This window comes from Eublepharis macularius, chromosome 7, assembly GCF_028583425.1.
Source record: "Eublepharis macularius isolate TG4126 chromosome 7, MPM_Emac_v1.0, whole genome shotgun sequence".
NCBI lineage: Eukaryota > Metazoa > Chordata > Lepidosauria > Squamata > Eublepharidae > Eublepharis > Eublepharis macularius.
Genome location: NC_072796.1, coordinates 126,092,259 through 126,370,255, shown reverse-complemented (window position 1 = coordinate 126,370,255; position 277,997 = coordinate 126,092,259). Strand labels below are relative to the sequence as shown.

At 44.5% G+C, this 277,997-nt stretch overlaps 4 protein-coding genes across 10 annotated transcripts; 2 read left to right on the top strand and 2 right to left on the bottom strand.

Moving 5' to 3' along the window:
• The first annotated feature begins 47,482 nt into the window (after window positions 1–47,482).
• MTSS1 (MTSS I-BAR domain containing 1) lies at window positions 47,483–219,239 on the top strand. 4 transcript variants are annotated; one of them, XM_054986028.1, is made up of 15 exons: window positions 47,483–48,341; window positions 68,323–68,384; window positions 75,261–75,334; window positions 175,532–175,616; window positions 177,002–177,093; window positions 180,778–180,852; window positions 193,447–193,604; window positions 195,574–195,681; window positions 196,655–196,752; window positions 199,491–199,701; window positions 205,596–205,715; window positions 206,898–207,095; window positions 210,881–211,045; window positions 212,404–212,566; window positions 215,958–219,239. In XM_054986028.1, exons 1-15 carry the CDS (start codon window positions 48,270–48,272, stop codon window positions 216,641–216,643), a joined length of 2,367 nt encoding a protein of 788 aa, XP_054842003.1. In that variant the 5' UTR covers window positions 47,483–48,269; the 3' UTR covers window positions 216,644–219,239. The 4 variants fall into 4 exon arrangements, with proteins under 4 accessions (XP_054842003.1, XP_054842001.1, XP_054842000.1 ...); XM_054986026.1 differs by lacking the exon at window positions 205,596–205,715 and having other exon boundaries at window positions 199,575–199,701; XM_054986025.1 differs by lacking the exon at window positions 205,596–205,715.
• A 3,041-nt stretch (window positions 219,240–222,280) lies between these two features.
• Window positions 222,281–229,423, bottom strand: NDUFB9 (NADH:ubiquinone oxidoreductase subunit B9). Its single transcript, XM_054985266.1, has 4 exons — window positions 229,284–229,423; window positions 225,112–225,304; window positions 224,043–224,156; window positions 222,281–222,533 (listed from the first exon to the last, which is right to left on the bottom strand). The coding sequence occupies exons 1-4, from the start codon at window positions 229,367–229,369 to the stop codon at window positions 222,402–222,404; spliced, it is 525 nt and encodes a 174-aa protein (XP_054841241.1). The 5' UTR covers window positions 229,370–229,423; the 3' UTR covers window positions 222,281–222,401.
• A 368-nt stretch (window positions 229,424–229,791) lies between these two features.
• TATDN1 (TatD DNase domain containing 1) lies at window positions 229,792–244,707 on the top strand. Of its 4 annotated transcripts, none has more exons than XM_054984287.1 (12): window positions 229,792–229,895; window positions 231,506–231,571; window positions 232,662–232,711; window positions 232,891–232,954; window positions 233,437–233,580; window positions 233,666–233,708; window positions 236,175–236,260; window positions 236,354–236,394; window positions 237,004–237,080; window positions 240,062–240,132; window positions 242,327–242,453; window positions 244,539–244,707. In XM_054984287.1, the coding sequence occupies exons 1-12, from the start codon at window positions 229,874–229,876 to the stop codon at window positions 244,639–244,641; spliced, it is 894 nt and encodes a 297-aa protein (XP_054840262.1). In that variant the 5' UTR covers window positions 229,792–229,873; the 3' UTR covers window positions 244,642–244,707. The 4 variants fall into 4 exon arrangements, with proteins under 4 accessions (XP_054840262.1, XP_054840263.1, XP_054840266.1 ...); XM_054984288.1 differs by having other exon boundaries at window positions 229,820–229,887; XM_054984291.1 differs by lacking the exons at window positions 229,792–229,895; window positions 231,506–231,571; window positions 232,662–232,711; window positions 232,891–232,954; window positions 233,666–233,708 and having other exon boundaries at window positions 233,492–233,580.
• A 315-nt stretch (window positions 244,708–245,022) lies between these two features.
• Window positions 245,023–266,546, bottom strand: RNF139 (ring finger protein 139). The gene is made up of 2 exons (XM_054986041.1): window positions 266,110–266,546; window positions 245,023–247,243 (listed from the first exon to the last, which is right to left on the bottom strand). Exons 1-2 carry the CDS (start codon window positions 266,291–266,293, stop codon window positions 245,505–245,507), a joined length of 1,923 nt encoding a protein of 640 aa, XP_054842016.1. The 5' UTR covers window positions 266,294–266,546; the 3' UTR covers window positions 245,023–245,504.
• Between the last annotated feature and the right edge of the window lie 11,451 nt (window positions 266,547–277,997).

Genomic DNA, 277,997 nt, shown 5'->3' with positions numbered 1-277,997 from the left:
CTGTCTGGAGATCAGAGGGCGGGGCCACTGGACATGTGACCATTTTCAAGAGGTGCCGGAACTCCGTTCCACCACGTTCCAGCTGAAAAAAGCCCTGTATAGATGTATGGATGTATTCATTTATATCTCACTCTTCTTCGCAAAGGGACACACAGCAGCTCCCAACAAAAAGTAAAATACAATATAAATCAACCAGCCAAAACAACAATATATCTTGGGTTGGCTGGGAATCAATCACTGGTACACAAAAGGGTACCTGCTGCAAACCACATGGTAAGCACTACGGTTGCCAGCTTCCAGGTGGCAGCTGGAGATCTCCCGGAATTACAACTGATTTCCAGCTGACAGAGATCAGTTCCCCTGGAGAAAATGGCTGCCTTGGAGGGTGGACTCTATGGCATTATACTCTGCTGAGGCCCCTCCCCTCCCAACCTCCACCCACTCCAAGCTCCACCCCCCCCAAATCTTCAGGAATTTCCCAGCCTGGAGCTGGCGACCCTAAGGGCCAGGAGCATTTGGGCACATCTAACTTTTATGGACCTGCAAGGAGGAGGCAAATGACACCCAGAGAGATCTCACACCTGCTGCTCCTAGTTTGCTGCCAGAAAGGGCATAATGACTTGTCGTCATGGTGACTAAAGGGCACCTCCGTAGTCAGAGGCAGTTAAGGTTCAAATACCAGTGTTAGGCAGCAGCACAGGAAGGCTTTGGCTTGTACGTCCTATTTATTGGCCTTCTAGTCAGGGCAACTAGTTGCCTGCTGTGTGAAACAGAAAGCTGGACTAGGCAGCTCTCTGGATCAATCCAGCAGGCCTTATGTTAGGCCGGTGCCAGGGTTTCTGGCGCCTGAGGCGAGATACCTACTTGCGCCCCCCTACCCGCCGCTAACCAATTTTTAAAAACAGACAAAATGTAGGAAAAATGAAAAGCACAAAACATGGAACTTTTTACATTTTTAATTTAATTTTTATTTCTTAATTTAAATTTGAAATTTTAATTTTTTAAATACGTGTGAGAATAACAACAATCTTTGTCTTTCTTATTGTGAGCCAAAATCTATTTTGTGAGCAGAAACAGCAACTTGCATTGAAGTTTTGAGCACACCTCCTTTTGTGTGTGTGTGTAAAAAAGTTTCCCTCTCTCTTTCTTCCCACCTCTCTCTGAACCCAGAGACTCTTGGCAGTAGAAGGAGGGCTTCTCTTACAGGGCCTGCTTGGAGGAGAGAGATGTTTGGAAGGGGGAGACTGAGCTGAAGCCTTCTCTTTTTCTCCGACCCTCTCCAAGCCTTAAAATATTGATCACCTTTGTCAGAGATCCTTTTCGGGAACTACCTTCCATGCTTATCCTTCTCCCCTCTGCTTGGGTTTGAAGTGAATGGCAACTGACAGCTAAGCATGTAGTGTATAAATATTGAAATGAACTATTGGGGGAGAGGGGGAAGGTGGGGTGATATACGTAAACTAGGGAATGAGAGAAGGAAGGTGATAAAGAGGGGGGGGCGCAGTGCGGGTCGCTGGTCTGCTCGAGTGAAGGGAGCAGCATTGAGATTGGAGAATAGCAAGGGGGAGGGAGAACGAAAGGGAGAAGGGGGGAGGAAAGTAATAGAATTTAAAACAACAACTTTAAACCCAACAACAGGGATTTGCTCCTACCTGTCGCACAGGGACTGAAAGGGAATTGTGTGTGTCTCACCTCACTTCCTCCTTCCTCTGTGGAGGTGCACACACAACCAGCCACTCTTTCCACCAAAAGCAGCCCCCCCCCCAAAAAAAAGCCTGAGGAAAGGTGAGAAGTAGAATTGGTGCCAGCCAGGAAGGGGGAAAGGGCTGTACTAAAAGGAATGAGAGGATTGCCCACTGGAAATAATGGGAGAGGCTTGAAGGCCCATTGGAGAAAATGGGAGCCAGGAATGCCAATTTACTTGCCTGGGCTCCATTGAAATGCATTACAACAGAGCAAGAGTCCAGTAGTGAAGAAGTGAGCTGTGGCTCATGAAAGCTCATACCCTACCACAAATTTTGTTAGTCTTATAGGTGCTACTCCCAGGGGCTGTCATTCCGTTGTGGTGCCTGTAATTCCACTCCAAGAATGCTTCTCTACTACCAGGGGCTGTCACTCCACTGTGCAACCTGTCATTCCTTCCCAGAGCACAGATTCTGCTCTGAGGGGCTGTCATTGCACTCTTGGAGTTGTCATTCCAGTCCCAGAACCCTTCTTCTACTCCCAGGGGCTGTCATTGCACTGTACTTTGGGGGCTGTCCTTCCAGTCCCAGAGCACTGAGCCTATTCCAAGGACTGTCATTCCACTCTGAAACCTGTCCTTCTGGTCCTGGAGCACAAACTTTATAGCTAGGGACTGTCGTTGCACTCTGGGGGGCTGCCATTCCACTGCCAGAGTATTCCATTTGGTGCCAGCGACCTTTATGGAAAATCCATTCCACATTTTCTTTCAACTTTTTTTGTGTTGTGATGCATTTCAACGGAGCCCAGGTAAGTAAATTGGCATCCCTGGCTCCCATTATCTTCAATGGGCCTTCAAGTCTCTCCTATTATTTCCAATGGGCAATCCTCCTCCTCCTGTCATTCCTTTTAGTACATGGCGAGGGGGGTGGGGGGAGAAGCAAGCAAGAAAGGAGTGAGCAAGGGCTCCCCAGCCAGCTTGAGTGTCTCTTGCTCAGGGAAGCTTCGACCAAGGCTTAAATTGAAAGATAGAGAAAGGAGGAGGGGAAAAAGGGCAGAGAGAGAAACATCCCCACTGATGGGTCTGAACTCGAAGCGCTGACTGAGTGGGAAGACAGGGCTGCCCTTCTGCACTCCAGAAGAAATGCCTTGTGCCAAGAGAAGAGGATTCCTGCGCAAGCGCACGGGAGCGCGCACACTGCAGGGAACGCCGGTCGTTGGGAGGCCGGCACAGCGCCTCCTTCAGAGTTCAGCACCCAAGGTGGGGGCTGGCTCCGCCTCAATTGAAGCGCCAGCCTTGCTCCTCACTTCTCCCTTTCCCCTCCACTATCCATCCCTGGTTGCCAAATAACCAGAAACAGACATCTGGCCTGCTCCTTTGCCTCCGCAGAAGTCTGCTTCGTAAAGCTTTTCAGGCCAGAAACACCACCATCGCCACCTGCTAAGGTCAGCAGTGCAGCCCAAACTGCAGTTATGAGTGGGGGAGTGAGCAGGATATAGCTGTGTGCTCCGTTATCTATTCCAAGGCGCCCGGCCCTCTAGAGACCTAGCGGGGTTGGCCTTCACAAAGATATTAAAACTCAGTCTGAGGATATAACATCTTTCCCTTTTATAAGATCCCTATAAATGCGCGCACTTCCACCAAGAGTATGACTGAAGCTTTTATTTCCTTTCAGACACCTAAAGGGCAAGTTTTAAAATACAGCCATGAAAATGTGTTACTGTGTGGAATTCTGTGGTTCCAGCTCTGCTTACTCATCTTACTTTAGCTGATCTCTGGGAAACAAGTGTGTGTTGGGGGGTTGTTGTTGTTACCCATAGGAAACTAGGTGTTTTTGGGGGGGCTCCTCTGATCTAATGTCTATATTTTTAGGGGAAGGGTTATTAGTCATCTCTTTAAAAATATATGTATGTGTGTGTATGTAGTGTCAGATGAACATCTTTGCCATATCTCAGCTTATATAATTATAATATTTTTTGTTGCGTATTGAATAGGGGAGAAACTGTCTGGACTTTATTTTATACCTGTTAACAGCAGTCAGCTGGTGACCCTTTTTATGGCATAGGGAAAAACATTATCACCTGCTAAGTCTTACAGTACAAATTCACGTTTCAGACAGGGGCCATTTCCACACAGCTTACCTTCCCTCGGAACGATCCAGAACATCACGCAAAAAACGCAGAAGATCGCGTTTTCTCACGCGAGATTTGCGCGACGTCATGCAAATCTCACATGAGAAAACGCGATCTTCCGTGTTTTTTGCATGATGTTCCGAGTCGTTCCGAGAGAAGGTAAGCTGTGTGGAAACGGCCAGGGACTGGTTCAAAAGTGGTGAACCATCAAAGCTTTGAAACAGCCTTCAAGGGCAGCCCCTCATACAGTATAATACAGTAGTCCAACCAACAGGTAAGTCGGGTATGCTTTCGAGTGCCCATATTCTTTTGTTCAGGGAAGAGACGTGGCAAATTATTCAGAGGAGATAAAATGTCCTCTTGACAACAGGTTCAACCTGGACATCTAAGAGGAGGCCGAGATCCAAGCATACCTCAAATGATGATCCTGATCTTTCAAGGAGAGCATAAACCTAAACCTATCAAAGACAGGCATTTCCACCCTTACATCAATACTAGGGGTACCCAGTACAAACAATTCGGTCTTGTCTAGATATATTGGTCTTCATCCATTGCAGAGAGCCTATTCATGGAAGAATGACTTGGCCCGCCTTTTATTCTTGTCTGCTGGAGCATAACTGAGGAATTATTGCAAAAGAAACCTACTTGCAGATTTTGGAAAATATAACTTCCCCTGTCATCTATGCTTGCCATTCTTGGTAGGCCTCGCCAGAGGGAATCTGGCAGCCAAATTTGGGACTGGGGCAGTCACCAAGGGGTCATTCTGCTAGATTTATGCTGTATATACATTTTAGAAAACAATGCCTTGTTCTCAGTAGCAAGAATAGCTAAGTCACAGTGCGGGCTTCTGAAAGACTCCTTTGTCTTTTCTTTCCATTTCATATCAAAGTTTCCCTGTCTCTGCTTCCCCCATCCACTATTTTTGTCAGTTTTATTATTGGCACGGAATGCTTAACAGCATTGAGAGGGAGGGAACGATCCCAATAACTATAATTTGTCCATCATCAAAAATGTGGAAAAGATGCCTTTAGAGCGGTTTTCTCCTTTCTCTGCCTTTAACCATAGGCTGACACTTGGAGCTTATCTGTTTAGCTCACAGATTTACAACAGGATGCTATGTATGCTTACTCAAAAGCAAGCCTTACTGTGCTCGCTGAAATTCTGTAGGGGGAGGGGCTACAAAGGTACCCTTACCGAAACACAATCCCCAGGATTCTTTAAGAAAAGCTATGAACTGGTTAATAATTTGGCATAGGACTGGGCTGTAAGCAAGCAAAGCTTTTCCCATCATGTCATTCCAGGAAAAGTTGCCTGCTTTTTTGGCACATCTGCTATTATTAAAAGTCCAGGAGCTAGGTCAGAAAAAAGAATTGCAACTAGAGTTGCCAACTGGCCTGGAGAAAAAAAGTGTGCTCAGTAGAGGCTTAACATGTTATTTACCACACACTTATGGCTCTTTCCATGCAGTTGGCAGGGTTGTTGATTAGACACGGGCACGAATCAAAATACAAAGCAGATTTCATCATGAAATGGGCCGTTTCGTGTATCATGAAACAGTATTTTGTGGGGCTGCAGTTATCATGAAACTATCATGAAACTCACGACTTTTTAGCCTGTGAACAATTTGTAATTGTAGACAGTCTGGTGCCGATCCATTGATTCCCTAGGCAACAATGGGCCCAGACCTTTGTTTGCCATTGGAAACCCCAGTCATAGCCCACTTATCCTTGATTGGCAGCTCTCCAAGCCATCTGGAGAGCTTCCATTCTGCCCTATACAGCCAGGAACTGGGGGTCAATCCCCTAGGTAACCAAGGAGGCGGACCTTCTGTAGCCATGGGCATACCAATCTCACCCCTCCAAATCCTTAGGTAGGTCTGTCAGCCAATCAGCTCCACCATGGCCAGTCCTTCGTCCTCCTCTGATACAGCAACTCCCAGTTCCTGTTTCAGTCATGCACTCTGGCAGCACTTCCCTTCCCACCCTTCCCGTTGACCTTCCCGATCAATGTATTGCAAACTGGGAGGGTGGGTGGAGGAAAGCCTGCTGAAGTCTCCCTGCAAGTTTGGCATTTCTGGGCCGTTAAAATGTCCTGGGTTCTGATGAATCATGAAACTAACGAATCCTTTCAGCAAATGTGTCAATTTCATGAAGTTTCGTGATTCATGATTCGTGGATTGTGACGAAACATGAAACCCTTGTTTCAGGCTTTTTCTGTTTCGTGCCCTTGTCTATTGTTGATTGCATATGGAAAGTCGTGTGTGCTTAGAGGTGTACATACATAGAATCTGTGCATACTTTCCCATGAGATTGTTGTGCTCTTCAACTTCTCTCTGTCTCCTTGGATTGTCTGGAAATGGTTTTGAACCACCTTCATTCCTGGGCATAATGGAAAGCTACTAGTTCAGGGGGATAGTTTGATGGGTAGCTGTGTTGGTCTGCAGTAGAACAGAAGGATTTTTGTCCAGTGGCACCTTAGAGGCCACCAAGATTTTCAGTGTGTAAGCTTTCTAGAGTCAGAGCTCGCTTCTTGAGACACGCTTCTTCATATCTGAAGAAGGGAGCTCTGACTCTCGAAAGCTTACACACTGAAAATCTAGTTCAGGGGAATTGACCATAAATGCTAAGTGGTCATCTAGGAGCCAGAAGGAGTCCATTGAAATTCCTTCTGGCCACATCTAACCAGGTTTATTCTGAAATAAGTACCATTTAATAACACAGAAATTGAGTTACATGACACTATATTCAGCCTACTACCAGGTTTGCCCCTTTTCTTACACTCTTGGTTGTTTTTTTTTAATAGTTCAGTATTTTAGCATTATACAGTTGATAACCATACCTTTTATCCTCCTGAACAATCGACAACAAAATAAAGCTTTCAATCTTCTGTAACATTGAAAGAATCCATGCAGATAACCTGAGTTATTGACTCAACAGATATACAACATAGGAATGTCAATACTGTACCTTGCAACAACTGGTTTTATTGTTATCTTTAATGTCATTGTTGTTTATCTTTAATGTTATAATTGTTTATAAGAAGTTAAAATCAATTTTAATAAATGTTTTAAAATTAAACTCTTGGCTTTTTAAACAGCAGCCTAACTGTCAAAATGTAGCAGAGGAAGATTTTTCTCCGCACCATTTCCCCATCCATACGGCTGCCCCACCAGCTTTGCTACTCTCCCAAAATATTGCAGCAAAGAAGGTTTGGGAAAGATCTCACAAAAGGCAAGGAAAATCCAGGAGGTGCACCACGGAAGCATCGTGATCACATCCAAGCCAAGGCAAACAGCCGGTGTGTAAGTGGCCCACATTACCTCATTTTCAGGAAGCTGCTAGAGTTTCTTGTGGTCCACCACTATCATCCTGAAACCATTTGCTTTAAGAATAGTGTAGCAAAATCAGCACATTGTGGCCAGAGATTTACTTTTTTCTTCAATCCACCCTCCTCTTTTTTGGGTGTCATCTTGCACCCTGTCTCAATGGTTTAAACTGTGAGCGCTGTCTGTTACGGAAGATCCCACCCACCCCCATATAGGAAAAATCACGTCACTGATACAAGGGTGATCAGATCGAGTAAGATGTTTGCCTTCACCTGATGCAGTCTGACAGCTGCTGTAAGCACAGCCACAACAGATCTTTCCAATACTGGAGATACTCTCATGTTTTGTGTCTCCCCCCTCACACACACACTGAAACATTTTTTAAACATTATACCAATAAATGTTCACTGCAAAGAGAATAAAATCACCACCCAAATCTCCATGTTATCTTTCTTTATTGATTGTGAAATGTAATCTTTGTGCTTCAATGTGAAGTTTTAGAGATGGGTGTAATTTTAGAAATGTTAAAATTTTAGAGATGTAAATATGTTTTTAACTTGTAAAGGCTCATGGTCACATACAATAAATTCGTAGGTCTGTCTCTTGATCGTGCTGCTCCCAAGTTTGTTTCCTCCAAAGAAAGTTCCACTGAGTTCAATGGGATTTGTTTCCTAGTAAATGAGTTTAGGATTGTAGCATTACAAAAGTATATTCCTCCTTATGTGAAAACAGCTATAGGCAGCGTGCAGCTTCAAAAGCCTGTAAAACGACAGGAGATAAAATCCAAGTGCGGCAAAGGCTACCCAGATTGGGGCATGGAAACTTTCCCCTCTCCCAGCAGCAATAGCACAGGAGTGGGCAGTAACAACATCCCCACACATCCATTCTTGCTATGGTTGCCAACATCCAGGTGGAGCTAGGAGATCTGGAATTATAACTGAACTCCAGATAGTCAGATGCATCTGACTAAGAGAGCTGTGGTTCTTGAAAGCTTATCCTACAAATAAGTTGGTTAGTCTTAAAGATGCTACTGGACTCCTTTCTATTTTGCAACTACAGACTAACATGGCTAACTCCTCTGGATCTATGATCTCCAGATGACAGAGATTGGTTCCCCTGGAGAAAATGGCTGCTTTGGTGGGTGGACTCCACTACAGTACATCCCTGCTGAGGCCCCTCCCCTCTCCCTCAGGCTCTAGCTGAGTTGGCAACCCAGAGTGGGTAACCCTAGCTCCTTCCCCCTTCCCCATGGTGGCTATGGGTGGGGCATCCAGATGGTCACTCTACCTGCAGCCGCCCCACAGTTCCCCACATGATACATTATTTAAGGATTTGGCATGGTTGGGATTAGATACAATCAGGGTTTTTTTCTGGGAAAAGAAGTGGCGGAACTCTCAAGAGGAAAATGAGGAAGAAACACATGGGATTCTTTGAAATCATATTATTTTCAAGCACTATTGCTGAGTATTTTCAAGAGGTGCTGGAACTCTGTTCCCCCGCATTCCCCCCCTCCATTGTTGTTAAGACAATGGAGGGGGGGAGATATAATAAGCCCTGCCCATTGATAAATATATTAACATTGTGCTTATATACCACTCTTCTAGACAGATTAGTGCCCCATTCAGAGCAGTGAATGAAGTCAATGTTGTTGTTATCCCTGCAATACAGCTGGGGAGCTGGGACTGAGAGGAGTGGCTTACCCAAGGCCACCTTCTCAGCTCATGGCAGTAGCGGGAGTCGAACCAGCAGAATGCTGATTCACAGCCCAACCACCTAACCACTCTGCTACAGCAGATTAGAATAACAATTCCCAAAGAACGATCTGAAATCACTGGATCCATAACTTTAAGTGTGTTTAGGCCAAAGCTTGTTGAACTTTTATTTCATAACTATTACTCCCATGAATGATGTTCAAATATATCCATAGTATCAGCATTTCCATGGCAGCATCCGGGGACAAGAATGGAAGCTGGGGCATTCTAGAAAACTAGAGTAGGTCTGGGACAGAATCTACAGCTTAGAGGAGTGCCTACTAGTGGGCTACGGGTGGAGCCTGACAGAACCTGCCTTGTCAGGGGTGCAGAAGCGATCACAGGTAAACAACACTTCCTCGTGAGTTTGAATCTGTGTTCATACTTCCATGTGTCTGTCCTTCACTGTGACAAAGCCACACCCATGTCTCTATTGCGTGCTTGATCATCCAGAGGTCAGGAGACGCATCCCTTGGTGTTTATTTGCATGTATTGTTTGCATGCATTTTCCTTTTATTTAAAGGCTCTGGTTGAAGACAGATCATTCTTGATAGAGGATAGCAAAACTACTCTGTACTTGGTGCTGAAATGTGGAATACAACTAGCTGATCTCTTATAGAATAGATTTTTTAAATTGTCTCTCCCACATGCAAAGGCACTCTTTTTTTTATTGTACTCATATAAAGCAGCACAGAGGTAGCGAAATACAGTATCTGGATGTCAGATCCTTTTTGTTTCTTCCTCATCACTGTCACGGAAGCCTTCTCTTGCTACCAAGGATACTTTTCTTTTTGTCAAGACCTGTCTTTAACAAAGAGTACATTTGTTTAAAACCTTTAAATGGCACCAGCTGGAGATGGAACGTCAAGAAGACACAAATCCCATACCACCAAGTACCTGTGGGCAAGTAGAAAGGGGAACTCAAAGGTTCGCTACCTCTCTGTACTTTCAGTTTATACGATCTGGTAAAGCTGTTCCTGGATTGCACCACTTCCTGTTCCAGGGACAAAGTTGTGTGACTGGCTAAAGATAAAGCTTCCTGCATATGGAAGCAAATAGCAGGACTAATTATTCCGTAATAGGTGTGAAAAACCCAGTTACCATGAAACAGATGAAAAATGGCAGGAGTAGACAGGTTGGCGGGTAGATAGGGTGCCTTACCCTTTCCCTACCTGCAGCCAGGGCTCATTTTGAGGGGGAATGCACAGGAACGCAGTTCCAGTAGTTCGCCAAAGAGGTCACATGTCAGGTGGCCCTGCCCACCTGACTCGCGGCCATTTGGGCCCGTTTCATCCTGGATTGGAGCCAAAATGGCCTGGATTGGGGCCGAAATGGCCCGGATCGGGCCTCTGGTGAGTGGTGGATCACTCTCCTGCTCAGCAGCGACCCAATCCTGACCGTTTTGGGCCCCTTTTTGGCCATTTTCAGCCCCTTTTTGCCATTTTGGGCCCAATTTCGGCCCTGAATGGCCAGGATTGGGTCCAAAACAGCCAGGATAGGTGATGTCAGGGGGTGTGGCATATGCAAATCAGTTATGCTAATGACACACTTCTGGTGATATCAAAAGGTGTGGCATATGCGAATGAGTTATGCTAATGAGTTATGCTAATAAGTTCCTCCAGCTCTTTTTCTACGAAATGACCCCTGCCTGCAGCTGTTCACTTTCTTCCTTGAAGCAACCTTATACAAGTTGCCAACTCCAGTTTGGGAAATCCCTGGATATTTGGGGGATGATGCCTAGAGACGGCAGAGTCTGGGAGTGGAGGGAATTCTGATGTGATGGACAGGCAATAGTTTTTTTTCCAATATGCCAGGGACTGGTACTATATTTGTGCCATTTTATGATTATATTTGCCTAGCCATATAGCACGTCAGATCAGAAAAAACTAACAGTCTTCGCTGTATTAATTGGCATGGTAGCACATGTACCAAGTGTAGCGTATTCACAGGGATGTTCCCCTTTAAATACATTAGGTATGCATAAATAAAATATTGGGAGTAGAGAGAAGCCTGAGCTAATCTGGGAATCAGCCCCCCTACATTACTCACTAAAGATCTCTACCAAAACCATATGGATAAATGTTCTCTTTGTTGGCGGTAACAGAATCCCTTTCCAACTGATTAGATCTTATTTGAGAGCAAAAAAGGGCTTTTATTGCTAATTTACTTTAGTAAAACATAAAGGCAATTGATTTTCTTTTTTCTAATTGTCTATTTTATAGAAATCAAAGGCTTTAAAAATGGCACTTTCATATTATCCCGCTGGGCTTATCAAGGAAATGTTGTGTTCCATTAATAACCCTGGGAAGCGGGAGGGGGGGGACGAGGGGGGTGAGAACTCTTCAAGGCTATGATTATGTCATGTTTTACAGAATCTTGTAATACTGTAGCAGCTTTTGAAGAGTCTTCCCTCTGAAGCTGGTGGATTTGCAAACGTGCTTTCGGATGACAAAAAAGGATTTTTTTTCCTTTGGGCCAGCCCTATACAAGTGCTAACATAAGCTGGCAGCCTCCAGGTGGTGAAGAACAAAAACAGAATGGTTCTCCCGGGGATGATAATGTGCCACAGGAAAGGAAAACCTTATCAGGAGGAATGTAATTGCACTACTCAACAATGTTAACAAAGAGAATAGTTTACCAAAGTTAAAGTGCCCAAGTGCTAATTTTCTAGAACCGTTCATATACAGTATATCCTAGTACAAGCATACATTCTCAGTACATTCAACGAGGAATGGACAACACACAGTTCACCCCAATATGTGACAATTCCAAAAGTGTCCAAAAGTTATCCATCAGGTAAGTCCTTTATAAATGTAGAAAATCTTGTATCCAATTCTTAAATGCTGTCTCTTTAATTCTTTTCACAGATGTTCCAGTGGATGGTGGCAAAATCTTCCAAGCCCAAACTGGGGCCAGCTATTAGATCACTCAGAGCCAAGCTACAAGTGACGCCTGACACAGGTTGGACACTTGTCAGCTTCCCTCAAGTTTTGATGGGAAATGTAGGCATCCTGGTTTTACAGCTTGGCTCTCCATTACAGCTGTAAGACCAGGATGCCTACATTTCCCATCAAAACTTGAGGGAAGCTGACAAGTGTCCAACCTGTGTCAGGCGTCACTTGTAGCTTGGCTCACAGATTTCATCCAACAACAGACTTCCTCAGGGGCATGGGTCTAGTCCACAGTATCAGTTACTGAAAAGATAATACAACTGAACAGTAATCAGTATTATAGACTGCAAAGACCTTCTGTCTCAGCCACTTCCTGTACCCAGACTCACCTATTTAATTAAGAACTCATTCTTACCACCTGGAAAGTGGCGAGCCTATCTTCAGTCACGCGCACTTCCATCAGTGTTTTGCTCTCTTAATGCGACCTCAGTTAGCCTATCTATTGCATTTAAAGAGGCCACAACACTAGTATCAAACGTGCAACCATTCACAGAAAACAACTTAAAACTATTTTATTGTTCAAGCCACGTGGTCTCAAGGTGTCCAAATGGTGGATCCACTGGGCTTCCTTACATAATAACAGTCTCTGTAAGTTTTGTGATGTTGTTTTTAGCCACAAATAAGACTACAATCCTGATCTCATTGTCTTTATGATGACATGCCAGGAAATGTTCTGTGAGGGGAGCCTCTAAAACCTTATTACGTATCCTGGACAAATGCTCCAGCATATGAGTGCAAAGGGGTCTGATGGTACTTCCAACATATAGTTGTTGACAGGGGCAAATAATCAGGTATACAACCACCGCTGATATAATGTATATGAATGGTTCTAGAAAATTAGCACTTGGGCACTTTAACTTTGGTAAACGATTCTCTTTGTTAACATCGTTGAGTAGTGCAATTACATTCCTCCTGATAAGGTTTTTCTTAGCCTCCAGGTGGTGGCTGGAAATTTCCCAACCTAGAGGTAGAAACTCCAAATAATTTTGTAAGATGTAGTTTATTTTCTTCACAAGGGACCGCATTGTTCAAGAAGGATAGCAAAGTCTGTCTACACGAGACATATGAGAATGCTCAAGTGTAGAGAGACACAATGCTAGCCAAGAAGCATAGTTTAAAATTTCACTTTTCTACAGAGAGGGTTTGTTAATTTCCAAAGGGAAGGTGAAATTGACAAATCAACAAACCATCTGAGGAACAATCTTTTCCAGCTCTGTAGAGAGATGAAATTAAACTTTGCTTCCTGGCTAACATTGCAGCATTCTCGTGTAAGATGTCTTGTGTAGAGAGAGACTGAGGTAAATTGAGACACTTGTTCCTCCATATCTGTTCCACAGGGAACCAGATACTACTTCACCATCTGAAGACCTACTGAAATACCTTGATAAAAAGTGTGGTGGATATTGTCTTGAATTCTGATGTCTGAGGCCTGGGTTCAAATTTCAGCTCAGCCATGACCCTGACTGGGAGACTTCTTGGGCCTAAATTACTTCAGAGGATTCGTCACAGGATTGCTGTGAGACTAAAATGTGGGGAGAGGGAACAATATGTACACCACCCTGAGGTTCTTGGAGGATGAGCTAGATAGAGAGAGGCGCTCCATTAATGCCTGAAGAGAAGAACAATGCCTGAGAGAATTTTGCACTTTAATTGTCTGGGTGGGTGAGTGTCGTATCTTTTAATATACTGTAACAGCAACAAAAAGTAAAAACGGCCTCGAGTGCCTTTCGCCAAAAGGCAGCATATAAATGCAGCCATTTGTTTAAAATATTTTAACCCACCTTTCCACTTAGTACAGCCTTCAAGGCAATGTAGAAAATCCATTAAAACAACACAACAAATTAGTCATACAAACATGTATGTGTGTGAGTGTAAACCTCAGATTGTGGAGGAGATGTTGTTTCAGTGCTGCTGTTCCAAATTTGGTTTATGGCAGAAAAAAACCTAACCCCCTCCTCAGTCTATAAGGGTCGGGGGCTTCCTTCCGTTTGGTGCCATCCTCCTGCCATGGACTCCAAGCATTTCCATCACATCAGCAGATATTGGGGAGGCAGATATTGCTTCCTTGTCTTTTCCTCTAAATGTCTGCCTGCCAGTGCTACACTGGCTGCTGTTCTTCTTTGAACTGAATTTAACTGGCCACCCACTTCCCTAAAAAACATGACTTCTGTTATTTCTGGTGCTGTTCCAGGGACAGGAAGAGACGCGTCCTTCTTAAATAGAACTTGCACCAGCCAGTGTGGCTTAGGAACCTTCAGTGGCTCACACATTTCCCATAAAAGTTCTTTGAGGGGAGAAAGGAAATGATATGAGATTCAATATGGCAATTCAGATCAGACAATATTGGTGAGGAAGGACAGGCCATCCGATTATATATCACAAGGCAGTGTGGTGGTGGTGTGACTGAGCCGGCCCTGCCATTCCACTGGCGTCCTTGCGGTTCCCCTAGCTCAGTCGTGCAGATGCCAGAGTGATCAGATGCCAGCTTGGCTTCACAGTGCGCTCTTTTTTGGGCATGGCAGTATGTTTCACTGTGTGCAGAGCACACTGTTTTAGTTTTTAAAAAAACAAAAACAAAATGTGTGTTTCTAACTTTTAAGATTTTTTTTGCAACCCTTGGGATTCCCCAAGGTTGGAGAAGCGTCTGGTTTGTTCTGGCTCCAGTTCTCAGATATAAACATCGACATGTGTTGGGGCCACTCCAGAATTAGATATATGATAGAGCCAGTGTGGTGTGTCCTTACCTGGATAGCCCAGGCGAGCCCAATCTTGTTGGGTCTCAGAAGCTAAGTAGGGTTGTCCTTGGTTAGTAATTGGATGAGAGACCTCCAAGAAAGACCAGGGTGACTATGCAGAGGCAGGCAATGGCAAATGACCTCTGTTTGTCTCTTGCCTTGAAAAGCCCAGCAGGGGTTGCCATAAGTCAGTTATGACTTGAGGGCACTTTCCATCACTACAGAGTGGTGTAGTGGTAAGAGCGTTGAACTAGGATCTGGGCGACCCAGGTTCAAATCCCCACTCTGCCATGGAAGTGAGGTGGGTGACCTTGGGCCAGTCACACCCTCTCAGCCTAACCTACCTCACAGGGTTGTTGTGAGGATAAAATGGAGGAGCCGAGAATGATGTAAACCACGGTGGTTCCCTATTGCGGGAGAAAGTTGGGGTATAAATGAAGTAAATAAATAAAGCTGACTTTCCCAATATTACTTTCATTCTAATACTAGAGTGTATGCAGTCTTTTGTGTTTTGAATCCATTGTACTTTCCTACCTTTTCAAATACAAATTATATATAGTTCATTTTGATTTGTGTTGTCCTCTCAATGCAGACTAGGGGGACATAAATATATCCAGCGTCTGCTGTGGTTCTGCCAGGAACAAGATGAGGAAGGAGGAACTGTGTATGTGGCAATTTCTTCCAAACTATGAGCTTTTTTCATGAAAAGTGTTTTATATTGTGTCCTATTTCAAGTTAAGCATGAAGTAATTTATACAGAAACCAAACGTGTTAGGACATCGCCTTTGCCTACAAACAGTGTTCCTACCCCAGGGAGGGGCCCATTTATTTACGTAAATATTTATACCATGCTTTTCTCTGTGAATGGGGACTCACAGCAGTTTACAACCCCATTTCTCCCCCTTCTATTTTATCCTCACAACAACCGTCTTGTGAGGTGGGTTCTGCTCAGAAAGTGACTTGCCCAAGGTCACCCAGAAAGCTTCTGTGGCAGAGTGGGGATTCGAACCTAGGTCTCCCAGATCATAGTCTGATACTCTCACTACAGTATTATGCACGAGACAGGCACCATCTGCCTTCTTTTTTCATTGGATCCCAGGTGCCCACTGTTTATGTTTTTATATTCATTTACAGAGTGTGAGGAGGACATGCTCAGAATTTCTTCTCCATTAGTACAGCTTATCTGTGTTAAGGGATCCTAAGTATGGATCAGAAAAGTTTCCGCATTCTTTGCAAGAATCTCAGCAACTAGGCGATCTGTTCAAAATTGGTCTGTTGTGTGGTGTGCCTGGGGTGGGGGTGGGGGGCGAGGGATCCAGCCCTGCCCTTTCTGGTTGCTTTGTCCATGGAACACAATCCTTGTAATTCTTTTTAAATAGCATAAATAAATAACCAAAACCAGCCCAAGGACACATAGCAGCATGCAACCTTTTCCAGTTCCCCAAAACTCTTCATCAGGTCAGACGTCACAAAAAAAGGGGAGGGGCAGATTTTTCAGGCCACGACCATTTCATGCCAGTATATGGTGGAGATATTGTGTCAGGCGAAGAAGATATCAAGGTATCATGGAGAGGGGCCATGGCTTCTCCTCGGCACGCAGAAGGTCCCAGATTCAATCCGTGGTATATTCAGTTAAAAGAATCAGATAGTAGCTGATGTGATTATGGGGTCACCAGTTCCTTGGTGGGAGCAGGGGATCCCCCGCTCCCATTCTTTGCCCCCAGCCACCACTCACTTGGCCACAGGGTCTCCAGGTCCCTCTGTCCTCCCGGTGGGAGGGTTGGGACCTGGCACTTACCTTTCACAGCACAGTTTTCAATATTTGTGACAGCTCCAGTGGCAATGTGATGACGTCACTTTGTGAGCGCTCCAGCGGCAATTTATTTATATTTCAATTTATGTACCGCCCATCCCCAGGGTGGGATATACCGCCCATTCAGAAGTGACGACGCCACGCCGGGTGCGCGGCAATGTCACTTCGGTACATCATGCCAGCTGTGGGAGTGCTCCCGCACTCTGCTCAGCTGCGATTCAGCCGGTTTGGGGCCTAATTGGCCCCAAATGGAACACAGGGATGCTAGGCGATTGGTGGACGAAGGGGCAAATCCCCAGGAGTTTTCCCACCACCAGCGGGCACCTGAGAACCTTACCTGGCCAGTGGAGAGGGAAGGCACAGGAATGGGTCTCCCGGGCATGCTCCAGGAGCAGCACGATAACATCAGTACTTGGGAGTGACATCATCGCACCACCCTCAGAGTGCTCCTGTACTTCACAGTGGGCCAATTTGGGCCCCAAACAGGCTGAATTGGGTCTTTTGAGGCACACACACACACTACTGCACCAGCGCAAGGACATCGCCCAGAAGTACCATCATCAGAAGGGACATCATTGCGCAGGCACAGGAGCTCACGCGTGAAGATGAAAACAAAGAAGGTGAGTACTGGGACACCACCCTCCTGCCAGAAGGATAAGGGGACCTGGCAACCCTAGATGTGAAAGATCTCTGCCTGAGAGTTTGGAGAGCCCCTGACAGTCTGAGTAGACAAAACTGACCTTGATGAACCAATGATCCATCTTCCCCTAATGTTGCCTCCTAGCACTGATACAAAGTTTTACTGCATGTGGATGTGGAAGGTCCCTTTACTCACCTAGTATCCATAGATGAACCTCTCCTCCAGAAATCCAATCCCCTTTCAAGGCCACCTCTGCTTGTGGCCATCAGGTTATCCACCGGCAGTGAATTCCACCATTTAATGACCTGATGAGTAAAGAAGTATGTGTCAACTACACTATCTCTGGCTGTTACAGCTGCTCATCCTCCAACGTGATCTATGCCCTCATGTGCCAACAATGTCCATCTGCTCTGTACATTGGACAAACCAGCCAACCTCTGCGCAAAAGAATAAATGGACACAAATCAGACATTAAAAATGGCAACATCCAGAAACCAGTGGGAGAACACTTCAATCTATCAGGACATTCCATCAAGGACTTAAAGGCCATTGTAGTTCAACAGAAGCCTTTCAAAAACAGAATCCAACGGGAAGCTGCTGAATTGGAATTCATATGTAAATTTGACTCAGTCAGGCTTGGATTGGATAGAGACTATGAATGGTTATCTCATTATCAGAAGTAACTGATTTCATTATCAGAAGCCAACTGATCCCATTATCAGGAGCTACTGATTGCATCTATTCCCCCCTCCCCTCTCCACCTATATATCTGACCAGTTTCTTCTTACCCTCCATGCATCTGATGAAGAGAACTGTGATTCTCGAAAGCTTATGCTACAGTAAAGTTGTTTAGTCTTAAAGGTGCTACTGGACTCTTCTGTGTTGCTACTACAGACTAACACGGCTAACTCCTCTGGATCTTTTTCTCTTTCCTGAATCTGTTTCCTGTGAACTTCATTGGGTCTCCTCTGAGTTCTAGTATTAAGAGAGATGGAGAAGCAATTCTGTCTATCTTTTTCTCTGCCTCGTGCCTAATATTATAAATCTCTCTAAAGCCCCCTCCCTGCTTAGTCATCTTTTTGCCTTATGTGAAGGTTACTGCAGTGCTTATGGGAAACTGAGAAGGAAGCATCTTCTAAAAATGTCTTTCTTGACGATTCTGCTCTAAGTGGCAAAATAGTTCCTCATGCTGTGATATATGAGCAAAATAGTGTTTCGCTAAGGAGGTGCTGTAGATATAAAATATTTCACAGATCTGCTGAGTTTGAATCAATAAGAAACTCCCCCCCCATAACGAGTATTTGAAGAGTTGTTTAACCATATAGGGATGGACTCAATGACTGAAAAAAGACCAAACTGATTTAATCCTTTTCTCCTGATCCATGATCAATAGTGTGATATTATTTCTATTCAGGTATAAGCCCAGATGAATTTTGCTTATTTATATTAAATTGAGCTCATGGAGGCTATGAAGATTCATTATCTCTGTGCAAAATCAGAAAGAGTCCAGTAGCACCTTTAAGACTAACCAATTTTATTGTAGCATAAGCTTTCGAGAATCAAGTTCTCTTCGTCAGATGCATGATACAAACTGGTCAAATACAGAAGAGGAGGGTGGAGAGGGGAGAGAAGGGGACATATATCAGAAGGGGACAGGATGCAATTAGCGGGGAGGCAACCAAAACATTCCTTTGCTAGTAAACGTAAACATCTCCTTTTGGTGCGGATTCTACCATTCATACTCATGAAGTTATTGCATCTCAGATTGAGGGCACTGCTAGGGTTGCCAATTTCCAGGTGGGGCCTGGAGATTTCCCAGAATTAAACTGATCTCTAGACTACAGAGATCAGTTTCCCTGGAAAAAATGGCTGTTCTGGAGGATGGACTCTACGGCTAAGGGCCCTTCTCTCCTCAGACTCTGTCCTCCCCAGGTTCCAGCCCGAAATATCCAGGAACTTCCCAACCCAGACTTGGCATCCCTAGACACTGTATCCAGCAGGGCTTTTTTTCAGCAGGAACGCAGTGGAATGGAGTTCCAGAACCTCTTGAAAACGGTCACATGGCTGGTGGCCCCGCCCCTGGATCTCCAGACAGAGGGGAGTTTAGATTGCCCTCCACGCCGCTGGAGCAGCACAGAGGGCGATCTACACTCCCCTCTGTCTGGAGATCAGGGGGCGGGGCCACCAGCCATGTGACCATTTTCTCCGAGGGCAACCCACTGATTTCCACCACCTCTTTTCCCAGAAAAAAAGCTCTGGTATCCAGTAAAGATGAAAATGAGCTTGAGCTTTGCAGATTTACAGAATGACAACGCACCAAAGGACAGCCATCTTTCCCCAAGGCCATGGTGCCAATGCCCTGAGTTAAAACAGATGTGTTTCAATGGAGGAGAAGGAAAATTGTTTTGAAAAGTGGACTGTTCTTTTAACTGATATATCCTTACCAACAACTGTATTTTTCAGGTGGAAGAAGAAAAGCATGAAAATTTATACAGGATATTCTTTTTCCTCCAAGCGTATGTGAATATTTTGTAGAGAAAAACTGCAAAAAGGTGACCTCTTTCACAGGATTATTTGTGAGCTGCAATCACTCCTGTAAAGAACTTTGCAATGCACTTCTGAGTAATATATGATGATGGTATAGCTAAGTTTTAATGGTCTTCCAGATACCCTAGGAAGACAAAATCTGGCATACTTGTGAAAGTAGTAATGAGAGAAATCCAAAACCAATTAATTTTAAATAGTTAGAAGGGCAAACACCTCATGTCCTGCTACATTTTGATGGAAATGCTGGATTCTTTCCAAACGTCATATTAAGAAATGGCCTATTTTAATAAATATTCATCTAGGCTCCCTCCTCTGAAATGGTACATCTCCCCAAATTTGCATTAAAAAAAAAAGAAAATTGGATTCCCCCATCCCCAAAATGGTACAGAATCCCTCCAAAATCTAATTTGCCTCTGTGTTGACTGGGGGGGGGCATTGTTCCTGGAGGGGCCAGAATTGGCCCAAGGGCATCCATTTACCAGTCCTTACATTGTATATATCAAAATATGTTGTTCTCTCCAATGGTGGCAGAGATAGAAAAATGTAGAGTGCAGGCATTTCACATTGAAGACCTACTCCCTTCTGGTGACTGGCTTCCACATATGTATTTACTCATTCGACACCCACAGCAAACAGTGAGTAAGAGACCTAGATGGATTATGAGTAATCTGTGTGTACCCTTCTTTTATCCAACTTGGCTATACTTTTAAATATTTCAACAGATTTCTGAGAATTCAAGAGGGGAAACAAAGCAAAAGCATGCTCTAAACCTAATAAGAATTCTTGCGGTGGTGTGGGCAGTTTGGAGCCTGATAGCAGATGAGATTATTTAATAAGAATCTTAGTGAAGTGAATCATAAGGCAGGGTCTGCCATTTGGATCCGTATCACCCACTCACCTCCGGAACTTCGGGCTCTCATGGAAAGACAAGATTCTGGATCCCATGTAGGCCTGTTTCCACACATCCTTAAAGGTATGGCCCATTCATTGAACGCTGCTGGCTTTTCCCCTTCACTCCAAACGTCTCCGATTTCAAAACGGTAACAGGCTGTTTCGCTTCCGTTTTGTTGGGGCCTTTTCAGGGACCGCAGGAAAGTGTGTTCTCAGAAAAGGTGCTGAAAAAAATGGAAACCAAACAGCCTGCTACTGTTTTGAAATTGGAAACGTGTGGAGCGAAGGGGAAAAACTAGCGGCGTTCGGTAAATGGGCCATCCCTTTAAGGACATGTGGAAATGGCCTAGGTTTGGGCATTTGTCAGGTCAAGGTACCTAACCAAGAGCCACCACAAGCAACCAAACAGATTCCATGTGCTTTCCTCACACTGTATTTGGGCTACACTTTCTTTGGGAAGCCCCATTTTTGCTGAGGCTGCAGTGGTAAAGGGGTTTCCAGATGATGGATTTCTCCACATTTTCCCTCCCTCAGTCTCCATGGTGGTAATTTCCTCTCTGCCCATGTCACCAGTGGACATTTTCAAGGGTTTAATTTTATCGGTAATAGATAGCGCATTACGTTATTGAATCGGTACAATAATTTTTTCGCTTCCAATTTTTAAAAAGCTCCCCCTAGTGGCACAGAAGAGGTGGATGACTTCTGTTAGGACTAGCGGAGGGGAAAATCCTGCTGTGTTAAGGGAAAATGGGACTTTCCGGCCCACACTGAAGCCATCCAAGCTTTGTTACAATTTTCTTTGAAACTTCACAGCAAAACAGGTTTGCAGAAGTCAGAGAAAAGCTGGGGGGAACCTGTGAGGTGCCCAAATATACCATGATGCTGTGGGGAAGCTGGAAAACCTCCCACTTAGTATCCATCCTGGGGCACATAACCCGTGTGGGAACAGTCCATTTTAGAATGGTTCGTCTGGAATTATCTTTCCAGTTGCAGCAAGCAATGACCAACAAGCTAGTTGAATGCCAATTAAACTTCCTTTGACATCTCCAAAATTAAAAGGAAAGCCTCTCTCCGCACACACACATGCTATTTATTTGTGGGATGTGGTAAATAAGTACCTTGGCTCCCTTACAAAAACTAATTAAAGGAGTCACATAATGGCGTCCATTCATTGCCATACTCGTCCCTCCCTACAGCATGTCCCCAGTCATGTCTGTTCAGTTTGGGCGAGGGCCCAGATTCCGCTACGTGATGTGCTGCTTGGCTCTAAGAAGGGAGAGTTGTTCCTTTCTCTTTTACCTTCATCCTTTATAATCACAGTCTCCCAACGGTTATGTTCCTGCATGGTAACTTCACTCATCTGAACAGGACCTGCTGCAGGTGCCACCCTGCACATGGGCGAAATCAGCAGCTGCTCGTACACAGGCTTTCTCTATGGTGGCCCCTGCCCTGTGGAACGGCCTGTCTGAGGCGGTCAGGAGAGCCCCCATTCTCCTGCCTTTTCACAAACTACGCAAAACTGAATTATTTAAAAGGGTTTTTTTACTCAGATAAGAAGGCTGAATTGTGGGGAGGTGGTGTCAAAGCGATGCTTCACTAACGAGTTAGGGACCATAGATTTCACCACTATGTTGCCTTACGCCCTATCTGTTGCTTTATGGATGTGCTCCTATGTATTACTTGTTGCTTTAAGTATGACCCTACTGGGTAGTTCTATGTTGTCTAATGTCAGTCCTAGAATTGCTTATGCTTTGTTTCAGCATTTCTGCAACTTAGTATTGGATTGCTGCCAAGGTTATATCTTTGTAAACTTGCATTTATTTACCCTATGGCATTGTTTATTGAAACATCCTGATATTGATTGCACTGACCTCACACTATGTAATCTGCCTTGAGTCTCAGTGAGAAAGGCGGGCTATAAATGACATAAACAAACAAACAAGCAAATGTGTCTTCTCCAGAAATTGTAGTGCCATATTTAAGATTCTAGGTTTAGATTTTATGCTCAGACCCTAGAAGGAATTCAACGTTTGTTCTTCCCCGCTTCCCTTCACCTCATTAGCTATGTCCCACGTGCAAATTACTCTGCATTGGATTACTCTGCATTGGATTACTCTGCATTGGATTACTCTGCATTTACTTTGGTGTATCTTGTACAGCTGGGATCAAACACCTAACTTTTGCTGCAGAGAGAGACCCTGGCAGTTTCAACAGGGCCACAGCAGCCATTTTGTCAGAGTAAGAGATTCAAGAAGCTGCAACAGCTGACGGACTTTTCCTCAGTGGCTCTTGCAGCAAGTGGGAATATTTACTTGCCCACTTTAATGCATGCCCTGCTGCAGCTGATGAAGTCACGTTTTGGTTTAAAGGAATGGGTTGTTCTATACACTCTCAACACGGATGGGAATAACTGGCCTACATCCCTTCACTCTAGCCCTGTACACAGGGCTGGCGCCAGCGTTTCTGGCGCCTGAGGCGAGATACCTGCTTGCTGCTGTGGGGCACCTGGCTCACCGGGAGCTGAGCCGAGGTGGCAGCAGTGGCAAAGGGGCAGAGAGGCGAGCGGGACAGCCCGCTTCCCCACTCATCTCCCTGCTCACTGCCACGCTGCCAGGGTGCCCGGCTCACCGGGGCCTGAGCCAAGGCGAACAGTAGCAGCGAAGGGGCAGAGAGTCGAGCGGGGATGGCGCCTCCTTCTAAGTTCAGCGCTCGCGGCGGCTGCCCCCACTGCCTCAATGGACGCGCCGGCCCTGCCTGTACACACAACAGAAGCACACCCAGGGCAGTGTGAGAGGCAGAACAGAATCAAGCTCATTTGCCTTGTGGGCATTGCCAACACATAGGTACTAAGACTACAGGTGCCACTCCAGAGGAATGGGAATACCAGAAAATCATAAAAAGTATATACACATTGTCCTGTTCCCTAGTCTGAATGCATGTACAGAAGATGGGGACAGAGATAGTATGCTTGATCCTGCTCTCCCTTTACATGTGCATCTCTCTCTCTTCTTATAGCAGGTTGGATCCAGCCAGCTTTTCCATTCAGACTCACCAAATTCATTTCCTTATTACAGCCCCATCTAGGTTCACCAGACCTCCCACTGGAAAGTTCCATTGCCTGCTGCTAAAATAAAAACAGTGACGTTGCTAAGGTCACTCACTATGTCGCTACAACTTGGAAGTGAGCAAGGGTATCTCTAGGAATTGTCACAAGCTCTGTGGTAAACCACAGAGTTTCTGATGGTTCCTAGAGCTATGATTGGTTGCTTCCAGGTTGTACCCAGTGGCATAGTGATGTTTCTGATGTCATATGCATGCATGCTCACTTGTTCCTGCCCTCCCACTGGTTGCCAGGCTTTCTCACATGGCTTTTGTACATGCAGGTCCCGTGATCTGCACCAAAACCAATTTTTGTAGTCAAAAGGAACCCGTCGTTTCTTTTTTCCCAGCAGGAAAGATGGCTGGATGCAACTTGTTGTATTTACAGGGGTGTAATTACTACACATTCAATTAATCAAAACACATGAAAACAGCTAAAATTTCCTCCACAGCCTTTCCTTACTCCCACATTCTCGATTCAAACTTTGCTCCCTAAACTGCTGTCACTTTTCCTTTTAATTCCTCTGCCTTCCCTGATTCCATCCCTTTCTCGACTAGTTTAAAACCAAGCACACAAAGTGATAGCATGAGCATAACATAGTCAGTATTTTTCATCCCTTAAATATACCCTGTGTAGGAAAGCTACCCTTTTAGGTGTGAAATAGTAAAGAGTCCAGTAGCACCTTTAAAACTAACCAACTTTATTGTAGCATAAGCTTTCGAAATAATTATGCTACAATAAAGATGGTTAGTCTTAAAGGTGCTACTGGACTCTTTACTATTTTGCAGCTACAGACTAACACAGCTAACTCCTCTGGACCTTTTAGGTGTGGAGGGAGAGAAGTGGCACGGGTCCAGAAAACTGTGCAACACAGCCACTCCAACACATACACTCACACGAACACACTTCTAATGTAGCTCCTTGCTGATTCATCTTTGCGATAGCACACAAAGTGATAGCATAAGCAAAGTGTGATGTCATTGCCTTCCATTAGGAATAAAGACCAGTTAAAAGGTTGTTTAACTGTTGCTTTAAAAGAATTGATTGATTGAAATAAACACTGCAGCACAGCGATGCAGCTGACGTTACCAGGCAGGAAAATGCAGAGAACAGCATCCTCTCTGCTCCATCACACACACACACACACACACACACACACACACACACAAGCAAATAATTGTCTATAAGATTATCTAGTATTCCTAATCATAAGACTTGCTGCACTGGGAAAGAAACATATTGGAACAGGGTGCTCTAATCTTTAAATCAACATAACCTCTCCAACTGACGTTGCACCAGGGATACAGAGCTATTGAATAGATATGCCGCTGTAAATGTTCCAAGTTAAGGCGGTAACAACTTGGAAGGATAAACAAATCATCGGCTGATTTTTAATAATCTAATCTACCGTAAGCATCAGGTCTATTTAAAAAATCCAATTCAAAATTTAAACCTTAACTAAGCCAATATATAAAATGCCAGAGACACTGTTGAGACAGGGAAAATTTATGATTATGACTTTATGCTGCTGTTTATAAATTAGCACCACTATTGGGTTTTTTGCCTGTTTTGATGATATTGTCGTACACTGCAGTATATTATAGAAAAGCAGCATAAAACATTTTTTTTCTAAAATCAAATTAAGAATAAATGGACCAGTGTGTTAAGTCTCTCTATCAATTTTTTTATCCTACTGTGGAGAAACGCCATTCTGTTTGTGGAGTTACCTTTCTATGGGCTGCAGAGGGGAGGGGCCAGTTCTGGAATGGAATGTGATTGGAGGGAGAGAGAGTCAGTTGGTGGAGGGGGGTTGGAAGTTGACAGTTGGGGGAGAGTGGAGGGAGGGATGGCTCTGAGGGGAGATGTCGATCTAATGTAACCCCGGGTACCAAAGGATCGGGTCTGCCCTATACAACATTTAATTAGGGCATGAGTATAGAGAAGCAGCAGGAGATAGAGGAGGGGTTTCTTTTTAGGTTGTATTATTCATTCTGTTCACTGTATATTTGCCTGTGTATAGTTAGAAGTTAAATAAATGATTTTTGGAATTTATGAAGGAAGAAAGCTCTTCTGTTCCACATAGTCCCCCAACCGCTTGGGCCCACTAGCAGAGGAGGGAGGTTAGGAGGCTGTCCTGCCTAACCAGGACCCCATACAGGGACAGTGGTGGCAGCAACTATCCAGAGACGGGAGACAGCCCCTTCAGGTGCCTGGCCAGAGGTGGAAAAGGGAGGGGCAGGCAGAGCGGGGTCTACCAGTGGGAGGAAAGGCCCCGATTTGCCACATCTACCATTCTCTTAAGGAGATCAGGGCAGCATACATTCATTCTTTTCATATAACAACCCTGAGAGATAGGAAGAGCTGAGACACAATCATGGGCTTATCATGGAAGGATATAGTTTTGAAACTAGGCCTTCCCAGTCTATCTGAAACTCTAGCCGCTATACCAAACTGACTGGATATGGTTAGCAAAAGCAAAGATCCCTTTACTTAAAACATAGCAGAGGTATTTTTTACTGATAACTTTATTATATTTCAGTTATGATGTATAAAAAAGAAAAGTGAGGGTTGTATAGTCGGTCTGCCCTGAAAAGGATTCCACTCCCCTTTAAGAAGCAGGTTCGCAGTTCAGGAATACTTCTAGAGCTGAGGGCAGACCATGGCTGCTTCCACCCACATTGGATAATGCACTTTCAATGCTCTTTAATGATCATTTGGAACTGGGTTTTCATGTGTGAAACACAAAATCCACTTCTAAAAGATTGCTAAAGTGCATTGAAAGTGCATTATTCAACATGTGTGGAAATGGCTGTTTTCTGTATGGTATACAGCACCTTTCACTTGATTCTACTGGTTAGCCAGATGCGATGCTTCCTAGAGCATTATGATAGCCATTATCTGTGCACCATTTACATCCCGGTTGGATAACTGAGCTCCACGTGGGACATCCTCTGAAGATGATTTGGAAGGTTCCACTGGCAGAGAAAGTAGGAACTAGGATACTTGCCAGGGCAAGCTATAGAGGTCGTATTAATTATGCCAGTCTTAAAAGAGATTCATTGGCTTCCAACCAAGTCACTTCTCTGCTCACTTCAAAGTGCTGGTCATTACCTTTAAAGGTCCTGCCCAAGGTAGCTGAAGGAACATGCTCTCTTAAGAACCTGCCTAGGGTTAAGACGGTTATTTGCAGGGGCCCACAGTGGGCCCGATCCGCTCTGCACGTGCGCACCCCCCCCCTCAGGTAAGAGCCAGGCCCCAATCTCCCGCTGGGAGATCAATGGGGCCTGGCAACCCTAGATCATCCTGGTTGCTCTCCTTTGCACTCGTTCCAATTTGTCCACATCCTTTTTGAATTGAGGCCTCGAGAAGTGCACACAGTACTCCAGTTGGGGCCTGACCAACGTGGTATATAGTGGATTGGCATGTGTGCAGGGGGCAAGGCTGAAACTACTTGTGTCCCCCCCCCACCCCACACACACTGTCTGTTAAATAGTGGGTTCAGACATCACGTAGTTCAACAGCTCTTTATTCAGCAGGAACACAGACTGAACAGAAGCCCTCAATATATATACAGAAGCTCCACCCCAAGAATAACTGATAGCCAATGAGAACACATACTTTACAATACTATTATTTGCATACACTATATACAATGTATGAAGTAGGCAGGCCACTGATTGGACTTTATATAGAGGACCGATTGGCTGCTGCCTTGAGAAAGTAACCAGTGATATTGCAGGGATTATGGACCAATGAGAATGCAGGCATTGGGAGCCTTGACTGAACCTTAAGCTCAACACAGTATAGTGCATTACAATCAATACAGTAAATACCTTAGAGGCCTTGCTCGGCCAACTCAGCCCAGTACACAATACTGTCAGAAATGCTTTCTCCATAGTGGCCTGAGATTGTATAAATCCTTCCACACAGAGGCTCCTTAAGGTTATTTCACTCCATCCCCACACCAAAGCTCACCAAATTTAGGCACCAAGTGAAGACTTTTTTGTTCAACAAAGCCTACTTATCATCCCAGGACTGATATTGTTTGTTTTCATCCTCTGCCAACCCATTGTGAAAGTTTTATGAGCATTCAGTAGCTTTTTGAGTCTAATGTTTTTTAGACTTTTTTATGACTTCTTATTTACGGTTTCAATCTACTGTGATGCTTTGGTCTGTTAGTGCTGTTTTATTCTTAATATTATATTGCTTATTTTATTGGATTGCATTTATTGAATTTTTGTTGCAAGACTCTTTGGATCTATTTTTATAGCAAAGCAGGCTATACATGTTTAAAAGAAAAATCCCTATAAATACTCAGTGCAATGGGTTGAATCCAACTGGATTTTGAACTGGTGGAAAAGGAAGTAAGGATCTGTTTTGATCACCAAAAAAATGGCTATGTAGGGGATCATGGGATCTGCATGTGCAAAAACTATGTGAGACCGGAGCTAGGATAAGGAGAGGGATTGGGTCAGACTGAAGTGAAAAATTGGCTGGATCCAACATGTACAGTTCTCTTTGTAAATGCAAATATGGAATCCCATAGGCAGGAAAAGCATCTTGAGGGGAGATTTTTAAGGGAATATGGCCAGAAGGGAAAGAGTTAAAGACCACTTTCCTTTTAGCACTCAAAATCGTAGCTACCCGTTATTCTTTTTTATTTAACCTCCTTCCCTCTGACCCGCAAACTACCTACACTTTTTGATCAGGTGTATTTTATGTTAACTAACGATTGTAATATTTGTTCTACTGAGGTTCTTCAGACATCAAATTATGCTGTAATCATTCATTCCAAATGGAAATCCATAAAAAATATTAAATTCATACCAGCCACATACAAAACAAAACAGCATATCTATTGGATATAATCTCAGTTGATCCTCCACGGCTAAAGAAGAAAATGGGATGGGAAAGGGGGAAGTCTCTTTCCCTTTTCCCAATAAATTCTTAGTAAAGAACATTTCTGTTTGCTCTTTTCTGTTTGCCTCTCCAGTTCAAACAAGGCTTCCCCCCCATCTTTTAACAAGTGCTTCCAGAAACTTCTCAGCCTGGACAACTGCACCAGAGCCGTACAGTTATGCTCCATCCTAAGGATTTTTTTTAAAAAAGGAAACTGTTATTTATTTAATTATTTATACTCCCAGCATGATTCGTATAGACGGTCCTTCATTGCATTACATCAGCAAAACAGACAGGTTGATTCCTGCATACCCAAGGATTTTTCAGCCTAACTTGAAGGAACGTATCTAACTTAGGGGCTCCAGGTCTTCCACTATAGCAGGAGACACACACACCCATTCCCCACTGCTCTCAGCAAAACGGCAGGGGGAAAGGAGGGGTCAATTACATGTTGTGCTTTAGCATGACCAGGGCTTTTTTTTCTGGGAAAAGAGGTGGTGGAACTCAGGACCGCACAATGATGTCACTTTGGGTCAGTTGGAACAAGGGGGGAGTTTTTTAAAGTTTAAATCGCCCTCGGTGAAAATGGTCACATGGCTGGTGGCCCTGCCCCCTGATCTGCAGACAGAGGGGAGCTTAGATTGCCCTCCACACCAGTGGCGCGGAGGCCAATCTCAACTCCCCTCTATCTGGAGATCAGGGGGCGGGGCCACTGGCCATGTGACCATTTTCAAGAGGTGCCGGAACTCCGTTCTGCCGCGTTCCAGCTGAAAAAAAGCCCCGAGCATGACGCTCTGAGAAGTCCACAGATGGTTGGATACACAGCCATGATGGGGACAGCGAAATAAGTCTAGAGTGGGGGGAGATGAATGTGGGCACAGAATGCAATTGCAGATCCTGAAAATCTGGTTGTAGCTGGAAATGAGGATGAAGGAAGGTAAACTAAAGGCTGTGTGGGAAAAGTGGGTTCTGAGAAGGGATTTGAAAGAATAGAAAAAGGTGTCATCACGTAGATGTTCGGGGTTTTATATAGGGGGCTAGCAAGACAATATGCACCACATTTTCTCAGCTTTGTATGAGCTTGTAATTCTTTTGCCAAATAGTGCTCACACTTCCGGGACATAATCCAAGCTGAATACAAGGATCATATCACTCCATGCTGGAAAATCTGCAGTGGTTGTTTCCAAGCATAACTGAAAGTGCTGGTTCTCATCTTTAAAGCTCTAACTAAGGTTACCAATCTCCAGGTGGGGCCTGGAGTTCTCCCAGAATCACAACGGATCCCAAGACTGCCGAAATGAATTACTCTGGGAAAATGACAGCTTCGGAAGAAGGACTCTATGGCATTACACCCACACTAAGCTCCTTCCCCAACTCTGTCACGTTAGGCACTTAAAGCCTCTTTCCTGCCTCCCAGCCAAAATTTTCCTTACAAACCCTGGCTTCTGTGCTCCCATCTTCAGAGGTGAGGCAGGGGGCAACCAGATGACTCCTTTGAAATGCCCTCTCCCATGAGACTCACCTGGAACCAGTCTAAAACACTCCTTTTAAATCAGGGTTTAAGGTTTTTTTTTAAAAAAAATCTTTTAAACATTTTTGGTTTGCTTCTGGTCTGAGGATCATCTTATCTACATGCTTTTAAGCGGTTCAATGTGTATTGTACGCTGTTGTTATGTCCCAACTTGTTTTAACAGCATCAGCTTGTTCTTCCTTGCTTTTAAACGGCTTTGGTTTTATTCGTTGTGTTTTAATGGTTCTGTCATCTCAGCAGTGAGCTGCCTTGAGCCAGCCATTGGGGAAGTGGCGTAGACATTTTATAAACAAACAACTCAGGTTTGTCCAGGGAAGCCTAACGGTTATACTTGAACCGGCTGAGTTCCCCCTCCTGATGGCTCATGCTTTATTCCAGTGTGTCAATGAATTGATCAAGTTGTGGAATGTATCTGTCATGTCTGAGCCCCAAGTTTGATCCTGTTGTGCTGAACAAATGTATCCTGCTGTAACTCAATATCACTTTGCCGGTGTCATAACTATTTCTTTATATCACTTTGCTAGTGTCTTAACTATTTCTTTCTCAGGCTTTCACAGGTGTTTATCTGTTGGACGGTAACAGCTTCCAGTGTTTATGACCTTGTGCTCCTTCCCAGTAATTCAACTTGATATCAAAAATATGTGGAACATTCTCACACCAGAAGAGTGCCAAAGCCTTATTTATGGTTGGGAGTGGGGGGGAAGGCAAACTTGAATGTTAAAAGAGAAGTTTCTCTCACATGCAGGTGTCATTTTGTAGAAAAAGAGCTGCAGGAACTCATTAGCATAACTCATTAGCATAACTCATTAGCATATGCCATACCCCCTGACCTCACCTATCCTGGCTGTTTTGGACCCAATCCTGGCCATTCAGGGCTGAAATTGAGCCCAAAATGGCAAAAAAGGGCTGAATATGGCTGAAAAGGGGCCCAAAATGGTCAGAATTGGGCCACTGCTGAGCAGGAGAGTGATCCACCACCCATAAGAGGCCCGATCCTGGCTGTTTTAGGCCCAATCCTGGCCATTTGGGTCCCAATCCAGGCCCAAATGGGCCCAAAATGGCCAAAAATCAGGTGGGCAGGGCCACCTGACATCTGACTTCTTTGGAGAACTACCAAAACTGCGTTCCTGCGTGTTCCCCCTCAAAATGAGCCCTGCTCACATGATGTCATTCCTATCAAGTTTCACTCTTGCTGCTTAGATGCCTACCTTGCTTCTAAGTAGTCCTATGGACATACGTATGGAAATGATCGGATTTCTGAATAAAAGCCATTTGACCAAGAACCTGTGTCTTGCTGCAACGGTCCAGGGATCTGTCTACCATATCCTGTCATCCATAGCCTGACAGTATCTGCGTGCAAGAATTAATTTAAAAAGGGAGAAAGGGAGAAAAGAGGGATTATTTCCATGCAAGTCCTTCAGGAAAGCTTTCCACTGATATGGCTGATCTGAGAGGTTACTTTAGAACAGAATGTTTCCAGTTTCTTATGAAAGATGCCTCTCGTTGCTGCCCTTCCGTTTTCAGTCTCTGCTGGAAGTGGTGTGTGTGTTGCACGTGGTCACAAGATTATATCACATGCTACTGCCTTCACTGTCCGTTCAAGTATTTCAAGTGCTGTCTCCCATTCCTTGAGTTTGGTAATGGGGAGAAGGGGAGCTGATTTGTATGCAGCTACACTCATCAAAGATTCTCCGATGGTAACCGGTCAGCAGGATAATGTTGTTTTGTGTTCTCCACTTCCCTGAGCGATTGGAAGTCCCAGAAAGAGATGACTAGCTCTGTCAGGTGGAGACCGCATCAGACACTTATGATCTCTGAAGCTGGTATAACATCTTTTGACTCAACGAAAGAAGCCATGGCTTTCAGTGTGCAAGACTTGAGCAAGGCTGTTGATGATAGGATGTTTTGGAGGTCATTAAATCATAGGGTCAACATAAATTGGAGGCAACTTGATGTCGCATAACACACATATAACGTCTGTTGCCATCTTCCGGCATAACATCTTCTATTGCCATCTTCCACCAGCAGGTGAAGACTATTTGATTTTGTTTGGCGTTACCTCATCCTGCCCAATGTTTTAATTGTTGTTTTTATGTATTTTAGCTCTGGTTTTAATTGTTTTACTGATGTTATTTTTGACAATGTGATTTTATACTTGTTAGCTACCTTGGCGGCCCTGATGAGGGCAGAAAGGTAGTGGTATACATTTTGTAAAATAAAATAATAAAAAATAGTCTCTAAGAGAATGAGTAAGTCCCATGTTCACACCTGCACAAACTCATGGTTACCTGAGTTAATGTAAGTAGGTTGACTGTGTTATTACCTGTTGTGAATAGTCAATGTACTTTTTTCCACATGGAAGGTTTGTTCTGCACCCCTCCCCAACCAGGGTGGATTTTTCTTTTTGCTTCTGCACAAAAGCGTGTGCAATCACTCACCTGCTGGTTTGTTACCAGCTGTGATGCAGTTTCCCAGACTTGCTTTGGTACGATCTTTCCCAAAAGATGGTACTCGAAATCCAGTGACATTTTCTCTCCATTTCCCCTTGCATCCAGCATCTCCCTCCCTGGCCACTTGTGGGATTTCTGTCATTTAAAAATAAATCAGTCACAAAACCAGAGCAAGATTTTAGTGAAGTAGCACCTGAATGATCGACAAGATTGTCAGAGTATAAGCTTTTGACAGTCAAGCTCCCTTCATCAGAATACTGCAACAGCAACATAACACTATAGCAATATACCAGTTTGAAAAATGGCAAACAGCCCCCTGGTGATATAGTGGAGAACGGGAGGCTTGAGGGAAAAGCGCCGAGAATACCCCACGTGGAAGCAACCTGTGTTTATCTTGTATACTTTGGAGTTTTGCATAGAAATGTCATTAACTATACCTTTAATATTCCATGGCCTTTAATCCTATTATTTACAGTTTCTCTCTCTCTGGGTATTTACGGACTGTTTCACATTTTGCATCTCATGAAGTGAGTTTTCATGAAGTCCACGAGAAGTTCATATGCTCCAGTAAATCTGTTAAGTCTTTAAAGTGCCACCATAATCCTTTTTCTTAAATGGTCTGTTACTTACTTCATTGCTGTATTTTTCTTTCCAGTCGGGGGAAGGGGGGCACCATTCGGATTTTTCACCAGAGGCAACAAAACATCCATTCTCATATCTGTCCTAAAAGCATTCCCTGGAAAATGAGACCAGTCCCCCATGGACTTTGAATATTAGGCTGCCATTAAACAATTTTTTTACTTAGACACCCTCCACCATTGTACATGCAGCAAGGTTATGCGGGCAGGTTGCCATGCAACCTGATGTTTAATTGGTATAACACGCCTTTTGCAAGACAACATTGCCATACGTAGGGGTGATGATGAGTCATAACTTCTGAAACTGCCTCGAGGGCTTGCAAATGTTTTGCAAGTAAAGTTTGCAGGAAGTGGCTTGCCATAGCAACCTGATTTTCAGAGGATTTGTACAGATAGAAGTTCTCTCTCCAAAGTGGATGTGATTTGCAAATGATGGCACGCTCGGAGGAGTGCAGATTCAAATCAGGATGATGTGAGAGCCAAGCTACAAGTGACGCCTTACACAGGTTGGACACTTGTCAGCTTCCCTCAAGTTTTGATGGGAAATGTAGGCGTCCTGGTCTTGCAGCTTGGCTTTCCATTTAATTGACGCTTACAGAAACACACACACACACACACACAAACACTCAGTGGAGGGGAAGGGGGGCACCCAGAAGAGCCCGATGCCTGCTCTCCCCTCCTGACCGCACGTTCTCCCTCCCATAGACAGCCTCTTTGTAAACTTCAAATAAATGGAGAGTCAAGCTGCAAGACCAGGACACCTACATTTCCCATCAAAACTTGAGGGAAGCTGACAAGTGTCCAACTTGTGTCAGTCATCACTTGTAGCTTGGCTCAGAGAAACATCAGGTGTGCAAGCACCATCGTCTGGGATGGGATGACTTCAATCTTACTTAGTGTTTTTTATTTCCCAGAATCCTCATGGTCCATCAATGTGTTTTAAATTTATGAACAAGAGTGCCTACTTGGGACTGGTTCACTCTCAATTAAGTGACCCTGAGTATCCACCTTTAGGAACTCAAGAAATATTTGGAGGAATCAAATCAAGATCTGCCAAGACCAGAGTTCTTTTCAGGAAACTATGGGCCAAGCTACAAGTGACGAATGACACTTGAATGGCAAATGAACAGACTCACATGTATTCCTCCCTGTTCACGTGCTCCAGTGAAGTGCAAGTGAACAGGGAGAAATACATGTGAGTCTGTTCACTTGCCATTCAAGTGTCATTCGTCACTTGTAGCTTGGCCCCTAGAGTCCTGGGGACGTTTGATCACCTATGGTGGACATGTAACAAAGCCAAAAGGTTTTGGATACAAATACACTTATTTATTCGGGAGATTTTAAAGATTGACATAAAAATTAAACCAGAGGCTTTTTTGCTGGGGTTAATGGACAAACAAATCACACATGGAACTTTGTTTTTTTATATGACGATGGCAACAAGACTGTTATATACTCAAAAGTGGAAAACCTTGACATTACTTACAATCAGGGCTTTTTTTCAGCTGGAACGCAGTGGAATGGAGTTCCGGCACCTCTTGAAAATGGTCACATGGCTGGTGGCCCCGGCCCCTGATCTCCAGACAGAGGGGAGTTTAGATTGCCCTCCGCACTGTCTGGAGATCAGGGGGCAGGGCCACCAGCCATATGACCATTTTCGCCTAGGGTGATTTAAACTTTTAAAAACTCCCCCCCTTGTTCCAGCTGACCCAAGTTAAGTCATTGTGCGGTCCTGAGTTCCACCACCTCTTTTCCCAGAAAAAAAGTCCTGCTTACAATAGACTGGTAAAGATGATGGTTCTGGCAAAGATGGCCAAACTTACTTCCTTGATTAGGGAAAAAACATTATCTAACTTCATTGCTATCTGGAAACCCTTTGTAGAGTTTTTGCATGAAATGGAAAGAAATGAATTGATGATTTGTGCTTTTGAAGATTAACAGTACAATCCTAAGCAGAATTACTCTAGTCTAAGCCCATCTATTTCAATGGGCTTAGACTGGAGTAACTTCTTAGGATTGCACTGTAAGAGGCAAAAAAAAGTTATAGGGAAAGGAAATGTATTTTGCTTATTGTAATTTTACAGTGAGTGTGCAACATGTAAATGTATATGTGTCTATCACAGAGAAAATCGGAGTAATCCCGTTCTATTTCTTTATCATTGTTATCATTGTTTTTTTTTATTTTTTAAATTTTCATATTGTTTAAAAAAAATCTTTAATGAAATTCATATACATAAAAAGAAAGAAAGAAACCTAGCGTCTCAAAGGCACACAAAGCGGTCAGTGGTCTACCTGTTAACCAAGATTTACTTCTGCCTACATCTTCCTTAAGGCGCCACCTGGGATGACCTTGGCAGCAATTTTGAACCAGATCTTAAGCAATAGAGAGGGGGGAGGAAACAGCGGAGGAGAAATCTACAAAATGATGCAATCGTTGGAGAACTTTTCTGACTTTTATGGCTCATTTACCTTGTTTCCTGGTACGAGCCATGACCAACTACTGTTTTGCATTCCCTGCTTCTCCATTTGGCAGGAAGTTGCACGTCATCCTTCTACAAGGCCATTTCCCTGGTGAAGGAGGAGCTGGACAGTGTTTTTGTAATATCTTTTTATTTACTAATACACAAGTTGGGCAGAGGAATGGGCAGCTTCACGAACAGGTTGTACTTGTCTTTTCAGTTCCCCAAAGTGATCGCTTTACTATGCCAGATTTGTGCCAGAAAGTTCTCAGCCATCCATTCCAGCCAGCATAAACTCAGACTGTTTTGCTTGCAAGAACCAAGCAATAAAACTGTTTCCTTTAGTCCTGTCTCCTCAGGCAACTAGGAATATAACACACATCCCAATTACCTGGAGTTGACACCTACCATCCAAAGGCTAACAATTCAGCCCTCACTGTCTATCACTAAGCACCTAGAGAGAGAGGTAGAATTTCACATATTGACAGAGTACATTCATATTTATTAAAAGCATCTGCAGACCCAGTTGTAGACAAACACAGGCAAAAGTAGACAGCTGATTTATGTGTGGGAACCTGTAATTGCCCGGGGGCTGAGGCACAGCCCCTGGACTTGCCAGGAGGAAACCACGGGAGGCAGCCGGGAGGCAGCTGGTCCAGTTGCCCCAGCAGTCAACCAGGGCCAGAGCCTGCCTACACCGGGGGGAGGGGAAGAAGCTCCCAAGCCTCAGAGGGCTAGAAAGGGCAGGTGGAGGCCAGCTAGCCCCACCCTCCAGTGGGAGGATAGGGGGCCAAGCAGGGAGAGTGGGGTCAACCCTGATGGAGTCACAGCCGAGGGAGAGGGCAAAGGCAGTGGGGACAGGACCCCAGCAGCTATCCAAGCGGAGGCCTTACCAGCCAGGGAGGAGAAGCAGCCACAGCAGCTCAGAGCCATGCCCCAGCCTACAGCCCAGCTAGAAGGCAATAACCTGGCTCAGGAGATGCCAGGAACAAGGCAACTCCAGGCAGAGCTGCCTGAGGCATTCTGTTGGAGAAGCTGGGCAGCCAGCCAAGGGGCCACAGCTGGGCCTGCCTTCAGCAATCAGCTCAACCAGAGAGGCTTGACAGCCAACCAACAAGACACAGCTGTAGCTGGCCAACAGCCAAATCAGCTCCCCCAGCTGCAACTGCTTAAGGCAGCCCAGGACAATGCTGGAAGGCAAAGGAGGGGTGTGGCCTGGCAGGTGGGGCTGGGAATGAGGGGGAGGATAAAAGGGAAGTCTACCCACAGGGTGGGGTGGGTTGAGTAGGAGTGGAGAGGGAGAGTTGATGGTGGAGGAGATGGTGGAGATCAAAGGGGGTGAGTGGCACAGGTTGAGCAGGTCAGTGAGTGGACTGAGAGGGAGTCTGGGTGGGGTATACTGCCCCTCCTTCCACAGAGCAGGGTCCTGTAGCATCTCTGACACCCCTTTGATGTCAGGGCTGGACATACTGGTGCCCTGCCTAGCGGTGGCTGCCGCAAGCCCTGACAGGAATTGTGAGATCCTTGATGATGTGGTAGTTACAGAGTTAGACTAGGAACCAGGTGACCTAGGTTCAATTCTCTACTCTTGGATGACCTTGCACCGGTTACACACACTCTCAGGCTAACCTATCTCACAGGTTTGTTGCAAGGATAAAATGGAGGCGAAGAGAGCAACGTAAGCCACTTTGGGTCCTCACTGGGGAGAAAGGTGGGGTAAAAATTAAATAAAGACATAACAATAATTCCCTTTAGCACTCCGCTATAGGTATATGTAATGGCTTGTTGCTTTTTAGAATAACAAAATGGTTGGTGTAAGAACTACATGATGTGTGTGGGGAAGATTTTTCTATTTGTATTTGGTAGGAACATGCCCCAAGCAGAGTGTGTGTATTTCAACAAACTCTGCATATAGTTAGCGATTAGTCACATAAGACTGAAGAGTTGCCTGAGCCAACATTGCATGTTCACATGTGATCCTCCTTTCCTAGAAACAACCCTAGGAAAGCGCACACAGACTTCTGCAGATGAATTTAACTCTGGGAGAAGTCAGACTTGTTTTTGTTTTATTGCAAAATTGAATTCCCCCCCCCCCGATGAGGATGAATTTCTCTAAAAGAATTATTCATGTCCTATGTGCTGTAAATCAATTTTTAGTTTTTAGTTTTTTTAAAGTTCCTACAGAGCATTCTGTCTGTAGTCCTCCAACTAAGCCAGAGGAAATGTGTAGATCGTAAACTGCACAGCACACACACACACACCAGGAAACACAAGACAAATGGTCTAAATCGAGCAGCGCTTTTTTGCATTGCGTCATGCCTTCTCTTTTCAAAATGGAAGGAAGTGAAAAGGAACATTAAATATAATCTTTGAGTTGCATAGATCTTTTCGATAACTTCCCCTGAAACCAATGGAGCTTGGGTTATATTTCAAAACCTGCTTTAGTTCTGTTGACATTAACAGGAATAAACTGGAGTTAAGTACTATGGATTGATTTATAAAGATCTAATCTGAATTAAGGTAAAGCGCTATCCTTTCAGTGCAAAGCAAGGGTTTGGGATAGACCCCAAAAGCTTTTTCATGGGTGAAAACGAGGACCACCCAAAATCTTATGCGAGGCATCATGGAGGCTCAACTAAGGAGGGGATTTGCCTGAGATTGAGTGAAAAAGCTAGATAGATTATTTGACCCCTTGTTTCAGCTAACATTTTAAACCTTCTTACACTGATAAAAAGGTCTGATAGACCCCAAATTATTCATAGTTTTTGTTTTTTTAAAATGAGAAGTACTTGATAATTACTCGATTTTAATGTAAAAATGATTTCATTGTATTAAGGATTACATATTGTTAATATGACACAATTACACAATTTTATGGTCAACAATGAAGAAATTATTTAAGATTTTTTATTCCTTCTATTCCTATCATCAATCCAAAAAGAGACTGCAACCAATATATCAGAAGGAGATTGACACGTGTAAGAGCAGTATGAAGGAACTAGAAAAGATCCTTAAGGATAAAGAAGGGTCGCTTGGGACCAAGAGGCAACTATTTCATACTGTGGTATTCCTCATAACTATTTAAGGATGGAAAAGTTGGCCAATGAAGAAAGGTGACAGGAAGCAGATTGATTTATTTGAAATGTGATGTTAGAAGAGAGTTTTACAGATGCCATAGACTGCCAAAAAGACAAATAAGTCAGTTCTAGATGAAGTCAAGTCTGAATTCTCCATAGAAACTAAAATGACCAAACTGATGCTGTCGTACTTAGATCACATCATGAGAAGGCAAGACACACTGGAAAAGACAATAATGCTAGGAAACATGCAAGTCAAGAGGAAAAGAGGATGATCCAATACAAGATGGATTGACTCAATAAAAAGAAGCCATGGCTTTCAGTTTGCAAGACCTGAGCAATGATAAGAGGTTTTGGAGGTCATTCATTCCTAGGAAGCAACTTGACAGCATATCACACAAACATTAATAATAGTGGTGGTGGAGCGTGCCCTCAAGCCATAGCCAACTTATGACAAACCCTAGCAGGGTTTTCATAGCAAGAGACTAACAGAGGTGGTTTGTCATTGCCTGCCTCTGCAACCCTGGTCTTTGTTGGAGGTCTCTCATTCAATTGCTAACCAAGGCTGACCCTGCTTAGCTTCTGAGATCTGACGAGATCAGGCTCACCTGGGCTATCCAGGTCAGGGCCATGTTTATAGTACAGGGATGCAACTATACAAGATCATATACTGATGTGGTATAGCTGTTAGAGTACTGGGCTAGGATCTGGGAGAAGCACGTTCAAATCCTCACTCTGCCATGGAAACTCCATAGGTGATTTGGGGCCAGTTACATGCGGTCAACCCTACCTCATAGGGGGGGGGGTTGTTGCAACGAGGGGAGAATGATGTTGTAAGCTGTTTTGGGTCTCCGTAGGGGAGAAAAGCAAGATATAAATATTTAAATGAATAAAATAAACATTATAATGTTCCACAGTGTTCATTCCTATCGGACTGATGATATCATACTCATGTGCTTTTTTATATTTAAACATAAAATAGCTAATCTTTCATCAAAACGTTTTTCACTTCTGTTGCGTAGTTTAGCTCTCCTGATATCTTGAATGTATAGCATTTCAGTGCTAAAACTGGGATTTATTCATTTATTTACTTCATTTATATCTTGTCTTTCTCCGCAGTAGGGACCCAAATTGTCTTAAACCATTCTCCTCCCTCCATTTTACGTTTACAACAAAATGCAATTTTAATGCTATTTTAATGCAAATTTCATATTACTAACACAAGGACAGAGGACTGACTGAGACACCACATTGCTGCAGAAAAATATATGGAGAAGTGTCACAGGCTGCGTGATCTTGAAAATTTGGAGCATTTAAAAAATCTTAGTTGTATATTTGAACGAAATTGAAGGGACAGATGACATTTGAACTCTAACCTGGAGGCTGGGAATTGGACACAGATCACAGGATCAAATTCCATCCAGCCACCTTCACGGATGCAATTGGTCATGGTAGGCGCATCCAGTCTCAGTTTCTGTGTCTGTACAATGGGAACAGGTTTACAAAGTCACAACTTGTACACATTGTCACAACCCAGCTGATACTATTAATAGTGCAATCCTGTGAGATTTCTTACCGTGCCACCTGGATCCATGCTATGGTAACATCAAAACTTTGTCTATTATAATGCACTATACATCGGTCTCCCATCTAAGTTAACTAGGAGGCTCCAATTGGTGCAAAATGCTGCAGCTCGACTGTTAGCAGGAGTGAGCAGGAGCATGAACATCACTCCCATCCTACAGTCACTCCATTGGCTACCTATCAGTTACCACACTCAGTCCAAGGTATTGGCTATTACATACAAAGCTCTTCATGGCCTTGGTCCAACATACCTACGGGATCGCCTCCCTCCCTATGTCCCCCCACGGCAGCTTTGCTCATCTGAACAGGGTCTCTTGCAGGTGCCAGCCTGCACATGGGCGAAATCAGCAGCAGCCCGCACACAGCCTTTCTCTGTGGTGGCCCCTGCCCTGTGGAACAGCCTGCCTAAGGAGGTCAGGACAGTGGCTTTCCACAAATGATACAAAACCAAATTATTCAAAAAGGCTTTTTACTCAGATAGAAATATTGTAGGGAGGGGGTCTCAGATGTTTCACTAATGAGTTAGGGACCATAGACTTCACAAACCACTATGTTGCCTTATCTGTTGCTTTGAATATACATTCCTATATACTACCTGTGCTTCATGTTATCTAATGTCAGTCCTAGAACTGATTATGTTCTGTTTCAGCAATTCTTCACCTTTGTATTGGATCCTTGCTAATGGTATGCCTTTGTAAAATCCTATGACATTGTTTATGGAAAAGTCCTTGACACTGTATGGAAATGTCTTTGATACTGATCGTACTAATCTCACACTATGTAATCTGCCTTGAGTCTCAGTAAAAAAGGCGGACTATAAATGGAATGGATGAATGAATGAATGAATGAATGAATGAATGAATGAATCCCCTCGGGGTCAATGTTGCTTACGTGCATTTTTCTCCTGGTCCTTTCATTTCCCTTCATCTGCGGTTCATGTTATGGCATAACAACTGTGGTTATATACCACTCTTCTAAACAGATTAGTGCGGTGGGCAAAATTAATGTTATTATTATCCCCACAATACAGCTGGGAAGCTGGGGCTGAAAGGAGTGGCTTACCCTACTGCTCATGGCAGGAGTGGGAGTCGAACCAGCAGAGTGCTGATTCACTGCCAAACTACTTAAGCACTATGCTTCTTACAGCAGCCAGGAGGAGGAGGAGGAGGAGGAGGATGTATCTAGGTAGGCGATGCCGTGACTGCTTTATTGCCTGCTGAGTCAGGGAACCCAAAAGTATATGATGCACATTCTTCAGGCTGTAGCCTGTCATCCTTAAACAGGAAGTTTAAATCATGACTTGTTTTACTAAGTTGGTGCCTGCTCCAGTGGTGAGGAGTTTGGGTGTGGTCCTGGATGCCTCCTTGACAGTGGAGGCCCAGGTCACAGCAGTTGCCAGGTCAGCATTTTTGCATCTTCACCAGGCCAGGCAACTTGTTCCCTACCTCTTGACCAGTGACCTAGCTGCGGTGATCCATGCAACGGTCACCTCCAGATTGGACTACTGTAACTCGCTTTTTGCTGGGCTGCCCTTGAGACTGCTCCAGAAACTGCAAATGGTCCAAAATGCAGCACCGCGCATCCTGACCGGAATTCCTTTCCGGTCACATATAAAACCAGTTTTGCGCAAACTGCATTGGCTCCCAGTTGAATTCCGGATCAGATTCAAGGTGTTGGTTCTAACCTTTAAAGCCCTTAGCGGACTGGGACCAGCATACCTGCGGGACCAGCTCTCATCACATGTTCCCCAGAGGCTGCTTCATTCAGCAGATAAACACCTACTGGTGGTCACCAGGGAGCTCTGCCTTGCCTCAACCAGGGCCAGGGCTTTCTCGGCCCTGGCCCCAACCTGGTGGAACTCTCTTTCTGTGTCAACACGGGCCCATTTGGATTTGTTATCCTTCCATCGGGCCTGCAAGACAGAGATGTTCCGCCAGGCATTGGGTGGTTGAGGCAGGCGGACCACCTAAGATATCATGTCGGCCTCCTGCCATGGGGCAGAGTATATGCCCCCCTCAGGCTCTGTAAACATTTATGACTGGCCACTCAACCTGCAGGTTATTCAGTTTGAGGCGGTAGGGCAAAATGTGCGTGGCTGTTTATAACTGATGTGTTTTAATGTTTATATTATATTTAAATTTTATTCCATTGATTGTATATTTTAAAATGTTGTGATCCACTCTGAGCAGGGCCAGATCGAGGGGGGGCAGGGGGGTAGCCTGCCCCTGGCACCGCCAAAGAAGGGGTGCTGGGCACGGCTTCCAGCTGCCGGGAGCGCACCAGAGCTGGTGACTTGCCGCGCAGGAGGCTGAGCGCAGGGTTGGGAGGCCCTCACCTGCCCCCCCCCATGGGGTGGCTGGCTTGCCATGCGCACAGGACCTCCCAGCCCTGCGCTCAGCCATCTGCGCGGCAAGCTGCCCGCCCCGCACACGCTCGCGCTACTGCCGCCAGCTTCGCGGTGCACCGGGCGCTGGGGTGGCTGGCTTGCCACTCGTGCAGCACGTCTCCTGCACTGTGTGATGACATCATGGAAGTGACGTCATTATGCAGTACCGGGAGCGCGCATGCATGAGTGCGTGCGTGCATGCGCACGCGGAGGGCCAGACAAAGGTTGCACTGGGCGCCAGCAACCCTAGATCCGGCCCTGACTCTGAACCTGCTTGTGGGAAGAGCAGAATAGAAGTCAAATTAAATAATAAATAAATAAATCCTTGTTTGATGAGCAGGCAAGTCACCGTATGGCATTTGTGCATCAAGAAAACTATAAGATTTTTTTAAATGACAAGGTTCTATTGTTTTTAGGAAAATGAAGAGAGACGTCCAGACCGACACCGCACCACCAGTTGTGTTCCAGCCAGATTCTATGCATGTTTACATGAAGGAAAGTTCAACCAGTGTTAATGGGATTTCTCCCAGGCAAGTGAGCACAAGACTGCAGCCTCAAACTGAAATCAATTGCGAGAGTGGTTGTTTTGATTTTAAGGGATTAAGGATTACCCAATATAAAGAACTGAGGCTGTCTCAAAAGCATTGACTGAAATATCTTGCTCAGCTACTCCTAAATTATATCTGCAGCCACTGGGCAAATTTTCATTAATAGCAAACCTGTTACTTGCAACAGAAACCTGGACTCAGGAAAATGTGCTTATATAAACTGTTCTTTTAGTTGAAGCAATAAGATGATGGCAGGGATGGGTTGAATCTTTTGGAATAGAGCAATGTCTGGGGACGGGGACGGGGACGGGGACGGGGACGCTCAAGTGTAGGAAGAAACAACGTTAACCGAGAAGCATAGTTTGAAAAGACAGAGCTAGTGGAGACCGCTCCTTAGAGGGCTTCTTAATTTCATCTTCGCCTCCCCTAAGGCTCTGTCAAGGCTCTGATAAAATTAACAAATCCTCTGAGAAGAGATGAAGATCCTGAAGTGGGCAGCAAGCTCTAGAGCAGGGGTTCCCAAACCTTTTCGGGCCATCACCCCTTTGGTTCCATAAACCCCTGGTGCTCCCTTTCCTACGCTATACAAAGCATTATTCAGAATAACAGTTTGCATGACCCAAAAAGGAAGATAACAACAATAAAATCCAATACAGACGGTAATAGCAGTTTCTCAAAATGAGCTCTGGTGACGTGTTTACTAACAATTCCAATAGTTTCCACCAGATTTCAGGTGTTTCACTCTATGCTCTCCCTGGTCAATTGTAAATAAGCAAATTTGCTCAAAGGGGACCATCTCCAGCACCCCATCACCCCTTTGCCTCTTAGTGCCCTCTAGATAATACCACCACCCCAGGAGGGTGCTACTGCCCACTTTGGGAACCACAACTCTAGATAGACAGGACTGTAGAGGGAGTGCTTTCTTAAGGAGCTTTTCTCTTTGTCTGCAGAATGCTAACTTTAGGCGGTCCTCTTAAAACTCACCACATTCACTTCACACTCAAACTAGCTAGGTGTATGTCTCCACTTTCCTATACAGTTTGTCAGTTCCATTAATAAAGCTTTTGTTAATCTTAAGTCAGTTCAGTGTCCTGATTGCTGCAAAGGCACTCTGCCAACAAAATTAAGGTGGCAATCCTAGGCAAACTTTCTTAGCATCAAGTCTCACTAAGCTCAGTAGAATTTACTTACAATTCAATATGCACAGGACTGAGGCTACTGCAATTCCATGCACATTTGGTGAAACTTTTCCCTCCGATGTATTTCTTAAAGGTAAAGGAGATCTTTTGGGGTTTTGTCCTGGCAATGCCATTGAAACTTTTTTCCCTGGAGGACGGAGTGTGCCCTCCCACTTTATGCCAGTGTCAGGGCAGTGCAGGGGGACATACACCAGACCAAGCTAAAAGGTCTGCAGTTTGAATCTGGCAACATCTCTCTGGTTGCTACATTTTCTTGTGGGGTAGGTGCGTGGGTGGGCTGTAGCTCCTTTCATGACACCTTGCACTACGTTTTCCTGTTTTGCAATAACTCATCTAGAAAGAGAACAAAATTTCATGCGAAGATGCAAACCTCGTAGTGTGGTTATTTGTAAGGTACGCCTAATGTGTGCTCTGGGCACTTAGATTGCAGTGATAAGTTTCCCAATTCCCACACCTGGCTTTAATGCAGTTGAGAAATAAATTAAAGAAGGCTGATTTCCCTCTGGTGTTGTTGAATTGGGAGTGACAAAAAGCGGCAAGAAAAACCTACAACTCCGCCCCTGCACCAAATCCACTTTTAAAGGTGTGCCTAATTTTAACCTGCTCAACTCGATTCTTACAGCGCACTGTTGGTGATTTAAATGAGCAGCCTGAAGCCATGCGCTAGAACTACCTGCGCACTGTGAAGTTGGCATGCATGTGAATTCCTGACAGCAGGACCCAGGTGTAACTTAGAGTTGAACAGAGCTAAAGGACAAATGAGACAGAGATTTAAGCTTCATTGCAGAACACAAACCTCTGCAAGTTCAATGTGTTCCTGGATTGATATGACAGGTGAATGCCACATGCTCTTTTGATGCAATGGGAATGCTAGAATAAGGGCTTACTTACAATGTACCCTATTGTGTGTTGATCTCAAGGAATGAATAAGAAATCCATCCCCATTTTATATATATTTTTATGAAACAAGTACAGTCCCAAAGGGAAATAGGTCCTAAGTTATTATGTGCTGGCTGAATTTATGTTTATTCAAAAGTAAATTCTTCTGAGTTAAATGGGGCTTACTTCCAAGTAAATATGCATAGGGCTGTAACCTCAAAGCCATCCTGGTTTGAAGAGGAGGGAAATATGATATTGTGTCAGTTTACCCAGTAACAAAGTTCAGAACTTACTTTAACCCAAGCAGAAAGTCATCACAATTGTTCCATGTGGGTGCACCCATCTACTTACACACCGAACATCAGTTTTCAGTGGCAAAGTTTCACTTTGGCATGAAATGTCATATTGCTACTTTTGTAATGGACAGCGGTTATGTTTAGTTACTTTTAACAGCTGTAGGGCTGGCCAAAATTCCACACATATTATTTGGATCCTAACTGCAGCTTATAGCATTCTTCTGACCTCCTCCTTACAACAACCCTGTAAGGTAGGTTAAGGTGAGAGAGAATATGACTGGTCCAAGGTCACTCAGCAAGCTTCCATTGCAAAGTGGGAATTTGAAGCTGGTCTCCCAGATACTTTGCCTGACACTCTAACCACCAAACCATGCTAATTTAGCAATATCCTGGTGAAATATACAGACAAAATAAGCAGAAGGTGCTAAATTTATATAGGGTTGCCAGCCTCCAGGTAGTGGCTGGAGATCTCCTGGAATTACAACTGGTCTCCAGGCCACAGAGATCAGTTCACCTGGAGAAAATGGCTACTTTGGGAGGTGGACACTATGGAATTATGCCATGCCAAGGTCCTTTCCCTCCCCAAACCCCACTTTCTTCAGGTTTCACCCCCCAGATCTCCAGAAATTTCCAAACTTGGAGCTGGCAACCCTAAGTTTATATGTAATTACCTCAGACCCATTGCTGAAAGGAAATAAAATGTGGGTGTGGAGGCATATTTCATGTGTACTTTAGAAACTGTGACATTAACCATATTGATCTTAAAACATTATAAACGTCTCTCTTGGAGGGCGAAATGTCAAAGAAAAGGCTGTCTCCAAGATGTGTGGTGTTGACCTATTTCTCTACAAGTAGAGTTGCCATTTTCCAGGAGGTGGCTGGAGATCTCCCGGAATTACAGCTTCTCTCCAGGCCAAAGAGATCAGTTTGCCTGGAGAAAATGGCTGCTTTGGAGGGTGGACTGTATGGCATCGTACTGTACTGAGGTCCCTCCTCAAACCCCACCCTCTCCAGGCTCCAGCCCTCCAAATCTCCAGGAATTTCCCAACCTGGACCTGGCAACCCTATCCACGTGCTTTCATTTATTGGTAAAAAATACTTATGTGCCACCTTTTCATTCAAAATGTTCAAAGCCGTTCTCATGAAACAGAAAACATGTGTATAAATAAATGTTATAATAAACTTCAAAATATTGAAGGCAGTAAGCATTGAGAACATAAAATTTAGAAGCAGGGTGAAAGTCCATTAGTTATTTTTTTTTACACACTCTCTCTCTCTCTTTATATTCAATATAATAGGAAGGCATGGTATAGCCTGATTTTGTCAGATCTGGGAACCTAAACAGAGTCAGTACTTGGAAGAGGGGCACTGAGGAAGACTCTGTGGAGAAAGGCAAGGGTAAACCCTCTGCTTCTCACTTGCTTTGAAAGCCCACCAGGTGCTGCCGTAAGTCATTTGCAACTTCAGGGCACTTTGCACACTCATATTATACAATATATTGTGATATGCAACATTCTTATATAATTTTTTGTGTGTATGTGTGTTCTGTGTGTGTTAGATATTATATGCCTCGGACATATAATTAATAAAATATATATATATCTATAATAATGATATACCACATTCTGTTATATAATATGTTTTATATATTATAGTATGCTATATATAATATACTATTATATACAATCTGAGTTTGTCAATATGACAAACTCATATTGACGCACGTGGGGATTCGAACCAGTGACGCCCATTTATTTGCGCGAACCCTGCATATTCTAAAGGCAGCGCAGGGACGAGCAGGAGCCTTCACCGCCCCTCCCTTCCCTTCCCGTTTCCGACCAATCAGGAGCCGCGGCCCGGGCATTCTGCGCTCGTGACGCGCCTTCCCGGGGAGGCAACGTTCCAAAGGGTCTGTAAAGCCGGAGCGCGCGTGCGCTTACGTGCGGCTTCGCTTCGGGGGCCGAGTAGGAGCGAGAGCGAAGCAAAGGGGCGAAAGGAGGCAGCGGAGTTGGGGAGGGGATTGTCTCCGGAGGAGTCGGCAAAGGGGGCCCTCCTTTTGTTTGGATCTGCCAGCTAGAGTAGACCCATCGCCTTTTCCATTTTTATTTTGTGGTGTGGAAGCCGCCGGGCTGCTGGAGCCCGGCGTTTCCCGCCCCTCTTGCATTGGCTTTAATGCATTAAATCCCATTTTTGTCGCTTTCCAAGGCGGGGTGGTTTCACGCTCGCTGCGTTTTATTGAAATCTCTCTCCCGCTCTCAGCGTCGGGTGCAAGAACCCGCCTGGGCGGATGGGCTCCTTGGCAATCGGCTTTGCAGCTGTTGGATGAATAGTTGGCGGCGGCGGCGGATCTCCTGGTGCGCCCGACGCATTGCAAAGCGGCTCGCCATTGAGCTCCCCCCGCTGGCTCCGACTTGTTGGGCATGACTGAGCCATCATGGAGAGCGACGGGCTGCCTGGCTCGCCTTGTGCGGGGGGGATAGAGACGTCTTGATTTCCTAATTTCTCCCTTCCCCAGTCGGGAGTTTCCTCGGAGTAGCGTTGCTAGGAGGCTGTGTGCAAGCAATAGCGCCCGGGCACCTCGGGGGTGAGAGCAGCTAGCTAGGGCTTGGAAGGGGGCTGAGCCGTGGGGCGCCGCTGGTTTGCAGAGCGGGTCATTTTATCTTCCAAAGCCTCCCCGCTTCCCTCCCCGTCGGATTTTTCTTGCGTCTCGGCGTAGTGAGGTTGGTCCTCGGCGGCCGTCTTGATCGAGGGGGGAAAATGGAGGCGGTGATCGAGAAGGAGTGTAGCGCTCTCGGAGGACTCTTCCAGACCACCATCGGGGACATGAAGGTAATGGAAGGGGCAGCTTTCCTGGGCCACGCTGGGCAAAGGCTTGGCACGCTCAAACGCCACCTGCATCGAATGCTTGGGGGCTGGGAGGGGAATCGCCCACCTCCTCCCGTGTGTTGCATGCAGATGCAATCCTGCCGTGCATTGGCGGCAGCTGCAAAGAGCATGCCAGGCGGGCTGCTGCTGCTTTGATCCGGGAGGGGTCACCCCCCCTTCTCCGGTTGGAGGCAAAAATGATTATTTGCAAGGCATTAATTGCCCTGTGCCTTGACATCTTCTCTCTCCCCCGAGGCCAGAGCTTCCCTAGAGCCCCCCTTTGGGATTCTTCTAATTGCTCAGCTAAAATAGCATCACTAAATTAAAAGAAATACACAGGGGGAAGGTTTGGTATGGAACCCTTTGAAAACCCAAAGGCGCTGCCTGAGAAGGCGTTGGTATATGCTGTGAACTTGAACAGCTAATATCCTCATTGATGCTTCGATGTGTCACCAATGGAAGGAATAAGCTGGACGATATTCAGATTTCGCCTTTTGTTTTGTCCCGCTGCCTTTGTGTTGGTACCGCTCTCACCTGGCTAAGAGGTGACCAAGTTATAATGACTTGCTCAAGGCCGCCTAATATATGTCTGTGTTATGAATAGAGGTGTGTTGCACTCGCTACCTTTCCTGGAAACCATAGTGAACGTAGTAGCTATCATAGGATAAGCATGGTGCTTGAAGACGGGTTTGTGGAGAGCTAAATGGAGCCTCCAGTTTTCAGAGACAGACCTCTGATTCCCAGATGTGGAGTGGGGAAGGCTCTTGCCTGTTATAGTGGGGTGGGGTGGGGTGGGGAAATATGTGGACATTGGTCTGATCTATCAGCAATTTTGGTATTTCATTTGGCTGATTCCGCACACTTTGGATAATGCACTCTCAATGCACTTTAGCTATCGTTTGGAAGTGAATCTTTTGTATCACACTCAAAAAATTCAGTTCCAAATGATCTCTAAAGAGGATTGGAAGTGCCTTATCCAACGTGTGCGGAATCAGTAGGGAAGTGCAGCTTCTCTCCAGCCCAGGACCTCTAAATGTTGACAAACATTTGTGCGACGCAGCCACTGTAAGGTGTGGACAGCATGAATTTGTGGTTGGATGTTGTCCAACCTTGGATGTCACTGGCTGCAAAAGGACACCCCTGCATGTTCTCCTCTTTGAGGCTGGTGGTGAATTCATAGCGCTTTCTGCTTTTCACATTTAGTAACAAAAACAACGGTATTCTAGTACTAGTGATGACAAACAGTTTCCCTCTAGTCGAGAGACTGCAGAAGGTGAGGGGGCTGTTTGCCACTGTTGCCAAATCCTGTCCAACGATAACGAGAAGTCTTTAGTAGGGAAGGAGTACCGAAACCACTTTGTTAAAAAGGAAAGTGCAAGCTGGCGTGGGAGTTGATTAAAATCCAACTGGAAGTAGGGTGTGTACGCTCAAATGTGGTTTTGATGTTATATTGTACCTTTTTAAATAACATAAAAGACTGTGTGGAATTTCCCCCAGATTCTTGGGAAGGGTCAGGTAGGCACTTGATGCCAGCCCAATCCTCAAACCGTGGCAGAGCTGATGACAACGTAGGGTCAGTTGATGGACGGACGTTAGCCTGTAGGTGTGTATATTAAGAGGATCTGCACCCAGTGCTATGCTTTCATCTGCACCAGAGTTCCAAAGATACTAGAAGTGGTGCCTTGTTTTAGATAGAGTTTTGTGGAGGGTTGTATCTGAGGAGTCCGGCATAATGAGCCCAGTGTGATGTGGTTGGGTTCTAAATCTTCCTTTATAGAGTGGAGCATGTGGCGTTTTGGGGGGTGGAGGGAGGGGGGGCGATCCCAAACAAAACCTGCAATCATTTTCATTCAGTCCATTTCAACACAGGGAACATTTTAGCAGATGTCGCCTTCCGCCAGATGGAATGTGTCTCTGAATTGTGCCCCGAGCAGGGGCTTGGCAAGACTTTATCCTCCAGTTCTCTCCAGCAGGAAGTGTATAAATCTCAAAAATGGTTCAGTGCTGCTACCTGCAGTTGATAAAGTGTTCACCTGGAACATCTACCTTTCTCTTAAGCGTGCACCATTTATATGGGTTTCTTTTTTTTAAAAGGAAAACGCTCTGTTGTGATGGTGGAATCAGACTTTAACACTGAACATTACAGAGCAAAACGCTGAAGAAAAAATGTCCAGGAGCGTGAAGCTTAACCTTGTGATGTGGCTCAACTAACCCAAACTCATGCTTGTTTCCAAAGTCCAAACCCAGCCCTTAAACAAAGCATCTTCCATTAATCATTTGCTTTCTTTGCTAATTGGGTGCAGAAGTAATTCCAGTTTAGGTCATAACCCTCTGCATGCTTAATTGAGGACAAATCCCACAGAGCTCGGTGGGCTTACTTCTCAGTAAACGTGCTGTAGGGTTGGGCCATGCCCCAGGTTTTGGTTTGTTTTTTTAAGCTAGCAGCTTTTTTTCATCAAAACATAATTTTGTGGCTTGACTATGCTGGCAGCCTTGTGTGTGCTTACACACGAGTAAGCCCCGTGACTACAGTGGGACTTGCTTGCGCTCCGACCCAGGTAGAATTTGGCTGTAAATACTTGTAACTGGATAGTGAACTGAGGTTCAGTGCCCCAGCAAAGAAGGGTCTTTTGACGCAATCTGATTGCGCTCCCATAATATGGCGACAGAGTACTATAAAAACTGACGGGGGGGGGGGGGGGAAGGCCTTTTTTAGTGCAAATATTTATCCTTTGGCTTTGGGGTTTGTGTGCTTTGGGAGAGACGTTCCGGAAGACAGACTTGAAAACTAAAGAAGGGCTAGGATTACCCATCCTGGGTGTCGGCAGTGGGTGTAGCTTTGAATGCGGCCTCAGCTGCCGGCCCAGACAAGGACAAATCCTATTGAACAGCCGTCCTTGTCCACGCTTGTTGGACATGCCTTTAACTGCTCCTGTTCAGTCGCCACCTGTTTGCTTGTTGTGAAATAATGGATAATTTTCCTTTGTGCGGACGAGACTCCCAGCATGAAAGGTAGCCCCATGTGCAAGAAGCTCCAACCAGCTTGCAATGCCCAGTTGTCGCAATAGCATGTTAACTTGGGAAGTTAAGGATCTCGAGGCCCTAAAAAGCTGCTGATGATAACCTGTCAGGGCATTGATTAGCGCATTGATTAGCTTCCTGTGAAAAGCTTTCGGTGTTTTCCTAGATGCCTTCCCACTCCCCAGCTGTCCGTATTTTTGGCCTTCCATGGCAACTTTTGACAGTTGTTAAGACTTGCCGGATTAGAATTCCCCACATTGGGAGGATGGGTTGGTACGCATCCCAGCCCTCCAAATACTGACATCTGTTAAGCTGTCTGTGGCTCTGTCTGTGAAACAAGGACTACCTCTTAAAAAATAATGGAAGCCTAAAAGCCTCACTTTGCATTTGTAAGGACTGTATTTTCCGTATGACATTTGCAGATACTTTTAAAGATGCATTTCAGTTTTAGTTAAATGCTCTGGGTTTTTTTGCTTTGGGTTTGTTAATTTCCTCTCCCCAAAGAGGAGGCGAAATTGACAGAGCCTTCCAGAGTCAGAGAAAATTAACAAACCTTCTGAGGAGCCATCTTTGCAAGCTCTGTAGAGAGGCGAAATTGACAGAGCCTTTGGCTCTATATTTTTAAACTATGCTTCCCAGCTAGCTTTGCGTCTCCTTATACTTGCGCCTTCTTGTGTAAGATGTCTTGTGCAGAGAGACTCACAAATGGAAGGCTATGAGTTCCTTTGAGTCAGTCCAATATGTGTCGGGTCTGCATGTTTTCCTCTCACCATCAGCTTTTCATAGCCTTATTATCTTTTCCAGCGACTCTTGTCTTCTCATGATGTGACCAAAGTATGATAGCCTCAGTTCTGTCATTTTAGCTTCTAGGGAGAATTCAGGCTTGATCTGATCTAGAACCCAATTATTTGTTTTTTTGAGGGTCTGTGGTATCCATAATAGTAAAGAGTCCAGTAGCAACTTTAATACTAACCAACTTATTTGTAGCACAAGCTTTCGAGAACCACAACTCTCTTCGTCAGATGCATGGAAGGTATGAAGAAACTGGCCAGAGATACATAGGTGGTGAGGGGAGGGAGAGAGGGCGCAGGGAGTGAGGGCCATGTAAATCAGTTGCAAAAGTCACGAAAGGGGTGGGTGGAGTGCACAATCCAGGCTTCATATCCTTCATGCATCTGATGAAGAGAGCTGCGGTTCTTGAAAGCTTATGCTACTAGACTCTTTACTGTTTTGCAACTACAGACTAACACGGCTAACTTCTTTGGATCTCTCAGATCTGAAATGAGTCTCCAAAAAGGTTGTCTAGGAGTTTCCTGGAAAAACCCTAGCAAACCTATTTATTTAGATAATTATGCCATCTTTTCTCCCCAGTGGGGACCCAAAGTGACTTATTGCGTTGTTGTCCCCCCTCCATTTTTCCTTACAACATCAGCCATGTGAAATAAGCTATACTGTGGGAGACTGGCCCGAGGTCACCCAGCGAGCTTCCCTGGTAGAGCGGGGATTCGAACCCGTGTCACCTGGACTTACTGTGATATTTTGGAAAAATTTATAATGGGATGTGTAAAGCCCTCAATTATAACCAGCTAATTTCTCTTACGCATCCAGGTGGATCCATAGGCACTTTTTTTTTTTTAAGCTGTGGAGTTGAGAAGGGTTCCTTTTTCAAAGTTGATATTGGATCATAGTCAAAGAAAATAAGTTTACCAAATGACTGAATAGCGGAAGTTACTGCTTGATGTGCTTGAAGCATCTCTTTGTTTTATTGGGCGTTTACTGTTCTTCCAAAGGACGTTCAAAGGGTAGAGAGAGGATTTTAATCAGGGAGTGGTGGCAGCTCAAACACTGCTCACATAGGCTTCTCTGTGGATTCATAAAGCATGTTAAGTGAACTTCTTGTGAAAAGGTTGGAAGCCCATTCATTTGCTTAAAAGTGTCCCAGATTTGTGGAGGGGTGTGGGTAAGGTGAACGCATGAGGATAAAATCATAATGATATCAGTTTAGGGCAGCAGACGTGGTGGCTTCATGGTAGAGCATCTGCCTTGTCTGCAGAAGGTCCTGGGTTCAATTCCGGGCACTTCCAGGCTTTTTAAATATTAATAAATAGGTGGTGTGAAAAACCTCCATCTGAGAATCAGGAGTTCTGCTGCCACTCAAAGTAGTAACTAGCAATACAACGAGAGTAGACTACACAAAAGAATTATATTGTGAGAACTTACTAAGCAAAATTATATAAACCAAAAGTAAAAATTGGAGTCATTTTTATGTGAATTTTGAAGGTGATATATTGAGTCAGTATCACAAAATATAACACTAAGACCTTGTATAGAATTTCTGCCTTCAAGGAATTATCAACGTGCATTCACTTTGGAAACATACAAAAAGTCTCAGTGCTATTCCTATTTTATGGAAACCGTTTGCTCAAAGTAGACCGTGCTGACCTTGATGGACAAATTGCCTGGCTTGGTATAAGGCATCTTCATGTGTTCCAATTTAGCATTTGACCAGTGAAGAAATGAGTGATTGTCCTGTTGAAATACCATCGTGAGGTTAACTTGTCAAATAATAATCACTGTAGCATTTAAAGCACTCATTTATTAGAGCGGTAGCAAGGAGCAGAAAGTTGTGCTGACGGCAAGAATTGCTGTCTCCTCTTTTGAATGGGTGCTGCAGTTAATCTTGGGTGCTTTTGAAGGTTGCGTAGAAATGTCACATTCTGTTGGTTTCTTGGCCTTGAACCCCCACTATTCATATTTTACTCCTTCTGTATCCAGGTATGAGCATATTTTATATACAATACTCTGATGACTGAGATTTCATTCTCTGCGCCTGATAGTCTATGAACGTTTAACTTACAGAAAGAACTCTGTTGGCCTTTACCGAGGATTTCTTTTTTTTGTGTATCTGTCTCCTAGATAACTTCATGGTCCAGCCCTTCCAGAGGCTTTGCAAAGCCCATTTCCTCTTCTCTCCCCCAAATTCCCAACAGTTGCAAAGAGCTTCTTAGTAATAGTTCTGGGCATGTGCCCCCTGTGGTGACTATTGGTGTCTATGCTTTTACTTTTCTCTCAAGCCCTGTATCCCTGGTCAGAAACGATTGTCCTTTTTTTAACATAGGGTTAAGTAGGGAGAAGCAGTTGACCATGTGGCTTAACCCTCCCAAGAACTACTGGGAGAGAACTGGAGGAGAGGTGTTGTCCATTCCTGAACACAGAGTGTGGGAACTTTGCTCACAGGCCTTATTGAATGCTCTGAAAGCACCCAATGTTGTGCAGTTGCTAAACTAAAAATGGTCTGGTTTGGAGCAAAGCTCGATGGTTATATTGTTTGGGGGGCTGTATGGAGTTTCTTTAGGAAGAGCAGAGTATAAATATTAACCAACCAGGCAACCATTTGTAGTAGCAAAAGAGAGTCTCTGCTGACACAAAAGTGGTGTTGAACGCTTGACGTATCTGGCAAGGTTTTATTGCGGTCAAATAGTAAGCAGTTGGTTGGCTCAACAGTTGAGCATATTCGTTGTCTTAACCAGTGCTCCAGCCTTAGTTAGCATCAAGAGGTTCTTTCATCTCTGCATTCTGTAAGTTCTGCAGTAATTTAGTTTTCAATATCTTAAAAACAATTCTAGTGTTTTTTGGCTGCATGTACAGCAGTACGCAAAGGAAAGAGAATTATTCTTATAACGTGGAGAAAGGATACAGGCGACTGTTTTGCTTGCTGTTTGTGTTATATGCTGCTTTTAAATTATTTATACTCCTCCTTTCTGCCCTCATGAGGCCACCAAGACAGCAAACAGATTAAAAACATACATAATAAAAGCCCATCTTTAAAAAAACATTAAAATCATTTTACCGTACTCCTGTGTATCCTGTTTTTAATTGTTTTGTAAGCTGCCTTTAGTACCTACCCTTTTAGTAACAGAAACACAGCGTAGAAATCCGTACAGTTTGTTTACATTTTTTAAATATATATGCACAGTCTCTTAACTAGAGTGCGTTACCAGTAACAACTCACAAAGAAGGGGGCAAGAGTGGCTGTGGTGGCCAAGAGGGCTGGACCACCAGAAGCCTTTTCTAGAAGTCATAGGACCAAACACAGAGATGGAGAGATCTGGGTGTCATCTGCATATCAGTGATACTGGACTCCTGTCTGTGGATGTTAAATAGCAGGGGAAAGGAGGTGGAAGACTGTGGACTCCCATATGCTGAAATGAGCTGAAGTTCAAGGAAACTTCAGATCTCATTTGCAAGCTACCATCTGTCTGCCTTGGGCCTCCCTTAGTAATATGGCTGGCTTCTCACATGGAGCTGCAGGAAGCATTATAGAGTTTTTATGGCTGATTCCGCACACGTTGGATAATGCACTTTCAATGCACTTTAGCTATCGTTTGGAAGTGGATTTTTTGTTTCACACTTGGAAAAATTCAGTTCCAAATGATCTCTAAAGAGGATTGGAACTGCATTATCCAACATGTGCGGAATCAGCTGTTACGTGAAAAGTTTGGGGCAATAATATCCAACCTTTCCAGACCAGGGTTCCCCAGTCTGCAAGCATAAGGGTGGAAGATCCAGAGCTGTAACTCCACGTGACCACAACTCGGAGTGGCAGGCTCGAAGAATCAAGGATGGGGTTTTTGCCCCGGTAGGTGGGCCTCTAAGTTCACTGCTCATGTTTTAGCAAGATTTGAGTCTAGTAGCATCTTAAGGCCCAACGAGATAGTGTAAGCTTTCAGGAATCATAGTCTCCTTTGACTCTTGAAAGCTTTGTGACAAAGAGAACTTTGACTGTCAAAAGCTGATACCCTGGGAATCTTGTTGGTCCTTAAGGTGCCACTCAGCTGTTCTACTACAGACCAACATGACTACCCATCGGAAACTATACTCATGGTTTTAGTCATTACTGCTTTTGGAGAGTTTGGGAAGAGCCTTGTAGAAATATTAGGAGCGCAGTCCCGTTTGCAGTCCTGTCTGCGAGTGAGCGCACATTGACATAGTGGCGCATACTTCTGAGTTAACATGCCTAGAGTGGGCTTAATGAATTATTATTAATGTCGCATTCCATCCTGATTGGACTGAGACTTCAGACTTCGTCCTGCAGGTTTTAATTTTTCTTTTGCATGTATCTAATATTGCGGGGTGTGCTAATGTGATTTGCACCAGCGTGCTCTTCGTCTCCCCGCAAGTCAGTGAGTGGATCTTGTGCTAAAAATGATCACCCACATTATGACTGGAGGAGTGTTGTGTGCACCTTTTCCTCTCCGCAATTCTTCCTTTGGTTTTTCCTTTTTTTAAAAAAAAGAAAATACTTTTTTCTCCTGCCGGTGCATTGTGGAGAGCCGAGAGACAGCTGATTGTTCACTTGTTTGTTAGTAATTAAGTGCAACCAAATGGCCTTCCGTGCGCTGCAATTCTTGGCCATTATAAACAGCTGCAGTACATTTGGGCTGGGACTTGGGAAGGAGGGGAGGGGGGAACACAAACCTCTTCTGATTTCTATCCTCTGATCTCGAGTGTTGATCTTGGAAACAATCAGCAAGGCAGCTGTCAGCACATTGAGGTTTCTTGAAGCCTATGGTATAGCTGTGTGAATGCGTAGCTATTTTTAGATTGTTATAGCAGTTGCTTCCAAAGTATGGAGCAAGTTAGTTCCCTGAGGAGGAGGAGGAGGAACAGACAGCGTCCAGGGGAATAGATCCAGGGAAGTTAGCCGTGTTAGTCTGTAGTAGCAAAATAAAAAAGAGTCCAGTAGCACCTTTAAGACTAACCAATTTTATTGTAGCATAAGCTTTCGAGAATCACGTTCTCTTCGTCAGAAGAGAACGTGATTCTCGAAAGCTTATGCTACAATAAAATTGGTTAGTCTTGAAGGTGCTACTGGACTCTTTTTTATCTTCCAGGGGAAGGGTCTCTTTCCTCTCACACCATTAATTGTCCCCTTGGTTGGGGTGGAGGGGCTATCTCTGTAGTCCAGCTCAGCAGACTATGGCCATTTCCACACACGTTGAATAATGCACTTTCAGTGCACTTTCGCAATCCTTTTGAAGTGGATTTTTTGTTCCACACATGGAAAATCAGTTTCAAATGTTCACTAAAGAGTATTGAAAGTGGATTATCCAACGTGTGTGGAAGCAGCCTATCCGTTTCTTTATCCCTCTGCCCCCAAATTGTTTATTCCGGACTCCTTAAATGAAGGCTTAAAGAATATTGTGATTCTGCTGCAGTGTTGAAAGTTAGCCCATGGAATTCCTTACTAGATCCCACGGTGACACATATTTGCGATGTTGATTTGACAAGAGTGAGCTGGGAATTTGCAAGTTTTCCTGATATCATGGAGGTGATTTAACTCGTCTTAGGTGACCAATTCAAGGTGTTCATGGTCCTATTATAATCTTTTCAGTGCAGTCCTAAGAAGAGTTACTCCAGTCTAAGACCATTGATTTCAAATCAAAAGCACTGGTTTCAATGGGCTTAGACTGGAGTAACTCTCCTTAGGATTGCACTGTTTGTTCCTTTACTTCCTAAATCTCCCACTAAACCTCCAATAACTAAGAGGCAGGTGTTTATCCCTTGGACTGGAGATCAAGAGCTGGTCTGGCCTGCTCCACAGCTTAATGTTACCCTTGGCAGAAGCTGACCAAATGTGTTTGTCTTGGCCCGTCATCTTTTGGCTTTGGAGAGTCTTGCTATGCAAAAAAAACCCGAGAAACACCATTTTAATGGGAGACCCATCGTTCACTAATTTTGCATAGGTGGGAAGCATTTAGCAAGGCTTTCTTGCCAGGCAGACACAGTTCCCCGGATGCTGCAGAAAAGTTTGGGAGTGTTGTAATATAACTAAGGAATTAACACTTTGCTGCATAAAAATTGCTAACGAAACCAGTGTTTCAGAACGGAATGTCTGTGTAATTTCATACTGAATGCTAGTTAATGCAGACACATGGTGGTGTTCCTCAGAGTTCATTCATTCCTGAGCTTGCTATTTAGGTGTGTGTGTGTGTGTGTGTGTGTAGGGGAAATGTAGTAAAATAGCAAATAGTTTGGTACATGGATGTGTCTGTTGATCACGATTTGGCTTCTGCAGGCAATGAAGTATTTTGAATGTATGCTATAGAAGAGAATGATGTAAGCCACTGTGGGTGCCCGTTGAGGAGAAAGGCGGGGCATAAATGAAGTAAAACTTTTTTTTAAAATAAGTAAAATTTTTGCAGATGGGGAATTGAGACTGGGAGTCTGTTGCTTAAAATAAGGAAACCTAATGAGGCAATTTTCTGATCCATCCCTCAATTTTTTACTCACTGTAGATAGAAATAGAATTGGTCCCTTTCCTGTTTCTCGGAGTTCAAGTACAAAAACCTACCCCCTCCCACCAAAATTCCAGAGCCAATCAAATCCCTCCTAGCACAGACGAGTGGGGCAATAAATTTGGTTATTGACAAGGCTCATTTTGAGGGGGAACGCACAGGAACGCAGTTCCGGCAGTTCCCCGAAGAGGTCACAGGTCAGGTGGCCCCACCCACCTGACCCTTGGCCATTTTGGGCCCATTTCGGCCTGGATTGGGGCTGAAATGACCTGTATCGGGCCTCTGACGGGTGGCGTATCACTCTCCTGCTCATCAGCGGCCCAATCCTGACCATTTTGGGCTCCTTTGCAGCCATTCTCAGCCCTTTTTTGCCATTTTGGGCCCTGAATGGCCAGGATTCGGTCCAAAACAGCCAGAATAGGTGATGTCAGAGGTGTGTGGCATATGCAAATCAGTTATACTAATGATACACTTCTGGTGATGGCAAGAGGCGTGACATATGCTAATGAGTTATGCTAATGAGTTCCTCCAGCTCTTTTTCTACGAAACGACCCCTGGTTATTGAGCTTAATTGCACCACTACTAGAAAGCATTCTTGTTTTGTTCTTGCTATTTCAAACCCTCTAGGTAGAAAACCATTGGTGTGTCGTGAAGCACAAAAATGTAGTGCTTCAGTAATGAGTTCTTTCATGAACTTGCTGCCTAGAGGTGTTCTGAGCAGCTTCTTGTGTAACTTTGGGCCAGTCCTAAACTCTCATCTGATTTATCTGACCGTGTGGTTTTGAAGACAGATTCGGGTGCTGTCATGTATGCTGTCCTATGATCCTGGGAGGAAGGGTGGGGGATGCATATGGTGGGTAAATGAGTCTCTGGTTGTGGGACATAGAACGTTAAAGAGCCAGTCAAGAACTTCAAGAACTGAAGTGAGTGAGGGCCAAGCTACACATGACGAATGACACTTGAACAGCAAGTGTATTTCTCCCTGTTCACTTGCCCTCCACTCAATCCACTTGCCGTTCAAGTGTCATTCGTCATGTGTAGCTTGGCCCTGAGATGCATGTCTGTGCCAGTGTTGTGTAGTGGTTAGAGTGCCAGAGCAGGATCTGGGAAACCCTGGTTCGAACCCTCTCTGCCATGGAAGCTTGCTGGCCAGCCACACTCTCTCAGCTTAACCTGAGTTACAGAGTTGTTGTGAGGATAAAATGGAGGCGACAAGAATAATATAAACCACTTTATTTATTTTTGTTTATATCATTTATAGTCTGCCTTTCTCACTGAGACTCAAGGCAGATTACACAGTGTGAGATTAGTACAGTCAATTTCAAGGACATTTCCATAAACAGTGCCACAGGGTAAATAAATACAAGTTTACAAAGACACAGCATTAGCAAGAGTCCAATACAGAGTTGAAGAAATGCTGAAACAGAGCATAAGCAATTCTAGGGCTGACATTAGACCACATGAAGCACAGGTAGCTCATAGGAGCACATATTTAAAACAACAGATAGTACGTAAGGCAACATAGTGGTGAAGTCTGTGGTCTTTAACTTTTTAGCAAAGTATCTGAGACCCCCCATCCCTGCAATACAAAAGCTTTTTTGAATAATTAGGTTTTGCATTGTTTGTGGAAAGCCAGGAAAGTGGGGGGTCTCTTGACCTGCTCAGGCAGGACATTCCACAGGGTAGGGGCCACCCCAGAGAAATCCCATGTATGGGCTGCTGTTGGTTTCACCAGTATGCAGGGTGGCGCTTGCAGGCGCCCCTGTTCAGATGAGCGAAGTTGTCGTGGAGGAACTTAGGGAGGGAGGCGGTCCCGTAGGTATGCCAGAGCAATGCCATGAAGAAAAGGCCTTATATAAATAATAATAATAATAATAATAACCTTCGCTTTACAGACCACCCTTCAGGACAACTTAACACCCCTTCAGAGTAGTTTACAACATATGTTATTATTATCCCCACAACTATCACCCTGTGGGTTGAGTGGGGCTGAGAGAGCTCCGGAGAGCTGTGACTGACCCAAGGTCACCCAGCTGGCTTCAAGCAGAGGAGTGGGGAATCAAATCCCGTTCTCCAGATTAGAGTCCCTCGCTCTTAACCACTACAACAAACTGGCTGGAGTAAATAAATAAAATAAACTTTCAAGCACTGTTATATGCTAAAATGAGTCTGTCCATCAAGTTTCAAAACATGATTGTATGATTCGGTCCTAAAGGATGTTGATAGAGAGCTAAAATGAAAGGTGTGAATGTGTGGATTTATGTTCATTTGTCTTACCGCTCTGCCTATGTAACCACCATGCTCGAAACATACGTGACTGCAAGAACCAGTGTGGTGCAGGTCAACACTTAAGTAGTATTTTGAATGTTGGGCTCTGGTTCAAATCCCAACTTGGCAATGAACTCGAGTCTTTTTCTCTCAGCCTAACCTACCTCACAGATTTGTTGTGGGGGAGGAAGGGAGAACCTCATATGCTCCTTGGAAGAATGCTTGGGGAAAATGCAGTAGATAGATTAGAGGGGCAGGCACACGGAAACATTTGTTGTAATCTTTCGTGTTTTAGCTAATGAGCCGGTTGCTTTGGCAGCTTTTCCTCAGACCGTATGGCTAAGTGACAACGTAAGAGCTGTTGAAATTCTGAATATTGACGAGCAGCCTCCATTTGAAAAATCTCAGGAGATCAGCTGGGAGCCTCCTGAAATGTGCGCCGCAACGACTTAAAACTGGGCTTGCCGTTTTAGGACATAATTTTCCCATTTCAAAACCCATTGGCAGAATTTTCAAGTTGAATTTTCAGCTGTTATCACTGAACTTGAGAAACATCAAATATGAACTTCATCCTGAGCTGTTAATAAAGAAAAGCAATGTTACGCAAGAGGTTTTTTTAGCTTACTGAGACTTGGGCAGCTTCATAGATCAAGCAGGGAGTTTGGTGGGGTGTTTGCTTTTTCATAGCCATGCATGATTGGTTTGCCAGGTGCCCTTTCCCCTTACTAACTGATGAAATCTTTATGTAATAGATGTCACTCTAGTTGAACAAACTAGTCTGTTGGCTGCTGTTGGGATCTACATGCTAAGTCACAGCAGTCAACGTTCCTTTTCTGGACCACAGTGCATTGCTTTGAACTTGCCCTGGAGGTTGCATAAGTGCTGCTTGATCCATTTTTGTGCCATAAAACTTGGTTAGCTTGATCATTTACATCTAAGAAAGATTTGATGCAAATAGGCATTGGATGAAGGAGTAGGGAATGCTATGAGGGAAGCTGTGGAAGGTATAGGATTGCAAACCAGACAGATCTTTATAGAAAGTAAAGTTCAGAACCTGTCAACCGGTTGCCATATGTAGTAGAGGAAAGACTAGAAAAAAATTCCAGTCAAGGCTTGTTTGCATGGTGTAACATGCACAGGTGGACCGCAGATGTACAAACACGTGCATTCTGCCATCGTGGAGAGTTACACCCACAAACTGTGCATGGAAATAGCTGGTGTTATTTTTGTAGAATGCAAAATTGGTATGTGAGTCTTGCCTCCGATGAGCAGAATCGACTGCCAATGCTAGACAGAGAATTTCAGACTCAACAGCAGATGGGCCGGTTTCTGGACGAACCGTACCATCTCTTACAAGTAGGGCCTTCCTATGAAATCTTGACACTGCCTCAGAATTGCATTTGTGTTTGAAAGTGTACGCATCCGAGAGAAGGCAGTGGGAAGAGAGGAGTGCAATAGCTGTGAATTTGGTTGTAATGAGTGTACAAGAGAGGTTGAGGATGCTCAGGCAAGTGGACTTGTTAAAGATGAGTAGGCCCAGTTTGGCCTCCTGGGCCACTGAAGGACTTCCATTGTCACGAATACACTCAGGCAGCTAAGGCTAAAGGATATTTTGGGGCCGTGATTGGAGCACCCAAAGAGTTAACTCCCACCTTTATTTATTTAGGGTTATTTATTAAAAAGTATACCCTGGCTTTCCTCCGGGCTTAAGACAGCTTACAAATCATAATTAAATCATTACCTGTTAAAACCCAAATCCCATTCCAGGATGTCTGCTGTTCATACTCCATCAAAAGCCTTGGCAAAGAAGCAAGAAAGAGCCCCTTGAAGCTCTCCAGTGAGGAAAAAGGGCCACCCCTCACTTCTTCAGGGAGCCCATTCCACATTGTGGGAACCATGACGGAAAAGGCCCGATCCCTCGTCAATACCTGGTGGGCCATACTGAGTGGGAAATAACCAGCTGGTGATAGCCAGAGGACCAGAATTGGCACATGGGGACATATGGGAAGCGGGTCCAGATATGTGGGTCCCTGGTTGTGAAGGGCTTTAAAGGTCTGTTGAATTCTGAAACAAACTGGCAGCCAAACCAATTCCCCTTCTTGTTTGCTTTTGTGTGTGTGTGGCTTTTAAAGTTGATTTTAATGTCTTTTTAATTGCCTTGAGGGCCCTAATGGTTTAAACCTCTGTTTTCAATGAATAAGTTTTGGTTGTTTCAAAACAGGCAAAATACAATCCCCTCGGCTAGCGCCTGACAATAAGCAGGCTGCGGCATTCTGAACCAGTGGCAGTTTTCCGTCTATCTTCAAGGGCAGCCCAACATGTGGTGTGTTACAGTAGTCTAACCACAAGGTTACAATAGCATGGGTCAGCATGGCCAGATCAGCTGAATCTAAGAAAGGAGAGCTGGAGAACCAAGTTCATCTGATAGAAGGTGCTCTTGGCCACTTCGCCAACCTGTTTCCCCCCCCCCCCAAACAGCAGGGCTGAACCAAGACCACATAGTGATAGTTCTACCCAAGAGTAGAGAACGTGAGGGGACTGGACATCATACACAAAGCCTGCTTAAATGCATGTACCCCACAGCAGAGTCCATGCTGCTTAAATGTTTTTTACTTTATTTCCCATTCAGACACTGTTGGGTCCTGTGCTTCTGCTTCTTCTGTGCCCCACCGGTTACAGCTGCTCTGTGATAGGTTTGAACCTCTGCCCTCCCTCAGTTCCTAAACAAAAACGTCTTGCAAAATGGCTTCTTTTGCTGTTCACAAGTAGCAACGAACTGCTCAGGAAATCCCTGAAGTTGGTGTGCAAGCATCACATCACACAGTTTGTCCATTGTCTACCATCACAGTTTCAAATTCCATTGGCCCAAAGGCTTGGAGCAACTTGGAACATGGGGATTTTGCATAACCATTTCCCTTTTCTGGGAAGTTAAGCCTACACCTTCAGTGTATGTTTATTATGACAATAAGGGTTCCTACGGTGTGACTTTAATGCAGCATCCTGGGGTGGAAGGGTATGATGTGTCATTCCTGATGGGCTGTGAGGAGTACAGGCAGAAAAAGACAGAAGGCTGCTGTGTCTTTCTTTGTAAGGAACTGGTAAGCTGATCTCATGAGGGAGATTGCCTATAAGCTAATTAAGAGGGCGTGTTTGTCTAAGGTCATCACATGGCGGCTTGTCGCACACCATTAATGACAAAGCACCGCTAGTCGGGATTATGCTATAATGGATAACACCTTGATTTTTCTTTCTATGACAACAAACTTTAATGTTCACATGGTTTAAATTATGGCATCTTTCTGCGATGGGAGAGAGAAGTACTTGAGAATACATTTTTCAAATGGAAGGTTGCATTGAAGGCTCCCCAGTTCTGAATTTTGGGGAGGAGGAATGAAAATAGCAGTTCTGAAAATGCTTTTGGTACGAATATTCGCCAGGTTTCCCTCAACCGCTGTTGTTTTGGTGCTGTCCTCCCTCTCCTTTTAGTCTTTGGTGATCCCATCCAGCGGAATGGGATGAGGTCACAGCACTTCACAGCCAATCAGATTTGGTTATGTGATGGTATCCCTGAGGTCAAATGAAGTCAATTGAAAGAAAGCTTGAGAGAGCAACATCCAGGCTCAAATTCCTGCTCTGCCATAGAAGCTTGCTCGGAGACCTTGGGCCCAGTCACACATACTCAGCCTAACCTACCTCACAGGATTGTTGTGAGGATAAAATTGGGAGGAGAAGAGAATGATGTGAGCCGCTTTGGGTCCCCATGGGGGAGGAAGGGGGCGTATAAGTGAAATTAACTACTGGTATCTTGTAGGGAGCTCTGAGATCTGGGAGCTCTTTCTGAACTGTGCTACCCGTAATTTTTTGTTGTTGCTTGTATGTACATATAAAGGTAAATATGACTGAAGTGGCTGTAGCGGTGCTAGATGTTGAAACAGCAATGTGAGGTGAACATTTTTGTGTGGAAAAGTAGGGTATTACTGAAGTAAAATAAAAATGATTGTGTTGTATAGTTCTGTTGTAATGGCGGGCTGGGGGTGGTCCTTTGCAACATGGGGTGGTCCCTTGTAAGAAGAGTGGACTGGTCTCTTGCTGGGCCAATCGCTACTCTGGCCCAGCTCTGTTTTTCCCGCTGGTGCAGACTTCATGGTTGAGTGCCTGTTATGAATGAAGCTAAATGGGGCTGTCCGCACTTCTCGGCCTTCAATTTAGGCCAATTCCTTTCTAGTCTATAAATTGTTTTAAACAAATGACATAAGGACTCAGCATGTTCATTGCCCTTGTAACATTGAGAGTCAAAGAGAAAAATAAAATGGAGATGACCAGGGCTCATTTCGAGGGGGAACGCACAGGAATGCAGTTCCAGCAGTGCCCCAAAGAGATCACGTCAGGTAGCCTTGCCCACCTGACTCTCGGCCATTTTGGGCCTGTTTTGGTCTGGATTGGGGCTGAAATGGCCCGGGTCGGGCCTCTGACAGGTAGTGGATCACTCTCCCGCTCATCAGCAGCCCGATCCTGACCATTTTGGGCCCCTTTTCAGCCATTTTCAGCCCCTTTTTGCCATTTTGGGCCAAATTTCGGCCCTGAATGGCCAGGATTGGGTCCAAAACAGCCAGAATAGGTGATGTCAGGGGGTGTGGCATATGCAAATCAGTTATACTAATGACAATTCTGGTGATGGCAAGAGGCATGGCATATGCTAATGAGTTATGCTAATGAGTTCCTCCAGCCTTTTCTGTGAAACGACTCCTGGAGATGATGAAGTTGGCCTGTCAAGCCCCATAGAATTTACAGCGTTGCATGGGGTTAAAATAGATTATAAAGAATTTAGCAGTCGTTGGGGTGGATCCCCACCCTTCTCTTCCACAGAGCAAAGTTTATTTAGTTATTCATGTATTTACTCAAATATTTATGTCCCACCTTTCCTTTTGGCCCAAGTCTGAAGTTTTCCTCCAGCCTAAGGAGATTTCCTCCAGCTCAACGAATATTTGCTTAAGTTGGAGGAAGGGTACTTAGAGAATGGTTGGATTTATTGCATTATTTCTCTTCTCTCTCCCAGCGCCTCCCCCCAGTTTCTCACAGGCCCTCAGCCTGCAAGTTATATAAAAGCAACTGATCCTTGATAATATGGTGTGTCCTGATCTATGAAGCGACTTCCAGGATCGACCAGATAGCTGTTAAATTAGCTTGGGGTAGTCCCATCTTTAAATAGAGAGATAGTGTAGTGTAGTGGTTAGAATGTCACACTAGGATCCAGGAGAGTTGGATTGGATTCCCTATTCTGCCCTGGAAGTTTTTGGGTCACCTTGGGCAAGTCAAACACTCACCGCCTAGGTCACCTCACAGGGTTTGTTGTGAGGAAAAAAAACAGAGGAGAGGAGAGAACAATATAAGCCACTTTGGATTCTCTTTGGGGGGAAAAAGGGGGTATAAATGAAGTAAAATTGAAATGAATAAAATTAAAACACAGGTAAATTTGTGGCGAAATTTGACATACGGAACTAAACTGTAAAGAGGGCCTTGTGAGAAATTAAAGTTCATTTGGGCAAAATACTCTTCATTCCTTTTAAGAGCAAAAACTGTTGTTGTTTTTTAATAAAGATTTTTTATTGAGTAGGTTGACATACATATTCCATACTACATAATATAACTGTAATTACCCCCCTTTATATATATATATATATATATATATATATATATATATATATATATATATATATATATATATATATATATATATATATATATATATATATATATATATATATATATATATATATATATATATATATATCCCCACCCCTTCCCCTCCCCCTTTTCTTTTTAGATCCCGAACAGCACTATAACCTCTTTATTTCTTATCATTATCTCTGTTCTAATATTTGTCCCTAATATTAAAGGTAAAGTTCATACACATCTCTATAAATGTTAGTAGTTATCCAAAGACCACAGTTGTCCTCTCACGTCCCAATTATTTTCCAAGTAGTCCTTAAACTTCCCCAATCCTTTAAAAATTCACTTGGATTTTGCTCTTTCAACTTTCTTGTCTTTTTATCCATCTCTGCCATGTACAACAGTTTTTGAATCCAATCTTCAATTTCTGGTATCTCTTCTTGCTTCCAATATTGTGCAAGAGCAAAAACTGTTAAGATACAGAGGCTGAAGTGCGGCACAGTTCTGTAAACTGGATTGTCTTTGCGGGACAGTTGTGTTTGCTTTGATTGTGGTTTGTTAGAAATTCCCTCCTCAAAGCCTGGAACTGACTTCAGCCAGCTCTATGGAGTCTCCAGGGATGAGCTGTGTTATATTCTACTCCATGTAGGAAACAGAGGTGTGTGGCGGGGTGTCAAATGTGGTAGAGGGCCTTCATTCCCCAGAGGAGGTCTTTTGTGTGTCTTAAAGCCTTGGATGAAGGTTATGAGTGGATTAAAAATCTCCCTAACACGTGCCACAAAAACTGTTCCAGGGTCTTCCGTATGCCAGTTTGGTGTAGTGGTTAAGAGCGCGGGACTCTAATCTGGAGAGGCGGGTTTGATTCCCCACTCCTCCCCTTGAAGCCACCTGGGTGACCTTGGGTCAGTCACAGCTCTCTGGAGCTCTCTCAGCCCCACCCACCTCACAGGGTGTTTTGTTGTGGGGATAATAGTAACATACTTTGTAAACCGCTCTGAGTGGGCATTAAGTTGTCCTGAAGCTCAGTAAATCTGTAGCTCAGTAAATCTGTAGAAATTGCTGTTTTATGAAATGCCCAGTCTAGGTGGCCCTGCCTTGAGTAGATTTGAAAAAAAAATTCTTTCCTATGATGCTTCATATGGTAGCTTGTATGTGTGTGTGTTGCCGAGCTCTTGATTGTGTAGGTACAACATAGGCAAGCCGTTCTCCTCCTAGTTGTTATGTTCTTAATGTTTGGACTTGTAAAACTTGTGTGGCTAAACAGGTTTGTGTAATTGGGCTCTTTCGCTGGTTGAGAAATGGTAACTCTTCATTCCTAGGGAACCTGGGTTCTGTAGGAAGCATGGAGCACCTTCTTTGTTTTCAAACTCTCACCATGCTAGGCTGCGTCCACAACTCATTGGCTGTTGCGCTGTTGTTGGTCTGTAGCAGTCATTTGCAACTAGGTTTTCTTGTGTGGACACAAAGATCCAGTTGTGAATGGTGTGCTATTGTGCAACAGTAGTGTGATATCTCATGTTGTGTGGATGTGGTCCTAGCTTCATAATTCAAAATGGAATGGGCAGGGGGATTGTCGTGAGATTGTGGCTGCGTGTAGCAGTGGCTCCTGCCACTTCCAAGAAAAAACTTCTTCAGGGCTGTCAAATTAAGTTACTTAAAGCCTCTTTCTTTTTTACTCCCATTTTCAGGGCAGTTATCCAATTTGGGAAGACTTCATAAACAAAGCAGGAAAACTACAGTCTCAGCTTAGGTAAGCTATTTTTCTTCCGTTTCTTTTATGTCTGTTGGGTTTATTATATATACAAATGGCTTTCTCTCTTTAATATACTGCTTTTATGCCTGTAGCATTTGAATAATTACAGACTGGAGCAGATGTAACGCTTGCTCCTTTCAAACAATGGCTCGAGCATCACGAGCCGCTCTTCGGAATGATCTGTCCCTCCTCCCTTCAGAGGCACCAGTCCACCTTCTCTTGCCTTCAGTTTTAGAGTTAACCATGGTTTTGTGTTCCGTGTTTATCCCCAGTGCATATAGTTCATATGAAAGTACAACTTGAAATGATTGACTTGAAGTGGGCTTGCCAACCATGATTATGAGAGAACCTGGGTTCGTGTTGACCATGGTTATCTTAATGCCCATGCAGCTGTAACCTTGGTTTAGTAGCAAGAGTAGAAGGGAACAGGGGATTTCTTCTGGAGGGGAGAGTGGGGAAGACTCATGCATTCTAGAGTCTGATTCCTGATTTGCAAACACGGCTTGCTAGTAACCAAGGTTAAACATCTGCAGGGCTGATAAATCTTTCTCATTGATATACTAATGGTTCAGTGAATTGTGATCAAGCTTTCTACTGTCTGGGTAAATAGCATCTGAAATTGGGAGGCCCCTGGCTTTGATTCATAAGTAATCTAATCCTGTCTTTTCTGTTAAAGTTGAGGCGGGGGGAGGTTTGCAAATATCCAAGGCTTAGTAATGAGGCTTTTTCAGAGAGAAATCCCTCCCTTTATTTTGGGACTCTACAGTATGGGTTGGAAGCATTTCCATTAAGGCAGGCTAAGCCATAGAATCTTTCCAAGTGCTGTCACGGTAGTGAAAAACGAGGAGCTCCCTGCGGAGCAAGAGAACATTGCATCACATATGGGTAGCTTTTAAATATAGGTATATATTTTCATACTCCATTCAGATAGTATCCCCAAGTATGCTAAAAGCAAAAACATTTCAGACTCTTTTATATTGCCAGGTATTAAGGGCGGATCATATAAACCCCTCTGGTTCTGCCATGTGGGTTTTTCATCATCCTGTGTTTCTTGACCCCTGTAGTCATGTCCTAGATTCTCTGAAATTTTGGCTCTTGTTGTAGTCTTCATTCTATTCTGTTTGTAAATCTTTATTTGGAGAGTTTCTTGCAAAAAAGCCAATTAAGTATTGAAACAATGTGCCAAGGCCAAACAGGTGGATAACACATCAGTTCTCGTACTCTGTTTTCAAGACTTTGGATGCAAGCTGCTCAGGTTTAGCAGAGGTTTTAACAATGACATGCATACCTGCTTTAAAGCTTGCAGGAGAACTTACCTGTTTAATTTTCTTTGGGAACAGGAAATTTAGCTTGGGCCATTTGCCTTAGTAGACAGTGAATTGCATAGGAGATTGAGCCAAAAATGGGCTCTACTGTGCATGATGAAGAATAGGAAGATATGTTTTACTTTTGCAGTTGGTGGCAGCAACTTACAACACCTTAATAAAACAAGTATAAGCTAGAGGGATCTAGACTGTTTAGCTAACTTGCCCCAACTTCCTTCCTTGGCCTTTCTTGGAAGTCTTAGAAACTCTTGCCGTTCATCCTCCCATTGTGGGCTCCAATATTATCTTTCTTATTCCTCTATCATTGATGAACAGATGGAGAAAAAAGGGGCAGGAGGAGAAGAGATTGTAGATGACTTGCCACTCAGCTTCCTGCTGCCATTTTATGCCCTCTTTTTGCTTTAACTCTTAGTGTGTGTGTGTGTGTGTGTGTGTGTGTGTGTGTTTTGAATGAAAGCTTTCCCCAAGAGAGCAACTTACTTCAGCCTTTCAGAGCTCTTGCTATGAGCCAGTTTCCCTTCAGCAGATCTTTGCTACCGATTTTTTTTTTTAATTCTCGGGTGGCTACGAAAAGGGACATTTGATGTGAAACTTAAGACCTATTAAATGCTGCATGTCTTAACCTTTATCTGTGGCTGCTTGTGGCCGAAGCATGTGGATAATCTATGGCTATTCGTTCAGTGGAAAATGTGGGATTTCTCATTTTTGATGTGCAAAGCAGTCTATCAGGTGGGGGGGAGGGGGGAGCATTTGCATGACAGAAAGAGTAGGCACACATGCGTGAGGGTGCTTGACCCTTTCCCCACCGATATAACTTCCTGCGCACTTCCTCTTTGCTGCCAATTCCCTTGCCCACTCAGTGGGGAGAAGCAGCTGGGACAGGAGCGGTTGTGGCAGAAAACCCAGTAGGCCGATCGAGCCCTGCTTTCTCACGTGCAAGGGCTGCTCCCTGTGGCTGCTTTTCTGCAAACTCCTGCAATGCCCTTGTTTTTAGTTTATCCCCAAAGTCATGTCCCAGATTCTATTAAAATTCAAATTTGTTACGCAATTGATTAAATGAGAGGAGGGAAGACTTCAACTTTAAGTTCTGGGGTGAAAAGGGTCCTTAAGACCGACTTATTCATGAAGTGTCGCTATATTTAGAGAAGACCGGATCTGTGGGGTTTTAAAAAAAAATTCTTTTGGAGAATAAGGATCTGGGGACCTGCTGGTGCTAGATTTGTGTCGGGAAGGGAACGAAAGCTTATAAAGTCTACATTCTGAGAAGTATCACTTGGGATTGTTTGCTGAAAATGTGATGTACTTTCATTACCTTGTTGGAAGTTTGAACTGAGCTACTCGATCAGCAAGAGTGGTGCAATTAGCCTGTTTCTGACTCATACCTCTAAATGTTTGAGTGTTCCTTCACATAAAAAAGGGTTGCACGTATGTTCCTTTCAAGTCCAGAATAGAGTTCTATGCCAGCCTTTCCTTCGAGGTGTTCCGTATGAATATGAAAAGTGCTTATGTGGGGAAACCTTTAAAAGCTGGTTTAACTTGAGTTCTAATGTGGTACAGGGACATCATTCAACGCCACTGATTGTGTTGATTGCTAACGAGACTTTCTAAATAGAGAGGTGAGGAAACACAACCGAGCCGAACTTTCTCTACCTGTTTGTTGGGAATGTTCACAACTAAGGGTGATTCCGCACACGTTGGATAATGCACTTCCAATCCTCTTTATAGATCATTTGGAATGGATTTTTTTTGTGTGCGGAACAAATAATCACCTCAAACGATAAAGTGCATTGAAAGTGCATTATCCAACGAATCAGCCTTAGTCTGCATACATGGGAATTGGGTCCTGTGAATCCATTGGTCTAACAGTGAATTTATAGATTTTATTTTATTTATTTATGTCATTTACTGTCTGCCTTTCTAACTGAGACTCTAGGCGGATTACATAGTGTGAGATCAGTACAGTCATTTTCAAGGACATTTCCATAAACAATGCCATAGGGTAAGTTTATAAAGACATAACATTAGCAAAAATCCGATACAGAGTTGAAGAAATGCTGAAACAGCATAAGCAATTCTAGTGCTGACATTAGACAATGTAGAACTTCCCAGTAGGGTTGTACTTAAAGCAACATGTAGTACGAAAGAGCAACAGTACTTAAGGCAAAATTGTGGTGAAGTCTGTGGTCCCTAACTCGTTAGTAAAGCATCTCTTTGAGACCACCTCCCTACAAGACAGCCCTCCTATCTGAGTAAAAAGCCTGTTTGAATAATTCAGTTTTGCTGTCTTCCATGCCTTGCCACCGTGGCAAATCTCCTTGCCATGGTGGAAGACTTCTACTGGAACACATTCAGAGGATCCCACCCAGATGTGGGCTCCAGATATATACATAACACATCTTGAAGAGCGAATATGCGCAGACTCCTGCATTGGATGCCAAGTTTAAAAAATCCAAAGTGCCCCATGTTGCATTCAGGGCTGGTGCCAGAGTTTCTGGCGCCTGAGGCCGGGGGCAGCTTCAGGGCTGTTGCCGCCCCCACATGATTTGATTTATATCCCACCCTGCCCCATTGGCGCGGCAGGCAGCTGGGACAGCACGCAGGTGGCCTCCAAACCCTCCTGTTCAGTTGCCCCGTGCCACCCCGGCCACCTGCCGTGCCTGGATCGCAGCTCTATGCAGGCAGAGGCAGCACGGGGCAACTGAGCGGGAGGGCTGGGGGGCTGCCTGCTCAGAGTGCCCCACGCTGCTACTGCCAGCACACGCTCCCGGCCGGGCGCAGCAGCTGTGGGCCAGGTGCGGCAGGCTTCCCAGCCCTCCTGCTCAGCCGCCAGCGCTGCCACCACTGCCAGCTCCATGACGCATGCCCCTGCCCCCCAGCGCACCCTCCGGCACCTCAGTGCTCGAGGCGGCTGCCAGACCCGCCTCCATGGACGCGCCAGCCCTGGTTGCATTAACGAACTTGGGAGCAATCCATCTGAAAGCCCTACAGTACAAGTCCTGTTGAAGGACTGCATAAGACCATGGTAGCTCTTATGCAAGTACTGTACACTTGTGTAGCTCCCACTTGTTGGCTCATTTCTTGCCAATGAGAACTTCCTGGTGAATTGTGTTCCATATTCCAGACTCCTTGTCTTCCGTTCTGAACAGTGCCCAATGTCTGCTGCATGAAGCATCTGTTCTTCTTTGCACTATGGGAGGGCCACCTCCTAGATGTTCTGAAAAACATGACAAGGGGAAGCACATCCCTATGTTAGTGTGCTTAGAACATGGGAAGCTGTTTTAATAATCCAGTTAAATAATCTGCCAATCCCTGGATTTGTTCAGGGCTGTTCTGCTCCACGTATTTTTGTATGTGGGCCAGACACATGCAGTGGCTATGAGTGCAGTCTGATTGAACATTTACCTTCTTTGGGGAGTTTAGTTGGCCTGTATTGCTTGGAAGAAGACAGAATTGCAGCATTGCAGATGATTTGCAAGGCTTAAGATACAGAAAGGTTCAGAGTGCCACCGAGTAAGAGCTTGGGCTCCTTTGGAGCAGCTTTATGGATTTATAGCAGGGAGAGGAAGAGGAAGGCAAACAGAACCAACCTGGCAGCAGAAGCCACATACTAAAAAAAAAAATAAATCTTGCCCTGAAGCTGCAACCAGTTGTAGCAGCTTGTTTTTTCCCCTTTGCAAGATTCCTGGGCCAAAAGGGAGATGAGGCTATTTTCACAGTTGAATAGTATCTACCATCCATCCAATCACAATGGTTTTTTTCATATGCTCTATGTTAGAATCGTTACGATTGAACAAACAGTTGAGCTCCCTGTAACAGGCAATTCACCTGTGAGAATCACTTCCTTCTACCATCCCCTTTTTTGCCAGAGAAACATGCAGAAGTAAGAAAAACAGGGTGGATCCGGTTCATCCCGAATATTTCCAGGAATAATTGGGATAGAAATACCAACATATCCAAGAATCCTGGATATGATCAGGGTTCACGAATATACCCAAAAATACCAACAAAGAGTTTTTTGGGTATATTTTCGGACCGGATATACTGAATCATACATTCCAGTCCTAGTCCCTGATTCTGCTGTAGCAGCTTTATTACACAGACAACTTCCCTGGACAGTTTGCTAAGTGTGTGCGTGTGCATGTGTGTCTTCATAAAGTAGCGCTGGAAGAGAAGGACACTTCAGATGAGAACTTAAAAGAGGGTTTGTTTTTTTCGGAGGCTGTATTGAGCAAGGAAGTCAGAGTGCGTGTTTGATGATTTGCACATGACCTGTCCCCAAATTGCTGGAAAGGGAGTTCCTGGGAGACAAGATGGAACAAGTTGGCCCTATTTCTGGGTCAAGGATTTAGGAAATAATGGGGGGGGGGGGTTGTGAATCATTAAAGTATTTCTCTCTGCCAGCCACTGTCTGAAGTCCTTTTTAAAAAATCATCCATCATCGTATGAAATGAACTGATACTTTGTATGTGTGCGATAATCATTCAACCATTGTTAAAAAAAATCTGTGTTTGAAAACTAAACAATAAGTGTATCTTGTGTTCAGTTGCTTGCAATTGTGGTTTGGCCTGTTTTAACATGGCTGGTTCCTCCTCTCTCAGAACTGCGGAAGGCTGATTCATATATTCTACACTTGCGGACTTAGGTCCCAACCAGACAGGGGCCCATCGCTGGCCTTAGGTTAGAGGGAGTTCCTCCAGCTTAAGTGGCTTGCCCTCCAGTGAAAGAGCCACTTAAGATGGAGGAAAGGTCTTTATCTTGGAAGAATACTTTGCTGTGCTGTGCTTTGCATGTATGCTTACAAATGCACATAGGTGACGTGTTCACCTGGTTTAGATCTTGAGAAGCAGGACTCATTTCGAGGGGGAACGCACAGGAACGCAGTTCCGGCAGTTCCCCAAAGAGGTCACATGTCAGGTGGCCCCGCCCACCCGACTCGGCCATTTTGGGCCCGTTTTCGGCCATTTTCAGCCTCTTTTTGCCATTTTGATCCCAATTTTGGTCCTGAATGGCCAGGATCGGGTCCAAAACAGCCAGGATAGGTGATGTCAAAAGGTGTGGCATATGCAAATCAGTTATGCCGATGACAAATTTCTGGTGATGTCAAGGGTCGTGGCATATGCTAATGAGCTATGCTAATGACTTCCTCCAGCTCTTTCTACGAAATAACCCCTGTTGAGAAGTAAAGAAAGTGAAGCAGTGCTACCTTCTATTTTCTTTGCCGAGGATGCCCTGCTCCTTTACCACTGTCCCCCTCTCATCCCCTTCGCTTCCTATCAGATAGCCTGAGGGGGAAGCATCCTGTGCTCCCATCTTTCCCTCCCCTCTCTCCTTGCCTTGGCCCAACCCAAGAAAGCCTAACATTAAAGTGGGTCTGGGATGCTCTCCCTTTCCACACCCCATACCAGTGACCGCAGCATACCTCCCGCACCCTGTTTCCTTTGTTCTGTTCTGTAATCACTTTAGAAGTTTTTAAAGACTTTCCTCCTTTTTGGTGCTACAAATAAGATCTGGCTGTTTCTAACATGACATTATCCCGTTTGTATTTTAGGACGACAGTAGTCGCAGCAGCTGCCTTCTTGGATGCGTTTCAGAAAGTGGCTGACATGGCGACCAACACACGTGGTAAGCAGATGTGTCGGTTTTTAGCTTGGCAGAACGCAGCGGGTGCCTTTCATGCCATTTGCGGTGGCTGTCTTTTCCTCCTTTTCTAAAACTTACTACTACTACCGACACTTGGATCTGTGAGACATCTGTGGAATAGATGGCTCCCCGCCCCAAGTGTGAATTTATGCTACATGTACGAAATATAGATGGCTTGGAAGAATCAGGGGGGAAAAGCCAGAAACCTGTCACTGGGAGCTCGAATGGCGTGAATAACTGGCATGTTACTTCATTTACCATCTGAATGGTCCCTCGTTTTAAAATAATGGTTTCCTTTCTTGGCATGTTTCAGATAGGACAGCAGAGTGTAAATACATGTTTGTGAATTTGCAAGTGTGCTAAAGTTACTAGTCCACATTTAAAAAGTTTAATTTAATTTCATTACCCCATGCTTGTCATTTTGTAGCACGTCGGCAGCCTGGAAGAGGGGGAAATGCTGATTTTGAGTTTCTTCTGGGCAGATTTTGGTTCTTGCTACTTAGTGGGAATGATCCCGTTTAGGCTGCATCCAGAAATGGTTGAATATTATGTTCTCTTTTGCATGATAGAAATCATTTGTGACTGGATTGTCTGGTCTACACAAGAAAATCCAGTTGAAAATGATGGCTGTTGCTCAAATGAGCATGCAATATCCAGGGATGTGGTGAAGCAGCTGGGGATTAGTGGAAGAAATGTCCCAAATAGTGTCGCCAGCAGGGGACCAGGGAAGCTCTCTGTAGGCTGCCACCATTCTGGTACAGGTTTTTCAGAAGGGCCCAGAGCACCCAACCGACCCCTTTTGTTTACTCTTTCCTGGTAGGTTTTACTTTAAATGTGACCAAATAAGGTGTGAGGACCAGGCAGAATAATAAACAACTTTATTTAAGAGGGTCAGTAATAACTGGTGTTCAAAACTTTGTAGAATAAGGAGATCAGTAAAAGTTGGTGAGCAAACCAAATAAAACACCCTAACGCGCCTAACTAGACTGTTCCTAGCTATCTCCTGGTGACTGGCTGCCAACTGTCTCACCCCTTCTGGATGAGGAACCCTCCGTCTGCAGCAGCCTCTCCTCAGCTCTGCTCCCTAGGAGTGAAACTCCACCCACTGTGAGCAAGGCCTTTTGTCCCTTCTTCTCAGGCATCCTCCCTCTACTTCTCCGTTGGTGCAATTTCCCCCTTCAAATCCCCTGTTAACCAATCACAGGGTCCAAAGAGGACCTGGGAAATGTAGGCCCTGTAGTCAATTTAGTAAAGGTTTCTCTGAAGCCACTGTAGGGTTGCCAGGGACCTGGGCTCCCTTGTTGGGAGATACCCAGGTCCCCGGACTATCCCGGCAGGGGGTTGTGAACCACTTACCTCTGGCTTCTTTCTTCGCACGCGCATATGCGCTTCCGGCTAGCGTAATGACATCACTTCTGGAAGTGATGTCGTCGCATGGGGGGGGTCAAAGGGTGCCCCTGGGTCAAAGTGTGCACTTTCCTCGCCGGTGCAGGCTGCTTTCACTGCGGCCGCAACTTGCTCTCACCACCACTGCTGCAGCCTGCTCTCGTTGGGTGCAAAGGGGCGGCGGCGAGAGTGGTCCTTGCCACTGCCGCCGCCACCTCCTGCTCTTGTGGTGTGGGAGTGCGTCTCCCACTCGGGGGCGTGCTGTGCCACCCGGGTAGGGGCCACCCCAGAGAGCGCGCCCCTCTGCTGGCTAAATAAGTGGCTGCGGGGGAGAAAGGGTGAGAGTGGGGGATCCCCCGCCCCAGGCGGGGGAATGGGAACCCTAAGCCACTAGGACTCACTATGTAACTGACTTTCATTAGGAGATATGCATTCTAAAGAGTGTGCTTGTGTAAAAAAAAACAATTATAATTCCTTGATAATTCTTAATTTATGGTGCTTCTAAAATAACACTTCTTGGCCTGGTTGGCCCGACTAGCCTGATCTTGTCAGAAGCTAAGCAGGATCAGCCCTGGTTAGTACTTGGATGGATATTACCAAGGAAGTCCAGCATTGATATGCACAGGCTGGCTGTGGTCGTGTTCATCTCTTGCCTTGAAAACCCCATCTGGGGGTCACTGTAAGTCAGCTGTAACTTGACAGCACTTTCCACCACCAAAATATAATACTTAGGATTTGTATTGGAAGGATCGAAGCTTAGGGTGTTGTATTAATTCTGTTTGGAGTTTCAGAGGGCAGCCCTTGACATGCCTGTGGTGGGGAGCTGATGCCCTGTAGGAGTTGATTCCACAAACAGTGATTGCAGAGGTCCCTGGATCCTGCTTCTAGGAGGCCTCGAGCAAGCCACTCTGTGCCAACCGTAGCCTCCCTTCTGCAAGACAGGGCTAATAACTGCTAGATGACCTCATGGAGGGGATTGTATAGAGTACAAAAAGATAATGGCTTGGATCCAACAGAGCATTTCCCCAGGTGGAAGGATTTCTGCCACGGCAGCATGAATTTCTCACCTTACGCTGCAGTTCAGCGTGCCCCCTCTACCCCCCCCCCCGGGCTGTTCCTGACATTCTGATCTAACCCAAAGGCTGTGATGCGCTTGGAGCACTGAAGGTGCATTTTAAACCATACGTCTTTTGGTTATCTTCCATTCTGCACACACACGATTGGACCTTCTAGGCTAGGACACCAATGTCCTTTGTACAACCCTAGTTATATCCCTGTTTTAGTGGCGTTTTGATGCTTACCTTTTGGGTATCAGTCTGTTCCACCCGTGATTAAGAACAGTTAACTTGTTACAGCTCCAGTACCAGTTACTAGTTTCCCCAGTCTTAGTGTTAGCAATTGAGGTGGGATTGATAGTTGGATGTTGGATTTGAGCGAAATTAATAGTCCCCCTCCCCAGGGAGTGGTTATGGGTGTGACTTCCCAGGCCAACTGTCAGGTGATGAATTGAGCCCATTAGTGCGTGATGCTTCTGATTTATAGTGCATCTCAAGTGTTTTGTGAGTTTCCTTCTCTGCAGAACGTGTCACTCTGAACCTTCCAGGGTTTGATGGCTGAGCAAATCTAAACTTGAAGTCATGCATATATTACAATGAGAAACCGGTACAGCTAGTCCTGTGGAGAAGTACACTCCTGCTGATTTAACCAGCCCACAATTCCTCCCCTCCCCAGACAGCCTTTCTGCTTGTCCGTGCATGCTTCTGTCTCACAGGTGGCCCGTGCAAGGGGTTTGCTAAGCTACTTACTTACAAGGAGTTCTTGCTCACCCTGAGCAACTGGCTTAATTGCAAAGCATCTGGAAATTCTTGATTGACAAATCATATATTCAGCGTTGTCTGATACTTGCTCATAATGACTTGGGTGTAATACTGGACTCAGGGTCTCAGCACCTTTTTCAGAGTAACCCAGAGCGGGACCACAAGTGACGCTTGACACAGGTTGGACACTTGCCAGCTTCCATCAAGTTTTGATGGGAAATGTAGGCAACTTGGCAGAATGTTGGGCAAGTGACAGTTGAAAAGTCCATTGCACAGCAGTCAGAGAGTCAAGCTGCAAGAGCAGAACGCCTACATTTCCCATCAAAACTTGAGGGAAGCTGACTAGTGTCCAACCTGTGTCAGGCATCGCTGGTAGTCCTGCTCCCAGTTGAGCGTATCGTTCAGCAGATTCAGAGGATTTGGGCTGTGTTGCACCCCCTCCCCACAAAATCTCGTAAGATAACCTCCCACCCCCTGACAAAGAGAAGTCTTTAACATTATGGCAAGTAACTCTGATATCTCCTAGCCGGACAAGATGGGAATCCAGGCATACTCTTAGAAATGAACATACTGAGCGAGAATTCAAAGATTTTCATTACTTCTAAAAAAAACTATTGGCTTCTAAGACAGTGTTCTGTGCAGTGTTATAGTGAAGAACGCGGCACCTAGACAGCGACAATTCTTGAGTACGGGGGATCAAAGAACTTGTAATTATTTTGTAGTTTTTTGCAAGACTGGCACGAGATCAGTGAGGTATGTATTTTTTCAGAACCTGGAAAAAAGCCTGTTTGGCCAGGTGACTCTAGTGAATACAGAGTCAAATTAGAGCAATTAATTAGAGTTGAGTTAATGCGATAATGGTTGAGCCAGCTGTTCAATTGTAGCATCACTTAGGAAGATATACCTAATTTTCAAAAGGTTTGTTGGTGCAAAGTTGGGTGTTTAACCAGTTGGGGGAGGGGAATGTCAAATCTTAGTAAAACGTTTTTAAAGCATTGCCTTTTTCTGGAGAAAAAAAAAGACTTCAGTTCATCTACAGGTTTTGATGCTTATGTGAATTATGAAAAACAAATGAATTGCATTGGATTTTCTCCTGGAACACTCAGGCCATCCTACATTTTCATCATTTTCGGAGAAAAAAAGAAATGAAATTGAAAACAGATGCAAAGACTATTAAGCAATAGTCCGGTTTGGAGATGTCCACATTATAGCTGGTAGCCAGTAGAGAGAATATTTCCGATCTGGCTAGATTTGTCCTGGGTTGGGAGAGCGGGGCTTGCTATAATGATACCATAATGAAATGAGAAATGTAAGCTGCCACCTAAATGTCATTCTCATCAAATATTCCAGAAAGCTGATATTTCACTGTCAACAACGGGTAACCATCTAACATGGAGCATGTGCAGTAGAATTGTTCAATAGTATATCCCCCCCTCCTCCCCAAACTGTCGTGCCTCAGAGTCGAGAGAGGACTTGTATGTTGAAAACCTTCCTGCATCCAGATATGTAGCCTGTCAGGAAGGAGAATTCTTCCTGTATTACATTGATTTGTTGTAGACTGGTTGTTTTTTTGTTTGGGGGGAGCATTCAAACAGGCAGTCCCCCCCCAAAAAAAACCACAGTCCAGGCGAAACAGCATCCTGTGTTTCTGCTGCACATAGAGATTTCCAAGTAGATGCTTGCTGGGATTTGCTGTGTCTTGAGCTTTTGTAGGCAATTCCCTGTATAGCATCAATTGATCAAGGCGAGTGATAAGGCGATGTGTGCATGCATAATGCACTCCCATGCAAATATTTATGCTTGGCGAATAGATACATAGTGCAAAACAATCCAAATCAGGGCATATAGGAAAATACATATAACCAAAGTGGGTGCTTCCCCCCCCCCTCTGCTGCAAAGAGGAACATGGGGGAGAGCTTGGCTTCCCCCCTGCCCCCCCTCTTTGCTCCTCAAGCATTCCATGCATCTGTAATTGTCCTATAAATCTTCCTTTCAGAAGGCTGTGACAATTCCCCTCAGGACAATTCCTACCAAAATTGGCTTCTGTCTAGGGATATGTGTGAATCCTAATTGGGTGTAGCAAGCCTAAATGGCCATATGTGGTGTTGCATGCAAATTCCTGCCGAGGAGACCCCTTCCTGGGAGGGATTTTTTCCCCTGTGGGTGCACTTAACTCCTGCTGGCTTTCCCCTTTACTACTGTAGGGTAACAGGCCTCCAGCCTTCTTTTCTGTTGAGGCACTACAGTGCAAGCGATGGGGTAAGCTGCCTTGGGCATGCCAGGAGAGGTGGCATGCAGGTTTTCTAAACAAATAAGCAAGGATTGCCGCTGCAACAATTGGAATACCATCCCGTGCAGCTCTGCAGCCATCACCGACCCCTGCCCGAAACTCTTCTGGGCCCCGCCTTGTGTAATGGCTCTTCAGAACAAGGCTGGAGGAGCCTAGCGGGGACGGGGCTGCTCTGGGACGAAGGGGCAACTGAACAGCTTCAGTGGCAGCTTTTCTCTTCATTGCCCGCAGACCTCAAAAGGCCTTTTGATCCATTACTTAGCATGGCTGGATCCTTTTGCTTGGGTGCTGGGAACCTACTGCCTGTGGACCAAACTGGAGAAACCGCCGCCATTTTAAAGTCCTCCTCATTGGACCAACAGCGCAGTGGGCTGAGGCACTCTTGCCTGTTCTCTACCTCATCGAGTACTGCACACATTCTTCTGTGGCTGTTTCGGAACTTGAAAAAGCCTGCAGGGAAGTGTCCAATCGGGATTGGGGCCTCACGGAATTTTAAAATGACTTTAAAAATGGCTGCCATGAGAATGCTGCCACCACAAGGATGCTGTCACATCTAGTTTGGCTGTTTGTATCGCTGCTCTTATAAAAACTGTATTTTTGCCTGCCTTACTGTCAGGGCTTTTTTTCAGCGGGAATGCGGTGGAACGGAGTTCCGGCACCTCTTGAAAATGGTCACATGGCTGGTGGCCCCACCCCCTGATCTCGGCGTGGAGGGCAATCTAAACCCCCCCTGTCTGGAGATCAGGGGGTGGTGCCACTGGCCATGTGACCCTTTTCACCAAGGGAGATTTAAACTTTAAAAACTTCCCCTTGTTCCAGCTGACCCAAAGTGATGTCATTGTGCAGTCCTGGGAGCGTGCGCTCACTTTGCGCATGCACATGTGGTACCAGAGGCACCACCTCCCGCCAGGAGTTGCCTCCTGTGCTGGCAACCCCACTGAGTTCCACCACCTCTTTCCCCAAAATAAAAGCCCTGCTTACCATACTTGGGTGGCGAATATTCAAACTGTGTCCCGAGCAGAAAAGCGTATGTAATTTTACACACTGGTAGGTATGGTTTATATTGCTTGAATGGAGCTATGTGCGTCTAGTTTTAGGGGAACATCTTGTTTCTTGGGTAGCTGTAGAGCAAAACGTTGACTGTTACGCCTAATACAGTGAAAAGGAAGAATATGTTTCAAGCAAAAAACGCCCCCCTCTAAATGGGAAGCCGTGTGATTAAAGTATTGTAAAGCCAAGCGCTGTGTCCTGTAGCGGTTTTTATTGTTTTTACTGGAAGTTATGTTCTATTTTAGGGCTTGACCATTCTAGCTGAGAGAAGCGTTTTTTTATCTCTGTCAGTCAGCAATAGCCTTTGTGAGCTCCTTGTCAACCTGCTTCCATCAGCATTCATTTTGCAGGAAGAAAATTGCTTCGTTTATAATATTTCCATGTATACTTGCTGTATTATTAAAAGGGGAATATGTCTAAAGGGAAGCTGGGTGATACCTTCATTGTCCCGTGGCTCCCTCTCTTTTTCTTTCTACTCCCCCCACCCCAACACACAGTGCTGGAAGTGTTTGTGTGTACAATAGAAACGTCAGAGGGTTAGTCTGTTGCTGCACAATTAAACAGGAGTCGTGTGGCACCTTAAAGTCTGGTAAAAATGTATTCCTGTGAAACCATTCTTGAATCCAAACTCACTTCATCAGATGCATGTGATCTTTGGCTCACGGAAGCTTAACGCTGGATTAAGTTTTCTTAGGGCCAAGCTACAAGTGATGAATGACACTTGAATGGCAAGTGGATTGAGTGGGGGACAAGTGAACAGGGAGGAATACACTTGCCGTTCAAGTGTCATTCTTCACTTGTAGTTTGGCCCTGAATCTCTAAGATGGTCTTATGTTGAATTTAATAGATATATCAGTTCCTGGATCCAAGGATCAACACTCAACATGGCAGGCAGAATTCAGTGTGTCTTCTCCGTTGGAGCTTCAATGACTCTTACCTTAAGCAAATAGTACCTTTTTTTTTATTTATCCAAGCTGTTTGGTTTCCAGGCTGTTCAGGTACAAGGAGATTTTATTGTGTGCAGAAATGCCCGTGGTTTTCTTAGTCATATATTCTTGTGTGCGGTTTTTCTAAGCTTAACTGTGGTGTGACCCTGCTAAAATATAACTGCTGCTGGGTCTGGACAGGTTTAGTCTTACATAATTGGTTGTTGTTGTGTTACAAGTGAGTGTGGGACTCCATGAGCTAGGGAGCTCCATGAGCTAGGAGTCAGCAGCGGGTGATCTGCAGGCCAAACCCAGAAGCCTGAGAGAAACCATCAGCCCGCGTTGATGGATGGTGGGTGGAGCTGGACCCTCACTCTGCTCAGCATCCTAAAAGTCTAATTCTTTAAGCTATTTATTTTACTTATTTTTATTTTACAGAACTTATAACCCCCCCTTCTGCCCTCATAAGGGCCACCAAAGCAGCGAACAAATTGAAACCTATGCAATCAAATCCCATCATAAAAACCATTAAAGCCAATCAAAAACACATCATTAAAAGAATTAAAGAAGATACGGCTTCCTGGGGAGAGAGTTCTATAGCTTTGGTGCCATGTCTGAGAAAGCCCTCTCAGACATGGCCAAGCTCAGATGGTTGGGGCACCTGAACCAGGGCTTTGGAAGATGATATTAGTGGTTGGGTAGGTTCATAAGGGAATAGGAGATCCTCCAGGTATGTTGGTCCTAAACCATATTGATGCTGACCAAGCCCAAGAGGATCTAATTGATATAGCTGAGAGAGAGAGATTTTCTAACAGGATATAAGTAATGGTTAAAAATCAGAATGAGAGATTGCATTAGGTGTAAAAAAGGTGCAAGCACCGAGTCATCACTGACCCATGGGGGGACGTCACATCACAATGTTTTCTTGGTAGACTTTTTATGGGGTGGTTTGCCATTGCCTTCCCCATTCATCTACACTTTACCCCCAGGAAACTGGGTACTCATTTTACCGACCTCGGAAGGTTGGAAGGCTGAGTCAACCTTGAGCCGGCTACCTGAACCTGGCTTCCGCCAGGATCGAACCCAGGTCGTGACGTGAGCAGAGCTTGGACTGCAGTACTACAGCTTACCATTCACAGTTATCCATCCTGCCTGCTACACAGAACTGAGAAACACTCAGCTCTGTGTGGCAGGCAGGATGGATAACTGTGGGCTGTAGGATTTAGTGCAGAGCTGCGAGAAACAACTTGGGGAGGACAGTATGAGGGTATAAATCACAATTCCTGCAGCAGGAAAAGAGAAGCAGGAGCAGATCGTAGCAATGCTAAAGAGCAAAAAGCAGCAGAATTTGGAAGCATTAGCATTGAAGAGTGTTTTGAAGGAGGTAGAGTGGGTCAGGGGAAGGCAGGTGTTTTTGAAATTTCACTCCAGTCCGGCTGACTGTCCTTGTTCAAAATGGCTTCATTTTATATGTTGGTATGCTCAACCTGCAATATTTGTACTTCGTTTTACACCTGTGTTGCACTCCTGTGCTGTGGTAGTCAAGGTCGCTCAGTTACAGAAATGGCTGAGAGCAATGTTTTGGCACGTGAATGTTCGGTGCTGTGTTGGCAGAATGGACTGGATTACTCAGGATAATAGAATAATAACAGTGTGTTTCTGTACCCCTCTTCTGGGAAGATTAGCACCCCACTCAGCAGTGAACAAAGGCAATGTTGTTATTATAATCCCCACAATACAGCTGGGGAGCTGGGGCTGAGAGGAGTGGCTTACCAAGACCACCTGCTGAGCTCATGGCAGGAGTGGGAGTCGAACCAGCAGAATGCTGCTTTGCAACCCAACCACTTAACTACCGTGCTATTCTGTTGCGGTCACTTTTTTAGGGGAAATGGAGACTGCCTTAGATAAAAGGAAACATTTTAAATTCTTGGATCAAAACGGGCTTTCATGTGCTCCCCTATAGGTCTCTGAACCAAACAAGTACTTGAGAGGTTCAGTTTTTGACCGATGCTCCAGGTGTGTTCTTATCTCTGCTTTCTTTATATTCTTATCTCTTAGTCCTTTACCCTGTCCCTGGGTATTAGAAATGTTGATATGAAACTTAAATTGGTGGGTCCAGTTAAATTTTTTTGTGCAGGAAGGAGAGACTGGTAAATATTTGAAATGTAGTTGGTACCAAACTGGAGATCTGAGAATTGTTCAGGCTTTCTTCCTTCATTAGCATCTGTGAACTCATTATCATTGGAACCCAAAGGCTGAGTTCCCGTTAAGCAGGTTAGGTCAACAAATAGATTTTTAAGAGACGCGAAGCCCAGATCTTCCTTTAGGTAAAAAAAAATTAAAGAATCTTGTGCTCACCTTATGTAAATTGTGCATGTTTGATACTCTCGGAGTAGATTGAAGTTTAATGTTAGCAGATACAGTTCATTGCAGCATACCAGTATAACACTCAGTTCTCAAAGTTAATTTTCTTTTACATAAAATTTTACTTGGAATGTCATTGTAGGAGCTGCAGAAAGCTTGAATTTCAGAAGGAAAGATTCCAGTGTTTGACCTCTTAATGTTTCTCTGCTCTTTGATTCTAAAGGACCCAACACTACACGGTCTGGAGGGAAAGAGACCTTGTTATGGGCTCAGATATACTCTGTTAAGGGATATTGCTTTGCTTAATAGCTCAGCTTAGCCCGAGCTCATCAGAGCTCGGGAAGCTAAGCATGGTTGCCCATAGTTAGTACTGGGATGGGACCACCAAGTAAGATGGGTTGCTGTGCAGAGAAAGGCAATGGAAAACCAGCTCTGTTTGTCTCTTGCCTAGAATACCAGTTGGATAGGGACGCCGTGAGTCAGCTGCATTTCAATGGCATGTTCTTCTTTAATGAAGGGTCTCTGATGCTCAGTGTTAAATGGGCAAAATTTAAAACTGGCCGCATGTGAAAGATATTTCCCCCTACCTATGCATTTATTTTGCCTATCTGCAGATGTACGATTAGGATGGGAAAGAGTTTAAAAAGACGGACAAGTGTTTAACTGCGGGGGATGGGAGGGTAGAGATGACGTAGCCTCATTGTCTTGGCGTTCCAGAGATAAAGTTGACATTCTTTTGACTTGCCGTATTAAATATTCATGGGAGAGCCTGAGAAGTGTATTAAATGGCATTGTCTCTTGTTATGCTTCCGCCGAGCTCCTCTTCTGTACTTTCCGGAGTCTAAATTTAGGAGATTTTATAGAAAGATTATATGAAAGCTGGGTGTTTTCTGTGGAGCTAACAACTGATCTTGAAAGCCCGATTGTTAATGAAGTCTTCAGTGGCTCATCTGGCGTTTGATGTTTCTGTGTCGCCTCTCTGTTGAAGTGTATCTTTTTAAAAAAGAGCTTTAATGTTTGCTCCTGATTGATAAGCATAGAACCAGCATGAATGTTAATCAGACAATCAATTTTTAAAAAGGCCAGGATGGTTCTGTGAACTGGGCTTGGCAATGGATGGGTCAGGGTTTTTGTTTCTTCTTAATAATGTTCTCCAAAAGGAAGCTCCTTCCATACTGTATGATAACAATATTTCTGTGGTTGTTAACAATTGGAACTTGAAATTAGGACTGCATGCAGACAGCATTGGGTGTTGTGCTATAACAGTCTTGCACAGCTGGATTGTCTTATGTGGACAGGTTACAAATGACTGCTATAGTGCTATATCCAATGATATGAGTACAGCCCAAGTTGAATATGTGACTTCTAATGAAAAGGATAGCTGCATGTCTAGTATTCATCTCTCCTCCCCATCCACGGTAGCTTCTAGAATAAAATGTTCTGAGATTCTCCACTTGTGTGTTACTGGTTGCTAGAGGATAAGGAAATGGGATAATGATGTCAGCCTGCAGATAATATCTTTGGATTGGGAGGTAGACATGATACTGCTGTTTCCAGCATGTTTAATGTCTTGGTAGCCCCTGGGAAACCCTTCTTCTCAGCATGAACAGCAATTGAGGCCTCGGCATCACTTCCCCCCATACTGAGCTCCTTGGATTGTCCATGTGCAAGCTGTCACATGCGAAGAGTGATAAGCACTTGAGATGTATGGGGGATGAACTCCCTTGTTCCTATCTGCAGGAGGGAGACAAAAGTATTCTTTACTCTTGGGTAAGGGACAGGAGATTGGGACTACGATAAAGTACTTAATTTTGGAGGCTGTACTGTGGCTTAAAGTGGAAATTTCTTGGGACTAGAGGGAGCCTGGGGGCAGGCACTTTGCCTGTCTTGTTTCCTACCTGGTGATCGTGAATTCTTTGGTTGCTTCCGAGTAGTGATTGGAAAAATCTTGTGCAATTACTTCTGCCTGCCTGGTTCTACACTCATAGCTGTACTGTGTGAATGGGACTTTTTAATAAGGGGGAAATGAGAATATTTTAGGGAGATGGGAGCACTTTTAGTTTGGGAGTCTTTTTGTAGTCTAGCAGCGAGCAGTTCTATCATCTGTGTGTTGTTCTCTAAACTTCCCCCTTTGGGTGGGGTCTCATTGTCCTGTGGCCTTTTAAAATCGAGGTCTCCCGGGTGGGAAGTGGAAGAGCAAAAATCAGGAAGCTGCCGTTCACAGAGGAAACAGATTTCATTCAGTAGCCTGTCTATAAATACGTAGTGAACTAAAAATGTTGGATATTTATATTAAATTTAATTAAGTTGGGAGGGAGCTAGCAAAAACATCACTGTCATCCCCCCCCCCCCGGTGCCCGCATTAATGCTTATGTGTGTTTCTTAAGATGCGGAGGACTAAAGCCAGCTGGGAGTTAATGTCGTCTCAATTAGTGATGGTGTGGTGCTCTTTGCTGTGGGGGTATTTCCAGCTTGTTAGATAAAATGATTGCTATGGAAACCAACATGGCTGTTTTTGTCAGTGAGCCCGTTCTGCGATGCAGCGATATAAGTTGCATATGTTATTTTTGTCCTTGGATTCTTGGACAGAGCACAGACTTATTTGAAAGTGGATATATTTGTCAGAAGAGGCTAGGAAAATTAGACTCTTCTGATCTCACTGGCTTTGGAGGAAAGCTCTTGTGCGGGAAGAAGGCACCGCTGTTAGCTGAGTGGAGTGGCAGGATGCAATCCAGTGGGTATTATGAGCATTCCTGGCTTCCCTTACTCTCTATTTTCAGGAGGTAGCTGAAGAATGTTTCATTTAGAATGGCGCTGGGTTAGCCATCCTAAATATATATTAGCAGTTTTAAATTATGAATCTAAACTGTGTTTTTGATGTATTTTTATGTTTGTTTCATGTTGTAAGCCATCCTTGCGTTCCTGTAAGATGGAAAGGCAGGCAATAAATGTTTTAAATAAATACATTTCTGAGTTCCATTATCTTGTTCATTGTATACGTGTTCTGCTTTGGTAAAACTCCAAGTGATCCAATTTTGTGAAGTGTTTCCCCCCTCTTCTATAACAGTACTTTTGTAGCACAGTAACATCCTCCATTCAGACTTCTTAAACAGATGTTCTTGGGAGGTGTGGATAACATTGTGTTGACTGAGGTGGAGAGACAAGAATTTGTATGGTCTGTCAGCATTGAGGGAGTAGACCACTGCACAAAGCAGGACGTTTTAATTCTTTCCTGACTCTCGCATGGGTATTCAGAAGTAGCCTGTTTTTCCATTGTTTGTGATGGTAAACATTGGTACATATGTGCCATCAAGTCACATCCAACATATGGCGACCCCAGCAAGGAGCTTTTAAAGAAACAAGAAGCAGAGGTGGTTTGCCATTGCCTTCCTCTACAGTATCTTCCTTGGTGGTCTCCCATACAAGTACTGACCCTGTTTAGCTTCTGAGATCTGATAAGTTTGGGCTAGATCATCCTCCCTCCCTCCCGGGGGAGAGATAGTGACTACTGGCACCTTTTGAGGGGGCTCTTCAAAATCCTCGGGGGGGGGGGTGGAAATTGATGGAAGTCAGTTCAACCCTATATATGAGTTCCAGCGTTTTTTAAAAACCAAGAAAAGCACTTTTACCGGTAATATAAAATATGGAGAGCTGGGCAACCACAGAACTGCAAAGCCATTCATGTGATGGTAGCAGCCAGGAAAAAACGTACCCTGTTAAAGGGTCAATTTTTTTTTACCTGAGTATCCTTGACCAAGGATTTCTTGCATGTAGAATAAAATAGTCTGTATGAGGAACGTGGCTCGGTGGTTAAAAATGGCTGCAGTCTCTATTTCCCTCAATCCCTTGTATTGCATAGGTATGTCCTTTCTAGCAAAGGGCCTAAAACTTCTAGATCCTTCCCATGGGCAAATATTTAAAGTTGCACAAGCTTCTCTGTAAGGCCAGCTTCCTAATTTTTATAAAATGAGTCTTAAAGGGATGAAAATGGAAATTCAGAGGAGGCCGAATTTTATATTTAAATGGTACAAAATGTGTTTGCTATTTCAAATAGATTTTCTCTTTGTTTTGAAAGATGAGTGGAAATGCCTTATCCTTAGCAGTAAGGCTTTAAAATAAAAAATTAGCAGTTTCCTTCAGCAGAAAGGAGGGCATCTTGTCAGTCCTGTTTTGAGCCTATGTTGGTTTAGAAGCCAGGTAATTGGTACCATGGCAACTGTATTGGAGTCACCGCAACATAAGAGGGTTTTCATTTTGACACACTGGATAGCAACAGTTGCCAAAGGCGTGCATCGTCTGCTGTTTATCAGTGGCTGTTTAATCAATATTCTTATATGAAGTTTCTTCTTCTAGATATTGAGGGTGGTGGAAAGGAGTTTTAAGTTGGTAGTTCGGTAGATAGGTGGCTGTTACTCTAGGAGGTCTAGTATTCTTGCATGTTCATATCAGTCTTGGGAGTCTCTTGGGGGGGATCCTAAATGGTTCAAGGTCAAAAAAAGAGAAATCATTCAATTTACTGAGGGCCAAGCTACACATGATGAATGACACTTGAACAGCAAGTGTATTTCTCCCTGTTCACTTGCCCTCCACTCAATCCACTTGCCATTCAAGTGTCATTCGTCATGTGTAGCTTGGCCCTAAGTTGTCTGTTCCCTCTCTGTCAGCTGCCAGGTTTGGCTGAGGGTACTTTGCAGGTGAAATATACAACATGGCTGACAACTCCGAAACATTCACGACAATGGCGCATCAATATTCTATATCTGCTTATACATCCACATCAGACAAGGCCTATACTTTGGATCTTACTTATACAAAGAAACATGAAATATTGGGGTACTGTTACTATTCCTAGTAATAGCAACAGCATTCATTGGATATGTCCTCCCGTGAGGCCAGATATCCTGGAACTTGGGCCCAAACCAAGGAGTGTGGTACGGGTAGTGGAAAAGAAGCAGGATTAAGGCAGAAATGGAACCTGTAGAGGATCAGGAGTAGTAGTTTGTTGGAGAAGTTACGGGAGAAGCTGTACAAATGGGGCAGAGAATAACACTCTTTTGCTGACCTGGTGATTTCAAGCATTGTGGAACATAGTAGGAGGAACAAGAAGTTCAGGGGCCGAGTCCTTCCTGTTCATGTCCCCTTTTTCTATTGCCTAACTTGGCACCTTCATAACTTCTCCTGCAGGGAGACAAGTTTACAGGCAGAAACCTTCCATCAGTCTCAACAGGTTTCTTGTAGCTTTCCTCCTCTTTTTTTTCTTTACCAGAGCCCTTTTTCCCCAAAAACCGGACACTGTCTTTGTATTCATTTTGTCCATTCACTGTAGGCAACTGCTTGTTATGTGGGGAGGAAACCCTCCTTGATCCATAGTTGCAGGAGGGGAAGAAGCGCATATGTCTAACAAAAAAGGGTGATGTGCAATAAAGTGCAGCAACTTCTGACTTAAAATCCTTTCGATCCTATTGAGGAAGGTACTGTGTAATAATAAATAACGCTGCTTTTTCATATGCTCTTTGATTTGCAGATGAACTTCGTAGAGTTGATTTTTTTACAGGCAAACCCACAATGATGTGTGTCTGTGTGTACATTTGAGAAAAGCAAGGTCTAGGACACAGCCATAAGATTATTACATGTTTTGGGAGGCTTGCTCTGAGGATCTCGTGTCAGAACAGAGGAACTCTGTTTGATCCAGTGGAAAAGAGCAAGAGTTCAGTAACACCTAGAAGACTAACACAATTAGTTGTAGGGTATGAGCTTTCATAAGCCACTGCTACAGACAGACTAACATGGCTACCCATCTTGAGCTGTTTGATCCATAAACCTACTAGCATGTGTCAATTGCCTTGCAAGCTTAGGCATTCTCTCCGCGCCCCCGCCCCCCCGTTCTTGTGATGGTGTTTTCTTCCCAGAGAATCCTAAGCCGCACTAACAGATGTTCCAGTTATTCCTGGTGGATGGATGGAGTCCTCTCTCTGTGAGTACATTCTTGTGGCAGAGGTGCTTGCAGGCTCATTGTTCTGTTAGTTTATGTTGCATGCAAACTAGCAAAATTTACCACAGTGGAGCACTTTACTACTGAGGACTCTGATGTGATGCGCTCGTTAGTTGTATACCTTCCCTAGCCCAATCATGTGGCCTTGCTTTAAAGCAAGCCGGCTTAATTTTTTTCCCCAGTTCATCAGCTTGTTGAGTATAATCAGGTCACTTGCTGCCCTACTGCTGGGTGCAAAGTAGAGATGGGCACGAACCAAAATATGAACCAAAGTTTGTGACGAACCAGGCTGGTTTGTGGTTCGCAAACCAGTGGTTCGTCAGAGCCCATTTCTGATGAACCACCACGAACTTTAGGCTGATTTGTTTGGTTCGTTTTTTGGTTCATCACTGTAGACAGCCTGGTGCTGATCAATCAGTTTCCGAGGCAACAGGGGATGGACTTCCTGCAGACCTTCTGCTGACCCAGAAGTGACGATTTGCTGACCTGGATGTGATGTTTTCATGAAACAAACACACGGGTTCGCAAACCGGGGCAGGTTTGTGAAAGTTCGTGGTTCATGAAATGCAATGAACCGTATGGTTCATTTTCCCCCTGGTTCGTGCCCATCTCTAGTGCAAAGCCAGCTTGTCACAACAAGGTTGCTTGTGTATGTGGAAGCAGCTGTAGCTCTCTCTCTCTCTCTCTCTCTCTCTCTCTCTCTCTCTCTCTCTCTCTCTGTGTGTGTGTGTGTGTGTGTGTGTGTGTGTGTGTGTGTGTGTGTACACAAGTGCATTTTTGTGGTAGATCTTCCTGGATTTTAATGAATGGAGGCCTCTCAAAGGGAGAAATTTAACAAATGTCAAATAGCTTTAGATGTATCGTGTTGTTGTCTGTATAAGACAAATAGCTTCTTGTTTGTTCTTCTCACACACACAAGCGAACTTGCTTCTGTTGCCTTGTATCAGAAGCTTATACTTTAATAAAAATCAATAGTGCAGCTTCCAGAAGTTTCATTTTCTTTGTGTTTAAAGCCTTGCCACAAGAGCAGCTTCAAAAAGCCGGCTTGGGCTGTTGAATTGTAACATTTAATTTTAAGCTTCATATTCTATCGTACTCCTGTGGCCTGAGGCAAATAATGACATTTCTTTAAGGTAAGTGAAAGTTGGTGGCATTTTTACAGGAATAGGAAATGAAAGGCTGACAGGCAGAGATGTACCCAAAACATTATGAATTTGGGGCTGTGTTGGAAATCGGAAAACGTTACGAATTCACGGTGTCAAAGTGAAATCTTGCATGTTTGAATTTGACCTTCCCCCATGAAACATCTGGGTTGTGTCTTAAATTAAGTGTGACATTTAAAAAATATTAAGTAGCACTTATAGCGTTTTTCTTCATTGATATAATTGCAGAATTATAACTCCAGCTGCCACACATTAGGGCCAGTTCACAATTCGCTCACCTCACATGGGAAGTGTCACAGAACCCCTTTTCAGATCATCAGTTTTGATGTGCCAATTATATGGAACAGGAATGTGCGCTACTTGTGACCCTCCCTGTTCACACTGTTGGTACTTGGTGAGAATAGGGCAATGCCCATTTTTTAAAATACATACAGCTTCAGCATATCTAAATGCATATGTTCAAAAACCCAGTGCTCCGTTTGCAGGCATTGAAACTGGAAAAATTAGGCCTTGCCCTATGAACCCAAAATGGCGACTATGAATTTGGAAGATTGTGGATAGCGCGCACCCTCGTTGCAGTTGATGGAGCAGAATAGGTCTGGAAAGGGCTAAAATGCTTGTGTTGTGGAAGGATGTGAGTTAGTGTGCAGGCATGGACTTGGGAAACGCCTCTGTATCATTGACAGCCACCTTCAAGAATATGTCCATGTAATTAAGCTACCTTGTGCTGTAAGCCCAATGTGTATGTTGTCTTTTGGACCTCAAATGCAACAGTTTGGCTGGTTTTGGAAGCTTCCTCATGGGGCCAGGTCTTCTGAATTGACTATACCTTGTGATCCTTTTCTGGTGGTAATTTGAGGCTCTCATTTTAGACATTTTTCCTTACAGAAATGACAAATGAATACCCACAGAGGTAATATACTGTGCACGAGAGCTGAGCTTACATGGTCAGCAGAACCAGGGGTCATTTCGTAGAAAGAGCTTGAGGAACTCATTAGCATAACTCATTAGCATATGCCACACCTCTTGCCATCGCTGGAAGTGTGTCCTTAGCATAACTGATTTGCATGTGCTACACCCCCTGACATCAGTTATCCTGGCTGTTTTGGATCCAATCCTGGCCATTCAGGGCCAAAATTGGGTCCAAAATGGCAAAAAGGGGCTGAAAAGGGGCCTAAAATGGTCATGATCAGGCCTCTGATGAGCAGGAGAGTGATCCACCACCCTTCAGAGGCTCGATCTGGGCCATTTCAGCCCCAATCCAGGCTGAAACATGCCCAAAATGGCTGAGAGTCAGGTGGGCGGGGCCACCTGACGTGATCTATTTGGGGCACTGCCGGAACTGCTTTCCTGTGCGTTCCCCCTCGAAATGAGCCCTGAGCAGAACTGAATGGCATGGCTGTTTCTGGATCTTACAATTTCAGACTGTCAGTGGTGTGTGGAATGCATGATTGCAATCCCATATTAAAATTGGCAAATCTGGGAGAAATCTTCCCAAATGCTAGGTTTTTTATGCTGTGAGGTGTGGGTCCCCCACTCACCCCAATCTGGGAAGGAGTATTTGATTCCCTCGTCTGAAGTGGTATATTCTAGCTACAGTCATATAATATGAGCCATCTGATTTTTCCTGTACTGCCTGTCAACATGGAATTTACTTTTTAAAGAATAGAGCCAATTTATAATACCTATAATTTTTTTTTTAAAAAAATGCATTCATCTATTGCTGACCAACCAGCATACGTTTTTCAGCTCTGCAGTGAGCTCTCTTTTTTTAAAAAAAGAAAGGGTCATTAATCTGTAGCCATTTGGCATCACCCTGGGGTAATGGATGTCAGGAGGAAAAGGCGCCATCAGTGTGCAATGCTGGTGTTGGGAATGGTTTTACAGCACTCTTTTTGCAGCATTTACTTCTAAGCAAAATTGAAAAATTTGCATTATTCCCTGCTGTGAAGCGCCTGGGCCTAGGGACTGGTTACTATAGAAACTAATATCATGGAGCAGGCTGGGATTTCGGCACTGGAGCTGTCTAAGCTTATTTCACACTATAGAGCAATCCAGTGAGCCAGTTATCTCTCCCCCTGCCCCCACCCAAGAAGTGGACAAAAATGATTTCTGCTGTAGAAGTGCTGTGTATGTCTCCTTAAAAATAGATTTGAGATTACTAGGGCAAGGGTATTAACTGACAAGTCAAGTGGGAGCAGTATCTCAGAGAATAAAAGCACCTGTGATGTGATAGTTGCATATTTTGGCATGAAGCAGGACAGTGCCTGAATACCTCTTGGAACCTTTTCAGCTCATCTCCAATTGAAATGCAAGTCTAGGGATGGTCGCTTTCTGTCTCCTTCGTCCACCAGCTCTTCACAAAAGAGCAGCAGATGGGCTGTGTGAGGGCAGAATTCCCAGTTGGCAATGGAGCTCAGGTTGTCTCTTGTTGCACGTTCACGGGACCACCGATGATAGAGTTCCAGTCCGGGGGTGGGGGGCAAATTCTTTTCTGTCCATAACTGTCTCAGTAAGCAGTATGGGGTGTGTGTTTGCAAGAGAGATCGGAATAGAGTTGAACGGTCATTCCCCTGCCAAAAAAAGGGAAGTAATATCTGCCCCTCGACAATACTTCCCATTCATACCGTTGCTGGATATCTCATTCAGTTGCTTGTCTGAGAATAGCACAAAAAAGGCGCTGTCTCATCTCTGCTCAGCTAAAAAGCACTGAGCCAAGCTCCGTAGCATAGTATTGCCTTTCCAAAGGTTATTTTTACATAACTTGCTGCGAGCCCTTGTAGATTATGAATGAACTATAAATAAATTTGAGCGTAAAGGTGCAATTTCTCCCCAAATGTGTGAAGTGCTCATCATTTGGGGCAGCCGTGGCATTTAATTTTTTTATGGATGCTCAGTTTCTTCGCCGAAATTGGCTACGGGAGCAGCAAATCATATTTCTGTTTCTAGGTTCGCTTTCTGGATTTGCTCTAAGCATGTTCAGGCCTTATCAGTAAGCGGCGATTGAGATGCCCAGGGATTTTAGAGGTGAAGAGTTCACAGATTCATTTTGCACAGCTGCCGTTCAGCTGAGAGTGGCGGTTGGGGGGCTAGATATAGGAAATGAGAGATGTTGCAAAGAAGGTCTTAGATGGGCAGTTGTGAAGCCGATCCCTTAAAATAAAATGAGTAAGTCAATACCGTACTGGCCCCGTTTCAATTTAAGGGTTGACTGTGGCTTGCAAACATCCAATCTCTGGGAACACCTGCATATTTTGGCCAAGGGATCCTTGAGCAATCGGCTGCAGAATCCCCTGCGTTATGGAGCCTTTTGAGGTGTTTTATAGAAGGCACACGAAGTTCAAGTGAGTGGAGCTGTGCCTGGGCCTGTTGGTCCTCACATTGAGAAGATATCCTGAAATACTCTCAGAACTCCCCAGAAAGCTTATCATAAGAACTCAAGGGGAAGGCTTGGGCTGTAGGTCTAAGGGTTGGGATGCCTGCTGCACTGTTTAAGGAACATTGTTATGGAAGGATGCAAGCTTTTAATTGGACTCTTTATCAACGACGGTGGTGGCGGTTGTAATATTAGAGCAGGGGTCCCCAACACGGTGCCTGTGGGCGCCATGGCACCCACCAACACCTTTCCTTACCATGTGTTTTTAGAAAATGGGTGGTTCTTTTTCCAAGCAGAGCTTTGATCGAAGATCTGATTGGCTGTGCAGGTTTTTTTGTAATGTCGCTTTGGCAGCAGCTGCCGCCAACAGCACAATGTTTTATTTTAAAAGGCATCCTGTTAAACAGAGATCCTGCATGAAATGTTGAAGACGCTACCTGTTTCCTTGACATTTTTTGGTTGGCTCCGCCTGCCTTGGCAGCTGTTCTGTTGTGGCATCCACTGCCCTGTGTCAGAATTCCAGAGTTGCTGGTGGGGACCCCTGCTTTAGAGAAGCTTCAGTTGAGCTGGTAAGGGTGGAAATAAAATGGACTTTCTGTAATGCTCTCAGCAACAAAATCAGCTCCATTTCTGAGCAGCTCTGATTTACAAAATGGGGCACAAGGTCCGTCTGTCACCTTGAGGATAGCTTGGATGGTGAGAACCTTCTACAGACATGAACCTGTCAGTTGTTGGCTGATTGATGCCCTAACCCTTGACTTTTTGTGTGTGTTGACTATCTTGAGGATGGGCACTTGTGAATGTGTGCCACGACGCAAGCCCTCTTTACTCCAACTTCATGGGAATACGTTGAATAAATGTGCCTGGTATCATCTGCAGAGAATGTTTTGGGCTCAGATGTTCTCATATAATTTCTTCAAGCTGTGTAAACTTTGAATTGAACTGGCCTTAGTACCCCAGACTTTATATATATGACGGAGAAGGTAGTGAAGACTATGTTTTGTGTTAAAAAAAAATTCTGGCTATCTTTTAATGCTTTCCTTTTGGTATTGATACAAAAGGCATTCTTAACATACAGGCTTTCCTTTAAAAAAAAATTAGGTGTGTCAAGGGAGTTGTTTTAGATGGTGTTTTTTGGGCCCTTTGACTCCCAATCAGTATGCATTATAACTTGTTCCTTTGTGAACCTATTAAGATTTGTTGTGATTTATACCCCCGCCCCCAATGTAGCTAAAGTGAAACAGGGTGGAAAAGCAATATTGATGTTGGCTGTCGAGAGACATGAATTTCCGAGTACACTGTAAATCAAGGAGAAATTGCTTTTAAAGGACGTTGATGAGAGAATTGCTGTGTCAGACACTAGGTTGCATAGTCATATGCCTTTTTGTTTAAGCAACTTTTATGTTAAGCAAGTTGAGAGAGGATTCACATGATCTGTGAATCTTTCAGCTGCACATCCTCCAATGTGATCTATGCCCTCATGCGCCAGCAGTGTCCATCTGCTCTGTACATTGGACAAACCTCTGCGCAAATGAATAAACAGACACAAATCGGACATTAAAAATGGTAACATCCAGAAACCAGTGGGAGAACACTTCAGTCTACCAGGACATTCCGTCAAGGACTTAAAAGGTCACCATAGTTCAGCAGAAACCTTTCAAAAACAAAATCCAATGAGAAGCTGCTGAATTGGAATTCATATGTAAATTTGACTCAGTCAGACTTGGATTGAATAGAGACTATGAATGGTTATCTCATTATCAGAAGTAACTGATTTCATTATCAGAAGCAAACTGTTCCCATTATCAGAAGCTACTGATTTCATCTACTCCCACCACCAATATATATCTGACCATTTTCTTCATACCCTCCATGCATCTGATGAAGAGAACTGTGGTTCTCAAAAGCTACAGTAAAGTTGGTTAGTCTTAAAGGTGCTACTGGACTCTTCTATTTAACCAATGGGTTAGCCACTGAAGGGTGATGTCCCCAAGGAGGACAGGGCCTTCATGGATATGCTGATCGTTCCAAGGTCATCTGTCAGCTGAAGGCTTCGCTTTGATGCTAAACATATATTAGTTGCCTTAGTTGTGGGCTCTTGATTTAAAATCTTAGCATGCTGGGAAAACGATATGTTGGAAATCCATCCATAAAGTTCTGAACATGTAGAGAGAGTAACATTCTCACTCTCTGGGAAGGATTGCTCTATGAAGAAGACGAGTGTATGTGACTCTTCGCTTGAATACATGAAATTGCTGGATGAAACCAGTGTAGCTCAGCATGTTTACTTCATAACAGTCCAGGATTTCAGGTGGTGAAAAGTCTTCCCCAGCACCTATTACATGAGATCTCTCAAGCAAAGATACCCTGGAACAGTTCTGCATGCCGGACATATGAGAGGGGCTGTGGCTCAGTGGAAGAGTATCTGCTTTGCATGCAGAAAGTCCGAGGTTCAATCCCTGGTGTATCCAGTTAAAAAGGTTAGGTAATGAGTGATGGGAAAGACAGAGGCCTGAGGCCCTGGAGAGCCGTTGCAAGTCAGACAAGACAATATTGAGCTTCAGAAACCAACAGCTTGACTCAATATTAGACAGTTTCACAAGTATACTGTCCCACCTTTTAGTACAACTTGCCTTGCATATAGTTCACATAATTTAGAACCTACACTAACTGTTGCCTTAGATTAACAAGAATATACAAACAGCCATATTGCTTCAGACTAATGGTCCAACTAGGGTTGCCATCCTCCAGGTAGTAGCTGGAGATCTCCTGGAATTACAGTGGATCTCCAGATCACAGAAATCAGTTCCCCTGGAGAAAATGGCTGCTTTGAATGGTGAACTCTGTTGGATTATATTTTGCAGAGGCCCCTCCCCAAACTCTGCCCTCTCTAAGCTCCACCCCCCAGATCCTGACCTGGATCTGGCAACCCTAGGTCCAACCAATCAGAATTCTCCAGAAAGTGTACAAGAAGAATGTGGAGGCCAAAGCTTCCCCCTGCTGTCCCCCCCCCAGCATTTAAAAATGAATAAAATTATACACAAAGAAAAATATTGCGTATTTGATGCTTAGTAATTGTTAGTTACCACTCAATGAATTCTTGCTTGCTTTCTTGTTGCTGATGTTAAAAGCTTTTCTTAGCCACTGGGAAGAAACATGAAACATTAACTATGTGGTCCTAAGTTAGATGGAAGTAAAAAAAGACCACATCAGTTCAGCTTAACATTTGATTCACTGCGTCAGAGGTATGCAGAAGGGAAAAGGTTGAATGAACATGAAGCAAATACCAACCATTTCTCTGCCTTAGTATCTTTCAGGCACATTCTAATTCAAGATGTTGGCCTGACTTCATTCATGTGGTTTCCGTTCTGCACATGACTGCTGAGTTTAAAAAAAAAAACCCTAGCGAGCATACCACATGAGATAACCAATTTATGCAATTGCAGTTTTAATTTTGAGAGTATTCATGTTCATACCAACTTAAGATGGCACTCCAGTTGTGCTCTGGTTGACCTAGCCGTGTTTACACATTCTTTCTTTACTGACATTGAGGAGGTTGGATTGCTGTGCTCTGTGTGGTGCCACCTTTGAAGAGTGTTCAGAAATGCACATTGGTTCAATAGGCTGGTGCAAGAAGGCTTAACTGGCTTGGCCAGTCGAGCTTGTAATCCCAATACTTTGCCATGTTTGTTGTTTCTGATTCAGTTGGAAGTGTTGGTGCCAACTTTTCAAGTTGTAGACGACTGGGGACTATAAAACCTAAAAGAATGAGAGTCTCTTTACCCAGGACATCTTACATGGGGACGCTCAAATGAAAGATATTACGTTTGTTCTCCTATTGTGGATATACATGCCCTACTCGGGAGACAGAATACACTGGAGTATAAGACCCCACAGAAAGTAAGTCACTTGAGCATCCCGATATAAGATGTCTTGTGTTGAGAGAGACTACTTCTTGCGATATAAGTCTTGCAGTTCACTTGAGGGGTTAACCGGAAGTGCTGTTCCATGTTCCTTTTGAACTGTGGGGAGTGCATAGAGATACAATATTTGTTTAAATTGGTGGAGATGACCATGTTTTTTTCCACGTTTTTTCCACGTTTTTTTCCAGATTAAAAGATACGCAATACTTTCCTATCAAACCCGTATAGGAAAGGTTCTATTTAGCCGTATACAAGACCAGCAAGCCCACATTAAGGTTAGGTTTGATAGGAAAGTATTGCTTATGTGTGCGTATCTCATGCATGCATATATGTACATGGAAAGGACAATGTGTGCAAGGATGTACGTGATTGGCAGCTTCAAAATGCATCTTGATGATTCTGCATCAACATACAGAGATTTATGTCTTTCCTCCTGTGGTGTTACAGTTGCTTATCTCGGGCAGAATACAGCATGGGATTATGGCCAAAGTCTTCCTTTCTACCCCCCCCCCCCTTTCTTTTTCTGGTATAATCAGTTCTTGAACTGAGAGCTTTTCTGGGAGCATCCCAAAAGATAATGCTAACACAGATGCTTGAATATAATTTCTAGCATTCAGCATTTCCAATATATGGGCAAGGCTGTCGAAGGAGGGGGGAATCAATCATCAGCATCAAATGGTGTAGATGTCACAGATTTTTTCCCCGTCCTGCTGCAGACGCTCTAAATTGGGGCAAATTTCTGCTAACAGAAGGTGGGGGGTGATTTTTGTCAACCCGTCTGCTGTTCCTAGAGGTCCCCTTTTCCCTAGGAGCAGCATTTGGGCTGCAACAGAAAGCAAGGATGCAGACCGGTTTCGCTCTGCTGACAGCATCTAACCCGTTGTTTAACTCTTGGGATAAGGGTGGACTACATCTATATTAATCCTCTCTTGCCTTGCTTTGATTACAACCTGGTGATGATTTTGACTTTAACGCAGATCTCTCTTGGCAGCCTAAGCTGTCCGAGTAAGATTTTGAAGTCTGTATTCTGTGGCTGCTTTTCTTAGGCAAATACCTCCTTTTTATAGCATATTATTAAAAAAACGTATATAGAGGTCTGCATAACAAAAATCTCCGCTGAATATTAGTGGCATCCATGTGTGACTTCTCCTCCTCCTTGGATATCTACAGGTTCATCTACGGTCTTTTGTGCAGGCACACATGGGACTGTGCATGCGCAGGTCTGCTGACTTTGGAGATTTTTATAGCTCAGAACCACTAGGGGGCGCCCTCGCCTCCCAGCGCGCATGCGTGGCCGCGCGTTGTGCTTACCTGTAACAACAGTTACAGGTAAGTGCAACACTTTTTTTTTCACATTCCCTTCTGTGTGCAGCACACGACTTAAAAAAAACAAACAAAAGCCCAGCTCTAAGGCCTTCCCTTCTCTGCATAGCTTTCTGCTTCCAAATACCTCTTCCTCTCCATTTTACCTTGAAGCGGTCTTTGCTCCATGGTTCAGTGGTAGAGCATCTGCTTGGTGAGCAGAAGGTCCCAGGTTCAATCCCCAGCATCTCCAATAAAAAGGATCAGGTAGCAGGTGATGTGAAAGACATGTGCCTGAGACCCTGGAGAGCAGCTATCACTCAGAATAGACAGTACAGTTCTTGATATACCAAGGGTCTGATTGTGTACAAGGCAGCTTCATACGTTCTTCCTCCTTTACAGCGTCTATCCTATGATTCTTTGGTATAAGGAGCTCCAGCTGAAAGCCCTGGTTGAGAAACTGATGATAGTTGGAATGTCGATCGATGATATTTTTGAGATGGACAAATCCAAAGCATTTTCTAGCACATGTCCTAGAAATTGATTATAGCAGCTTTATTTCGAGAGCTTGTAGAGTTTGTTCACCCCTTTCTTTTAATCTTTCTTTCCCATAATCAATACCTCCTCTATGTACCATCTTCTTATCCCACAATACTGTTCAGGTTTTTTTGTTTGCAAGATTGAATATTATACCCACAGTGGTTTTACAGGGGAGATTTTTGAATAGGCCCTATTCTGGTAGAATTTACCCTTGTGGCCTTTATAGGATTGATACATCCATTCATGCTTGAGTGTAGGTCAAATATTGAAAATATAAGGGATTGTTATATTAAGCCTTTATTTAACCAACCACCCTCTTATATTCCAGAAACCCTGGCTCTTTTGCTTAGTGATAAGGACTCTAAATTTACTTTGGCAATTGTAAAATATGTCTCAGTCCTTTTAGCCTTTGCGTCTTTGGTCACATCATGAGAGGACAAGATTCTCTGAAAAAGTAAATAATGCTAGGAAAAGTGGAAGGCAGCAGGAAAAAAGGAAGACCCAAAATTAGATGGCTTGATTCAATAAAAGGAGCCACACCCTCCAATTTGCAGGATCTGAGCAAGTCTCTAAATGATTGGACATTTTGGAGGTTGCCATAGGTTGGAGGCGACTTGATGGCACAACACACATCTAAAAAATAAGAAATAAGTATTTTCTGCTGCTCAAGTTTTATGAAACAATGAGCTTCTAAGGGAACAAAAGGAAAGGAGCTCCAGCCCTGAACACCTGGGAGGTGCCACTTCAGTCCTTCCTCATCCCCCCCTCACCCCCCAACAAAACCATTGGTTTAACCCAGCGCTGCTTGAACCATGGGGTTTGTGTGTGTGAGGAGACACAGAACATCTGGGTAGGAGCCACCAAGTTTGAGGAAGGAGAGAGTCTATTGAAATCTTCTCTCTTCAGTTAATACACATGGTTTGAATGTGCTGTCTAGTTAATTCACTTTGAACCAGAGAGGAGGAGTGGAGAATGTCGCTTCCCAAATTGCTTATTGGATTAAGAGGTTTTGCGGCATTTTCCCAAATGGTGCTTCCATGGTTATGGTTTTAGGAGGTATCAAAGACATGTTCTTCTATTCCCTTTTTAAAAATATCAGTGCTAGATTAGTGCCTCAATCATAAAAACATACGGAGAGAGGTGTAGGATTAGACCATCTGGTCCTCTGTTCTGTTTCCCACAGTGGCCAGATTGACACCTTGGAAGGACTGTAAACAGGGAACAGAAGTTGAAGTGTCCTCCTCTTGATGCTTTTAGCAAATAATGTTTGGAGAGAGACTGCCTCCAATTATAAAGGTTCTATTTAGCTATCTTGCAGTCCTCTTCTGAAGCCGTCTCAGTAGCCATTTGGTAATAACTTACTACCTTTTAGCAATAAGTTCCGTAAGTCATAGAATTGACACCTTTTGGAGCTCAGCCTACTGCTTCTGTTGCATTAATGTATTGCAGATACTGTTTCTGAATCTAAAACTTCAGCACAGTGAATGATTCGTTTTCTGTACCGTTGTGTCCATTCTCTGCCAATAAAACACCCTCAGTAGTCTAGGTGTAATTGGGATTCTGAATGGTTTTTCAGTGTAAAGTTTTCTGTTCTGATCAGGAGGCATAAATCTTCCTGAACAACTGATTTGGTCAAGTGAGAAGACTAAAGAAAGAACCCGGTCTGCCGTTATAAAACAACTGTACTTGCCAGACTGTTGTAATCAGGTGATTTCCCCCCCCCCCCCGCCCTGCATTATTAAATAGATTTGGCAATACATCTAACTCTTCAAAAGTTTCAGTAATCTTTCCCTTTTTAGTTCTCCGGTTGCTGAAATGAAATTTGAAAATATGAACTAGAGGCATTAATAAAGGCTTTTTTTAATGTGGAGAAAAACACCTTTTAGCGAGATCAAAGGATAAGTTTCATGAGGGATTTCTTTTGTGAAATTCTCTCATTACATTAGCATGAAAGCTTTTTAGTGCATTTCTTGTTTATTACACTTGGGTCTGATCACGCTGGCTATTTTGGCAGGAGCCAATGATGAGAACGCAGCTTTAGTCTAAATGCTTTATGTAGATGTGTTCATCAATTAATTAAACCCCTTGCTTTGGCAAGCCTTGATAGCTGAAGGGGAGGGGGGAAAAGCAAGCAAATCTGATTAACTGAATATCAGTGACAGATAATTCATTCTTAAATGGCTGGGGGCAAGATTCTGGGTCTGGGACTGCTTCCATCAAGGGACCCTTCCCCATATGAATTTTCTGCAGCTCTGTCTGTGAAGCTGTACAGTGACATGAGGCAGTGTTGTGTAATGGTTAGTGTATCAGACTAGGTTCTGAGAGACTCAAGTTTGTCCGTGGAAGCTTGCTGGGTGACATTGGGCCAATCATACACTGAGCTTAACCTACCTTGCAGGGTTGTTAGGAGGATAAAATGAAGGAGAGGGGAACGATTTAAGTTTCTCTGGGTCCCCATTGGGGGGGAAAGCAGGAGGTTTACAGGAGGCAAGTAAAATTGCTCAGAAAGAGCTGAAGTGGTGAGGGCAGGACTAGTTACCTTCAGGCCTGATTCTGTGCAGGTTTACTTGAAGGAAATTCCACTTAATTGATTCGGGCTTTGTGCTGATGAAATACGCCTAGGATTTTGCAGATTTACAGTGCAATCCTGTGCAGATTTACTCCAGCCTTTGACTGTTGAAATGAATAGGCTTAGACTGGAGTAACTCTGCACTGGATTTCACAGTTCATTTTGCTAGCATTCAGGAGCTAGAATCCAGCTTGTCCCATACGCTTGCTTAACAGTGCTGCGTGCATAGAAGATAAACCTGTTTTTTCCCCCCAAGAACAATCCAATGCTTTATAAAATCTCTTGCTGTGCTGCTTTTCTTCACTTTTCTTTATATCTCAACACATCGTCCAGGAATGAGTCGTGAAGGCAATCTACAAAATCCACGTTTGCACCTAATACAGAGGGTGTCAATCAGTAGCTAAGAGATTAGTTCCTCAGTACTGTTTCCTTTAAGAAGTCCCAGAAGGATTAACAGATGATTGGACCACAGTCATCCTGCCGCTGAAATGTGTGATTTCAAATGTCAACACGGAATGTGGTGTGTTGTCCACCATATGGCTGAAATAGCCTCCATCTTGTGAGTTTCTAAAATGTTGAATGTTAAGGAGAAAGTGTCTGCCTACGAGGCTGCAGATAAATTCTCAAGAAATTTCATTCCATCTCCTGAGAGTTGAAGAAATAGTAAAGATTCCTCAGCCAGTACAGATTCTCTTTGCTTAGCAAAATGAGGAACACTTGGTATTGTCAAAGATTACTACTGAACATTCACTGCCCTTTTTATTGACTGCACTTGAATCTTCCATGATAATGTCACACATCTTTCATTCCATGGCCTTTTGATCCTGCAGTTACATTTTTCCTCCCTAACTGAAGTGTGTGTGCGTGCATAAAGTTTAATATTCTGCCAACTGAGGAATCAATGTATGTATCTGATGAGGTAGGCTCTCGGTCTACATAAGCTTTTGTTAGAATAAAAATTAGAGTTTACGATGCTGCTAAGTTTCTGTGTGAAGACTGATGATAAACAATAGTGTGACATAAGTGGTTTTGCCTGTCACTCCACTGTGTATGGATCTTTGTTTCTGGTGCAAGCGGCCTGCTTCCTGGAGATGGGCTCTTCCTTTAGAGGGGGCTCTACACGTCACTCAGTGGAACGGTAGAGCCCATCCCATCGTTTTCTTATGATTTACGTACTGATATCTCTTGGCTTACTCTGTGGTCTCTGGTCAAGCAGATTTTTGAAACATAACACGAGGGATGGTGTGGTGTAGTGGTTAGAGTAGGATCTGGGCGACCCAAGTTCAAACCCCCACTCTGCCATGGAAGCTTGCTGAGTGACTCTGGGCCAGTCAGACACTCAGCCTAACCTACCTCACAGGGCTGCTGTGAGAATAAAACAGAGGAGAGGAGAACAGGGTAAGCTGCTTAGGATCTCCATTGGGGAGAAAGTTGTAGTAGAAATGAAATGAATAAAACCTGTGAACAGAAATGATAGGGGTATATAGACATGTATGTCAGGGCCAGTAATACTTCATCCCACCATCAATTCAGAAAACTGATGTCTGTCATGTGTCCTCCACGTGGTCTGTGGATGCATGTATGCAATCTTACTATCCTTTTAAAAATAAAATGAAGGCATAGTGCTACCTTACATGTACAGCACTATTTGGAGGAGATGATTATTTGTCTTTTCCTAATAATAATGATAACAACAACAACAATGTTTGATTTATATACCATCCTTCAGGACAACTTAACACCCACTCAGAGCAGTTTACAAAGTATGTCATTATTATCCCCACAACAATCACCCTGTGAGGTGGGTGGGGCTGAGAGAGTTCCTAGAAGCTGTGACTGACCCAAGGCCACCCAGCTGGCTTCAAGCGGAGGAGTGGGGAATCAAACCCGGTTTTCCAGATTAGAGTCCCGTGCTCTTAACCACTACACTAAACTGGCTCTCTGAGCAGCGGCATCCTGAATATCTAATGTCCATATTTCTTTAGCAGGCATGGCCTTGTATTCCTAGAATATTGCTTTCTTTTTCTTATAAATGAGTTGTATTCCAAAATGAGTGACAAAATACCCTTTTCTACATACTGCAATATATGATGCTATTTGTCTAGGATAAACTGCACAGGAGGGGGAAAAGAAAGAAAATATGCATTGCGTAGGTGAGACATATCGGAAAGAAGAAACACCAACCTGAAACAACACATGATAGAGCTGGTGTTTCTTAGAATAAAGAATGGTGCCTTAATTTTTATTTATTTATATTATTTATAGTCCATCTTTCTCACTGAGGCTCAAGGCGGATTACATAGTGTGAGATTAGTACAATCAATTTCAAGGACATTTCAGTAAACAGTGCTATAGGGTAAATAAATGCAAGTTTACATTAGCATTAGCAAAAATCTGATACAGAGTCTGAAGAAATGCTGAAACAGAGTATAAGCCATTCTGGGAGTGACATTAGACAACATAGAACTACCCAGTAGGGTGGTACTTAAAGCTACATGCAGTACATAGGAACAACAGTACTTAAAACAACATTGTGGTGAAATCTGTGGTCCCTAACTTGTTAGTGAAGCATCTTTTTGAGACCACCTTCCTGCAATACAGCCCTCCCATCTGAGAAAGCCCTTTTGAATAATTCGGTTTTGCATCGTTTGTGGAAAGCCAAGAGAGTGGGCGTTTGCCTGACCTCCTCAGGCAGGCTGTTCCATAGGACAGGGGCCACTACAGAGAATGCACGTGTATGGTTCTCCCTTGCCTTTTGTAATGAAAGCCGCTATCTTCTCAAAAGAGAGAGGAAAACCCGAATCGGAAACCCGAAGCGTACATCCCTACTGAGAACTCTCCGCTGCAGATCCCCTTAGTTTCTGATATGGTCTACGGTTCCCAGAACTTTTGGAAAAGAGGGCATGGCTATTATATCAGTTTAAAGTCTATAGTATGGGCTTGACCTTATGGTGGGATGAATCCTACTGCTCCACTGAGCAAAGTTTTTTTATTATTATTATTTGAAATATTTATACCCACCCTTCCTTTTGGCTCACATTGGAAGCCTTTCTCCAATTTAAGTCCCTCTTCCATTGGAGAAAGAGCCCCTTAAGTTGGATGAATACTTGGAGAATGGTTGAATCCACTCCCGTGTAGACAACTCCAGGATACATTGCAAATCAAGTGTGCATGTGTTTGTGCGTACACATCTTGTGTTGAACTCATAAGTGTAAACATAGGGCTTGTATCCAACCATTCAGCTCAGCAAAGATTGAAGCCTTCCTCCAGGCTAAGGAGACTTCTGCTAGATGCTGTCTCCTTAGCCTTGTCTAGCTGTGTGACCTGTTTAAAGAATGTTTTTTATCAAAAATGCAATGCCTCTTCCAAGCCACTCCTGTGTTTCTGTGGTTGGGCGTGCAATTTAGGCTAGGAAAGGAAGGAGGAATTTTTTTAAGGCCTGTTCAAGTTATTCTGATAATGGGAAACCATTAAGTGCATCCAGTTCTTCAATACTTGAGAACAATCAAGCATTATGTGCCTTAAAATAACACTGAAGATAGCTGTTTTGTTTAATCTCTTGCTGGTCCCTCCCAAATGCAGACAGAGGTTTTTTGGCTTTGCATATCCTTTTTCTTGCATAGTATTGACATCTGGGGTAAGAAATGTAGTCGTGAACCTGTCTGCTTTACAGCTCGCTGCAAGAGTTGCTGTTTTTGAGCAATGCATGTAGCATAGAAAAGCATGTGCGGCCTTCAAACGAAGTCATTCCTTAAAAAAAAAATTTCCCAAGAAGTGCAGATGGATTCTAAGCGGCATTAACATGTAGCCAACTCCCTGAGCCCATAGAGCTGTCTGTGATTTCCAATCTGCAAAAGACAAACGGGTGTCTGTTGCCAACTTCTGCATCATCTCGAGTGTTAAATTAAGATCTGGTGTCTTCTCTACTTCCTTCCTATCCCTTGTTAGGTATCTGCTTAGCCTTCTTGACATTCTATTCTGCCATATTTCCAAGACATCTATTTCCAAACTATATGCCAGAATACATGCTTTTTATTATTCCAAACAGAACATCGCTTTCTTTTTTCTGTTAACAAAATGCTTATTATATTGTCGAAGGCTTTGACGGCCGGAGAACGATGGTTGTTGTGGATTTTCTGGGCTGTATAACTGTGGTCTTGGCATTGTAGTTCCTGATGTTTCGCCAGCAACTGTGACTGGCATCTTCAGAGGTGTAGCACCAAAAGACAGAGATCTCTCAGGGCCAAGCTACACATGACGAATGACACTTGAACAGCAAGTGTATTTCTCCCTGTTCACTTGCCCTCCACTCAATCCACTTGCTGTTCAAGTGTCATTCGTCATGTGTAGCTTGGCCCTGAGTGTCAATGTGTGGAGAAGTCATTGGCAGGTAATTTATATAAATATAGGTATATAAATGACCTGCCAACATCTTCTCCACACTGTGACACTGAGAGATCTCTGTCTTTTGGTGCTACACCTCTGAAGATGCCAGCCACAGCTGCTGGCGAAACGTCAGGAACTACAATGTCAAGACCACGGCAATACAGCCCGGAAAATCTCCAACAACCAAAATGCTTATTATTTACCATCCTGTCTCTCACCAAGTGTCCCCCCATCAGACTACACATGTAGAGGTGTGTATAGCTGTAGTTGCATTTTTCTTCATTAACTTACCATTTAAAGTCCTCATAAGCTGACCAGGTACAAGGGGCAGGGTAGTTCTGTTGAAACGGTGGACCATATTTACACGAAGGATAAAGGGGTTTAACAACCCCCCCCCCCCCCGGGAATCTGCTACTTCTGTGAAGGTAGCTTAAAGACTCTTAACAGCGAGTCTGTGTATACCTTGCCCCCGTCTTTCTACTGTGTATGATTTTCTGGAAGCTGTGTTTGGGTTATGTATAAGTATCAAGAAGTGTGCAAGCTTGCCGTTACAGACTGAAGTGGGTGCATTGGATTTCTGGGAAAGCCTGCTATGGACATAATGCAACTTCTGTGCTAGTTATCAATCTGGTTGTAGGAGCGGGAATAAATATTGCAAATAAACAAAAGAGGAAGGAGAATGGCGGGTTGGGTTGATGTCAAAGTTATCCCTTGTTGAAAGGTGATATAACAGTGTGTGCAGGGGAGGAAGGGTAGAAATTACAGGCAATGTGTGCTGTAATAATTTCCCTGTTAAGCTCCATATGCTGCCATAATGTTTTCTCGCAAGCAAGATGCTCGATTTTAATGCCGTCTCACTTTGGAGCTTGTGCAGCAGGTCGTTGAACAACAAACCTGGAGTATTCCTCCTCCTAGTAAAGTCAGCGGATGGGGTAATTGGTAAGCTGTACATGGATGTCAGTTTCTGATCTAATAGAGAGACTAGTAGAACATTTAAGTATAACGTTCAGGGGGACGTCTTTACATAATTAGGTATGTGCATTTTTTACTTTATAACAATTCAGCAGTCATGTAAAATTGTAGGCGGCGGATGATTTCAAAAATGACAGGGGAGGAGGAAAATGGCAGTGCTCTTGTTTTAAATTTCCCCCTGCATTGTTCAAATGAATAGGTGTATGCACCAAGATAAAACTGTAATTAATTCTCTGACGTGAGCCTTGTATTCGAGCGTCTCCAACATAATCTGGGGAAGTGACAGTAATGAAAAACTGAAAGCTGTCATTGTGTGACTAGAGCATGTAATTGGTTTTTTAAAAAGAACAAATACAGAACGATAAAGGGTAAGAGCCAGATTTCTCGGTGACTTCTTCAATTTAACCTACATCACAGCTTAGCCACGGTCTGCTTCTTCGGCATCAACAATGCATTCTAAGGCTCTGTAAAGGTGTCACAAACAAACTTGGGGCTTTCCCGTACGGCAGTGCTTTCCTTTGGTAGCTTGTTGCTTTGATTGCCGGTGCAGTGTATCAACTTTGCGGTTTCTGAGTGGCAGGTTTCCCTCCATTTTTCCTATTCCCAGCCCCCCCCCGCCGCCCCACACTTCAGGAGGAGGTTTATCCAAGTTGTTTTAAAATCTGTAATAGACATACTGATGTACCGGTTACCATTTAAAAACAAAAAGCCCTTAAAAGCCTCCCAACTCTAGGGAGAGGAAATGGCCGCCACAGAGGCAGCGAAAATGGCCGCCAGGTAGGTGGGACTGGAAAAATCCAGAACCTTCCTGTGGTGATGACGGCCAAGCCCGGCTTTGCCTCGGTCTTTCCCAAAATATCACAGGAAAGCTGGTTTGGGTAAGATCACAGAAAAGGAAAATCTGGGTGGTGCGCAGAAGTACCACAGTGCTGTGGGGGAAAAGACTGGGGGGGAACACCTTCTTCTTATAAGTATTCCAATTTGGGGCAAATCGCCTGTTGTGAAAACTATTGTACGGCTTGTGCAGTCTCCCCTCCCTCCTCCCTGAGTGTTAAGTACAGTTGAAGACTTACTGCTTTCGAGAGGCTTCAAACTAATTCCAGTTTGTGGTGACATCAGGAATCCAGGTGCTTTGACAAACTGGTAGTAGTCTTCCCCCCCCAAACTATGATTCTCTAAACTTTGGTTTTGTTCAGAATACAGGTTACTTAAGAATTAAATTACTTCTAACTTCTCGAATCTCCTGTGTTTGATGTAGCAAATTGGAGGAAGGCTGAAGGGTCTTGAAAGCATCACTTTTTGCTCCATACACAAGAGAAAGTGGAGGCAGGGAGTGGGCCGGCCTGTCGATTTCGTGCCCATTGCAAACTCCGGTTTGTCCGTGCCACTGGAATTCAGCCCGGGGCTTAATGGTGTGTTTTGCAAGCGACATGAGTTTGTCTCTGCACAGCTCCCATCAGCCTCCACTTTTCTTTATATGCAATCAACCTTAAGCTGAATGAAAGATTGATTAGGTCGAGAACAAGTGCATAGATAGCATCAGGCATTTAGTTGGCTTTGTTATCCCATCTGTATTGTACAAAAGGAAAAATACCCGTATCAGCAATAAACTGTACTCTCTAAGCAGTGATTAGACGTACGCCGGCTCAGCTTCTCCCAGTGCCTACAGCATTTTGTGTTTGCAGACTGCTCACTGGAGCCAATGATGTGGGCTTCGTGGATTGGATCGTCGCGGTGGGCATATCCATTTGCCAGCACTGTGCCAATTCCTGGATGTGCCATAACTGCCAGCGTGTTGCGGTGATTACAGTGGGGCACAGTACTGGAGATACCAAGGTTGAAATCCCACTCAGCCACGAAGGTCAACCAGGTGACTTTGGGCCAAGCATTCTCTTGCAGCCTTCTTCTCAAGGTTGTTGCGAGGATATAAAACGGGAAGAAGAATATAATGTATGCTGCCTTTCAGCTCCTTGGGGAAAAGACAGGATAAAAACCTAGTCAACAATAGACTGAATTCAATTTTGTTGTTGTTGCTAAAGCGGTATTTAACATTTTAATAGGCTTTAAAATAACGCATACCACATCCCTTGAATGCATAGAATTCTTCTGGGATGATAGAATTATAATCTGTATTTATCTGTTGGAACACATTTGGGGTGTCTTTTGGAGAGGAGCAAGCAACTGTTGCATACCTTGTCAGATAGCAGCTGCTAGTGAAGGGGGAGTCTGCAGTTTTCTGGCTTCTGTGTTCTGTTCTAGGGCACTCATGCTACACATAAGGGGGAAGTGGTGCGCTCTTGTTCTCAGCCTTTTCCCTTCAAGGTTACTCAAGTGTCCTCCTTAGCTGCTGGACTCATTAAAGCTACCTCTGTGGATGGATGCAAAAAAGCCAACGCTTTTATATGCACATTAAGGGTTTCTTATGACTACTACCTGGGATCATAAACCATTTAAAAGTTGTATGTAATAACCAAATATTTCACTTTTCTGCTAGTTGGGAATTTGTGGCCCTGTCCAGCCCTTTGCAGTGGTGATTGTGAACGGGGTGAGGGTGGGTGTCTCAGGGAGGTTGTAGAAGTATACCTATTCCTGTCAAGTGTGATGTCTGTGCACATATGCATGCATGCTTTTGAATGTGAAGAGGAGTCAAATGTGATATGGGGGTGCTTTATCTGGGGGTTATGAACAGTCTTGGTGGCCTTGATCGTGAAACCCTGTAGTTGGGGGGGAAGGAGAACTGAATGAAGCCACATGAAGGCATCAGAATGTATGATCTCCACAGTAGCAAAGGTGGTACATAGTTTACAGTCCCCCCCTGAGTAGGAGATGACTGCGGGGGTTAATCCTCCTTCCAAATAATAGAAGCAGCGCCTGTAGCTTTAAGAAACAAAGGCCCTCAGTGGCGGTTGCTAGGCAACCACAACAGTATCGCCAGCCTTCCTGCCTTGGTTTTTGTCAGTAAAAGGCAGGATGAGGGGGAGGTACCCTTTCCAGGACTATTATGGCCTATGAGGAAGGATTCATGGGGCCAGGGCCAGGAGCAGCCAGTAGGCGAATTGCTGTCACAGACTTCCTTAACTCACCCAGGCCTGGCTGTTTTCTAGTGTTCAGCAGCAGCCAACCAACAAAAGCCAGCATAATGTACTGGTTAGAGTTTTGGACTAGGATCTCAGAGACTCGGGTTCAAATCCTTGTTCTGCCACAGAAGCTCACTGGGCGACCTTGGCCCAGTTACACATTCTCAGTCTAACCTACTTCACAGGTTATTGTGAGGATAAAATGGAGGAGAGGAGAATGCGTAAGCTGCATTGGTTCCCCATTGGGGAGAAAGATGGGGTAAATATAGCTGAAAATGGTGGGCTGAAAATATATTTACATGAAGTAAATATAGCTGAAAATGGTGGGCAGATAAAAGGTGGGTGGGAGGGAAGGAGAAAAGAAAGCATGGAAAGGTGAGGATAATGGGCTTACCAGGAGGAAGAGGAAGGGGGATACAGAGGAAAATGAGGTTTCCCCCTGCAAGTCCTTGTAGGTTCCCCACTGTACAGCCGAGTTCAGCAGCCAGAAGGAGGGAAGATTGGGGAGAGGGGGCAGGTAAAACTACATTGACTGGTGGGTGGGGAGGAGAGGAGGCAAGAAAACAGGAGAGGCTGTGGGGAATTTCAGGGAAGGGAAAGGGGAAAGAGTGAGGGAAGGGACAATAAGATGCCCCCACAAATCCTTGCAGGTCACTCGCTTGCTTTAATCTATTTCTGATGCTGTTGTATGCTTATATAATATTGCTTTTCTAAAGTCCTTCAAATTTACCCTTGTGATGGTTGTGCGAAGAACGTTTGCTAGTATTCTCCATTTTATAGAAGAGGAGGCTGAGATAATGAGCTGTCGTAGACCCCCGCAACTAAGGTCTGTTTCGTACACGTTGCTTTGTTACATGAAACAGGATTAAATGTTTACATGGAAATGGTAATGTTCTTGCTTTGTTGCTCACACGTCAGCAAGCTGTTTCAAAATAGACATTTTGTGTGTTTTTCCAAAATATTGTGCATGATACTGTATGTCCCCCCCCCCCTTCTCTGATGATCTCTGGGTAGGAATAATGGTTGACCACTTCAGGCTGTCTTTCTTTTACCATATAATAGTTTAAATTTATCTTAGTGATTGTTAATGTAGAGACTATAAGGTGCATCTTATTGCTCTTAGCCTGCAAGGGATCTGTATTTCTCGTTCGGTATTTGAGGTGACTTTGGATGGACGAGGTGGTTTCTGTATTTCACTAAATGAACTAAGAATGAAGGACTGAATACAGCTTCTCAGAGAACTGTGTTAAAACCTCAGCAAGAAAGTAAAGCTCATCACCCATGCAGAAGATGCGTGCAGGATTAGACCGTAACATCATGGCCTGAAAAAACATCTTTCTACCCTTTTTAAAAAGTTTTGTAACATCCAACTTAATGAAGAGTTCTGGTGAACCTGAAAGTTTGCACAATGTTTTGTGTCCATTTGATTGGTCCTAATAAAAAAGTATTATGCAGATTTTGTTCTTGGTTTGGGGCTTCCTGAACTATGGTATACAAGAAAAAGGAAGTGTTCCAAAAATATTATATATTGCAGTACCACTATATATACTATATCACAATAATAACAATCAATATATCCACAATGATTTCAATTCAATATGACTGCAATATATCCAAGGTCCATGCAAAACGAGAGAATAAAGTCCCATATATTGAAGGAACCTCAAATTTTGACTTGCAACGGCAGGCAGCAGACGGTGCCAATTGAAGCTGGTTGGTGGCATCCAAAGTCAGTGAAGTCAAGGGTGGCAACGAGCTATACCGGTCCAGTTCCTTTCGGCTCGTTTCAGACACGGTCCTTCATCAGGCCACCAGTATCAGTTAATCAGGCTATTTCATATCCAAACTCAAATACCAGTCAGGTTCACATTCAAAAAATTCCAGCTCCCAAATTAGGTACCTGAACTTCCTGAACTATGCCAGGCGTTCCAGGATGTTGATTCTTAAACTTTAACCTTTCTGAGGCTTATGCTCTCAAATATGAGTACCTGTGCTGGCAATGGCAAAAAGTGGACTGAAGTCTGGGCCTCCCAAGTAGAGATGGGCACGAACCAAAATACGAACCAAAATTCATGACGAACCAGGCCGGTTTGTGGTTCGTGAACCAGTGGTTGGTCAGACCCATTTCTGATGAACCACCACAAATTTTAGGCTGGTTTGTTTGGTTCAATTTTTGGTTCATCACTGCAGACAGCCTGGTGCCGATCAATCAGTTTCCTAGGCAACAGGTGATGGACTTCCTGCAGACCTTCTGCTGGCCCAGAAGTGACTATTTTCTGACCTGGATGTGATGTTTTTACGAACCAAATGAACCAGTTCACGAACCGGGGGGCAGGTTCGTGGAAGTTTGTGGTTTGTGAAATCTGACAAACCACGAACTGTGTGGTTTGTGTTTTTCTGGTTTATGCCCATCTCTACTCCCAAGTCAGTTTGCTACCCAATAGCTCGCCCTGCACCTAAGGTTACCAGCTCCAAGTAGGGAAATTCCTGGAGACTTGGGGGTTGGGGCGTCAGCTGGGTATAATACCATAAAGTCCACCCTGCAAAGCAGCCATTTTCTCCAGGGGAACTAATCTCTGTTGGCTGGAGATTAGTTATAATTCCGGGAGATCTCCAGCCACCACCTGGAGGCTGGTAACTATATCTGCACCTCACATGTATGTTCTTCGTTACCTGCTAGCTGGCTCTTTATAATGAAATCTGTGTGTGTGTCCGTGTCCCCCGCACATTGCTATTTCAGGATCTCCATTCTGAGTTGCCTAAAAGGAAACTGTTGGTGCTTGGCCCTTGTGCTGAGGGCACCTGGCTGTGTCCCTGGAGGTTGTGAGCAGATCATGTTAGATTTATTTCATCCTAAATCTCCCAGGGAATTGGGCTAATTGAGGATTAAAGGGATCTCATTGCACAGTTGACAGCCAGTAAATAGTATGCTCAATTTGGGTCATAAGAGTGTATTTGGATATGCGGGCTTCTGCTTTAGCATTTATAGGTTCAGAGCCTGTAGATCACATGTTTCATGAAGCGGATTCTTACTCTAAGGAGGAGGGAATCCTTGACAGATGGGTTCTTCCCTGTTACTGGATTTTGGAGACAGGAAATTAAATGGCAGATTCTCGGTGCCTTTCCTATTCCCCTCTGTCTGCACTTACTAAAAGAGAGGAAATGCCTCTTCAGGTTCCGATGGAAGATTTGGGTTTAAAATAATTCAGGCTTCAGTAAGCCGTGAGGATGGATTGGACAGCTCAGTTCTGCAGAGCTTCACAAGGGATTTTAAATTGCTGTTCACAGATTGTAAACAATCTCTTTCCACTTTTCTAGGAATGGCCTTTCTTCCCCTCATGGAGAATGAACCCTTGTTTTATCTAAGTCCTGGAGCACATCTGTTCCAGCAGGTGTGAAGTGGAAATTCACAGACACCAAGATGGGCATGGGGTGTGGGAACCTTTAGTTCTTCCTGGTGCCTTTTGCCCAAGCGTATATGAGTGGCTCCGAATGTATTTTTTTAACCATAATAGCTGTGTGTGGTGGTGGAATCTGAGGAAGAAGAATTTATCCCTTCCCTTGCGACCTGTTGTCCGGTGCTATTGGGCCTTACTGTGATAAAGGACAGTCCTGTTTTGCTTGGTTTCTTCCCTGTCAGAGAACAGAAATCACCTTTCCTCCCCTTCTGTTGGGAGACTGACATATGAGGAGCATGGCTGCTTTTATTAACAATATGTTGGAAGGTCTGATAACCTAAATACTAGCCCTGAATATTGAATTAATAATTGCTGCTAATATGTTACATCTTCATTTTTGTTTTCTGAACTCAGTTTGGAGACGATGATCCCCTCTGGTCAAGAAGATAAAAGTAGCATAGGTCTTAGGCTTGGAGATACCATTCCTATGATAAAGGAAACACTGTGTTTCCCTCTTCAGTTTCTGTCAGCAGGAGGGATCTTTAAGAGTTCCTATTGTACTGGTAAGTATTCAGAGAAGCCAAGGGCTACAGTTTCCCCCGTAGTTTCTTCACTGTGGGAAGATAAGCCTGAAGTGGGGCAAGATATATCTTCTACAGACTAAGAGCAAGATCCAGGTCCAATAAAGACCAACTAGATTTACAAGGTACGAGCACTTAAGAGTCAAAACTTCCTTCGTCATATATGAAGAGTGGAAAAAGGAAGGAGTCTATATAATATAGGGTGGGAGGATTATAATCGTATCTGACAAAGAGAGCTTTGTCTCTCGAATGCTCATACTTAAGAGATCTAGTTGGTCTTTAAGGTGCTATTGGACCCAGATCTTCTCATCAACTGCAGACCATCATGGCTACCCACCTGAAACGTCCTACAGACTCAGTCTGTCTTGGTTAATTCTCCCACCTTCCTGCCCCTCCAAAAGGGGTTTCATTTGCTGAGGAGAAGAGAATTACTGTTGTCAGGAAATGTGTTCTCATTGAATTTGCTGAATATGGATATTGTCCTACCTACAGGGTTCTTAAAAAGAAAAGAAAAAAACTCCTGCTAAGCATAAAACTACAGATGGTATGAAAATAATAATTCTTTGTAGCTTCATAGGAGAATTTCTTGAGAGGAGCTTGGAGGTATATTGCAATCCGCTGAGTCTCTTGGCATTCCTGGAATTAATGCTGTAGAGCTGAGCGTCTGAATAAATTTTTGTTGTTGTCTTGAGTATTATACCATGTCTTTACTACAGGCATAACTTCTGTCTCCAAATCAAGGATTCAGAGTTGCTTGAGAGCGTCTGAATGGTGATGAGAATCTATAAGAGGCTGTGTGTGGGTGAAGGAAGACAAACTTAGGCAAGTTAGGTGGAAGCGGCTTTGATGTATTTTCTGCCCTGTAAATAAACAACCTTGTGTTGTAAAAATGTGTCCAAACCACTTCTGTCATGCTATAGAATCTGCCTTGGCCTGATATTTCTCTTTTAAACAGCTGTGTGCTATGGGAGAAACATGGCAATGAGGGAGAAGTAAAAAGTATTAAAGCAAGAAGGGCCACACAGTTACGGGTTCTTCTAGCATCCTGCTCTTCCGTTTGTTGTGGAGCCTCTTACTATTTCCTGCATTTGCTCCAGTTTAATGCCAGGTTAGTCCAAAAATACACTGTTTGTTTATGAAATCCAGACCAGCCTGTTGTATTAGAGAGAATTGTTTGGACTCAGTTGCCCTCAGCTGTGTTCTCTGTGTTGAGGGGGCAGAGATTTGGAACACTTTCACATGTGAAAAGCTGTTGAAACTTTTCATCAGTGAGTGATGAGGTAATACTCTGTGTAACTATGAATGAGGGGGAGAAATTTGGCAAGAAAAACACTGGCATTTGTCACACTTTCGGGGTTTGAAGTTGGCGGATGATAACATGAGTCTAGAAAATCCAAGAGTTTGGGAATTGCCCTGGTAGAGCAAAGCACAAGCTGCCTAGTCCCTCACAAGCTCTTGAGCTGAAGCAGGATGGACATATTCATCCCGTGTAATTAGAAGTACACTGCTTCTGAACATGGGAGCTCTATTTATATGCCGTGGCTGATAGCTGTAGCACATTAGGACTGGGACCTGTATACCTGCGGGGCCGCCTCTTCCATTACGTCCCCTGCAGGGTGTTGTGCTCGGCAGACAAGCAACTCCTGGTGGTCCCCGGCCCGAAGGACATCTGTCTGGCCTCAACCAGGGCCAGGGCTTTTTCTGCCCTGGCCCCGGCCTGGTGGAACGCTCTCCCGCTGGAGATCCAGGCCCTGCGGGACCTGTTACAGTTTTGCAGGGCCTGTAAAACGGAAATGTTCCACCGGGCCTTCGGCTGAGTGCCAGCGGGTGTCCTCCTCCTTCCATCTAAGACCACCACTTCTTCTGGGGCTGCCCTCGGCCATCTGCTATGCCCGTATATGGAGTCCCAGTATTTGTCTAAATAGCCTGCTCCTGGACTATTTTAATGATTTTTTAAATAATTATTGTTGATTTTATGTTTTTGTGATTTTAATATCTTTTTTAATGTTGTTAGCCACCCTGAGCCCATTCGTGGGGAGGGTGGGGTATAAATCGAATTAAATAAATAAATAAATAAATTATCCCAGGTATTCTTTGATTTGTATTCTCTTCCCCTTATGTCTTAAGAGCTGCACTCTGGGAAAATAAACCATGAAGCCAATGCTTGATTCTGGTTCAGTTACTGCTGTTGCATAGGATCAAGGAACAAATGTGTTTGGAATCCAAACTTGAAATTTTAACGCTTGTAATTTTGAATTTTTTTAAAAAGTTAATTTAAATATAGTGCATTTAAATTAGAGGTAATAAGATAGTGTCTTGATCTAAAAATTTGTATGCCACCTTTCTTTAAGAGGAACTGAGGCATCTAGCAACCATGAACATTTTCAGTGGTAAAAAATAGTTAGTGGAAGTGAAGCTGCCAGTGGTAACCCGTGATGCAAAACAGAATGTTCTCAATTTTGTTGTTTTCTTAACTACTTCTCTTAAAAAGAGAGAGAGAACGGCTTTGTCTCAGCGGTTCCTAATTTTTAATCCACCATCTCTCACCAAATACGCGACACTGGCATTGAAACACCTCTAATTTGCAAGTAAAAAAAAATTACACCATAAAAAAGTTCTCCAGGCAAGGAAACTTTATCATAGATTGGATTCGCAACTTGGCCCTACCGTGCAGATCCAAAAATCATACGGTGGGGCCACTCAGTAGGATAGATGTTTCTGCAAACTTGGAAGGAATTTCCTGCCTTACAGAAAAATCAGATAACTGGCCAAAAATGGGGCTGAAAAGTTAAAGGGCATACATCAACATGAGTGGGGGAGGGTGGGAAATGGTGTTCAGGTGTCATGTGGGAGTGTTTGTAGTATCCCCTAAACGTGCAAAGCAGTTGTGTTGGCTGTGAGTAGGGATGGAGGGGAAAAGTAGTAGGGGGAGGGAATGGGAGAGGATGCAGGGAACTGCAAGGGGGAGTGAAGCAGGAGGGGAAATTGTAGATAGAGGGCACGCAATAAAAGGTTGGACAGGCGGGGTGGGAGCATGTGACTTAAGGTTGGCCGAGGGGGGGAGCGTGTGGCTGAAGATTGGTTAGAGGGAAGAAAAGTGTCTGACAGGGAGTGTTGGGGAAGTCAATGGAAGGGACAAATAGGCTGTCCTTTCCCTTGTGCCCCTCCCATGTATTTGAGATACATAGATCTCAGGCATACATTCAGTGAGACACAGCCAACTCCTTAATGTGAATTTGCTTCCTATTTGCTGTGTTCCACGTTTTAAAAGATCTTCCAAGCTGTAAAAAACAACTTTCCGCCACTGAAGGTCAGAAGCCGTTTCAAGTGGAGTGAAGGGGCTACCTAAAATCAGGAATGCCCCCACTCAAAGTTCTGAATGTCCCCTCAGGATTTATCAGGTACCTCCTAGCCCCGGTTAAGAAACTCTACTCTAGTTGGACCTATATTTTCCTTACTTAAAAACCTAGATTTGTGCATCAGAAATACTGCCAGGTGTTACTAAAAACCCAAGAGTGATGTCAGAAATGTAATTGCATTTATTTTGTCATCTGCATGCTGGGCAGTTTCCCAAATCTGCTTTATCATTGGCTGCTCCCAGCTGAGGAGTGAGAAGGCCCATGACAGGGTTTTATTGGGAAATCAGTTCAACTGTACCATATGCAGTGAAAGGGGGCAGGATTCTGCTCAGGTCACAGAAGTCTATTGTTTCCAATTCTGTGTATTTTCCATCCTTTGGTACTTTCTGGTTCAATCAAGTACGTGGTGGTGGCAGAAAGTGCTTTCAAGTCATAACAGACTTATGGCGACCCCTCCTGGGGCTTTCAATGCAAGAGACTAACAGAGGTGGTTTGCCATTGCCTGCCTCTGCAGCCCTGAACTTCATGTAAGTACATGGGGAAATAACAGATTATAGCAGGTAGGGTGTGTATGGGGAAAAAATTCGGTTTTTTTCCTTCGGGTTTACCTGAAATGGGAAAATGATTTGTAATACCCCGAAAGCCGAAGTGGCAAGCTGCTTCCGCTTCGGGTATTTAAATCACTTCAGTTTGCTCTGTAAAGATTCGGAGCGTACTGAAGTGAGGGGGGGAAGCTGTCTCCCAGGCTCCCACTCCCCACTTAGTCCCCACATCCTCCCCCCACTTAGTCCCCCAATCCTCCCAACCTCCCACCCCACCCCACTTACCTGGCCTTGGAGCCAAGAAGAAGATCCTCTGGGTGGCAAGGAAGGCTGGAGCCGGCCCTTCTGCCACCCGTGCCACCTCCTCTGCCACCACAGTGGCCAGCTGGGCAGTGGGAAAGGCTGGAACCAGTGTCTCAGCCACCCGCGCTGCCTCCACCACTGCCACAGCAACCAGCTGGGCGCCAAGGAAGGCCGGAACAGGCACCTGCGCTGCCTGATCCGCCACCACAGAGGCCAGCTGGGCGACGGGGAAGGCCACAGCTGCAGCCTCCACCGCCTGTACCACCTCCTCCATCGCTGCCGGGAAGGCACAGGTAACTGGGGTGGTGGGAGGGAGCCCTTCAAACTTCAACTGGCCCATGGAGGGGATTCCCATGCGGGCCAGTTGAAGCCTGGGAAAGCCCCCAAAGCGACCCGAATCGCTTTGGGAACCTTTACAGATTGGGTTCGATTTGGGCATTTTTCTTTAATCGGTTACCTGAAGCACATACCCACAATAACAGGTCTTCTGCAGCAGTTAATGTTTAGCTGAGAGTTAGAGGAGAATGAAAGCCAAGATAATTCTGGTTTTGTGCATTTGAAATTTTTCAGGATGTTGTCTTTCCAGCAAAATATACTGATCAGAGGTTTCGATGTTGGGAAGAATACATTGCTTTGCATACTTCTCCAGTGCATGGAAGAGAGATATGCAGGGCCCAGAAGTAAAACTCCCTGGCTTAATGGTAGAGTGCTTTTCATATGCCCTCTGCTCACTCCAACAGTTTTTTCAGAGCATGGGAGCTCCAGTGAATGCTTAATGCTACCCCATCCTGAATAGCATCTTCATTCATTTCAGTGGAAGACGAAGTCTGCCTTTCTGTGCCCTGTATACAGGTCTGGTCTGCCTTTTTGAGCAAAGTGCGGTACCTACCCATAATAGAGCTTGTTAGGTGTTGTAGTGCATAAAAGGGTTCTAGATCCAATCAGTATGGGTTAATGAGATAATTCTCCACGCAAAAATGCTGTGCAAGCACATGGAGAGTGAGGCGGAGATGGCGGTTTAATGCACTTTGCTGTCCTTTTGGCGTCCTGATGTTAACTTAAAACTGAGCTGCTTCAGAGAGATTGCAATCAATCAAGCAGCCTTTTATTATACCAAATGGCTTGCAACAAATATTGCAAACTCATTTGACTTCATAATAAAATAAGCCATTGTGTGGTCTTGAATGTTTCTTGCTTGATTTGCATTTTAATTCTGCCTTCAGTAAGGTGGGGCCAAAGTTTGGTTGCAGAATATCTGCTTTGCATGCAGAAAGTCCCAGATTCAGTTTCCAGCATCTCCAGTCCCAAGATATGTAGAAATCTCCTTTTTAAAAAGTCAGCTAAAGAGCCATTATCTCCTAGGCCTCGTGTAGGTAGTACTGCCCAGTCTTGTAACCATGTTTAAGAGATCAAGAGTAGAGATGGGCACGAACCAAAATACGAACTAAAGTTTGTGACGAACCAGGCTGGTTCGTGGTTTGTGAACCAGCAGTTCATCAGAGCCCATTTCTGACGAACCGCCAAGAACTTTAGACTGGGTCATATGGTTCGTTTTTTGGTTCGTCACTGCAGACAGCCTGGCACCGATCAATCAGTTTCCTAGGCAACAGGGGATGGACTTCCTGCAGACTTTCTGCTGACCCGAAAGTAGCCTTCTGCTGACCTGGAAGTGACGATTTGCTGACCTGGATGTGACGTTTTCACAAACCAAACAAACCGGTTCATGAACTGGGGCAGGTTTGTGAAAGTTCGTGGTTCATGAAATGTGATGAATTACGAACCTCGTGGTTCGGTTTTTTTCCAGTTCGTGCCCATCTCTAATCAGGAGTTCTTCAAGGATCATGAGATTTTTTCCTGTTATCTTGAGTGGACACCCCCCCCCCCCATTTAATTTTAGAGCTAAATGAGATGAAGCATCACACCTGCAACAGTGTTTTGGTAACTGTGACTTTGCCACGCACAAGAGCTTTTATAATTTAGTATGTTTTGAACAGTTTGAGCTAACCATGGTTGGCAAAAACCCCAGTGCAGATATAATGCTGGTTCATGGTTGACTCAGAGTGAAAAGTAGAGGATAGGTGTGTCCGTAACTATTAGTTGTGGTGACTAAAGAATAAACCTCTGAATACCAGCGCCAGGAGGCAACATCAGAGAAGGCCTCAGCTGCTGTGCCCTGTTGCTGGCCCTCCAGAGTAAGTGGTGTGTGAGACAGGATGTTGGATTAGATGGATTACTGGTCTGATCCAGGAGGATTCTTCTTATATACTTATGTGGGGCAGGGGAAGCAACCGTGCATGGAAGATGCTTATGAGCATCTTGTTTAAATGTGCAGGAGACTATGATGGCTACACTAACATAATATGGTGAAAATTTGTGTAGGAGATTTTTTTTTTTACATAAGATTGTATACAGAATGTAATTTTGGCTTCATGAAATGCTTATCGTCGAGAGTTTGTGTGTGGGAGGCTCCCATTAATTGCACTGAGAACTCTAGATTGGGCTACGAGCGTGTACAAATAACAAATGGTTATCCAAGATATTCGTCATTGAGCTACCAGGGTTTTTGGCTCTTTGACTGGAGCATGATTCTAATTTGAGCGTTCTAGTTGTCAAATTAATAGCGGCATGAACTTCCCAAGCAATGAGATCATGCATTTGTTTAGACTTCATGTTCAGTGTTTTCCAACTCCTAAAACTTCAATCTGTTGCTTCTCTAATTCAGTGGCCTTCAAGCTCTCCACAACACTTTCAGTTATGCTAGGGTTTGTTTGTTCTTTTGATAATCCTATGTGCTGTGTCATGTGGCCGCATTCAATATCCTTTCCCCCCCCCTTGAGGAGTTCTGTTGATGAGATCTAGAAAGATATTGATGTGTTTTGCCCCCGTGGATGGGAGAGTTGATCCTCCAATGTTATCTGTGACAAACAGCATAGCTGTGAACGAGAACATCCAGCCACCTAATTGAAGAATTCTTTTCTTGGCTGTTGGGGCCCATCCACCAAACAAGCTCTGGCTGTGAGTCTAAACTGGGTATCATCTGTGAGATTGAGACTACATTTTATAGTAGTCTCACCCTGGGGTCACACCAAGCCTGAATTGTGCACTCCACCTCTTTCATGACTTTTGCAACTGATTTGCATTTTCTCCCCCCTCCCCTCACCACCTATATATATCTGGCCAGTTTCTTCACACCCTCCAGGCATCTGACGAAGAGAGCTGTAGTTCTTGAAAGCTTATGCTACAATGAAGTTGGTTAGTCTTTAAGGTGCTACTGGACTCTTTACCATTTTACATTTTATATAGTAACTGCTCTAAACTCATCAGTGACTGTTCTGAAATCTTGATATGCCTGGTAGAAAGAAATGATACTCCTACAGTGACATCATAATTAGAAACATACCTTTTAGCCAGTTTGGTGTAGTGGTTAAGAGCACGGGACTCTAATCTGGAGAGCCGGGTTTGATTCCCCACTCCTCCACAAAGCCAGCTGGGTGACCTTGGGCGAGTCACAGTTCTCTTGAGCTCTCTTAGCCCCACCCACCTCACAGGGTGATTGTTGTGGGGTAATAATAACACTTTGTAAACCGCTCTGAGTGGGCATTAAGTTGTCCTGAAGGGCGGTATATAAATCGAATGTTATTATTATTATTTATTATTTATTATTATTATTTATTATTATTTATTACTATGCAGCACAAGTTCTCAACCTGACAAAGGCTGAGGAATTGGCTTATAAAGGATTGTGTGATACAATGCCTGAACTCTGCTTTCAGTTGTAGAGTAATAGTGCGTGATACGTACATGCTTCAAAGTTGTAACCTAGTTGAAGCATCAGCAAAACATAGCAGAAATAATACTCCTTTTCAAAGGTGACAGTATTAAGTATCTTGAAAATTGCCATTAAAAATAGCTGTGGGTCCTGTTCAGATGGTCGTTTAAGTGTGACATGTTTCTACTTCGTTTCTGCCATATTTTTTTTCTATTGCTACATATTCAAATATGCAAAAGCTTGCCCTGTAGCGTTGTTTGGGAATAATTTTGGATACATTAACAAGAAATGAAAGAGGATTTTTTTTCCAAGAGAAAATTTGAATTTTGATGCCGTTTTTGGTGGAAACATTATAAGCTCTGTATGCAATTTTTTTTTTTAGTGGCCTCACTTCATGTAAGATTAAACGTTTTATTAAGACAAAGCAGCCCTGCTAGACTACGTTTCTTAATGAAAAGAAACCCCCTTTCCTGCTGGAATGTTTTGGGAGTGGAGGGTGGATATGAGATGAAGCTATCTTACCCCCATTCCCAAATGTTGGCCTCATTTGAAAAGATTTTAGCTTTTGTGTTCCGTGTTTTTGGATGGCTTTCTTTTCTCCGTTTTCTACCTCCCTGCAATCTATACGTATATTGGAAGTGTCCTCTGTTTACCTCATTAAAAAGGAACTGGCAGTGAAAAATGCTGACAGCCGCCGTTACTCCCTCCATTTCTATTCCCCACACATCTTCTTGCTGAAAGGCCACCTCTAATCTATTTTGTGTTTCACAGTAAATGAGAAGCTCTGATTTGGGGGCCCAGGGTTCTGGGTTCTATTTTTGGCCAGACCACAAGTTCCCTTTGTCAACTTGAGGCCACTGTTCATTAAGGCTTGAATTAAAGCCCAGTGAAATCGAGGGGATGATAGCCTCCTTTTTTCTCCTCAAAGGTTGTTTAGATACTTGGCCCATAACATCTCTGGCTAATACTTTGAGAAAGGCTCATTAAAGCTTTTTAATACTCGTATGTCTCAGCTGAGAAACACAGGGGGAAAATGGAATGAATGTACCATCAAATAGATCTTTTTTTTTTTTTTAAGAACACCAACAGCTTGAATCACTTTGAAGGTACTAGTTCGTTGAGAGATTCTTTATCAGTGTTGCAAACTTTTGGAGTAAAAAAAAAATACAACTAGCCTGCCTGTCCAAATAGTAATCATTTGTGGCACATTGGCTTCCCTGTCTGGAGAGGGGAAGTGCTGCTCAATTACGTATGTTTCCTTGATTGATCGCCTAGGGTGATTCTTAACGTGCCCCAAGTAACCAGGAAAGTGGCTATCTTCAAGCACATTCCACAGCATTTAAGGAGGATGTATGAAATAGCTTACTCCCCCTGTTGACCTGCAACTGAAGGTTTGTGTCCTGTACCTCCATTGCTTAAGAGAAGCTGTTATGCAGCTTAAAACGTGATGTCTCTTTCCAGCGGTGGAGACATTGTAAGTTGCAGTAGTTCAGCTATGCAGAGAGTCGTCTTGTTCATGTCTTTATTTTTTGTATCCTAGCCAACATCAGGCTAGGGTCAATTGTCGATTGCTGTGTCCTTCGTGGCTGCTTGTATGTTCTCAGGGAGGCTAGCTACACTTTTGAGGACCATGGTATTAAAACAAAAGACCACCTCTTATTTTATACCCAATCCCCCACATTCATTTCAGTCTCCTTTACTCTCCTACTCTCCTATTCATTGCCAAATAGACAGGGTACGACTTCCCAAATCTAATTCACAAACAATTCACTGTGTCTTTCTAATATTAATCCTAATCAGGGCTTTTTTCTGGAAAAAAAAGGGGTGGAACTCAGTGGGTTGCCAGCACAGGGGGCAACTCTTGGCAGGAGGTGGTGCCCCTGGTACCACATATGCGTGCGCAAAGTTCATGCATGCTCCCAGGGCCAATGGTGCGGAGGGCAATCTAAACTCCCCTCTGTCTGGAGATCAGGGGGTGGGGCCACCGGCCATGTGACCATTTTCGAGAGGTTCCGGAACTCCATTCCACCAAGTTCCAGCTGAAAAAAAGCCCTGTTCCTAATCATGGTATGGCATCCTGTACCAAAAATGCGCACCAAGTAAAGTTTTGCTTCCAGTATAGAAATTCTGCTGTTGGGAGAGTGGACAGGAGAGAGGGCTATTTTTGCCGTTTTCTTCTGTCACCTGCAGATCTGACTGTCCCTGAAGGAGCAGCATTTTGGAGGACATTTTGGGCTACAGCAGGAGGGAAAGAGTTAGGAAGCGCTGCTCCTCTGATGGAAATCGCTTCCATCAACCGTGATTTTCTGTGGACTCAAGCCCATACTGAATTCAAATCACTAATTTATTTTGCATAGCTATTTTCCTAAGATACAGGCATTCAGAGATTTGTACAGATTATAATTTGGAAGAGCGTTGGATGGTAGTGACATGAACACAGCTGAAGATCCTACTTGAGACTCTTGTTCATCACTTTTTCTCTGCTAGAACGGAGAGCTGTAGGGGACTGGATATTTTCATATGAGAGCCTGTTATCTGTCAGATCAATTTGGGAAAGCCCATCGCCTTTTAAACTCGTGGTTAAAAAGCTTTGTAGCAGCAAGACAAGAAATCATCCCCATAATAAGGGGAAGGACAGATGCAACTGCTGTGGAATGACGACCTCATCCCAGAAAGAGATGTGGACCCATCTGTGTGACTCTTGTTGTACCACTTCCCAAGTTTCCCAGATTTTCCTGGGTGTCCATGTTTACAACCTCAATTGGTAGGCCGTATCCAGAGCATTCAGAGCTGTGGGTTTTGGGTCACATTGAGCCCTGAACACTTAAAATTGCCTTTTACCAAGTCAGAACACTGGTCTATCAAGATCCTTATTGTCTGTTCTAATTGCCAATGGTTCTCTAAGGTCTTAGAAGAGTTCTTTCGCATCACTTACTACTGAATATGCTCAGGATCAAAGTAGGGGCTTTCCTCAGGCGGAACATATGCTCTATCTCTGAATCATGGCCCATCCTCTGATAAGAAAACCAGTCATGGCAGATGGGCTTCTCTGCAAAGTGGCTTACACTCTATTGCCAAATTTCCCCTGCAATGCATAGCTCGAAAACAGTGAAGGGTACCTCCTAATTCACATGTTACACTTTGTGAGCAGCGAATATGAGTCCTGGCCAGTAGACATTCCAAAATGCCACCATAGCACCCTCGGCAATGCTTGAGGTCTCACTGCAGCCGTGCAGAGGTTTATCAGTTGGCAACCAGTGTGGAAAGAAAGCTGAAAATCCACTGATGTAGGAGACGTTGGAGATGTTTCTCATAGGGACCAGGTTTCCAGCTCTTGCTGGTGCAAAGGATGCTCCCAATGTGTGTGCCTAAAGTTAGCACACTAGCTTGTGCCTTTGACCTGTAGAAAGAGGAAGAAGAAATCCTTAAGGACAAGCTCAAACAACAATGGAATCCGTACAGCGGTCTGGCTTGCACGACGTGTTCCACAAAAGGCACACTAGCCTGCGAGGCGATTGCATGGTTACCGAAGTATCCGTCAACATTAATATCCGCTTTCCTTTTTTCTCACTGCTGTTTTGTTAGCATCCTTGAATTTTTCTCGGGTGAAAGCCCATCCAACAGCCTGCTGGCGTTCTCTGGAGAAGACAGATGCGGAGAAGAAGAGGGCTGGGGGGAGTCAGATCAGAAAGATTTGTTCGACTTCCGACCTTCCTGCTCCTCCTTCGAACAAAGACTCGATGAGCTTAGCTAGGCTTCAGCCTGTGAGCCTAATATTCTTTTTTTAAAAAAAGAAAAACCTTGTGTGTGTTTCAAAAGATCTCCTGTTAATGTTTTTTGTGGATCCAGTGCAAGGGGTTATTTTGCTTGCCATTTTCTAAGGGCTTATTTTATTTATTCATTTATTATTTATCTATTATATTTTTAACCCGCCCTCCCCGCAAACGGGCTCAGGGCGAGGTACAACATTGATTAAAATACAACATAAAAACTATAAACAGCATAAAAACAGCAATCAATAAAACCATTCCAAGACAGGCAGTCTTGCACTCCTGCCCATCAGCATACAAAAAGGGGAGGTAGTAGCGGACAGATAGATTACTGTACCCCTTTTTGGGGCAGCCAGCAGTGGACCCTCCATAACCCCTCATAGAAGGAGACTGGTGGAAGGCTTGGCTCTGATGGACTAAAATTAACCTCCACCATATGCCAGGCAGAACATCTCTGTCTTACAGGCCCGCCTAAATGATACAGGATCATGGCGGGCCCAAGTTCCCTCAGACAGAGAGGACACTCTCATACTTGTACTATGCCGTGACCTGGATAACCCAAGTGATCCTGATCTCGTCAGATCTCAGAAGCTAAGCAGGGTTGGCCTTGGTTAGTAGTTGGATGGGAGACCTCCTATGAAGACTAGGATTGCAGAGGCAGGCAATGGCAAACAACCTCTGTTAGTCTCTTGCCGTGAACACCTCCCCCCGAGGTCGCCATAAGTCAGCTATGACTTGAGGGCATTCTCCACTCCACTTGTATTTTGGCTGTTGCATCTTATTGAGAAAGCAGGGGATTCGTTTTGATGCACGCTGCATATCGCAAGATCCCTGTGGAATCAGGCCAGCAGGCCAGCATCCTTTCCCCTATAATGGCCTATTTTCCAGATACCTGGAAAGGCCCACATTTGTAGTGTGCCTATGACCTACAGTACTATAACTAATATTGAAGCTTGATCCTATGCATATTTATTTAGAAAAGTCGCATCAAGTTCAACCGGATTTATTTATCCCAAACAAGTGTGCATAGAATTGAAACTTCTGATACCCTTAAATATAACCATGTGTGGTAGGGCTGGTTTTTCTGTGGATTCATCCCATGGCACCACCATAATGTTGAAAAACCTGCAGCAACAGGGCTCAAGTCAGTAGCATGCACGAAGAAAATTGAAGCCAGGCTGTGAGGTCTGGGACAGTGGCATGTGTCCAGTGGTGAAGGAATAGCATTTCCATTTCTAGAAGGGTGGGGGGATGCGACCTATAGACTTCTGTTTTGCCTCCATGCTATTCCTGAAGAAACAAAACTTCCCGAAACGAAATTTCAGGGGCTCCAGTGGGCAGCAGGTAGGAGGAAGCCGAAAAGTCTTACCCTGCAAAGTCCATAGATTGTTATGGCTCTCATGCTGCAGCTCGATGGTTATCAGGAGCAAGCAGGAGCATGAACATCACTCCCATCCTACAGTCGCTCCACTGGCTACCCATCATTTACCGTGCTCAGTTCAAGGTATTCGTTATTACATACAAAGTCCTTCACGGCTTTGGTCCAGCATACCTACGGGACAGCCTCCCTCCCTATGTTCCTCCATGGCAGCTTCGCTCATCTGAACAGGGTCTCCTGCAGGTGCCAGGCTGCTCACAGGTGAAGTCAGCAGCAGCCCATACACGGGCTTTCTCTGTGGTGGCCCCTATCCTGTGGAATGACCTGCCTGAGGAAGTCAGAAGAGCCCCCACTCTCCTGGCTTTCCATAAAAGATGCAAAACCGAACTATTCAAAAAGGCTTTTTACTCAAATGGGAGGGCTGTATTGTAGGGATGGGGTCTCAGATGCTTCACTAACGAGTTGGAGATCATAGACTTCATCACTATTTTTGCCTTATATATTATCTGCTGCTTTAAATATGTACTCCTGTGTACAACCAGCGCTCCATGTTGTCTAATGTTAGTCCTAGAATTTATTATGTTTTGCTCCAGTATTTTTTCTACTCTGCCTTGGATCCTTGCTAATGCTATGTCTTTTAAACTTGTATCTGTTTACCTTATGTTATTGTATTGAAATGTACTTGATACTGATTGTTCTTAACCTCATACTGTGTAATCCGCCTTGAGCCTCAGTGAGAAAGGCAGACTATAAATGGCGTAAATAAAAATAAATAACTGACCTTGCCCATATTGGTGTGAGCCTTAGACCATCTTTCCGTAGGGTGAGCCCATAAACACACAGTTCCTGCAGATATGTGCACAGCTGTTTTAAACACTAGAAAAGATACCAAAGTTAGGGTTTTTTGGGGTTTTTTTAAGCATGGCATTAGACATTCTCCTGAGGTGTGCTGAGGAACTACTTAGTCATTTTGGCATATCTTCACAGTAGCTGCTTGGCTGTGGGTGGTTTTTCAGGATCCTACCACCACTCACTCTAATGGCAGATTTAATATTTGGCAGGAGGAGGCAGTGAAAAACTACTTACAGAACTGAGTTTGGCTGGAGAAGAAAGATGATGTGATTTCAAGTAATGCGGAAAGATGGCCATTCTAAACACACAGCTGAGCTACCTCCGATTTATAGCAGGCTGTACAGATGAATCCTGTATCCCATTACTGGTGTTGCAGGGTCTCTCTCCTCCATCACCTCCCACACCACCTGCATGATGTCCTCCTACCAATCCTGGAGATCCGCCACATTATCTTAATCAAGTGGTTTTGGGGTCACACACACGCCCCAACAGTGGGGTCTTTCCCACAGCTTGGGTGCCAAAACGCAGTCTTTTTTCTCCGGGCTTCCTCTGACACTTCTCTTTGTTGTCTTTCCATGGTTTGTGTGTCGTTTCACCGTGCTTTCTCAAACTATCTTTGGTCTGATTTTGAGAGAACAAATTGGAACACTGAGGAAGCCATGGGAAGGTAGCAAATAGATAATATGGTGAGGAGGCTTGGTGGAACCCCCTCCACTGTATTTCAGCACCCAAACAACAAGAGAAGCTTTGTGAACAATAATAACAACAACATTCGATCTATATACCGCCCTTCAGGACAACTTAATGCCCACTGAGGGCCAAGCTACACATGACGAATGACACTTGAACGGCAAGTGTATTTCTCCCTGTTCACTTGCCCTCTACTCAATCCACTTGCTGTTCAAGTGTCATTCGTCATGTGTAGCTTGGCCCTCAGAGTGGTTTACAAAGTGTGTCATTATTATCCACACAACAAAACACCCTGTGAGGTGGGTGGGGTTGAGAGAGCTCCAGAGAGCTGTGACTAGCCCAAGGTCACCCAGCTGGCTACAAGTGGAGGAGTGGGGAATCAAACCCAGCTCTCCAGATTAGAGTCCCCGGCTCTTAACCACTATACCAAACTGGCTCTCAGTAGGTCTGGAGTAATGGTTAGAGGATCAGAGAAGATCCAGCTTCAGAGCTTGCTCAGCTTTGAAGCTTACTGAGTGATTCTTGGGCCTGTCTCTCTCTTAGGCCAGTGTACATCACATGGTGTATCATGTCCAAGCCTTAGCTCCTTGGAAGAAGGGTAGGGTAAAAACATACAGATACATTTCAGTTAACCTCTGGTGGTCCCTGAATCGGTACCTTTCCCCCAGGAACTTTAAATCTTACATTTCCCTAAGATTAAGGAATGATAAAGGCTTTCCTAAACCTGTTTAATGCCCATTCAGTGTGTTTATTTTAAAGGATTTATTTGCCATTTCTTCAGTAGAACTGTTCAAATGTTCCTTTGGGTGCCTTCCACTCTCCCTTTTCGTGGGCATCATAGCTGTCTGGGTGGCTGCTTCAGACCAGGCCGTCGAGACTCTGCTGATCTGACTTCTGAAGCTGCTGGGGGTGTGTCTCTCTCTTTCTCTTCCTCACTGGTTTCTTGCTCCCTCACGTTCCTTTCTTCCACAGTCTCACCAGCTGTTTTCCCCTCCCTTCATCTGTTCCATTGAGGCTTAAATAAAAGCTGCATCGTCGTTGAGATACTGGTGCATGTTTGCCAGAAGTCTTCCAGCCTGGTTGATGGTTGACCCTCTGTATTTCAGCTGTGTGGGCGTGGGGAGGGGGGGACAACTGGCTTTGGTTTCTGTGCCTTCCTGGTACACCTTCTTGGGGCATCTGGTTGAACATTGCATAGAACAGGACGCAGAATTAGAAGAACTATCAGTCTGATCCGGCCCATCTGTTCTTGCGTTCTTATGCTATCTGATGGTCAAACTATGATAAAAGGTTCTCAAAGTGTGAGATGCCCAAATGCCTCTTAGTGATACAGTGGGATGTAGGCACCACCGTCATGATGGTCTCTTCCAGCTGGACTTCATAGTCTCAAGCATCTTTCTGTCATCCATTTTCTTTTAATCTCAGTACTTCAAGAAGACTGGTTTCTGCCAGATCTACTTTTCTCTGTCCTAGAAAAGCTCTGAACGCTCGCCATTCTGTCTCAGGGAAGCTCATCCTTTCAGTTTGCAAATCCTGTATGCGCTCTTGCGCTAGTAAATCCACTAATGTGTGGATGCATCAAATGTGTGAGCGGTGTGCCTCTTATCTGGGTGGGTGGAGGGTCAGCTGCAGCATAATCCCTTGATATGGTTGAGCAAAGAAATAGTGGTTGAGCAAAACGAAAGTGCCTTACCTTTCTCTTTCCTGCAGAAATAAAATAAAATAACATTTGACATCTTAGTGGTCTGTGTTCAGCTGTTTTCTTAGAAAGCGAGTTATTTGGAGCTGTTCGGTTCTTGGATGTACCTGAGAATTTCTATGCAGGAGGCTTTCTTTTATTTGATTAGGTGACAGAACAGCATGTGCTGATTTACTTTCCTAGTTATTTTTGTGTATGCTAACAGAAGCAGGTTAGAGTTACCAAATGTGTTTCCTTTGTGTTTCCCTACCTCTTCCTAGACCTCTGTTGCAATGACATACAGCAATGAAGCTGGGTTGGAAAAGGCACTTTTACTAGAAACTTAATTCTGAGCCCCATCTGTGTTTATTCCTGAAACCTTCCTTGGGGCCTTTTCTGGTGTCACAGTAATGCATACCAGGAGCCGACCAACTGCACATAATAAGAGCATTTGTTATCTCCTGTCTTCCCGATCCATGCCATTGCCATGTTGTGAGAACAGGAACAGTGTATATATTTACTGTGTGCTTTATAACCTTAGACTCACGAACTGACCACTGGAGTTTTCTTGGCTGATGTTCACACGTATCAAAGCTATGCATGCGTGGTAAATGCACGTGTTCCCCCTGTTCAAACAAATAAGGAAAATTGCATGGGCTCTTGGTATGATTTATTGTAATGTCTGGAGAGAGAGGTCTCTTGGCCCTCCTTCCTCTTTCACTAGCCTTCATTATCGTGAATATGAAGATTGGAAGCTCCTTGGGAGTAGAGACTTTTTTTTTTGCTTGCAAACAACACATTATGTACATTGATAGTACAGTAAAAGTAACAAAACCATTGACATGTCAGCAAGCTTTATTTTGTCCAGGTTTAAAGCTGAGCATGTGAATTTCACCTCCGTTTACAGATTTCGCTTGGTGGCTGCGTGCAAGCCATTGTTCTCTTTGCTTTCTGTCTGAATGAAACATGGAAGCAATACTGGTCTCTTTTTTTCTTCTATTAGTCAGGATGCAGGTAGCACATGTTTTAATTTACAGGGTTATTTTTAAAGAGTACTACAATATTGTATGCAAATAAATCCAGCTACTTGGAATGGGCCGTATAAATGTGGAGCAGCTCTCTTTATTGATCACAGCTGGAACTTGGCACAAGCAAAGCGCAGATGCCGTACGGTGACTTCTCCCAAGGGGAGCAGCTGTGCTGTGTGGCATTATGGATTTTATTTGTTGAATTTTGTGAGTTTCAAGTTACAAATTTCCCTCCTTCATTTCCAGATAGGATCTGAAGCCGTTGAGCTTTGAAAGCACAGCATGTTCCTTTCATAGTCCTTTTTTCAAATTTTGTGTTTTTGAAATAATACTTTGCATACTTTTTTTGGTTTCTGCATAATGTCTAATGCTGTTGCTTTGATGGGGCATGCCTCTTAAACTGCTTGACTGTATCTAGTTGACTGAAATGTTTTTTGAAAAGGTAGAGATTTTTCTCTTTTAAAAGAATCCTGTGAAAGAATTTCATGGATGTTTTGACTTCGTGCTCCAACTGTGATAATTAGGTCTGTGACCCACTTTCATCCTGCTGGGATTATACAGCCTCATTACAAATACAGAGATTGGTGGCTGGGGTGGGGGATGAGTTTTCCACTCCAAAATATTCTTTTAAAGGATGCCCAGAAGAGCTTTGAGGTGTCCCTGCAGCTACAAGCGTGTCTTCCTGCCATAGGAAGAGCTTCCTTGGAATAAAACCTATTTGATGCATGTAGAAAGACGTAATGCTTTGAGAAGTGAAGCTGACTGTATAGAATTTCCTTGAATTCTACAGTATTGGGAGGTTATTTCGTAGCTGAGCTCAATTTCCTTTCTTGGGGTAGGAGTAGCAGAGTACATGGATCAGTTATAGTATTCGTAAAGCCATAGATTCGTATCTTATAGGTTTATAACTCAAACTGGGATCTAGCTTGGCACATACTGGTGATTTACAGTGCTATCTCTAACCACTATTTATACTTTTCCAAGTCCACTGAAGTCAGTGAACTTTGGAGGGTGTGTAACTCTGCTTAGAATGGCACAGTTAGTTGTTGAAAGAAATGCTAGGGTCTCTAGATGTGTCTCTAGATCACAGCTGTAACTTGGCATATGCAAAGCGTAGATGCTGTACAGATGTGTGTCTGGATGCGATGCAAGCCAGGAAGAACAGAAGCACAGAAGCCATGCACTACTATTTTCTGTGCTTCTTTGTAATGTCTGAAGGGGGACTTTATCATCTATAAGATGTGTCACGTGATCTTGTAGCAAGGGCTCACTCATTTCACTTCGGTGTGAAAATGCCGTTTTGAATGTTGTCAGGAAGCGCCAGGAACAGGATGCGTGAGTTGTTTGCCCTTCCGGTTACATCTGCACTGTGTAATGATCAAACCTGTTTCTCCCAGAACTCTAGAATGAACCACATTGCCGAGACACAGCATATCAATAATTGGCAATAACAACAACTTTTGATTTATATACCACCCTTCAGGACAACGTAAGGCCCACTCAGAGCAGTTTACAAACTGTGTTATTATTATCTTCATGTGAGGTGGGCGGGGCTGAGTTCTAAGAGAGCTGTGACTGACCCAAGGTCACCCAGCTGGCTTTGAGTGGAGGAGTGGGGAATCAAACCTGGTTCTTCAGATTAGAGTCCTGCCGCTCTTAACCACAACACCAAACTGGCTGTCCTTAACAGGCAGGCTTGTCATCTAGAAAAGCCTCTTAGGCAGGCCAAAGGCCATGTGCCATTCTAGAACGATTTGGGGCGTCTGTTCCATCCCACTGTTGGCATTAGTCTTGCAAACCCTCCCAGGTCCCAAAAGCGATTTGAATCGCTAAACTGATGAAGTTTCTTGAATTCTGATCAAAATCTTGGAAGCCTTCATTGCATTTGTAAAAAGCAAACAAACCTCAAAACATTGTACTTCTTAACATGGTGTCCTGTCAACCACTCGTTCAAATTGGTCACTCAGTAGTGTCATGCTAATCCACATTTGCTTTGAATTTTGTTTAGTATTTTGTCATTCGAGATGGACATTGTTTTTTCTACTGACACTGGCCATTATCAGAGACAGGATGAGACGCTACCAAGCACAGTTCCCCTGCCTTGTTTTCTTACAACCATAAATCCTCTCCTTTTTTTAAGTGACAGAAGATTTACATGCCGTAAAATAATTTAGAATATCAGGGACTATCCACTTCCGTTCTGGGATTGGCCTCACAGAACAGGGGCTTCCCAGTTCAGACCTCTTTAATTATGATACTGTTCACTGCTTGATATAATACCCGTGTTTGTGCTGTGTACCTGACACCTGTGTTTGTGCTAAATACAGATAGTGCTGTGCTCTAATACTAAGTTAACAGTAGAAGAGTTTGTTTGCAAAACTGTGCTTTTGTTTAGGTGGGGCCTTGTAAGCCTAATTTAGTGGCATTGTTTGCTAACCTTGACCTGGATGTGCGTATATGCAGGTTTGTTCCTTTGCATCTGCAATATGGTGTTTAGTTTCAGTGGGTAGCTGTGTTGGTCTGCAGTAGGGTCGCCAGCTCCAAGTTGGGAAATTCCTGGACATCTAGGGAGTGAAACCTGGAGAAAGTGGGGTTTGGGGAGGGAAAAGACCTTGGCATGGCATAATTCCATAGAGTCCACCCCCCAAAGTAGCCATTTTCTCCAGGTGAACTGATCTCTGTGGCCTGGAGACCGGTTGGAATTCTGGGAGATCTCCAGCCACTACCTGGAGGCTGGCAACCCTAGTCTGCAGTAGAAGAGCAAGATTCAAGTCCAGTAGCGCCTTAAAGCACAAAAAGATCTCCATGTTATAAGCTTTCTATAGTCAAAGCTCCCTTTGTCAGACATACGTGGCAAAAGGAGTATTGACTCCTGAAAGCTTATAACGTGCAAGTCTTTTGTGGCTTTAAGGTGCGACTGGACTTGATTCTTGCTCTTCTGTTTAGTTTGTTTGCATGCACTGTTCTGTTCCGTTCAGCTCTTTTATGTTTTATATATAGTTGCACCTGATGCCCTTTCAGCAGATGTGGAGGTTGACCTTTGTGGCGTCTTTGGATGGGAAGAGAAATAGCCTCTTCCAAAACTATGTAATTTGAAACCAGCAAGACCTATTTTAAAAACTATTCTGAAAGCGTTCCCTCTGTCTTTATACTGTAAAAGGTCCAGCAAGATAGCATAACGTATAGAGCACCAGTTTTATGCGCCTTTCTGGGGCTCACATTTATCTTCATGAGCAACTGATAAGTTTCGCAAAGGATTGACCAGCTGTTCTTAGCTTCACCAGTGTGGAAGTATTTTCTGTCCATTCCAATTGTTCTGTTTTTCCTACGCTGAACTTTCAGCCTAAACAAACATCACATTGATAAAATGCAATGAAACTTGGTTGTTTCGAAAAACGAGTGTTAAAAGTCAAAATTCAAAACTTGCTGACCCGAGGAATGCTGTTTTAGGTCAAGTAGCAGAATTTTGAAAAACGTGTCTCGGAGTTTCATTAAGAATGCTGTTTCAGTTTAAGTAGTGAATTGTGAAATGTGTGTCTTGGAGTTTCATTAAGAAGGTAGAACTTGGAGGCTTGAGAAAGGGGGAAATCGTAAACCTGTTCCTGGGAGGTCACAAGTCTGAAGAGGCAGATGGTGGCTTGAACAACCACACACTGCATTCCTCCTGTCTATAAATTGCATACCTTCTGCAGCAGAGTTCACCCTTGGAATTCACTTGATGTTGTTTGCTTTTGAAGCCAAATAATGCTGTTAAGAGCTGAATGCTTGGCTGCTACGTGAATAAAGGTTGAGGCTCGTTCCCATGATTTTACTCCTCTGTTCTCTTACATGGTGTGCTAAATATCTACGTCCTGTTTTGGGGCAAGCCTTTATTTGCTGTCTCATCTGAAGTGGCGAACTCTGCGTTGTGCTTCCCCTGCAGACCAGGATCCAAACCATTGTTTAAAGTCCTGGTTTGGAGATAAGGCTCAAATCAGAGTTTGACGTCTTGTTTGTAATGGCAGAGTTTTCACTATAACCCCAAGGGTATTTGTAAGCCTCTGAACAGCCTTGTGAGTGAGGTTAGAGTTGGTGGACTTGCCCAAGGGTGCTTTTATCTCCTTTTTGGGGGCTGTATGGGAGAATCACTCCTTGATTTTTCCAAGATCCCAGCCCAGTGCAGCACTCTGTTCTTGCTCTCCAGTGCTTTACCTTTGGCCTGATCAGAAACTAATGGTAATCATAACAAAAGCTGAGTCCAGTAGTGCCTTAAAACCACCCAAATTTCCCAGCTTTTTGTGAGTCAAAGCACACTTTGAGCCAAAACACACGTTAAGAAATACCTAGGTTCAGCACGTGTTCTCTTACCTCAAGGTTTGCTGGGATCTGTAGGCGTCCTGGAAGCTTAAAGTTTAGCATTTACAGAGCAGCAGAAAGGGGAAGGGAAATACAGGCGCCTGTATTTCCCTCCCTGCTGCTCTGTAAATGCTAAACTTGTTCTCTTACCTCAAAGTTTGCTTGGATCTGTAGGCATCCTGGAAGCTTAAAGTTTAGCATTTACAGAGCAGCAGGAAGGGGAAGGGAAATACAGGCGCCTGTATTTCCCTCCCTGCTGCTCTGTAAATGCTAAACTTTAAGCTTCCAGGACGCCTACAGATCCCGGCAAACCTTGAGGTAAGAGAACATGTGCTGAACCTAGGTATTTCTTAACGTGTGTTTTGGCTCTTTGTCAGATAAAAGGCTTGAATTATGTTCTGCTACTACAGACTAATATGGCTACCCACCTGAAACTAATGGTAATTATAAATAGAAGCTCCCTCAGGATCACTAGGTATATAAATACTTCTTTTCTCATTGTTTCTACAGTAGTGTTGAAAATATCCTTTGTAGCTTAGGGCCAAACTAGACACGATGGGCTTCCTCAGTAATGCACTGCCATTTTACAAATGAGTTCCCTCTCACTTTACTTCATTACTGCATTACTTCACCTGAAATCTCAAGGCCCCAAAGAAGTCCATTGTATAATTTTTGCTTGAATGTATAAATTGGCGGTTTAGTCTCAGCATTGGTAGTATTTTGGGGTAAATGGATGAAGGATCCATCTCAAATGATCTCTTAAATTGGATGATTTTTTCCTCCCTCATCCAACCCTGGTCCCTCACCTCGGGGTTCCTTCAACCTAGACCATTTCTGCTATCTGCTTTCATATTGGTTTTCTGAGCTGTATACATGGGGAGAAATTGTGCTTGCTTTGGGCAGTAATTGATCGATTTTGTGCATTTTTGTCTCTCCCATCCTCGAAGAAGCTCAGAGTGGCACAGATGAGTCTCCCCTCCATATTTTCCTCAGAGCAATGCTAAGAGGGTAGATTAAGCTGAGAGAGAATGGCTGGCCCAAGTTCAGCTGGTGTGGTGAGAGTGTCAGGATAGGAATTGACAGGGCTTTTTTTTTCAGCGGGAACGCGGTGGAACGGAGTTCCAGAACCTCTTGAAAATGGTCACATGGCTGGTGGCCCCGCCCCCTGATCTCCAGACAGGGCAGTTTAGATTGCCGTCCTCGCTGTTGGCGTGGAGGGCAATCTAAACCTCCCTCTGTCTGGAGATCAGGGGGCGGGGCCACCAGCCATGTGACCATTTTCTCCAAGGGCAACCCACTGAGTTCCACCACCTCTTTTCCCAGAAAAAAAGCCCTGGGAATTAAGATAGCCCAATTAAAATCCTGACTCTCAACTTGATGGGTGAGCTTAGGGCAGTCACACACACTCAGTCTTGCATGCCTCAAAGTGCTGTTATGAAGTCAGAATTTTTGTGGGGAGGGGTCTGAAAATATCCCGCCCTCAAAGCATTTGGTGGCCCTAATGAGGGCAGAAAGGTGTGGTGTGAAATTTTTTAATTAAACGAATAAAAGAAAGCGCTATTGCTCTTACAAGAGTATTCTGTTGCTGGATGAACGGGTGGTTATTTCAAAGCATCGAAAATGGGCCTTTTTGCTTACTCTGACATAAAATGGAAAAGAATTTTTCAGACACCTGAGGGTTGTTAATAGAATGAATCTCTTTGTACCCCACTCCCCCAATCTTTGTGATGGAGAAATAATTTAAATATGTTGATAGATTTTTATTTCTGCTGGATGGGTGAATTCTTTCCAGAATTGGGGGATCACGATGTGCCAGTAATTGTATCTAAATGAACATGGCTGGCTGTCTCTTATGCAGTCTGGACCTAATTTGTCACAGCTGTCAGATTGATCATGTCATACTGAATGCCTTCAGGAGAAACTGTATAGGCTGCAAACCCTTTTAACATTTATTGAGACAGAACTGGGAAGTAATATGGAACCATTTGCTGACCTTAGGATTTATACAGTGTGTGCTCTTCATCTCCCCCCTCCCCTTTAGTCGCCTGGCCCTGTCTTTGATAACTGGCAGTCCATTTAATGAATTGTAGTTGCCTGCGATTGGAGCTTGAAAGGTCAAGCACCCTCTCCATGTTGCGCTCCAAGGATTTTCTTCCATTTCCAGAGATCTTTGGGCCGTCTGGCTGCCCAGATTGAATGAAGCATCTGGATGGAACAGGAAACTAGCAAACTTATTGCTTGGAAGTGCTCATATAGGGTGATGGTGGCACCAACTATTACCTCCTGTGGGGGACTCCACAGGAGCTCCGTGGTTGTGTGTGGTCCTTCTTCAGACCCCTGAGATTACAAAAATCTTGGTGGCTGAAGGTTTGGCTTTCATGTGGAGGACTGATACATGCGAACCATGTCTTTAAAAAAAAGATCGATCGAAGCTTCCTAATGTGAGCTTGGCAGTTCAGCAGGGCTTTCATGAGAACTGCTAAATAATGTTGAACAATCCTGTGGCTGAAATATACATTAAAGTTCACGCATCCATTTCCGAGCCTCTGCTCATCTTAACGTGTCTTCAGCCTCATTAAACCGGCATGCGCCACAAATTCATAATCATAACAGATAAGAGGTTCACTTTCCTCATTGCACATTTAACCAATTATTTTACCTTTAACCGCAAAGCTTGTCAAGATGGAACAGCTCCCACAGTGCTGTGATCTATTAGAGCCAATGGGTGGTAGCTGTGTCAACGACACACAGATTATTTCAGCGGAAATCTGGTTCCTGCCAATATCAAGATGGATAAAATGCAAGAGATGAGAGTCTTACTTAAGGTTACTTTCCCTTTCCTTTCCTGTTTGGCAGCACCAGATAAGACCACAGCACTATCTGCTGAAAAAGACAGGTCCACTTAAGATTAATTGCATTAAAATGATCTGTGCAGGCAAATTAATGCATTTCTCTTTGACTTTCCACCCTGTGCCTTCCCATATAGAGCTGTTCTGTTTTTTACATCATAACTTCCCTAGCAGGTTGGTTAAGGTAAGATTAGCCTAGGCAGGGGTTTTTTCTGGGGAAAGAGGTGGTGGAACTCAGTGGGTCGCCCTGAGAGAAAATGGTCACATGGCTGGTGGCCCCGCCCCCTGATCTCCAGACAGAGGGGAGTTTAGATAGCCCAAGCGGCGCGGAGGGCAATCTCAACTCCCCTCTGTCTGGAGATCAGGGGGCGGGGCCACCAGCCATGTGACCATTTTCAAGAGGTTCCGGAACTCCATTCCACCATGTTCCAGCTGAAAAAAAGCCCTGAGCCTAGGCAAACCTGATCTTGTTGGATCTCGGAAGCTAAGCAGGGTCTGCTTTGGTTAGTAATTGGATGAGAAGCTTCCAAAGAAGGCCAGGGTTGCAGAGGAAGGCACTGGCAAACCACCTCTCTTAGTCTCTTGCCTTGAAAACCCCAGCAGGGGTCTCGCCATAAGTAAGCTATGATTTAACGGCACTCTACACCACCAACACGAGATTAATAGTGATTTGCAAACTACATCGTTGATTGGAGGCCTTCTGGTTCCAGTCCAGTTACACTCTTCCACATAGACAGGTTAAGCACACAACTTGTATTATCTAAGATGCAAATATTTTTAATCTTTCCTTGGCATGGCTGCCCCATGTACCAAGCCAGGCTTGCGGTGAAGTCTGCAGAATTGATTATGTTGTGTTTCAGTATTTCTTCTATTCTGTATTGGATTCTTGCTAATATTATGTCTTTTAAACTTGAATCTATTTACCCTATAGCGTTGTTTATAGAAATGTCCTTGATACTGTATTGAAATGTCCTTGATACTGATTGTACTAATCTCATACTGTGTAATTCGCCTTGAGTCTCAGTGAGAAAGGTGGACTATAAATGACATAAATAAACAATAAATAAATTAGTATGCATTTCTTCCTGGTACAGTCTCACACCCCTTTGTTAATAATGTGTGGTCTAAAAGAAACAGAATAACTTCCTTCTACCACATTTTTATCTCGCCCCATCTCCATAGAGGTCAGGCTAATATGAGTGGGTATGCCTGGTCCAAGAACACACCACTGAGTTTCATGGATGAATGTGGATTGGAATCTGGCCCTTCTAGCACCTAGTCTGACACTCTTAACATTTACATCACACCTTCCTTTTGTTGTCAACTGTTTAACTCATTATAGGTGACCAGTGAAATTGCAATACAACAAACCTGAGCCAAGCCATTGGGAAAGATGAGCCAACATGAATACTCGTCAGAAGTTAGAATCCAAAAGTGTTATGTTCCATTCATTCTAAATGCTACCACATATTTTATGAATTGGAAAGTTTGCTTTGGCATAGAAAAGGAAAGCACGTAACAGGGCATGAAGAAGAGCAGAAAGGAAGAACAGCAAAAATGGGCAGGTTCCACAGGGCCATTAGAACGAGAAAAAATATGTGTGAGAAGTGAGGATTATAAATGCAAGGTTTATTTAGCCTTACTGTCTTCACAGGTGGGCATAGCTGGGGTAATGAGGCTTTACGGAATGTTTTCATAAATAAAATGGCAGTGGGAAATCATTTGACTGCGCAGTGCTCAGTTTCTTCCACTATGCTCCCTAATTCTTTCCCCCCTTTTATTTTCCTTGATTGTAAATTTGCATATGCGAGGTATACTGAAGAAAAGTAGTGCAGTACTTAGCGGAAAGAAGGCTGAAGTATGATCTGCAACAAGGATGACAACATTGACTAATTATTACTGTCAGCCCTCTTTTATCTGTGTCAAAATTACTTCATTTTTTTGGGTCACCAGTTCCCAAGCTTTGTCCCAGGAGAAGCACTGGAGTACTGGGAGAAATTTAACAGTCTGAACCCCACAAATCTATTCACAGATGAGTCTTCCTGTTGCATCTCAACATGAGTCACTGTTCAGTGCATGCCTTCTTCCAGTCCACTTCTGCCAGGGGTTTGTATGAAATTTGTTGCATTTCTACATTGGGTATTAGAAGTGTGCATGGGTGAAAGATTTGGGTTTGGGGGAAAATTCAGGGAACTCTGAACCCCGAAGTGGCTTTAAATCGCTTCGGTATGCTCTGTAAAGATTCGGAGAAAACCTAAGTGAGGAGGGGAAGCTTTGTCTGAGCCCCCCACTTACCTGGAAGACCAGCAGTGGCCACCTGGCCAGCGGGGAAGGCTGGAGCTGCCACGCCGCCACCTCCAGGGCCCGCAGCGGCCACCTGGCTGGCAGGGAAGGCCAGAGCTGCCCCCCGCCTACCAAATGAAGCCAGGCCCGAAGCTTCCCGAAGCAACCTGAATGCTTTGGGAAGCTTTGATTTGGGATTTCCGAATCGGGACCAGCATGCTGGCTCCTATTAATAAATCCCGTATCTTTACAGATCGGGTCTGATTCTATTTTTCCCGAATTGGAAATCTGAAGCACACACCCCTATTGGGTATGATAGATAATTGTGAGTCCTTTGCAGTGTACAGGTTCAGTAGAATTGCTTCTCTTTAGAGGATATTCCTATTATGTCACAACATAAATATCTGTTCCTGTAATTATCAAACATGACTACAACAGGAACTTCCAAAAGATGCATGGGGTGGCTTCACTAATAGATGAGTATTTCTGCTTACTGTAAAAGGAAATTGGGGTATAAGGGTGTGGTGTGACTCTAGTTTTAAATTTGGGAAGAGTGTGCTTGCTTCTTCCCGATGGGAAACACTCTTTTATAGGTTACAAGAGGCAAGAGAGTACATTTAGCTAGAATTCTATCACCTCTATTTTGGCCTAACCAGAAATAATTGGCACCTGTCATGGACAAATGACACTATTGGAGTGACCACTTAGCAGATAAAAATAGGGCTGGTAGATTTCTTTTTAATCTATCAACTTGCTAGCATTTATGCAGGTAACTACATTTCAATAAACTTAGCCTACAATTTGCCATTGCCTTTGTCTGCAAATTCTTCCTTGGTGATCTCCCATCTAATTACTGACCCAGCTTAGCTTCTGAGATCTGGCAAGATCGGGCTATATTATGCCACCTTCCTTTCCAGTTTGGTGTAGTGGTTAAGAGCAGCAGGAATCTAATCTGGAGAACTGGGTTTGATTCCCCATTCCTCTGCTTTAAGCCAGCTGGGTGACTTTGGGTCAGTCACAGCTCTCTTAGAGCTCTCTCAGACCCACCCACCTCACAGGGTGATTGTTGTGGGGATAATTATAACACACTTTGTAAACCGCTCTGAATGGGCATTGTCCTGAAGGGTGGTATATAAATCGAATGTTGTTGTTGTTGTTGTTATTATATTAAGTGTAAAGTAATATAGTGTTTTGATCTATCTGATAGTCTTGTGTAACAGCAAAAGGGGGAAAAATAACATCTATCTATCATTAGCTTTGGCATAGATAGAAGGGACCTGGCATATTCATCCCATACTTAGCTCTGCTAGGGTCCCAAATCTCTGACGTTTTTCTTATCTGCTTCCTGATTAATCGTGTAGCGAACTTTTAATTTTAGATTAAAGCTTGACTTGATTCATTTCACCAGTTAATCGATTTAAAGCTTGCCCCAAAGCCTTTTCTTACAGAACAAATGCCTCCTGTTTTAATTTTCCAATGCAAACTCCTTTGAAGCTTAATTTCCCTTGAGAATCTGTGCATCATTCCTGCTTAAAACGGTTGGTGTAAATCCGTCAGTGCGAAGGTGAACGTAAGGGCTCTCCTGGGACCTGTTTTCTGCTATTATTTATTACTGTACATTCCACCAGTGGGTTCTAATGGGTTGTTAAAGAAGCAACTCAGTTTACACAGCAAAGTAATTTTTTCTTAATGGAGAATCCAACCTGATGGAGTTGGAAGTTGTTTACAATCCTTTCCTGAAGCCGCTCAGTTTTCCCAGTGGAGAGATGAGGAAGAGATTGCTGTCTATGACTGTGCATACGTTGCCCGTGGAATGTGGATTCTATGAATCATGAATGGAAGTTCCATGGAAGAGGTCTCTCCTCCCTCCCTGTGGGTTGCCCCAAAAGCAGCTCCTTGGGATGCGATACCGAGGGATGACTATTGAGGGGAAATCTGCAGAAATCTTCTCCTCTCCTTTTGCCCAAGCTTTTCTAAACAAAAGCTTGGGCAAAAGCCCAATCTTGTATAAGATTGGGGGTGAGATTTCTGCAAATTCTTCCTCCTTGCTTCATGCCACATCGCCATCTGTTCCCAAGGGTCCCCTCAGTTCTTAGAAGCAGCTGAGGTGGTAAGCAAAAAGGGGAGAATTCATTCCTTGTACCATTCACATCCAGTGTTGTGAGAAGGGGCTTTCGGGGACTTAAGTATCAGTGGATGGGGGAATCTGAATGTTTAGGGCAAGTTGAAGACTCAGTGGTGAAACAAGAATCGTGGAGGCGTGTTGCCTGCAGAATGCATTTCTCGGCATCCTCAACTGGAGGAAGGAAATCCATGCCATAGTGAGATACTTGCAAACCCAATTCCTGCCGTGGGTCTTGAGCTGGTGACCTTGGAGGGAGGTGATGTCATGACTGTGCATCATAAATTATGGAGGAAGAAAGAGAATTAACTGTTTCCGCCTGGAGATGGCCTGTGATAATCACCGCAGTTTCATCTTCCAGTTTTATAAGATTTGCTGTATTGTCTCTCAAAAGAAACACAGTTATATGAAAAATAAACACCAGACTTATTCATATGCATTCAGACTGAGAATATATTTTTGACTCAGCAGGAAAAAGAAAGAAAGGTAACCATTGTTGAAAGAAATTCCCTGGCTATATTGCATGTCTGATAGACGCTTCCAGAGTGTTGCTATGGTTTTCCCATTGTAGTCTTGTTTGCCTTCTGCCTTCCTTTCACAAATCTTGTACTGAATAGAGAGGAAGAGAGAACAAAGTTTTAGGAAGTAGCAAGTGGCTGACTGATTATTCCTTTCCTTCCTGCTCGGTGGAAATGACCAGGTGGTCTCCTCCAAAACAGAAACCAGGCTCCTTGTATCTTTTGGCTGTGCGCCCTCTTTCTTCCCAGACCACCATTTATTTTATTTATTTTATTCATGTCATTTATAGGCCGCCTTTCTGATTGAGGCTCAAGGCAGATTACATAGTGTGAGATTAGCACAGTCAATATCAAGGACATTTCAATAAACAATGCCATAGGATAAATCAATGCAAGTTTACAATGACATAACATTAGCAAAAATCCAATACAAAGTTGAAGAAATGCTAAAACAGAGCATAAGCTCTGTTTGGGACTGACTTTAGACAACATAGAACTTCCCATTAGGGTCATACTTAAAGCAACAAGTAATACATAGGTGCACATACCTAAAGCAATAGATAGTACATTTGTGTTACAGATGAGAATGACATACAGATGAGAATGACACATACATCTGTATAATACTTGGCATATTCCATTGTAGAATCAACGGCTACTATCTCCAAAGTTAGGAGCTCTATCAGGGAGCCCTTAGTTCATTGACCTGCCAAGGAACTCCAGTGTGGTGTAGAACGTCTTGGGGCATGTTGTAAGGCATACAAGTCATTTATCATGGAATACTGACCATTGGGCTGTGCTGTTGCCCTGCAGAAGTACACCCTAAAACACAATCAGTGTTTCACCTGAGATGATGCACTTCAGGGAAGGATCAACAGAGGAGGGCAAACAGAGTTGAATCCTAATGGCCCCAAGTTCAGTAAGTGAGAAGCCTGCTGGTGGTGGTGGGAGGAACCTCACTTGGGGCAGGCATGCAGGTCTTGTGTTTCAGAGAAGCTTGTCGGCTATTAATTCATTGTCTATTTTTAGTCACCAGGGAATCGATTTCAAAGGAAACCAGAGATTCTTCGGAACACAGTGTAAGCATGGCTATATAGCATGCCCCCCGCCCAACAGACTGTGTTGCTATGGTGAGCCATGGCACTGCTTTCAGGATCATTGAGTTAGACAATTTCACTTGACTCGGCCAATAATGAAGATGTTCACTTGACTGTAAACCTTCCATCCGCAGTAATGCCTGGATAACTAGAACGTGGGATTCTTGCTTGGATCTGAGCTCCACGACAGGTGGAAATGTGCGGGGCTGAAGGATTCCACTCAGTCTTTTCTCTGATATGCTGCTGTCCCACCCACCTTCAGTCTGAAGTAGTACAGTTGAACAAGATCTGATTTTGGTGATTATGTGGAAACTTTGCCCAGGGTATAAGCATCATTGGAAGAGTTCAGTAAGTGTGATGAAAAGGGAAGGCCCACCTACCTGTGTATTGTATACACAGACCAATACATACACAACGGTAAAGGTAAAGGTAGTCCCCTGTGCAAGCACTGAGTCATTACTGACCCATGGGGGGACGTCGCATCACGATGTTTTCTTGGCACACTTTTTGTTACGGGGTGGTTTGCCATTGCCTTCTCCTGTGGTCCGGAGTGGGGCAGTCAGCACTAGTGGGTAGCTCCTCCTCCGTCTCTTGCGCAGGGCCGGACAAACTTGCGATCCTCGGGGGAGGGGCTCCCAGGATGACTCAGTTTTTCCGGCCCTGCTCAGCAGAGCGGACGCGATTTCGGAGCTCTGAAGAGAGCGGCGATCTTCAAAGAAATTTAGAGGCGCTGACTCGCCGGGGAAAGGAAGGACGTGTTCCTCCACCCCCCCCCCCGCTCCTGACCGAGCGTTTTCTGAGCGGCACGGGAGCCGCGGAGGCGAGTGCACAGCCGACGTCCCTAACTGACTAGGACCCGGCTGCTGCAGAGGAGGCGTGGAAAGCGGCGGGAAACTTCGGCGGCCGCTGTGCTCAAAGGAAGCTTAAAGGCTCCAAACGGCAGAAGCCTCCGGGAGCGCGCCAAAAGACGGTGAGTACTGTGCAACCCCGCCAAGAGGCTTTTGCTCTCTGCGAAGCGGGGGGGGGGAACCGGGCCCCGGACCTCGTTTGGGAGCGCAGAGAGCAGTGCGACCTCGGAACGCTTCAAAGGAAAGGGAGCGATAAGCAGCCTCTTACTGCACCTTCCTCCCTGGGCATTGCGGCTCCGTTTGTTTTGGGGGCGGCTAGAGGGAAAATCTCCCTAATGCACTTCCCTGCAATTTTGATTCGGGCAAACACTGTGACTTTGGAAAATTATTTGGCCATCCGGGTAATGCATGCTCACGCTTGCTCCCACTTTAGGCAACACGTTTTTGGCGGGAATGATGTCACAGGCCAGCACTTCAGAACAAAAAGCCTCTGAGAGCATGGATGCATCAGAAAGGCCAAGTCACTCCCATTCTAGCCAAGGGAAGAGCTCTGGGAATGCTGAACCCGATCTCACAGGCCCAGAGGCTAAAGCCAATATATTGGCATGGCTGCAGGAAGAAATTAGGAAAGGAATAGATAGTGCAGTTAAAGAGCTTAAGGAGCAGCCTGGCTCCAAGAGGAAAACCCCGAGCACCTCCAATGAAAAGAAGAAGGCTGGGTCCTCCACACTGTCCAAGCCAAAGAAAAGGAAGCTGGCCAAGTGGATTGAAGTGGACTCCAGTGCCTCTGAGGAGTCTAAGGAAGATCCAGACTCATCCTCGCAGTCCTCAGGAAGTGAGGAGGGGGAATTGTCGGAGGAAGAGGAGATGGAGGCTGATCAGGCGCAGTCCAGGCTTTTTCCGCAGGAAATGTACTCTAAGTTGCTTGCAAAAGTATTAAGAACCCTGGAAATCTCCCAGTCCTCAGCGAGTAAAGCTGAGACGGAATCTGTCTACCCACAAGGTCTGGAGAGAGCCTTGCCCAAGGTGGGTCAGAGGCACACAGGGGTGCCCTTGCCAGCCATCTTCCACGATGTACTGAGAGTGGAATGGGATAACCCGGCCAAGCCTAAAACCTACCAGTCTGTGTTCCACAAATTCTACTCTCTGGGTCCAGATGACGCCAAGAAGATCAAACTCCCTGCAGTGGATGACCCTGTCTCCAGTCTGGCAACCACTTCAGTCCTACCCATGGACGCGGAGGGCATGCCCAAGGACCCATCGGACAAGAAAATAGAGCAGGCCCTGCGTAGAGACTTTGAGGCATCCTCGGCGTCTCTCAGGTCTTCCTCAGTGGGATCACTGTTTGCGAGGGCAGCCTACACATGGGCCTCAGACCTGGCTGCCGCAGGCAGAGAGGTGCCCAAAGAGGTCAAGAATGAAGTCAAAAAGATTGCCCTTGCGGCAGCCTTTGCAGCGGACGCCACCCTGGACTCCTTTCAGATGTCCTCCAGAGCCATGGGCTTCAATGTTGCTGCAAGAAGGAACACCTGGCTACGGAACTGGGATGTAGACCCACCAGCCCGCAGTAAGGTGGCGGCAATCCCGTACTCCGGAGGCAAACTCTTTGGAGAAGCACTGGACAAGTATCTTGTAGAAAACTCAGACAAGAAGAGGGTGCTGCCATCAAAGAAAAAGGAGATGAAGTACAAAGGTAGGCCCTCCTTTCGTGACTTCAAGAGATCAGCTAGACAGAATTCAGACAGGCCATTTAAGGGTAGATGGCAGTCTAAGACCAGATCCGACAGTAGACCCTTCGCCTACAGAAAGCCAGCCTCCCAGTCCAAGGCTCAGAAGAAGACCAACCAAGCATGACTATTGCAACGCACCTCGTCATATAGGGGGGCGCCTGCAGGAATTTGTGCCCCAATGGATGAAGACAGTTTCGGACGAATGGGTGCTGGAGACAGTATCCAGGGGCTACTCTTTGGAGTTCGACAGAATCCCAAAGACACGTTTTATTCCGATGGCCCGGAACGGCTCCCGGCTGAAACATCTTCAACTCATGAAGGCAATCAAGCACCTGTTACAAATCAGGGCTATAGAGCCAGTGCCCAAACACTCCAGCAAACGGGGAGTGTACTCGATCTTCTTCACTGTACCGAAGAAGAACGGAGAGATCAGGGCCATTCTGGACCTCAAATGGTTAAATCTCCACATCAGGTCCAGGAAATTCAAGATGGAGACGATGAAATCGACCACGGAAGCCATTCAACACGGGGACTTCCTGGCCTCCATCGATCTATCGGAGGCCTACTTACATATCCCTATCCGGCCAGCGCACAGGAAATACCTGCGTTTCGCTTACAACGGATGCCATTATCAATACAGAGCACTCCCCTTCGGCCTGAAGTCCGCCCCGAGGGTCTTCACCAAAGTCCTGGTCACGCTGGTGGCTTTCCTCAGGATCCAGGGGGTGGCGCTGTCGCCCTATCTGGACGACATTCTCATAAAGGCTCCCTCCCTGCAGGCTGCACAAACAGCAGTGTCTCTGACAATACAATGCCTGGAGAGCCACGGTTTCATCGTCAACAGGCGGAAGAGCCTGTTGGCACCAGCGCAGAGGATCGTGCACCTGGGCGTAATCGTGAACACAGCACTAGACAGGATCTTTGTGTCACTGGAGAGACAGCAGAAAATCAGGTCACTCATTCAGAACATTCAATTGAGAAGGTTGGTGGAGGTCATGCAGCTGGCCAAATTGCAAGGCATGCTGGTATCCTGTCAGGATACCCTTCAATGGGCCAGGTTCCATACCCGACCCCTACTGAGATTCCTGCGGCCATATCAGCGGGTCATAACACACAGGTGGCACAAACTGGTGGAGATTCCCGAGGCGCTGCACAAGGAACTGAGCTGGTGGATGACACCGAGCAGATTCGTGGAAGGGTCTCCCCTCAGAGAACCAACCCGACTAGCAGTGACGACGGACGCCAGCCTGTCCGGATGGGGAGCCCACATGAAGGACAGGATAACACAAGGGGAATGGCTCCCGGAAGAGCAGGAGGCCAGCATAAACCTGCTAGAGCTCAAGGCCATCCGGAACGGGCTCTTGGAGTTCAAGGACGCCCTTCAAGGAAAACACGTCATGGTACACACAGACAACATGACGGCCAAGGCCTACGTAAACAAACAAGGAGGCACAAGATCCAGACGACTGAGCAAGGAAGCAGAGGAACTCTTTCTCTGGGCGGAAAGGAACTTGAAATCAATAAGGGCCAGTCATATAGCAGGACAGCAAAACGCCCTGGCGGATTGGCTGAGTCGGAACAAAGTGGACCACTCGGAATGGACACTGGACAAGCAAACCTTTCGGGAGTTGTGCATGAGGTTTGGCACTCCAGAGGTGGATCTTTTCGCATCTCTGAAGAACAGGCAGGTACCCAAGTTCTTTTCAAGATACAGGGAACCAGAGGCGATGGGGGTGGATGCGTTGAGCCAGGCGTGGCCGCGCAGCCTACTGTACGCGTTTCCCCCAACAAAAATCATACACAGAGTCATACAGAGGATCATAGATCAGGAAGCGGACGTGGTCCTAGTTGCACCATTTTGGCCCAGGAGGCCATGGTTCCAAGACCTCAAGAGACTGTCTCACTCGACTCCATGGACCCTCCCGTGCAGGGAGGACCTATTGACTCAAGGGGGAATTCGACATCCGAACCCGGACTCCCTGCATCTGACGGCCTGGCGGTTGAGCGTGAACAGCTCAAGGGACTAGGATATCCCGAGAAGGTGGTCGAGACAATGCTTGCCTCGCGGAAAGGCTCGACCAACAAGAGCTATAACAGGACATGGCAGCGATTCTCACAATGGTGTGCGGAGAAAGGGCGGGATCCCATGTCGGCATCGGTGAAGCAGATCCTTGTATTCCTCCAGGATGGACTAGACAAAGGGCTCAGTACTAGTACGCTTAAGTGGCAGGTGGCCGCGATCTCTGCTATCAGGGGATCTCAATCGGGGGCGTCGCTTACCTCGCATCCACATATTAAGAGGTTCTTGAGGGGAACGACGCTGCTGAACCCACCTCAAGTGCACCGTTTTCCCACATGGAACCTGAACCTAGTCTTGAAGGCCCTTACTGGAGAGCCGTTTGAACCGATGGCGACCTGTTCCCTCAAAAATCTGACCCTTAAGACAATCTTCCTAGTGGGACTGACCTCGGCTAGGAGGGTTTCAGAATTAGGGGCACTGTCCATAAGTAAGGAGCTGTGCATTTTCCACCAGGATAAAGTAGTACTACGAACAGACCCCACCTTTATCCCTAAGGTCAACACGTCTTTTCATAGAGGGGAAGACATCGTCCTGCCCTCCTTCTGTGCTAACCCCAAACACGAGAAGGAAAGGGAATGGCACAAGCTAGACGTTCGTAGGGCATTAAGCTTCTACATAGACAGGACTAGTCAGGTACGGAAGGTGGAGAGCATGTTCGTGTCATTCAGGAATAGTTCCCTGGGGACGAAAGTCTCTCTGCCCACACTAAGTAGATGGATCAGGGAGTGCATTGTACTAGCATACAAGTCCAGGAATGTTCCTCCCCCGGCTGGGATCACGGCTCATTCTCTGAGAGGGGCAGCCACTTCAGCTGCGTACAGATCCTTCCCGTCCCTGGAAAGGATATGCAAGGCGGCTACATGGAGGTCAGTTCACACGTTCACGAAACACTATAGGATAGACAGGATGGCCTCCTCCGAGGCGGCCTTTGGCAGGAGGGTGCTACAGCACGTCCTGGATTCCTAGAATACCCGCCCAAGGGTACACTGCTAGGAGTATATCCCACTAGTGCTGACTGCCCCACTCCGGACCACAGAAGAATGGAAGATTTGTATCCACTTACCGTGAATCTTCCTTTCTCGGTGGTCCAGGAGTGGGGCAGTCAGACCCCACCCTTACAAAAAAAAAAAAAAAAGGAAAGAAAGAAAGAAAGGAAAGGGGGGGGGACATAAGGGGACACACACGTGATAGGGAGAAAAGGTAAACTGGAAATATATACGTAGTGCTGAAGGGTTTCAGTTGGGGAACAAGAAACCAGTAAGGTCCATGGCCGTGGAGAGTCCCCGGAGTTCTCCTGTAATTTGCCAGTTGGATTGATTGTTTTGATTGACTGTTGTCGTTAGTTGTGATCCAGAACAGGAATGAGCTGGACTGAGACTTAGAAGGGGTCGATACGGGCTTGGAAAGGAACTGAGTCATCCTGGGAGCCCCTCCCCCGAGGATCGCAAGTTTGTCCGGCCCTGCGCAAGAGACGGACGGGGAGCTACCCACTAGTGCTGACTGCCCCACTCCTGGACCACCGAGAAAGGAAGATTCACGGTAAGTGGATACAAATCTTCCATTCCCCAGTCATCTACACTTTACCCCCAGGAAACCGGGTACTCATTTTACCGACCTTGGAAGGATGGAAGGCTGAGTCAACCTTGAGCCGGCTAGCTGAACCCAGCTTCCGCCAGGATCGAACTCAGGTTGTGAGCAGAGCTTGGGCAGCAGTACTGCAGCTCTGTGCTACTGTGTAAAGAAACTGCCATGGGGTCTTCATAGTAAGATGAGCCACGAGCGCAGTTGTATTTAAATAGACTTGATAGAATTGTTGTCTATTTTAACAAGAGCCAGTGAATACATGACTTGAATCTGGGACTGCTGGAGCAGCATCCTTTCTCTGACAGGGACTGACTAACTGATCTTGGCCAGGTCACGTAATTGTTCATACCCCTTAAATAAAATAGGAATAAGATGGGTCTGCCTCACCGGGATGTTATTTGGGTACCACCGAACATTGTTAAATGTTTTGTATGTTACAATTGTGTTATGAATTAGTAGTAATGATGATAATGCTGTTTAAAACCAGCCCTTCGATGCTCTGAAATGTTACAATTAATACATTGAGAAGATCAGTGGGATTTTTTTTTCCTCTGGGAAGGATGCCAAAAGTGTGATATTTTTACAGCAGCCGCTCTTCTGTTGTATATGCCGAAGATCTCACAGACAGTCCCTTTACAAGGATCTCTGATAAAAAAGGCTTGAGAGAGACCTGCCCTAAAACCCAGGAGAGCTCCTGCCAGGCAGAAAGCGTACACTCTTGATTGCGAGACGAGTCCAATTCAGTATAAATAAAATTTGCGTCCCTGTATAAAAAGGAGAGATTTCCAGTTGCAAGTTGGAACAGTTTTTGGTTTAAAACTGGTCACATCTGTGTATTTGAACATCGAAAGCTACTTCTGTTGCCTGGGTCATGGTTGGGTGTGGGTCCAAATGTATCTTGAGTTGTTTCCGGATGGCCTTCTGCCTGCCCAGGGAAATGATGTAGGGGAGGAAGCAGGCAGGAGAGTGACCGTAGGCTTTCCTGACCGTTTTAGGTTTTATGTTCACTGGGAAGCAGCTGTTTGACAAGACAGCTCCTGGGCAGGAAGCGAACCACGTTTTTATTTGAAGCTTCAGGATAGATTTGAGATGGCAAGAGTGGAGCTGCCTCGTGTGTGTGAGGGGGCACGGGTTGCTCAATTCATGTTCCTAACCTTAAATCCCAGAACATTTTAAGCAGAAGGATATGCATTGGGTTTGTGTGTGTGTTTTCTCCATTGCTTGGGGGTTGAGGGCTGGCTGGTGAGCAAGACAATCCAGATTTTGAGCTGTCCTTGAACGCTGTGGGAATTAGCACCAGTATAATCACTTTTTTTTTTTTGGAACTGTTTTGCCATCTCCTGTAGCTTCTGGCTCCTCTCCTCGGCCGAACTCTTCCACCCTACCCTGACCTGTTCTGACCTTGCTAAGCTTCGCGAGGCCAAATGAGACCGCAGCCGGCAGGAGTGTGTGGTTGCAGTAAACAAAAATGGAAGGATGTTAAAAGCATCTAATTGAATTATTGTGCTGCGGAGACGGGGGTGACTCACGGAGAGACTAATCACCTGCTGTTCTGCGTTCTGCTGCAAATAATAGGTTGGGAGTTAAAATATTTCAAAGGTCATCGTTATGGAAATTGCTAGGGATTCGGTGTTTGTGCTCGATAGTTTATCTCTGAAGGAATCCTCATGGAGCATGAAAATTTGAGGGTTGGAGGAATGGCACCATGTGGAGCAAGGCTCTGTCTGAGTCACCGTGCCATCTTCAAGAGTGTAGCTAGTCTTTTTGCCGTTAAAGAGCAAAGGTTTCTGTTTTTATTAAGTGTTCTCCCACATATCTGGGGCCTCTGGTATGGTTGTGTTACTTTAACTTCTTTAGTTAATCACTTTGGCTTGACTGCTGCATCCAGTGCTGGTGACCAGTGTGGTTGGGCGCTTGCCATAGATAAAGAGGCTGGAAAGGGACTTTATGATTAGAGCGTGATACCGTTCTTGCTTTGCATGGAGATCCAAAACAGGCTTGGGTCTGCTTAAAACAGTCTTTACTAGAGATGGGCACGAACCACAAAAAAAATGAACCATGAGATTTGTGGTTCGTGGATTTCACGAACCAGGAACCACAAACTGGCACGAACTGGGGCAAATTTATGAACCAGTTCGTGGGGTTTAAATGGCCCTTTCCAGCCGCTTAGCAGTGGCAGGGAAAAGGACATTTAACAGTTTAAAGGGCCCTTTCCTGCCTTGCCAGTGGCAGGTCCCTTTAAACTATCAGCTGGCAGACGGCAGGGGGGGGATCCCCCCTTGCTGCCTGCCAGCTGACAGTTTAAAGGGACCTGCCACTTGCAGAGCCCTTTAAACTGCCCAAACCCTACGGGCCTGCACAGCGGCAGAGGAAGTCAAAAACAGCCTTCCCGCCCCTCAAATGGCCACCGTGGCCCATGCAGCAGCGGAAGAGGCCAAAAACAGCCTTCCCGCCCCTCGCGGGAGGAGAGGGAGGAAGCCATGGGCCCGCAGGGCAAGGTAAATGTGGGGCTGGGGGGTGGGGGCTGGGGTTTGGGCAGCTTAAAGGGCCCTGCGGCTTGCAAGTGGCAGGTCCCTTTAAACTATCAGCTGGCAGACGGCAGGCGGGGATCCTCCCTTGCCGCCTGCCAGCTGACAGTTTAAAGGGACCTGCCACTTGCAGGGCCCTTTAAACTGCCCAAACCCTACGGGCCTGCGCAGCAGCAGAGGAAGTCAAAAACAGCCTTCCCGCCCCTCAAATGGCCACCGTGGCCCATGCAGCAGCGGAAGAGGCCAAAAACAGCCTTCCCGCCCCTCGCGGGAGGAGAGGGAGGAAGCCACGGGCCCGCAGGGCAAGGTAAATGTGGGGCTGGGGGGGCTGGGGTTTGGGCAGCTAAAGGGCCCTGCAGCTTGCAAGCAGCAGGTACCTTTAAACTATCAGCTGACACGTGGGAAGGGGGGACTTGTAAACAGCAGGAAAAGTTTATATTTAAACTGCCCTTTTATTACCCAAACGAACCAGTATACCACTGGTTTTCAAACCACGAACCAGCCTGGTTCATGCGTTGTTTTGGGTCGTAATTTGATTCATGCCCATCTCTACTCCTTACCCTTCTTCTGGCATTCCCAGGCACTTGGTGCAAAGGAATGGTAGGACAGTGTCATTCCGCCACGAGAAAATGTAGTCTTTAAACTGGAAAACACTATGCTACGTTTCCCTGGAACTGTTTCAAGAGATGTTGTAAGATTCAGGTGGGGGGGGGGATAGGGGTACAAATGACATCTTCTCTTCTCTTGGATATCATATTTTATTTTATTTTTATTTGTTGGATTTATATCCCACCCTCCCCGCAAGCAGGCTCAGGATGGATTACAACATCATAAAATCACAGTTTAAAATTCAATAAATAACAGTGAATCATAAAACAATAAAATCAACAGATATCATTGTACAGTGGCGTGGAACAAAACAGGCAAGGGACCAGCAGGATAGTTCGCCAGCTCCTCAACTACTCTCATAGGCCTGGCGGAACATCTCTGTTTTGCAGGCACGGCGGAACTGTAATAAGTCCTGCAGGGCCCGGGTCTCAATTGGGAGAGTGTTCCACCAAGCTGGAGCCAGAGCTGAAAAGGCTCTGGCCCTGGTTGAGGCTAAGCGAACATCCTTGGGGCCAGAGACCACCAGCAGATGTTGATCTACAGAGTGTAATGTCCTCCGGGGAACATACAGGGACAATCATGGCAATCAGTTCCACTCTTGTACAGTTGTAGTTTAAGTTTTAGGGTGTAATAGCCTTTGAAAATTTGTCTGTTAAATAATTCCTTGTTAGAACAAGATTTTGTGCCGTACTGTTCCCTGCATAATGGTCCGTGGTGGAAAATGCTGTGATGGGTAACCCTGTTCCATGGCAGGCAAACGACGCTTGCAAACTCCCACTGAAGATGTCTGTGGGATTGGATCATTTTTTTCCTGCTGCTAGAGCATGCAATCTCGAGAAGTATAAGGCGTTCAAAGAAAATTATATAGCATCTTCTGTTACTTGGAGGTGTTTCAGAGAGGAATGCTACCTTCAGTTAACAGAGGAGCTTATTTTTTAAAAAGTGGGGCAAACCCTGAAGGTTTCTTTTGATGTAACCTCGTTTTCATTGAGTTGCCTTGGAGGCACCGTAGAGCATTATAAGTTTGGCCGTTCCTTTAATAAACTTGCTGTTGGGATTAAAAGTCAGCCTTGGAGATCTCATGCCATGTAAACAGTCGATGTTCCCGTTTGATGTTGCTTTTGGTGGGTAGTGATTGCGCTTATTACCCAAGGGACAGTTCCAAGCGTTGATTTAGAGCACATGTCATGAAGTCTTGAAAGCACATTGGAGTTTTTGAATAGTCAAGCACTGGTGGGGGCAGTTCAGACCAGTTCAGGAGTGCGGGGCAGTCATGGAGGAAGGGCAAACGATTAGAGACAAGAACAGTCCTGCTGTCAGACACTGCTAGTTCATTTCTGCTATCATATGCTGTATTTGCATCTTGTATTGTGCACCTTCCTGAGCTTTTTCTATAGAAATATCATTGGCACTGTATGATCTATGTGATGCAATTGCTCACCCCTTGTGAACAAGGCCCAGCAAGATGCTATCGCAGTTAAGTTATGGCTCTGCAGAAATTCATCCTTATGAGGCTATCAGAATCTTGCCAGCATGGCATGTGTGTCACTTATGCCCCTAGCAGAGGAAATGTTTAGATCTCTCTCCACAGTTGAAAAGTTAAGGAAATTCTGAGAAAGCAAACTGAAGTTCATATAATCTTAAGCAAGAATTCCCCAAATGTTTCTGAGACTGCGATAGATCCACACCCGAATTAATTGGTTTCTTGAGCTCTTCAGAATCTTTGCATTTTTCTACTAGGTGTTGGAAATGATTTTCTGCCACTCTGTCATCATCTCATGTTGTAGTACTTGCTGTTTATACTTTTTTCCTGGCGGTACAAATTAATGCCATTAACATGCTTTATCAAACATGTTTCCTTGCACTGTAAAACAGATGCCTCAGTCAGTTTCCTAGCACTAGCAACAGATTGTTGTGTGGAAAAATACAACAGGCCCTAGAAAACTGATTTAGCAGGCCCCTGCTGCAGGGCTTTGGGAGGGTTGTGCCATCATGCTGGGCCTCACCGCCACCTCAGTGGCTGCTGTGGAGGCTCGGGAGGGCTGTGCCGCCACAGTGGGCCTCCCTGCCACCTCTGTGGCCCCTCAGAGGCCTGGCACAGGCATAGGGTTGCCAGGTCCCCATACCCCCTAGGTGGAAGACCTGGCACTCACCTTTGGGTCTTCCTCGCTCGTGCAAAGCGTGTGCGCTCCCGGGCTACTCTATGATGTCACTTCCAGGATGTGACGTCATTGCACAGACCACGTGATACCCTGGGGGAGTGTTCCTGGGCAGGATCACTGCTGACGTGGCGTGACGGGCCCTGAAGTGCTCCTGCATTCCGCAGAGGCTTGATTTGGCCCGAAATGGGCTGCTGTGGAGACCAGGAGTGCTGCTGGGGTGGGGCAGTGGGCCCCAGAGTACTCCTGTGCTCCACAGCGGGCCAGATTGGGCTGAAATCAGCCTATTGTGGCATGCATGCTACCAAGGAGTGCCCTCTGGGATGTGTGTTTCCCTGCCTTTTCCCTTGCTGGCCTGGTAAGCGAAGGTGGAAGATGGGAGTGAGAATCCCCCACCACCAGCGGGCAACAGGCAACCCTACACAGGTGGCAGGAAGGCCTGGCGCGGCCCTCCCAAGGCCCTGCAGTGGCTGCGGTGCCTCACTGGGCCTTCCCACCACAGCCTCCTTGGGGCCTCCAAAGCAAGCGGTGTTGTCGACGACTCACCTTTTATCCCTGTGGAGGGGCATGCGAGTCCAACTGCCGGGGAATAAAAAGTGAGTCGTCGCCAATATGGCTTGTCTTTTATATCGTAGGATTTTGAAGTGTCTGTTTCCCCACTTAATTGCATCATTTGTTTTGCATGTGGTATTTAATTCAGCACCAAAATCCATAGCAATTGAAACACAGTAGAGTCCATTTCTTCTCCGTTCTTCAACCAACCCCAGTTCTTTGCACACAAGGATGTTGAATTGTGTCCAGGGGTAATTCATTTCCACTTGAATATCCTTCCTCTCTTGAGTGACTCTTGAAACCTGCTGAAATCAAGCCAGCGTATCATGTCCCATCCCACATACAGAATTAGAAATTGTAGGTGGGATGTGCAGCTGCATGCAGGGGTCTCATTCTTTGTCTGAGAGGTGCCCCGTTCTCAGGAGGGAGCTGAGGTGAAATTAGAAGACGGCTGTGTGTACGTAAGAAGGGAGGGCGGTGTCTAATATATAGCAAGCCCATCATAACTGTGAGAACCTGGCACTACGGTGCTAAATCAAAATGTTCCCTGTGGGAGAAGTTAATTAATTCTAAACAGCAGGTGAATCTTTCAAAGCAGATTTCTCCTAAAGTGGTAATCTATATTCTGAGTGAGTACAGTGGAGCCCTGAGAGCCAAGGTCAAAAGCACCTCGATTTAACCTGATGACTTCCTGTTTGTCTTATTAATAGACAATTTAGTGGCAATTGGCTATAAACCAGCTGTGCGTTCCCTGGCACCAAAAAAAAAGAAGTGGATGACGTCTGCTGGGCAAGAAGCGTGAAGTGACTGAAAACGATGATGGTTAACTTCCCATGATGAATTTAGCTCCTTCCATCCTGAATCATCAGACCATCGGGGAAATTTTTTAAATTTCTTGTTGAGTATAAATCAGCTATCGCAGGCCTCAAAAATCCCCAGAGCGAGATAGGTAATACTTGACTGTAGGAGAAGGGAAACAAATTGTTCATACAAATTCTTGTGCTTATATAGAGATTCTTCATCATGCAGCCATAGCGCAAGGATGTTTTGATCCAGTGAAGAAGGGGAATCATAGCCAGGAGACTTGTACACGACCATGTTATGAGCAGGGCTTTTTTTTCTGGGAAAAGAGGTAGTGGAACTCAGTGATGGAACTTAGGAGGACCGCACAATGATGTCACTTTGGGTCAGCTGGAACAAGAGGGGAGTTTTTTAAAGTTTAAATCGCCTTTGGCAAAAATGGTCACATGGCCGATGGCCCTGCCCCTTGATCTCCAGACAGAGGGGAGTTTAGATTGCCCTCCGCACCGCTGCATGGAGGGCAATCTAAACTCCCCTCTGTCTAGAGATCAAGGGGCAGGGCCATTGGCCATGTGACCATTTTCAAGAGGTGCCAGAACTCCATTCCACCACGTTCCTGCTGAAAAAAAGCCCTGGTTATGAGGGAGAGAGAATCAGCTTTATACAGTTGAACGCAGTGGGAGGGCAGCAGGCAATGGCAGGCTTGCTACATGCTGTCCATAGAAAATCAAAGATAGTTATTCTAGATTACAAGGCAGAATAATTTTATCTGCAAGAAGATTACAACCTAAATAGTTTGATCTGTTTGGGCTGAAAAGGGGGGTATTTTTGACAGTGAAGGAAGACGACAGATGGAGAGGTGGTAACAGAAGGGTGTGGTGGTTAAGGGATCGCTTGCTTGAATATGGTGGCTGAGAAATTCTTTGGGACTTCCTTGGACCTTACATCTTGTATCTTCATCTCTTAAACAACATGTAGTCTTATCTGTGCAAATAGCACTGACTAGTATGAGGGTCTGGGTCAGATGTACCCCTGGCTTCCGGTTAACAGTGATTAACAAACTGGGTGCATTTCTTTCCTACAGTCCCACCCCATGGAATAACTTCCCCTTAGGCCATGGCTTGTCAGTTTGTGGAATCAGGTTAACTGCAGGTTTAAAGTTAGTAAGTTGCATCATTGTGTAAAAAGGATTTAAGTTGTTTGGAGTTGGTTTCAAACTCTGCATTATGAGTGACTCCAAGGTACCGGTCGTACAAGTAGCAGCCGTGAATGTGGGATATATATATATATGTTTTAATCAATCACAGTTATTGTTGATGCCAGTAGATAGCTATGGTTGAGGAGACAATTTACTCCAAAAATGGAGCAGCTTTGGGGAGAGAATGCATATTCTTGAGGCTGGCTCTCGATTTGTTAACCGCAATTAACAAGCAGCTAGTGATATATCTGTTCCAGACCCTTTTGGCACTACATGCGAGAAGGGCATCTGCCTAAAGCTTGTTGTGTAGAATTTCTTAGCCAGCAAAGGTGACATGCAATATTACAGTGCTATCTTAAAATGTGTAACTCACAGTGCATTAGTGGAGGAACCATTATATGGACTTTAGATGGTCCAAGAAATAAGTAAAGAGATTTTCCTTTATATATGTGTGTGCATATACCGACACACACCAACCAACCTTTTTTGGTAATACTTTGACATCACCCTTTTGTGACAGGTGGCATGTTGCTGTTTTCCCATTGATGTCAGACTTTGTGTACCAAATTCTTGGGCTTATGAGGCTTAAGGAGCCCAGCTGCTCTCTGGGGTCGAGGGCAAAAGGAAACCAGCAGTGCTGTAACAAAATTAGTAAAGCTCATGCTGCAAATGGCGGTCGTGATCACGGAATAATATACACCATGAAATCCTTCCCACAGAAATGAGCATAGTCAACGAACAAAGCCATATAATGTAAATTGTATGCTTGGACATCATTTTGATGTTCAAAATTTTTTAACAGGCTAAGTAATAGAGCTCGGGAATGTAGCGAGATTGCTGAGACCATTGTTAGAATCCCTGTCTTGGGCCCAAATATATCTCACGGCAGGCAGCCTGCAAGCATAACCCAGTTCCAGATCACCAACAGGAAGATCTTTCTAGTCTTTTCTTGACTATCACCAAGCGCCTGGTTAGCAGTAACAGCTTCTTCCTTATTCTTCAGACAGCCAATGGTGATCACCCTAACCTCTCTATAAAGAAGATGATTGGGACTCACTTTCTGATGTGTGAAGTTACTGAAGTTATCATTTCCATGAGACCTGAAATTTAGTACATGGGTGGTTGTCCCAAGATATTCTGATCATTAGGGGGAAAAAATATCTTAAAATGGTTCACGTGTACATTTCTCTCCCCAAATAGGGGATGGATGAAACTGATTGTCTCCTTCCACTGTGCATCTTAGAACAAGGTCCAGATCTTTTTCTCACTCAGGGCCAAGCTACAAGTGACAAATGACACAGGTTGGACACTTGTCAGCTTCCCTCAAGTTTTGATGGGAAATGTAGGCATCCTGGGCTTGCAGCTTGGCTCTCCGACTGCTGTCCACTGGACTTTTCAACTGTCACTTCAACATTCTGCCAAGCTGCCTACATTTCCCATCAAAACTTGAGGGAAGCTGACAAGTGTCCAACCTGTGTCATTCATCACTTGTAGTTTGGCCCTCAATTTTATCCTCATGATAAACCCATGAGATAGGTTAGGCTGAAAGAGAATGATTGACTAAAGGTCAACCAGTGAGTTTCACGGCTGAGCGGGGATTGGATCATGAGTCTAATCCCCACGCCATGGTGGTTTTCATAGAACAGAGCCCACTTATCTAAATGAATAATGTCCAGTATTTAGTATTCCTACTGTGAGGCCGAACGGCCAGGCAATTTGTGAGAGAACCAGCTCTCTAAAGTAAATTCTGAAATGGTTAATTCACTTGCATGGCACTTCTGAATGTGAAATCTGCACAAAGCAAGTCCAAAGTGGTGTGATTACCAGAAAAATGAGAATATGGGACATTCCTACATCTCTGCCTTGAAATGAGAAGCATGATTGTACCCCAAAATGATGGGTTACTGTATAGAAAGTTGAAATTTGGCTTTTGTGGTTGCGATTACTTGGAATAGACTGAAAATTGGACTAACTATACATCCTCTTGTGCATGTGAACGGAAAGGAACCTCTTCTAATTTCCTTTTAAGACTTCCGCTTGCCAGTTTACAATTGACTGACAAGATTGCAGTAGGGAAGAGTGGTTGAGATTGGCTGAAAAGAGATGAGGTGAGTATTTGAGTGGCAGTAGAAGTGTCTGCTTGCTTGGTTAATCATGGCTTTTATAATGGGATAATTTACAAAAATGGCTGTCAGTTGATTCCAGAATTCTTCATCATACCCGAGTACAAGTAATGGGGGAATAGCTCTTGGTCCAAGGTCACCCAGCAAGCTTCCATGGCAAAGTGGGGATTTGAATTCGAGTCTCCAGAATCCTAAGCTGACACTTAAACCAGGCTCACTCCATCACCAAGATCTCAGATGCCTGAAAACTATGTTTTACTAAACACCCAGTGTCACATATTCAAATCCTCTTCACCACGTGACGATTAGCTACTAACAGACCTGTCTTGAGGGCCTTTAATTACTATGTTGTATTCACAGAAGGGGTGGCTGAGGATCAGGAAAAGGCACCCCCCACACACCCTTTTAGTGCATGGTTTTGGGGGAGGTGGGTTAATCCGCATTAGTCACGGTTGGTAAAGAACCTTGGAAAACAATTATTATAGATTGTGGTGATTTGGGGAAAAAGACTCCCTGACAGGTTTCTTCCATGTATCCACAGCATTGTTGAGATTTCAGTCATGCGAAAGCTATTCAGTGAGCCCATCTGAGGGAGGGTCAAAGCAGCTGAGCACGCTTTCAGCTCTGGTCCCATGGGAGCTGGCGTGGTGTTGGTTACAGTGTCTGACTGGGACTGGAGAAACCCACTGAACTTAGGGTTTAGGGTTGCCAGCTCCAGGTGGGGAATTTGATTTGGGGGTGAAGCCTGGAGTGGGTGGGATTCGGGGAGGGGCCTCAGTGGTGTATAATGCCATAGAGTTCACCCTCTAATGCAGCCGTTTTCTCCAGGGGAATTGATTTCTATCTCCTAAAGATCAATCATAATTGTGGGAGCTCTCCAGCCACCACCTAGAAGCTGGCAACCCTATTAGGGTTGCCAGTTCTGGGTTGGGTTGGGGAATTCCTGGAGATTTGGGCGGGGGGGGGGGAGAGTCTGAGGAGGGTGGGATTTGGAGAGGAGAGGGAACTCAGTGGAGTATAAATGTAGAGTCTACCCTCCAAATCAGCCATTTTCTTGAGGGGGAACTGATCTCTGTATCCCAGAGATCACTTGTAATTCTGGGATATCTCCAGGCCCCAACTAGAGGTTGGTTGCCATAGCTGAATTATGATAATCACTTTGAGCCAGTCACCTTCTCTAAAGACCCCACCCTTTCCGCTAGCTTCCAGCTTCCCTCAAGAAGACCATTAAAGATAAGACCAGAAGCAATCTGATTCCATCTTCATATTACCTGGATCCTTCTCAGCTGAGAACGTTTCCCCCCCCAAAACACATTTCTGTTTCACTTATTTGTATTGGCTTATTAAATCTCACGAGCTGCTGTGGGAGATGATTTTGGCTCGGAACTGAGGTAAAAACATAATTCAAGCTACCGTCTGCACTTCAGGGTGCAGCTGTATACTCTTTGCTATGTTACACAGAAGCAAGTAAGCTTGGATTTGCCACTATCTTTGCTTTGGCGGCCCCACTGAGGTTCAGTTTGCTTCCCCCTACCAGTTTGTTTGTTGGCATGGCAACATCTTCCCAGGTGGATGCTGCACATTAAGCCAAAATTGTGGCCCCAATTCCTTCCTAGCTCAGGCAGGTAACAATTTTGTTTTTAAGTTGCTTTCCCTCGCTCCTAAGGATCGCAGAGCAGCATACCTGTATACCATATTATCCCCACAACGCCCCTAAGAGGTAGGTTGAGAGTGAAGGAATAGTGAAAAGTCATCCAGCAAGGTGTAGTGTGCCTTTGGAGAGATTGGAACAAAAGCCTTGTGCTCGATCCTTTACACAAAGCTGGGTGACCTTGGGCTAATCAAAAAATTTCAGCCTAACCTACCTTCCAGAGTTGTTGAGCAGATTAAATGGAGGAGAGAAGACTGATGTAAGCTAATTTGTGTACCCACTGGGGAGAAAGGCAGTGCATAAATGAAGTACATTAATTTATTTTTATTTATGTCATTTATAGTCCGCCTTTCTCACTGAGATTCAAGGTGGATTACACAGTATGAGATTAGTAAGAAACCTGTCACCTATGTATGTATAAACTTTTCTAAATGTGAACAGACCAAATTTACTTTAACCACAGTTTCCTTATTTTAAAGTGTTAGACTTACTATAATTTGTTTTTCATAAATGGGTGATCTGGACAAATGGTATAAAAGTAATTTTAAAGAAAAAAACATTATTTTCCTCTGAAAGAAGAAAAAAAATGTGAAGAGGAGAAAAAATAAAACCCTATACTTATGAGGGATGAGATTGGTTCAACACAGTCCCTGTGTTTAGACCTCTCACAAACAGAAAAGTCAGATGTTTGGAGTATTTTCAGGGAGTCCAAGTAATATTGTAAGTGGGAGAGAAGAACAGCTGGTGTCCACCATAATCCTTTTTCTGTCATGTCTGCATCTCTTCAGATGATATTTACCTTATGTTTGCATACTACATTATCTGGTTCTTTATCCTATCCATCTGTTGCGCTAACCCTGTTTTCTTCGGCGAGGGGGGAGGCAATAAGTGACACAGGACATGGTAAGGTGGAAGAGAGAAATGGGATATGTCCTGAACTGTGGGTTTTTATTGCTAACCCTCAGTGTTAGTTAACATGAGCAACCCTTGGAAAGGCTAAGTATATGTTTTTAATAAACGAATGAACCCCAAACAGTGTGAATTCTGAGCTACTCTTAGGGCCAAGCTACACATGACGAATGACACTTGAACGGCAAGTGTATTTCTCCCTGTTCACTTGCCCTCCACTCAATCCACTTGCCGTTCAAGTGTCATTTGTCATGTGTAGCTTGGCCCTTAGTAAACAACAGGAATCAAGAGGGGTAGACAAAGTGGGGAAAAATAGTCTTTTCTTCTTTTTATTAATTTTTTAAATTTAGTTTATATAATTGAATAACAGTTAACATTTCAACTTTCAAACAATGTAAAACAAATCAACAAACAAACATAATACATATAATTCTCAGATATTAGAACAATGTCTGAACATTAACTTAGGGCAACCAAAAAAAAGATAAATGTTTAGGAGGATGTATATCATTGATCATTAGAAATTCAAAAAACGGAAACGATTTAGTTACGAAGTTAGATTTTTTTTGAACGGGGTTGTGATTGACTAGTAAGGTCCGCAATTCTTTCTTGGATAAAAAAATCCCATAGCTTAATTAACCAATTCTCAATAGAGGGTATTTTAGATGAATTCCAGTCGGATGCTAATAGAGACTTGGCAGCCATGAAAAAGTTACAAATTAACTCTTTCCTTATTTCAGGAACATCTACAGATTCCTAATGGTTCCAAAAAATTAGTTTTGGATCAAATGGGATAGAATATCCAGTGATATCTTGTATGTTTGTTAAAATTTCTTTCCAATATTTCTCAACGTATGGGCAAGCCCACCAGCAATGTGCGAACGTGCCTACTTCGCCACACCCTTTCCAGCAGAGCAGAGAATGCTTTGGATAGATTAAAGAGAGTTTTGGGGGGGTTAGGTAACATCGATGCAGAATTTTATAAGACTGGACTTTAGCAGAAATAATATTAGATTGTAGTAGATTGAAAGTCCAAATTTGCTTTCCCTTGTGCTACAGAAATATCTGAGTTACAGTCGAGCTGCCAATTTTGTTGGTACTTCAGAGGTTTGGATTCAAGTGTGCTTAAGAGCAAATTATAAAATTTAGATATTAGCCCCTTTTGAGTCAAGGTTTTTTGATTTAAAATAATCTCAAAGTCTGTCAGAGGGGTGTTAAAGATTTGTGCTACCTTAATGTGGTTCATCATGTGGGCTGATTGGAGGTATGTAAACCATTGTAATTTGTGTTGAAGTTTTTCCTCTATTTCTAACTTGTCTAATATGCCTGGGAAAAGTAGTCTTGAGATGGTGGGTAATGTTTTCTCTGTTTGGACTTAGTGTTTGGTGTTGTCAACAACTTGAAGAACATCTAAGCAGATTTAGATACCAGCTTATTAGCATAGTGGTCTTCAGTAGAGGTGGGCACGAACCGAAATACAAACCAAAGTTCGTCACGAATTGGGCCCTTTTTTTCTTTCGCTAACCAACAGTTCGCCCGAAGGCATTTCTGATGAACCATGACAGTTTTTAGGCCAGTTTGTTTTTCAGCTCATCACTGCAGATAGCCCTGGTGCCAATCAATCAGTTTCCCAGGCAATGGAGGTGGGATAGGCTTTCTGCAGACCTTCTGCTGCCCCAGAAGTGACGTATCCATGAACCAAACAAACCGGTTCACGAACAGGGCAATTTTGTGGTTCGTGAAACGCAATGAACCACGAACCACAAGCCACCATTTTCCCGGTTTGTGCCCATCTCTAGTCTTCAGTCCATTTTAAAAGACCATCTGGTGGATCTCGGAGCTTCAACTTCTGGGTTGTATGCCTCACTACGGCTGCCGTTGTGTGTGTATGTGAAGGGACCTTTTTGCAAAGGACCTGTTGCCAGGAGAGCCAGGCCTGTCTTTGCATGTACCCTGAGAGGAGCAGCAGGCCAGCAAGGCATTATCATTCAGCGGCGGAGAAGGTTCCTTTTTGGCACAGGCAGCTTCCCAGGCTCCGGCTCTTCCTTTCCCTGTCACATGACAGATATCACACGCATTGTATCTCTCTTGGGTCCTGCTGGTACCTGGGGATTAAAGATGGGGTGTGGTGCTGGAAAAGTTGAGACTGCTGTATTCTCAGATGAGTAAAATTGCATTACATTTGTATATCGACAATATCTCCATCTGGGAACCTTTTTGAAATATTGGAGGCGTTGTAATGTAACTGTTACTACCCGTTGGCAGAAGACGGGAAAAAAATATTTTAATTTTCATTTCATGTCTCAGTAGCACATTGCAAGCAAATTAGTCTTAGAAAATAAACATGTAGCCTGAATTCTTGGCTCTTACAAAGTAATGGCATTCCCACTGATAGAACAGGTACAGCAGATATATATAGTGGCTTGCAGAATGAAGTGAGGCCCCCAGTTAAAATCTCAAGCTTGCCAACAAACTTCGTGGCCTTAGGCAAGGTACTCTCTCTGTATCAGCCTCCCGTCAACAAAGTGGAGATGATGGCACTAGCCTACCTTACAGGGCTTTTTGTAAGAATCACTACCAGATAATGTGCATATAACAGTTGGGACACTGGAAGCAATGCTGAGATTTATTAAAGATTTAGTTTGTTACTAATTTGAAAATTGCAGTCTTAGTTATTAAAAAATGTGTTGTATTTATTTATAGCTGTAAGGGTATAGCTGTATGGCTCTGAGTGCTTTTCCAGTGTGAGTTTCCAGTGATGAACAAGTAGCAAAACCTCTGAAATGGCTTGCAAATTTAAATCCATAAACTTGGACTGCAGAAAAATACTTCCAGTTCTTAAGAGCCTGAATAAAAAACACAAGGATCCACCTCTCTCAAGAGCTGAGAAACTAATTTTAATTCAGGCTTCTACACCTAATGATCCATCAAGCTGAATTCTTTCTGTTGGTAGTGCGTTGCAGCCATCTAGGTACTAGCAAAATTTAGGAAATTTTATGGAGCTTTTGGCTCCCTGTATCTAGCTTGGCAAGTCATAGGTTATAAGAAGCCAACTTTAATTGTTGGGTTCTTGGCATTAGATAATTAGAAACCAGGTAGCTGGGATTCTGCCAGCCCAGCTGCAAAATGTTATCTATAACGCTTTAAAAACAAAACAAAACTCAGTTTTTTGGAAGGAGAGCAAAGCACAGCTGAAACAGATGGAAGATTGCCCTTGATATCGGAGTGGGTCTAGAGAGGAGAAGATGCCTGGATTTTGAAAATCGCTTTTGGAAAGAGAGGCTGCATCCCTACATGGCTGGATATTGTGCAGTTGTACTACAGAAATCATTTGCGAGTGGATTACCTTGTATGGACAAGACAATTCAGAAGGTGAATCGCTGCTGTCGTATCCAACAGTGTGTGGATGAAGCTGTTGAGCTGCTCTTTCCTTCTGTAGGCACCTTCCCAGTATTATAAGTGGAAGGAAAGAGTTTTTTAATTTTTTTAAATTATTAGCGCAAAAACGTTATAAAAATAAAAAGCAAATGGGAGAGAGAGAGGGGAAAGAGAATACAATGCTGGCTACAAAAACACCATTGGCCAATGTATATACATAGATACCTATAAAAGATTTCCAAATATCTAAATAGAAGTCCATGCACAGTTGCCTTCTACGTAAGTGGAAGGAAAGGGTTGCCCACGTTCTCTTTTTTGGAGGCACACAGTCTTGACTAGTCCACAGCCAGACGCAGGCCAACAAACCCTTGTGCTCCAGTCCCAGAATGGGATTTTTGCTGTCTTTAGCACCAATGGCCATACGGTAAGAAGGCATATCTGAGTCACAAGACATAATGCCAGACTTATAGTCAGGCTGACAGGAACTTCTGCAGTGCCGAGACCAGCTGGATTCTGCAGCCTGTATAAGTGACACAGCCATGCCTGTCTGTTTATTATGCAAAATGCTTCTCCTAGTTTTGATGGGAAGAGCCATGCAGAGCAGTGGCGGGGTGGGTCAGGACCTGAACCAGAAATTTCCTGGTAGGAATGCAGATGCCCCCTTGTGGTGAGGCACTCAGAGCTGCAGGATGGAAGAAAAAGGGGCCTGTGCTGTCCTCCCAGAGCCTCTCCACTTAGCATTGTCCAAGTGGTATAAACTCTTCCGAGGTTGGCTGAAGTGTTTGCAGGAAATAGGTAGGCTCTGTCATTTGGCTTTGTGGGTGCCTAGTCTCTTTAAGTGCATTTGCTAGTCTTAGGGTTGCCAGGTCCCCCTGTCCTTCCGGCGGGAGATGGAGGACCCGAAACCTACCTCCCCCCTCCATGTGCTCCTGGCTGTATGTGATGAAGTCACTTCCAGAAATTGATGTCATTGCATGAGGTGCAGCTGCTCCAGGAGCGCTTCCACGCTCTGCCGGGGGGGGGGCGGTTCGGGCCTGAGTCAGGGCAGTTTCGGGCCGATTCGGCCTGAATTGGGCTGCTGCAGGGCAGGGGAGTGCTTCCATTCTCCACAGCAGTGCGGATCAGGTCGCTGCGGAACGTGGAAGCACTCCTGTGTTCCACAGTGGCCCAATCCGGCCACATCCAGGCTGATTCGGGCCCGGATGGGCCCAGATTGGGTTGCTACAGAGCGTGGGAGCACTACTGCACTCTGCAGCAGCCCGGATTGGGTCACTGCAGAGCACGGACATTCCACAGTGGCCTGATCTGGGCTGATTTGGGGCTGAATTGAGCTCCTGGAGTGCGCTGTGCCCCCAGATGGCCCGTGCCTTCCCCGTTGGCCAGGTAAGCAGGGGCAGGAGGTGGAGGGTGGGAGTGGGGGATCCCCTGCCCCCAGCAGGGGAATGGCAACCCTAGCGAGTCTCCCTCTTCCCCTTTTCCCCAGACTTCCTTGTCTGCTCTTCTGATTACTGTTTCCCTCTGTCTGCGCCGTCTTTTGCCCTGTGATATAATCTGCCTCTGAATTGACTCTCCTATGCCACGCCTGTGCTTCCCTCCTTATAGGGTTCCATCCCCTCATTCCATTCCATCTCTGGTCCCAAGCCTGCTAGGGTTTTGTACTTTCAGCCCTCGGCATGCTCATTTGCCCAGTACTGAGGGTGCCCAGCCTCCGCCCTAAGTTCTTTATTTGAATGCCACTTCTTCCTAACTCTTGCAATCGAATTCATGCAGAGTTTTCTCTCTCTCTTCCTCGCCTCTTGCTTCTAATTAGATCCTTAACAACATTAAGCTTCCAAATGAGAATTTGAGATGCACAGCCGCTTTATTGCAGCAAACTTGCTCTGACGAAAGAGAGAATTGGGTTTTCTCTCTTCCCCACCCTTCTTCCCCCTGTGCTGCGGCAGATGCCTGCTCATTCGGAACAGCCTATTCGGTATGAACACGCACAAACGCCGATTGCCCCCTTCTGTGGGCTGCTTGTCTCTGTGTCCATTAACACCCTGCTGTGTTTCAAGATGGCAGCCGTCTCCCCAAAGCGAGGCAGCTCTGAGGGACAAAACAAAGCTCACAACTGCTTATATCAAACAGGACTGCCGCTGTTTATGGTTTGTTTTTTGCGAGAGTAGCGTTGGTCCTTTTTAAAAATACAGCTGCTGGGTTAAACCTAGAAACAGTCTTTATTTTGGAACCCCGTGTGTCATAGCTGACAGGATGGAGAGAAAAAAGATGGCAGTGTTGCACACTGATATTCACATGGCACGGCCTAGGTTTCCAGTCTTGGAGAACTCAGGTATACGCATGTGTCTGCACAAGTACACCCCACTTGCGTGGTCTGTCCATCTCGTGTCTTCCTGTAAGGCAACTGAGGCCTACTCAAAGCAGGCTCCTACATGTACCCGTTCTGGATCCCATTAAAGATTATATTGTGGCAGAGGTGGCTGTACAAACCTTAAGCTTGTTTGACCAGCTTTCACACCCAGGCTGAGTGTAGATAAGCTCTTTAATTGAATAGCAAGTTGATAGACGGGGATCCAGAGACAAACAAGTGCATATTCCACACAAGGTTGTTTTTCTTAGCCCATGAGGAAATGCAAACATGGAAGCCGCTGTGTCCCTCCCAGATGCTTTTGAAACTTCCTTAAATTCAACAAGCAGATTGGGAATTGTACACAGACTAGAAATTCACTTTATGTGTTGATGGCATTTCCCCTTATTGAAGAGCTGATGCATTTTATTTTCAAACTGCTTTCTTTCTTTCTTTCTTTCTTTCTTTCTTTCTTTCTTTCTTTCTTTCTTTCTTTCTTTCTTTCTTTCTTTCTTTCTTTCTTTCTTTCTTTCTTTCTTTCTTTCTTTCTTTCTTTCTTTCTTTCTTTCTTTCTTTCTTTCTTTCTTTCTTTCTTTCTTTCTCTCTCTCTCTCTCTCTCTCTCTCTCTCTCTCTCTCTCTTTCTCTCTTTCTCTCTTTCTCTCTTTCCCTCCCTCCCTCCCTCATTTGCATACTTTTTTGTGAATTCTGTTGAGAGTAACTTCTGAAAGGTGGCTAGTTTTTTTCAAGTTTAAAATACCTGAAAATACCTGACTAGTTTGAGTCAGATTTCCAGAGATCATTTAGTGAAATTACATCTCAAGACAATCAAAAGCCACTCATAAAGTTGGGGAGCTGGGACAGTAGGCCTACTTGCCAAGGGTTATAGCTTGGAATAGAAATTCCACATTCAGAGACCTCATGTTACCAGATGTTCAGCAACTAGCAATGGGTGACTGTCCTTGTAATGAGTTTGCCCCAAGGTGTCCTGTCTTTTGGAATTGATGGATCTTTCAAGTGTGATCCCAGATAGACGATTCTCAAGTTTTGTTCTTTATAAACAGCACCATCTACTGGTGACATTAAGTGGCTTGTGCAATCTGATTTTCATGCTTAATCCTTGGACATGTCGCAAGATTTAAGGTGCCTTGTGGCTTGATCTTGTATAGGAGAAGAGACTCGGGGGCTTACTGCTCTTGCCCCTCTGATCAGCTGTCTGCTAAGCTGCAAACAATTGCTCTGGAAAAAATACCCAAGAAGTACACAACATAAAAATACACAGCAAAAAAATACACAGCATAAAAATTAAGTAGGATGAAACTAGACAAGTGACAATAAGATCTAAAAAGTGACCTTAAACAGCAGTTGTAAAAATCCTAATAGTAGTAAGTAGTAGCATGCCATTCTGGCCCCTTTCCAGTCAACAGAGAATAAAGTGGAATAAATCAGATAAAACAAGAGAGCAATTACCGAAAAGCCTTGGAGAATAAATGTGTTATGAATTTCCTTTCTCATTAGTATAACATTGTCATTTGTGGGTGGTTGTTGATGAGTAACAGTCCCCATCAGAAGGGGAAACCAATTATACATTAACAGAGTTGGTAGGTCTGGGTTTTTTTCTTTTTCCTTTGATGCTGTAGATATGCCACAAATTACTAGGGTGGGCAAGTGATCAGAATATAAAAAAGACATGCTTGTGTGTATGTGGACTAGTAACTTTCTTGTACTTGCAAAACTTCAACTATTGCTCCGCTTAATTCACTGCACTGGAAGTTCTTTACAAGTAAGTAGTAGGCTGTGTATTCAAATACTTCCCCCCTACACACACACTGATAGTGTTGTGGTAGAACTCTTTGACCAGTTTGTATCATGCATCTGACGAAGAGAACTTGATTCTCGAAAGCTTATGCTACAATAAAATTGATTAGTCTTAAAGGTGCTACTGGACTCTTTTTGATTTTGCTACTACAGACTAACATGGCTAACTCCTCTGGATCTGTTTCCATATAAAATACTTCTCAGGTTTTAAGATCTGCTCAGAAGGCCCTGCTAAGCGTTTCACTCTCTTTGTGATGCTCAGCCTGAGGATATGCAAAGTAGAGACATCTCCTATTGTGGTGTCGCGGTTGTGGAATGTGTTTCCTTGGGACACCAACCTGATGACATCTCTTTAGTTTTTAAGTCATGAAGACTTCCCTTTTTGCCAGGTTTTTCTATTGATTCTCAGGAAATTCTTTGTATAGTTTGGCTCTTGCAATTCTGTTCTGCTGAAGCTGGGAGTCTTTGTCTGGAGCAAAGCAAAACGTGTCTTTTCTCTGCTGCTAGCAGAATTGAATTGTAGGAATCAGGATTTTAAAAAAAATTGGGCTGTTATTTTGTTCTTTCCCCCCACTTTGGTCTTTTCTGCACAGGCCTTTTTCATCAGTTCTGGCCTCATCCTGCATCGATTTTTCTCTGGACTTCTGCACATACAGGGTGATTCCGCACACGTTGGATAATGCACTTCCAATCCTCTTTATAGATCATTTGGAATGGATTTTTGTGTGTGCGGAACAAAAAATCCACCTCAAATGATTGATAACGTGCATTGAAAGTGCATTATCCAATGTGTGCGGAATCAGCCACACAATCAAAATACTCTGATTTAGTCGCCAAAATGCTTCCCAGGCTTTTTTGCATTCCGCACAGAGAAAGGCTGCATCAGGTGCACAGTCAGTCGTTCCCTGGCTTTTCTGCAGCTTTCTCCCTGCACATATACCTCGGACCCCCCCCAGCAAAGTCAAACTGGGGCTTTTTTGAAGTGCAGAATGCTTTCTTCGGTGTGAGGCCTGGCCCTGGCCCTGCTGTTGCCCTCCCCTTTATTTCTCTGCATCCTGACTGATTGAACAGCAGTCAAGTTTTTTTCCCTAATTTTTTTAAAAAATTAAATTGCGACCTTTCAATGTTGGTGCCATTAAAAAGCCAAAAAAAAAAAGTTGTAAGTTTCTTCAGCCCATCCACTGAGGAAACTGACAATTCCTCAAAACCCGCAACAGAATCTTGGCATTTTTCTAATGTAGAAACAAAACACAGACACTGCTTCAGTTTGGCTCCCCCAAAGTGTAGAATTAAAGGATCAAAGCAGTATGGGGCCAAACTGATGAATAAAGCAGATCCAGCCCTCATGGACTGAAATACACAGAAAGCCCAATGTAAAGTTCACCATGCAAGAAGAGGCCTTTGTGTTGAACTCAAGTCAGTTGAGATTAAGTTCCTTGACTGCCAAATGTCCAAAGACCAAAGCCAAATTCCCCATCACTAAATCTGGCACACAGCCATCAGTACCCGTATCTTTAAGGCATTTGGTTCGATCTGTTAGGCTGATTCTGTTCCATGCTATACCAACCATTGCTCAGTAGGCCCCTTATCCATGCTAAGGATATTGGTTTCCTAGCCAGAGTGCTGGTTTAGTTAGAGTACTGGACAGTAACTCTCTCAGCTGTGAAGCTCCCTAGATGACCCCAAGACAGTCAGTATCTCTCAGCCTGACCTACCTCACGGATAACATGGAGGAGAAGAGAACCATACACGCTGCCCTGATCTCCTTGAAGGGAGAGGGTGGATAAAAATATAATGTGGTAGCCCTTAAATGCACTTTCATAATGTGAATAAAGTGAGGAGGGGGTGCTGAGGACCCTAAAAAGGCACCTCCTGTTCATATCCCATCCTTTCTCCAAGGAGCTTACAGGTGTAGTGTATGGTTGGGGTTGTCCTGTTATTTTCTTCACAGTAATCCTTTGGGGTAGGCCTGGCTGAGAGAGACTGATGGCTCAAGGCCATCCAATGAGTTTCATTGTTTAAGCAATAACTTGATCCTAGTGTCTCCCCCACCCCCAATTCCAGATTCAGCCCCTCGCACTAACTGTTAATTTTTTTTAAAATTCTACCAGCGGACTCCATTTTTAAATAGAAAAGCAGGGGTGGGTTTTTTGCGTGTTTTACAAATTGATTTTCTTTTCTCAGGTGCTACCCGAGAAATCGGCTCGGCTCTGACCAGAATGTGCATGCGGCACCGGAGCATCGAGTCCAAACTCAGACAGTTTTCAAGGTGAGTCATGAGTGTCATGCTCTGGGCTTGACGGGAGTTTGGAAACGGCTCTTCGTTTATCCCCTGGACTGCTGTCAAGATGTAATTGCTACACAGCCCCTTTCATTCAGGAGCGCATTAAGTTGTTTACCGGGGCTGGCTTCCAGCTGACCTCTGACTTTCCGTCCCCGGGAACACCCTTTCCTTTTCTCTTGCCTAACAACTGGGCTTTGTGGAAAGGGAAGATTTAGCTGCCCACCATGAGAAAACCAGGCTTGCTGGCTCTCAAGCCCTTTTTTACACGCTTGGAATGCCTATCCTTGGAGTTACTGTCGCTCAGCAGTGAAACAAATTGTGCCAGAAGGCAGAACTTCCCATATTGAGCCATTGTTACCAAAGCAAATGTTTTACTGGGCCTGCATCTGTATCTGCTAACGCTAGAGTGAATTTGAGAGCTCTTGATTGATTTAAATTTCATATCAACCACATCCTGTATAAAAATGCTCACAGAGGCATGAGAGCTGTTGCAGCACACTGGCTGAGAGAAGCAGCACTGAGAGCTAAACTACACGAGACGAATTACACAAGGATGCTCTAGTGAAGGGAGAAGCAATGTTAGCCAGGAAGTGTAGTTTGAATTTCACCTCTCTCTACAGAGCTGGCAAAGATCACTCCTCAGAGGGTTTGTTAATTTCCTCTTTGCCTTCCCAAAGGCTCTGTCAATTATTAACAAACCCCCTGAGGAACTATCTTTGTGGGCTCTGTAGAGAGGTGAAATTCAAATGATGCTTCCCGTCTAACATTGCATCTCCCTTCACTTGAGCGTCCTTGTGTAATTCATCTTGTGTAGTTTAGCTCTGAGTCTCAAGTCATATCTGGCTTTGCCACGGTTCCTTGGTGGTCTTTGGCAACCCATGCTTTCCACCTCAGATTTCCCCCTCCTTCTCTCACATTTTTATTCCCCACCATCACCCCTGCTTAGCTCAGGATGGTAAACACAGATTCTCCTCTTCTCCAGTTCTAACCTCACAACACTCTTGTAAGGTAGGATACTCTGTGTATGTGTGTGACTGGCCCAAATATGCTCAGTGAACTTCCTGGCTGAGTGGGAGATTTGTACCTGGGCCTTCTCCATCCTTGCTGTGCACCACAACTGTGACATCACACTGGCTGTCCCCACTGTGATCTGAAATACAAATTCTCCCTTACTATACAAGGTTGTTTATCAAGATTATTGAGATAATGTATTTGAAGTAGAGCATTGTATGAAACATTATTATTAATAGGAAAAATAGTTTTATTGGGAGTGTTTGGAAATAGCTCACAGGCATAGGGTGGAGAGAGATTTATTTTACTTTCCCCCCGCCAGGATTTGATTCCTCTTTGTGTTCTCTCAACAAAATTAGTGCTTTAATCGACTGTCTGATAAACCCGCTTCAAGAGCAGATGGAAGAGTGGAAGAAAGCAGCTAATCAACTGGATAAAGACCATGCAAAAGGTAGTTATACAAAATAGATGTGTGTGTGTGTGTGATTTATTACTAGTGAATGAATACAGCATCTTAAAAAGCTCCTTCTCTTTGTGCTATGTACTTAGGGAACTCAGAGCCAACTAGACATTACAGAGTACATGAGTTCGCTGCAGAGACTTTCAGGTTTACTGTAACAGCTAGTTCCTGGTGACAACTCATGAGTAAACATGCAGCAGGTCCCGATTCAGATTGGGACTCCTGCATAGGAGGAGAAATTCTTGCCTGCTCTGCTGTGGTTTTTTTGGTGCTGAAATAGCCCAGGGGCTGCATAGGGGCTGAGGGAGAAAATTGCTCAGTTGAGAGCCAGCACATGCCGTGTATGGTTGCGTGTGTTGGCTCCACACAGAGAAAATAACTCTCACACCCGTGGCCCCTGGGCAGTTCCAGCCACTGAAAACAGGAAAGGGGGTGAAGAAAAGTGTTATTCTTTCTCCTGTGCACTGGTCTGGATGCAAATCAGGCTCACTACATGTTTATTCCCAGAACTAGCAGCTGTGGTATAGCTGCAAGTCCCCATGGTGAACTCGTGCAGTTTGTAACGTCTAGTTTGGCTCTAACTAGTCATCTTGCAAGAAATAATGATAGCTTCGTCTTACGAGATGGATGAAGCTATTTTAGATGGAGTCAGACTCTTGGTCTGTTGAGGTCAGTATTGTCTGCTGGTGGTTTAAGTTTATTATTAGATTTATAGCCCGCCCGCCCTGCACGCAAGCTCAGAGTGGCTCACAACAGACATTACATACAGTTTGCAGGTGGCTCTCCAGGATCTTGGATAAAGATCTCTCCCATCACCTTCTACCAGATCCTTTTGACTGCAGATAGCAGGGATTGATCCTGGGCTCTTCTGCACGCCTAAGCAGATACTTCCCCACCAAACCACTGCTTCTCTCCTGGAATATGGGGTTGTACATCCCTGGCTGCATCTTTCCCCATCACGGGGGCAAATTCTCTTCCCCCAAACCTTGAACCATGCTTAAGTTAGTGTTAGATTGGCACCAAAATTAAGTGTGGTTAAGGTGAACTTTTCTTGCTTAGCTTGGGTTTGAGACCAGTTTCATATGGGTTTCGAGTCTTAGTTGAACCAGAATGTTGGTTGGCACCAGATGTCTACCTCAATGTAACCAATAACAACAGATAATGTATGCAGAGTCCATTCCTCCTCAATACAAGAGGAGGACATCATGTCTTGCAGCTGATGCCTGATCTCTTAATTATGAATAAGAGGGACCCAGCATTGCACCTCCATCGGCCCTATCTCGGATAGCTTTTAAAAAGAATTAAAAGAGGTCACCTCCATGTTCAGGGCCGGTATGTCTCAGATTGCCAGATGCTGGGGGGGGGAACTGGTTGTGGACAGAGGCTGTCTGGTTTGCACAAAATGCTGGACTTCAGAGATCCTTTGGTCTGACCTGAACTTTTACCACTTGCCTTGAGGAGTCAACCGCCCATAGGGAGGGATTCAAAACATTCTGCACGTAGAGGCAGCTTCCTGTGTCAATCCAAAGCCACTCAGGACGCTTTCAGGCTCATGGGGACACGTTCCAGTGGGTTGGTGGCAATGTTTGTTTGGTGCTATATCCCCTTAAAAGACTCACAATATTTCTGCTAGCGTAAGCCTCCACGAACTAGAGGTTCAGCTTTAGATTTTTGTTTTTTTGGCTTGCAATTGGTCTGCAGAGACAGCTTAAATGCACCCTCATGTGGCAAGGTGTAGGTACAACCAAGAATTTCAGGCACTGGAAATTTTCATTCGTTGTAATTAGTTTTATTACATGCCAGTGTGTTCATATTTATCGCAAGAGTTAGAGGCTTCTCAAAGGGCCAAATAGGGCAGTATGGATTCAGATCATGAGAAAAGGGGCATGCTTCATCTCTCCATCTTCTGCCGTGTCTGCCCGGCCACTGATGCTACCAGTCATCCAGACTGGAGTGTAACGTCCCTAGGCACAGATTAGAGGTTAGCGTGTGGATTTTATCTGCAGAAACTGACCATACAAAACAGATGGATGTATACTGAAGTATATATGTCTGGGCCCTGCCGCTTGAACAGTGGCATCAAAGATGTGGGGAAAATTCGCTGCGTAGGTGTGAGAAGAGAGGAAACGGCTCCCCTTTACATATAGGAGCATATGCAGTGCCTGATGTAACTCGACATGAACTTCGTAAATTCTCAAATGTTTTTAAATTTTTTCAAAAATTGAAGCATTACTATATGCAAAATGGAAGGATATTCTTGAGTGGTTTAGCAGTGCCTTCCGATAGAGAGTTACTCTCTTCTAATCCCATTGAGTCCAATGGTTTAATTCTATTCAGGATTGCATTGTAAAATTCCCTACTATAATAGAGCTACAATTAATAGAAATAGTTTTAAAAAACCAGAAATATTGCAGGTGCAGAACTGATACTTTCAGCCAAGTAAATCTTGATTATTCCAGTAAACTGTCACTTTTTTGCATACGTTCAAGAATTTATGTATTTACAATAAATGCAGGTTTCCTTACTTTAAGGAAGCTGTGAGCAAGTGCGGCTTTCGTTTTTCATAATTGGCTTAGATTCATTTTTAATGTGTGTTTGAATGTCTTACTGAACTTTGTCTCTGTGTTCACCTTATTCTGAATTTACTTTGCTGGATTAATCCTATTAGGTATTATAACTGTTTGTAGAAATGATGGTCAAGAAACCTTTTTCATTCACAGATGTCAAATAATATAAAAGTATACATGCATAAGGCTAATCTCTTTAGCTGGGCCCTGATACTCATATAACTTCTGACGCACATTAGAATGGAATGGGTGTGAGAATGTGTATCTAGTTTGTTTGGTTAGGACTTCACTTTACACCCATGGTATAGAATAGCTTTCCCCCCCTTCTGCTTGCTATTTCATGCTCTACGTCAGGGCTCATTTTGAGGGGGAACGCACAGGAACAGAGTTCTGATAGTTCTCCAAAGAGGACACATGTCAAGTGGCCCCGCCCACCTGCTTTTCGGCCATTTTGGGCCCCTTGCTGCCTGGATTGGGGCCAAAAGGGCCTGGATCAAGGCTGAAATGGCCTGGATCGGGTCTGTGCCAGGCGGGGGAACCCTCCCTTGTCTGGCACCAACCTGGTCCCAGCCGTTTCAGTCCTGATCCGGGCCCAAAATGGCCACTTTCAGCTATTTTGGTCCCAAAACAACCAGGATTGGTCCCGAAATGGCCCACATTGGGCCTCTGACAGGTGGTGGATCCTGACCATTTTGGGCCTCTTTTTGCCATTTTGGGCCCAGTTTTGGCCCTGAATGGCCAGGATTGGGTCCAAAACAGCCAAGATAGGTGATGTCAGGGAGTATGGCATATGCAAATCAGTTATGCTAATGACACACTTTCGGTGCTGTCAAGGGGCGTGGCATATACTAATGAGTCATGCTAATGAGTTCCTGCAGCTCTTTTTCTACGAAATGACCCCTGCTCTACGTCAGGATACCGTGGGATATGTTTCGGCTGAGGATTTTTGTTTCGTATTCTTTTCACATTTGAATTAAAGGATGCTTTTCTTTACACTGCCAGTCTTCTTTGTGCTTCTGTTCTCCCAAAGCATAACTTGCATTTTGTAAAGCATCCCACAATGTAGGTATCAATTTGTGTCAATACACAAACTGTGTATCTCTTCTAGAGTACAAAAAAGCCCGCCAGGAGATAAAAAAGAAATCCTCAGACACCCTGAAACTGCAAAAGAAAGCAAAGAAAGGTAACTGTCCCATTTTATTTTTCTTGAACAATGTGCTGAATTGAACAATCAGATGTTGTTTGGTTTAATACTGGGTTCTTGTGGATAGGCATAAATATTTATATGTTATTTTCCCCAAATTTCTCAAACTTTATGAACTTACACCCCTTCTAAACTTACCAGATCATTACTAATATGTATCTTTTTCTCCCCTTGCCCAATTCCTATATTCCTTGTATTATTTCTCAATTCTACTGTTGATATAGATATACACACCAAAACTGAAGGGTGCCGTTTCACAGTGTTTTTGAAGTTGGGGAGGGGACAGAATTTACTGCAAGTTTCAAACACCTCCTCTTCCATCTATTCAATATTATGTGGTTAAACAAAGTGGGTTAGATCCAAAGACTCTGTTGTGCTAAAAGGAAGGCCCCTGTTAAAGGGATCCCTTGCTTGGCAAAAGGGCTTCTTTGTATCCAGCTCCGTGTGTGTGTTTGGGGGTCTTTTTAAAAAGGCCTCCTGTATAGGTACAGGGCTAGATTATCCAAGGCATTGATCTGTCCTACTTTCCTCCAGGAGCTCCATGTGAACCCTAAAAAGATAGAGGGTTAGGAGACCAACACCAATACAGTATAAAAGAGCAAGAGTCCGGTAGCACCTATAAGACGAACAAAATTAGTGGTAGGGTATGAGCTTTCATGTATCTGCTGTGGCTCACAAAAGCTCATACCCTACCACTAATTTTGTTAGTCTTACAGGTGCTACTGGACTCTTGCTCTTTTACACTGCTACAGACAGACTAATGCGGTCACCCATCTTGATCTATCACCAATACAGTGTCACGTGTACAGTAAAGAGGGGGAAATTAGGCTAAAATGTCTCCCTCTCTACCTCTTTTAGCACAGGAGCTTGTCAATGGAGGTCTGCTGGTGTAACAGGCAAGAAAGGTGATTTCACCTTCTCCTGCCTCCTTGCTGCAGCCAACAGTGTTGCTTGGCGTTTTATCCATGCGGGTCTTCCCGTTCTTGACATTGTCTTTGGTGTTTACAGAGAGCTGCTGAGAGATGGAAAAGATGGGGAAAGTCTGATTCTATTATTGTCTTACACTGGCAGATCATAGGATCCTTCTCCTAAATGGTCTCACGCAGGGCTTTTTTTCTGGGAAAAGAGGTGGTGGAACTCAGTGGGTTGCCCTCGGAGAAAAAGGTCACATGGGCCGGTGGCCCCGCCCCCTGATCTCCAGACAGAGGGGAGTTTAGATTGCCCTCCGTGCCATGTGGCGCGGAGGGCAATCTCAGCTCCCCTCTGCCTGGAGATCAGGGGGCGGGGCCACCGGCCCATGTGACTATTTTCAAGAGGTTCCGGAACTCCCTTCCACCGCGTTCCAGCTGAAAAAAAGCCCTGGTCTCATGGATTAACTGGAGGTGTTTCAAAGTCACAATAAGGGGCACCTCCCATCCCTTCTCTGCATGACACCCTGCCGGATTAAATCGTCTTTGGCATGAGGTCGCTGGGGCTCACAGCTTTAGCCTGCTTTTTATTTCATGAATCCCAGTGAAGTCGTAAGTGATCATTTGAGCACAAACCACTTAATAGTCTGATTTAACAATGCACGACACAGAAGGTGGAGTTCCCTGATCCACACCTCCACAGAACAGTGTCCAATTCTGCAAGCAAGATTTAGTTTCAAATTTATGGACTGGATGAGCATGCACACCTTAACGTGTTCTTGAATTTTTTTTCCCCACCATTAAAGTATCTGCGTATAGAGTTCGTTAATACAAGATGTTATAAAAATGGTTACCTTTTGTATGTAAGTTGTGCAGAGTGCCGAACCAATGGTTGAGAAGCAAGCCATCCTACCAGAGCGCATTGTTGTAATTGCCATCCCCACCCTTGTGTGTTCTGTCCCCAAACAGTATAAATCACTTCTGATTATTGGCTATTTTAATGTGTGCATATTTTTGTTGAGGAGAAGCATGGATAAAGTTCTGTATGTAAGCTACTGATGTATTTTACTGCATGAGTAGTACAAGGTCAGGCATCTCACTAAACCATGCTGATTTTTTGTACAGCAGTCTTTGGTAGGGGGCTGGGAAAAAAGATGAAGCCCTGTGTAGCCAGTCGCTGGGCACCAGTGTCCCATTTGTGGTGTAAAATTGGTCACCCCATTCCACTTCCAGCTAATCATTTTGTACATGGAGGAGCAAAAAGGTGATGTGATCTCAACCTGTTCTGTAGCTGTAACATGTATTGACCTGTAAGGCCCTGTGTGGACTAGGACCAGCGTATCTACGGGACCATCTCTCCCCATATATTCCCCAGAGGACACTCTGATCAGGGGACAAACAGCTGTTGGTGGCCCCTGGCCCCAAGGAAACCCGCGTAGCCTCGACTAGAGCCCGGGCCTTTTCGGTCCTAGCTCCCACCTGGTGGAACGCTCTGTCTGCTGAAATCAGGGCCCGGCAGGACCTACTATGTTTTTGCCGGGCCTGCAAGACAGAGTTGTTCCACCAGGAATATGGCTGAGGCTGGGCCTCCGCCAGCCTGGAAAAAGGGGTGTATAAATCTTAACCCTCCCTGTGAAGGCTGTCCACCATCCTGTTTTAAATGTGTTGTTTTTAATATACATGAATTTTTAATTGTATTTTTAATATGTTGTTATCTGCCCTGAGCCCGCTTGTGGGGGAGGGCGGAATACAAATCTGAAATAAATAAATAAATAAATAAATAAATAAATAAATAAATAAATAAATAAATAAATAAATAAATAAATAGCTGTGAAGCCCGCTCTGAATAGGCATAATGACTGAGAATTTGGGAGTGTAACAACAGTGTGACCCTTGACCTTTCAGGTTGAATGTCATGGGTCATAGTGGTCGAGGCAGGGCAGCTTTGGATCAAAAAAGGTAGCCAAAAATTCCAGGGTAGCTCATTTATAGTAGTAGTTATTTTCCCCTCGTTGGCATGTCACTTTCCTTTAAAATGACTGAAGGGTAAAATAATTTTGTTAATGCAGAACCAGAGATAACCCGCTTTTAAGTAAAATGATAAAAGAACTGGATGATAAGTGGCAACAGGCTTTCTCTTCACTTTTCATGTTAGGCCTCCTCATAATGGGTGAGAATTTGAGAGAGAATTATCTTCTTGGTTGGGGTGGATTTGGGACCAGGAAGAAGGAGGCAGGGAAGGCCAGATCTTGTGGGATGCAAGCCAGTGTTCTTGCCATTCCTATGACAGAACTGTTTTATCCAACTAAAATGAACAAAATTATCTAGGACAAAGTGTAAAAAAATCAAGATCAAAATATTTTGTAATTTTTGTGAATAATTCAATAATTTCTGTGTCCGTGTCCGTGTCCATCTCTCCAGAAGGTACCTTATCCATAGTTTGTCTTTTGCCAAATTTGGGCTGGCATCAGTTGTTTTTTTTAAAAAGTATCCAAAAAAGCTATTGGGGCAACCTGATTGTTTGTGGCCGGTGTTTATCTGGTCTTTCCAGCTCTGCTTTGTAGCTTTACTTTTATATAGTTGGGTAGCGGGAGAAACCTGAAGACATACATTGCAAATTGCAGTCATACCTCTTCGCTTATTTGTTGGTATTTGGACCGCTCCCATATGAATGAGTTTGCAGTTGACTTTATCATTCCATGTGTTCCGGAGAATGATCGTGCTTTGTTTGTTCGTTCTCGCCTTTCTGTTCGAAAGAGCACCCAAGGCGACTAACAAAACATGAAATGCTATAATAATACAAATATGAAATTCCATAACAATACGTTAAATAACTAACTACTGATTGGCAAAATCTACTCAGGCAAAAGGCAACACCTCTGTGTTGCAGTTCCTTTTTAAAGGCATCAGCTGACGAGGTGGGAAAGCTTAGCCTAGATAGCAAAGTCTCCCCAGGTTGATGTTCTAATTGATGAGATTCTAGATAGAGTAGCAGAATTGGAAAAAGAGGTAGAGTAATCGTGTACTAGAACCAGGTGAGTAGCTCTCAAATTCTACTGTTTGACTGCTGCAGCTGCTGACCCAGAGAAACATGTGGAAATGTTATCCTTTTGGACTAAGCAGGGAAGGCAGAATTGCAGGAGATAGAAGTAAGGAGGCTTTATCTTTCAGCTGTGGGGGAGACAGCAGTGGCAGCAGGATTTGAGCGGAAGCCCAAACAGGTTTGCATAGTCACACAGTTTACAATGATGCATTGCCAGGTGACACTGGAGCTTTTTTAAAATATAATGTAGACAGATTTCTGGGAGGGGCTTTGCATGTAGAGGGCCCCACGTTCATTCTCTGGACTAGGATCCCCCAATAAATCTCTGCTGATGAAAGGGTTTTCCATCAGTGGAATTGGACTTCCTTGATACCCCTCTTCTGCTGACAGTGGCAAATAATTCCCTCTGGCGATCCTAGAGGAAGAATCTGAGGTCTGCAGTAAGAAGGGGAATCAAAGAAAATCACCCCCTCCCCCCAAGCAATGTTAGATATTGATGCAACGTAAAATAAATTGCTCCATATATGTTGAGTCAAAATGGTTTGAGGAGCTGGGAGTGGCAGGCAAGAGAAGGGAGCTGTGGCCCTTGGTTTTTCTTGGTATGTGGTTCTGTCTGTAATCCACGGTAGATTGTTTTCTTTTCCTGTCTACCTGTTTGTTTTCTTGCAATCTCCTGTGTCTGACATTTCTACTTGCCTGCCTACCTAACTGGGTGGTAAATTCCTTGATGTGAATATTTGTCCTTCATGTTTTCTGGACATGTTTATGGGAATGACATAATGATCATTAATAGTTCTGATAACAGAAACCTAAATATTTTGTTATGTGATAAGGGAGTGAGCAACACTGTAAATTCCTATCTTGTTAAGGGAGAAGGTACAAGGCAAAAATTGTAGAAGTTTGTCTTAGTAGTGCTGGAAAATGGGGGTTTGGATGCTAAAATGGCATTTAAGCCTGATGGTGTGATACAGTCTCAGGATTTAGGATTTGTTAGGTTTATTGAGCCAGTCTTTACTTAAATAGGCCTCTTAGAGATTCCGAAAGCTCAGTTTCCAGTTTTGCAACCATACGTTTAAAATTACATTGAAAGAAAAACAAGGCATTGATGGGATATGGAAGGCTGAAAATATTTGTGCAAGTTTCAGGTTGCTAACTGTGCAGATACAAAGTTCCTCTTTCTTTCCTTCTTTTCCAAAATTTCCACAAAACTGGATTGATTGCCGTTCTGTGTAGCCCTTAAATGTCTGCTATTCCTACCTTCCTTGATAATTTGTCTGTCAAGAGAAGCACATTGCCAAACGTGGATCTGTACTTTTTAGTTCAGTGGTATTTCTGAATAGAGATGGGCACGATCTGCATTACAATCAGAAAAAACCCACGATAATGGCTGTCGCGTGATCGTGACCCAGCGGATCGTGATCGTCCACGGCCAACGATCCAGCGATCGGGAGAGGCCCGGATCGTTGCGTTCGGGCTCGGATCGGGGATCCAGACACTCAGGCGCCAGCAATCTATTCCCCTGGCAACGGAGCCAGGTGAAAGCCTGAGCTCTGTTTGCCCTCCTTCTGTCGCCCTGGAAACCCAAATGGAAGCCCAGCTTTCCTTGATCAGCAGGGCTTCCTTCCAACCACGGAGCAGCAAAGCAGTCACAAGTTGGGAGAAGACACCCAGGGGAGGGAGGGGGAAGGGGGTGTTCTGTAGCCATGGGCACGGCAATCTCATCCCTGCAAACCCTGATAGGCAGCTCTTACGGCCAAACACAGATCTCCTGTGTTAATGAATAGGACCTGAGGGGAGGCGGCTTGTTGCTGCCTCCCCGCACCCGCGAGGGCCGCCACCCGCTGCCACCACCCACCTTCCCACATAGCTGGGAATAGCAGCGCGGCCTGCTTTGGCCTCCACGATCCACAGCTCGGGAACAGGAGATGATCGGTGTGGATCGTTAATTCGGGATAGTCGCTGGCGCCAATCCACGATCAGCTGGATCGTTAATTTTTTTTTGTCATGCCCATCTCTATTTCTGAATGAGAACGTCGTTTCTCTCACTGACCCACTTTCTTATTATCATGAAATCTTGGGCAGTGTTTTGTCTCTGAGATGCTGCCTGGGGAAGAATCGTGAGCAAGCTTTCAATTTGTGAGCATCCTTCTGTTTCCAGATGAATAAACCAGGGTGAGCTTCTATTTATGAACACTGACTCCATCAGCAAGATAGAGAAAATCATACAGGGATTCTTTATTGGAATGTAAGTTGTGGTGAAGCATTTTGAATAGCAAATAGTAATATAGAAATAGTACCTTGCTTCAATATTTTGCTCTTTGGACCCTGAAAAGATTAATTCTCTCCCTCTCTCTCTCTTTTGGAGTTCTGATCATCCCTCTTTGAATGCTCTCTCAGTCCGTTGTGAAATAAAACTTTCATTGCACCTGTATTAGGTTTTTGTTAGAATGTCAACACCTTAGTTTGGTTTCTTGTCAAATTCATGAAGTTGTCCTGTTAACCCTTGAAGGACATGTTACTTACTGCCTTTCCCCCGAAGTAGTCCAGGTGGGTTACAATATCAATATAATATTAGCTGTTGAATAGTAGTACAATATTAGCGACTTGCAACAAAGCCCTGAAAGCTTACAGCAGATTTTGTTGGAACTGGTAACGCCTCTTTCTACCTTTAGTAGTTTTGAAACGTACAGAGTTGAGAAGACTGCAACTTGAACTGTTTTGCTTCTTTTTGAGCTGATAATTATATGTAAACACTTAAAGTGCTAGAACCCTGGTTTTTGACTTTTGTCTTCCTTTTCTGTACCAATTTTTGTATCCTGCTATTTCTCATCATGCTCACCTTCTTCACAGCTGAGACACTGGGTAAGTCTAAGCTGCGCTGTATCCCCGGTGGCTGGTTCGTGTAATCCTTGCTATGGCCTCCTGATGGTTGTCTAGTCTCTCTACTAGCTGCCTAGACTTTAATTTTGAGTTCAGCAAAACGAAACAAAAATATGTCAGCCTTGAAATCCAAGGATGGCTGAACGAATCCCTGTCCTTATTTCATGTCATACAACATGAAAGCAATAGTATTCCACCGGGCTGAAAAAATAGGATAGGCCCCTTGGCATATTGGAATAAAATTTGAAAACCCCAAACCTACCCTCCCCCTCCCCTGCCTTAGAGTGCTCAGACATCCAAGTTAATCTCACCCCAGCCCTTGTATTTTCAGTGAAAAATATCTGCACATTTTATTAGCCTAGAAAGGAACTGGAATATACTACAACCCAGTTCTCATAAGAAAAGGAGTTTTGAAGAACTTAGACTTTCGTTCATATGCTGAAAGGCTGAGCCAGATATCCAAATGATCTCCCGTTGTGCCACAACAAAATTCTGCATTTTTGAAAAGCCACTTGTACAGTTGCTCGACAGAATGGTTGCCAAAGCATTTGACAATTAGTATCTTTTAAAGTCTAGAGCTTGAAACCTTTTAATGTTTGTAAACCCTTGATCCTGAAAATTCCCTCTCTCCCTTAAAAAAAAAATTGCATGCAATGCTATGACTTGACTAATCACGAATGTATAGCTTCTGTATATCTCAAACTTGGTAGAAATATTCTTTCATACATTACTCATTCTGTGGGGGTGTCCCAGATTAAAGATAAGTAAGGCTATTGGGAGTGGGAATTGATTGTCTATCCTGTTTAGAAAGTTAAAATCCAGTGCCTTAGGTTGTAATTTGCAAAATGAATTGAGTCATATGGAATTGTTGCATTAGCAGTAACGCTTTCCTCAGGTGTAAAGAGCAGCCCCCCGATATAAGAGCTTGAGTCCCTTGTGTCGAAGAAAGTCTCCTTGTGCCAGAGAAAAACATCACTTTTGCAGAACAGATCGGAGAGATCCAACCCACAATTAGCAGCAAGGAAATCCAAGTTAAATAGTTACATTGATAAAGAACTTGAATGTAAAAGCATTGGTGCTCTTTGTGATATCCTGTAGATATAACTAATTCTGGCTTTCTGCCACATTATTTTTGTTGTTAGAGTTCAGAGTTGGCCCTAGCAACAATACATTGAAGTCCAGAAAGATGAAGACCATTTTTTAAATGTAGAATGATGTACAAAATCTTTTCTGTGCCTCATCTGGCAGAAGCAGTACCAGCATGATGGAGCCCTGTGGAATTGCACAAAGAAAAGACCAGTCATTGGCTATCACCCTCTAGGACTTTCTGTTTGCTCGAGTTGTTCAAGAGCAGTTCTGTGTATACCCATCAGGTTTCCTGGTTGGGTCATCAGCACCTGATGTTGTTGATATCCATGACCACAAAAATATCTCATAAGATCTGGTGGGCCTTTTACGTGAAGTTTTTTGTATGAGGCCTCGAGCCCGGTTTTATGGCTGTGTTGAAAGCTAGACCAGTAGAGGGGTCCAAAAAAAGTCTGGTGTTTATAGTTCAGAACTTCCTAACCTCAATTTTCCTTTTATTCTTGGGTACTCCTGTCTGCCCTTGAATTTCAGATAAATCTCTTGAAGGGATCAACGCCAGAAATTTAAAAGATTTAAAATAGACTGCAGTGTCTCCCTTGTTTTCATCACAGCTTTGTCTTACTGCGCAATTTTATATAGACAAAGTGTTTGAATTCAATAGTTGAGTCATGCATGGAAGGGAATGGGGGGAAGGATTATGAGTCTTGGGTTTTTCCCAAGGGGATGTTGTCTCTGTGCAATATTTACCAGCTGTCCGGTATGTGGATGAGCTGTTCAGGTATATAGGAGCATCTTGTACAGCTGGTCAATGGCTAAAACAAAAGCTTACACGTTTGCAGAAAAGTTTTGCAAAGTTTTGCAAAGTTTCTCTCCCCCAGATAACAATCACTTCAAAAGCTAAAAAAAGTAAAGTTCAATATATGCATGCTTTGGTAATACAGAAACTACATACCATTCCTGCAATTCTTGCTAGCCCAACAGTTGTCCATGGCAATAGGGAACAACAGGCCCTGTAGTACTGCTTCTAGGCAGATTACAGGGAGAAAGAGAGTGGAATGAGGAAACCTCTACTTGTAAGGGCCACACCAGAGAATATGCCATAAGTTCTGTGTCTGGCACTTCCAGCATTTTTAAAAGTTCATTTATTAGGCTGCAGGAACTTGATTCATATTTAGTACCACATGTGAGTAGAGGGAAGGTTAAAGAATCACGCTGTGTTTACAAACCTTAGTGGTGGTGGAGAGTGCCCTCAAGTCATAGCTGACTTATGGCGACCCCTGGCGGGGTTTTTATGTCAAGAGACTAACAGAGGTGGTTTGCCATTGCCTGCCTCTGCAGCCTTGGGCTTTGTTGGAGGTCTTCCATCCAATTACTAACCAAGGCCAACTCTACTTAGCCTCTGAGATCTGATGAGATCAGGCTCACCTGGGCTATCCAGGTCAGGGCACTTAGGGACCTTAGTGGGGTATACTGTCATACAGTGCACCCTCCAAAGCAGCCATTTTCTCCAGGGAACTGAATTCCATAGTCTGGACATAAGTTGTGTGTGCACTCATTCAAAATGACTTTGACAGGTGGCCACATTTTTATATATTTTGGGGACCCCATCCTAGCTCTACATGGCAGTGGAAGTAGAAGATCGGACAGGAGCTAGCAGGATATGTTGCTGAGTCAGGTCTATGTTGACTCTGGTAAGGTATGTCAGAAGCCCTGGAAGTTGATGGTTTTCTTGGCATGCATTCTAAATAGCAGCAACTGAATTGGACGTGTGAGCTTCTGCATCAGTGCGCTCCTAGTTGCGCTCGTATGGCACGTCTCTCCCTTAGCAGCAGGTTTAAGGATTTAATTGAAATGTACTGTTCTCGAGTAAAAAATTCTGCCATGCACAGTTGCACTTGAGTAGCCAGACGATTCCTAGCAGTTCTTGAAATCTGAGCCTCCTAGCTTCATCCTGTAAGTAGCTGGAAGTCACATTCAGTGGATAGGAGATGAAATGACTCCAAGTGGTATAATCTTGGCATACTGCCCTGAATAGGACGGGTTCCATCTTGGCGGAGGGAATAGGCTGCTTGCCTGGGGCAGCTCCATAACTGTCGTTCAGGATGTGGAGTCAAGATGCTGTCAGTGGGAATTGCAGCATGAGGCATGAATCTTAAATAGCCCCTTAAGGACCAAAGTCCCTTGGAAATCTAGTTGATCTTTAAGGTGCTACTGGACCCAGATCTTGTTCTTCTACTACAAACCAACATGGCTACTACAAACCAACTATCTTAAATAGCCCTCATGCTATCATAAAGGATTCTGGGTAGCACTTAGCAAGGTTCAGAAACAACCCCTCACCATTTGTACTGACAGAACCAAGATCAGTGCTAGCAGTTCCCGGGTGGGCCCCAGCCCACTGCTACTGACCCCCCTGTCAATGGGATCCTTATTTATTTACTTATTGGGTTGTTGTGACAATTTAAGGATTTGTATACCTTCTTTTTGCGTGACAACAGGCCTCCCAGGTAGCTCGTGGCAAGAAAACACTGAGAGGAAAATAAAGACATGGGTTGTTGGTGGTAGTGATATGAAATGTCATCTCCCGAGTCCTCTTGGTTCCTTGGGTTGGTTTACCGCTGAAGTGAACCAAGCAGCCACTTGGGGTTCCACTTTTCGTTAAGGACATGAATACAGGAAGAGGCGACAGGAATAATTTATTCCTGCTTTGCCCCAAGGTGGGCCCCAGGGGTCCAACCTGCTCCATCACTGCCCTGCTTGGGGAAGCAGAATATCTTGGATGACCGTGTGGGAATGACCACAGTGGAATATATCCTGTAACCGTCCGTGTTCTCTCCCCCCCCCCCCCGTGTGCTGCCTAGCAACAAGGGCCCTGTAGCTCCAGGTGTTTTCTTTCCTAGGCGGCAAGCTTTTCTTCCTTCAGGCCAACAGGAAGAGTGATTCTTCCTGGCAGCTGTGGTAACGGTTGAAGATTTTGAGAGGAAGATGATGTGAACTGCCCTCTTCTGTATCCTTATATGTTACCTTTGCTCCAGCTTTTCCTCCAATACAGCAGGACTGTTGATTAAATTGAACAGGAATAGTTACTCTGTGTGTGTTGAGAAGAGTGCCGTCGGGGGTGAGGGAATGAAAATATAGGAGCTGCCGAATTTTCTGTTGGAGTGAAAGAAAAGCCGTGTGTGTCTGTCCTGTGATCTTTGGACATGTGAAGACTTTTTCAGTGCGCTGCAACTTCACATGCCCTGCTTATTACCTTGGCTTCCTGTGCAGCATTACTGTTGAGGTATATATGATTCTACATGATAGAAGAAGTGCATAGGCTTGTGTGAAATTTACTGGTTATTTATTATTTTTTTATGTCATTTATAGTCCACCTTTCTCACTGAGGCTCAAACTGGATTACATAGTGTGAAATTAGTACAGTCAATATCACGGACATTTCAATAAACAATGCTATAAGGTTAAATAAATGCAAGCTTACAAAGATATAACCTTGGCAGCAATCCAATACAGAGTTGAGGAAATGCTGAAATAGAGCATAAGCAATTCTACAACTAACATTAGACAACATAGAACTACCCAGTAAGGTCATACTTAAAGCAACAGGTAGTACATAAGAGCACATACTTAAGCAACAGATAGGATGTAAGGCAACATTGTGGTGAAATAGACGGTCACCTCCCTAAAATACAGCCCTCCTTCAACTGCATTTAGGCAATAGTACACAATTTTATCAACCTTCATGTCTGCTTAAAGGACAAGCTTTGTTTGTGTGTGTGTTGGGGGGAGGATAATTACTGTGTGGTTCTCTTAGAGTAGCATCATGCTTTAACCAACTGCTCTTTTGTGCTAGCTTGTATTAGCGAAAGCTCCCTTTAAAGTAACTTCTCCTCAGTATTAATCTCCGTCTTAAAGACTGATTATTTTGCCTGGGAATTAATTCAACATGTTGCTGAAATTAGTTTGGCAGGCGATAGAACCATGCATACTTTTTAATATGCCTTAAGGTCTTCTATGCATCAGTTTCTGCCACAGAACATCTGAATGTTGCCGAAACTTCAGATCAGTCAGATGTGCGGTTGAATTGCCCAGCATGAATCAAATAGTACCTAGAACAACATCCATTCCCTCTTATGCCTGAAAGTTGCAAGTGCAGGATGGAAAGCCAATTTTCATGGAACACTTCATGATCAATACTCTAGAAAGCTACAGTGAATTTCATACTATGTTCTGGAGGAATGTAATCTAGTTCGAGCTTTTCCGATCTTCGTCTTGCTTACTTGATGAAAAAATTATCTTTGTTTGCTACATGACAGGCAGCTATTGTACCTCTTCCCCTCCTGTCTCATATTCTTTGCTGATTAATGTGTTTGTTATGAAGGGCATGGCATGGAGTTTGCATTGGAACTCTTGATTTAGATTGGCAGCGAAAACGAACTGGTATTTGCTTGAAGTGGGGTTGATTTTTGTGGGTGGGAATCAGACTGTTTGAACCCAGATGTGTAATGGTCAGTCATACAGATGTGTTTGCAGCACTGTTGAGGATTACCCCACGTGCAAGTGTGGATGTGGGCAAAATGTGGTGCAAATCTTTATGGGCTTCATGGAGTGGCTTGGACCCACGAATCTCCTTTTGTCTTTCTCCTCTGTGAACAGGGCGAGGAGATATCCAGCCTCAACTGGACAGCGCATTACAAGATGTGAATGACAAGTACCTGCTTCTTGAAGAAACGGAGAAACAGGCTGTTAGGAAAGCCCTGATTGAAGAACGTGGCAGGTTCTGTGCATTCATTTCTATGCTGAGGCCTGTGATTGTAAGTTTCATTTCAAGTCTTTTTATTGTTTGCTTGCACAGAAATGAGCCAACGAAGAATGCAGTGTGGTGTCAGCATAACGAATTTAATTCTGATCCGCTATGATTTAAGGTCGGAGAGAACGTGAGACTCATCTACAGGGGCTCCCAGTTTGCTTCCAGGCCAATTTCAAAGTTTTCACTGTAACACCCGTGTGTACTTAGACATGCATGGAGCGACCAAAGGAACCATAACTGATTTAATAAGCCATTCGCAGTGCCAATTTCAAGGTGCTGAACCTCTAAAGCCCTGCATGGCTTGAGGCCAGCCTATCTTAAGGACCACCTTCTCTCCTATGAACCTACCTGTCCACTCTGGTCATTTCAGATGCCTTGCCTCAGGTGCCCCTGGCACTTGAGATTAGATGGGTGTCAAGTGGCAAACTTTGGAACTCCTTCCATAGGGAGATTTGCCTGTCTCACTCTACCTCGTGTCATTGTCTTCCACCATCAGCTGTCCTCTCTGGTTGTGTGTGTGTTTTATGTCTGTATGTTCTTCTTGTATTGTTAAATATTTATGTATTCATTTTAAATTTTATTTTAATGTTTTAAATGCCTTATGTTTGCTGCCTTGGGGTCTCTGGGTGGACAGGTGACATGTAAATATTTTAAGTAAATAATAATAATCTAAGATGCAGTAGAACAAGGGAGAGGAGCTCCAGTCAAAGAGCCAAATCAAAATATTTTCCTATTTCTGAGAACTGGCGTAACATACTGGCAAAGAGTATGAACCTGACCTGAAATAAATTAGCAGCATGATGACATCTTCTGTGAGTATTACTCGCATGACGACATGTTCTGTAAGGTTCAGGACATATTCATACATCGATCTAAGTCTGGATAATAAACTACACCATTTTGCTTCCTTTACATTTCCTATTTCTTTGGGAGCAACGTGCATTACCAGTATAGATTATCTTAACATGGAAGGGATTTTAACATCTGCCTAAGCCAGCCTGGTCTCCTCTTGTAACTCATCATTAATACCTAGTGTTATGACCTGTACTTTCTTTGGGGTAGATTTTTCTTTTAATCTTCCCCTTACACCCTCTGGGTAGTTTCCTGCCACCAGGAATATATTATTCCAAAATATTTTATTCAAATTTCCCCTTTGGTAACATGTTTAAGCGTCAGGCTCCTTCATGGTTCTATGTGGCCCTGAGGATATGAATGGGATATAGCAATGACAGCTACACTGGGATATAACAAAACAAAATAAATGTTTATTTTTCAAGAAGCGTATTGGTTTCATAAAAGTAGTTCTTAGTTCTTAAAGTTACTTCCTATAAACTCATTCACACAGATCTCTTCTAAGGCTTCACACACAGTTAGCCTCCTTCACTAGACTCAATAGTTATCTCACAAATACTTCAAATATAGGCAGCACACAGCTAGCCTCTCTTTCTCTGACTCTCATTCACAGAAATATGAAACCTGCTCAGGCAGCACACAGCTGGCCTCTCTTTCCCTGACTGAGTGTCCTTTCACAAACATGCTCAGTTCAGGTTCCACACAAGTTATATTTCTGTCATAAATACTTCAGTATACTCAGGCAGCACACAGCTAGCCTGCTTTCTTCTGACGGAAAAACTTCTCCCTTCACTCTCAGTCTCAAACTGCATTTACTCCGCCCACACTCTCAGTCATCAACCAATCATATCACTCACTCATCCCTCTCTCACCCCCACACTTCACCTAGCTCAAACCAAGCATTTAAAGACACATGCACACATTTACTTGGAATCATTACACCTAGTTTTTCCCCAACATTGATAAAATGTGGTTAATGGAATATAGTGCTTTATATGTCTATTCCTATTAGACCCCCTATTAAACCACTAAAAGTTGGCTAAAATTGCCTGGGTTGTGAAGCCAAAGACAATTAAGGTGGGCAATACTAACTTACTGAATTTAAAAAAATAATCTTCCAGGAAGAAGAAATATCAATGCTGGGAGAAATAACCCATCTACAGACCATATCAGAAGATCTGAAAAGCCTTACTATGGATCCTCACAAACTGCCACCATCAAGCGAACAGGTTTGTTCAGCTGAATTAAGCGAGGACAGTTCCTCCATTTACTGTGACTACTAAGCTCATGAATGGGAGAAATGCATACGCTTAGGATGCAGTCTGCTGGGAAGTTCTCCTGCACAAGCCCCACATGAGAGCATGAGTGATTCCACACACGTTGGATAATGCACTTCCAATCCTCTTTATAGGTCATTTGGAACGGATTTTTTCGTGTGCAGAACAAAAAATCCACCTCAAACGATTGATAAAGTGCATTGAATGTGCATTATCCAACGTGTGTGGAATCAGCCCATGGTAGAGTTTTTTGATCAGTTCCTGTTCATTTGAGGGGGAATTGTACAGGGAAAAACTTCCTGGTGGACGGTACCTTTGACCTCAATCTCTGTTGTACTTGGTCTTTGGCAGGCAGCACTGGGATATTACTGGCAACGTTTCAGATATGTTTGGAAAAGGTTCTGAATTTCTTTAAAGAGAAGCTACCCTACTGTATTCAGTTATGCTCTAATGTCCCTTGTGTTTTAGTTGGTCTTGTGTGCATATTTCTGTTTTAACGCTGTTTTCTGCAGTGACACGTGAATCAGATTTCGTGTGTGATTCGCATTTCTCAGATTCGTGGCAAGCCTTTAGTGTCTGCAATGCACACAATTTATTTAGGAATGGCGCCTGCCTACTTTGTATCTATATTGACACCGTTCACAAATGACTCATCCTAGACTAAAGCATAGTGATTTATTTGTGAGAATGCACTTAAGTTTGTAGCGCGAGGAGTAAGTGGCTGGGATCCAACAGAACGTTTTCCATGGCTGAAAAAGATCGCTTCTTTCTCACCTGCCTCCTTCTCAATGCTTCCCAAAGGGCTGTTTGTTGGTAGATCGGTGGAATACACTCAGTGAAATCTTAGTGGTATGGAGGCAGACCACATAGTTGCTACATCTAAGGGCTAATGACAACCGTCCTGCATGGCTCTCTCCTTCTCCAGGTAATTCTAGATTTGAAAGGCTCTGATTATGGTTGGTCTTATCAGACTCCTCCTTCCTCTCCCAGTACCACCATGTCAAGGAAATCCAGCGTCTGCAGGTAAGTACATCATTAAAATAGTGTCTTTTGGAGAGAACCAAGTATAAATATAGCTTCAGGCATGAGATAACCTTTATGTGCCTTATTTGTTACACTCGAAGCTCGCTCTTCTTTTAGAGAGTTCAGAGTGGCTTGCATGGACCTCCTTAATGATTTTCGCTTCTGGCACAGTTCAAGTTCTTGCCACTGGAGCTATGATGCCTGTTGCTGCTAGATTGCTCACTAGGCACTGAGCATTCGTATGGGGTTGGTAGTGGTGCTTAAGATGACAAAGTCTCCGTGTGGACCAGTTTGTGTAAAAAAACAAAATAAAACAAAACTTGTTAAATGGCTGTTTTCTCTTCTTCAGAGTATCTGATTTTGGAAATATTACTCCTGTGAGTTTTGACTAAGCGGTAGTTGAGTTAGTCTATTGCAGCAGACGCAGAAGTATTATAGCACTTTTAAAGATGCACAACTTTTTATTCCAGCATAAACTCTCCTGGTCTGAGCATGCCACCTCTTCAGATGCATGAAGTGGGTTTTAGGCCATGAAAGCTTATACTAGAATACAGTTCGTTAATTCGTTGAAGGTGCCGCAAAACATTCGTTTGCGATGTCTGAACAGACCCAAATTCTTCACTTCTGTTGCTCACAGTGCGGAGATTAAAGATTTCCCAAGTGAGAAAGTCTTCCATCTTTCTCGGTAACTGGGATTCTAAATCCAGATTAAACCAGGGCAAGGAACAAACTCCAATTTAAGGTGCTCATACGTAGATGTGACTATAAATCTGAATTACATCAGATAACTTCCCAAACCTGGAAGGTTGCTCCTTTTTCTGTGCCTAAGAAGAATATAAGTATACAAGACTTGAGAATATAAACAAGTTTCTGCTCTGAGTTTGAGATGTCTGAATGCAGCCCAAGGGGTGATCTGAATCGACGGTCTTTCCAGTTCCATTATTTTGTGAACCTGAATACTTTGTGAATATTTCTTGATAATTTAAAAAAAACAGCAACTTTAATTTTGTTAATTGGCTACACTGTTTTGAATGCATCAGTTTCTCTTGCAATGTGTTTGAATGAATTTTTTACTGTAAAATACGAGAGATCTTAACTGTTCAGCACTGTCTTGATTGGCTTTTCTTTTGCGCAAGCGTTCGGAACACTTGGATACCTTCTCCTACCTCCTCCATGAAACTGTTTTCTATTAAAACAGTTTGGCGGCATGCGTCTCTGCCCCTACCCACACTGCCCGGCAGGCACACCAGTTCTCTCCTTTTCTCCAACAAAAGGAAGACATTCTGCTATTTTGCTTTGCTGTTCTGTAGCCTCTAATGCTCTTCCTTTCCCCTTTCCCTCTTCTTTGTTTCTCTTAATTAAAACATTTACCTTCCAATTTGTATGGATTGGAGAGCCAAAGCACCCCTGCTTACTGGTAGACCAGGATGACTTGGCCTCTTTCCTACATACCTAACTGTCTGTGCATGCATATGTATAGTATCTATAGGCAGCAGATCTATAGATATTTATATATCGACAGCGGTAAGCATAGGCCTTTTAAAAAAAAATTAATGCAGTATCCTGAAGAGTAAAGGAAAATGGCTAATTGTACATTCCTCCAGTTGGCAACTGTATATCCATAGTACAGGGTCTTAAGGTGTGAAATAATCCATCCACATCTAATCGTCTGCCACCCTTCTTGCAGTATCTGGGTGTAAGAGGTCTCTGAAAAGATCTCCTGCTGTAGTGGTGGTGGTAGCATTTTTAAGTATTAAAGCACTTGGGAGGTTGCATTGGAATTGACAGAAAATGTTACTCGGAGGAAAGATTAAAACGCTTTCTTTCTCAGTGTCTTGACCTTTCTTTGAAATCCCTCTATTAACTTTGATTTAGCACTTCCTCTCACCCCAATCAGCTCATGTCTAGTTTGGTCCTGAAAGGATACTTAACACCATGATACAAACTTTGGTTTAGTTGAGCAAAAGGGTACGTTTTCTTATAACAAGCGTTGTGATGAAGCGAGTGAGGAGACAAGACTTGGGTGCTGCTAGCAGCAGTCGAGATAGATGTGATGTTGGGAGCACAATCCACCAGTGAGTTCCCTTGAGCAAGCTCCACTGAAACAGCAGGAGTGGCACAAAAGTGCTCATGACTAATTCCTGTTTGTCACAAGGGAGCCTGTGCAGGAGAACTCTTGGTAGATCGTGTCTCATGTTGACTAGCGTTCATTAGGGGGCTGTTGGGTTTTCCATCCCGAACATGAAAACGCCTTGAGCCAGCCTTGGATTAGTGAGTTAGGGCTACTTTTCTTGTAGTAGTGCCTTCCAGACAGTTTCACAACTGTTTCTACAAAACACAACCTGTTAGCCCTTTGACTATTCATTTGTAGTATATGCTGGTTGTCTTTTAAAAAATGCCTCCCTCTTGCTTCCTTAATTGGTTGCTTGGAGGCAGTGCTGCTTCGCCGTAGGTGACTAGGTATGTGGATTTTTGAAGCCTGATTAGCGTAGGATCCTAGATCCAAGCCATATCCTTACATGCCATTTTCCTTCTTGTCATGAAGAATACTGCAGGTACTTACAGCTCCTACCAGCTGTTGCTGCCAGTGGTTCCTTTTCTTTATGGTTTATACTGCATGCCTTGCCAGAGAACCATGGAATGTTAATTGTACTGTGCTGGTTTCTTCCCCACCCCCTTTTTCGTTTTCTCCTCCTCCCCCGTTGCCCCCATCTCTCTCTTCCTTTTGTATCTCACAGCAGTCTGAACAGTGTTAACAGTAGTGACTCCCGGTCAAGCGGCTCGCATTCTCACTCACCCAGTTCACACTATCGCTACCGCAGCTCCAACCTGCCTCAGCAGGCACCGATGAGGCTTTCCAGCGTGTCCTCGCATGACTCCGGATTCATGTCCCAGGATGCTTTTCAGTCCAAGTCACCATCCCCAATGCCGCCAGAAGCACCCAACCAGGTATGTCTGGCGGCCATCTTGTTGACCTTTGCTCCTTGTTGACACTCTGGCTAACGTTTCACAAAAGTGGTGCAAGTGGAGAAAAGAAATGTGGTTTGTGTCCTCTCTTTGGCCTGCCTGCTGTTTTATTCTTTTGTTATACTGCTGTAGCTGTTCAGAGGCCAAGGTTCACGCTTTCAGGAGAATTTATTTATGTATTTATTCATTTAAACTTTTATAGCCCACCTTTCCGTGTACTGCAAGACGGCTTACAAAATTTCCAAACTGAAACCAAGATAAAAACTCTCCCTCCCCCTCTATAAGAGATGCCTGCTGTTCACCCTCCCCCCAAAGCCCTGGCAAACAAACAGGCCTTGTCACACCTCCTGAATATCTCCAAGTAGGGGGCTCTCCTCACCTCCTCAGGGAACCCATTCCACAGAACAGGAACCATCGTGGAAAAGGCCAGGGCTCTATTCGATGACGGACAGGCCACCCTAAGTGGTGGGACAGCCAATAAATGGTTGCCTGAGTAGATGGTAGTGAGATAAAAATGGATCTATTTATTTACTTCATTTGTACCCTGCCTTAGTGGCTTACATCCTTCTCTCTCTTCCATTTTATCATCACAAAAACAACAACCCTGAGAGGTAGGTAAGGCTGAGAAGGTGTGATGGCTCAAAGTCACCCAGAAAGCTTCTGTGGCAGAGTGGGGATTCAGATCCTAGCCTAACACTCTTAACACTACACCACAGTGCATACCACTGCATGTAGTCTAGCTTTGAATGTTCCTTCTGATTTAAAAAGAATTCCATGCTAGTCAAGGAGAGAGGTTCTGGCCCTCTTCTCGCCTTGCTGGACTGGTATTCTACTTGCAGGGAGTCTAGTATAAGGAAACAGTCCAAAATGTGATCCTCTCCCTTGCAGTAAAAGAAATGCAGTCTCCTCCCCACCAAATTAAAATCTTGGCACATGTAAAGCAAATAAGAAAGGGAATGCTAGGCTGGAAGCTATCGCCCTTACCTTTGTGTATGGTAGGGGGGATATTTTTCAGGAGGACCTGTATTCAGTTGTCCAATTTCCCTCTACCGGCATATTCAGTCAGGCCAGTCCCCTGAATCTCATATCCTTGGTAAATGTATTGAAATTCTAGGCTGTGGGATTCACAGGATTACAAAGAAACAAGTTTTTGTTTTAAGGGTACCCTTTATGAATCTTAAATGTACAGACAACACACGTGCTTGTAAACACACAGACATGGATCCTAAGTTTTGCTTCCTCTGAGCTTTGTCTGTTGCACCGACAGCCCTTTGCTTGCAGAGCCCACATCTGTGGTGAGCGAGGTGCTTTTCAGCTCATTGGAAGACACTGAAGGAACATGCTTCACAGCAGAGGACCGGCCCTGCAGGGAAAAAAAAGCCTAAAGACGAAGGAGGGTTCCTCCCACTACAAACACAAAGATAAGGAGGACGCAGCCTCTTGGAGGAAACAAAAGTGATATAGTGACTTATACAGAAGTTATAGTGCAAAAGTGCCTAAAATATATTTACAACTTGTAAGCTAAATACAAAACTGTTTTCACCTAGAGTTCAGAAACAATTTACCCAGCTATTCAAAGCATACAGAAGAGATATTTATAACAGCAGCTCTGATGAGACTAACTCATAATATCAAATGCAATATTTATGCATATAATAATGAGGACTTTGAAAAGTATTTTTTCTTCTTTCTTTCAGGTTGTCGGGTATATATAGAAAAGTTCAACCTCAAACTCCCGGGTAACTTCCGTCAAAAACTGCTACACGGGGTGATGAATTTTGAAGTCTTGCTATGATTAAATTGTCGTGGTACCGTAGCCTGAGACAAAGTGTTTTCACACGAAACGGGATTATATTGCCGGCTCACGCCCGTCGGCTCCATTCCATCCTTGACCTCATCTACTTACGATATGATTACATCTGTGTAAAGAAAATGATTATGCAAGTTTGAAAACTGCAAACGTTATTGACTCTGTACAAAGGGAGTTTGAGGTTGAACTTTTCTATATATCCCCGACAACCTGAAAGAAAGAAGAAAAAATACTTTTCAAAAACAAAGTCCTCATTATTATATGCATAAATATTGCATTTGATATTATGAGTTAGTCTCACCAGCGCTGTTGTTATAATATCTCTTCTGTATGCTTTGAATAGCTGGGTAAATTGTTTCTGAACTCTAGGTCAAAACTGTTTTGTATTTAGTTTACAAGTTGTAAATATATTTTAGGCACTTTTGCACTTTAGATCAAACTATAACTTCTGTATAAGGGGGGGGGAAGGGCACAGCACAAATGGAAGCACGACTTAGGATCCAGCCATGGTTCCGACAGGTGCAGTCCGCAGGGAACCATGCCAGACTGCAGCCCTCCTCAAGAGTATACACTGGCTAGCAAACTGAGTTTTCTTCTCCATAACAAAATGAGTGCCATGGTTCAGATGATCTCCTGAAATATTTCTGCACATCTTGTGCAGTGCGAGCCATTGGCCTCTGTCGTTCTGCTTGAAGCTCACAGTAATCTATCCACATCCACAAGTGTCCCCCCTGTGCACTTTCTCCCCCCCCCCCCCGCTTCTTTTGCATGGTGGGGATCTATGTGAAAACTGGCTTCCATGAAAGAGCCTAGCACACCGGCTGCTTCCACACACATTGGATAATGCACTTTCAATGCTCTTTAATGATCATTTGGAACTGGGTTTTCATGTGTGAAACACAAAATCCACTTCTAAAGGATTGCTAAAGTGCATTGAAAGTGCATTATTCAACGTATGTGGAAATGGCCACTGTCAGCTCTGGGGTCTTGCCGTCACTGTTAAAAAGCACAGTGGTTGCCGTTTGATTCCCTTTCCATGTCGCCCATTTTCCAGGTAGCACTTTGCTGAGATGTGCGGAATTACTACCCAGTGGGGAAGCTGTTTATCTCAAATCGCTTTCGTTGTTTGAAAATTGGCTGCTTCCACACACGTTGGATAATCCACTTGCAATACTCTTTGGTGAACATTTGGAACGGCTTTTCCACATGTGGAACAAAAAATCCACTTCCAAAGGATTGCTAAAGTGCCTTGAAAGTGCATTACTCAACGTGCATGGAAATGGCCATTGATCGTTTTTCTTAACCACTGGGCCGATGAAAAGAAGGGGGCCACTGCGGATAGATTAAAATATATGTAGATACCCTTGGGACATCTTCAGCATGGCAGTGCAAGCGATCATTTTACTGCTGTGGGTATTTTTGCATTTGCTTGGATTTCTCACTAAGTGACTCGTGCAGTGTGCTGACAAACTTCCGCAAAAGCTGTTTAATGTGTAACACGTCTTGTAGTTTTGTAAGCGGCTGATGGGTTCTCGTCTTGGTATTGTCCTCTAAGGCTACACAGGAGACTCACGCAATGCGGTGTGTTGTCTTTGAAAGCAGAGAGCTATTTCTAACAGTAACATTGTGGATGAAAGTGACCTGCCCGTTTGCTGCCCAAGCTCTTGATTATCTCTGTTGTCAGATGTACTCTTAGTATCCCACTGTTTGTGTTTTGTTGCCCGTTGGGACAAAGGGATGCAGCAAACAACTAATGCATCTGTTTGTGCTGCGGAATTGCAGGAGAGGAGATAGAAAAGGAGGATGTTTAGGCCAAGCCAAACTTGTCCTGTATCATTGACCAGTTTGGAGGTGTCTGCTGACAAAAGCATCTTCGTGGAAGGTGTTTATTGACATATCTTCATAAAAAAGTCAATGTAAGCCCAAAATTACTTGGACAGGGAAGCATTGGGATCAACCCTTAGTTCTGTCATATCAAGGAGGCCTGGTTTGTGTGATCCGCCCCACTCCTTTTTCTGTGGTCTACAGATCCTATGAGTGGTCATACTAGAGGTTCTGTGTGGAGTGGTGCGGGGCATGCAAGCTTGAGGCCCTCTCGCAAATCTCCCTGCACATCCAACCTACATGCTAGGGAACAGCTTGAATTAGATACCTACTGTTTTAAAAAAACAAAAACAGGCTGCAATCCTAATCCATTTGACTAAGTGTGAGCGAGCAGTATGACCTGCCCTTGAGCTATTTCAGCTCTGTAAGGAAAAAAGGAGTGACTCTGTCCTCTAAAATCTCAGGGCTGTTAGCCCTATGCATAAAAAAGGAAAGAGAATCCAAAGTCTGGGCCTAAGAAATCAAAGCTCTGCACCTTAGAGAAATTACGGAGTAGAACCTCCTTAATGTGTCTGACAACGTTATCTGGAATGATTTCCTGAAATATTTCCGCACATCTTGTGCGGTGAGAGCCTCTGCTTGGAGCTCACAGCAATCCGGCCACATCCACACAACACTGGATACTGTGCTGGCGTTGTATTGCAGCAGTTATTTGCCCACTGTGTAGACAAGACAGTCCAGTTGCAAATGCAATAGTTCGGCAATTGTGAAGTATCCAGTGATGTGTGGGGGCAGACATAGAGCCAGTCTATGACTTCCAGGGGTCATTTCATAGAAAAAGTGCTGGAGGAACTCATTAGCATAACTCATTAGCATATGCCACACCCCTTGATATCACCAGAAGTGTGTCATTAGCATACCTGATTTGCATATGCCACACTTCCTGACATCACCTATCCTGGCTGTTTTGGACCCAATCCTGGCCATTCAGGGCTGAAATTGGGCCCAAAATGGCAAAAAGGGGCTGAAAATGGCCGAAAAGGGGCCCAAAATAGTCAGGATCGGGCCGCTGCTGAGCAGGAGAGTGATCCACCACCTGCCTGAGGCCTGATCCGGGCTGCTTCGGCCCCAATCCAGGATGAAACGGGCCCAAATGGCTGCGAGCCAGGTGGGCGGGGGCACCTGACATGTGACCTCTTTGGGGAACTACCGGAACTGCATTCCTGTGCGTCCCCCCTCAAAATGAGCCCTGATGACTTCCATGTGATTTTGTATAAATAGGAGGTAAGGAAAGGAGAATCCTGCTTTCAGGGAAAGAACCTGAATTTCAGCGATTTTGTTGGATGTGTCTCACTAGCCTTATATTACAACACTTGAACTCCCGTTAAGTATCTGGGATTCCCAGTTCTCAGAACGTTCTGATAGTGACTTGGACAAGACAGCTTGAGAGAGACTTAGTACAGAAAACAAGGCAAAAAGGTGGTGATGGGGGTCCATGGGGTTGATCCAGAAGCCAATCTGACCTCTGGGATCCCTTCCTTGGTCTCCTTCAAGGAGCTCTGTTTGCAAGACCTGGGAATGGCTTTGTATAATTTAAAATGAATCTATGTGGAAATAGTTAGATCAGAATGGAAAACCCATGCGCAACAACCAGCGGCAAATCTGCTGTTTCACGCACAGTTCTCTCTTGACGAAGCCACGTGGATTTTCACTTCTCACACCTGCTGTTTCCACACATGATCCCTGCAGTTTTTTGCTGTTTCCAGCAGCCTCAGTAGGAAGGTTGACTGGGCATGGCTGTTGCATGGCAACCAGTGCCATAACTTAAGCGTAGGTGGTCCGCTCTACCTCTTGGTTCTCTAAGAGAGAGCACTCAGAGCATGCAGTGCTCAGCTGTCTGGGGACTGCACCGAAAAATAAACTTTAGCAAGGAGTTGGCTTGTGATACTGTGGGTACTTGTATTCCCACCGAGGAAGGAAGGGTGTCTCGAACTTGTTGCTTTCGTCCTCCTGCATTGTTACTGATCAGCATTGGAAAGCTTCTGGCTGTGTTGAATAACGGATTTTTCCCCCCTTCAGCCCTAACACTTTGCTTCTCTCCTCCTTCTCCTGTGTCTGTGTGTGTGTGTCTGTGTCCCTTGTTGGGTTTGTTTTGCCTTTGTTGGCTTGTCTTCTCTTTCTTTTCCTTGCTATGTCGTGGTGCCTCTTCTTCCTTTTTTTGCTTTGTTTTAAAACCCAGCAGAATTCGTCCAGCTCTGCCTCCTCAGAAGCCTCAGAAACCTGCCAGTCAGTGAGCGAGTGTAGTTCCCCCACCTCAGTCAGTTCAGGCTCCACCATGGGGGCTTGGGCCTCTACGGAAAAGGTGAAAAAGCTTTGTCTCTAAAACCACATTCTTCACTCCTCCCTGGGCTCTGTGGCGTCCGAAGCGTAATCGTTTTGTGCGCTCTGACAGAGGATGAGACTGGGCAGATGAGAATGGAAATCCTTCTGTGCTACTTTTTTTAAAAAAGGTCCTGAATGATTGCAGGAACAAAGCAACGGGAGAGAAAATGTCAAGTTGTCACATCAGTTTGGGTGTTGTGACTGGTTTTGTGAGGGCTCTGACACCGCGTTGTGAACACAGACTGCCGTGTCTTCCAAGGGGATGAGCCAGAAGATGGCAATGTGTTGTGGTTGCAACGTGGGTTGGAGTGTTCCCAAGGTCATCTATTGTGCCTCCAAAAGTCCTTGTGATAGCTTCCGTGACTGCCTTGGTAACAGTTGGCTCACTACAAGAACCACCTTGCTATAGAAGAAGAATATTGATTTGAACTGGCCTTGGGTGACTTTTCTAATAAAAGTGAGGCCAAAAGTATAAATGTGTCCAGACATGCGTGTGTCTTAAGTTCCAATGCGGGCTTTTCCAAATTCTCTTTCAAAATTCAAGCCTTCGCAAACATTCTCAAGCCTAGAATAAAACATTCTGACCACAAAAGTGGAGCAAGAGAATGATTGGATCCATTCTCATCTGGCAGTGCCACCAATTCCCTCTTTCATCTGACATTGTTCCGTGACTCCGAGATCATGTCGTTTTCTGAGGCTGAACTACCACTCTCTCACTGGAATGGGAAACTACTAACCGGGCTTATTAACAATTTCGGAAGAGTCGCATCTCGCTTTCAGAGTCCAGATGGAAAGTGCCTCTTCTCTCTTAATAACAGGAGTATCAGAGTTCTGTAGAATGTCCCTCCAGCTTGCCCGCATTTAGTTTGGCTCATTTGGACTGACTAGTATCGAAGCTTGTCTCCCTCGGTCAGCTGCCTGAGGCCGTTCAGCCCCTGAAAATGAATTTTTTCCTTTGGAATGTTTGTTATCTGTTAGAATAACAGCAGCAAAGCATGAGCCAAGTGCTGTGTGGAGTGTTCTGTTGCAGGCCTTACCCCCAGACCCTTTTCCTTTCCAGCAGTGCATGCCTGATTTCACCTTGAATTCCCCCCACCCCCCATATTTGTCCTATTTATATTAATTTCTCTTTTTCTTGTTTTTTATTTTCTTTCGTTTCCAGTTGTCTAATGGGTATTATCACTGTAGTTTGTCAAGTGGTCCATCCTTAGCCTCAGTTGGTGCAGGCCCTGTCCCTCATTTCCCGTCTGTCTCCCACGCATGGACCCGGGCTTCCTCCTCCACCCTCCTTCCAGACCACGGTCATTATTACACCATTGGGCCAGGCATGTTTCCATCATCTAAGATCCCTAGCTGGAAGGTTTGTGTTTCTTTTGTTTCTGTCATGCTCTCCTTTCCATCCTTTCCCCCTCCCACACCATTTTTTTTTTTACTGCAGAATGTTACCTATCACATCTTGTTTAATTCTTGATTGGTTTCCTCCCCTCTTCAGCTTTTAATGCCCTTTCTTGATTGGACAGCAAAGGGTTTTCCCTCCCTTAAATTCAGTAAAAAAACATAAGAGTTGGATCCAGTTCGTTGTGGTGTTTTCCTGTGGCACAGGGAGCCTTTTATTGGAGACAGCTCCTTAGGCCAGAGGAAACTGCTGCTGCTAGGATGCGACCCTTAGTATTACATCACTGAAAAGTGTCGACATATTTCCAGATCTATGCACCACATCAAGGCTTAGTTCTAATTGATCTTCCGACACTCACTGGATCACTTTTGATGTGATCCCAGTTGAACGCATACGAGTATGGCAGTTAATATTGAAATTGCCAATGGCTGATTCTGCACATGTTGGATAATGCACTTTCAATGCACTTTAGCAATCATTTAGAAGTGGATTGTTTCACACATGAAAAGTTCAGTTCCAGATGGTCTATAAAGAGGATTGGAAGTGCATTATCCAACGTGTGTGGAATCAGCAAATGTTTTATTCCCACCCACCCCCAGATCAATTCAGTTTGCACAGATTAATCCTCGGGAGGGAAGAATGATGGGTTGGCTCTGCTGAGGAAGGGATCGCCCATTCCTCTCTTTAACAGAGGAGAGCTACTGGATCCAACTTATTGTGAGTCAACAGTTTCTGGTAGTGTATATCCAGGTGTTTATCAAAACAACAGAGTCTTTACTCCTAGCACCGAGCCATAATGCCAAAATGGATGTATTGCATTGTAATTGTGTACACTTGACACCTTAGGGGTGCGTTCACTAGGTTTCTGGAAAGCATTTCAGACAGATTCCATTTGTTGAGAGAAGAAAGAGAACTACCCTGCAGGTGCCTGTAAAGGAAAATTTCCCCATGGATTTGGGTTCACGCATGCTGGGCATTCTTACCTATCTGCCCTGGAACCACATCTAGATCTTAGATACAGAAAATTTGTTTTATTTTAAAGAAGGAAGCAAGAACGTATATCCCAAAAAACTTTTACAAGCCACACATTATACCTTTGTATAAAATACGGCATGAGGAATTGCTCTGAGAGTGTTTATCTAAACAGCATGCATGTTTGGGGCTAAGGTTTTTTTTACAGCAGCTTTGAATTCAAGTATTGTAGGACTGGATTCAAACCTCATTTTCCATCAGCAGAAGGGGACTTCTGCTAGCAGAAGTGGGGTGGCGGTGGCTGATTTTTGCCAATTCAGTTTTGGCACTCCTTTCGCTGCTGACCCCTATAGCATGCCCAACTCTGCTTCTATGAATCCTCGGCCTCCTGAAGACAATTTGTCAGGCAGTCACTGAGGTCTGTAATAGGAATAGAGAAGGCAAGAAGGTTCCATTTTGTGAGCAGAGCTTCATGAGTTTCCCTTGAGGCCCATCTCTTTTTCTCTCTTCACTTTCTGAAATGGGTGTGTGAGTGTTGACTGGTGATCAGGTGATACTGAAATTCCTTAAAAGGAAGGCACCCCAGTCTACTTACCGTTGACAGAAGGGAGTAGCATGGTATTTTAGCTGAAGAGTAGACTTGGTGCTATTATTCAATATCCAGGCCCACCTAGACATAGGAGAAACTGGAGCTGATATTAGCTCCTCTATAGTTTTCTGCCTTTGCTCAGAATCCTGTTTTAAGATCTGTTAAAATATCAGTGACACCTGCCTGCTTAACGGGGCTTAAGCCAGTAGCTGAGATCTTCCCTTTAGCCTAAGTATTAGTAATAATGCATACCATGATTGCATTTCTCGTACATTCTCATTGCAATCCAGTGTTATCACCCCCTCTTTTACAACTAAGAGGAGGGGGAGAGAGAGAGCTGAGAATATGGACTTCTCTCAGGTTTTCAGAGGTGACTCCCTATTATGAAGACAGCGAATGGAGCCCATCTGCACAACATAAGTTGATCTTGCCCCTTATAATTGGCACAGTGGGCATCACAGGGCATTTCCAAAGAATTGCTTTGGCTGTTGCTCAGAGTGGATATGGGTGATTACTGGAATTTGTCTGAATGGTCTTTACTGGCCCCAAATTGACCAGCTTCTCCATTATTTGGGAAATTTTCTTGCTCAGAGATACCTGCATGAATCCAGATAATGCTAATCAGCAAAAATGGTCTCTCCCAATGGGTGAGACAGTGTAGTTCTGTCTCAGAAGCTAAGCTGAACAGGCCTAGGTCTTCCCTGTTCCTGGATCAGAGACATTCTTTGCTCCTTGAAGGAATGGCTGAATTCATAAAAAGAGGTACTTTATTAATCGTGTGTGTGTGTGTGTGTGTGTGTGTGTGTGTGTGTGTGTGTATTATAACACCAAAGTAAATAATAGAATTAAAAAAAAAACTTGAGGGTTTTATTGAGCATGACACCAGCTGCAAAAAAGGGAAAAAATCTGTACTTCATTAAGAGTGCAGTCCTATGGAGAGTTACTCCAGTCTAAGCCCATTGACTTCAATTGACTTAGACTGGAGTAACTCTCCATAGGATTGCACTGTGTTTCCTTTTGGCAGTACTGGACTAGAACAACCACAAAGACACCAGGAAGAAAATACAATTCTCTCTGTTCTGCCCAGTGTGCCAATATGAGTTTCCTTTTCAGTGCCATTGGTGAGGGGTATAAATTACCCGCACACGTGCCATCAGAATATGCAACCACTTACAAGAAATTATGGTGGGGATGGACACAGTATGGAAAAAAAATTCAGGGCAATTTAAGGTTCAGGGAATCCATTTATTTATTTAATCCCCCTTTCTGTTAAGGTTTTCAGGCACTTTGCTAAGAGATAGTGAGCTGGAATTCATTGCTCATGGTACACCCAGATTGCTTCATCCATATGAAAATACAATTTATTCCATTCTATCTCTTGCAGCTGGAGACAGGACAATAACCATCACTCCAGCATGATGCAAGCCCAAACCCACCATTCTCTCCCTCTAAAGTTTAGGATTGGAGCATGTATGTGTCTTTGAGTGGCATCCAGGAACATAAGTTCTGAGAATGGGACAGCCCATACTTGTGGGCCTTCACCATTCACTTGTTTTAGTAATCTTTGGCTTGAGGCAGAAGATTGAAGCGAACCATCCTCTCTACCTGAATATAGCGATGGAGGAGGTGTTTTGTGGCAGTTAGGGACATAGTTCTGAAAATGGGACAAGCCATTCATATACTTTAGTGGTCTTCCAGTGAGTAAGAAGAGCATTCTCATGATAGCCAGGAAACACATCTAGGCTTGCAAAATTCAGGCTGAGTTTACTAGCTTGCACCGCTAATTTAGGTGGGTGTTGGTCTGAAGTAGAACAGTGGGATTTGAGTCCAGTGGCACCTTAGAGACCAACAAGATTTTCAGAGTGTAAGCTTTCCAGAGTTCTTTTGTTGTTCCCTAAGGTGCCGCTGAATTCCAATCCTGCTGCACTGATAATGGCGCTTTTCAGAGCAAGGTGAGCACAACGACTCCTTCCCCCGTATGAACAGGATCGGTCCCTTTTATGCTGTTGCCCCTGCAACAGAGTCCACATGCCCTTCAACATGCGATGCGTAGAAAAGAAAAGAAAAAGTTTGCCAAAGTACTTACATGCCTCAATTTGAGCAGAGGCAGAAAATGATATTCATAGCTGCTGAACACAGTATATATGTGACTCGAATAGAATTTCAACTAATGGAAATTTTTCCCTAGGATTGGGCTAAGCCAGGTCCTTATGACCAGCCTATGGTAAACACTTTACAACGCCGCAAGGAAAAACGAGACGCAGACCCTGCTGGGGGAGGCCAGAATGGACCGCCTCTGCCCACAGAGGAAGCCCAAAGACCCCGGAGCATGACTGTGTCAGCCGCCCCAAGGGTGAGGCTTTAATTTTGGATCCTCTGAGTGGTTGGCAAAATTGGTCCCAAGTTGGTACAGATCATCCCTTCTTATAACACTTAAGCACTGGTGCTTCTGAGAGTCTCTCTACACGAGAGGCCTCGGCACATGTTCGTCAAGTGTAGGGAGATGCAACGTTAGCCGGGGAGCATAATTTAAAAAGACAGCTGGTGGAGATTGCTCCTCAAGAGGGTTTGTTAATTTCATCTTCACCTCCCCAAAGGCTCTGTCAATTTCACCTCTCCAGTCTAAAACTGTGTGGGATCGCAACAGGAGGGCAGCAAGGAATGGAAATGGGCTGCAGTTGCCTTCCAGAGCCGGCCTTGGACCTGGAGAAGTTATAATGGGCTGAAGTTTCCCTTCTGGCATTTCCCAGCCCCTTTACACAGCTCCAGTGTATAGCAAAGCCTTTGCCCTGCCACTGGCTCAGTCTTGTTAAACTACCCTTCCCGGCTACCATTGCATCTCCTGGCACGTGTTCTTCGCGTCTCGGATGTCTTGTGTAGAGAGAGACTCTTTGTTGCATGGATCTCTTCGCTGCTTAAAGAACCCTCCTGCCTGAAGCTTTCTCAAAGTGGAGGGAAGCTTCTGCGTAAATCCGCAGCCTTTTGCTGCCTGATCCTTTCAGTGACTCGGTAAAAAAGCATCACCCGAGAACCAAGTCAAATACGCAGAAATAGAGTCAGATCCCAGGTACTCGCGGAGATAGTTATCTCTGGGGGAAGCAGGCAGGCTGTTTAGGACTGCATGGGGGGAAACCTTCTGTCAGTTAAGTGCCTTTGCTAGTGTGGTAGATCCATGGGATCTTATCCCTAGTATGTAATGAGGCCTCCTTAGCTATACCTCCTTGGATGAAGATTCATGTTGGAATGATGCTCCCTGTGGAAAGCTTCCTAGCTGGCTAGATACTGGAGAAGACTCGTGTCTCGTTGAACTTTTGCTGCCGGGGTCTTCCATATGGTAGGGCATGATCACTGAGAGAATGAGAGCAGCTAGTCAGGGAGCTGGGGGGAAAAGCGGCTACAAGGGTCTTCACACTCAAGGGTTGTTTCCTTCCAGTTTTCGAGCCCAGAGGTCAGTAGGTTTTCTTGCTTATAGCATATAGGGACAAAGAGGAACCACTCTCAGCCACTGCATGGCTGAATTGTGTGTGGACTTCAGCAGGGGAAATCCTGGGGCTAGCCAAGCAGCAAAATTCTGGCTGTGGGGGGGAGCCTTTGTAAAAGTTCCTTGGTGGTGTTGTGAAGGGGCCTGGTGCCCCCGATGGCAAGGTCTGTGGGGCTTACGGTAGCGGGCTTGTTCCAGAATCTAACGAGAGATCTCAATTGCATTGCTAGCAAGGAGAGGAAATGGAGGCCTGTGAGGAGCTGGCGTTGGCTCTGACCCGGGGGCTGCAGCTGGACACCCAGAGAAGTAGCCGAGACTCCTTGCAGTGCTCCAGCGGCTACAGCACTCAAACGACCACACCCTGCTGCTCGGAGGACACTATCCCCTCGCAAGGTAAGGGATGGAGACACTCTAGTTCCCACCTTTTCTGAGACATTTTCCAGATCAGAGTCTGGGCCTTGCCTCTCAAGCCCTTCTGCAAGCCTTTCGTTTATCACCTGCCTTTCACCTCAAAGCAGTTGTGTTGCAGTTTGACGCCGTTACTCTCTCCATTTTGTCTTTGGTTTCACCTCAAAGCAGCTTACATCATTCCCATCTCCTCCCTTTTATCCTCACAACAACCCTGTGAGGGAGGCTAGGCTGGGTGTGTACGTGTGTGTGAGACCAGCCTGAGGTCATCCAGCAAAATTTCCATGGCAGAATGGGAATCCCAGCTTGGATGCCCCAGATCCTAATTGGACACTCTAACCACTAAGGCACACTGGCTGCAATAAGCTTCCCGCTTTTTGCAAAACCCACTGCTACCCCTGTGTTGGGAGAGAAGAGCATTCTTGAGAAAACGGGGGGTTGAAGGGGAATGGAAAAATACTTTATAGCTGTTTTAATACTCATTTTGGATTGGCTGTTACTGCTCATTAGAGAGATTCCTGGGGATTGTGTCTCTGGAAAGGTTTTGGCCAGTTTGGTTCAGGATTGTCTAGTTCGTCATCGTGTCTTCTGTGCAGGAAAACAGGGTTGCACCTACCTGTAACTGTTGTTCATCAAGTGTTCTTCTGTGCAGTCCCTCATGGGAACTGTGCATGCGCAGTTCCCATGTGGGCCTGCACAGAAGAACACTCGATGAACAACAGTTACAGGTAGGTGCAACCCTGTTTTCCTACAGGCATCTCTTGCCAAGTCTTGGCATTTATGTAGGTGTGTAGGTATTATATAGGTAGGCTTTTCTTCCCAACAGCAGCAATTCTAAGCCAGTCTACTCAGAAGTAAGTATTATTCACTGAGGCTTAATTTCTCTTTTTTGGTACCAGCAGGCCAAAGGAGGCATTCAAGCAAGGAGGCAGCAAATGTATCTAGAAACCCATACTAAAAATAAAATTTTCCATTTAAAAAAAAAACACCTCATTTTGTCCCAAGAATACATAGTGCGATTTCCCACGAATCTTATTTCTTTAACATAGCTGCACAAATTGCCTGCACAAAGGGAGGAAATATGTGAACTGGACAAGCAAACAGGGACAGTGTCTTCATTGACCACAAGAATCCTTCTCATTAGTCTTGACAACCCATTTTTAATTCTTTTATGCTGAGACAGCTTTCTCTGAGTTGTTAAAGCACGCACTTTCAATGTCCGGGCTTCTCCTTGAGCCGATGGATTCACTGTTACCACACATCATGTTGCCATATGGTTTTTCCTGGCTGATTGATTGTGGCTGAAGAAGTTGCCTGAACTTTTCTGGTCGCAGTGCCAAAAGAGACAGGAAAAAATGCTACAACGCCAGACTACTCAACCCAGTTTGGTGCCGATCATTTAAATTCCCTGGGTCTTTGTGGCGTCAACTTCCATCTGCATGAGGCTTAGCTTGGAAAACGATGCTACTTTTCAGGCCCCAGCATTGAGACGCTGCGGAATAATGACCGAGAGATTGGCTGTAATGCGTGTCTGCAGAGGGCGTTTCCCTCTCCAGTAGAATCTGACCCAACTCATGTATTTAAGATCCCATGCTTCCATTTACAGGTCTAGCAGAGACCTGTATCGTTTCTCTTTTAGGTAGCTGCAGGAAATTAACAGCTACCTCCCCTCCACACCCCCAGTGACCCTTGCTCCATGACCAGAAGATGGCAAAACACCGTCAGGATCCCTAACCAAACTGGCTTGGGGAAAATTGTTTCTTGTCCCCAAAGTGGCATCAACATGTGTAAGAAGGGACCACGAGAACTAAACACTGATGTAGCCCTTCCTGCCCTGTAGAGCATAAGCATTTGCATGGACAAGTTCCTGAAGCCTATCCAATTAAAGGATATCGTGTAGCAGGCTTGAGACAGACTTTGCCTAAGACCTAGGAGAGTTGCAGTCAGTCAGTCAATAGTTCTGGGCTGCGTAGCTAAATAGCCTGTTTCAGTATAATGAACAAGAATCCTTAGCTTCTGTGAATCCCATCTCCATTGATTTATGAATTAACCATGATTCCTCTTATTAGACCTTCCCTACATCTGCTGTGCATGCATGCATGAGGTATCACGCGTGTAACGCAGGCGTTTGGGAGCCAAATTCTCTAACTTTTGAATATACTGAAGCCTAGAGATTAAAAGTATATGAGTAGGTAGTGCTAGACCAGCCAATTATTCTTCTACCGAGCCTAGTCTCTGTGCATGTGAAAGACAAAATCCCAGCTCCCCTGCTCTCTCCGTTAGTTAGTAAGACTGTACTTGAGCAGCATGGTCATGAAAGAAGATAATCCAGAGTTTCTCACAGAACCAAAGAAGAAATTGGAGAAAAAAAACTCTTTTATTCTCTGCACATGCAAATAAGCTAATGAGGAAATCTTAAAAGGTGAAAAATAGAGAGAGTTTAAAAACTAAAACAGTTTATTTCCTAATGGCTGAAACGATTTCAGACATCTCCCCTGTGGGTCAAGTTGCTTTTCCCAGAGCAGGCATCTAGAAGAGCATTTGGCAAACAAATGACAAAAACTTGCAAGTTGGTAGCCCGCATTTTGGGGAGCCGGGGATGTTGCAAAATTGGGGGGGGGGGGTTCTTGGCTCCGTGCTTATTCAAGTTTTTTGCCAAAGGAGAATCCAGGCAATAAACTATTTCCCCAGGATCACTGGGTTATTTGCACATGGGACCTGTTCTGCAGAGGGGAATTAATGGGTGCCAGAGGAAATTCTCATGTTCCCCCTCTGGGTTGACAGTTCATTGGGACAGATTGGTCAAGTGTGACATCTGTATGCCGATCCCCCCCCCCCCCGCCCTCTACCTGGGATGATTATGTGATTTTCTTGTCTTAGAGTCTCTCTACGTCAGACCTCTTACATGAGGACACTAAAGTGAAGAGAGAGACAATATTAGCCGGGAAGCATAGTTTAAATTTCTCCTCTCTGCAGGAGGGTAGTTTAATAAGACAGAGGTGGCAGAGATCGCTCCTCAGAGAATTAATTTCATCTTAATCTCCCTGAAGGTTCTGTCAATTTCGCCTCCCCTTCAGGAGGCAAGGTTGAAATTAACAAACCCTCTGAGGAGCCATTTCTGCTGGCTCTGTCCTTTTAAACTACCCTCCTGTAGAGGTGAAAGAGCCTCTTTTTAAACTACACTTCCCGGCTAACATTCCATCTCCCTACACTTGAGCATCCTTGTGTAAGAGGTCTCGTGTAGAGAGACTCTTAGTAGAACACTTTGTGGTTCACCTGAAACTCCCCCCCCAAAAAAACATATACCATAACAATCTAACCTGATAAAGGCTTGATTCAGCAGGTGCCTGACTTACCCTTTTTGTCCCCCTCCCAGTTTCAGACTATGATTATTTCTCTGTCAGTGGCGATCAAGAGACAGAGCAGCAAGAATTTGACAAATCTTCAACTATTCCAAGAAACAGCGACATCAGCCAGTCTTACCGTCGAATGTTCCACGCCAAACGTCCTGCTTCAACCGCAGGCCTCCCAACCACACTTGGGCCTGTGATAGTTACACCTGGCGTAGCGACCATCAGACGGACCCCTTCTACCAAACCAGCTGTCAGGCGTGGGACCATAGGGTCAGGGCCAATCCCAATCAAGACGCCTGTGATTCCTGTCAAAACACCGACTGTACCAGACATCCCAGGAGGACTGCCGAGTGTGCCGAGCAGTGCAGAAGAGAGCCCTGAACAAAGTCCAGAGGCTGGAGCAGGCAACCAAGGAGTCGCAGGGATGTCCTCTGCTTGGAGCGGCCAGGCGTCCATCAACCCTCCGCTCACAAGCCAGAAGCCAAGTACCATAGAGGAGCAGAGACAAACCGCCACTGAAAGTGAAGGAGAAGAAAGCGAAAGGGAGGGTCTGAGTATCGCTGCTCCCCCGTGCCAGCCAGCCCCTCAGTCGGAAGACCAGAGCCCCGGAGAGATTCCGCAAGGCGAAGACATGCTGAACGCCATTCGGCGGGGAGTTAAGCTGAAGAAGACCACCACGAATGACCGCTCAGCCCCCCGAATTTCCTAGATGCTGGACCACTGCCAGAGTTTCCAACATAAGAGACTGAACTATCTGATGAAATAGTCTCTCTGTCCATTCCACTGTACAATCAAGTTTTTGTAGGCTGCTCCATAACAGCTGGAAAAATTCTCTTTAAAAATTTGGGGTTGGGGCGGGGAGGGGGGGGAAGGAATTTGCAAACTAAAAAGCTCAAGGCGCAACCTCTTCCTGACTTTTAATTTTTTTTTTTTTGTAAATACTGCTGATTATTTTTCTGTGCATTTTTTAAAAATCTAAGTTTCCCTTTTAATTTTTTCTGAAGGTGCCAAATCCCCATTTAACTTTTTTATATAACTCTTTGTAAAAGTTTTACATGTGTAGAAGGAAGAAGAATACAGTAAACGTTAAGTAGCTTAAATATGTCCGCTGGGGAGAATGTGGGGGGGGGGGGGGAGAATGTCAATAGGAGGTTGCAACATGTTTTCACTCTCATGAGCTTTTTGTAGAGCACCTTGTTATAATAGCAAGGTTTCTTTCTTTAATTTTAACCTACAAAGGCCTGGCCCAGAAACAGGCCCTGTCAAAAGTACAAGTGCTTGTACCTCTCAAAAGCAGGAGAAAGCAACTGATTGATTAAAGCAATATATAATGGAAGAGAGACAGCCTCGGATTGGTTAGAATGGGTGGCGGGGTTAGACAAAGGGGGAGGGGATTTACTGTTGCACAAAATGTAGCCTAGCAGTAGCTTCATGGTAAGTGCGTCTGAATAAGCCATATTGGATTGCCGTGTTGTTTCTGTAGGGTGTTTAAAGACACTTGGGTGCTGGCCACTAGAAACTTCTCTGTTGGCCTCATAGAAACCTCAAAGGGGCTGGCGTAGGAGCTCTTGCCCAAGAAAAGCATCTGCGGAATTGTTCCTTTGGATTCTCTTTGTTTTGTATTAATTCGTTGTCTTCAGGACTGCACAAGCAACACTAAACATGGCCCATGTGGATCTAATTTTCCCCCTCCGTTTCATCTTCCGTTTCTGTGTTTAATAATCCACAATAGCAGAAACTTCAGTTAAGTGAAGGCCAGACAGAAATGCCAGGGAGTGTTCCACTCTGTAGCTTTTTACCTTTTACTGGCTATGCCCAGCAGGCTGGGCAGCTTTAAGTGACAAACTGAAAAAGCTCCAAATAGTTTTGAGGAAATTGCTAATAGATCAGACTGGCAACCAGCTGGGAATTCCAGTAAAACTAGCACCACATTACTTTCCCTCTCAAATGGCATTTTGGATTGGCTTTTTAAATTAAATACTAAGATTTGGGGATGAGGGAGGGATGGGGAACAGTTTCGCTTTTATTTATTATAAGGGAAGTGGGGGGGTTGACCACTATGTTTTTTTAAATTCTTCTCAGCACTGTATTTTTGAGAAGCTGTTAATAGACAAATTTGTAGGTGGGATTTTCTTTTCTTAAAATGAAAATTATCGCTGTGACATAATTCATTTCATGGGGTCGGCAGAAATGTGCACAACTCAGGCACCACAGGTTGTTCTGTTTTTGTGGGTTTCTAAAAAAACAAAAAGGCCCTGCTATCTGTATGGATACCTTCTGCCTTATCTCTATATGGGTAATGCAAGCAGAATAATAAGATAACAGACCTGTGTATTTGTGGTTGCAAAAAATGCACCACCCATAGTGGAAGGAGTTGGGTCTTGCATCTGCGCACAATGTGCTCCTCCACTCTCTGGAGATTCCAGTCGGCTGCCATCTTGCCTACGTAACCTCTTATACTTTAAAATACATAACTACATGGGATGTGAGACGTATCGTAAAACTGTATAGTCACTGTGTTCTATATACATTTACACTGCTGTGTTGCTTAACACTTTTTTTTAATGTTACGGCTTCAGAAGCAAACCACCAAGCATGATCCTTAAACTCTCTCCTTTGCAAAACAACTTTTCTAATTAACGGTGCCTGCAGTAGAGGCTCCTGCCAGTGGGTGAAATGGCGGATGCAGTCTGCAAATGAGGCTTCAAAATCCCCACCACTACCGCCTTCAAAGAAAAACTCGTACGAAATAAAAGTCTCGCTGGACAAAGAATGCGGTCCATCGAGATGATTTCCTGGCATGTTTCATTTTGAACTGGACTGGTGTTTCACAAGGGCTCTGCTATATTCCTGCCTCTCCCATTTGTTGAAGTATAGTTTATGCAGGAGACATCCCCCCTCGATTGCACCTGAAGTGTCTAGGAGAAAAAACCCCAAAGTGCAGCTTTTCCCTTTAGTTCTTTTACACAGTAGAATTACTCTTGGTTCAAATTTTATTATTAAACTGTTGCCAAAATTCAAGGTTAGAACGTGACAAGCCACATTGAATAGTTCTGTTGGGTTTTTTTTCTTTTGTGTTCCTTGCCTATTGTAAAAGCAGTGTCACCGTTAAAAAAAAAATGTTTCTAATGGTAAGTTATTGTGTTTAGTTGCTAGTTTGTACTGAGAGTTGACCTCTCCCCACATGCACCGTTTTTGTTCTGAACTGCTATAAATAAAAAAAATTGCTGTTAACTGTGTTGCCCTTCTACATTGTAATGATTGCTTCGGCCTATATTATAAATAAAGACCTGCTGATAAACTTCTTTATTTTATCTTTTTCCTTCATTGTCCCCTTTTCCACAGTTGGGAAAGAATGCAGCATTCTTGACAATGTCCAAACGAAAAGAACATGTATGCGCTCTGCATGTAATTATTCAAGCTTCTAGGGACTCTTTACCTATTGAAGGGGGAGGTGGGCAACCTTTGAAAGTCTAGCTGGGAAGATGTGGGGTGTTTTTGTTTTACTTCCAATTTCTACCCCAGCGGGGATCTTAAGTATCTTAAATCAAGTTCACAAACCTGGGGAGGTAGATTAGGCTGACTGTGTGTGACTGGCTCAAGGTCACCCAGCACACGTCCATGGCAGAGTGGATGAAGACGAGTTATGGGGGAGGTCCCCAATCTGGTTGAGCTTGTTAGTGGGCATTTTGAGAACATGGAATGGAATGGCTACCATAAAGGACTGGGGCCAATTGAAATATGTTGGAAAGTTGCAAGCCAAGCCTCCTCCTTATCAAGTCAGTTGTTTCTGGGCTGTGCTCTAATAAGGTAGAGGGAATCCAGCTCTTTGCTTTGGGGGAAAAAGCAAATGGGCACCAGATACCATGATGCCCTCAAGTACACTACAGAAATATTTGTGTGTATTTTGAGTGTGTGTAGATCCAGTCTTCTGCTTCATGTTCAGCATACCATGAGTGACAAGTCTTCAGTAAAAGAGAAGCTCTATGGTAAAGGAAAATGAGGCTAGGGAAAGCCAGTCTTGCAGCACATTTTCCCACGTAAAAGACATTTACTGTATATCCTATGGCTGCTATGGAGCTACAACTCCTTATGTGCTGATTAAAATCACGAAAGCTGTTTAAGTAGTTTCAAAAATATTTGACTGGGTTTATCTGTCCCCACACTGGTTTTAACACAACCCCAACCTTTCTGAGCCTACAGGTGGGTGCAACCACAAAAACTAATAGTAACTGTCGAAGGCTTTCACGGCCGGAGAACGATGGTTGTTGTGGGTTTTCCGGGCTGTATTGCCGTGGTCTTGGCATTGTAGTTCCTGACGTTTCGCCAGCAGCTGTGGCTGGCATCTTCAGAGGTGTAGCACCAAAAGACAGAGATCTCTCAGTGTCACAGTGTGGAAAAGATGTAGGTCATTTGTATCTACTCAGGAGGGGTGGGGTTGAGCTGAGTCATCCTGTAAGAGTTTCCCAGGATGTGGAATGCTAATGGCGGGAGGCTTCACTGTATCCTGAGGAGGTTCTTTTGCATATGGATTGGTACTTGATGTGCTAATCTTCTCTGCAGGGCTATTGTCGGGGATAGAATGTTTTGTTAGCCTGGTGTTTTTCAGAACTGGAAACCATGCTCTGTTCATTCTTAAGGTTTCTTCTTTCCTGTTGAAGTTTTGCTTATGCTTGTGAATTTCAATGGCTTCCCTGTGCAGTCTGACAAAGTAGTTGGAAGTGTTGTCCAGTATTTTGGTGTCCTGGAATAAGATACTGTGCCCTGTTTGCGTTAGGCTATGTTCAGCCACTGCTGATTTTTCAGGTTGTCCAAGTCTGCAGTGTCTTTCATGTTCTTTTATTCTTGTCTGGATGCTACGCTTTGTGGTCCCGATGTAAACTTGTCCACAGCTGCAGGGTATACGGTATACTCCTGCAGAGGTGAGGGGGTCTCTACTGTCTTTTGCTGATCGTAGCATCTGTTGTATTTTTCAGGTGGGTCTGAATACTGCTTGAAGGTTATGCTTTTTCATAAGCTTTCCCATCTGATCAGTAATTCCTTTGATATATGGCAAAAAACACTTTTCCTGTAGGAGACTGTTTTTCCTTGGTTGTTTGATTCATCCTGGGTTTGATTGCTCTTCGGATTTCATTTCTGGAGTAGCCATTTGCCTGAAGTGCGTGGTTTAGATTATTAATTTCCTCATTGAGAAAGTGCGGCTCACATATCCGTCTTGCACGATCCACTAATGTTTTCATTATGCCTCTTTTCTGTCGGGGGTGGTGATTGGAGTTTTTGTGTAAGTACCGATCAGTGTGAGTTGGTTTCCTGTAGACCTTGTGACCTAACCGAAAGTTTGCTTTGCGGATGACCAAGATATCCAGGAATGGGAGTTTTCCCTCGATTTCTTTCTCCATTGTGAATTGTATGTTCCGGTGGATGTTGTTGAGATGATTCCACACTGTGACACTGAGAGATCTCTGTCTTTTGGTGCTACACCTCTGAAGATGCCAGCCACAGCTGCTGGCGAAACGTCAGGAACTACAATGCCAAGACCACGGCAATACAGCCCGGAAAACCCACAACCACCACTAATAGTAACTCTTCAACATTTCAGGCAGAAGCTCTGTTTTAACAGGACGCTTTTTAAAATGAGCATATTGTTTAAAATATTTTCTTGCGTACACGAGGCGTGCCATCAGTCAAGCAATGAAAGTACTTGTACAATGGTGGCTGCTGCTGAACAAACTTCTTAAAAACCTGCCCAGCCATCAGATCTCCAGTGGCCAATTAGAAGTCCTGCTGGGCAAAAGCCCCACTTGGCCAGTGCCAGCAATGGTATCCAGGGGCCCCATGTTGGGGAACCCTGGCTTAGCTTCTGCGGCCTTCCTCTGAGGATGCTATCAATTGGCTTGTGCAGAAACTGCAGTTATGCAATAATATAGAACACACCCAAGAAGCCTTGAAGCTAGTTCATATGCCCACTGATTCTATTAGCTACTGCAACAGTTGATACTTTTACATGTCCCTCCCAAACTCTGAACCTATTGTGGTAAATCCTTCTAGCATTTTTCAATACATCCTTCACTGTCCATTTTGTTTCTGCAACAGCTGGAGGCAGCACAAGTTGCTCTGCATGTTAAGGCACACGGCACAATACCCATAGTCTGTACGTTCACTGGACAAGTGGGGGGTTGTATAATTAAATGCCCCCTCCCCTTGTTCTACATATGCAACAAGCAAGCAACCATCTGAGAGGATCTCTTGGGAGCAAACGTCTAGTCTCGTTTGTTTACAACCACTGATTGTATGGGGTATTCACATACCTGCAATGCTGGACAATAACACAACCAATTTCTCATACCCCATTTACATGCAATAGATTTCACTTTATTGTAGCCATTTAATATCGTTCACCATGCTAATGTTCTTTCTGCTTGGGAGGGCCTTACCCCCTTCATGAAAACTTTTTCCATTGAAAGCTTTTATGTTGGGCGCTCACGGGGTGCAGTTACATAACTCCACCACAGAGGAGGCAGGTGCCCCTCCTTGCGAGCTGGAGGCAGGGCTTCAGTCAGAGGTCCACCTGGTGGGGTTTCTTCCAGAAGCTGCTGAACCTGGGGGCGGGGAGGGAAGAGTGAAACATCCAGACGAAGGTTACACAACTGCCATTGGCTTTTCTTCCTATTAACAAGAATGCACAGAAACCCAGGGGGCATTGAGGCAGCAAAGACTGCAAGTCCCAAGCACTCAGAAAGGCCTGCCTGGCGCCCGGATACAGCTTACAGTAGCATTCCAGACAAGGAAGAACCCAGGGGACACGGCTTTCCTTCAGCACTTGGCCTCTGGGATGCTGCTACAGCAGCTGCAGCATTACAGGCATCAGGGAAATGGTCTGAAGAAGAAACGACGAGGGAAAGGTGGAAGAGTTTGCTGAGGTTTTTTTTTTAATCCCTAGGCGTTTCGCCTTGAGCTTCTTCAGGGGGTCTCCTATACGGTACTTCATATTTCGCCTTGAACAATGGTGATATGTGAAGTACTGCATAGGAGATCCCCTGAACAAGCTCAAGACGAAACCTGTAGGGATAAAAACAAACCTTAATAAAGTCTTCCACTTTTGCACTCGGTTGTTTCTTCTTCTGCCAGCTGGTGGGGTCATTGCTTTTCCTAATGGTTAGTCAGGAAGGTAAAAATGGAGCCATTCCTCCTTGGAGGCTATCACTGTGAATCATTGAGAGCTAAACTATGAATTACACGAGGATGCTCACATGAAGGGAGTCACAATGTTAAAAGACAAATCGGAAGGCTCTATCAATTTCTCCTCTACAGAGCAGCAAAGATGGCTCCTCGTAGGATTTATTTCCTCTTTGTCTCCTAGAAGGGGAGGTGAAACTGACAGAGCCTTAGGGAGAAGAGGAAATAAACCCTCTGAGGAGATCTTTGCTGTTCTGCAGAGAGGGGAAATTGACAGAACCTTCTGATCTGTCTTTGAAAACTCAGATTCCCAGCTAACATTGCGACTCCCTTCATATGAGCATCCTTGTGTAATTTGTCTCTTGTAATTTAGCTCTGAGCCCGCTTGTGGGGAAAGCAGAATATAAATTTAATAAAATTTAAAAAATAAAGTTTGCACTCTGCACTCTGGCAGCACCATGAGCTATCACTTGCTACAGAAAAGAGCCAGGGTTCTGCACCTTGTATCAGCCAAACAAGTTCCCAGTTACTTAAAGCTCAGGCCCGAGGCAAAAACATGGATGAGAACATAACCAGCAGGAAATAGGCAAAAACAGAACCCCTGAAGCAAGCTAGCCAACACATCAAGGACTGCTTTTCTGAATGCCAGTTTGGCTAGCTACCCGGACAGACTATGAGGGGGGATGGGATTTTGTTCAGATTCTTTAATATTATGGAACTTATCAACTTTCAATAAAGCTTCTAGGTTTCAAGGCAATGCAGGAATCTGAAGTATGCTAGGAAAGCAAGAAGCCAAGCAGACACAGTGCCTAAAAACACCACCACATCCATTTCCTACTTCATTTAAGAGTGCTCCATCCAAGAGGTCTCCTGAATATCACACTTCAATCCATACACGAGCCCTGCTCTACTACAGAAGAGACTGCACATACCTCCTTATCCCAGCTTTCCATCTGCAGCTTCTTCCACTGCTCTCTTTTGGCAAAGTAATCTGGATACACCGCCTTCTCCGAAGGATGCCAGTAATCTAGGACCCATTCAGGTACCTGCCACATTGTAAACCAAAGGAGAGTGTAAGCACGGTAGCAACAGTCTCTGACAATTTGTTTATTTTAATGTCCACCTTTCTCACTGAGACCCAAAGCAGATTACACAGTGCAGGCAACTAGGGCATTTAATGAACAAATACAGAAAGGTATAGATTGTAGAAATTTAAAAACAAGCACATTGCTGAAACAAAGCATAAGTAATTGAACATCTTTAACAATATGGAAACAATGCAGATACTACCCAGTAGAAGCATATCTTCATCAACAGACAGTACCCAGTAGAAGAGTCTACAGTCCCTATCCCTTAACCAAGATGTCCCTCTCAGATATTTCTTACAGCATAGCCCTATTACCTGAGTTTAAAAAAACCCTTACTAGCGTCCTCATGAGGGTGTGATGTTGGCAAAGTTCCAACACAGCTTCCATTTGTTCCTTTGATAGACTCAGTTAACACTGGTCTAGCAATTTTAGACACGACTTGCAACTATGTACCAGATGTATGCCAGATTGAGGAGGAGGCTAAAAAGGGAACTATAGATTTCAGGCTTCTCTTCTGCCTCTCAGTCAGTACAAGGGCAAGAGCAATGCCAGCAAGAAGCACAACCTTTTTCACCCTCTCTGGATTTTTTTTTTGCTTTTTTTAAGTCTGATCAAGACAAGTAATTCCTGTATGCTTTTGAAGTTTGATCCTTTCTCTCGCTTCATTTTTCACACTCAGCTAATAATTCATCCCAGCTTTATTTCTTGTTAGGTCCCAAGGCTGCTCATACTATCAGGTACTTCAAGTCTTTTTTCTCCACTCCATCTTGTCTCTTTTTAAAACATCGAGCTACTTGTCCCTACTCTTCTAGCAGTTGGAAGTCTGTTACATTTTATAGCAAACCGTCATTCAAACTGTGATCCCACTGTTAATTTGCAACACAGCAGCGGAAATGCCTTATCACCTACTGACCTTGTAGCAGTCATATCTCTCATAAGACGTGCCTTCCGGAGCATCAGGAAAGATGTACGGCTGAGGATGCTGTTTCTCCCAAAATTCTTGTTCTGCTGCCATTAGCAGCTTGGTTGCTTTCACCATATCTTTTTCATTCTTGTGCTCGTCAAAGCGTGCTCTCAACAAGCAGGCAAAGTAGCGATACCTGTCCCTGATAATCCAAAGACAAAACAGTTACTCTGCAAGTCAAGCAGCGCTATCTTGAACATATCACAGTTTCCAGAGGTAGGCCGTGTTGTGACAATGGTGTGTATCCTACCGCTGCACTCAGCAAACTCTGAAACCTTCCTCCGGTGAAAGCGGCTCTCCCACCCTAGAAAGGCTGGATTTCAACTTTGCTGAGAACAGCAGTAGGATACACACCAATGCTCCTAACCATGGCTAAGAGGTTGAGTGCGCCCTGAGGGTTCATGTAGCAAATTCCATCCACTTCAAACTGAATCATAATCATGGTTAGCATTAAGTGGATCATAAACCAGGGTTACCTCCAAAGAAAGGGAAGGAAGGAGAAACATTCATATGCAAGAGAAAAGAAGGGACAGAAAGTACAGAGGCTCATAAGGTGCCTGGATCCTCTCATTAGGATCAAGCCGTGTTGCATCTGCATAGGCCACAGGAGTTTAAGAATAATGCAAGATCTTAAATCTTCTGAGGACTGATTTATTCATTTCTCCATATAGGAAGTTGCCTCTTTGCAGATCCATTGCAGTTTGCCGCCATATTTGCCCATTATAACAAAGCAAGGAAAGGAAAGTGAACTGTGCTTACAGCTACCACACTTCTGGTGTAATATAAGCTGCAAGCTCCAGTTGGAAAAACAGCTTTTCCATCTCAGCCCTTCGGGTGTGTTATAGTAAAAGTAACACGCTCATGCTTCCTCCCTCCCACCATGTTTTAAGAGCAAAGCTGCTCTTAAAACAAACCAAGGCCAGCTTTCTGCCTATCTGGAAAAGCACCATCAGCTGCGCGCTGAACCAGCTGCTTCCAGCCTCCAAGCCACGAAAAGGACTTTCTTTCCTAGAGAGCAAGAGACGGGAAGGAGTCTCTACAGCACATTCACCAAGCCGGTGTGTTGCTCCTGCGCCTCTTGCAAGTTCTCCCTCCTAGTGCTCTGGATCAAGAACAAAATAATCAGACGGCTTAACTAATTTTGTTTGCAGTGCTTGGAACAGATCAGAAACGAGTCTATCAGAACAGAAGCATTTCCCTAAATGCCCACTAGAGGGACTCTGTGATCTCTCATAAAAGCTGCTGCCATTTGGGCCATGTTCCAAACTCCTAATCCAAATTGCTGCTCTAAAGGATTATTTTGGCTTTAAAACAATGAATTATAGTTTGAGAAATTGCTAGTGCGACCAATAAGCTAGAGGTGGGATTTTTTTTGTCTTGCTCCTTACTAAATTAATTAAACGGTTATCTCCATTAGTGGTAGTTTGAAAATTAAAGAAAACTGTTTCTTGTAATATTGACAATTTTTGTCACATAAAGCAGATGTATTTCCAGCCTTAGCAACACTGACTACCAAATCACAGGGAAGAAATCCCATTAACATTTAAAACCAGGGAGAAGGCAACTGCTCCCTCCCCAGATACCCCACTACAGGCATGCTAAGAATATGATGCCAAAGTTAGCACTATCCAATGTGTTTAGAATAAAGCCCTTGCCCCGAGCCACTACTTATATTAAAGGGCCTAATTCTGAGGTCTAATTGGCCACCTAAATCCATCCAATCCCATCTTACTAGCAAATTTTAGAAAGTAGTAGAGAATCTTAAGAGGGGAGAGTAGGTTGATACTAACAAATCTGCTGGTAAACCAGAAAATGTAAGTTAGGTCACTGCAGCTTTGTACGGAAATTGAAAAATGAAGTTATCAATCTGCAGGGAAAAGGGGAGAGGAACTCAAAAAATGGCAACTATTACAACAAAAAGTGTTTGCCATATGGCCCAGTTTCAATTACAGAACATGAGGTAGTAATTCCAGATTAACACAGAGTGGGACAAGAGGCAACCTTGTATGTAGAGCAGTACAGACACCCTTCTTTTCCTGAAAGCCTTTTTAACTATTTTCTTGGGGTTGGGAGAAAGGAGAGGGAATTTAGGTCAACCCTCTTCTTCACTGAAAAACCAACAGTCTTGAGGCACCTAATAACTTTATTTTGGCATCACATTCATTGGCTAGAACTCACTTTGTCGGATGCATCTTCTGTTTGCAAATATACAAGTAAGCGCACAAGCAAAGAAAATAAATGTCAACAGTGGAGCCTAGTGACCTTCCTACACAAAATGCTCCAAAAGCAGTGACTGGGGATACTACAAGCCCTTTTCACACGTTACATACACAGACTATGCATACTGAAGCATTCGGAATTCAATATGCATTCATTAAACACAACACAGATCATCTGACACCAAGATTGCAATCCCCGGATACAAAATCAAACATATGTAAAAAGATTCACAGACGTAGGTGTAAAGCTACCCTTTTTTGTGGGCCACAGTCCACCAAGACAGTCTATACTTTTTTATTCCACCCCTTCCTGAAAGCACACATGGCTTTCATCCCCCTATTATAATATTACATCAGCCCCATGACATAGGTTCAAGCTGAGACAATGTATGCCTGGCGTAAGTTTTCATGGACTAGAGCCCACTTCCTCACGTACAATAAGCAGATCCTCACTATGCAGACATATTATGGGAGTGGCCCAGTGATGTGTTGGGTTTTTTTAAATACCTCCTACATAAATGTCCGCCCTGACCTGAATCGCCCAGGCAAGCCCAATCTCATGAGATCTCAGAAGCTACGCGGGGTTGGCCTTGGTTAGTAATTGGATGGGCGACCTCCAATGACCAGATTTTCTATGAGGCAAAGCATCTCTATCAATCTCTTGCCTTGAAAACCCTATCAGGAGTGGCCATAAATCAGCTATGACTTGACAGCACTTTCCTCCACCACCACCTAAATGTCTATGCAGTAAGTATCCACTTCTAGCAACTGACAGTAGACCCATGAAAGCATAATGGGATAATAATTCTTAATGGAATAAAAATTCTTATCTTTTAAAGGTGCCACAAGATTCTCAGATTCTAACCAGTATATTTTCACCCCGTCGTTCTTCTCCCAGCACACATGGCTCTTCCTTCCCTATTTTGTCCTTTCATGTAGGTTAGGTATACAGAGAGTGTGACTGGCCCAAGGTCACCCAGCAAGCTTCCATGACAGAGAGAGGATTCAAACCCAGGTCTCCTCATTCACAATCCGACACTCTAACTTTTGCCCCACACTGGTTCTCACAGGGATTTGATCATGTGTTTGTGTCATTTATATCCCACCTTTCTCCCCAATGGAGACCCAAAACAGCTTACATAGTTCTCTTCTCCTCCATTCTGTCCTCATAACAAGTTGAGGGAAGAAGGAGGAGAGGGTTGGAAGTTGCCAATGTGCGGGTATACTGTAACAAGGGAGAAGCATAACAGTCACAAGCAATACCTGTGTGTGTGAGAGAGACTCATTTCATACACGACATTATTTTTTTTAAAACTTATGCCAGAGAGGACTCCCTTCTAGTCTCAACCGCAATTAAAAGTCTTGGAGCACCTTAAAAGACCTCACAAATCTGTCACTGTGTCAGCTTTCCACAGGACAGCGTAGCTTTATAAAATGATCACAGGCGGGTTTAGTGTTAAAGGATTCAAGTACAAAAAGGAAAAAAATGATTTTAAAAAACTGGCGTCAGCAGAAACTGATATAAATAACGTTTATTTATTTACTTCGTTTATATCCCACCTTTCTCCCCCAAGGGGGACCCAAAGCAGTTTACGCAATTTTCCTCTTCTTCATTTTGTCCTCACAACGGCCCTATGAGGTAGGCTAGGCTGAGAATGTATGACTGGCCCAAGGTCACCCAGCCACCGTCCATGGCAGCATAAGAATCTGAACCTGGACCTCGCCACGCCACGACTCAACCGAATTCGTGGGCCGACGTCGCCTTGCTGAGAAGAAAAGGGGGGCAGGGGGAGACGACTGAAGACCCCCCAGGTCGCAATGGTAACTGCCCCTCCCGGTCAGTTCCCCCCCGCCTCATGGCCTCGAAGGACTGCAGGGAGGCTTCCCGCGCTTCTTTCTCACCGGAAGATGCACCAAGACTCCAGGTGCCGCAGCGCTCGCTTGTAGAGCCGCATCACTTTCTGCTGGTGGGTCAAATACGTCGCCATCTTGGCTAGGCCGCAGCCTCCCCCTCAGGAGAAGAGGACCGCCTCCCCTTCGGCGCGGGGAATGATGGGATTGAGAAGAAGCGCCTGTGTCGACCGTAGCTCCCGCCTCCTACAGGGGCGGCTTAGAAAGGCGCTTCCGGTAAAAACAGGAAAGGTGTGATGGTCAATGGTAAACCGGAAGTGTTGAGTTGCGTGTTTTAAAAAGTCATGTTTGGTTTCTGTCTCTACTCCGCCTGCGGCCACAGGTTTCCCTTTTTTTGTCACAACTACAACAAGTACCTCACGGCCCCGTCTGACCCTATTGGGCCACTGTAAAGAAAAACTGAGTTATGGAGGCGGGCTCGGAGTGGCGCTAAGTAGCTTAGATTTGCGTCCCGCTTATGGCGGCGGAGGTGACCCAACTGGACCCGGATGTGACGGTTGTGCGTCATGCTGCTTCCTCCTTCGCCCTTCCCTACAGAATGAGAGAGAGGAGCGCGCCCAAGGATTCGGGTCTCCGCCGTCATGAGCCGCTTCAAGTTCGTGGGTGAGGGCGGGGCAGCCGGCGCGCGCGGGGTGTTGCCTAGGCAACCGGGAGTGAGGCCTGGGCCTTGCCGGGCAGGTGAAGCCTGAGGGGGGTGCCTTGGGGGGTCTGCAGGTCCAGTTAGGTTCTAAGCGCCGGAGCGTCCTCGGAGCTTGGGGAGGGACCTCAGAGGTGCATAATGCCATGGAAGGCCCCTTCCAAAACTAGCGTTACTAACCTCCAAGTGGGGCCTGGAGATTTCCCGGAAGAGCAACTGATTTCCAGGTGACAGAGATCAGTTCCGCTGGAGAAAATGGCTACTTTGGATGAAGATATTATTATTACCATTATTATTAAGAACAACAATTCGATTTATATACCACTCTTGATAACTTAATGCCACGCTCAGAGCGGTTTACAAAATGTATTATTATGGTGAACTGTATGGTGTTATGCCCAGCTGAGGGCCCTCCCCTCCCCAGGTTCCACGCCCAAATTCTTCAGGAATTTCCCAACCCAGTTGACAACCCTGTCCAAAACAGCCGTTTTCTCCAGGGGAACGGATCTCTATGGCCTAGGGATCAGTTTTAATTCTGGAAGATCTCCATCTCATAATCTTGCTCAAGTCTACTGAAGCGGGCTTCCTCCCAGGAAAGTGTTTTTAGGATTGCCCTGTCCTTATGCCTGCCTGGCTGATACCCCTCATTCAAGACCAGCACGCTCTTCCTTATGCTCTTAAGCAGCCCTCTATTAGACACAGGGCTTTTTTTCAGCAGGAAAGCGGTGGAACGGAGTTCCGGAACCTCTTGAAAATGGTCACATGGCTGGTGGCCCCGCCCCCTGATCTCCGGACAGAGGGGAGTTTAGATTGCCTTCCGCGCCGCTCAGCGGCGCAAAAACTCCCCTCTGTCCGGAGATCAGGGGGCGGGGCCACCAGCCATGTGACCATTTTCTCTGAGGGCAACCCACTGAGTTCCACCACCTCTTTTCCCAGAAAAAAAGCCCTGATTAGACAATACAATTTTTTTGGTCTCCCCCATGAAATTCCTGCCCTCTCATTAAGATTAGCAAACAAGGCACTGTGCCATCTGGCAGGAGCAGGGTCTTTCTGTGGCTGCACTAACCGCTGTGGGGTGCCCTACCCCTAGGTGGTCATTTGATAGTGATTATAGTGAGAGCTTTTTTGCGTCAAGCCTTCTGTAAAATGGTTGTAACTGTTGGAGGGGTGGGTTTATTGGTGGTAGATCAGGATTTTGCTGAGGTGTTCGTGATTCTTGAATGATAGTGTAATTGTAATGCTGCTACATCTGCTTTATTCTTGTTATTATTTGAGACACTGTGCATTGTTATATTTGTAACTGCAATACTGCTGTTATCTCTTTCCTTGTTATATTGTAATTACGTTGTTTTGTAAGCCACGCTGAATATTGGTGTATAAAAGTGGTACATAATTCTGGGAAATAAATATAAAACAATACAAAGGTACACTGCACAGAGGCTGTTGTGAGAACTAGCTATTCCAAAAGTATTGAATTTGTTGTTCTAAGCCAGAAGTTTGTACAGCACATTTTTGCCTCTACATACTTCTAGGGTGTCTCTTACTGTAGTTACTAAATATGTTCTTTTTTCTCTAGATATTGGTGTTAACTTAACAGATCCTATGTTCAGGGGCGTATACAGAGGGACGCAAAAGCATCAAGGTAAATATCAATTATATATGAAACTGTTATTGTTGCCCACTCTGTCTCAAAGACTCAAGGGGCTGATCCTACCAGCTTGTACTAGCAGGTGATCTCACCTGATTACCCTCCTCACGGCCTTCCTGGCCATCCTTTTACCAGTGGATCCCAGGAACTCCCAGCGTAGTCTTGCTGGGGAATTCTGGGACTCATATGGTCTAATGGCCACATGGGATGAAGCTGCAGTGAGCAGGGGGATCAGATAAGATTGTGCCTCCACCCTTTTACGCCAGAGAAAAAGCTGGTGGGATCTACCCCAAGGTGTGCAGGAACACAGTAATAAATGTTAAGTAGATACAAAATAGAGATCCTCAGATTACCCTTATCTTTGGCTCCCAAAACGTTTAAAAATTACATTGTTTCAAAGGGGATGCTTAAAACTGAGCTCTCATAAACCTGTAAGAGTAGAGTGTTCGGCTGTTGAAGGAGAACTATTAGAATGCCTTATTGAAGGCCCTTGTAGCCCTGATGTATAGATGGTAATGCTATGAAATCATCCTTGGCCAGTCAAAGAGAGCTGTTATAGTATAGGCATGGAGGTGGCCACTTACGTATGTTGCCTTCAGCCAAGAGGAAAGGAGGGTTACAAATATTTTAAATAAATAATTCCTTTGGGTAAATTCATGGCAAAAACATTTCATCATGATCCCCAAATGAGTGAGATACAATCAAAGATGTTTATTACTTTTAATTGGTTTGGTCACTGTGAGTGCTTTGAAGATTGGTGCTGAATTTCTTCACTGTAGAGGTATCCATACTCATTAATAGAGATATCGGTCATCATCTGTCTACCACATTTGATCCTGCCCTTCCTCCCAGGCTTCACGCATAGTTCTCCACTTTATTTAATCTCCGCAACAACTTGTGAAGTAGCCCAGACTGATAGAGAGTGATAATCACAAAGCCACACAACTGGCTTCATGGCAAACTGGCTTCATGGCAAATTGGGGGGAAAGAACTGCAGGGGTTGCTGTGAACCAGAAGCAGCAAAGGAGTCCCAGAGACGTGCTGGATTGTGGTAATGTGGATTTTCATTGTATGTTTTTTGCAGATGACTTCCTAGATGTAGTGGACAGAGCAGTCAAAACTGGTGTGAAAAAGGTACTTTGTTTTGCAGTATTGTGCGTTTGTGGTCTCTCTTTGATGGTCTTAAATTTTAACTGTTTCAGAATTTTCATTAGAGGTCCATCCGTTGGGCCTTAATAAGTGTGCTTTTGAGGGATATTAATCTTGACATTCAGAAACCAGCACTTATGGTAAATATGTTTTCTTAATTCTAGTTCATGATTACGGGTGGAAGTTTGCAAGACAGTAAAGAGGCGCTGCAGCTGGCACAAACAAATGGTATTTGTCTGCTTACGTTGTATCATTTACTCTGAATGTTTTTGTTACCCTACATTTAACATGTAGAAGACCAAACCCATATTTAAATGTTGTTGACATTTGTCTTCTGTTGGCCTTGTCTCTTTCCACCGTCAGACGTGGGCTCTTTATAATAATAACAACATTCGATTTATATACTGCCCTTCAGGACAACTTAATGTCACACTCAGAGCGGTTTCCACAGTGTGTTGGTATCATCCTCATGACAATCACCTTGTGAGGTGGGTGGGGCTGAGAGAGCTCTGGAAGAGCTGTGACCTACCCAAGGTCACCCAGCTGGCTTCAAGCGGAGGAGTGGGGAATCAAAGCGGGTTTTCCAGATTAGAGTCCTGGCACTCTTAACCACTACACCAAACTGGCTCTTTTACTTATTACGTTCCAATGTGCCAGATAGATTGACAGAGCTAAAGAAATCATTGCAATCTCATGTTGCTTGTTTTCAGACATGTTTTACAGTACTGTTGGCTGTCATCCTACCCGCTGTGCAGAATTTGATCAGCATAACCCTGACCAGTACTTAGCAGAGCTGCAAAGTCTAGCTGAGAAAAATAAAGGGAAGATTATCGCAATTGGGGAGTGTGGCCTGGGTGAGTATTTACCGGCTGACTCGGGACTCTGGGCTCCACTCTGTTTTGTTTCACAAGCCAATTTACTGTCTCTTTCTTCTTGTAGATTTTGACAGACTAGAATTCTGCCCTAAAGACACCCAGCTCAAGTAAGAGAGATTTACTAATCATACAAAAGATTAGTAAGATTTCCTTTTATTATTGCTTAGGATATTCTCAGTGTCGCTACAAGCAGAGGTGCCGTAAAAGCCAAGGTGCAGCGAAAACAAAGATGCCCCAGCAGCCACCTTGGTGGCCCTTATGAGGGCAGAAAGGTGGGATATCAATCTTGTTAAATAAATCAATAAGCTTCCCAGCTTTTCCATTAAGGGAAGAGTTAAACCTTTCCATCTGGCCCTCTTAGCTTCCCTGTTTTTTCCATCCTACTTTGCTCTCATCCTTTGTTGCTTGCATTGCCAGCACCTTGGCTCCAGACTGTTTTTATACAGACGTTTATGCACGGAATCGTGATAAAACATGGTGGCTGGAACTGGAGCGTAGGGCTGCTTGCCTAGCAAATGCAGGTTTGGTGACGAGCTGGCGACAGGATTTCCCAACCCCCACAGATGAACTGAATAAAACCATTGTATAACATTTTTTGGTATCGCCTTTGTTTGGGGTTTTACTAGTTCCCCCATACCTGGATGTTACTGGCACAGAATACATCAAGAACTAGTAATCAGGATGGACCTGTTCATTTGAGGTCCTTTTTGGGTGTCCTTTTCCAGGTCTCACCACCACTGAGGTGACATGGATGGGGAGCGGGGGAGGGCATTTCTGTTCAGTGCCACATCTTTGGATTGGAACATCCTCTCCTGTGAGGTCTGCCTGGCACCTTCGTCGTTATTCAGATGGCAGGCACAAACCTTCAATTTCAGCATGTATTTGATTGATAATTGTTGGGCATTTGATTGATATTTTTTATGTTTGTTGAAGTTGGGGTGACATTACTGTTTGCTGATGACTTTTGTTGCTAGCCCACACCAGTTTTGTTCTAGATCCAGAGGAGTTAGCCGTGTTAGTCTGTAGTCGCAAAATAGTAAAGAGTCCAGTAGCACCTTTAAGACTAACCAACTTTATTGTAGCATAAGCTTTCGAAAACCACAGTTCTCTTCGTCAGATGCATGGAGCTCCATGCATCTGATGAAGAGAACTGTCGTTCTCGAAAGCTTATGCTATAATAAAGTCGGTTAGTCTTAAAGGTGCTACTGGACTCTATACAGTTTTGTTAAGCACTTATTATTGTGCTAGCTGCTTAGAACAAATGTGTTAGAAATGTAGGATATGAGACGTTTAAATAACTAACTAACATGGGCCTGTTTACTTGGGATGACTGAGGAAAGCTACTGATTGAAACGGGAGGGTGTTGAAAAGCAAGGAACTTCAGATGAAAGAACGTTCCTGTTACCCAACGTCAGTTGCTTTCATTGTGTAGCGAGCGCTATTGTGATGATGATAAGACAGGGACTGCCTTGCTGGATCAAACCAAGGTTAGTCCAGTGTAGCGTTCTGTTATGAATGACAGATGGACAGTTGCTTCTGTGCATTCAAAAGCAGGGCACAAGCGTGACATCTGTACCCTGGTCTTAGTCCGTAGCATATGGTTATCAAGAGGCTTTGTATTTCCTCTGAACGTGGAGGCTTCGTTTAGTTGTCTTGGCTAAACTCATTCATGAATTTATCCAGCAAAGTAACATTCGCATCTTTTGATGGCAGATGGGTCGTAAAACAAATTGAGAGTCGCATGCTCTTTATGCTCTTCTGCGTAGGAAGAGAATCATCATCAGTTATGGCCGCACAGTTGGTTAGCTAGGACCCATTTCATAGCTGCAAGGTAAACCATGATTCTCTAATGTTCAGCCTGTCGTTTACATGTCACAATGTGATCCTGCAGCCTCTAGTGGAGCCAGTATGGTGTTGGATTAGGACTGGGAAGACCCATGGTCAAATCCCCAGTTCACCGTGAAATTCACTGGGTGATCTTGGGCCGGTCTCTCCCTCTCTCTCTCTCAGCGTAACCTATCTAACAGGGTTGTTATAAGGGCAAAAGGGGGAGGGGAGAACCATATATACCACTTGGAGTTCCATTTTAGAATGTAAAGGTAAAGGTAGTCCCTTGTGCAAGTACTGAGTCATTACTGACCCATGGGGATGTTGCATCATGACGTTTTCTTGGCAGACTTTTGTTACGAGGTGGTTTGCCATTGCCTTCCGCAGTCACCGTGGTGCAGAGTGGTAAGCTGCAGTACTGCAGCCCAAGCTCTGCTCGTGACCTGAGTTCGATCCTGGCAGAACCCGGGTTCAAGTAGCTGGCTCAAGGTTGACTCAGCCTTCCATCCTTCCGAGGTCGGTAAAATGAGTATCCAGTTTCCTGGGGGTAAAGTGTAGATTTTAGAATGTGCAGAATAAAAATGTGGTAGATGAGTATGCCCTTACTATCTGTCTTCTCAAAGGTACATCAGTTTTGCGAGACCATTTCTCTGGTTAGTCTTTCAACAACCATTCCATTCTTTCTCTGCACTTTGATGCCCTATGCCTGATACTCTGTCAACCTTCTTTTACATCCTTCCTCCCAGGTATTTCGAAAAACAATTTGATCTGTCCGAGCAAATGAAACTACCAATGTTTCTGCACTGTAGAAACTCGCATCCAGAATTCTTAGGTGGGTTGTTTTTAGAAAATAGAGAGATCGCTTTGGGAAATTAAAATTACCATCTCTAGGATTCTAAACTCAATCTATGCTCTTTTGGCACAGATATAATGAGGCGAAACAGAGAGAGGTGCGCCGGAGGAGTGGTAAGTGCAAACAGTCATTAGAATGCTGTCCTTTTTGTGGCTATAATGTTTTGTCACTGCTAATGCATTGCAGACAAATCAGTTTGGGGTCTCTAGTTACACTTCCCTCCAGAAACTTCTTACAAGAGCACAAGCTGACAAAATCTGCAGTCTGCCTCTGACATCAGCAGGTTTTTCTTGGCTTGCTTGAGAGTGCAGCCTGTGTTGTGTCTATTTTGGCCTTCCTCTCTGAATTCTGTAATGGTCCTTCCCCTGTAGTTTGAAAGGTGAGGAGTCAAAAGTAACAAATAATAACCCAGTACCATAAGCTTTCCATACATCTGTTGTGACATAGTGGTAGCAAAGGCACTCCTAAGCACGCACCCCAAAAATGAATGTTGCCCCATTATCTCTTACTGATTAATTCAAATACTTTTGATTAATTGAACAGTAGATGTAGCTGCAAGAGAGTCTCCAATGTAGGATCTGGCTCCATTCTGCCAAGGATCGCTGCCCACATTGCTACAAAACAGCCTTTAAAAGCAATGCAGGAGAGAGGTCACATAACACTGAGGCACTTCAGATTTTTTTCTGCCTATGACAATGAATGCATATAAGCCTCTTCAACAGGTGCATTCTTTCGACGGTACCAAAGAAGCAGCAGCAGCTATAATCGATTTGGATCTCTACATTGGAATAAATGGCTGGTAAGTTGTTTCTGATGACTGGTCTGTAAAGCGTTCTTTCAAATTGAGATGGATGTCCGTGTGATTTACGACTGGCCGAGTCCTCAAGCAGAGTTTGGTGGCCTGCCCAGGTGCTTGACACTCCCCGTCTTTGCATTCCCGGGCAGGCAGCGGAAACAGGTTTATTAACTTCCCGCTATAGACGGCTGGTGGATTGCTTTCGGTTTGGCAGATTACAGATTGTGCAGGCCCGTTGTAAACGTTTTGCGGTGTTACAATGGGCTGTATAACTTGAACCCATGACTGATGCTGAGCATTTATTTAATGTTCCAGAGTGTTCATAGTTCTTCATATCATCATGTTCCTTCATCATGGGAAGAATAATTAACTTGTGAAACGCACTGTCACAGGGTGTTGGAATGGCCAGTTATTTAGATAACTTTACGAGGGAATTCTGCAAATTCATGGGGAACAGGCCCATGATTTCTAAATGAGACCATTGAGTTAGGCTTCCTGTTTGCTAGAATGGCTGCCCCAGTGCTTCACCGCTACAGAGGCAAAAGCCAAAGGCCCCCCCCCCCGCTAGTGCCTTCAGCAACTGGCATCCAGAGGTATACTTTCTTCAAACATGGAGGTCCCATTTAGCCATAGTGACTAATAGCCATTGGTGGGCCTATCTTCCATGAATGTGTCCAGGTCCCTTTTAAAGCCATCTATGCTAGCGGTCATTAGGAGTGTGCAGTTGGATATTGCCAATACTGTTGAGAGAGCAAATTAAGGGGCCCCTCTGGAATAGAAACAACAAATAAAGCAAAGGAACAACTTGCCAGAGGGTAGAACACAATATTACTATATCTAATGCTGGAATATAGAATTTGATTTCTTTTTTCGTTTTTATTTTTATACGTTACTTTCTTATATGAGAAGTGCAAAGTGCTGAAAGTGCAATCAAAGAACAATAAATATCATAAATACTATAAATACAAACTATTACACTAGTCCTTATCAACAATAAATACACAATTTAGAACCACAACTGGATGCAATAATCCTATAAAGTACAATTTTTAAAATCTAACCGGTGAAGACATAATCCAAAGGAATTTATAAAGGTAAGTCACTATTTCCAAATCTTTGTTCACTGTTTTTTCTTTTTCTTTTCTGTTGAAATCAGAATCCTTTTCTGCAAAAGAAGGAAAAACAGTGAACAAAGATTTGGAAATAGTGACTTACCTTTATAAATTCCTTTGGATTATGTCTTCACCAGTTAGATTTTAAAAATTGTGCTTTATAAGATTATTGCATCCAGTTGTGGTTCTGAGTGGTGTATTTATTGTTGATAAGGACTAGTGTAATAGTTTGTATTTATTGTATTTATAGTATTTATGATATTTATTGTTCTTTGATTGCAATTTCAGCACTTTGCACTTTTCATATAAGAAAGTAATACATAAAAAGAAAAAAGAAATTATATATTCCAGCATTAGATATAGTAATATTGTGTTCTACCCTCTGGCAAGTTGTTCCTTTGCTTTACTTGTTGTGACACAATACTGTTGGCAGAGTGCCTTTGTAGTAGTGGGGATATCAAAATGATAAAAGTATATCACTGATGTAACCCTGCCGTCCCCCTCATGATCTGCCCAGGTTCACAGAATCAGCATTGCTGTCAGACGGCCATCTCGCCTCTGCTTAAAAACCTCCAAAGAAGGAGAACCTGTCCCACTGAGGGACCACTCTGTCAGGAAGTTCTTCCTAATGTTTAGCCAAAAAATCTTTTGATTTAATTTCAGCCCTTTGGTTCTGGTCCGACCTTCTGGGGCAACAGAAAACAACTCCGTGCCATCCTCTATCCGACAGCCCTTCAAGTACTTAAAGATGGTTATATCACTTATTAAAACTAAAGTGGAGAAAACAAGCCTAGCTGCCTACCCAGTTTGAGTGTGTGTGTGTGTGCGAGCGTGTGGAGAGTTCTAGGTTAGCATTATGCAGATAGACAAGGGAAAAAAATGATAATAACTAATGATTTAATAAAGATAATGCCTTTCCTGACTTTCAGATACAAAATTAAAACCTAGTGGCTGTCACAACACCCACTGGCAACAAATTCCACAAGCTAATTGTTTGAAGAAGTACTTTGTTTTGCATGTCCTGAATTTCCTCGGGTGCCATCCTGCCACTGGACCTTTAGCATATGGACTGATTTTGAAAATGCCACTCTATAACTAAAAATCACAATTTATCACAAGGAATTCAGTTGTGATGAATTGTGCCGTATAAGGCACATACCTTTAGTTTTTCAGACTATTTAGAGAGTACACCCAGTTCCCTTTCAATTGTAGCTGCTGACATGTGGAATACACTATAATCAGAGAAGCTGTGCCGCTGAGGCCAGACCGGCAAAGGGAGCTAAGCAAGCAGAGGTTTTCTAGGCTGAAATCATAATGTGTATCATATCAGAGTTTTTTTAAAGAAGCCCCAGGTAATTGGTGCACTGGTTCATACAACACTTACAGTTACGCTGGTTCTAGTACGAAGAGGTGATGTTCACGACTAAGGTCATGTGGCACTTTTTCCTGGCAGGATTTTTTTTAATTCACTGCATCAAAAAGCTGCTTTGTGTTTGGTTTTATTAAAAAAATATTTGGAAATATTACACAAACTGCACATGAAGACTAGTTTCAGCCTTTGCTGGACGTGGCCTTGTCCAGTGAAAGTAAGGGTGCAATCCTCTGCACTTACTTGGGAGTAACCCCATTAAATTCTGTTGGATTTATTTCTGAGTTGTTACACCTAGGATTGGGTTGCACACCTCAGTAAAACTTTCATACCTTATAGTGGATGGTTAAAGGTTTGAAGAACATTGCCTGATTGGGCCAATGTCATGTGGAAACAAAAGCAATCACTCCTTAAATTTTGAGAGTTCTCTGTTAAACTAGGCAACTCTGACAAATCATAGCTATTTTCATATTCCAAGTTATATTTTAAAACTTACTTTCTAGTTCACTGAAAACAGAAGCCAACATAGAAACAGTGAGGTCAATTCCAAATGAAAGATTAATGATAGAAACAGGTAAGTTACTATTTTGATCAGAATTTATCTGCATTTTTTTCAGTTGTGCCCCCATTCAAACCAGGTTCAGAACTTGGGGCAGCACAAGGAAGAAACTGGATGCAAGCCTCCAGAATGAGAAATAATACAGTTTTATATCAGGATATCCAAAATAAGAAGGAAACTTCCCTGGAAATTCTGTAAATATGCAACTTCGTTCTGTTGGCCACACTGTGCTTGCAGTGTGCACACCCTCCTGTCCAGCAGTTGTGAACATGTAAGAAATGCCTGACATTACCTTCAGGGTCTCTATCAGAAAAGACGGTGCTCTGTCCGTCTTCCCTCTGCATAGCTTAATCTGTGCATAAGACCACATTGCAGAGGGGAGAACAAGATACATATCCCTAAGTGGGCTGTCTTTGAAGAAAACGTGCAGGCTTCTACTGGTACAAAATGTGGCAGCACATTTAGCCGATTTCAACATATTATCCCCATTTTGTGGCAGGGGCACTGGTGGTCTGCTTGCTTCTAGGCTCAATTCTTCTCTTTTGACGCCCTTCACTACCTGGGGTCACTTACCTAAAGGATCACTTCCAGATAGGTCTGTATGGGAGAAGCCAAGTCCTATGATTCCAGGCCACATTTGGTTTGGCCAGCATTTTGAATTGTGCCCAGGATCGTATTTGCAGCCTATGCAATTCTCGTAGCACGGGCTAAAAGGGCTTAGTTTAGTTAATAGCGTAGCTGCCGTGTTTCAAACCAGTTGGAAGTGGCCGTGCTTCTGACCCTCATGGATGGGTGTGCTGAGCCCAGAATGGTAACACCCCAATTACACTGCTAGGTCATCTCCATCCTTGGCAAGACCCCGCCCCATCCTCTTTTCAGACACACATGAAGGCATTGTTAAATCACCGTTGCTGCAGGCTAAGTGAGGAGAAATACACCCAAACAATCGGAGACTTCATACTAGCATTCCTTAAATCTGTATTATATTAGTTTTGGCAGAACTGCTTTATTTTTACTGGATGCAATACTATTTATTGTATAGTATACAGAACCTCGCACCTTTTTAATTTCACATTTGAAGAATGTATAACTTGATACCCATGCACAAAGCACAGCAGATCTTTTCCTATTTTCTCCTTCTCCCAGCTGCAGAAAGTTCTGCTAGGTTTTCCATTCAATCACATCCTTTGAAATCACATTAAGGGAGGATGCTGTCCTCGGGCCGAATGACACCTTGTTTTTTTAATGAGTTAGGTCCAAGTTCCCCAAACCTGACCGTTTTCCTGCAGCTGCTCTGAATTGCTTCTTAAAGGACCACAGGCATCTGATTCACCTCGGGATGAGTGTGAGGGGGGGCTCCTGCCTGCCTCCTCCCCTTGCTGTTTTCCTGGGCCAAAATGGTCCCGGGGGCAGGGGGGGGTTATTTGCCCCATTTTGAAGCTGCATATGCTTAGAGAAAAATTATGGGGAGAGGCTGTGGCTCAGTGATGGAGCCTCTGCTTATGCATGCAGGTCCCAAGTTCAATCCCCGGCATCTCCAGTTAAAAGGATCAGGCAGTAGGTGATGTGAAAGACTCCACCCGAGTCCTCCGGAGAGCCACTGCCAGTCTGAGCAGACAATACTGACCTTGATGGACCAATGGTCTGATTCAGTATATGGCAGCTTCATGTGGTAACATGTACTTGACGCTAGACTAAATTTCCCAATTACAGAACTGTGTCAGTGGAACAGAACATTTCAGTCTCCCCCCTCCTGCTGTAGCCCACTGACCTCTCCGAAATGCTGCTCTTGGGAGACTGGGGACCATAAGTAACAGCATGAGGCAAATTGGGGGTCTGTGCCAGGAATGGGGAGTGAGTGGAAATTACTCCAACCCTTCCAATGGTGGAAAATTTAGTTTGGATCTACATTATCACTGAAGTCATGTCTGCAAATGTAACTGAAGTGTGCAGTCCTCTGGAACTTTCCATCGTGTGGTAGAGCTGTAGTGTGTGGTAGAGCTGTATCTCTGAGGACAATGTTTCTGATTGGACTTCCGGAACCTACCTGGAGTTGGTTTTATAAGCAACTGAGTTTAGCCTATAAATGCTAAAAAATATTTGAGATACTTTTAAGGGAGGGGCTCTTTAGTAGTTTTGATAGAAGTGTGATCATTTATCAAACTATAAGAAAGTTATTTACATTTATGTGTTCCTTTAATCAAACTAGATGCTCCTTGGTGTGGAGTGAAGAATACCCACGCTGGCTCAAAATATGTGAAAACCACATTCCCTACCAAAAAAAAGTGGGAACTGGGGCACTGCCTAAAGGACAGAAATGAACCATGTCATATAATGTAAGTAAGCTGTTTAATGTGTTTCAAGGCCCCAATCTAATTCAAGTGACTCACAACTAAGTAAATCGGTGGGATGAATTAGTTACATCTAACTTCATCTGCTTTGGGGAGCTGGAATAGTGACATGCCATATAAAATATGAGACTTTAGCAGAAAATTGGCAACATCCGTCTGTCTGAACCTTGGCAGAACTCCATTCTCAGATGTACTTTCTTCTTGCTCCACACAGTACAGAAAACCTAAGAAGTGCCTGACTGAATCTAAAAATGAGTCAAACTAGTATAGTATTGCATTTCTAGTAGTGGTTAATCAGAAGCTTGTGGAAAGCTTACAAGTAGGCTCTGAAGGCACCCCCCTCATTCCTAAACTGTAGAGATTAACAGATATACTGCCTCTGCACACAGTGTGAACTTCTGACTAGAGGTGGGCATGAACCTCAATACAAACCAAAAAAAACATACGAACCAAGTTGGTTCGTGGTTCGAGAAAACGCAGTTTGTGGGGCTGCATTTTCCATGAACCCCATGACTTTTTGGCCCAGTTGGTTGCATTTGTGAGCAGTTTGTGACCCCAGACAGGCTGCTGCCACTGGGGTGTGTGAGAAACTGACAGCCCTGTTCTCCTACCACCAGCAAGCAGCAGGAGAAGGGGGCTGTCAGTTTCACATACCCTGTGCCAGGTTCAGCCCATGGGCTGAGGCCAGCATGGGGTGAGTGAAGCTGACAGCTCCGTTCTCCTGCCGCTCGGGGGACAGGAGAACAAGGCTGTCAGCTTCACTCACCCCACACCGGCTTCAGCCCATCAGCTGAACCCGGTGCGGGGTCTGTCAAACTGACAGCTCTCGTTCTCCTCCCGCTTGGGTGGCAGAACAGGGCTGTCAGCTTCACTCACCCTGCACCGGCTTTAGCCGCCCGAGCGGGAGGAGAACGAGCGCTGTCGGTTTGACAGACCCTGTGCTGGGTTCAGCTCATGGGCTAAGGCCAGCGGGGGGTGAGTGAAGCTGACAGCTCCTGTTCTCCTGCCACTCGGGGGACAGAAGAACAGTGTTGTCAGCTTCATTCACCCTGCACCGGCTTCAGCCTATCAGCTGAACCCAGCATGGGGTGAGTGAAACTGACAGCCCTGTTCTCATGCCCCCCGAGTGGGAGGAGAATGAGAACTGTCAGTTTGACAGACCCTGCGCCAGGTTCAGCCCACTTGGCTTCAGTATTAGCCATACCATTAGTCTTAAAAGCACATAAAAACACATTAAAAACACAAAAGTACCTTCTCTATGTACAAAAGGTTTTCAGCCTTTAGATACAGCTCTTGCTGGTAGTATTTATAAACGGCAACAATGGTTTGGCTAATACTGAAGCACCTACACCACAAACTAAAAAGCCTCTTTAGGAGAGCAGAGACAAAATAGCCTTAGATACTCTCATGAAACTGAACACAGTCTTTCAACTTAGCGGCAAAACTTGAGTTGTGTACTTCCAGGATGGCATTATTGAAGTGTGATTTGGCACAAATTGGATAAAATAGTTACGTGATATGTTGATCAAATGAAAGCAAACCAAGCTGGTAGAAATGTTCTGCACAGCTCACACTGTAATCTTAAACAACCCTTCTAAGCCCATTGACTTCAGTGGGCTTAGAATGGGTTAACAAACGCTTGGGTGTGCACTGCTTAGACACCATGAGCTAACAAAAGCACACTACACACACGTGTCCTGGTTTTCTACATCAGGATCTCTGTGCTCATACAGCATTCAGAAATTGGGTTGACCTATACAGGGTAGCAGTATCCCTGCCTCCCTCAGACCTACACAGCATAGATTGGGATTTGAATGACCTTTCGTACTGCAGTGCATCCCTGGGATTTCTGCACTCTCTTATCAGTGTAACTAAGTTCATGGCTTTTTGTTGCACAACAACTGTTGTAACCCAGGCAGTGACTTTTTTAAAAAATCCTCAATACTTTTAAACAGTATAAAATATATACAATTTTTTAAACCATAATTATTTGACCATAAGCAATGAACTGGCATTAACATCTTCAGTAAGTTGCACATTTTCTAATACCCCCCCTTTTTTTTAAAATAGCCAAATACTGGAAATAATAGCAGCAGTACGGGAAGAAGATCCACTGGAATTGGCCAATACTATGTACAACAACAGTATCAAAATCTTCTTTCCAGACATGTAAAGTTTTATGTATTGTGATAAAGCCTGCTAATTCTGTTATATGAAATAAAGTTTCCCTTGCATCTTTTTCTCAGCTATTTGATGGGGTGTGATATAAGCACATGGAAGGCTCTTAAAATGATCCTTTCTACAGTCTTTTTTAGAATGACTGTTAAGGTGTTCAGTGGTTTATCACTGTTAAGATGAAGTAAATATTGGTTGTGCTAACCACATTAATTCAAATGCAGCTTTTTCTCCCATGTAAGTGAAGACGGCATAAGACATGCTACATGTATTGGGGGAGGGCTGTTTATGTCCACATTTCTCCTCCACAAATGTTAAGCAGGAACGTTAAAACTTTATTTTTGTCTGTCAAGACAAGAATGATACCTTGGTAGGGTTTTAAATGAGTTTTTTTTTTTATTTGCTCTAAACGTTGCCTTCTTGAAACCCTGAAAATAAGTCAGGGCATTTTTAAAAATCCATTTCCTTAAAATTTACCAATCTGCAGAAAATTTTTGACACAATATTCACACTATAATTGCATTACCAATTAAGAAGTGTTTTGTTCAGCTTCTTTTTAAAAATAAGCAAAAACATTTTATTCCATGTACAATAATGTACATAAAGTTTAACGTGGTCACAAAAGAGACCAGCAGTAATCAGAGGTATATTTACAGTAGCACATCACAGTAAACTGACAACCCATTCACAGATTCAACATTTTGAGATACTGTTCTTGTGCTTAGATACACACTGATGGAGTGAAACTTTTATTCCATTGTTGAATGTCACTATTAACACACACCTGCAGTGTTCAGTACATGACATTTTAAACCATGAGGTTTGATGTTCAGGGTGCGATTCCAGAATCGCGAGGACAGGCTAAGTCAAGCCATCAGTCTCTTCCTCCTCCTCCTCGCTGTCAGTACCGTCACTGTCTTCAAGATTTTCATTAGGTTCATTTTCATCACGTGCAACAAAACCATTGTTGTTTGAGGCGTTGGTATTCTCCTTATCCTCAATATAAACTTTCTGATGGCACATTGGACAAGTGTCTTGAATATAGAGCCATTTCCGAAGGCAAAGTGCATGGAAGTAGTGATTGCATGGAGTAATACGAGCAGATGTAGTAAACTCATGGTAGCAGATTGCACACACATCATCTATTTCACGTAATCTCTCTCCTTTGACTTCAGGAAGTGAGTTGATTTTCTTAACAGCAGTCCTGCGATTTATGAAAGTTTTCCAACCATTCTTTGCTTGCAAGTAGATGTTGAAATAGGCATGCAAACACATCATACATGCCCGGATTTTGCTTCCTGATTCAAATATCATGGTGTAAGCACCATTTCCAAACATTATTAGCCCGAATAGAAACTCAATAATATTGCCCGTGGATCGAACATAGTAGACGTAATCATCGAGCTTTTCCCATAGGACATTATAGTAGCCATCGATCATGAACAGTACATACACAGTGATAGAAACAATAACCTTCAGGCAGAGTTCCACACAGAATGCTGTAACTGCAAACAGCCATGTATTTAGTGCATAGTGGTGCCAAAGCATGTAACTGAGCAAGATTGGAAGAACAAAGAGGCAAGCTGAGACAAAAAGTACTGGGAAGTGTCTGCGAAAGGAGGACACATGGGAGGCACTCAGAGACATTAGGACAGGATCTGTCATTCCATGGATAAAATGCAGGACTGCGGTTAGCAAAAGGCACATGTTGCGACTCAAGCGCACTAGTCTCTCTTCCGGCTTTAGCCCACTTAAACCAGTCTGCAGGGCCAAAATAAAAAATAAAACGGGGGCCACAAAACCAAGCCTCTTGTCATCTTCATCTGTAGAGCCTATAAAGGCCAAAATGCCAAGCCCCAGATAATGAGCTACAGAGGAAATTACAGCACTCATGCCTAATACAGTTAAAGTTGAATCACACCCACTAATAATAAGGCTGCAAAGTATTTCCCAAAAATTGTCCCAAGAAATCATGTAGAATTTCACACCTGCATCAGCCTCTGCCATCTTGACAACATAAATTAGCACAACGGCCTGGGCTGTAAGTCTTGTTAACCAAAAGACACGTAGTACAGTTGGGAAACGGATCCTTTTCCATGTATCTTCCAACAACAACTGTAATCCATAAATGCGATACATGTGCCTTACAAGGAGATAGACATACCGCGTGGAGTAGTAGAACCGTTTCATTTTAGAAACTAAAATGGCCAGGGTGTAAAATGTCAATATGAAGCCTGAGATATAGACTAAAATCTGCCTGATGTGTAAAGGGAGTTCAATGATCAAGCCTACAACGGGAATCAATAAATCCAGTATGATCAGCTGAGAGTATATGGACTGGATATTTAACAGTGCAACGTAGCCAATTCCAAAGGCAAGCTGAAGGACAGAGAGTGCCATCCACAGGGAAGGTCCTTTATGAGGCAGGAGAGGGACTCCAAAAGCTTCTGTGTAATAGGCACTGTGGAAGTTTATGTGCAAAAAAGCATAATAGTTCACCAACACTGATGTTGCGGCCAGCAGAAATGCAGAGCTGATCATATAAAACTGGAAAAGTGATCTTTGTGAAAGAACTAGAACGATACTGGATACAAAGACACCTAAAAAGAAGAAAAAGGAGAAAGAGTTAAACACTTTAACAAGCATACAGTGACTTTAAATCACTAAACATGCATTTATTTTGACCGTTTGCTAGTTTTAGTGTGCTCTTTCTACAGGACTTTGAATACACTACTCTGGAGCTGTTTTCCATTTAAGCAACAACTAGCTTCCCTATAGCTCACCGTATAAACTCTTGGGTATATAACAGACAACTGAACACCACTTATTCCAAATGCTAAGCAAAGCCTAGATGGCATCTGTGAGGCCACCGTCTGCAACAGTGCCATCCTAAGCAGACTTACACTGCTCTAAGTCCACTGAAGTCAATGGGCTTGGGGGAGTGTAGCTCTTCTGAGGATGGCACTGGACATCTAGGCACCAGAGTACCTTGCCGCAAGTACAGTATATTACTATAACATGAAATACTGCAAACAGATAAGGGCTTGGGGAGCTGGGAATTTGTGATGGATCATAGCTGACATCAGCAGAAACCTATTAAAATAGCAATTGTATCATAAGCAAATTGCATTCTCGTATTATACAAATCACAGTGGTCTTTAGCATTCCATTATATAAGAGGTATGACCACAAGATGGTTACCAATGATCTTATGGTTATACAATCATATTTAACTACAGACTAAAAATGACATTTCTTGTGGAATTTTACCAGAGAATAAGCATATCAATAACATGGATAACAACAGGCTGTCAAGCACAGTTCCTGTGGGTCCTTGGAACGTCACAAATAGTTTTTTTGGGAAAACATAGAAGGCTGCAGTGAGTACAAGGGGCATCCAACATCTATTATGCAAGCTCTCCTCCATCCACAGTTCCCTGGATTCAAGCCACTGTTTGTCAAGTTTAGGTTCAAAATGACTGGAAGAGGCAGTCAATGAATGGAAATCATTAGCGGAAGAATCATGTGAATTTTGCAGAATGCAGTATATGTATGAGAAAAACATCTTTACCTTGTGGGAGGAAAAAACTTGTTCTTTGGATTTTCCCTATAGACCCAATTGTTCATATTGCCTGAAAATTATTCATATTGCCCCAAAATTTAGCTCATCTATTATGCAAAATCTTCACACTTAGCCTGCTATCATATATCAGCTGGGTGACCTTGGGTCAGTCACTGCTTCTCAGAGCTCTCTCAGCCCCACCCTCCTCACAGGGTGATTGTCGTGAGGATAACAACAGCACACTTTGTAAACCACTCTGAGTGGATGTTAAGTTGTCCTGAAGGGCGGTATATAAATCAAATGCTGTTATTATACTTTATATTTAGATAAAGTTTTCTTCCTAACCCCCAGGGGAAAAAACGAAGTGGATGACTATAAAATATAAGGCTCTCTCTTTGGGAATTAATAAAACATTGTTTTAAATTAGTCGAGGAGTCATCAGAAAAAGAATTGCAGAAGAACAATGAAACCTCAGGTTGAAACAAATAAAATCTCTCTAAATCTTGAAATTTGGTTTGGGGTGCTGGGGGAAGAATGGGCTTTTTGCCTTTCCATTCCCCCCCCACCCCCCCACCCACCCCCACACACACACCCCAAGGAGAGGGCTAAATATGCAACATCCTTTTTCTAATCAAACCTTAATTTGCTATTTTACAGTACTTACACCCTTCTAACCCAGCCCATAGACATCAATGGATTTATAAGGATGTAACTGTAGGATGGCACTGAAAGACTGTACACCTCTACAATTGTACTATTTGGCATAATTTTATATTCAAAACTAAGAATACCTTTATTACAAAAATACACACACACACACACACACACATATACATATGAATACAAATGTAAACTGTGCCTAATCCATGAGGGGTTTCCTGGCACCTTAAGACTATACATTTCATTCCAGCATAAATATTTTGGGTCTATTACTTCTATCTGAAGTGTGCCTGTGTATTTGTTTCTTGGGCCTTGTATGGATTTGTTCCAAACATTCCTCACACTATTTCACCAGATGCAAAAGGAATCTAAGGCCAATGGCAAGCAAGAGAGAAAGAGCATGTTGCATAAAGCCCTCACCCACTTGTAGAAATTTGCTCTTGGTGGGCGCCCAGGTTGCCCTCCTGGACCAAAAACCCCCTTTGCTATGCATTCTGCAACACTAACTTTTCTTGAAGAGTGTTGCTTCTTTAGTAATCCCAAACATCACTAACATTATTACCACCTTTGCAGTGGTTGTAACAATATAATTTCAAAACACAGCTTAAAGCATTATTTCACTCAAAGAGAAAACTTCATAAACAGGTTATTCTATTGTCGCCCATCATTTCCTATTTCAGAACTGCAGGCGAGAAGGGGGGGGGGCTCTACTCCCCCTAAATCCCTAACCAGCAATATGTCATAGCTGCAAAGGGACAAGATGCAATTGTTGGAGGTAGTAAGTGGGACTCATTAAACCCAGGAAAATAAGACCATAATCCGTCCAGCATAATGAAATCTACTCAATTCTAGTAAAACTAAAATTTGCAGTCAGAATACTGGAAACATCGTGAGTGTGTGTGCAGGCGCATGTGAACTCTGGCATTTTATCACTGGCAAACAGAAATAGCTGGGAGAATCAACAGTAACGTTAGAAATATGCCAAATGAACTGGTCTGCTCAAATAGGCGCAATCAGCTACTAAATGCATTTTCAACAAATGGCAGTCATTTAAGACAAATTTAAACTGCAACTGGCTAAATCAAAATACCTGAAACTTTAGGAAGTTATGCAAAGTCAAATCAAGGCAGCAATAAGCAAAACATTTAAGTATGCCAAGAGTAAACTCAGGGTATAATTTTAAACTAATGAATAAATAATTGAGTCCATTTGCTAAAAGAACAAACTAAGACATTCTTTTCTAGGAGAGACAGAATGATCATCAAACGTCAAAGCGCTGTTGACTCATCCTTGGGAACACACAGTGCCCAAGCTTTGGTCACTCATGTTGAATCAGATGGCCCACCTACAGAAGTCGTGCGTACAGCATGCTGAATACAGCCGCCAACCTTCCATTCTCAGGTGCTTAACAGACTGGTTAATGTCCCAGAGGTCTCAACAGGTTACTCAGCCTCTGATGGGCGGCATTTGGCTTGCAAGTCGTAAGTTGTGCAGGCCTGTGTTAAAAGCAGCAACAACTAAAACAAGCAGAGATTGTGAGCCGAGGCTGCAAGCAAATCATGCTTTAAAGACTGTTCCTGGAAAGCACTCAGGCCATCAAACTCCCCCCCTCCCCTTCTCCCTCAAGAGAAGCTCAAAAACCAAAGGAATCTACAATCCCAGCAAACTGCAGTTTGTCTTTTCATCCAAATTGTATATCAGGAAGAGCAACACATGCGGGTGGGGGAAACAGAGATGGAAGGCCCACAGCTCAGCGGAATTGGTGGAATATTAACCAAGAGAAGACAGAACTTCTCAACTGTTCTTTGCCTTCATGTTCTCCCAAAAGAGGAACTGCCTGCAACCTCGCAGCTTAAGAATGAACAGTGAAGGGGCAGGACTGCAGCTCAAGATTGTTAAGAGCTGTGCAGGGAATACCTTAACTGCGCTCAAGTCTTCTGGGCCAGATGAAGTGTACCCTAGGGTACTAAACACATTTGCTGACACATTCTCAGTACCTCTGTCTATGATCCTGGAGAAGTCCAGAAGGGCCACAAGATTGCAAATGGGCAAATATTTGTCTCAATTTTCAAAAAGAGAAAAGGAGGATCTAGGGAACAATAGACTTCGATACTAGGGAAGACTCTACAGCAGTTTATAAAGTGGCCAGTTTGTAGGTGTCTTAAAAACAATTCATTGATGAGTAGAAGACGGATTTGTCAAGAATAAATCCTACTAGACTAACCACATTACTGGTCCATAAGAATGCTGTGATGGAATAAACAATATGCCAATAAAGGTTGCTGTGCTGTGCTGTGTGAATAAACAATCAAGTGCACAGGTGTTGCATGGAGGATATCTATCTTGATATTTGTGGCTCAGCATTTCACCCAAACTGAACAGGAGTCAGCAGTGTGATGTGGCTGCAGAAAGGGCTAGTGCAAATTTAGGCTGCAATAATAAAAGCAAAGCATAAAACAGTAATAGCCCACTCAGCAGACATCATCTGGAATACTGTGTCCAGTTCTGGACACTGCACTTCAAGAAAGATATAAACAAATTGAAATGGCAACCAAAATAATCAGGGGGCTGGAAAACAAGTGTTACAAGGAAAGGCTGAAGGACTTGGGTATGTTTAGGGGACTAGCAGTGCAATCCTATGGAGAGTTACTCCAGTCTAAGTCTACTGACTCCAATGTGCTTAAACTGGAGTAACTCACCATAGGATTGCACGGGAAATGGCCTATGAGACCACTTACTGCTGTAGGGGAGCAATCCTAAGCAAGGCTATTCAGAAATAAGTCCCATTTTATTCCCAGTAAAATGTTCTTAGGACATGTTCTTAGCCTTATCTTACCACTTCACCGAGCACATTTTAATTATTTAGTAAAATATTGATACCCCACCTTTCCTTTTTGCTCAAGACTGAAGCCTTCCTCCCGTCTAAAGACCCTTCCTCCAACTTAAGTGGCTCTTCCATTTGAGAAACAGCCACTTGTTGAAGGAAGGATCCTTAGCTTGTATAAAATCTACGTGGAGGATGGCTGGATCCACCGCACTCGGTGTGCATACCAGCACTTATCCTAAGGAACCACACAATGAATTCGGCTTGGTTTTGATCCACAACGCAGCAGAAACGTTTCTGGTGCACCATCACCTTAAGCAGTTATGCTACATCCATATTTTGTGCAACAACTATGGGTTATAAATTTGGGATAGAGGCGGGACATTAAGGGAGACAGAACAGTTGCAGCAGCAAATGTCTTAAGATGTATCAAGGGTGTCACTGGGGGTCTCAACTGTTGACTACTGAACAGACAGGCTTCCCCGCCACTCGTCTTGGGGCAGGCAAATGCCCAGAAGATGCTCAGGTTGAATACTTGTTAGCTTCTCCTCTTCCGGCTTAAAATAACTTGTTTATAACACTGACCTTTTGCTTACTGAAAATAGAGACAACTTATACTGGCCCAGGAAAGGAAGAAATGAGTACCTAAACTGGAACATACATTTCTGCCACTATTTTAAAGGATTAACTGCAAAGAATTAGCTCTCACTATAGTGTGTTCTCCTAAAGGGGAAAAAAAGTGTTCAACCAACAAAGAAATGTCAGGGAAGGCACAAGGCACGGTATCCCTGGGGAGGACGTTTCATAATCCTGGTACCACAGTTTAAGAGACCCTGTTTCAAACAGCTGACAGTCTTCCACTGAAAGTGATACGGAAAGATGGGACCAATATAAAGTGTGTTGCTGTAGTCAAATCTGGCCACAACTAAAGCATGAATTTTGGCAGGTTATTTTTCCTGGAAAGCTTATAGCTGGTCAACCGTCCTAAGCTGCCCAAACTGTTTTAGCGCCGGATCCAAGTGCATGCCTATATACATAAGCATATAAACCAGGCCGTAACAGATTTTCTTTGGTTCTAGGAGTCCGCCCAAAAATTTAAGAGTCACACTGTTTTTTCAGCCTTCAAGTTTCATAATTAATGACCATGGTTTTTAATCATTGCTACCACAAAATCTAATCCAAACCTCTCCACAGGTTTTGTGATGTTGTTAAAGCAATGACAAAAGTGCTGTAGTGTATAAATAAATAGTGGGGTAATGCTGGTTGTCATTACTACAAAAAGCCAGCTCTAGCCTAAGTTCTCATAATTCCATAATTGCTTTAAAAAGCGCCATTTAAGTAATATTGGAACCAGCAAAGAAGGCAACTGGTTAAGAAATTAGTTTATTCATCATGACGGAATGTATTTTCAGGATAGCACTCAGTCAGTAAGTGTAGATACCAGTATCTCCCCTAAACAGCCATTTATCCCATTTTACTGTTTTTGAGTTACAACATAGCAGAAAATTTTCTGATGCAACAGCAACTCAAGTGGTCACCACATACTATGTTTAGTGCAACAACTAAAGCTTCGAGGCTGGAGAGGAGAACCTAAAGAGCACAGAATAGTTATGGCAGCAAATAACCTTGTTTCCATACAACTAGGTATGTTTATGAAGGGTACTTATCAGGGATCTTAGTTACTGTAACAGCCCACGCTCGGCATCATCGACTTTTCCCTTCGGGATTTTAGAATCTTTCCAACGTCTACCCAAAAATATTTTAATTGGAACTAACAAGGTAAAACCCTTATCCTACAACTAAGAAGGGCATAACCTGTCACAATAGGAATTTTCCTTAAAATCTCTGCCCAATCAATTGTAAAGCAGAAGCACTTCCATCATCTTACAAGGAGTTGTTTATGACCAAATTCCAATCAAGAAAACAGAATCTGAAATTAGACACCAACAAAACATTTCTGGGTATCGGGCAACGGCCGGCACCTTAGGTTCATCCTGTTCTGACTCATGATTCATGGTTACCCAATATCCTACTCATTACTAAAATAAGCTAGCACATCTAAGAGTTCCAGCTTAGTTCCATGACAGTGCAGAACTCATTATGGAAGTTCAGTCTCTGATCCAAAACCAACAAATGGCTCAATTTCCTTTTCAGATAATAACATTTGATTTATATACTGCCCTTCAGGACAACTTAATGTTCACTCAAACCAGTTTACAAAGTGTGTTGTTATTATCCTCACAACAATCACCCTGGGAGGTGGGTGGGGCTGAGAGAGCTCGGAGAAAGCTGTGACTGTCCCAAGGTCACCCGGCTGGCTTCAAGCAGAGGAGTGGGGAATCAAACCCTGTTCTCCAGATTAGAGTCCTGCCGCTCTGAACCACTACACCAAACTGGCTTTCAGGTGTTCCTAGTATAACAGTAGCAAAACCCTCAGTTACCACTTTACTGGACTATGGGCCCAACCCAGAGAAAGTTAGCCACAATTAAGTTCCATGGGACAAGTCAGTCACAGAGAAGTCTCACTGATTTCAGAGTAGGCTTCCCGAGAAAAGCATGTTAGATCCAAAGATAGCATCACTTTTCAGCAATTCAAACTCAAGAGATGTTAAACATTTTCTTAACAGGTTTTTCTTAAACAAATCGTGTTGGCTCAAGTATATACAAAGTACTCAATAAAAGAACATAATCAGATGTCATCATGAGCATATTTAAAGATTCCTGGGGAGAAAAGATCCCCCAAACAGTGCTTATATCTAAAACTTTTGCCGATTTCTCCCTCCCACGCCACACCCCACAGGGGTCCTAGAAGTGCACTAATTACCGGGAGAAGCATTTAAGGGGAGATTGAGCAGCATGCTACAGTAAAAGGAGACAAGACAGTTCTGTTGAACAGGTGAAAAGTTTCATTGGATACAATCCACTGCAATCTGTGGAACACGTTATATCATCAGCCTTTTCATAATCAGGAGATTTGCTCTTTTCCTCTTCAGCTATCTCTGATACTATTTTGAAACTGGCACAGAGCCAAGTAATAACATTAGGCAGGCTTCCAAATATGGGATAAGTGTTGACATTAAAATAATTAGGAAACTAGGGAACGATTTTCAGTCCCCCCAAAGGATCCAGGACTCCTGTGATTTAGCTACTCTTCCTGAATCAAGACTTTTAAACCAGTAATCTTAGTGACATCAATTTTTTCCCATAAACTGATCCAAATGAATAATGGCATCCTAAAGAAGATTTGTGTAAATTAAAACAGGGTTAACATACCTGTAACTTATGTTCATTGAGTTCTTCTGTGCTGACACACATGGGGACTGCGCAGGCGCAGGCCAGCCGCCGGAGAATTTTCTAGAGCTTCCATGGCTCCGAAGGGGCCGTTTGTCGCGCGCCTCAGCGACCGTTTTCCCGCCCAAACGGTCACGTGATCCTCCAGCGACCAACGGCCCCTTCCCTCAGTTCTCCCTTGCCGCCGCTTGACCAACACACCTCAGCCATAACACCTTAAAAACACCGATTTCCGTTACAGCCATCACATTATTGTGCATTGGAGTTCACAGCGGGGTAGGAGGGAGGGTTGTGTGTCAGCACAGAAGAACTCGATGAACATAAGTTACAGGTATGTTAACCCTGTTTTCATCTTCGTTCTTCTGTGCCTCCACACATGGGAGTGTACCAAGCTTCACACAATAAGGAAGGCGGGGGTGAAGTCCAACACAATTTTATTAAGCAAACAAGAACAACAATAAATAGATATGCATATATACATCTATGTAAAGATACTGTGTAAGGACACATAAATACCCAATATTTACATATATACACACCCCCAGGTACATATATACACACTTTCACTCAAGGGTACCCAACAGGTACGCCAAGAAAGTCATACCAAAACTCCCTCAGGAAAAGAGGGAGTGTAAGACAGCCTTGGCCACAGATACATCCTGCTCCGCATTGACATCAACGGCGTAATGCCTGACAAAGGTGTCTGCAGAGGACCATGTGGCTGCTTTACAAATGTTAACCAGGGGCACCCCCCTGAGGAGTGCCGAAGAGGATGCTTGGGACCGCGTGGAGTGGGCTCTGACATGAAGCGGGCAAGCCACCCCTGCCAGGGAATAGGCCTTGCTAATGGCCGTCACAATCCACCTAGACAGGGTCTGTGAGGAAGCCCTGTTACCCTTGTCCTTGGCCCCAAAACATACAAACAGGTGAGGACTGGAGCGGAATCCCTTCGTCCTATCCAGGTAATAGGCTAGGGCCCTCTTCAAGTCTAGGGTATGGAGGGCCTTTTCCCCCTTAGAGGAGGGTTGAGGAAAGAATGCAGGCAGTGAGATATCCTGCGAGAGGTGGAAGGCGGACACCACCTTGGGCAGGAACTCAAGGCAGGGACGCAGGACCACCTTGTTGGGATGAAACACAAGAAAGGGAGGGTCAGACCGCAGCGCAGACAGCTCACTGACCCTTCTGGCCGATGTGACGGCCACCAAGAACGCCACCTTGTAGGATAGCATATCCAAGGGGCAGGTAGCCATTGGTTCAAATGGAGGCAACATGAGACGTGAGAGCACCAAGGACAGTGACCACTGAGGCACTGGCGCCGACACAGGTGGGTAAAGATTGTACATGCCCTTAAGGAACTGGCGGGATTGTGGGTGAGAAAACACCGTAGCACCCTCAACACGGGTGTGAGCAGCTGATATCGCTGCCAGGTGGACCTTGAGGGAGGACACCTTCAAACCCAGGCCACGCAAGTGGCACAAATACTCGAACACAACCCCCAAGGGACTGCTGTCAGGCACCACCCCTCTGGCAAGTGCCCAGAGCTCAAACCTGCGCCACTTGGCCGCATAAGCGCGCCTAGTGGATGGCCGACGAGCATTCAGGAGGAACCTCTGTACCTCGTCAGTAAAGCCTATCGGGGAGGAACGATCCGCCAAGCCGTTAGGTGCAGCTTCCTGGGATCGTGGTGGACCAGGCTCCCGTTTAGGAGAAGGTCTTGCCGAGGGGGCAGACTCACATACGTCCGTTGGGACATCTGCAGGAGCTTCGGGAACCAAACCTGCCGTGGCCAGAAGGGGGCCACCAGGATGCAGTCCGTCCCGTCCTCCTCTATCTTGCACAGGACCCTGGGAATCAAGGGGAACGGAGGAAACATGTAGTGCAAGCCCTGCGTCCACGTAAACTGGAAGGCATCCCCAATAGAGAGGGGGTCGCTCCCTGCCCTGGAACAGAACGTGTGGGCCTTGGTGGTCGCCGCAGTGGCGAACACGTCTATCACTGGATGACCCCACATCTGGAAGATCGGCCCAACGCACTCTACGTTCAGTTCCCACTCGTGGTCCAGTAAAGGGACCCTGCTGAGGGCATCTGCCCGGGCATTGTCCGACCCAGCCACGTGTATAGCACGGAGCGACACGCCGTTCTTGATAGCCCACTGCCAAGTGAGTGTGGCTTCCCGGCACAGGGCCATGGACACTGTGCCCCCCTGCTGATTCACGTAGTACATGGCAGTCGTGTTGTCCGTCTACACCAACACCTGACGATTTCTCAGCAGTGCTGTAAGAGACACAAGTGCGAAACGAATGGCCCTTAGTTCAAGCACATTGATATGGAGGGTCTTTTCCCTGTCAGACCAGACATCTTGCACAGACACATCACCACAGTAAGCCCCCCATCCCAACAGAGAGGCATCAGTGGTAACCGTGATGTCATGGTGTTGATACCCAAAAGGGGTCCCTTTAAACAAGTTGTCATCAGACAGCCACCAGTCCAAGGAGGAGAGGACGACCCTTGGGATAGAGAATTTGAGGGACGGAGGGTGCAGCAGAGCATCGTACCTCCGCACAAACCAGTTCTGGAGAGGGCGCATACGCAGCCTAGCGAAAGGCACCACAGAGGTGGCCGCTGCCATATGCCCTAGTAGGCACTGGATAGTGCGCACAGACTGGAATCGGTTCCTTTTAAACATGGACACTAGACCCTTTAGGGACCGAGCCCTCTCCAAGGGGAGCAGGGCCTTACCCTCCACAGAGTCTAATAGTGCACCAATGTAGGACACCTTGCAGTTGGGCACCAGTTTGGATTTCTCCAAGTTCACCAGGAGCCCCAGGCGTTGGCAAGTGCTAAGTACCAAGTCAATGTCCTGCACCAGCCTAGACTCCGATTCAGCCATGATGAGCCAGTCATCGAGGTACGGAAAGATGGTACAGCCTTCTTCCCGTAGGAAGGAAACCACAGGGGCCACACATTTAGTGAACACTCGTGGGGCAGTGGACAGGCCAAAGGGGAGCACCTTATACCGGAAAACCCTTTGCCGGTAAACAAAGCTCAGGTATTTCCTGTGCTCCTTCCGTATGCCCACGTGAAAGTATGCGTCTTTTAAGTCAAGAACCGCAAACCAATCCCCCTGTTTCAGCAAGGCGATCACAGCCGCCAACGTAACCATCTTGAATTTGGTCACCTTGAGGAAGGCATTAAGGCCCCTCAGATCTAAAATGGGACGTAAGCCCCCATCCTTCTTAGGGACCAGGAAGAACCTAGAGAAGAAACCCTTTACAGAGTCCTCATAGGGCAATTCTTCCACAGCACCCTTGGCCAAGAGCGACACGATCTCCGCATCCAGCTCGGCCATAGTGTTATTGACAGCTGTCAGGGGTGAACTGCATCTAGGCAGCTCAACAAACTCCAGCCCGTATCCCAGTTCAACAATCGTTAAGACCCATGAGTCAGATGTTATTGACTCCCACTCAGAGAGGAGTGGACTAAGTCTGTCCGAAAAGTTCGGGGATACGGCTGGCGCGACCCGTCAGTACTGCTTCCCGGCGCCCTGCTGGTCTTTCTGCTGGGCCGGTTGCTGTGCCTGACGAGGCTTGAAGGGCCGACGCCTCCTCTGCTGTTGTGCGGGAGGGTAAGGCCGCTGCTGGTAGGCAGGATACTGATGGTAGCCCGGCCGCTGCTGTTGGTATCTGCCCTGGTAGTGGTAAGGGCCGGACCGGGGAGCGTACCGTGACCTGGAGGAGGGCATGGCCGCTGGAGCCAGACCCAAGGACCGCGCCGTCTGCCTGTCCTCTTTTTTCTTTTTCAGGGTCTCGTCGGTCGATTTGGAGAACAGCGAGTCCCCTTCAAAGGGCATGCTCTCTACCCTGGAACGCACCTCCTGGGACAGGGCCGTAGACCGCAACCAGGAGTGGCGCCTGAGGACCACCGCCGACGCCATCCCCCTAGCCGCAGTGTCAGCAGCGTGGCTCCCAGCGTTCATTTGCTGTTTAGACAGCCGGACAGCCTCTGTTTGCAGCAGGGACACCACAGCCTTCTGCTCAGGAGGGAGGTCCCGGGTATAGGACGCCAACTTCTCCCAGAGGTACAGCTGGTACCCTGCCATGATGGTCTGGTAGTTGGCAATCCTCAGACCCAGCGAAGCGACGATGTACTGGCGCCTGCCCATGGCATCAAGCTTTCTGCCCTCTTTATCTGCAGGCACCGAGGAGTGACCCGACCGTCGGGGGTTGAATTCCTCTGTGACCAAGGAGGAAGGTGGAGGGTGTTTCACCAACGCCGGCCAGGTGCCCTGCTTGATCTTGTAAAGCTGCTCGATGCGCTTGGACGTTGGAGGTTGATCACAGGGCACCTGCCACACCTTCTCCACAATCTCCTCAATACCCTCGAGCATGGGAAAGCCAACGTACGCCGGATTATCCCCATAGATACGTTTGAGGAGCTTGTCCTTGGTCTGGGGAACAGCCGAAGAGATGTCCATCTCGAGAGCCTTGGCCATCCTTGCCATCTGGTCGGCGTAGATGTGGAGGTCCTCGAATGGCGAGTCCGCAGATGGCACTAGCTCCTCAGCTGGCGATGGTTCGGACCAGGACTCCGACTGGTAGCCGCCAAAGCTCTCCCCATCCTCCTCATCGGAACCGAGCTGGGATTCCGGAACCTGGAGCGGAGGGGGAGCCCACGCCGACCTCGACGTCGAAGGCCTCGGTTCCGACACGGAGAAGCCCGCAGGTGCCCCCTCCCATTGGCAACGGTATGGCGAGGGGAGGTAGGAAGCCTGCCGATGCCGGGACGCAGTGGACCGGACTGATCGGACACTGTCCCCGGAACCATGCCGCTCACGACCGACCAGAGGTGGAGACGGACGGACAGGCGACGGACGGCTCCGACGAGATGGGCTCGGTTCCAGCCTCGGCGACCGAAGGGCAAGCGATGGTCGGCTCCGACGGTGCGGGCTCGGCTCCGGCCCTGACGAGAATTCCGCGGGCACCGTCTCGAAGGCCATCGGATCCGGCACCTGCACGGAGATGTCTTCTGGCTCCGGGGAGCCCAGGTGAGGGGAAGGCGTGTGAGGAAGCACGATGACCTCCTCCTGAGGAGCGGGACGCGGCGACCGATGATGCTTGGTCTTCTTCTTCTTCTTCGCTGGTTCCGAAGAAGACCTCGGAACCGACGCGCTCCTCGCCTTCGAAGGGGACCTCGGCTTCGACCTCTTAGGCTTCATCGGAACCGATCCGGACGTCGGTTCCGACCGGGGACTCGGTACCAGGATCCTCGGTTCCGACGTAGGTCTCGGATCCGACCTGGTAGATGATGTGCTACGGGGCGGCCGCACCGGTCCCTGCGCTGGAGAGGCCGCTCTCGACGCCGAGGTACTCGGGGGACGCGGTTTCGACCCCGACCTCGCGGAGGCCACTGAGCCAGCTCTGGAATGCCGTTCGGCAGAGGGGCTTGGGCCGGCCTTGGAGGAGGGCAACGGAGCGCCTCCGGACATGACCTTCTGCCACAGGGAGGAGTTCAGTCGGGCCTTGCGCTCCTGCTGGGCCTTGCTGGTGAAGCCCTGGCAAATCTTACAGGCCGTCACATTATGGGTCTCCCCCAAACAGAACAGGCACAGTTCATGGCCATCGGTCTTGGCCATTTTCGTGTGGCATTGGAGACAATGCTTGAAGAGAGCCTTTGAGGCCATCTTCAGGGGCACGCGAAAGGAAGGTCAAAAACAGTCCGAGTCAAATTACCGAGTCCACAACAAAGTCCAAAACGAGATCCGAAGAATAGTCGAGGTCACGAAGTCCGAAGTCAAAAGCCAAGCAATCAGTCAGAATAAAGCACGAAGCACAAAAAAGCACAGAGCAACGAAGCTCACGTTCTCTCCAAGCGGCGGCAAGAAGAGAACTGAGGGAAGGGGCCGTTGGTCGCTGGAGGATCACGTGACCGTTTGGGCGGGAAAACGGTCGCTGAGGCGCGCGACAAACGGCCCCTTCGGAGCCATGGAAGCTCTAGAAAATTCTCCGGCGGCTGGCCTGCGCCTGCGCAGTCCCCATGTGTGGAGGCACAGAAGAACGAAGATGAACTATAAGGAATAAAAACAGCCAAGGACTGCACATTTACCTTGTTAACCTATCTAGTATAGGGTTTTATGGTATAGCTCTAAATGCTTTGGGAAAAGTTCAACAGTATGAAATATATGTACTTTCCACCACATCATACAGACGTTCCAGTTCCTCAACCCTTTCGAAGTAGTAATCATTTAAACGTAGTCCTTTAGTCCCAATCGCTTAATCCTATCATTAAACTCTCTTAACAGAGATCATCCCTTAACAGACCTGGAAGATCTCATTTACACAGGATTAATTTGAAAACACTTTCCTATTCTGAGATATCTTTGCAATGGGATGAATGAGCCATGTTTCAGTAAAGTTTAAAATCTTATAATCACATGAGCAGTGGTAACCATCAAAAGAAGTCATTTTATTTATTTATTGTTTTTTAGATTTTTATACCTTCTCTCCCTCAAATGAATGGTTTACAACATTAAAAACAAGAATAAATATTATATTAAAAGGTAAAGGTAGTCCCCTGTGCAAGCACTGAGTCATTACTGACCCATGGGGGGACATTGCATCGCAATGTTTTCTTGGCAGACTTTTTACGGGGTGGCTTGCCATTGCCTTCCCCAGTCATCTACACTTTACCCCCAGGAAACCGGGTACTCATTTTACCGACCTCGGGAAGAGGAGTCAACCTTGAGCCGGCTACCTGAACCCGGCTTCCACCAGGATCAAACTCAGGCCATGAGCAGAGCTTGGGCTGCAGTACTGCCGCTTACCACTCTGCAAACATCACTACAATTAAGGGGTCCCACAAATACAAAAAGAAAAAAACTGGCAAAGAGTCCGTGAGATATCACGGCCGGTTAAAAGCCTGCTGAAACAATTCTGCTTTGCATGCTCTACGGAACTTGGATAGGACCCGCAGGGCATAGGATTGTGGAACAGAGCATTCCGCCCCCCGCCCCCCCGTGCAATACCTAAAAGCTTCACCCTTCAAACAGTCCCATCCCCCCTTTATATATCTACTCTGGTTAGACTGATGAGTCACTTCAGTGGAAGTCGCCCTCCCGGAGCATTTTATTCCCCAATGTCTTTCCATCTGTTACTCCAACGTGCTCCTTCCTCAGTGTGCTCATTTTCTAGCTGCATGCCAACACGGCTTGCCACGCTGAGCAATGATTTAATCATTTCCTTCATCTCTCCTCTGCCTTGCTCCCCAGTGGGGACTCTAAGTGGCTAATGTCATTCCCCTCTATTCTCCTCTCCTCCATTTTATCCTCACAACAACCCTGTGAAGTGTATTAGGTTGAGAGTGGGTGACTTGCCCAAAGACACCCAGTGAGCTTCCACAGCAGAGTGGGGATTCAGACCCGGGTCTCCCAGATCCTAGTCCAGCACTCAAACCTGCCATGTCCGTGTACAGCCATGCCACAGTTGTCCGTTTGTTGCATTTCTTGTGCTACAATATGCTGAAGCTATACTGCCTTATTGCTAACTTGATGTGTACTCTCTCTGATAATTCATAACCGTATTGCAGATGTTACTTGCTTAGAACCCAGAACGGGCCTCCCCGGTTATCTTAGAGAAATATGTAAGTCTCAGCTAACTGTGACCTTGGTGTGTCTAGATGCCAGCTTTCATCACTCTTCCCAGATGCTGGGAATACTTTATTGTATACCTGATGCACAGTCATAACTAAATAGATTCTCACAGAACTCGTGTAAGCTTGCGCGCCAAAATCAACTATTACAGAGACTGCTTGATTTGAATTGTCACTTCTGCCAAACCCCGTGACGGGGTACAGACCTGAACTGCATAGATTCTAATAAAGCTACTTCTGCTGGAACCGACGTGTGTTCACTGCGGATCGGCTTGAGGGGTCTACCTGCCAGGGACCGACAAAACCACTCTGGCTCTCCATACTGGCTCTCAAGTAACAATACCACCATTAGTGCACAAAAAAAGTCCATGTAAAGTCACACGTGTGTAATATCATATAATACTTTCCTTTTGGGTGGTGGTTACACAGAGTAGTCTCTGATGTCTAATTGTGAGACCAGAGAACTGTATGTCAAACAAATGACATAGGGGGCTGGCTGACGGTGCCACTAAAGGTCAATGTCTGTGTATTTCTATTTAGTATAATTTATTTTCTTAGCTACACATACAATGTGCCCTCCTTTTTTTGTTTTATACGATGATCAACTCCCTGGAACAGGCAATACATTTCATTAAGTCTGGATATACCAAATGACAGCTTGAAATACTGAGAGTTAACTCAATATACAATTAAGCGACACAGGAAAAGCAACATCAAGTCCCATGAAAGGAAATCTATTATCTACATTACCATTAAAATGTGCTCTAGGCACAGCAGAATATCTTGTCAAGCTAATAGAGTTATAATTAAGCCCCACATGTAGACAAAGCTTGGAGGGGGTTGCTCTAAGTTAAACTGGAGCTGACAGGTAAATTTATTCAAATGTAATTAGGAATGTGACACACCAAAGATGAAATAATGAAGATGGATACAGATCTCTCAGTTAAATTCTTCTAACACGCATACCGCCTAGGAATTAAGGGGCTTGTCTACAACAGTTTTGCACACAAGACCACAAAAGGCACTAGCTCAAGAGTATGTACAAGGAAGAGCACTACCCACAGAGTTATCTGTGGCATATCAATGCCTTTTAAAAAAGGCAACAGCTCTTCCTACTTCCGAAAGCTCCTTCACCCAGTCATCGGGAGAAGATTTACACATCGCAGGCAATGAGAAAAATACCTGCAAACCTGGTGCACGGTCTCTTTTGCACGGCAATATTTCCTATATCAGATAGTCCTTCTATGTAGGAAAAAAAGCATGTAAACTATACCACTATACTTTTTCCAAGGCTGTTTAAAGGGCAATGTTTCTTACGCAGATAGCAATTCTATGCAGGGGAAAGTGCGCAACCAAATCTTTATGAACAATGATCACATGTATGGGAGCCCAACTGAGATTCTCAAAGGGATGACAACATAAACATGTGAGATGTACATATGACAGATGTACCCACATGGATATGTCATTACCTGACATATATAGTAAAACAGAACCCTGTACTCATATGACCTACACACAATTTTGAATATTATTTTCTATAAAAAGAGCTGCCATTCATAATGAAAACTGACTATGATTGAAACAGGTTGTATTTATCTTGGTTTAATCAGCAACGGATCCGTAAAGTGTATACTAAAAACAATACAAGTTACTGAAACACCAGGGCTACAGATAAAGGAGTTCTAAAATTGCAAAATTAAGGGTGAGGGTAAGCAAGCTTTTTAAAGGTCACTAGGAAATTAAACAAATGACTATGCCAAACTATTATTGTATAAGCAAAGGTATAGCTAACCTGAGCCTTAAGACCCCCCAATGGGTAGCTTTTAAGTTTCATTTTATAGCAAAAAGCTATGAGGACAGATGCCTTCAATAACTTTGGCAGCGATCTGAAGAGGAGCAGTGTACAGTCAGTGCTGAGACTAACTCAGGCTTCAGTAAACTACACCTCTTAGGATTTCAGAAAACAAAAAAAGTGGTCAGGGAGGCAGAACTGAGGCAATACAAAGTGAGCATCTCTCATTGGAAATCTTTAGGATGGCGGAAATACTGATACGAATTATATAATCTAACTTCTTCCAGGTGGCTACAACAGCATTTGAGCCTACAGTATGCACAGCTCTTCAAGACGATGCAATACAAGTCATTTTCTTTAAGCACCAGTCTAATCAACGTTGTTAAAACCATCCACCCCCAACCATTTCAATATGTATTTCTGGGGCAATTTGGGACTGGGAAATATCTGTTTTAAGACAACGTGAAGCATAACTTAGAGACTGTCCAGGAGATCAAGTGATGCTTTTTAGAGCATTGAGGCCCAACTGCACTACAAATTATACTGTTCACGTCACAAGCAAGACCTGAACCTCGCTCAGGGGCCTAACTGTTTATATGTCAGCCTTACGACTGGTCTTCTGCAGTCCTATCAAATGTGACAGGAGTTCCGTGTTGAAAGTTTGATTCTAAGGCAGGAGGCCGCCTGATTCAGATCAGGACTGTAGCACACAAGAAGAGGGTGCTTGGGCCCAGGCACAGGCTTAAGTTCCCTCTCTCCCTGTGGCTCCAATCTGAGTTGGGCTCCCACAGACAAGAATTAAGGTCCCAATGTGAAACTCCCAACACACATCTGACAAGACATCAGACGGACACAGAGTTCGGCCCTGGGATTAAGATCTGGGTTCAAATCCCCACTTTGCCATCATGAAGCTTGCTGGGTCACTCACCACCAGCTCCCACCTCACTTCCCTCCAGGGCAGTTGTGAGGATCAAATGGAAGCTAAATGGAAGGTATGCCATTCTGAGGAGGAAAGGTGGGATTTTAAAAATGCGGTAGATAATTCTTGTCAGAAAAAGCATATGGAGATCTCTCTTGCTCATGCATCTAAAAGCGGACAAATGAAGAAACATAGAAGTTGGACGGAAAAGAGGAAGAGGCAGCAGGCTGGGTTGCCAACCAACAGGTAAGGCCTGGAAATCTCCCAGTTGAGCTCTAGATACAGAGATCAGTTCCCCTGGAGAAAATGGCTGCTTTGGAGGGTGGACTCCATGGCATTATACCCTACCGAGTTCTTTTCCCTAGCCAAACATCACCCTCTCCCCAAAAATCTCCAGGTGTTTCCCAACCCTAAGTTTGCAACCCTAGGGCAGGGAACCTGTTAACACATTGGGGGGGGGTGGAGAATAAGGGGCTACTGCAGCCTAAGAGGAGAAAAGCCATGGAGGAGGATACTGGGGGGTGAGCCCTCCTAGCTTTGCCAACCTCCAGGTGGGGCCTAGAGATCTCCAGGAATTGCAACTGATCTCAGTTCCCCTAGACAAAATGGCAGCTTTGAAGAGAGGCCTCCATGGCCTCACCATTTCTCCCCACCCCCACCCTCCCCAGGCCCTGTTCCCAAATCTCCAGGGATTTCCCCAGCGGGAGTTGGCAATCGATAATGGGTGGGGGGTTGGCAACCAAAGGAGGGAACAATGGGGGGTCCTCTCACCCAGCAGCCGCAGCAGCCCCCCCAGGAGGCCGACCCACAGGGAGTCTCCGGGCAGCACCGGGGCCGAGTTGAAGATGGCGTCGATGAAGAAGAGGCTGGGCACCCGCAGCGCCACCTCCGCGCCGGCCCGGAGCCGCGGGCCCAGCCGCAGGGGCGGGGGCTGAGGGGGGCCCAGGGCCGCCATCCCCGAGACCCCTCCGCCGCCGCCGCCGGTCCGTCTCTGGGCGAAGCGGGAAGAGCGGCGGGCGGACGGGGCGCCGTTGGGCGTGTGGAGGGCGCTTATCGCCCAGCAGCAGCAGCAGCCGCCGCTTCAGCCCGCTGCCGCCCAGCCGGTTGAGGGCCCAGCCGCAGGGTGGCCGCCATCGTAGCAGCGCCGGGCACGCTCCGGTCCCTCGCTCCCTTCCTGCGGCCGGAGAGGGGCAACGGCCGGCAACGCCTCTCTGGGCCGCGCGGGGCGGGATCGCGGCGCCCTCCGTCACAATGCCCGGCCCGCCTGAGCAGGAGGAGGAGCGGGCGCAGCAGCGGGCGGGCGGGCCGGGCGGCCTTCGGGAGGCCCGCCGAGCCGCCCGCGCCTCTTGCCTGCTCGCGGCGCCCCAGGCCGACGCTCTCCCCTCAGGGGCGCCCTCCTCGGCCGCCGCCGCCGCCTGAGGGGAGAGCTCGGAAATGGCTCGCTGCTGGGCCTTCTGTACATCACGCGCCAGTTTCAGGGGAGAGGGAAAGCTTCTTTTTAATCACGTAGCTGAAAATTCAGAATAACCCAGAACGATTGTTAGCCAAATAGATTTGTTATCAAATTAGCAATTTAAAAAGTGGAATATAGGAGGGTTGGCAGCCTCCAGGTGGTGGCTGGAGATCTCCGGGAATTACAACTGATCTCCAGGCTACAGAGATCAGTTCCCCTGGAACAGCTGCTTTGGAGGTGGACTCTATGGCATTATACCATGCTGAGGTGGTTTTCCTCCCCAAATCCTGCCTTCTCCAGGCTTCGTGCCCCAAATCTCCAGGAATTTCCCAACTCAGGGCTGGCAACCCTAAATATACGTGTATCTCAATATAAGTAAGCATTGTTGCATCTTATGGAATGTGTTTTTTAAAAAATCAGTGAAGGGGATGGTGAGGAGAAATACTTTGTCTTACATATTTATATATTCTGTTTTACAAACTATCTCTGATTTACATAACAACGTTACATAATTTCTTTTTTTCTTTCTGTACTATCTGATTTATATAACAATGTTATACAATTCCTTTTTTCTTTCTGTCTCCTCTCTTACCTCTCTTACTGTTTTTCAACATTAGAAAGAAAGAAAGAAAGAAAGAAAGAAAGAAAGAAAGAAAGAAAGAAAGAAAGAAAGAAAGAATTGCTCACTGGTTCATATTCCCCATTGGGGAATCAGGCCTGTAGCAGCCAGTTACCGGAGGCTCTAATTTAAAATAAATCAGTTTTTAATCACTCACAATTTCATATTCCCCGTCCAGTTGTGGCAGTCAGAGTTACCAGAGAGCCTAATAAAATAAACAAGGTAGCCATTGTTAGTCTGTTGTAAGAAAATAAAATAAACCTCCTGACTAGGGTATAAAGACTCGGGGATCTCCACTCCTTCCCATATCTGAATAAATAAAGAATAAAGGAAGCAGCAGGGTCAAAGGATTCGCCCATGTTGGTCTGTTGTAACAAAAATAAAACAAAAACAGTGACTGAGATACAAAGGGTCAGGATGGGTATCTGAAGAAGGGAACTCTGACTCCTGAAAAATTATACCCTGAAAATCTTGGTCTCTGAGGTGCCACTGGACTCAAAAAAATCTCGTGGCTCTGGTAACTTCTTAAAATGTATTTCAATATGAGCTTTCACAGACTGCTTCCTCAGATACCTACCTGACAACAAAGTGGACTGTGTGTCCTGAAAAAGCTCATATCAAATAAATATTGTTAGCCATTAAAGTTGCCCCTTTATTTTTGTTTCAAGGGGCAATGAAATGCAGAAAGTACAGAGGGAGATGTGATTATGTAAGACTCAGATCTAATCAGGAAACAATATGGAGTTTTGTCCCTTAGTTATGCTCAGCTACACCTCTAATAGGTAGAGTCACAGGTTTTGTTAAACAGCAAGATTTGACTCCAATGGCACCTTACAGCCTAACAAGATTTTCTGGGTATAAGTTTTCAAGAGTCTTCAGATTTTTTTTTTGTTAAGGGTTTATTAAGATATCCAGTAGCTAAGAGAGAAAAATCCTGAATTCATTGGGAATGATGTGTGTATCAAAACCTTTGCATAAATCTCAATTCAACCATTTTATATGGAACTGTTGAAGGTCAGAACAGAGTGCCCCTCTGTCAATGATTATGAACTTTACAATGGTTAACATCAGCTTTGTGTCCATTTACACATGTGTGTTGTTAATCCTGTGTAGAGAGGAGCAGGACACTGTTGACAAATGAGACCATATATCACACTGAAGGATGAGCATGCACGTGAGCCTAAGGTAGTCCTATAGTTGTAGTGTCTGAATGTATATGGAGACAAAAGTTGATATTTTGATTTCTTCAGGGCTTTTTTTCCAGGAAAAGAAGTGGTGGAACTCAGGACCCCACAATGAGATCACTTTGGGTCAGCTGGAACAAGGGGGTAGATTTTTAAAAGTTTAAATCACCCTCGGTGAAAATGGTCACATGGTCACCCTCGGTGAAAATGGTCATGGGGCCACCGATCATGTGACCATTTTCAAGAGGTGCTGGAACTCTGTTCCACCGCGTTCCAGCTGAAAAACAGCCCTGGATTTCTTGCAAAGTCTGGTCCCTGTGTTTGTATCTCTGTTAAGTGGTCAGTTGTTAAGGTTGGAGGCTGCCTGGGAAGGCCTGTTGGATCTGGCTTCCCAAAACTTGGAAGTGCCATCAAGTCACAGCTGACTTATGCAACCCCTGGCAGGGTTTTCACAGTAAGAGACTAAAAGAGGTGATTTGTCATTGCCAGCCTCTGCAATCCGAGCCTTCTTTGGAGGCCTCCCATCCAATTACTAACCAAGGCCCACCCTGCTTCCCTTCGCCTAAGGGATGTAATTGGGCTTGCCTGAGCTATCACCATAATAAATGTGTTTGTTTTTTAAAGGCACCACAAGACTCCTTCAAGAGGATTATCTCCATTCTCGCACACAAAAATGAATACAACAAACTGACACTGGAGTTTTTTATTATGTATTTAGGATATTTCTATGTCATCTCTTCAGAGTCCTGCTCAAGGTGGCTTACAATTATTTTAATTTTATTGTTACTTTATTTTAAATAAAACAACAGGCTGCTAAAATACGCCTTGCAAAATTCTGTGACTAGAACTCTGAATGTCCAATTTGTCCCTGAAAAGTAGCATGGAGGATGCATGATAAGCATAGAAGCTGTGTCGTGCTGTAGCAGTTGACTTAGTTTCCATACCATTTTCATAATCAAAAATTGCTTGTTCCTGCTGCCGTCAGCTTACAAGGAGGGTGCATTTACAACCAAGAAAATGGAAGAGTTAACTCACCCCTTTCCAGTGCTGGGCAGATTACCTACCACCAGGGCTTTTTTTTTCTGGGAAAAGAGGTGGTGGAACTCAGTGGGTTGCCCTCGGAGAAAATGGACACATGGCTGGTGGCCCCGCCCCCTGATCTCCAGACAGACGGGAGTTTAGATTGCCCGCTAAGCGGCACGGAGGGCACTCTAAACTCCCCTCTGTCTGGAGATCAGGGGGCGAGGCCACCAGCCATGTGACCATTTTCAAGAGGTTCCGGAACTCCATTCCACCGTGTTCCAGCTGAAAAAAAGCCCTGCCTACCACCACCACCCATTATGCAGCTGGACTTCCAGACCCAGAACTGTCGTGTGTGGCCTCCGCATGCAACCCTAGGTGCAAAAGGGGAGCCATCTGAGGTAGGTCTACTAGGAAGTCAGTCCCATTTTATTCAGTGGCGCTTACTCCAAGGAAAGTGTTCCTAAAATTGTCTGGGGTATAAGCCCCATTGAATGCATCTGATCCAGTTCTGAGTAAGCACACACAACATTGCTGAGTTTCGCACTGAACTTGTTTAGCCGTTGGGTTTCTCAGCTGGCTTGAATCAAAATGTCCTCTTCTTGTAATAGAGGTGAACTGTTGGGAAATGGGTAACTGACACTTTCCATGGCACGGAGGTAAAACATCATCTGGCACATAAAACCCCAGTGAATGTCTATTAAATGGAGAGGACATTTTTCCTCCATGCAGTTGGCAGCCCTATTTGTTGTGTTACATAATACCAATGCAAAGCACAATCCTTTCTAATGCAAACATAAGAACAACATCACAAGATCCAGCATTCTGTTTGGAACAGCAGCCAGATTTCTCGTGGGATCTCTTAAGCTGGGCATGAAATCAACATCCTTCTGCCAATCAAAGACAAACCATCGACTTAAGTATCTGACGGATACCCAGAGACAGCCCTGTCCTCAGTCCTGTGTCTTTTTAAAGCTATCTAAAATTCTAAACTCTCTGCTTTTGGTATGTAGTCAATTCCATACACTGCATGAAGCGCTACGAGTCATTATCAATATATCTAATTCTCAATGTGGCCAAATCTGCAGATACTTAAATATGAAGATTGGAACCATGAACAGCCTAAAGCCCCAGCCTGAAAGTACCTTGGCCATTTGCAGATACACTTCCCATTCAGTCTCGTTTTCAGATTTTCCTGTTAATCATGCAAGGATTACTCTACTGTATTTCAGGATTTTAACTCATCATTTAGTAACAGCCATTTTGATACCCCCTTGAATTTGTCAAGTAAATCAGAGGCCAGAGCAGAAGCCCTGTTTTCAGGTGGGGCTTCAAAAAAGTGAATGGAACAAGCTGTGATTTCCTTACAACTAACAGAAGTATCTGCAACCCTCTGATCAAGCACAAGTGTATTTTAATATCTATGAACTGTTACTAATAGAAATATAAGTGGAATATACAAATAGCAGTTTTGGCACACTTAAATAATCTTATTACGTTACTTCTTTTAACCATCACGCCATGCTCTCAATCACAGAAGCTACCCCCCCCCGCCCGCCTCCCCTGCACAAGTATAAAGGTGAGGATGATCTTGGAAAATTGAAAATAGAATACTGAGCTGGCAGAACTATGCTAGCCGGATGGGTGAAGGTCAGGACACCAGATAAAACTATTTGTTTAACCACAAATTCTAAAAAACAGGCTCTGTTTCTTTGAACAGAAGCAGTTATGTCGCAAATTAAAAGGCCTATTTCTCTGAAACATTCCCAGGTGGGGTAAATCAGCATTTTCAGGCAGGATAAAGACTCCAGAGGCCTCACCCTGGCTGTGGCCTTAAGTCAGGCCCGAGTGTATTTATTCGACAATAGTAATTATAGTTATCTACTTCCGCTGTTGGGGCAAAGCTGCTGACTCATGCTGACCAATTACTTCAGATGAAACAGGTTGTGAAAAACTAGATGGATATAAAAAGTTTTTAGCAAATCACAGAACATACAGTCCTTCCCTACACCTACTTATTCATAGTCACCAAAAAAAGACTCTCCTATCTCACAGCACCAACACTAATAGACCAGCACTCAAGCTTCCATTTCTATTTCCTTTCAGGATTCTAGTAGCATCTTAAACTACTACCATTTTATTATTTCATAAACTTTCGTTGACTATGGCTCACTTTGTCAGGAACAGACTTAGGGTTGCCAGTTCCGGGTTGGTAAATTCCTGGAGATTTAGGGGCAGAGCCCAGAAAGATGGTGTTTGGGGAGGGCTGGAAGCTCAAGAGGGATGGAAAGCCATATAGACCACTCTCCAAAGCAGCTGCATCCTCAAGGGGAACTAAACTCTCTGGTCTGGAGATCAGTTGTAATTAGGGTTGCCAGCCTCCAGGCAGTAGCTGGAGGTCCCCTGGAATTACAACTGGTCTCCAGGCCACGGAGATCAGTTCACCGGGAGAAAATGGCTACTTTGTGGGGGGTGGACTCTATGGAATCATGCCATGCCAAGGTCCTTTCCCTCCCCAAACCCCTCTTTCTCCAGGTATCACCCCCCCACACACACCAGATCTCCAGGAATTTCCCAACTTGAAGCTGGCAACCCTAGTTGTAATTCTGGAGACTCACCAGGCCTCACCTGAAGGTTGGCAACCCTATGAGCAATGGCTTCTCACACAACAAGGAAGTCCAATCAAATATATAAATTGCAGAGTCAAGAGGCTGTGAAATGCAAATATGTAAAATTCATATAAAATCAAGAAAAAAAAATACAGGCACCATTTTGCTAAGCTAACTGTACTGGGCAAGTAGTTTCAGATTTTATTTAGCTAATGCCCCAATTCACTTAAAAGTAAAACAAAGCAGGAGTCCAGTGGCACCTTAAAAACTTAACAAAATGTTTATGTTGATTTACACAGGCATTTCTGTGGCTCTTTTCTCTCCAAAGGAACACCTGCAGCAGCTTTCCAGAAATTTCCAAATAAACAATATAATCAGACAGGGAGAGCAAACAAATAAATCACGCACATCCCGAGCAGGTCCTCATTTGCTGTGTTGTCAGAAGCCAAAAGCCCTTTGGTTCCTCCTCCCCTGCTCATGCCTTTAACCATATCCGGCATATATTACCTGCAGAAAGGAAAGAGGCAGATGCTTGGCTAGATATTATACAGCTGGTAAAATGTTCCTAACATTCCCTCCTTCCGGTCAGGGAGCCTCTGGCCACAGCCACATTTATTTATTCCAGGGTAAATTTGCATGAGCTCACTGCTACAAATTAACAACACCCATCTGGAATTACCACTTTAAAATAGCCCTTCTTATATTTTCATTCTTCCACCAGGTGGCAGACTTGATTCGCGGGAAAGAGGATCTCAAGCCTCATAGTGCAATCCTGAGCAGAGTTACGCCCATCTAAGCCCATTGATTTCAGTGGGCTTAGCCTGGTGTAACTCTTTTTAGGATTGCACAGTAAAGTATTTCTTTTTGACTCTCAAAAACAAACTGTGGTAGCTGGTGCCAGTGTTATTTCACCCTACTTGTGGTTTTTGTTATATAAGTACAAAAAGAGCACATGGAATATAGGATTAGTTTTTTTAAAAAGTTCAGAAATGTGGCAAAATAAGCCGTTTTGCACACTGTTGGTGGCAATGCACTCATATAGAATCATTTTGGAAACAAGCAAGGCTTTTTTTCAGGGGGAATGCGGGGGAACGGAGTTCCGGAACCTCTTGAAAATGGTCACATGGCCGGTGGACCCACCCCCTGATCTCCAGACAGAGGGGAGTTGAGATTGCCCTCTGCGCCGTTCAGCGCCGTTCAGCGCGGGGCAATCTAAACTCCCCTCTGTCTGGAGATCAGGGGGCGGGGCCACCAGCCATGTGACCATTTTCTCCAAGGGCAACCCTGGAAACAAGTATTACAACACATTGCTTTAATAACAAATTACGCAAGACCTTTTAAACCAGAATTTATCTTCCTGGATTTATGGTGAGAGCAATCGTTACCACAAATAAAATAACATCTAATTTCATCGCTTTTAGTAGCCGCCAAAATATCTATTGCATCCTGCTGGAAATCTCAACCACCTGACATAAATATATGGTATAAAATATGGGAACACATGGCAATGGAAAAAATAATGAGCATTATACAATAGTCAACAGATTATGCTAGGTGTCTAGAATTCACAGGAAAGTGGCAGCCATTTATAGACTACCTCTCTATCAGAGACTCACAAAATACAATAACGTATCAAACATTTTTGAAACTGGAATTTTGAAAGGCACAAAAGTTATTGAACAGATATATATCCTCTTCTATGCACAAGATAGATGCGTGTTCCCCCTCAAAACGAGCCCTGTATATATATATAAAAGCATGGGTGTAGAAGTGTGTAAGCATGGGTGCATATGTGTAAGCATGGGTGCAGAAATAAAACATACAACCTGTCCTGAAGCAGGAAAAGTCCGCAATAGAAAGTTCCAAGAACTCCAAAAGGGAAAGTGCATGGGATTATGTCTAACCTTGCTCACAAACCGAAAAAGGGTGCCTGATGTAAGGGCATGTTAAGACGTAAGAGAGGTTGGTAAAAAGGACCAGAAGACAGGCAAAAATAAGACCAAGGAAATGGGTGACAATAAGGGCCAATATACAGGCAAGCGTAAAGGCCAAAAAGAAGGCAAAGAAGCACCTGCTGGCATGTTTAAGTAGATTTGGGGAAAGGCCAAAAACACCTTGTGGTGAAACGGGGCCTTTCCTCCCACTGGTAGACCCCGCTCTGCCTGCCCCTCCCTTTTCCACCTCTGGCCAGGCACCTGAAGGGGCTGTCTCCCTTTTCTGTCTCCGGGTAGTTGCTGCCACCACTGTCCCTGTATGGGGTCCTGGTTAGGCAGGACAGCCTCCTAACCTCCCTCCTCTGCTAGTGGGCCCAAGCGGTTGGGGGACTATGTGGAACAGAAAAGCTTTCTTCCTTCATAAATTCCAAAACTCATTTATTTAATGTCTAACTATACATAGGCAAATATACAGTGAACAGAAGGAATAATACAACCTAAAAAGAAACCCCTCCTCTATCTCCCGCTGCTTCTCTATACTCATGCCCTAATTAAATGTTGTATAGGGTGGGCACGATCCTTTGGTACCCGGGGTTACATTAGATCTACATCTCCCCTCAGAGCCATCCCTCCCTCCACTCTCCCCCAACTGTCAACTTCCAACCCCCCTCCACCAACTGACTCGCTCTCCCTCCAATCAAATTCCAGAACTGGCCCCTCCCCTCTGCAGCCCATAGAAAGGTAACTCCACAAACAAAATGGCGTTTCTCCACACACCAGCTAAAATGTTATCTTTATACTCTACGTGTCAGGGGGTGGTGGAGACAATACCATTCCCCTCTCCTCCTCAGCCCCTCACAGGGTCAAGCACAGCAGCCACCAAGCCTAGCGGCTTGGCTGAGCCACCTTATAATGAGTTACACAGTAGCTAGATGCACAATGGCAGCGGGTCCTTTAAGAGTCAGGCACCCCAAGGTGCCACAGTCCAGAAAAAGCAGCTCACCCCACTTGATTCTGCTGATTGTATAAGACCACTCATACTTGTTTCACCATCCCTTCTCTCAAAAAACTTAATTTTATGCTGCACCTGAAATTTGCCTTCCTGTGTGGATTTCACACAGTGACTCCCCAAACCTGGCGCCCAGCCTGTTTAGCCGAGGCAAAAAGGGTATTGCAAATGCAATATTTATAATCTTCATGTCTGCTTCTTTCAATATTTCAAAGCAGCTGGGGGAAAAAAACCAAAAAGCTTAAATATAAAATACAATACAGAGACCTGTACTGTAAGCGGACTGTGCCAATATTACTTCAGTTTGTAGTCATTATTGATCAGTTCTTGTTTTAAATGAAAATGGCTTTTTGATTTTTTTTAAAAGTTGAATATCTGAAAATCTGCAACACATGTATTGGAGAGATGTAAAGAATGTATACAGATTGTTGTAAGTGATGGGATGAAAAAAATATAAATTCTAGGCTTTTCCAGTAAGAAACTGAATGCTGTTTAGAAGAAGAAAAATAAATAGCTATGTCTGAAGAAAAAAAAGAGTCAGGCACCCACTGACAGCTGGCCCTTTGACAGCCAGATGTCTGACAATCAGCTGTTGGAAAGCTACCCTGGGGGCACAGAAGGGGAGTAACAAGGCAAAAATGGCTCAGAGTCAGGAGGCACTATTGGTCCCTCCCAGGCTGGGCCATACTCACAGAAGGCTTCTGGGTAGAAAGAGGCCACTGGGCCAGCCCCAGACCTGGCTAAGGCCTCTAAAAGGCTTGAGGGAGGAGGTGAAGGACAGACCTGGCTCCCAGCTAGGGTTGCCAGCTTCCAGGTAGTGGCTGGAGATCCCCTGGAATTACAACTGGTCTCCAGGCCACAGAGATCAGTTCACCTGGAGAAAATGGCTATTTTGGGGGGTGGACTCTATGGAATTATGCCATGCCAAGGTCCTTTCCCTCCCCAAACCCCACTTTCTCCAGGTTTCTCCAGGTTTCACTCCCCAGATCTCCAGGAATTTCCCAACTTGGAGCTGGCAACCCTACTCCCAGCTCAGAGGGGAGTAGGGCTAGGGGAATGGAGGTGGATTGGGGTGGTATCCAACCTTTTCTCCTCTGAAAGAGGCCAAGGGAAGACACTTAGGCCAAATTTAGCTCTGGTGTATGATGGGTGGGGCCAGTATTCTTATATGGTATTACCTATACTTGATGTAAATGAGGTTAATTAATATGGGCGTTTTGTACGTGATTTAAATTCTAACTGGGTAATTTGGATTAATATGGGATTGGAGTGGAATGGAAGTTGGGGTGCTTGAGTATGGGGCAAGACAACAAAGGATGAGTGATTGACTAATTATAGGTGTTGCAAGGAGACAGAAGTCTGGCTACCTTGGGATCAAGGTAAGCGCATCCCTTTGATGGTAACGTGACATTCAAGCACTGTGTTTGATATGTGGTTTTGAGCCTGTTCCAAGGAAGGAAATAATAGCTTCATAGCTTTGATATAGAAAATCGTCCATAATATAGTATGCATGGAAGTTACAAGAGTCTGTGTTCTTTATAAAATCCAGAGAGTTACTGGTCTATTGGCTTTTTTGCATGGCAATCCATCATTTTTGATGTTACTTAAAAATGATTCAGTTAATAGTCTAAACAGCAGAAGACCGTTTCTGTGCCCATAAAATGTGGATGGGGGGAAGAGGAGGAGGAGGAGAGAGAGAGAGACCAGCAGAATCTTTTCCTTTCCAACCTAGGGGTTTTCCCTTGCACAGAACGGAGGAAATCACCAAGCCATGTTTCTAGAGTGCTGAATTTCACTATGGCCTCACGGGTCTGATGTCTTCAGTCTGTGGGCCCAGAGGAGTTTGTACCCTAGAGAGAAGATGGCACGACATACTGGATAGCCCCTTAAACCCATGGTGTCAAATAATGGGGCTGCTGCTGGGATATCAGCTTTCCTGTAGCAAAACACTTGCTCCATGTGGCTGTTCCTGATTCATATCTTTTAAAAAGGATTGTAATGATTTCAAGTAAATGTGTGCATGTATCTTTAAATGCTTGGTGTGAGATAGGTGAGGAGTGGGGGTGAAAGAGAGGGATATGATTGGTTGATGACTGAGAGTGGGCGGAGTGAATGCAGTTTGAAACTGAGAGTGAAAGAGAGAAGGTTTTCAGTCAGAAGAAAGCAGGCTAGCTGTGTGCTGCGTGAATATGTTGAAGTGTTTATGAGAGAAATATGACCTGTGTGGAACCTGAACTGAGCATGTTTGTGAAAGGACACTCAGTCAGGGAAAGAGAGGCCAGCTGTGTGCTGCCTGAGCAGGTTTCATATTTCTGTGAATTAGAGTCAGAGAAAGAGAGGCTAGCTGTGTGCTGCCTGAGGAGTTTTAAACATTTCTGTGAGAGAAATATTGAGTTGAAGAAAGAGGCTAACTGTGTGTGAAGCCTTAGAAGAGATCAGTGTGAATGAGGTTATAGGAAGTAACTTTAAGAACCGAGAACTACATTTATGAAACCGATACGCTTCTTGACTAAATAAAAGTTTATTTTGTTTTGTTATTGCTATATCCCATTCCTATCCTCAGGGCCACATAGAACCACGAAGGAGCCTGACGCTTAAACACGTTACCAAAGGGAAAATTTAAATAAAATATTTTGGAATAATATATTCCTGGTGGCAGCAAACTACCCAGAGGGTGTAAGGGGAAGATTAAAGGCAAAATCTACCCCAAAGAAAGTAAAGATTGTAACAAGGATGTTATCTGATCATACCTCTTGGTGGGCCCTAGAGATCTCCTAGAATTACAACTGATCTGCAGAGTACAGAGATCAGTTCCTCTTGGGAAAAAATGG

What these genes read in the sequence shown, in the direction of transcription:
- MTSS1 (XM_054986028.1), top strand. Translation starts at nt 48,270, where the DNA reads ATGGAGGCGGTGATCGAGAAGGAGTGTAGCGCTCTCGGAGGACTCTTC. An exon ending in AAACTCAGACAGTTTTCAAG is followed by an intron (nt 175,617 to 177,001) that starts GTGAGTCATGAG and finishes CAACAAAATTAG; the next exon opens with TGCTTTAATCGACTGTCTGA. An exon ending in CTATGCTGAGGCCTGTGATT is followed by an intron (nt 193,605 to 195,573) that starts GTAAGTTTCATT and finishes ATAATCTTCCAG; the next exon opens with GAAGAAGAAATATCAATGCT.
- NDUFB9 (XM_054985266.1), bottom strand. Translation starts at nt 229,369, where the DNA reads ATGGCGACGTATTTGACCCACCAGCAGAAAGTGATGCGGCTCTACAAG. An exon ending in AGAGATATGACTGCTACAAG is followed by an intron (nt 224,157 to 225,111) that starts GTCAGTAGGTGA and finishes ACAATGTGGCAG; the next exon opens with GTACCTGAATGGGTCCTAGA. An exon ending in TGGAAAGCTGGGATAAGGAG is followed by an intron (nt 222,534 to 224,042) that starts GTATGTGCAGTC and finishes CCCCGCCCCCAG; the next exon opens with GTTCAGCAGCTTCTGGAAGA.
- TATDN1 (XM_054984287.1), top strand. Translation starts at nt 229,874, where the DNA reads ATGAGCCGCTTCAAGTTCGTGG. An exon ending in AATTGGGGAGTGTGGCCTGG is followed by an intron (nt 233,581 to 233,665) that starts GTGAGTATTTAC and finishes TTCTTCTTGTAG; the next exon opens with ATTTTGACAGACTAGAATTC. An exon ending in AATGAACCATGTCATATAAT is followed by an intron (nt 242,454 to 244,538) that starts GTAAGTAAGCTG and finishes TTTTTAAAATAG; the next exon opens with CCAAATACTGGAAATAATAG.
- RNF139 (XM_054986041.1), bottom strand. Translation starts at nt 266,293, where the DNA reads ATGGCGGCCCTGGGCCCCCCTCAGCCCCCGCCCCTGCGGCTGGGCCCG. An exon ending in GGGGCTGCTGCGGCTGCTGG is followed by an intron (nt 247,244 to 266,109) that starts GTGAGAGGACCC and finishes TCTTCTTTTTAG; the next exon opens with GTGTCTTTGTATCCAGTATC.